General features: G+C 48.0%; 1 protein-coding gene and 1 long non-coding RNA gene across 2 annotated transcripts; one reads left to right on the top strand and one right to left on the bottom strand.

Moving 5' to 3' along the window:
• Positions 1-57,884: 57,884 nt before the first annotated feature.
• LOC138672454 (basement membrane-specific heparan sulfate proteoglycan core protein-like) lies at positions 57,885-271,410 on the bottom strand. The gene is made up of 11 exons (XM_069760432.1): positions 271,336-271,410; positions 238,634-238,927; positions 236,740-236,982; positions 220,129-220,371; positions 202,879-203,172; positions 200,975-201,217; positions 120,191-120,484; positions 118,297-118,539; positions 104,727-104,969; positions 91,525-91,635; positions 57,885-58,350 (listed from the first exon to the last, which is right to left on the bottom strand). Exons 1-11 carry the CDS (start codon positions 271,400-271,402, stop codon positions 58,211-58,213), a joined length of 2,415 nt encoding a protein of 804 aa, XP_069616533.1. The 5' UTR covers positions 271,403-271,410; the 3' UTR covers positions 57,885-58,210.
• Positions 166,247-170,936, top strand: LOC138672453 (uncharacterized). The gene is made up of 2 exons (XR_011319737.1): positions 166,247-166,845; positions 170,903-170,936. It is a non-coding gene; the product is annotated as an uncharacterized lncRNA (long non-coding RNA).
• Positions 271,411-288,358: the final 16,948 nt, after the last annotated feature.

Below are 288,358 nucleotides of genomic sequence, written 5' to 3'. Positions count from 1 at the left end.
TATTGATCAGTCCTCCAGTCTGCCGCAAATTCTGGAATCATCATTGTCCATATACTACGGGGACATGCATATTCTAGAATACCCGGGTATTCTAGAATATGCATGTCCCCGTAGTATATGAACAATGATGATTCCAGAATTCGCGGCAGACTGTGCCCGTCGCTGATTGGTCGAGGCAACCTTTATGACATCATTGTCGCCATGGCAACCATTATGACATCATCATCGCTGTGCCCGTCGCTGATTGGTCGAGGCCGTGTCAGGAGGACTGATCAATATTGAAGTGTCAGGAGGACTGATCAATATAGAAGTGTCAGGAGGACTGATCAATATTGAAGTGTCAGGAGGACTGATCAATATAGAAGTGTCTGGAGGACTTATCAATATAGAAGTGTCAGGAGGACTGATCAATATAGAATGTCAGGAGGACTGATCAATATAGAGGTGTCAGGAGGACTGATCAATATAGAAGTGTCAGGAGGACTGATCAATATAGAATGTCAGGAGGACTGATCAATATAGAGGTGTCAGGAGGACTGATCAATATAGAAGTGTCAGGAGGACTGATCAATATAGAAGTGTCAGGAGGACTGATCAATATAGAAGTGTCAGGAGGACTGATCAATATAGAAGTGTCAGGAGGACTGATCAATATAGAAGTGTCAGGAGGACTGATCAATATAGAAGTGTCAGGAGGACTGATCAATATAGAAGTGTCAGGAGGACTGATCAATATAGAAGTGTCAGGAGGACTGATCAATATAGAAGTGTCAGGAGGACTGATCAATATAGAAGTGTCAGGAGGACTGATCAATATAGAATGTCAGGAGGACTGATCAATATAGAAGTGTCAGGAGGACTGATCAATATAGAAGTGTCAGGAGGACTGATCAATATAGAAGTGTCAGGAGGACTGATCAATATAGAAGTGTCAGGAGGACTGATCAATATAGAGGTGTCAGGAGGACTGATCAATATAGAAGTGTCAGGAGGACTGATCAATATAGAAGTGTCAGGAGGACTGATCAATATAGAGGTGTCAGGAGGACTGATCAATATAGAAGTGTCAGGAGGACTGATCAATATAGAAGTGTCAGGAGGACTGATCAATATAGAGGTGTCAGGAGGACTGATCAATATAGAAGTGTCAGGAGGACTGATCAATATAGAGGTGTCAGGAGGACTGATCAATATAGAAGTGTCAGGAGGACTGATCAATATAGAGGTGTCAGGAGGACTGATCAATATAGAAGTGTCAGGAGGACTGATCAATATAGAGGTATCAGGAGGACTGATCAATATAGAATGTCAGGAGGACTGATCAATATAGAGGTGTCAGGAGGACTGATCAATATAGAAGTGTCAGGAGGACTGATCAATATAGAAGTGTTGATCAGTCCTCCTGACACCTCTATATTGATCAGTCCTCCTGACACTTCTATATTGATCAGTCCTCCTGATACCTCTATATTGATCAGTCCTCCTGACACTTCTATATTGATCAGTCCTCCTGACACCTCTATATTGATCAGTCCTCCTGACACTTCTATATTGATCAGTCCTCCTGACACTTCTATATTGATCAGTCCTCCTGATACCTCTATATTGATCAGTCCTCCTGACACTTCTATATTGATCAGTCCTCCTGACACTTCTATATTGATCAGTCCTCCTGACACTTCTGTATTGATCAGTCCTCCTGACACTTCTATATTGATCAGTCCTCCTGATACCTCTATATTGATCAGTCCTCCTGACACTTCTATTTTGATCAGTCCTCCTGACACTTCTATATTGATATATTGATATATTGATATATATCTATATATATAATTGTCTAAGGGTTTTTCCGTCTGTCTGTCTGTCATTCTGTCTGTCTGTCTGTCCTGGAAATCCCGGCTCTCTGATTGGTCGAGGGCGTCAGGCCTCGACCAATCAGAGACCAGCACAGCATCGACGTAGAAATCCCGCGTCTCTGATTGGTCGAGGCCGCCAGGCCTCGACCAATCAGCAACGGGCACAGCGACGATGATGTCATAATGGTTGCCATGGCGACGATGATGTCATAAAGGTTGCCTCGACCAATCAGCGACGGGCACAGTCTGCCGCGAATTCTGGAATCATCATTGTCCATATATTACAGGGACATGCATATTCCAGAATACCCGATGCGTTAGAATTGGGCCACAATCTAGTACTATATATATGGGGAGAAATGGGGCCATCATACTATATATATGGGGAGAACTGGGGCCATCCTACTATATATATGGGGAGAAATGGGGCCATCATACTATATATGGGGAGAACTGGGGCCATCCTACTATATATGGGGAGAACTGGGGCCATCCTACTATATATATGGGGAGAACTGGGGCCATCATACTATATATGGGGAGAAATGGGGCCATCCTACTATATATATGGGGAGAACTGGGGCCATCATACTATATATATGGGGAGAAATGGGGCCATCCTACTATATATATGGGGAGAAATGGGGCCATCCTACTATATATATGGGGAAAACTGGGGCCATCATACTATATATATGGGGAGAAATGGGGCCATCCTACTATATATATGGGGAGAAATGGGGCCATCCTATATATATGGGGAGAACTGGGGCCATTCTACTATATATATGGGGAGAACTGGGGCCATCATACTATATATGGGGAGAACTGGGGCCATCCTACTATATATATGGGGGAACTGGGGCAATCCTACTATATATATGGGGGAACTGGAGCCATCCTACTATATACAGTATATGGGGAGAACTGGGGCCATCATACTATATATATGGGGAGAAATGGGGCCATCCTATATATATGGGGAGAACTGGGGCCATTCTACTATATATATGGGGAGAACTGGGGCCATCATACTATATATGGGGAGAACTGGGGCCATCCTACTATATATATGGGGAAACTGGGGCAATCCTACTATATATATGGGGGAACTGGAGCCATCCTACTATATACAGTATATGGGGAGAACTGGGGCCATCATACTATATATATGGGGAGAACTGGGGCCATCATCTATATATATAATTGTCTAAGGGTTTTTCCGTCTGTCTGTCTTTCTGTCTGTCTGTCTGTCTTTCTGTCTGTCTGTCTGTCTGTCTGTCCTGGAAATCCCGCCTCTCTGATTGGTCGAGGCCGCCAGGCCATATACTACGGGGACATGCATATTCTAGAATACCCGATGCGTTAGAATCGGGCCACAATCTAGTCATACTATATATGGGGAGAACTGGGGCCATCCTACTATATATATGGGGAGAACTGGGGCTATCATACTATATATGGGGAAACTGGGGCAATCCTACTATATATGGGGGAACTAGGGCCATCATACTATATATATGAGGGGAACTGGGGCCATCATACTATATATATGGGGAGAACTGGGACCATCATACTATATATGGGTAAACTGGGGCCATCCTACTATATATGGGGGAACTAGGGCCATCATACTATATATATGAGGGGAACTGGGGCCATCCTATTATATATATGTGGAGAACAGGAGCCATCCTACTATATATGGGGAGAACTGGGGCCATCATACTATAAACATGAGGGGAACTGGGGACTTCATACTATATATGGGGAGAACTCGGGCCATCATACTTGTTAGGAATGCCCTGACCGCTTCCACCAATTCGTCACGATTCACACCGTGACCGTCACCCCTACGTCACGGGTTGGGGTGACTTTAGGCCAACAGACGGCTATCACATGTGCAGGGGGCTTATCTTAGTTATCCCTCCACTGCTAACAATGTGATGAGAAAACACACACAAGGCTATTGACCTCTTAGTTTTCAGCAGGGGCTTATTCTAGGTATCCCACTGCTTTCAATATACCACAAACTGCAGGGATTTATGTATATCCCGCTTACAGTTCCACTTAACACTTGCAGCTCTCTGGCGCCCCCCTTACTCTCAGGTCAGGTTAGGTACTGCACCCTGGGTAATTAGTCGCCAGAAAGGCTGCCTGCTATGTACTGGCTATTGGGCACGCTGCAGCGACGTGATAAACTACTCCCGCTTAGGCAGGATCAATACTTATCAACGCCGCAGTCGCTACAACGCCACTCAACTACCCAGTACAGAATGTATGCTGCCACCAGCTTCGATTAAACGGGTCCGAAGCTAACCCAACACAACAGTAACAGTAGCGTATTTCCCTTCAGAAGACTTAGGGTACGGTTTAGAACAGGAGAACGAACTAATATTAAATATTATATCCCATAAAAATTAGGCAGTGCTTTATCAAAAATATTTTATAAAGATGTTACAAATGAGACAATTGCAAATATGTACACGGGTAATTATAACATAAAGGGAATAAAGGAGAAAAGATAACACTCACATGTTCAAAGCATGGCAGGCCCCCAGGCTAGGGCAGTTTCCCATACGTCCCAGCTCATGGGATGTGTGTTGTGAATTCTGTGGCAGAGCTCCCTCCTGTGGTCACAAGTGGTACTTTGGCTGGTTCTCTCTGTGAGCTTCCGTTGGTGGAGGAAAGTGGTGCTGCGGCTTCTGAGTTTCCTTCCTCAGGTGATGTGGTGAAGTCGTTAGGTGCTGCTCTATTTAACTCCACCTAGTGCTTTGATCCTGGCCTCCAGTCAATGTTCTAGTATTGGACCTGTTTCCTCCTGGATCGTTCCTGTGGCTTGCTGCTCTGCATAGCTAAGTTCCTCTTTGCTATTTGTTTGCTGTTTTTTTCTGTCCAGCTTGTCAATTTGTTTTTTTCTGCTTGCTGGAAGCTCTGGGACGCAGAGGGTGTACCTCCGTGCCGTTAGTTCAGTACGGAGGGTCTTTTTGCCCCCTTTGCATGGTTTTTGTAGGGTTTTGTGTTGACTGCAAAGTTAACTTTCCTATCCTCGCTCTGTTCAGAAAGTTGGGCCTCACTTTGCTAAATCTATTTCATCTCTACGTTTGTCTTTTCATCTTAACTCACAGTCATTATATGTGGGGGCTGCCTTTTCCTTTGGGGTATTTCTCTGAGGCAAGGGACGCTTATTTTCTATCTTCAGGCTAGCTAGTTTCTCAGGCCGTGCCGAGTTGCATAGGGAGCGTTAGGCGCAATCCACGGCTGCCTTTAGTGTGGTTTGAGAGGATTAGGGATTGCGGTCAACAGAGTTCCCACGTCTCAGAGCTCGTTCTTGTTTTTTGGGTTATTGCCAGGTCACTGTATGTGCGCTGACCTCTATGTCCATTGTGGTACTGAATTACTTTTCATAACAGATGTGCTCAGCTCTTCCAGGAAAATAGGACAAGAAGGAAGCTGGGGATGTGTGCAGACAGTTATAGCCAAGCCTGTAACATCCCAGAAAGGGGTTGGATCACCTCGTCCATCCTACCTCTTCAGTTAACTCATTTTATTCTAATCTATATCTAATTTCGATAACTCCGCTACAAAACATGTCATGGTCCTAACAAACTCATCATTCATCTCGGATTAACGTGAGTATGCTAATGAGATCAAATATGTCCTATCTGGGATACATATTTACAGAGAAAACCCTACTTCTTTACCAGACGGAGTTAGAAGACCGTGTTTCGGGGGATGGGTAGGTCCACCGAGTGAGAATACGAATATATATTTTCGTGTTCTCAACGTAAACATGGTGCATAATATTGTACAAAAACCAAACAAAGAATCTTTCATGGATCCTAGAAACTTCTAGACACTTCTAAACAGTTCTCTGCTAGAGGAAAATTTGAGCCTAGTCGTAAATACCTCTCGGCCATAAAACTCCCCAGTACATTGGCAAAGCAGCTCTTGGCTGAATGAAAGGGAAGGGGGGCTTGGGAGTTGAAAGTCAGGAATTTGTAGCTACAAACTGTTGCAGCATCACTCCAAGAAGGGGGCTTAGCCCACGCAGGCTAGCAAGAGAACTACTTATGATATTTCATACCATATCGTGACACCTCCCCCTTTTGGTGTGCGCTAGGGAGGCAGTACCCCACGGTATGCCTCCATGGGCACCTCAGTAGGTTCACCCTGGCGGGAGGGTCCATCTGCATTCCCATGCTCTTTGCCCGTTTTGTGTTCAATGGTGAAGTCAAACTGTTGAAGGGCAAGGCTCCAGCGTAGCAACCTGCCGTTGGTTCCACACATGGCGTTTAGCCAGCGCAGAGGGTTGTGGTCGGTCACCACAGTGAAGGGGCGACCGTACAAGTAGGGCTGCAAGCGCTGCAGGGCCCAGACTATGACCAGGCACTCCTTCTCGATGGTGGAGTAGGCCACTTCCCTCGGCAAAAGCTTCCGGCTCAGGTATAACACGGGGTGCTCTTGGTCCTCCGAGTCAACCTGGCTGAGCACAGCACCAAGGCCAAACTCGCTGGCGTCGGTCTGCACCAAGAACGGTCGACTGCTGTCGACTGCTTTCAACACAGGGGCGTTGCACAGTGCAGTTTTCAACACCTGGAAGGCCCCTTCACAGCCATCTGTCCAGTTGACGATGTGGGGTAGCTTCTTCTTGGTGAGGTCCGTCAAAGGTTTTGCCAGGCTACTATAGTGCTGTACGAAGCGCCTATAGTACCCTGCAGTGCCCAAGAAGGACATCACCTGTTTCTTGGTCACGGGAGTGGGCCAGTTCACGATCACTCCCACTTTGTCAGGCTCTGGCTTCAGGGTGTTCCCGCCTACCCGGTGCCCCAGGTAGTGAACCTCCCTCATGCCCATCTGGCACTTTCCGGGCTTGATAGTCAGCCCTGCTTGGTGAATTCGCCTGAGCACCTCCTCGAGATGCTGCAGGTGTTCCTCCCAGGAGAAACTGAAGATGGCAATGTCATCCAAGTACGCCACGGCTTACTTCTCCAGTCCCTGAAGCAGGAGGTTGACCATCCGCTGGAAAGTGGCAGGGGCATTCTTCATGCCGAAGGGCATGACCCTGGACTCGTACAGTCCAAAGGGTGTGATAAAGGCGGACTTCTCCTGCGCCTCGGGGCTCAGGGGAATCTGCCAGTATCCTCGACTCAGATCCATTATTGTTATTTAATCTGCGCCAGCTAACTTATCCAGCAGCTCCTCGATGCGCGGCATTGGGTGCGCGTCGGAGGCTGTGATGGCGTTGAGCCCCCTGTAGTCCACGCAGAACCGGGTGGTCCGGTCCTTCTTTGGCACGAGAACTACAGGTGATGCCCACGCGCTCTTTGACCGTCGAATCACACCCAGTTGTAACATCTCATCGATCTCTTGGCGCATAATCTGTTGCACCTGGTCAGAGATTCGATAGGGTGTTCGCCGAAGTGGGGCATGATTCCCGGTGTCCACCTCGTGGACGGCTAACTCAGTCCTCCCAGGTCGGTTGGAGAACACGACCCGGAAGGGTTCCAGTGTGGTTTGCAACTGCAACCGCTGGGGTTCAGTTAACGAGGCGCTTACCTCCACGTCCTCGATGGACCCATTGGCCTTGGCTTGGGCCAGCATGTCCAGGAGGGTGTCTTCCTCACCGTCTTCGGGCAAGCTGCAGACCGGTAGGACGAAAGGTTCACGTTCGTGATGAGCCTTCATCATGTTGACGTGAAAGGCCTTTCGCCTACCCCGAGCGTGGTCAAGCGTGACCACGTACGTGACCGGGTTGAGCTCTTGGTGGACGATGTACGGGCCCTCCCAGGCTGCCTGAAGCTTATCCGTTGGTACGGGGACCAGCACCCACACCTTTTGACCCACGTGGTAGGTCCGCTCCCGGGCGTTCTGGTCGTACCAGTGCTTCTGATCAGCCTGAGCCTGCGTCATGTTGTCATGCACCAACTGCGTCAAGGTCTGCATCTTGTCACGGAAGCGCATGACATACTCCACTATGGACACTTCAGAAGGGTTCGGCTCCTCTTCCCAGGATTCTCTTACCAACCCAAGGGGTCCCCGGACTCGCCTGCCGTACAGGAGCTCGAAGGGGGAGAACCCCGTCGAGGCCTGCGGAACCTCTCGGTAAGCGAACAGCAGGTGTGGGAGGTACCGCTCCCAGTCGCGCCCTTGAGTCTCAACCAGCATGCGTAGCATCTGTTTGAGGGTACCATTGAAGCGTTCACACAAGCCATTGGTCTGTGGGTGATAGGCACTCGATACCAGGTGCTTCACCTGCATTCTCTTACAGAGAGCCTCCATTAGGCGAGACATAAATTGGGTCCCTTGATCAGTAAGCATTTCCCTGGGAAACCCTACACGTGAAAAGATGGCCAACAGGGCATCCGCCACCTTATCTGCCCTAGTTGACGACAGAGCTACTGCCTCTGGGTACCGGGTAGCGTAGTCTACCACAGTAAGGATGTATTGCTTTCCAGAGCTGCTGGGGACGGCCAGCGGGCCCACAATGTCCACCGCGATCCTCTGGAAAGGCTCCTCTATCACTGGCAAAGGGATCAGGGGAGCCTTAAGAGCAGGCCCCGCTTTCCCCACCTTTTGACAGGTGACACAGGAGCGGCAGTAGTTTGACACATCTGTCCCCATCTTAGGCCAATAGAAGTGTTGAGACAGCCGGGCCTTAGTTTTGCTGATCCCCAAGTGTCCAGCTAGCGGGATCTCATGGGCAATCCGCAACAACTCACCCCGGAATTGCTGTGGGACGACCAGCTGTCTTTCCCTCAACCACTCCTTTTGTGATTCTCCAGGTACTGTCTCCCGGTACAACCTTCCTTGTTCCCAGAACACCCTCTCCTTATCAGTCTCGGAGAAGCGCGTCCCGGCAAGTTGTCTCAAACTCTCTAGGCTCGCATCTGTGTGCAGAGCGGCCTGAAACTCCTGGCTAGGGGAAGCCAGAAGCGATGTCAGGGTCCCTTCCCCATGGGAACCCTCTTGGACCTGCTCTGGGTCCACCTCTGGTTCAGTCACAATGATGACTGAGGAGGGTCCGGAAGGCAAACAGTTATCTGCGTTCCGGGCACTCTGACTGCGGGTGACAGCAGCTACGTAGGCTGTCTCCCCGGGGGTTTCTACAGGCCCATCAGCCGGCGCTGCTATGGGCTCTACCTCCCCATCCACCCCCAACACTCCAGGGGCAGTGCTACTTATGGGCCAGTTACCTTCCTCTGTGGCACTGGTCACTTTCATGGCATCACCTTCCTCACGGTTCCCATGCATCTCCCCATTTCCTGTAGCACCGACACTTGCCCCTGTTAGGGGTTCCTCAGCCGTCTCACTCCGCAGAGCGACGTGGCTGGGCACGCCTGTACCTATGGACACATTAACCTTCACAGAAAAATCATTATCAGGTTCAGCTGGCACAGGTACAACATTTTCACCATCAATCCTAGGGAAAAAATGGTTATTAGCTGCATCATTACAGGATAAAGCATGGTCAGGTAACACATGCGATTTCCCATCATCATCATCATCATCATCAGGGTTAACTTTACCCGCATTAGTAGATTGGGGAGGGGTGTCAGGAACGTAGTATGCAAACATCCTCCCCAAATCAGTCCCCAACAAAACATCAGTGGGCAAATTATCAGACAGCCCCACTTCCTTCACCCCGCTCCCAGCACCCCAATCAATAAAAACCCGGGCCATCGGTAAGGGACAGCTGATGCCCCCAATCCCAGTGACAGTTAGGGTTTTCCCCGGAATGATTTCTTCAGGGGCCGCCAGTTCGGGTCGGATGAGGGTTCGTTCAGCCCCGGTGTCCTTGAGGCCTGTAGCACCATGGCCTCCCACAGTGACGTGCTGTACGTTGTCACACACCCTCCCAACCACACCACCCACCAAAAGAACTGCTGCATTAGGCCCTGGGGCCTTGGCTGGGGTGTTCTTCTGCTTGGTTGGGCAGGAGGGACTGATATGACCAGTCTGATGGCAGGTGAAACACTTGCGAGGTTCGGTGGTAGGTCTGGTGCTGTTGGCCACGGGGCCAGGACCTCTGGTGTGTTGGCTGGCAGGGATACTGGCGTTGGTTGCAGGCTTACCCCCTCTCCAGCTGGTGGTGACTGGCTTCCGCACTTCCGATCTACGGTTGGCCTCATAGGCATCGGCAATCTGCGCTGCTTTCGTCACGTCTTTGGGTTCTCTGTCCATCACGAACTGTCGCACCTCAGCTGGGCAAAGATGAAAGAACTGGTCTTTGATCATCAGGTCTCACAGCTGTGCAAAGGTGGTCACTGACAGTCCTTGGGTCCACTGGTCAAAGTGGGTCCCCAGTCCATGCACCATATCACTGTAACTGTCGTGTGGGCCACGTTGGAGGGTCCGGAACTTTCTACGGTACACCTCGGGTGTAAGCTGGTACTTGGCTATCAGAGCCTGCTTGATGGCCTCATAGTAACCATCTTGTTCTTGAGGGAGGGCAGCAAACGCCTCCAGAGCTTTGCCTCTCAGCCCTGGTGTCAAGTATCAGGCCCATTCATCTGTAGGCAGCCGGTACTGTCTGCAGGCTTTCTCAAAGGCCCGCAGAAAAGTGTCCAAGTCCCCGTCCTTCTCCATAACAGGAAAGTGATCGGGCCGGGGCTTAGGTATCTGAGCGCTGCTGGGCTCACGGTTGGTCTGGGACAACCCCTGCATTTGCAGTCGGGCCATCTGCAGCTGGTACTCCGGCTCCGCTTGCCGCTCGGCTCGCTGGGCCTGAGCCTCTCGCTCGGCTTGCCGCTCGGCTCGGGCCTCTCTCTCAGCTCGGGCCTCTCTCTCGGCTTGCTGGGCCTCCTGCCGGTATTGCTGAATCAGCTGCCAACGTCCCTCATGGTCGTCAGTGGGGAATTCTTTCAAGGCCGCCTGCAGGTGGGGGTCCAATTCGCCCGGATTGCTAACAGGGCCAGCATTCAGTGGTTGGACCTCTGCTGCAGCACCATGTTCGCTGGTGCTGGCTTCTGTGGCCTCTGAGCTCTGTGACCTGGCTTGGTCGGCTTCAAATTGCACCAGGTCAGCGACCATTTGAGCCTTGGACTTGTCCTGGGGGTTCAGGCCATGGTACATGCATATCCCAGCAAGAATGTCCTTCTTCTGCTGGTTGTACCAGACTTCCCCTTTCGCAGCTATGGTTGCCAAATAAAAGATAGGATAGAAAAACGAAGAGAAGGGAGGGAATAATTACCAGTACGCAATTGTCTCAAGACTAATAAAACACTGAGTTCATTCTCCAAACTTATTTGCGCAGAGTCCTCGCAAGAACTTTCTGCAAGTTTTTAGTGAGAGGAATGATTGCTCAAACCAAATCACTAATGCTCTAAGATATCCCACCGCCTTGCCACCAAATGTCAGGAATCCCCTGACCGCTGCCACCAATTCGTCACGATTCACACCGTGACCGTCACCCCTACGTCACGGGTTGGGGTGACTTTAGGCCAACAGACGGCTATCACATGTGCAGGGGGCTTATCTTAGTTATCCCTCCACTGCTAACAATGTGATGAGAAAACACACACAAGGCTATTGACCTCTTAGTTTACAGCAGGGGCTTATTCTAGGTATCCCACTGCTTTCAATATACCACAAACTGCAGGGATTTATGTATATCCCGCTTACAGTTCCACTTAACACTTGCAGCTCTCTGGCGCCCCCTTACTCTCAGGTCAGGTTAGGTACTGCACCCTGGGTAATTAGTCGCCAGAAAGGCTGCCTGCTATGTACTGGCTATTGGGCACGCTGCAGCGACGCGATAAACTACTCCCGCTTAGGCAGGATAGGTAAGCTATAGGCTGGACCACGGTGAGTCATTGGACGTGGTATATCTCAATTTTTCCAAAGCGTTTGATACCGTGCCGCACAAGAGGTTGGTACACAAAATGAGAATGCTTGGTCTGGGGGAAAATGTGTGTAAATGGGTTAGTAACTGGCTTAGTGATAGAAAACAGAGGGTGGTTATAAATGGTATAGTCTCTAACTGGGTCGCTGTGACCAGTGGGGTACCGCAGGGGTCGGTATTGGGACCTGTTCTCTTCAACATATTAATTAATGATCTGGTAGAAGGTTTACACAGTAAAATATCGATATTTGCAGATGATACAAAACTATGTAAAGCAGTTAATACAAGAGAAGATAGTATTCTGCTACAGATGGATCTGGATAAGTTGGAAACTTGGGCTGAAAGGTGGCAGATGAGGTTTAACAATGATAAATGTAAGGTTATACACATGGGAAGAAGGAATCAATATCACCATTACACACTGAACGGGAAACCACTGGGTAAATCTGACAGGGAGAAGGACTTGGGGATCCTAGTTAATGATAAACTTACTTGGAGCAGCCAGTGCCAGGCAGCAGCTGCCAAGGCAAACAGGATCATGGGGTGCATTAAAAGAGGTCTGGATACACATGATGAGAGCATTATACTGCCTCTGTATAAATCCCTAGTTAGACCGCACATGGAGTACTGTGTCCAGTTTTGGGCACCGGTGCTCAGGAAGGATATAATGGAACTAGAGAGAGTACAAAGGAGGGCAACAAAATTAATAAAGGGGATGGGAGAACTACAATACCCAGATAGATTAGCGAAATTAGGATTATTTAGTCTAGAAAAAAGACGACTGAGGGGCGATCTAATAACCATGTATAAGTATATAAGGGGACAATACAAATATCTCGCTGAGGATCTGTTTATACCTAGGAAGGTGACGGGCACAAGGGGGCATTCTTTGCGTCTGGAGGAGAGAAGGTTTTTCCACCAACATAGAAGAGGATTCTTTACTGTTAGGGCAGTGAGAATCTGGAATTGCTTGCCTGAGGAGGTGGTGATGGCGAACTCAGTCGAGGGGTTCAAGAGAGGCCTGGATGTCTTCCTGGAGCAGAACAATATTGTATCATACAAATAGGTAGAAGGACGTAGATCTGGGTATTTATTATGATGGAATATAGGCTGAACTGGATGGACAAATGTATTTTTTCGGCCTTACTAACTGTTACTATGTTAATACTTATCAACGCCGCAGTCGCTACAACGCCACTCAACTACCCAGTACAGAATGTATGCTGCCACCAGCTTCGATTAAACGGGTCCGAAGCTAACCCAACACAACAGTAACAGTAGCGTATTTCCCTTCAGAAGACTTAGGGTACGGTTTAGAACAGGAGAACGAACTAATATTAAATATTATATCCCATAAAAATTAGGCAGTGCTTTATCAAAAATATTTTATAAAGATGTTACAAATGAGACAATTGCAAATATGTACACGGTTAATTATAACATAAAGGGAGTAAAGGAGAAAAGATAACACTCACATGTTCAAAGCATGGCAGGCCCCCAGGCTAGGGCAGTTTCCCATACATCCCAGCTCATGGGATGTGCTCAGCTCTTCCAGGAAAATAGGACAAGAAGGAAGCTGGGGATGTGTGCAGACAGTTATAGCCAAGCCTGTAACATCCCAGAAAGGGGTTGGATCACCTCGTCCCTCCTACCTCTTCAGTTAACTCATTTTATTCTAATCTATATTTAATTTTGATAACTCCGCTACAAAACATGTCATGGTCCTAAAAAACTCATCATTCATCTCGGATTAACGTGAGCATGCTAATGAGATCAAATATGTCCTATCTGGGATACATATTTACAGAGAAAACCCTACTTCTTTACCAGACAGAGTTAGAAGTCCGTGTTTCGGGGGATGGGTAGGTCCACCGAGTGAGAATACGAATATATATTTTCGTGTTCTCAACATAAACATGGTGCATAATATTGTACAAAAACCAAACAAAGAATCTTTCATGGATCCTAGAAACTTCTAGACACTTCTAAACAGTTCTCTGCTAGAGGAAAATTTGAGCCTAGTCGTAAATACCTCTCTGCCATAAAACTCCCCAGTACATTGGCAAAGCAGCTCTTGGCTGAATGAAAGAGAAGGGGAACTTGGGAGTTGAAAGTCAGGAATTTGAAGCTACAAACTGTTGCAGCATCACTCCAAGAAGGGGGGCTTAGCCCAGGCAGGCTAGCAAGAGAACTACTTATGATATTTCATACCATATCGTGACAATACTATATATGGGGAGAACTGGGGCCATCCTACTATATATATGGGGGAACTGGGGCCATAATACTATATATGGGAAGAACTGGGGCCATCATACTATATATATGGCGAGAACTGGGGCCATTCTATATATATGTATGGGGAGAACTGGGGCCATCATACTATATATATGGGGAGAACTGGGGCCATCATACTATATATATGGGGGGAACTGGGGCCATCTGTTATGTCTGCTAATGAAAGGTGTAATGAAGGCAATCCAGAGACACAGTGTGCCTAGCGATCCGAGCTCACACAGTGATCTGACAAATACCCAAAAACAAAAGAACGAGCTCTGAGACGTGGAAACTCTGTAGACTGCACACCTACCTATCCTAAACACAACTAAAAGCGGCTGTGGATTGCGCCTAGCAACTACCTATGCAACTCGGCACAGCCTAAGAAACTAGCTAGCCTGAAGATAGAAAAATAGGCCTGACTTGCCCCCAGAGAAATACCCCCAAAGGAAAAGGCAGCCCCCCACATATAATGACTGTGAGTAAGATGAAAAGACAAAACGTAGGGATGAAATAGATTCAGCAAAGTGGGGCCCGATAATCTTAGACAGAGCGAGGATAGTAAAGCGAACTTTGCAGTCTACAAAAAACCCTAAAGCAAAAACCACGCAAAGGGGGCAAAAAAGACCCACCGTGCCGAACTAACGGCACGGCGGTACACCCTTTGCTTCTCAGAGCTACCAGCAAAACAAAAGACAAGCTGGACAGAAAAAAAGCAACAAAATAGCAAAAAAGCACTTAGCTATACAGAGCAGCAGGTCACAGGAACAATCAGGAGAAGCTCAGATCCAACACTGGAACATTGACAAGGAGCAGGGATAGCAGCATCAGGCGGAGTTAAGTAACGAAGCAGTTAACGAGCTCACCAGAACACCTGAGGAAGGAAGCTCAAAAGCTGCAGTACCACTTGTGACCACAGGAGTGAATTCAGCCACAGAATTCACAACAGTACCCCCCCCTTGAGGAGGGGTCACCGAACCCTCACCAGAGCCCCCAGGCCGACCAGGATGAGCCGCATGAAAGGCACGAACAAGATCGGGAGCATGAACATCAGAGGCAAAAACCCAGGAATTATCTTCCTGAGCATAACCCTTCCATTTAACCAGATACTGGAGTTTCCGTCTAGAAACACGAGAATCCAAAATCTTCTCCACAATATATTCCAATTCCCCCTCCACCAAAACCGGGGCAGGAGGCTCAACAGATGGAACCATAGGTGCCACGTATCTCCGCAACAACGACCTATGGAATACATTATGTATGGAAAAGGAGTCTGGGAGGGTCAAACGAAAAGACACAGGATTGAGAACCTCAGAAATCCTATACGGACCAATAAAACGAGGTTTAAATTTAGGAGAGGAAACCTTCATAGGAATATGACGAGAAGATAACCAAACCAGATCCCCAACACGAAGTCGGGGACCCACACGGCGTCTGCGATTAGCGAAAAGTTGTGCCTTCTCCTGGGACAAGGTCAAATTGTCCACTACCTGAGTCCAGATCTGCTGCAACCTGTCCACCACAGAATCCACACCAGGACAGTCCGAAGACTCAACCTGTCCTGAAGAGAAACGAGGATGGAACCCAGAATTGCAAAAAAATGGAGAAACCAAGGTAGCCGAGCTGGCCCGATTATTAAGGGCGAACTCAGCCAACGGCAAAAAGGACACCCAATCATCCTGGTCAGCAGAAACAAAACATCTCAGATATGTTTCCAAGGTCTGATTGGTTCGTTCGGTCTGGCCATTAGTCTGAGGATGGAAAGCCGAGGAAAAGGATAGGTCAATGCCCATCCTACCACAAAAGGCTCGCCAAAACCTTGAAACAAACTGGGAACCTCTGTCAGAAACAATATTCTCAGGAATGCCATGCAACCGAACCACATGCTGAAAGAACAAAGGTACCAAATCAGAAGAGGAAGGCAATTTAGTCAAGGGCACCAGATGGACCATTTTAGAAAAGCGATCACAGACCACCCAAATGACTGACATCTTTTGAGAAACGGGAAGGTCAGAAATGAAATCCATCGAAATATGTGTCCAAGGCCTCTTTGGGACCGGCAAGGGCAAAAGCAACCCACTGGCACGAGAACAGCAGGGCTTAGCCCTAGCACAAATCCCACAGGACTGCACAAAAGTACGTACATCCCGTGACAGAGATGGCCACCAGAAGGATCTAGCCACTAACTCTCTGGTACCAAAGATTCCAGGATGACCAGCCAACACCGAACAATGAAGTTCAGAGATAAGTTTATTAGTCCACCTATCAGGGACGAACAGTTTCTCCGCTGGACAACGATCAGGTTTATTCGCCTGAAATTTTTGCAGCACCCGCCGCAAATCAGGGGAGATGGCAGACACAATGACTCCTTCCTTGAGGATACCCGCTGGCTCAGATAAACCCGGAGAGTCGGGCACAAAACTCCTAGACAGAGCATCCGCCTTCACATTTTTAGAGCCCGGAAGGTACGAAATCACAAAGTCGAAGCGGGCAAAAAATAACGACCAACGGGCCTGTCTAGGATTCAAGCGCTTGGCAGACTCGAGATAAGTCAAGTTCTTATGATCAGTCAATACCACCACGCGATGCTTGGCTCCTTCAAGCCAATGGCGCCATTCCTCGAATGCCCACTTCATGGCCAGCAACTCTCGGTTGCCCACATCATAATTACGCTCAGCGGGCGAAAACTTCCTGGAAAAGAAAGCACATGGTTTCATCACTGAGCAATCAGAACCTCTCTGTGACAAAACCGCCCCTGCTCCAATCTCAGAAGCATCAACCTCGACCTGGAACGGAAGAGAAACATCTGGCTGACACAACACAGGGGCAGAACAAAAACGACGCTTCAACTCCTGAAAAGCTTCCACAGCAGCAGAAGACCAATTAACCAAATCAGCACCCTTCTTGGTCAAATCGGTCAATGGTTTGGCAATGCTAGAAAAATTACAGATGAAGCGACGATAAAAATTAGCAAAGCCTAGGAACTTTTGCAGACTTTTCAGAGATGTCGGCTGAATCCAATCCTGGATGGCTTGGACCTTAACTGGATCCATCTCGATAGTAGAAGGGGTAAAGATGAACCCCAAAAATGAAACTTTCTGCACACCGAAGAGACACTTTGATCCCTTCACAAACAAAGAATTAGCACGCAGGACCTGAAAAACCATTCTGACCTGCTTCACATGAGACTCCCAATCATCTGAGAAGATCAAAATGTCATCCAAGTAAACAATCAGGAATTTATCCAGATACTCACGAAAGATGTCATGCATAAAAGACTGAAACACAGATGGAGCATTGGCAAGTCCGAACGGCATCACTAGATACTCAAAATGACCCTCGGGCGTATTAAATGCAGTTTTCCATTCATCTCCTTGCCTGATTCTCACCAGATTATACGCACCACGAAGATCTATCTTAGTGAACCAACTAGCCCCCTTAATCCGAGCAAACAAGTCAGATAACAATGGCAAGGGATACTGAAATTTAACAGTGATCTTATTAAGAAGGCGGTAATCAATACACGGTCTCAGCGAACCATCCTTCTTGGCTACAAAGAAGAACCCTGCTCCCAGTGGTGATGATGATGGGCGAATATGTCCCTTCTCCAGGGATTCCTTCACATAACTGCGCATAGCGGCGTGTTCGGGCACGGATAAATTAAATAATCGACCTTTAGGGAATTTACTACCAGGAATCAAATTGATAGCACAATCACAATCCCTATGCGGAGGTAGGGCATCGGACTTGGGCTCTTCAAATACATCCTGATAATCAGACAAGAACTCTGGGACCTCAGAAGGGGTGGATGACGAAATCGACAAAAATGGAACATCACCATGTACCCCCTGACAACCCCAGCTGGATACCGACATGGAATTCCAATCCAATACTGGATTATGGGTTTGTAGCCATGGCAACCCCAACACGACCACATCATGCAGATTATGTAGCACCAGAAAGCGAATAACTTCCTGATGTGCAGGAGCCATGCACATGGTCAGCTGGGCCCAGTACTGAGGTTTATTCTTGGCCAAAGGTGTAGCATCAATTCCTCTCAATGGAATAGGACACCGCAAAGGCTCCAAGAAAAACCCACAACGTTTAGCATAATCCAAATCCATCAGATTCAGGGCAGCGCCTGAATCCACAAACGCCATGACAGAAAACGACGACAAAGAGCATGTCAGGGTAATGGACAGAAGGAATTTGGACTGTACAGTACCAATGACGGCAGACCTAGCGGACCGCTTAGTGCGCTTAGGACAATCAGAAATAGCATGAGTGGAATCACCACAGTAGAAACACAGACCATTCAGACGTCTGTATTCCTGCCGTTCAACTCTAGTCATAGTCCTATCGCACTGCATAGGCTCAGGTTTAACCTCAGGCAGTACCGCCAAATGGTGCACAGATTTACGCTCGCGCAAGCGTCGACCGATCTGAATGGCCAAAGACAAAGACTCATTCAAACCAGCAGGCATAGGAAATCCCACCATGACATCCTTAAGAGCCTCAGAGAGACCCTTTCTGAACAAAGCTGCCAGCGCAGATTCATTCCACTGAGTGAGTACTGACCATTTCCTAAATTTCTGACAATATACTTCTATATCATCCTGACCCTGGCACAAAGCCAGCAAATTTTTCTCAGCCAGATCCACTGAATTAGGCTCATCGTACAGTAATCCGAGCGCCAGGAAAAACGCATCGACACTACTCAATACAGGGTCTCCTGGCGCAAGAGAAAATGCCCAGTCTTGAGGGTCGCCGCGCAAAAAAGAAATAATAATCAAAACCTGTTGAATAGGATTACCAGAAGAATGAGGTTTCAAGGCCAGAAATAGCTTACAATTATTTTTGAAACTTAGAAACTTAGTTCTATCTCCAAAAAAACAAATCAGGAATAGGAATTCTTGGTTCTAACATAGATTTCCGATCAATAGCATCTTGAATCTTTTGTACATTTATAACGAGATTATCCATTGAAGAGCACAGACCCTGAATATCCATGTCCACACCTGTGTCCAGAATCACCCAAATGTCTAGGGGAAAAAAAAAAAAATGAACACAGAGCAGAAAAAAAAAAATGATGTCAGAACTTTTTCTTTCCCTCTATTGAGAATCATTAGTTGGCTCCTTGTACTGTTATGTCTGCTAATGAAAGGTGTAATGAAGGCAATCCAGAGACACAGTGTGCCTAGCGATCAGAGCGCACACAGTGATCTGACAAATACCCAAAAACAAAGAACGAGCTCTGAGACGTGGAAACTCTGTAGACTGCACACCTACCTATCCTAAACACAACTAAAAGCGGCTGTGGATTGCGCCTAACAACTACCTAGGCAACTCGGCACAACCTAAGAAACTAGCTAGCCTGAAGACAGAAAAATAGGCCTGACTTGCCCCCAGAGAAATACCCCAAAGGAAAAGGCAGCCCCCCACATATAATGACTGTGAGTAAGATGAAAAGACAAAACGTAGGGATGAAATAGATTCAGCAAAGTGGGGCCCGATAATCTTAGACAGAGCGAGGATAGTAAAGCGAACTTTGCAGTCTACAAAAAACCCTAAAGCAAAAACCACGCAAAGGGGGAAAAAAGACCCACCGTGCCGAACTAACGGCACGGCGGTACACCCTTTGCTTCTCAGAGCTTCCAGCAAAACAAAAGACAAGCTGGACAGAAAAAAAGCAACAAAATAGCAAAAAAGCACTTAGCTATACAGAGCAGCAGGTCACAGGAACAATCAGGAGAAGCTCAGATCCAACACTGGAACATTGACAAGGAGCAGGGATAGCAGCATCAGGCGGAGTTAAGTAACGAAGCAGTTAACGAGCTCACCAGAACACCTGAGGAAGGAAGCTCAGAAGCTGCAGTACCACTTGTGACCACAGGAGTGAATTCAGCCACAGAATTCACAACAGCCATCCTACTATATATATGGGGGAACTGGGGCCTTCATCCTATATATATGTATGGGGAGAACTGGGAACATCATGATATATATATGGGGACAATTGGCGCCGTCATCCTATACAGGTGCTTCTCACAAAATTAGAATATCATCAAAAAGTTAATTTATTTCACTACTTCAATACAAAAAGTGAAACACATATATAATATAGTCATTACAAACACAGTGATCTGTTTACAGTGATTATTTCTGTTAATGTTGATGATTATGGCTTACAGCCAATGAAAACCCAAAAGTCATTATCTCAGTAAATTAGAGTAATCAACAAAAATCATTTGCAAAGGCTCCTAAGTGTTTCTAAAGGTCCTTAGTCTTTTTCAGTAGCTCCAAAATCATGGGGAAGACTGCTGACCTGACAGATGTCCAGAAGGCGTCACTGACACACTCCACAAGGAGGGGAAGCCACAAAAGGTTATTGCTAAAGAAGCCGCTGTTCACACAGACGTGTCCAGGACATGGACTACAAGTGTCACATTCCTTGTGTCCGACCACTCATGGCCAATAGACAACGCCAGAAGCGTCTTACCTGGGCCAAGGAGAAGAACTGGACTGTTGTCAGTGGTCCAAGATGTTGTGTTCAGAGGAAAGTAAATTTTGCATTTCATTTGAAAATCAAAGTCCCAGGAGGAAGAGTGGAGGCCACAATCCGAGCTGCTGGAGGTCTGGTGTGAGGTCTCCACAATCAGTGATGGTTTGGGGGCCATGTCATCTGCTGGTGTAGGTCCACTGTGTTTTATCAAGACCAAAGTCAGCGCAGCCGTCTACCAGGACATTGTAGAGCACTTCATGCTTCCCTCTGCCGACAAGCTTTTTACAGATGGAAATGTCATTCTCCAGCAGGACTTGGCCCCTGTCCACACTGCCAAAAGTACCAATACCTGGTGTAAAAACAACAGTATCACTGGGCTTGATTGGCAGCAAACTCACCTGACCTTAACCCTATAGAGAATCTATACAGGTTTCCCCTCACAAAATTAGAATATCATGAAAAAGTGAATTTATTTCAGTTCTAAAATACAAACATTGAAACTCATGTATTCTATAGAGTCATTACACACAGTGATCTATTTACAGTGATTATTTCTGTTCATGTTGATGATTAGAATACTTTATAACACCAGCTTGAAAAATGATTTTAATATCCGAAATGTTGACCTACTTGAATGTGTGTTCAGTAAATGTCCTCACTGCGGCACACTGGGAAAATAGTGTCGGACGGTAGTTGAGTACCGTGGGGCAGCCACCTCCAAGACGCCGAAAAACTCAGTTCCCACTAGTGGAAACGGCAAGATTTCCAGGGCTATCAATCTGTCTGTGGGTGTTTAGTGCTTTGGCCTTTTTGTGTTTGGGTCAATATTTCTGCTTTCTGGGGAGGGACAAGTGAACGCTGCGCTGGGACAACAAACTGGACGTAGTCGGTGACTGTGGTGTCTGTGAACAGCAGGTTGTGGGCAGGAGGCATCAGCGCCGGCTTCATGGACAGCAGATTGGGAAGGGGCAGTGGTGTCACCATCACACACAGGTTTTGTACCCCGGAGTTCTTCCCACCTACTGGGGTGCTTGGCTGCCATGTGCTTTTGCATGAACAGATTTGATAAAAGAGGCTATAAATTGTAAGATCTTCAGAAGGGTTATTCCCGGGCCACTAATACAATAGACAATCATTATTGGTCTACAAATCAGCTCAACGCCGGTGAAATAACTTTGAGATGAAACCATGTTTATATCCTCTGTCAATTCAAATTGGAAGCACATAAAGGACATTTTATAAAAAAAAAAAAAAATTGGCCCAAACTTCTTCCAGATAGATGGTGTTTAAGGTCTCTAAGTCCAACTGCATCTATCACATGGCACAGATCACGTCATCTGGGGGATAATTTCACTAAAAGCCATTACGTCCCACCCAAAACCAACCAATTCTTATTTGGAGCAAAGGGCCACCTTGGGGTTCTTCCTCTTGCGGGACATATTCAATATACAAATACCTGCCCAAAATACACAATCTGCTAATGCTGAGGGAGATCATTCAACACTGTTCACCACATCCCTGCAATACTGCATCTGTCATTTACCATCTGACATTGGAGAAACTTAAGAGTCTCCCCGACACTTTCTCCATCAACGCCATTGTAATCCTGAAGGCCTGAGGGTGTGTGGGATAGATGGTGTCCATGGGAGAAGAGGCGGTGATCTTATATTACGGCCATTGGAGACAAACATGGAGGCCACCATGAATCCTGCTCCCCACGTGGCCTGAATGGCTTTGTTAGCTCCAAGTTTTCTTTGTAAATAGAACCCTTTTTTCTTTCTTTTTTAACATCTTGCGCTATTTTAACTATAGGGTCCCATTATTTTGATGCTTTTTATGTGTGTGTCTTGCACATTATTTATACTGCTTATTTTATTGATAGTACACCGTTCGGTGTTTGATACCGCCCGTTTTCTTGATGTGCGTTCCCTTTGGAGGTTACGTCTCGTTCTTCTGTCCGCACTCCTGTTTCCACAGTCTATCTACAGTCCATCAGCAATAAAGACAAGAAAAAGAATGTGGAATCTGGGATCGATTTATTGCTCCTGTGAACATTGATTGCTTTCCTCTCATATTTGGGATTTTGTTATTGTGAAAAAATGTCTGCATTATTATTTTTCTTTTTTAGTAATTATATTGCCATATTGTGCTTAATCCGAGACTTGTGCTGGGTAATCTGATCAGCCAGTGATTTAGATGCTGTCTGCATCATTCTGTGGGGAATCTGGACTAGACCCCGTTTACATACGATCAAGTGATCAACCATAGCTATCCCGATGTAGCAGGCCAGATTAACCCCCCGCCCAGAATAGCCCCGTTCTTGAGTATATCACTCAATTCTGTGCCATGTCTGGGGCCCCTTGCGCTGTCTGGAGCCCCATTCTTGAGTATCACTCAGTCCTGTGTGATGTCTGAGGCCCCTTGCGCTGTCTGGAGCCCCATTCTTGAGTATCACTCAGTCCTGTGTGATGTCTGAGGCCCCTTGCGCTGTCTGGGGCCCCATGCGCTGTCTTTGCCCCCTGTGCGCTGCCTGGAGCCCCGTTCTTGAGTATCACTCAATCCTGTGTGATGTCTGGGGCCCCTTGCGCTCTCTGTGGCCCCATGCGCTGTCTTTGCCCCCCTGTGCGCTGCCTGGGGCCCCGTTCTTGAGTATCACTCAATCCTGTCCGATGTCTGGGGCCCCTTGTGCTGTCTGGGGCCCCATGCGCTTTCTCTGCCCCTTTGCACTGCCTGGGGCCCCTGTGTGCTGCCTAGGGGGCCCCTGTGTACTGACTGGGGCCCCGTTATTAAGTATATCACTCAATGGTTCTCAAAAGCATGAAAAATCTCATCTACAGCAGCTGGGGTATATTCTAACCCGGAGGGGTATAATCTGGCCTAGGTCAAACTATACCCCGGGGTATATTCTGGCCCAGAGGGGTATAAACTGTCCTAGGCCGATTTATACCCCAGGATATAGTTTGGCCTAGGCCACTTTAACCCTGGGTATATTCTGGGTCGGGGGGTTAATCTGGCCTGTTACACTGGATGTCGTCATGACGACATCGGGTCTCCATGGCAGTGACGGTGACCCTGCAGCGTGCTGCAGGGTCTCCGATCCAAAGGCAGAGGGGCTCTCAGCCCCCCGGCTGGCTCTGGAACGATGCAATCATGTTTGATCGCAGTGTTCCAGGTGATAAAGTGCCGCTGACCGCTCCGTGACCGCTCCTGGCTCTTAGTACCTGGTGTCAGTTGTGACAATCACATCTCTGTGGGCGTGGCTGATCGCACATGACGTACTATCCCGTCCATGGTCAGACGGGCCCAGCCCACATGGATGGGATAGTACGTCAGATGGCAGAAAGGGGTTAAACCTATAAAAAAAAATGAAAAAAAAAATTGCTGAATAAGAAACTGAACGAATTAGAAACCAACTTCAGCTTCGTTGCTGCCCTATACTGTGTGAGGTGGCTGCACTATACTGAATGTGTTTTGTGCAGGCTGCATTATACTGTGTGTATGTGGCGCTGCATTATACTGTGTGTGTGGGGCTGCTATATACTCTGGGGGGCTTCATTATACTGTGTGAGGTGGCTGCACTATACTGTGTGTGTTTTGTGCAGGCTGCATTATACTGTATGTGGCGCTGCATTATACTGTGTGTGTGGGGCTGCTATATACTCTGGGGGGCTTCATTATACTGTGTGAGGTGGCTGCACTATACAGTGTGTGTTTTGTGCAGGCTGCATTATACTGTGTGTATGTGGCGCTGCATTATACTGTGTGTGTGGGGCTGCTATATACTCTGGGGGGCTTCATTATACTGTGTGTGGGACTGCATTATACTGCATGTGGGGGCTACATTATACTGTGAGGGGGCTGCTGTCAGGACTCTGAACATTTTTTACCTTTTGTGCATTACTGCCCTTTTCCAAGATGGCGTCTTTGGTCTCATGTGCATTGTGTCTTCCTGCTATAAAACTCCACCCCAGCCTTCAGTCTGTGCTAGAGTATTGTGCCTTGCATCCAGCTCCTGACCTCTGATTACTCCCTGGCTATATACCTGCTACTCTGCTCTGAGCTCCTGCTGCATTCACCAGTTCCAGGAATCCTCCTTCATCTGCTGCTCGTGTTACCTCCATCTGCATTTGCTGGACATGTAAGCTGTTTCTGCTCTGCAAGAACCTGAGACTATTACCCGGCCTCCCTGGTTGAGCTCAGATATGATTTGAACTGCCTTATAAGTTTATCTATCTGTGTTTGGACAAAGACAAGGATTTATTCGTGTCAAGTATCCTCAAGAACAACTGTGCTTCATAGACTTTCTGCGTGATTGCATTTTCCTCTGAAGTTTCCTATAGACGGCTAAGCTGCGTTTTATATTTACACCGTGTTGTGGACTGGAGTTTCTCTCTGCACCTGTTTGAATCACCGTGTGATAATATAGACTTTACCACTTATAAAGCTGTGTCCTGTAGTTGTCTTGTTCCACGCAAAGAGTCTCCTGAGTTATCCCCTATAATTATTACAGCTGCATTATACTGTGAGGGGGCTGCATTATATTCTGGGGGCTTGCGTTATATTTTGGGGGACTGCTTTATACTCTGGGAGCGCTGCATTATACTCTGGGGAGCTGCTTTATACTTTGGGGAGGCTGCATTATACTGTGTGTGGGGACTACATTATACTCTTAGGGGTACTGCATTATGCTCTGGGGGGTGGCTTTATGCTCTGATCTGTCAGTCGCCCACCAGGCCATGGGGTACTCGGTAACGGGTCCGGTCGTCTCAGAGGGGGATGTCACGTGGCAGTGACCCGGTCCGTGGCCCTGGGCGCCCATGTTAAAGGGACGATCTTTAAAGGGGTTTTTAGGAATAAAGTTTGTTCGTGACGCCACCTGTGGTATTCGGTCAGTAGGGATCGACGCTGCTTAAAGGAGTCCTCTGGGGTGATGTTATGGCAGCTAGATGCTGTAACTTCCCACAGGTGAAGTTGGTCCCCATGGTATGTAGGTGATGGTGGGTGGTGCGGGAAGAAATGGAGGACACAGGTTTGCAGTCTTTACCTGGTTTACTGAAGGCTTCAGACAACCACAGTCCAGGGCACCAGATGACGAGTGCAGGCAGGGTCCGGCCGGCTTGGAAGCAAGTTGGGAGTCCCCCTCACAAGGTGGAGGTAAAGCCTTCCTATAAGCGCGGTGGTGTTGTGGATCCTCACTGCTTATGGCATCTGATAAGGTCCACACAGTTCCTCTCGCTTCTCCATATAGGTTAGGACACAAACCCGTATGACAGGTGGCTTGAGCCTGTTTTTAGATTCTCTATCATGACCCGGGCTCTATAGGCGCCACTGTGTCTCCTGGGTATTAAAGCGGACAGGTGATTTGAAATCCAGCTGCGGTTTCTGCTGTGTCTCATAGTTAAACGCAGCCTCGGTCTTCCAGCCACCGGAATCTGCTCTCCCCATGGAGGTAATAAATAATAATAATAATCTTTATTTATATAGCGCCAACATATTCCGCAGCGCTTTACAGTTTAACAGTTTCAAACACAAAAGTCATAAGTAACAACATTAACACTACAATAATTAAAGCAAAATAAGACGACCCTGCTCGTGAGAGCTTACAATCTACAATGAGGTAGGGGAGATACAAAGTACAGGTGTGTATTAACAATGAGGTAGCCAAATTGCTGCTATCCTCCCCTGGTGTCACTCTCCTGTGCTTCCTGCTCCGGCACACTTTCCACAACCTGTCCTTTCCTTCTCAATTCTCTTTCTCCAAGAGCTGTAGCGAATCTGGCTACACGGCCCCTTCAGTCCTGCTGACACTCACGGTCCGACTGCCTTCTCTGTCCTCTAACAGACTGACTAACTCACTTTCCCTCCAGACCAGAATATTATTATTTATCATTATAGCGCCATATATTCCATAGCGCTTTACATGTGAGGAGGGGTATACATAATAAAAACAAGTACAATAATCTTAAACAATACAAGTCATAACTGGTACAGGAGGAGAGAGGACCCTGCCCACGAGGGCTCACAATCTACAAGGGATGGGTGAGGATACAGTAGGTGAGGGTAGAGCTGGCCGTGCAGCGGTTTGGTCGATCAGTGATTACTGCAGGTTGTAGACTTGTCGGAAGAGGTGCGTCTTCAGGTTCTTTTTGAAGGATTCGGTGGTCGGTGAAAGTCTGATATGTTGTGGTAGAGAGTTCAAGAGTAGGGGTGATACGCGAGAGAAATCTTGTATGCAATTGTGGGAAGAGGAGATAAGAGGGGAGTAGAGAAGGAGATCTTGTGAGGATCGGAGGTTGCGTGTAGGTAAGTACCGGGAGAGGAGGTCACAGATGTATGGAGGAGACAGGTTGTGGATGGCTTTGTATGTCATGGTTAGGCTTTTGTACTGGAGTCTCTGGGCAATGGGGAGCCAGTGAAGGGATTGACAGAGGGGAGAGGCCGAGGAATAGCGGGGGGGGGACAGGTGGATTAGTCGGGCAGCTGAGTTTAGAATAGATTGGAGGGGTGCGAGAGTGTTAGAGGGGAGGCCACAGAGCAGGAGGTTGCAGTAGTTGAGGCGGGAGATGATGAGGGCATGCACTAGGGTTTTTGCAGATGCTTGGTTTAGGAATGTACGGATCCATGAAATATTTTTTTGAGTTGAAGGCAGCAGGAAATGGAAAGGGCTTGGATATGCGGTTTGAAGGAGAGATCAGTGTTGTGGATTACCCCGAGGCAGCGAGCTTGTGGGACTGGGGAGAGTGGGCAGCCGTTTACTGTAATGGATAGGTTCGTTGGGGGGGTCACGTGAGATGGGGGAAAGACAATGAATTCTGTTTTGTCCATGTTAAGTTTTAAAAATCTAGCGGAGAAGAAGGATGAAATAGCGGACAGACATTGAGGGATTCTGGTTAGTAGGGAGGTGATATCTGGTCCAGAGATGTAGATCTGTGTGTCATCAGCATAGAGATGATACTGAAAGCCATGAGATTCTATGAGCTGTCCCAGGCCAAAGGTGTAAATGGAGAAGAGCAGGGGTCCTAGGACTGAACCTTGTGGGACTCCGACAGATAGGGGGCGAGGTGAGGAGGTGGTGTGTGAGTGGGAGACGCTGAATGTCCGGTCTGTTAGGTATGATGACATCCAGGATAGGGCCAAGTCTGTGATGCCAAGGGATGAGAGGGTCTGTAATAATAGGGAATGGTCCACTGTGTCAAAGGCAGCCGACAGGTCCAGGAGGAGGAGGAGGTTAGAGTAGTGTCGCTTGCTCTTGGCGGTTAATAGGTCATTGGTGACCGTAGTTAGGGCAGTTTCAGTGGAGTGGTTTGACTGGAAACCTGATTGTAAGTGGTCGAAGAGGGAGCAGGAAGAGAGATGGGAGGACAGTTCAAGATGAACGTGTTGTTCCAGTAGTTTTGAGGCAAAGGGGAGAAGTGATATAGGGCGATAGCTAGATACAGAGGATGAGTCAGGAGAGGGCTTTTTGAGGATGGGTGTGATTGAGGCATGTTTAAAGCTTGAGGGGAAAACATCAGTTGTTAGTGATAGGTTGAAGAGATGGGTTAGGGTTGGGATGAAGACTGTGGTGAGGTTTGGGATGAGGTGGGAAAGGATCGGGTCAAGTGCACAGGTGGTGAGATGCGATCTTGAGAGTAGAGTGGAGAGTCGATCTTCTGTAATGGTGAAGAAGTTGGTTTTGGAGGTGGAGGGCTGGGTAGTTGGAAGGAAGGGCTCTGGGGGTTGTCGACTAAAACTGTCTCTGATGTTCTCAATCTTCTGCTTGAAAAATGAGGAAAAGTATTCAGCTGAGATGAGTGGGGAGGGAAGAGGTGCTGGGGGACGGAGGAGAGAGTTGAAGGTGTTGAATAATTGTTTAGGGTTGTGAGACGGGGAGGATATGAGAGATGAGAAGTAGGTTTGTTTAGCTGTGGCGAGTGTGGTCTTGAAAGTAGTGAGGGACTGTTTGAATGTGATGAAGTGTTCGTTGGAGTGGGATCTTTTCCATCTCCGCTCAGCAGCCCTGGAAGCTCGCCTCCTGTCAAAAACTGAACTCCTCGTGTTTTCTCCCTCTATTAACCTACCTTTGCCTGACATTGCCATCTCCGTGTGCGGTTCCACCATTACTCAAAAGCAGCATGCCCGCTGCTTTGGGGTCATACTTGATTCCGAGCTTTCATTCACCCCCCACATCCGATCACTGGCTGGCTCTTCTTATCTGCATCTCAAAAACATTTCTTACTTTCAACTCTGCAAAAACTCTTACTGTTTCACTTATTCATTCTCGTCTGGACTATTGTAACTCTCTACTAATCGGCCTCCCTCTTACCAAACTCTCCCCGCTCCAATCTGTCCTGAATGCTGCTGCCAGGATTATATTCCTCACCAACCGTTACACCGATGCCTCTACCCTGTGCCAGTCATTACACTGGTTACCCATCCACTCCAGAATCCAGTACAAAACTACTACCCTCATCCACAAAGCACTCCATGGCTCAGCACCACCCTACATCTCCTCTCTGGTCTCAGTCTACCACCCTACCCGTGCCCTCCGCTCCGCTAATGACCTCAGGTTAGCTTCCTCAATAATTAGAACCTCCCACTCCCGTCTCCAAGACTTTACACGTGCTGCGCCGATTCTTTGGAATGCACTACCCAGGTTAATATGATTAATCCCCAATCCCCACAGTTTTAAGCGTACCCTAAAAACTCATTTGTTCAGATTGGCCTACCACCTCAACGCATTAACCTAACTATTCCTGTGTGGCCCATTAAAAATAATAATAAAATAAACAAAACCATAATCAGGTTCCTCACATCATGTTCTCATACACTTTATACAGATAATAGCCCTCTGTGTCTGTACTGCTACATACTTAGGCAGGTAACTGGTTCATGCAGCTTTACATGAACACCTGAGCCTTACACTATGGCCGGTCCGAATAACTAAAGCAATTGTTACCATCCACCTCTCGTGTCTCCCCTTTTCCTCATAGTTTGTAGCTTACGAGCAGGGCCCTCATTCCTCTTGGTATCTATTGGGATCTATGTGTTTATTGTTATGCTGTAATGTCTATTGTCTGTACAAGTCCCCTCTATAATTTGTAAAGCGCTGCGGAATATGTTGGTGCTATATAAATAAAATTATTATTATTATATACAGGAGATGACATACAGGTATATGCTATATACAGGAAGAGATGACATACAGGTATATACTATATACAGGAGATGACACACAGGTACATACTATATACAGGAGGAGATGACACACAGGTATATACTATTTACAGGGGAGATGACATACAGGTATATACTATATAAAGGGGAGATGACATATAGGTATATACTATATATAAGGGAGATGACAAACATGCTTATACCGATGGGAAAATGAGGGGTGTGAGGTGAAAATGAAAAGGTGGAAGTGCAAAATGAGAGGAGTGAGGGAAAATAATGGAGTGATCGGAAAATGACAGATGTGAGGTCGAAATGACAAGTGTTAGGGGGGAATGAGAGGAGTGAGGGGGGAATAAGAGGAGTGAGGGGGAAAATGAGAGGCGTGATGGGAAAATACGAGAAGTCAGGTGCTATTACTAACCACAGATAATTACTCTTTCAAATAATTTTTATTATTTCTTTAGGAATTTAGTATTAACATGCGGAGATAGTCATATAATCAGCTTTCAGGAGAATAAGGGTAAGGAGAGGGAGGGAGGTAAGGGAAATGGGACTGGGAAAGGGAAGTGCAACTTTGTGGACACACTGTCCAGTCATAACAGAATTTGATAGTTATTAACAATTCTTAACATATAACGTATATTATCCTCACAGGTATGCAGTAACCACCATCTTTCCTTTTAATGCGATAAGTTGGAGTCTACCTCAACCCACTTCTTCCATTCCCTATCATATTTCTTATAATAATTGTTTGCTATTGGGAAGTTTTCTTCATATGCTTTGTGTAGGTTAATTTGGTCTATTATTTCGGTAAAGGCCGGTAAGATCGGATTTTTCCAATGGAAAGCTATAATTTCTTTAACCACGAGACAGATATGAATTATAATATATCTCACATTCGTGTCCGTGCTTTCCCAGTTCAAGGACAACAAGGCCATTGCAGGAGTGACTAGAGTGTTATCTGCTAATAGTTTATTGATTAATTTTATGGCCCGTCTCCATAAGGGTTTCACCCGGGGGCAAGTCCAAGACACATGTAGCAAACTTCCGTGTTCTCCACATTCTCTCCAGCACAATGGAGATCCACCTGACGGTAGATGAGAGAGGCGAGCCGGAGTATAGTACCATCTTGTAATGATTTTATAGTAGGCCTCTTTCAATGTCATGCAGATGATTGATGCGTAAGTAGAGTAGATCGCATTTTCCCACTGTTCTGGAGTGAACGTTGGATTCAGGTCCCTTTCCCATTTTGTCATGTGAGATAACTTATTAAATTGTGTATCATTGTTAAACCACCGATGTATTTGCTTGTTGTTCCAAAATAGATGATGTTTGGGGTTTTTAAATAATTTAATAATTGCTTCAGATATTTTTGGTTTGTTTGTGATGAAGTTTTGAACTTGGTCCTTCGGTGCCAAATGAGGGAGAAAGGCTGAGGAGGGAATTTAAAATTTTTGTTTTACAGAGCTAAAGCTGAGAAATTTAACCCCGTCGTGGATATCATTTAATTTTGGATCCCATTGTCTCTCCATAGGGGAGAGGGGTTAATATTTTGGATAAGCATGATGATCTCTATAGGGGTGTTGTGGAGAAGGATTTTCTTGTTGGATCATCTCTTTCGTTTAGACAGTTTGTCCCAGGCGTACATAATGGGAGAAAATATAGGGTGATGAGCGTAAGCATTACAAAGTCTGTTTAGAATATGGTCAAAAACCAATTCTTTAGGTGATTTATTATGGTTATGTGTAATTTCAAGATCAAGCCAGTTCGGAGGGTCTTCTTGCGTAAACCAGTACTGGCTTTGTTTTATTAAATTCGATAAATATAAAGCAGTTATGTTTGGTAGGCCTGTGCCCCCAAATTCCTTGCATTTATATAAAATGTTTGTGGTAAGCTATAGGTTATGAAGAGGTAAGCTATAGGCTGGACCACGGTGAGTCATTGGACGTGGTATATCTCGATTTTTCGACGTTTGATACCGTGCCGCACAAGAGGTTGGTACACAAAATGAGAATGCTTGGTCTGGGGGAAAATGTGTGTAAATGGGTTAGTAACTGGCTTAGTGATAGAAAGCAGAGGGTGGTTATAAATGGTATAGTCTCTAACTGGGTCGCTGTGACCAGTGGGGTACCGCAGGGGTCAGTATTGGGACCTGTTCTCTTCAACATATTCATTAATGATCTGGTAGAAGGTTTACACAGTAAAATATCGATATTTGCAGATGATACAAAACTATGTAAAGCAGTTAATACAAGAGAAGATAGTATTCTGCTATAGATGGATCTGGATAAGTTGGAAACTTGGGCTGAAAGGTGGCAGATGAGGTTTAACAATGATAAATGTAAGGTTATACACATGGGAAGAGGGAATCAATATCACCATTACACACTGAACGGGAAACCACTGGGTAAATCTGACAGGGAGAAGGACTTGGGGATCCTAGTTAATGATAAACTTACCTGGAGCAGCCAGTGCCAGGCAGCAGCTGCCAAGGCAAACAGGATCATGGGGTGCATTAAAAGAGGTCTGGATACACATGATGAGGGCATTATACTGCCTCTGTACAAATCCCTAGTTAGACCGCACATGGAGTACTGTGTCCAGTTTTGGGCATCGGTGCTCAGGAAGGATATAATGGAACTAGAGAGAGTACAAAGGAGGGCAACAAAATTAATAAAGGGGATGGGAGAACTACAATACCCAGATAGATTAGCGAAATTAGGATTATTTAGTCTAGAAAAAAGACGACTGAGGGGCGATCTAATAACCATGTACAGTTAGGGCCAGAAATATTTGGACAGTGACACAATTTTCGCGAGTTGGGCTCTGCATGCCACCACATTGGATTTGAAATGAAACCTCTACAACAGAATTCAAGTGCAGATTGTAACGTTTAATTTGAAGGGTTGAACAAAAATATCTGATAGAAAATGTAGGAATTGTACACATTTCTTTACAAACACTCCACATTTTAGGAGGTCAAAAGTAATTGGACAAATAAACATAACCCAAACAAAATATTTTTATTTTCAATATTTTGTTGCAAATCCTTTGGAGGCAATCACTGCCTTAAGTCTGGAACCCATGGACATCACCAAACGCTGGGTTTCCTCCTTCTTAATGCTTTGCCAGGTCTTTACAGCCGCAGCCTTCAGGTCTTGCTTGTTTGTGGGTCTTTCCGTCTTAAGTCTGGATTTGAGCAAGTGAAATGCATGCTCAATTGGGTTTAGATCTGGAGATTGACTTGGCCATTGCAGAATGTTCCACTTTTTGGCACTCATGAACTCCTGGGTAGCTTTGGCTGTATGCTTGGGGTCATTGTCCATCTGTACTATGAAGCGCCGTCCAATCAACTTTGCAGCATTTGGCTGAATCTGGGCTGAAAGTATATCCCGGTACACTTCAGAATTCATCCGGCTACTCTTGTCTGCTCTTATGTCATCAATAAACACAAGTGACCCAGTGCCATTGAAAGCCATGCATGCCCATGCCATCACGTTGCCTCCACCATGTTTTACAGAGGATGTGGTGTGCCTTGGATCATGTGCCGTTCCCTTTCTTCTCCAAACTTTTTTCTTCCCATCATTCTGGTACAGGTTGATCTTTGTCTCATCTGTCCATAGAATACTTTTCCAGAACTGAGCTGGCTTCTTGAGGTGTTTTTCTGTCTATTTTTGGTATTGATGAATGGTTTGCATCTAGATGTGAACCCTTTGTATTTACTGTCATGGAGTCTTCTCTTTACTGTTGACTTAGAGACAGATACACCTACTTCACTGAGAGTGTTCTGGACTTCAGTTGATGTTGTGAACGGGTTCTTCTTCACCAAATTAAGTATGCGGCGATCATCCACCACTGTTGTCATCCGTGGACGCCCAGGCCTTTTTGAGTTCCCAAGCTCACCAGTCAATTCCTTTTTTCTCAGAATGTACCCAACTGTTGATTTTGCTACTCCAAGCATGTCTGCTATCTCTCTGATGGATTTTTTCTTTTTTTTTTCAGCCTCAGGATGTTCTGCTTCACCTCAATTGAGAGTTCCTTTGACCGCATGTTGTCTGCTCACAGCAACAGCTTCCAAATGCAAAACCACACACCTGGAATCCACCCCTGACCTTTTAACTACTTCATTGATTACAGGTTAACGAGGGATACGCCTTCAGAGTTAATTGCAGCCCTTAGAGTCCATTGTCCAATTACTTTTGGTCCCTTGAAAAAGAGGACGCTATGCATTACAGAGCTATGATTCCTAAACCCTTTCTCCGATTTGGATGTGGAAACTATCATATTGCAGCTGGGAGTGTGCACTTTCAGCCCATATTATATATATAATTGTATTTCTGAACATGTTTTTGTAAACAGCTAAAATAACAAAACTTGTGTCACTGTCCAAATATTTCTGGCCCTAACTGTATAAGTATATAAGGGGACAATACAAATATCTCGCTGAGGATCTGTTTATACCAAGGAAGGTGACGGGCACAAGGGGGCATTCTTTGCGTCTGGAGGAGAGAAGGTTTTTCCACCAACATAGAAGAGGATTCTTTACTGTTAGGGCAGTGAGAATCTGGAATTGCTTGCCTGAGGAGGTGGTGATGGCGAACTCAGTCGAGGGGTTCAAGAGAGGCCTGGATGTCTTCCTGGAGCAGAACAATATTGTATCATACAATTATTAGATTCTGTAGAAGGACGTAGATCTGGGGATTTATTATGATGGAATATAGGCTGAACTGGATGGACAAATGTCTTTTTTCGGCCTTACTAACTATGTTACTATGTTAAAATGGCAATATTTTTTATTTATTTTCATTTATCTTGAAGAAGGTAATATTTAAAAAAAAATTGAAGTTTTTTTTGTAGCTCAGAAATTGATTCATAAGGGTCCGTCAGGGTAAACACCAGGTCGTCGGCAAAAAGCTCAATCTTGTAATGACGTGTTCGCGTTTGTAAACCTTTTATGTTATTATTTTGCCTAATTGATTGCGCCAGTGGTTCCATTGATAAAATGAAAAGAAGCGGAGATAAGGGGCAACCTTGTCTTGTACCATTTGAAATATCAAATGGTGTAGAGAAATAATTGTTTGCATAAATTTTAGCTTTTGGCCTTGAATAGAGTGCCATGACGCTGTTGATATATTTTTCGTTACACCCAAATTTCCGTAAAACTGATGTTAAATAAAGCCAGTTTAGTCGGTCAAAAGCCTTTTCGGTGTCTAGAGTTATAATTACCGTTAGCACTTTAGAAGAATGAATCAATTTGATTGAGTTAATAAGTCTTCTAGTGCCATCTGGCGGTTGACGACCCATAATAAAACCCATCTGGTCCCCATGAATCAATGACAGCAAATAGGATTTGAGCCTATTTGCTATAAGCTTGGAGTAAATCTTCAGGTCTGTATTAGGGAAATTGGGTTGTAATTTTTAACAAGGGTTAAGTCGGAATTGTGTTTGGGGATCAAAATAATTGTCGATTCTAACATTTCTGCTGAGAAATTACCTGAGGAACTAGCTATATTAAAAAGATTTTTGTAGATGTGGGGAAAGTAAGTTGGTGAAAGTTTTATAATATTCGTTTCCGAAACCATCTGGGCCTGGCGATTTAAAGTCTTTGAGTTGGAGGATGGTTTTTTCGATTTCTTCTTGGGAGAATGGAGAAGTTAGATTTTCTAAATCGTCGTGGGTCAATTTTGGAAGGTCAATTGAGGTCAGAAATTTTTCGATGTCAGAAATATTGGGATGTGGGGTGGAAGGTTGGGAATGTAAATTATACAATTTGTTGTAATAATCTGCAAAGGAGTTGGCTATATCTTGGGGATGAGATACCGTTGTACCACTTTTGAGTTTGTATTTTGGTGATCCTATTTACTTGTCTTATTTTTTTTCATTCTATTAGTCATGTATCGTGTTGGCTTATTAATTGAGGAATACTGTTTCCTTTTGGAAATTTTAACCATGGTGTGATATGATGAAAATAAGATTTTCTTAAGCTCCTGTCTGAGTTTTAGTAGCTCTGTTTTAATTTGAGTAGATGGGGGGTTTGAATTTAGTTGTTCGCTTTCCTTATCTTTTATTTTATTTTGAATATCCTCAATCTGGATCCTGAACATTCTTTTCCTTTTTGCAGAGATTTGGATCATGATGCCCCGTATGACCGCTTTATGGGCGCACCAATGGGTGAATGGGGTTGTTTCAGTGGGTGAATTTTCTGTGAAATAATTTGTTAATGATTTTTCTATTATTGATTTGTGATCAGGGTGGTGTAATAGGTTAGCGTCACATTTCCACAGTGGATTTTAATTAATCATGTGGCCAATTTGAATTTCCACTGAAACTGGGGAGTGGTCTGAGAAGGTTTTCCTTTCTATAGTACTTCTATGGATCTTGGGGAGCGTAAAGATATCTGATAAGATTAAGTCAATTCGTGACGCTGATTGATGAGGGTCAGAGAAATGGGAGAATTCAATTGAAGTTGTGTTTAGGCTCCGAAAGATGTCAAATAATTAATTTTGATGTATCCAATTGTCTAAAGTGTGTGGTCTGTATCTATTTGGGTTGGAGGAATCCATATTTGCGTTCGGAACCATATTAAAGTCTCCTAACCAAATCATGGCACCTCTCTTGACTGACATGACTTTCTTATTTACTTTGTTCAGGAAACCTATTTGACCCACGTTGGGGGCGTAGATATTAACAATTGTGCAAATCTGGTTATTCAGAGAACAAACAAGAATATGAAATCTCCCTTTAGCATCTTTGATCTCCTCGAGAAATCCAAATTAGATAGTTCCTTTGATGATGGGGACTATGCCGGCTTTCTTTTTTGTGTTGTCAGACTTGTAGATACATTGGAAGTTTTTATGCGAACATTTTGGGTTGTTTGTGTGTTTAAATTTGGATTCCTGTATACAAATTATTTCGGCATGGCTTTTAATTAATTCTCTCCAAAGGGTGTGTCTTTTGTATGGACTATTTAAACCTCTTACATTGTAAGATAATAATTTTAAACTCATTGTGTACAAGCAAACCTGTGAGGATTAATAAACCTATAAACTTTAAATAAGAGTAAGAACAATAAACTGAAATGTCCACTTGAAGTGGTCCACAGCAGTGAGCCTGGCTTCACCTGTTGGGGGGAAAAAGTTCGTGTTACATGCTCCCAAGCAACACCTTCTTAGTTGATGAACATATATTTGATGTAATAAATCCTTAAGGTTAATTTTAACAGTAACAGAAACATCCAAGGATAAGAATTGGCTTCGTATCGGGATGGTTTCCCATTTATATAATCAATAAGCTATATCAAAATCTCTTCATGTTTTACCATCGTAGTCAGGGCGTGTCGTGAGTATAGTGGAATACTGATGGAGTGTAAGAAGTCCCTGCCTTCTTCTGGAGAATTAAGAACGATAAAGTTGCCTTTGTAGTTGACTATTAACTTGAGTGGGAATCCCCACTTGTAAGGGACCCCATTGTCTCTGAGAGGTATGGTAATGCTTTGAAAAGCTTTCCTCCCTTCTATCGTTTCTTTGGAGAGATCGGCATATAGTTTTAGTTTTTCAAATGGCTCAGGGAAGTGTTTATTTTCTCTAAAGTAATTTTGGATTTTTTCTTTTGTTTTGAAGAAGTGTACTCTCATGAATGTGTCTCTGGGTAGATCTTTAGGGATAGTGGGCAGTTTTCGCAACCTATGGATCCTGTCAATTTCTAACTCTTGCTCCGTTAGGGTAGGGATAATTTTCCTGAATAATTTTTTGGTAAATTCTTCCAATTTATTTGGGCCTATAGTCTCGGAAATCCCCCTAATTTTAATATTGTTTCTGCGATTTCGATCTTCCAAGTCCGCTGCCTTGAGCTTCAATTTGTGCATCTCTTTTATGATGTCTTTGTTTATTTTAGAGGTAGAATCTGGCCTCTCCTCTATCTTTTTAATTCTATCCTCAAATTTGTCCATCCTTTTGTTGAGGAGGGATAGTGAGTCTTCTAGCAATTTATTTTGTTTATCAAATTTTCCGTTCATACTATTTTCAAATTTATCCATTTTTTCTGTCCGTTTAGACAGAAGATTCCTCACAGAATCCATGTCAAATCCTTGGGTATCGTCTAGGTTTGGGTTATTTATTTTTTGTTTGGATTTAGCCGGGCTTAAGTTAGGAGAGGTCTCTGAGACCTCGTCGGATGAGTCATGTAGAGTAGTATATTTTTCTCCTGTTGCCCCTGGAATTTTCCTTTTTAAAGAAGTAGATGAATCCATCCCTTCAATAGTAGTGGGGGGGGTCTCTTAACTCCATTGTGATTGGAGAGTTTGTCATAGTCCGATTCCTCATTATCTTTTAGTGGGGACCTGGACCTATTGGGACTTGTTTTGATTATCAGGTCCTTTGATGTGTTTTGCCCTGCCCCTTTAAACTTTTGGGCTTTTTGAGAATTGGATGAGGCCATGTTTGAAAATTGGGGCTTGGCTGAGGTTTAACTCATAGTTATCCCCGATCAGTGGTCTGAGTTTCCTTCCTCAGGTGACGAGGTTAAGTCGTTAGGTGCTGCTCTATTTAACTCCACCTAGTTCTTTGCTCCTTGCCTCCAGTCAATGTTCCAGTATTGGTCTTGCTCTCTCCTGGATCGTCTTTAGGCCTGTCTGCCCTGCATAAGCTAAGTTCTGCTTGTGTTATTTTGTTTGCTATTTTTTCTTTCCAGCTTGCTATATTGGTTTTTCTTGCTTGCTGGAAGCTCTGGGACGCAGAGGGAGCACCTCCGTACCGTTAGTCGGGGCGGAGGGTCTTTTTGCGCCCTCTGCGTGGTTGTTTGTAGGTTTTTGTGTTGACCGCAAAGCTATCTTTCCTATCCTCGGTCTATTTAGTAAGTCGGGCCTCACTTTGCTAAAATCTATTTCATCTCTGTGTTTGTATTTTCATCTTTACTCACAGTCATTATATGTGGGGGGCTGCCTTTTCCTTTGGGGAATTTCTCTGAGGCAAGGTAGGCTTATTTTTCTATCTTCAGAGCTAGCTAGTTTCTCAGGCTGTGCCCGAGGCGCCTAGGTCTGGTCAGGAGCGCTCCACGGCTACCTCTAGTGTGGTGTGATAGGATTAGGGATTGCGGTCAGCAGAGTTCCCACGTCTCAGAGCTCGTCCTATGTTATTAGTACCTATCAGGTCACTTTGTGTGCTTTTAACCACCAGGTCCATTGTGTTTCTGAACCACCAGTTCATAACAGTACTGGAGGCCCAAAGTACTAATGCTTCTCTATAGAGGGAAAAGAGAAGTTCTGAGACCATTTTTTTTTCTCTGCACTGTGTTTTGTCTTTCTTTTCCCCTAGACATTTGGGTGGTTCAGGACACAGGTGCAGTGATGGACATTAAAGGTCTGTTTTCTTGTGTGGATCATCTCGCTGCAAGAGTACAAAATATTCAAGACATTGTGGTTCAGAAATCTATGTTAGAACCTAGAATTCCTATTCCTGACTTATTTTCTGGGGATAGAGCTAAGTTTCTGAATTTCAAAAATAATTGTAAACTGTTTCTGGCTTTGAAACCCCGCTCCTCTGGTGACCCAGTTCAACAAGTTAAGATAATTATTTCTTTATTATGTGGCGACCCTCAAGACTGGGCATTTTTCCTTGCGCCAGGAGATCCTGCATTATGCGATATTGATGCGTTTTTTCTGGCACTCGGATTGCTGTATGATGAACCTAATTCAGTGGATCAGGCAGAGAAAAATTTGCTGGCTCTGTGTCAGGGTCAGGATGAGGTAGAGATATATTGTCAGAAGTTTAGGAAGTGGTCTGTGCTCACTCAATGGAATGAATGTGCGCTGGCAGCAATTTTCAGAGAGGGTCTCTCTGAAGCCCTTAAGGATGTCATGGTGGGATTTCCTATGCCTGCTGGTCTGAATGAGTCTATGTCTTTGGCCATTCAGATCGATCGACGCTTACGTGAGCGTAAAAATGTGCACCATTTGGCGGTATTATCTGAGCATAAACCTGAGCCTATGCAATGTGATAGGACTTTCACCAGAGCTGAACGGCAAGAACACAGACGTCGGAATGGGCTGTGTTTTTATTGTGGTGATTCCACTCATGCTATCTCCGATTGTCCTAAGCGCACTAAGCGGTTCGCTAGGTCTGCCACCATTGGTACGGTAGAGTCAAAATTTATTTTGTCCGTTACTTTGATCTGCTCTTTGTCATCCTATTCTGTCATGGCATTTGTGGATTCAGGCGCTGCCCTGAATTTGATGGACTTGGAGTTTGCTAGGCGCTGTGGGTTTTTCTTGGAGCCCTTGCAGTATCCTATTCCATTGAGAGGAATTGATGCTACGCCTTTGGCCAAGAATAAGCCTCAGTACTGGACCCAACTGACCATGTGCATGGCTTCTGCGCATCAGGAGGATATTCGCTTTTTGGTGTTGCATAATCTCCATGATGTGGTCGTGTTGGGGTTGCCATGGCTACAAGTCCATAACCCAGTATTGGATTGGAAATCTATGTCTGTGTCCAGCTGGGGTTGTCAGGGGGTACATGGTGATGTTCCAGTTCTGTCTATTTCATCATACACCCCTTCTGAGGTCCCAGAGTTCTTGTCGGATTACCGGGATGTATTTGATGAGCCCAAGTCCAGTGCCCTACCTCCGCATAGGGATTGCGATTGTGCTATCGATTTGATTCCTGGTAGTAAGTTTCCTAAGGGTCGACTGTTTAATTTGTCTGTGCCTGAGCACGCCGCTATGCGGAGTTACGTTAAGGAATCCTTGGAGAAGGGTCATATTCGCCCGTCGTCGTCGCCATTGGGAGCAGGGTTCTTTTTTGTGGCCAAGAAGGATGGTTCGTTGAGACCTTGTATTGATTACCGCCTTCTAAATAAAATCACAGTCAAATTTCAGTACCCCTTGCCGCTGCTGTCTGATTTGTTTGCTCGGATTAAGGGGGCTAGTTGGTTCACCAAGATAGATCTTCGTGGTGCGTATAATCTTGTGCGTATTAAACAGGGTGATGAATGGAAAACAGCATTTAATACGCCCGAGGGCCATTTTGAGTACCTGGTTATGCCATTCGGGCTTTCCAATGCTCCATCAGTATTTCAGTCCTTTATGCATGACATCTTCCGAGAGTACCTGGATAAATTCCTGATTGTATACTTGGATGATATTTTGGTCTTCTCGGATGATTGGGAGTCTCACGTGAAGCAGGTTAGAATGGTGTTCCAGGTCCTGCGTGTGAATTCTTTGTTTGTGAAGGGGTCAAAATGTCTCTTTGGTGTTCAGAAGGTTTCATTTTTGGGTATCATTTTTTCCCCTTCTACTATCGAGATGGACCCTGTTAAAGTTCAGGCCATTTATGATTGGACTCAGCCGACATCTCTGAAGAGTCTGCAAAAGTTCCTGGGCTTTGCTAATTTTTATCGTCGCTTCATCAATAATTTTTCTAGTATTGCTAAACCGTTGACTGATTTGACCAAGAAGGGTGCTGATGTGGTCAATTGGTCTTCTGCTGCTGTGGAAGCTTTTCAGGAGTTGAAGCGTAGTTTTTCTTCTGCCCCTGTGTTGTGCCAGCCAGATGTTTCGCTCCCGTTCCGGGTCGAGGTTGATGCTTCTGAGATTGGAGCAGGGGCTGTTTTGTCGCAAAGAAGTTCTGATGGATCGGTGATGAAACCATGTGCCTTCTTTTCCAGGAAGTTTTCGCCTGCTGAGCGTAATTATGATGTTGGCAATCGAGAGTTGTTGGCCATGAAGTGGGCATTCGAGGAGTGGCGTCATTGGCTTGAAGGAGCTAAGCATCGCGTGGTGGTCTTGACTGATCACAAGAACTTGACTTATCTCGAGTCTGCCAAACGGTTGAATCCTAGACAGGCTCGTTGGTCGCTGTTTTTCTCCCGTTTTAACTTTGTGGTTTCGTACCTTCCGGGCTCTAAGAATGTGAAGGCGGATGCCCTGTCTAGGAGTTTTGTGCCCGACTCTCCGGGTTTGCCTGAGCCGGCGGGTATTCTCAAAGAGGGGGTAATTTTGTCTGCCATCTCCCCTGATTTGCGGCGGGTGCTGCAAAAATTTCAGGGTAATAGACCTGACCGTTGCCCAGCGGAGAAACTGTTTGTCCCTGATAAATGGACTAGTAGAGTTATCTCTGAGGTTCATTGTTCGGTGTTGGCTGGTCATCCTGGAATCTTTGGTACCAGAGATTTGGTGGCTAGATCCTTTTGGTGGCCGTCTCTGTCGCGGGATGTGCGTTCGTTTGTGCAGTACTGTGGGATTTGTGCTCGGGCTAAGCCCTGCTGTTCTCGTGCCAGTGGGTTGCTTTTGCCCTTGCCAGTCCCGAAGAGGCCCTGGACACATATCTCTATGGATTTTATTTCGGATCTCCCCGTCTCTCAAAAGATGTCGGTCATTTGGGTGGTTTGTGATCGCTTCTCTAAGATGGTCCATTTGGTACCCTTGTCTAAATTGCCTTCCTCCTCTGATTTGGTGCCATTGTTTTTCCAGCATGTGGTTCGTTTACATGGCATTCCGGAGAACATCGTTTCTGACAGAGATTCCCAGTTTGTTTCGAGGTTTTGGCGAGCCTTTTGTGCTAGGATGGGCATTGATTTGTCTTTTTCCTCGGCTTTCCATCCTCAGACAAATGGCCAAACTGAACGAACCAATCAGACCTTGGAAACATATCTGAGATGTTTTGTTTCTGCTGATCAGGATGATTGGGTGTCCTTTTTGCCTTTGGCTGAGTTCGCCCTTAATAATCGGGCCAGCTCGGCTACTTTGGTTTCGCCGTTTTTCTGCAATTCTGGTTTCCATCCTCATTTCTCTTCAGGGCAGGTTGAGTCTTCGGACTGTCCTGGTGTGGATACTGTGGTGGATAGGTTGCAGCAGATTTGGACTCATGTAGTGGACAATTTGATATTGTCCCAGGAGAAGGCTCAACGTTTCGCTAACCGTAGGCGCTGTGTGGGTCCCCGACTTCGTGTTGGGGATTTGGTTTGGTTGTCGTCTCGTTATATTCCTATGAAAGTTTCCTCTCCTAAGTTTAAACCTCGTTTCATTGGTCCGTATAGGATTTCTGAGATTCTTAATCCTGTGTCTCTTCGTTTGACCCTTCCAGCTTCTTTTTCCATCCATAATGTATTCCATAGGTCATTGTTGCGGAGATACGTGGCACCTGTGGTTCCATCCGTTGATCCTCCTGCCCCGTTTTGGTTGAGGGGGAGTTGGAGTATATAGTGGAGAAGATTTTGGATTCTCGTATTTTGAGACGGAAACTCCAGTACCTGGTTAAGTGGAAGGGTTATGGTCAGGAAGATAATTCCTGGGTCTTTGCCTCTGATGTTCATGCTGCCGATCTGGTTCGTGCCTTTCATTTGGCTCATCCTGGTCGGCCTGGGGGCTCTGGTGAGGGTTCGGTGACCCCTCCTCAAGGGGGGGGTACTGTTGTGAATTCTGTGGTCGAGCTCCCTCCTGTGGTCATGAGTGGTACTTCGGCTGGTTCTGTCTATGAGCTTCCTCTGGTGGATGTGAGTGGGGCTGCGGCTTCTGAGTTTCCTTCCTCAGGTGACGAGGTTAAGTCGTTAGGTGCTGCTCTATTTAACTCCACCTAGTTCTTTGTTCCTTGCCTCCAGTCAATGTTCCAATATTGGTCTTGCTCTCTCCTGGATCGTCTTGTGGCCTGTCTGCCCTGCATAAGCTAAGTTCTGCTTGTGTTACTTTTGTTTGCTATTTTTTCTGTCCAGCTTGCTATATTGGTTTTTCTTGCTTGCTGGAAGCTCTGGGACGCAGAGGGAGCACCTCCGTACCGTTAGTCGGTGCGGAGGGTCTTTTTGCGCCCTCTGTGTGGTTGTTTGTAGGTTTTTGTGTTGACCGCAAAGCTATCTTTCCTATCCTCGGTCTATTCAGTAAGTCGGGCCTCACTTTGCTAAAATCTATTTAATCTCTGTGTTTGTATTTTCATCTTTACTCACAGTCATTATATGTGGGGGGCTGCCTTTTCCTTTGGGGAATTTCTCTGAGGCAAGGTAGGCTTATTTTTCTATCTTCAGAGCTAGCTAGTTTCTCAGGCTGTGCCCGAGGAGCCTAGGTCTGGTCAGGAGCGCTCCACGGCTACCTCTAGTGTGGTGTGATAGGATTAGGGATTGCGGTCAGCAGAGTTCCCACGTCTCAGAGCTCGTCCTATGTTATTAGTACCTATCAGGTCACTTTGTGTGCTCTTAACCACCAGGTCCATTGTGTTTCTGAACCACCAGTTCATAACAGTACTGGAGGCCCAAAGTACTAATGCTTCTCAATAGAGGGAAAAGAGAAGTTCTGAGACCATTTTTTTTCTCTGCACTGTGTTTTGTCTTTCTTTTCCCCTAGACATTTGGGTGGTTCAGAACACAGGTGCAGTGATGGACATTAAAGGTCTGTTTTCTTGTGTGGATCATCTCGCTGCAAGAGTACAAAATATTAAAGACATTGTGGTTCAGAAATCTATGTTAGAACCTAGAATTCCTATTCCTGACTTATTTTCTGGGGATAGAGCTAAGTTTCTGAATTTCAAAAATAATTGTAAACTGTTTCTGGCTTTGAAACCCCGCTCCTCTGGTGACCCAGTTCAACAAGTTAAGATCATTATTTCTTTATTACGTGGCGACCCTCAAGACTGGGCATTTTTCCTTGCGCCAGGAGATCCTGCATTATGCGATATTGATGCTTTTTTTCTGGCGCTCGGATTGCTGTATGATGAACCTAATTCAGTGGATCAGGCAGAGAAAAATTTGCTGGCTCTGTGTCAGGGTCAGGATGAGGTAGAGATATATTGTCAGAAATTTAGGAAGTGGTCTGTGCTCACTCAATGGAATGAATGTGCGCTGGCAGCAATTTTCAGAGAGGGGCTTATTTTTCTATCTTCAGGGCTAGCTAGTTTCTCAGGCTGTGCCCGAGGCGCCTAGGTCTGGTCAGGAGCGCTCCACGGCTACCTCTAGTGTGGTGTGATAGGATTAGGGATTGCGGTCAGCAGAGTTCCCACGTCTCAGAGCTCGTCCTATGTTATTAGTAACTATCAGGTCACTTTGTGTGCTCTTAACCACCAGGTCCATTGTGTTTCTGAACCACCAGTTCATAACAGTCTCCCAACAAAGTTGGAGTTATAGAGAATGGTTTATATTTTGTCTGAGGATAAGTTAGGTTATAGCGCTTTTGCGTTAAAAGCCCTCTGGGCTCCTAACTAGTCGCCGGCAGTGTGAGCTATGCTGCAGTCTCCTCTTTTCTTGTAGATATGTCTGGGTCTTCAAAGCCACCGACGTTCCGGACCGTCGGTCTCCGTTGTTCTCTACACCCCCTGTCCGTCGGTGTGATGCAGCTACCAGCAGTGGGCTGAAACTCACCACCTCCAGAAGATGGCGTCAATGCAGTCCGGCCGGCGATCTGTGTTTTCTTCTTGTGCTGCCGTGCTGTCGTCTTCCGGTGCAGGAACGTTCCCAGCCAGAAGCTGGAACTTACCACCAATTGAAGTTGAAACTGTTCGGGTCCGGAGTCTGTTTTCCTGTGTTGACCGGCGCAGAACGTCTGCTTCTGGTCGTTGACAGGAGCTGGTCGCACACGTCGCCTGGTCCGCCGTCGGCCACCAATAAAATGGTGGCTTCTTCTGTTTTCTTCTGTGATGCTAGGTCCGGGGGAGTGTCGGAGGCGGCGTGAGGCGCTGTCTGTCACTTCACCGGATCCTCCCTGAATCTACCCCACCGATCCTTATTCGTTCTCTCTGCCTCCGCCTTTCAGTGCGGGGAGGCTTGGTGTCATATGGAAATGGGCAGGGCGGTATATCCCCCTATTGTGTCAGATGACGGCTATCCAAGATGGCGCCTGGAGAGTCGGTGCAACACTAATTCACTAATTAGCCGGGCTGGTGTCGGGGTGAGGGTAATAGACGCTGTAACTCGATAATTCCGGGGCTCTTCTGTTGTCAGTTGGATTAACACAGTACTGGGTAGGTAAGCTGGGGAGTCACAGTCGTTTATCAGGGAAGAAACTGGCAGGAAAATGGCGGAGGGTTCCTGTCAGAGATTGACAGACCTCAAAATGCTGACAGAGATTTCTCCCAAAAGAGTCAAATTAGTCACAAATTTAGGCTCTCTATTACCCTTGTGAGGTACTGGGAACATACCCTCAATTATTTTTACCGAAAGATGTCGTTTTTTCACGGTTTGAGTTGATTTCAGACGATGTCACTCAGGAGCTTAGGCACCACGCACCTTACACCATCGCTGCCTAGGCCACCCTCCCCCACCACAGATAATTACTATGCCCAGGCAACTATGCCGGGCTCTTCAGCTGGTATATAGATATAAATCCTGCTCTCACACCAGTGTCCTGTGATAGTCGTTCTTAATAAAGGGCCGCACACTGCAGGAAATCTGCTACAGCAGGAAGCATTGGCCTCATTGAAAATTGTTACAAATGTTACAAATCTCCAATATTTATTAACAAGGTGTCTTCTCATATGATAAACGTGGCAGAGCTTCGGTTACATGCCCGTGGCTACATGTACACCTATTATCTATATATATAATTGTCTAAGGGGTACTTCCGTCTGTCTGTCCGCAACTTCCGTAACGGTTATTCATTAGCTGATTGGTCTCGCCAGCTGCCTGTCATGGCTGCCGTGACCAATCAGCGACAGGCACAGTCCGATTAGTCCCTCCCTACTCCCCTGCAGTCAGTGCCGGCCGGCCGCTCCCTACTCCCCGCCATCACGGCTCACACAGGGTTAATGCCAGCGGTAACAGACCGTGTAATGCCGCGGGTAACTCACTCCGCTACCGCCGCTATTAACCCTCACAGGGTAAGGAGCGAAACTGTGCTCTGTAAGTGTCGGGAGTTACAGCATAATGTTCTAAGATGGCGTCTTTAATATTCCCATAATCGTAGTTCCACTGAGTGTCCATAGCTCTATAGGCTTCAGCAGCTCCACCGTCTAAGAGCCCCACTAGATGTCTGACTCGCTCCCTTTCCAGGACTTCCATTAATCAACATTGATGTTCGAAGTCCTGGAAGAAGCCCTCAATGTCGCCTGCAGCCTCATTAAACGGTTTAAAGTCCTTACGGGACACCCTTGGAAATTCCCTCAAGGTGGGTGCTGTCGTTACAGTCTGTCTGGAGCTTCTAGCTGCTTCCACCATGCGCTGCCTCTCCTTAGCTGTACGAATGGCCTCTCTCTTATCTTCTATGGTGGCCTCATCCCCAAGCAATGCCATCTCCTCCTCATACCACACAACCCACTGACTTTTTTGGATATTTACCTGCAGCTCCTGTCTTTCCTCCCTTTGCTGTGGGAATCCTCCAGCAGTGCCTCTTGCAGGCAAGCTCCTTCCAAAGTCTTAATTAGTTGGTCCTTCGTCAGTCCTTTGTAGCAGACTCCTAATTCATGGGCCTCTGTTTGTAGGCTCCCCACAGTCCAGTTCTTGTATCCTGAGGTTCCAGTTCCAGACATTGATGGGCCGCTGTCCTCCATTCCCTCTGCTCTGACCCCACTGCTTGCCACCAGCCTGTGACGGGGTTTGCGACAGAGCAGAAAGAGACACCAGGCCAATAAACAATCCAACAAGATTTATTGGAACAGGGAACTGGGATAACACAAATGAAAGTAGTTCTGCAGCATCCGTAAGTAGTCCACAATGAATCCACACAAAGGGAGTAGATCCGGGGGCACCACCCAGCAATCCGACGCCAGGGAAATAGAAATAGTCCTTTAGTGAATTCAATGGCTCCAGCAGATGAGGGACACAACACAGTCCCACGTGGCAACTTTTTACCCTCCACACTCTGGCACTAGGATCTCGCCTCAGCATAAGATCCCAGCCCTTCCCAAGTCAACTTACAACTGAGTCAGCCAACACATGAGTCTATTGTTCGGTGTCCTGGGATCCACCCTTCCATGGGGGAGGGCTCCCCCCACTGGTTGTTGACTCATGCCTGATTATATGGCAGTCCAGGGACACAGGTCGGGGGAGGGACACGCTGTTACACACAGTACCTACAGTAAATATGGTGGAGGGTGACAGATGTTCTGGGATTATTTTGCTGCCTCTGGCACTGGAGGTCTTGACTGTGTGCAAATCAACATGAAATCTGAAGATTACCCGAGGATTTTGAGTGGCAATGTAGTGGCCAGTGTCAGAAAGCTGGGTTTGTGTCCCAAGTTAAGGGTCTTCCAGTAGGACAATGACCCAAAACATACTTCAAGAAGCCCCTAGAAATGGATGGAAACATAGCACTGAAGAGTTTCGAAGTGGCAGCAATGAATCTGGATCTAAATCCCATTTATGATCTGTGTAGAGATCTTACAATCTGTGTCGAGAGAAGATGCCTACACATATGAGACCTGGAGCAGAAGCTTGTGGTTGGTTATACGAAGCAATTAATCACAATTATTTATCCCAAAGGGGCTGCAACCAAATATTAAGTTGAGGGTGCCAATAATTTTGTCTGGCCAATTTTTGGAGTTTTGAATGGAATTCTGTCCAATTTGCCATTTTTTCTCTGTTTTCTGTATTGTTCCAATACACACAAAAGAAATAAACCTGTGAATAACACAACATGGGGAATTGTATTAACGTTCTGGTGGAAATACAAATTTTCTGGAACAATTTCAAGGGTGCCAACACTTTCAGCCATGAATGTATAAACTTCAGTAGGTCACTGCCAGCTCCGCAATAACTAGTTACTCCCACCAATCATTTGTACAGGCCGATTGGACACCCGTTACAGGTAGAGCATGGCTTCAGGGGACAAATTTTATATATTTAATCCAAAAAGTAGGAAGTGTTTATAAAAATATACAAATATGTTACAAAATGAGAACCAAATAATACAGTATAAACAAATACAAAAAAAATAAAAAGGGAACAACAAAATAAAAGTTCAAAACCTGTGGCAGGAATAGCGCCGATCTTTACAGAGGTGAGCTCTCTGTTTCTAAATGGTACAATGCTACTACGAGCTGTATCTCCCAACACTGAACAATGAATAACCCAGATTCTGCTCTTACCAGAAAACACATACCTCTCCTCAGTGACCTCCGATGGGGGCTGGTCAATAGGATGCGGCTCAGGTCTCAAAAATTTGGAGATCCCCAACCTTAAGGATATCTGCCCCCTGAAAGTCCCAGGCAGGAGATATTAATGCCATATTTGCAATCATGATTTTAGCTTTTAATAAATATGAAACATGGTACATAATCCATCTGGCTTATATTAATTCGGAGCTGATCGAGAGGCAATGAAAATATATGCATTGCGTTTGTCCCGGGCCATGATGCCGAAAATATGTCTCCCATATGGAACCTAAACCAGTCACAAAAGAAAATCAATGAAGGGCTGTGACAGTGTAGAGGGATCATCATTATTCTCATTTGCACATGGAAACAGGAGAAGCAATGGCATGAAGCTGAATGGGAGAAGATACAGTTTTGACATTAGAAAAAACTTTTTGACAGTGAGGAAGATCAACAAGTAGAACAGGCTGCCACGAGAGGTGGAGAGTTTTCCTTCAATGGAAGACTCATGTCTGAGATGGTTTAGTGAATCCTGCATTGAGCAGGGGGTTGGACACGATGACCCTGGAGGTTCCTACCAACTCTACCATTCTATGATTCTATCATTCATAACTGGACTTCGGTGCCAGGGCACATCACATCATTGCTTGTGTTCCTTTTGAAGACAGAAAGAATAATCCACACAAGCGAGAAAAGTGTCACTTCCCAGCCTCTGGCACAGACCGGTAATGAAGGTGCCTGGCAGTCACCAGATACTGATGCTGGAGGTGACGGGCGGTCACCAGATACTGATGCTGGAGGTGACGGGCGGTCAGCAGATACTGATGATGGAGGTGACGGGCGGTCACCAGATACTGATGATGGAGGTGACGGGCTGTCACTAGATACTGATGATAAAGGCGACAGGCGGTCTGAAGCTTCTGACTCTGCAGCATTTATTCCTCATCTGCCTAAGACTTTTGCACAGCATTATGCAGCACATACATAATATACACAAGTGAATAAATAATAAGGAGGATACAGAACTTGTCCATAATCCTGGTACCGTGCCTCATACTCAGAGCGAATCCCAAGAAAAAGTGGGAAAGTCTGGATGGGACGAGAGCTGATGTCCATCATCACCAGCCAGGAAAGGTGAGCAGAAGAAAAGGACACGCTGGTTACAGAGGTTACATGGGGAGGACGTCGGGCAGAATCCCATCCATACGAGGAACGCTACATAAAACCCCATTATCGAGACACCCTCGATGGTAAGGAGAACACGCTCAGACACACTAATCCAGGTCATTATTACCGCACTGACGGGAAGACTCGTGTATCCAGGTCATTATTACCAAACCGACGGGAAGACTCGTGTATCCAGGTCATTATTACCAAACCGACGGGAAGACTTGTGTATCCAGGTCATTATTACCGCACTGACGGGAAGACTCGTGTATCCAGGTCATTATTACCGCACTGACGGGAAGACGCGTGTATCCAGGTCATTATTACCACACTGACGGGAAGACTCGTGTATCCAGGTCATTATTACCCACTGACGGGAAGACTCGTGTATCCAGGTCATTATTACCAAACCGACGGGAAGACTTGTGTATCCAGGTCATTATTACCGCACTGACGGGAAGACTCGTGTATCCAGGTCATTATTACCGCACCGACAGGAAGACTCGTGTATCCAGGTCATTATTACCCACTGACGGGAAGACTCTGGTATCCAGGTCATTATTACCCACTGACGGGAAGACTCTGGTATCCAGGTCATTATTACCCACTGACGGGAAGACTCGTGTATCCAGGTCATTATTACCACACTGACGGGAAGACTCTGGTATCCAGGTCATTATTACCACACTGACGGGAAGACTCTGGTATCCAGGTCATTATTACCCACTGACGGGAAGACTCGTGTATCCAGGTCATTATTACCCACTGACGGGAAGACTCGTGTATCCAGGTCATTATTACCACACTGACGGGAAGACTCTGGTATCCAGGTCATTATTACCCACTGACGGGAAGACTCGTGTATCCAGGTCATTATTACCGCACTGACGGGAAGACTCGTGTATCCAGGTCATTATTACCGCACTGACGGGAAGACTCGTGTATCCAGGTCATTATTACCCACTGACGGGAAGACTCTGGTATCCAGGTCATTATTACCCACTGACGGGAAGACTCGTGTATCCAGGTCATTATTACCACACTGACGGGAAGACTCGTGTATCCAGGTCATTATTACCCACTGACGGGAAGACTCTGGTATCCAGGTCATTATTACCACACTGACGGGAAGACTCTGGTATCCAGGTCATTATTACCGCACTGACGGGAAGACTCGTGTATCCAGGTCATTATTACCGCACTGACGGGAAGACTCGTGTATCCAGGTCATTATTACCCACTGACGGGAAGACTCGTGTATCCAGGTCATTATTACCGCACCGACGGGAAGACTCGTGTATCCAGGTCATTATTACCGCACCGACGGGAAGACTCGTGTATCCAGGTCATTATTACCCACTGACGGGAAGACTCGTGTATCCAGGTCATTATTACCGCACCGACGGGAAGACTCGTGTATCCAGGTCATTATTACCGCACCGACGGGAAGACTCGTGTATCCAGGTCATTATTACCGCACTGACGGGAAGACTCGTGTATCCAGGTCATTATTACCGCACTGACGGGAAGACTCGTGTATCCAGGTCATTATTACCGCACTGACGGGAAGACGCGTGTATCCAGGTCATTATTACCCACTGACGGGAAGACTCGTGTATCCAGGTCATTATTACCGCACCGACGGGAAGACTCGTGTATCCAGGTCATTATTACCGCACTGACGGGAAGACGCGTGTATCCAGGTCATTATTACCGCACCGACGGGAAGAATCGTGTATCCAGGTCATTATTACCGCACTGACGGGAAGACGCGTGTATCCAGGTCATTATTACCGCACTGACGGGAAGACTCGTGTATCCAGGTCATTATTACCCACTGACGGGAAGACTCGTGTATCCAGGTCATTATTACCGCACTGACGGGAAGACGCGTGTATCCAGGTCATTATTACCGCACTGACGGGAAGACTCGTGTATCCAGGTCATTATTACCGCACTGACGGGAAGACTCGTGTATCCAGGTCATTATTACCCACTGACGGGAAGACTCGTGTATCCAGGTCATTATTACCGCACTGACGGGAAGACGCGTGTATCCAGGTCATTATTACCGCACTGACGGGAAGACTCGTGTATCCAGGTCATTATTACCGCACTGACGGGAAGACTCGTGTATCCAGGTCATTATTACCGCACTGACGGGAAGACTCGTGTATCCAGGTCATTATTACCCACTGACGGGAAGACTCTGGTATCCAGGTCATTATTACCGCACTGACGGGAAGACTCGTGTATCCAGGTCATTATTACCGCACCGACAGGAAGACTCGTGTATCCAGGTCATTATTACCCACTGACGGGAAGACTCGTGTATCCAGGTCATTATTACCCACTGACGGGAAGACTCGTGTATCCAGGTCATTATTACCGCACTGACGGGAAGACTCGTGTATCCAGGTCATTATTACCCACTGACGGGAAGACTCGTGTATCCAGGTCATTATTACCGCACTGACGGGAAGACTCGTGTATCCAGGTCATTATTACCGCACCGACGGGAAGACTCGTGTATCCAGGTCATTATTACCCACTGACGGGAAGACTCGTGTATCCAGGTCATTATTACCGCACTGACGGGAAGACTCGTGTATCCAGGTCATTATTACCGCACCGACGGGAAGACTCGTGTATCCAGGTCATTATTACCGCACCGACGGGAAGACTCGTGTATCCAGGTCATTATTACCCACTGACGGGAAGACTCGTGTATCCAGGTCATTATTACCGCACTGACGGGAAGACGCGTGTATCCAGGTCATTATTACCCACTGACGGGAAGACTCGTGTATCCAGGTCATTATTACCCACTGACGGGAAGACTCGTGTATCCAGGTCATTATTACCCACTGACGGGAAGACTCGTGTATCCAGGTCATTATTACCGCACTGACGGGAAGACTCGTGTATCCAGGTCATTATTACCGCACCGACGGGAAGACTTGTGTATCCAGGTCATTATTACCGCACTGACGGGAAGACTCGTGTATCCAGGTCATTATTACCGCACCGACGGGAAGACTCGTGTATCCAGGTCATTATTACCGCACCGACGGGAAGACTCGTGTATCCAGGTCATTATTACCCACTGACGGGAAGACTCATGTATCCAGGTCATTATTACCGCACCGACGGGAAGACTCGTGTATCCAGGTCATTATTACCGCACCGACGGGAAGACTCGTGTATCCAGGTCATTATTACCCACTGACGGGAAGACTCGTGTATCCAGGTCATTATTACCGCACTGACGGGAAGACGCGTGTATCCAGGTCATTATTACCCACTGACGGGAAGACTCGTGTATCCAGGTCATTATTACCCACTGACGGGAAGACTTGTGTATCCAGGTCATTATTACCGCACCGACGGGAAGACTCGTGTATCCAGGTCATTATTACCGCACCGACGGGAAGACTCGTGTATCCAGGTCATTATTACCCACTGACGGGAAGACTCATGTATCCAGGTCATTATTACCGCACCGACGGGAAGACTCGTGTATCCAGGTCATTATTACCGCACCGACGGGAAGACTCGTGTATCCAGGTCATTATTACCCACTGACGGGAAGACTCGTGTATCCAGGTCATTATTACCGCACTGACGGGAAGACGCGTGTATCCAGGTCATTATTACCCACTGACGGGAAGACTCGTGTATCCAGGTCATTATTACCCACTGACGGGAAGACTTGTGTATCCAGGTCATTATTACCGCACCGACGGGAAGACTCGTGTATCCAGGTCATTATTACCGCACTGACGGGAAGACTCGTGTATCCAGGTCATTATTACCGCACCGACGGGAAGACTCGTGTATCCAGGTCATTATTACCCACTGACGGGAAGACTCGTGTATCCAGGTCATTATTACCGCACTGACGGGAAGACTCGTGTATCCAGGTCATTATTACCGCACCGACGGGAAGACTCGTGTATCCAGGTCATTATTACCGCACCGACGGGAAGACTCGTGTATCCAGGTCATTAGTACCCACTGACGGGAAGACTCGTGTATCCAGGTCATTATTACCGCACTGACGGGAAGACGCGTGTATCCAGGTCATTATTACCCACTGACGGGAAGACTCGTGTATCCAGGTCATTATTACCCACTGACGGGAAGACTCGTGTATCCAGGTCATTATTACCCACTGACGGGAAGACTCGTGTATCCAGGTCATTATTACCGCACTGACGGGAAGACTCGTGTATCCAGGTCATTATTACCGCACCGACGGGAAGACTCGTGTATCCAGGTCATTATTACCGCACTGACGGGAAGACTCGTGTATCCAGGTCATTATTACCGCACCGACGGGAAGACTCGTGTATCCAGGTCATTATTACCGCACCGACGGGAAGACTCGTGTATCCAGGTCATTATTACCGCACCGACGGGAAGACTCGTGTATCCAGGTCATTATTACCCACTGACGGGAAGACTCATGTATCCAGGTCATTATTACCGCACCGACGGGAAGACTCGTGTATCCAGGTCATTATTACCGCACCGACGGGAAGACTCGTGTATCCAGGTCATTATTACCCACTGACGGGAAGACTCGTGTATCCAGGTCATTATTACCGCACTGACGGGAAGACGCGTGTATCCAGGTCATTATTACCCACTGACGGGAAGACTCGTGTATCCAGGTCATTATTACCCACTGACGGGAAGACTTGTGTATCCAGGTCATTATTACCGCACCGACGGGAAGACTCGTGTATCCAGGTCATTATTACCGCACTGACGGGAAGACTCGTGTATCCAGGTCATTATTACCGCACCGACGGGAAGACTCGTGTATCCAGGTCATTATTACCCACTGACGGGAAGACTCGTGTATCCAGGTCATTATTACCCACTGACGGGAAGACTTGTGTATCCAGGTCATTATTACCGCACCGACGGGAAGACTCGTGTATCCAGGTCATTATTACCGCACTGACGGGAAGACTCGTGTATCCAGGTCATTATTACCGCACCGACGGGAAGACTCGTGTATCCAGGTCATTATTACCCACTGACGGGAAGACGCGTGTATCCAGGTCATTATTACCCACTGACGGGAAGACTTGTGTATCCAGGTCATTATTACCGCACCGACGGGAAGACTCGTGTATCCAGGTCATTATTACCGCACCGACGGGAAGACTCGTGTATCCAGGTCATTATTACCGCACCGACGGGAAGACTCGTGTATCCAGGTCATTATTACCCACTGACGGGAAGACTCGTGTATCCAGGTCATTATTACCGCACCGACGGGAAGACTCGTGTATCCAGGTCATTATTACCCACTGACGGGAAGACTCGTGTATCCAGGTCATTATTACCGCACTGACGGGAAGACGCGTGTATCCAGGTCATTATTACCCACTGACGGGAAGACTCGTGTATCCAGGTCATTATTACCCACTGACGGGAAGACTCGTGTATCCAGGTCATTATTACCGCACTGACGGGAAGACGCGTGTATCCAGGTCATTATTACCGCACCGACGGGAAGACTCGTGTATCCAGGTCATTATTACCCACTGACGGGAAGACTCGTGTATCCAGGTCATTATTACCCACTGACGGGAAGACTCGTGTATCCAGGTCATTATTACCGCACTGACGGGAAGACTCGTGTATCCAGGTCATTATTACCGCACCGACGGGAAGACTCGTGTATCCAGGTCATTATTACCGCACTGACGGGAAGACTCGTGTATCCAGGTCATTATTACCCACCGACGGGAAGACTCGTGTATCCAGGTCATTATTACCGCACTGACGGGAAGACGCGTGTATCCAGGTCATTATTACCGCACCGACGGGAAGACTCGTGTATCCAGGTCATTATTACCCACTGACGGGAAGACTCGTGTATCCAGGTCATTATTACCGCACTGACGGGAAGACGCGTGTATCCAGGTCATTATTACCCACTGACGGGAAGACTCGTGTATCCAGGTCATTATTACCCACTGACGGGAAGACTTGTGTATCCAGGTCATTATTACCGCACTGACGGGAAGACTCGTGTATCCAGGTCATTATTACCGCACTGACGGGAAGACGCGTGTATCCAGGTCATTATTACCCACTGACGGGAAGACTCGTGTATCCAGGTCATTATTACCGCACCGACGGGAAGACTCGTGTATCCAGGTCATTATTACCCACTGACGGGAAGACTCGTGTATCCAGGTCATTATTACCGCACTGACGGGAAGACTCGTGTATCCAGGTCATTATTACCGCACCGACGGGAAGACTCGTGTATCCAGGACATTATTACCCACTGACGGGAAGATTCGTGTATCCAGGTCATTATTACCCACTGACGGGAAGACTCGTGTATCCAGGTCATTATTACCCACTGACGGGAAGACTCGTGTATCCAGGTCATTATTACCGCACTGACGGGAAGACTCGTGTATCCAGGTCATTATTACCGCACTGACGGGAAGACTCGTGTATCCAGGTCATTATTACCGCACCGACGGGAAGACTCGTGTATCCAGGTCATTATTACCCACTGACGGGAAGACTTGTGTATCCAGGTCATTATTACCGCACTGACGGGAAGACTCGTGTATCCAGGTCATTATTACCGCACTGACGGGAAGACTCGTGTATCCAGGTCATTATTACCGCACCGACGGGAAGACTCGTGTATCCAGGTCATTATTACCCACTGACGGGAAGACTCGTGTATCCAGGTCATTATTACCGAACCGACGGGAAGACTCGTGTATCCAGGTCATTATTACCCACTGACGGGAAGACTCGTGTATCCAGGACATTATTACCCACTGACGGGAAGACTCGTGTATCCAGGTCATTATTACCGCACTGACGGGAAGACTCGTGTATCCAGGTCATTATTACCACACTGACGGGAAGACTCGTGTATCCAGGTCATTATTACCGCACCGACGGGAAGACTCGTGTATCCAGGTCATTATTACCCACTGACGGGAAGACTCGTGTGTCCAGGTCATTATTACCCACTGACGGGAAGACTCGTGTGTCCAGGTCATTATTACCCACTGACGGGAAGACTCGTGTATCCAGGTCATTATTACCGCACTGACGGGAAGACTCGTGTATCCAGGTCATTATTACCGCACCGACGGGAAGACTCGTGTATCCAGGTCATTATTACCCACTGACGGGAAGACTCGTGTATCCAGGTCATTATTACCCACTGACGGGAAGACTCGTGTATCCAGGTCATTATTACCGCACCGACGGGAAGACTCGTGTATCCAGGTCATTATTACCGCACCGACGGGAAGACTCGTGTATCCAGGTCATTATTACCGCACTGACGGGAAGACTCGTGTATCCAGGTCATTATTACCCACTGACGGGAAGACTCGTGTATCCAGGTCATTATTACCGCACTGACGGGAAGACTCGTGTATCCAGGTCATTATTACCGCACTGACGGGAAGACGCGTGTATCCAGGTCATTATTACCGCACTGACGGGAAGACTCGTGTATCCAGGTCATTATTACCGCACTGACGGGAAGACTCGTGTATCCAGGTCATTATTACCGCACTGACGGGAAGACTCGTGTATCCAGGTCATTATTACCGCACCGACGGGAAGACTCGTGTATCCAGGTCATTATTACCGCACTGACGGGAAGACTCGTGTATCCAGGTCATTATTACCGCACTGACGGGAAGACTCGTGTATCCAGGTCATTATTACCGCACTGACGGGAAGACTCGTGTATCCAGGTCATTATTACCGCACCGATGGGAAGACTCGTGTATCCAGGTCATTATTACCACACTGACGGGAAGACTCGTGTGTCCAGGTCATTATTACCCACTGACGGGAAGACTCGTGTATCCAGGTCATTATTACCGCACCGTCGGGAAGACTCGTGTATCCAGGTCATTATTACCCATTGACGAGAAGACGCGTGTATCCAGGTCATTATTACCCATTGACGAGAAGACTCGTGTATCCAGGTCATTATTACCCATTGACGGGAAGACTCGTGTATCCAGGTCATTATTACCGCACTGACGGGAAGACTCGTTTATCCAGGTCATTATTACCGCACTGTGACCGCCGTAACATCCCAAGAACAATGAGGAGCCACCTCTTTCTGCCATTTCACCACATCTGAAATCTTCCTCCACTTTTTCGTTACATTTTACAGCAAAATAATGGAGTCATTCAAGACTACAACTCGTCCTGAATATAACAAGTCTGATCCGAAGTGAAAAGAAAATAAAGTTACAGCTCTTGGAGGAAGTGATGGAAAAACTGAAAGCAATTAAGGAATAAAAAAGTTGCCGGTGAGTGAAGGGGTTAACGTATCATGCAGCCGTGATGGAGCCGGTCCCTGCTCACCTCCCAGGCAGGGAAGTCATTCTGTGTCGGACCTTACAGTGTAACTTCCCCCACATGCGCCATTATCAGGGACGCTGCTCGTGGGCGGAACATCTTTTCCCATCTGTAACTCCTTCCTGTGACGAGTGGCGGTGACGCTGCGGACATGGCACGGACCTGGGGAGAGGAGGAGAGGCAGCCATCAGGAGGAGCCGAGTCAGGCACAAGTCACATTATCATTAGTGAGGAGCGAGTGTGCTCGTTGCTCGGTGATCTCCGAGTATTTGTTAGTGTTTGGAGATTTAGTTGTTGTCACTTCAGCTGAATGGTTTACAGCTACTAGCCAGGCTGAACACATGTGGGGATTCCCTAGCAACCAGGCAACCCCCACGTGTACTCAGCCTGGTTAGTAGCAGTAAATCAGTCAGCTGAGGTGACAAAAACGAAATACTCGGAGGTCACCCCAGCGTGCTCAGGAAAATCCAAGCAAGGAGTACACTCCCTCATCACTAATTATCATCTCACAGGTGAGCTTCACTGTAAAAATATGGAGAATGTGAAAACCTGAAATGGACGATTTATTTGTGTCATAAATGATAAAGGGAACATTTCACTACACAGATGATTCTCCATGAGGTCTAGGACGTCACGTGAGGAAAGACTGACGAGCTGAATCCTTCTGTGCTCTATGTAGAAGCAGGAGGTCACTGCATGAGTCATGAGTCACCGCAAAAGTCAGGGGAGAAGGGAGCAGCTGGGTCAGGAGGAGGGGATGATGAATGCTGGGACTAGAGACTTCCCGCTTCCACACAGAGCAGAGAAAAGAGAAGAATTATCTGGGTAGAAAGGAAAAAGGAGGGTGATGATCCGGTCCTGGAGCCCTGATCTCCCATCATCCGCTCTGTGATCACATGAGAAGACAGAAGGATCCGCACAAGCCTCATACACAGAAGATCTGGGGGAAGTTCTCCAAGATGTTTGCTACAACCTCCTGCCGAGACCCTCCATAACCTGTGTACAAGTGACGAGAAGTCACTCGATGATGATGGAGGTGACGTCAGATGATGGAGGTGACGGGCGGTCACCAGATACTGATGATGGAGGTGACGGGCGGTCACCAGATACTGATGATGGAGGAGACGGGCGGTCACCAGATACTGATGATAGAGGAGACGGGCGGTCACCAGATACTGATGATGGAGGTGACGGGCGGTCACCAGATACTGATGATGGAGGTGACGGGCGGTCACCAGATACTGATGATGGAGGTGACGGGCGGTCACCAGATACTGATGATGGAGGAGGCGGGCGGTCACCAGATACTGATGATGGAGGAGACGGGCGGTCACCAGATACTGATGATGGAGGAGACGGGCGGTCACCAGATACTGATGATGGAGGAGACGGGCGGTCACCAGATACTGATGATGGAGGAGATGGGCGGTCACCAGATACTGATGATGGAGAAGACGGGCGGTCACCAGATACTGATGATGGAGGGGACGGGCGGTCACCAGATACTGATGATGGAGGAGGCGGGCGGTCACCAGATACTGATGATGGAGGAGACGGGCGGTCACCAGATACTGATGATGGAGGTGACGGGCGGTCACCAGATACTGATGATGGAGGTGACGTCAGATGATGGAGGTGACGGGCGGTCACCAGATACTGATGATGGAGGAGACAGGCGGTCACCAGATACTGATGATGGAGGTGACGGGCGGTCACCAGATACTGATGATGGAGGAGACAGGCGGTCACCAGATACTGATGATGGAGGTGACGGGCGGTCACCAGATACTGATGATGGAGGAGACAGGCGGTCACCAGATACTGATGATGGAGGGGACGGGCGGTCACCAGATACTGATGATGGAGGTGATGGGCGGTCACCAGATACTGATGATGGAGGAGACGGGCGGTCACCAGATACTGATGATGGAGGAGACGGGCGGTCACCAGATACTGATGATGGAGGAGACGGGCGGTCACCAGATACTGATGATGGAGGGGACGGGCGTTCATCAGATACTGATGATGGAGGTGACGGGAGGTCACCAGATACTGATGATGGAGGAGACAGGCGGTCACCAGATACTGATGATGGAGGAGACAGGCGGTCACCAGATACTGATGATGGAGGAGACGGGCGGTCACCAGATACTGATGATGGAGGGGACGGGAGGTCACCAGATACTGATGATGGAGGAGACAGGCGGTCACTAGATACTGATGATGGAGGAGACGGGCGGTCACCAGATACTGATGATGGAGGGGACGGGCGTTCATCAGATACTGATGATGGAGGAGACCGGAGGTCACCAGATACTGATGATGGAGGGGACGGGCGGTCACCAGATACTGATGATGGAGGAGACGGGCGGTCACCAGATACTGATGATGGAGGAGACGGGCGGTCACCAGATACTGATGATGGAGGAGACGGGCGGTCACAGATACTGATGATGGAGGTGATGGGCAGTCACCAGATACTGATGATGGAGGGGACGGGCGTTCACCAGATACTGATGATGGAGGGGACGGGCGTTCACCAGATACTGATGATGGAGGAGACGTGCGGTCACCAGATACTGATGATGGAGGAGACGGGCAGTGACCAGATACTGATGATGGAGGTGACAGGCGGTCACCAGATACTGATGATGGAGGAGACGTGCAGTCACCAGATACTGATGATGGAGGGGACGGGCGGTCACCAGATACTGATGATGGAGGGGACGGGCGGTCACCAGATACTGATGATGGAGGAGACGGGCGGTCACCAGATACTGATGATGGAGGAGATGGGCGGTCACCAGATACTGATGATGGAGGAGACGGGCGGTCACCAGATACTGATGATGGAGGGGACGGGCGGTCACCAGATACTGATGATGGAGGTGACGGGCGGTCACCAGATACTGATGATGGAGGTGACGGGCGGTCACCAGATACTGATGATGGAGGTGACAGGCGGTCACCAGATACTGATGATGGAGGAGACGGGCGGTCACCAGATACTGATGATGGAGGAGACGGGCGGTCACCAGATACTGATGATGGAGGAGACGGGCGGTCACCAGATACTGATGATGGAGGGGACAGGCGGTCACCAGATACTGATGATGGAGGTGACAGGCGGTCACCAGATACTGATGATGGAGGAGACGGGCGGTCACCAGATACTGATGATGGAGGAGACGGGTGGTCACCAGATACTGATGATGGAGGGGACGGGCGGTCACCAGATACTGATGATGGAGGGGACGAGCGGTCACCAGATACTGATGATGGAGGGGACGAGCGGTCACCAGATACTGATGATGGAGGAGACGGGCGGTCACCAGATTCTGACGATGGAGGGGACGGGCGGTCACCAGATACTGATGATGGAGGTGACGGGCGGTCACCAGATACTGATGATGGAGGAGACAGGCGGTCACCAGATACTGATGATGGAGGAGACGGGCGGTCACAGATACTGATGATGGAGGTGATGGGCAGTCACCAGATACTGATGATGGAGGGGACGGGCGTTCACCAGATACTGATGATGGAGGGGACGGGCGTTCACCAGATACTGATGATGGAGGAGACAGGCGGTCACCAGATACTGATGATGGAGGGGACGGGCGTTCATCAGATACTGATGATGGAGGAGACCGGAGGTCACCAGATACTGATGATGGAGGTGACAGGCGGTCACCAGATACTGATGATGGAGGAGACGTGCAGTCACCAGATACTGATGATGGAGGGGACGGGCGGTCACCAGATACTGATGATGGAGGGGACGGGCGGTCACCAGATACTGATGATGGAGGAGACGGGCGGTCACCAGATACTGATGATGGAGGAGACGGGCGGTCACCAGATACTGATGATGGAGGAGACGGGCGGTCACCAGATACTGATGATGGAGGGGACGGGCGGTCACCAGATACTGATGATGGAGGTGACGGGCGGTCACCAGATACTGATGATGGAGGTGACGGGCGGTCACCAGATACTGATGATGGAGGTGACAGGCGGTCACCAGATACTGATGATGGAGGAGACGGGCGGTCACCAGATACTGATGATGGAGGAGACGGGCGGTCACCAGATACTGATGATGGAGGAGACGGGCGGTCACCAGATACTGATGATGGAGGGGACAGGCGGTCACCAGATACTGATGATGGAGGTGACAGGCGGTCACCAGATACTGATGATGGAGGAGACGGGCGGTCACCAGATACTGATGATGGAGGAGACGGGTGGTCACCAGATACTGATGATGGAGGTGACGGGCGGTCACCAGATACTGATGATGGAGGAGACGGGTGGTCACCAGATACTGATGATGGAGGTGACAGGCGGTCACCAGATACTGATGATGGAGGAGACGGGCGGTCACCAGATACTGATGATGGAGGGGACGGACGGTCACCAGACACTGATGATGGAGGGGACGGGCGGTCAGCAGATACTGATGATGGAGGGGACGGGCGGTCAGCAGATACTGATGATGGAGGGGACGGGCGGTCACCAGATACTGATGATGGAGGAGACGGGCAGTGACCAGATACTGATGATGGAGGAGACGGGCGGTCACCAGATACTGATGATGGAGGAGACGGGCGGTCACCAGATACTGATGATGGAGGTGACGGGCGGTCACCAGATACTGATGATGGCGGAGACGAGCGGTCACCAGATACTGATGATGGAGGTGACGGGCAGTCACCAGATACTGATGATGGAGGGGACGGGCAGTCACCAGATACTGATGATGGAGGGGACGGGCAGTCACCAGATACTGATGATGGAGGAGACGGGCGGTCACCAGATACTGATGATGGAGGAGACGGGCGGTCAACAGATACTGATGATGGAGGTGACGGGCGGTCACCAGATACTGATGTGTTGTGAATTCTGTGGCTGAATTCACTCCTGTGGTCACAAGTGGTACTGCAGCTTCTGAGCTTCCTCCCTCAGGTGTTCTGGTGAGCTCGTTAACTGCTTCGTTACTTAACTCCGCCTGATGCTGCTATCCTTGCTCCTTGTCAATGTTTCAGTGTTGGATCTGAGCTTCTCCTGATTGTTCCTGTGACCTGCTGCTCTGTATAGCTAAGTGCCTTTTGCTATTTTGTTCCTTTTTTTCTGTCCAGCTTGTCTTTTGTTTTGCTGGAAGCTCTGAGACGCAAATGGTGTACCGCCGTGCCGTTAGTCCGGCACGGTGGGTCTTTTTTGCCCCCTTTGCGTGGTTTTTGCTTTAGGGTTTTTTGTAGACTGCAAAGTTCGCTTTACTGTCCTCGCTCTGTCCTAGAATATCGGGCCCCACTTTGCTGAATCTATTTCATCCCTACGTTTTGTCTTTTCATCTTACTCACAGTCATTATATGTGGGGGGCTGCCTTTTCCTTTGGGGAATTTCTCTGGGGCAAGTCAGGCCTATTTTTCTATCTTCAGGCTAGCTAGTTTCTTAGGCTGTGCCGAGTTGCCTAGATAGTTGTTAGGCGCAATCCACAGCCGCTTTTAGTTGTGTTTAGGATAGGATTAGGTGTGCAGTCTACAGAGTTTCCACGTCTCAGAGCTCGTTCTTGTGTTTTTGGGTATTTGTCAGATCACTGTGTGCGCTCTGATCGCTAAGCACACTGTGTCTCTGGATTGCCTTCATAACACCTGTCATTAGCAAACATAACAGTACAAGGAGCCTCACTTTTATGATGTAATCTATCTGAACATATATTTTCTATGATTATAGGTATGCTATGTGATGCCTATTCACGTACATGCCTATGGTTACTGTTAAATTTCAGTATCCCTTGCCATTGTTATCTGACTTGTTTGCTCGGATTAAGGGGGCTAGTTGGTTCACTAAGATAGATCTTCGTGGTGCGTATAATCTGGTGAGAATCAGGCAAGGAGATGAATGGAAAACTGCATTCAATACGCCCGAGGGTCATTTTGAGTATCTAGTGATGCCGTTCGGACTTGCCAATGCTCCATCTGTGTTTCAGTCTTTTATGCATGACATCTTCCGTGAGTATCTGGATAAATTCCTGATTGTTTACTTGGATGACATTTTGATCTTCTCAGATGATTGGGAGTCTCATGTGAAGCAGGTCAGAATGGTTTTTCAGGTCCTGCGTGCTAATTCTTTGTTTGTGAAGGGATCAAAGTGTCTCTTCGGTGTGCAGAAAGTTTCATTTTTGGGGTTCATCTTTACCCCTTCTACTATCGAGATGGATCCAGTTAAGGTCCAAGCCATCCAGGATTGGATTCAGCCTACATCTCTGAAAAGTCTGCAAAAGTTCCTGGGCTTTGCTAATTTTTATCGTCGCTTCATCTGTAATTTTTCTAGCATTGCCAAACCATTGACCGATTTGACCAAGAAGGGTGCTGATTTGGTTAATTGGTCTTCTGCTGCTGTGGAAGCTTTTCAGGAGTTGAAGCGTCGTTTTCGTTCTGCCCCTGTGTTGTGTCAGCCAGATGTTTCTCTTCCGTTCCAGGTCGAGGTTGATGCTTTTGAGATTGGAGCAGGGGCGGTTTTGTCACAGAGAGATTCTGATTCCTCAGTGATGAAACCATGTGCTTTCTTTTCCAGGAAGTTTTCGCCCGCTGAGCGTAATTATGATGTGGGCAACCGAGAGTTGCTGGCCATGAAGTGGGCATTCGAGGAGTGGCGCCATTGGCTTGAAGGAGCTAAGCATCGCGTGGTGGTATTGACTGATCATAAGAACTTGACTTATCTCGAGTCTGCCAAGCGCTTGAATCCTAGACAGGCCCGTTGGTCGTTATTTTTTGCCCGCTTCGACTTTGTGATTTCGTACCTTCCGGGCTCTAAAAATGTGAAGGCGGATGCTCTGTCTAGGAGTTTTGTGCCCGACTCTCCGGGTTTATCTGAGCCAGCGGGTATCCTCAAGGAAGGAGTCATTGTGTCTGCCATCTCCCCTGATTTGCGGCAGGTGCTGCAAAAATTTCAGGCGAATAAACCTGATCGTTGTCCACCGGAGAAACTGTTCGTCCCTGATAGGTGGACTAATAAACTTATCTCTGAACTTCATTGTTCGGTGTTGGCTGGTCATCCTGGAATCTTTGGCACCAGAGAGTTAGTGGCTAGATCCTTCTGGTGGCCGTCTCTGTCACGGGATGTACGTACTTTTGTGCAGTCCTGTGGGATTTGTGCTAGGGCTAAGCCCTGCTGTTCTCGTGCCAGTGGGTTGCTTTTGCCCTTGCCGGTCCCAAAGAGGCCTTGGACACATATTTCGATGGATTTCATTTCTGACCTTCCCGTTTCTCAAAAAATGTCAGTCATTTGGGTGGTCTGTGATCGCTTTTCTAAAATGGTCCATCTGGTGCCCTTGGCTAAATTGCCTTCCTCCTCTGATTTGGTACCTTTGTTCTTTCAGCATGTGGTTCGGTTGCATGGCATTCCTGAGAATATTGTTTCTGACAGAGGTTCCCAGTTTGTTTCAAGGTTTTGGCGAGCCTTTTGTGGTAGGATGGGCATTGACCTATCCTTTTCCTCGGCTTTCCATCCTCAGACTAATGGCCAGACCGAACGAACCAATCAGACCTTGGAAACATATCTGAGATGTTTTGTTTCTGCTGACCAGGATGATTGGGTGTCCTTTTTGCCGTTGGCTGAGTTCGCCCTTAATAATCGGGCCAGCTCGGCTACCTTGGTTTCTCCATTTTTTTGCAATTCTGGGTTCCATCCTCGTTTCTCTTCAGGACAGGTTGAGTCTTCGGACTGTCCTGGTGTGGATTCTGTGGTGGACAGGTTGCAGCAGATCTGGACTCAGGTAGTGGACAATTTGACCTTGTCCCAGGAAAAGGCTCAACTTTTCGCTAATCGCAGACGCCGTGTGGGTCCCCGACTTCGTGTTGGGGATCTGGTTTGGTTATCTTCTCGTCATATTCCTATGAAGGTTTCCTCTCCTAAATTTAAACCTCGTTTTATTGGTCCGTATAGGATTTCTGAGGTTCTCAATCCTGTGTCTTTTCGTTTGACCCTCCCAGACTCCTTTTCCATACATAATGTATTCCATAGGTCGTTGTTGCGGAGATACGTGGCACCTATGGTTCCATCTGTTGAGCCTCCTGCCCCGGTTTTGGTGGAGGGGGAATTGGAGTATATTGTGGAGAAGATTTTGGATTCTCGTGTTTCTAGACGGAAACTCCAGTATCTGGTTAAATGGAAGGGTTATGCTCAGGAAGATAATTCCTGGGTTTTTGCCTCTGATGTTCATGCTCCCGATCTTGTTCGTGCCTTTCATGCGGCTCATCCTGGTCGGCCTGGGGGCTCTGGTGAGGGTTCGGTGACCCCTCCTCAAGGGGGGGTACTGTTGTGAATTCTGTGGCTGAATTCACTCCTGTGGTCACAAGTGGTACTGCAGCTTCTGAGCTTCCTCCCTCAGGTGTTCTGGTGAGCTCGTTAACTGCTTCGTTACTTAACTCCGCCTGATGCTGCTATCCTTGCTCCTTGTCAATGTTTCAGTGTTGGATCTGAGCTTCTCCTGATTGTTCCTGTGACCTGCTGCTCTGTATAGCTAAGTGCCTTTTGCTATTTTGTTGCTTTTTTTCTGTCCAGCTTGTCTTTTGTTTTGCTGGAAGCTCTGAGACGCAAAGGGTGTACCGCCGTGCCGTTAGTTCGGCACGGTGGGTCTTTTTTACCCCCTTTGCGTGGTTTTTGCTTTAGGGTTTTTTGTAGACTGCAAAGTTCGCTTTACTGTCCTCGCTCTGTCCTAGAATATCGGGCCCCACTTTGCTGAATCTATTTCATCCCTACGTTTTGTCTTTTCATCTTACTCACAGTCATTATATGTGGGGGGGCTGCCTTTTCCTTTGGGGAATTTCTCTGGGGCAAGTCAGGCCTATTTTTCTATCTTCAGGCTAGCTAGTTTCTTAGGCTGTGCCGAGTTGCCTAGGTAGTTGTTAGGCGCAATCCACAGCCGCTTATAGTTGTGTTTAGGATAGGATCAGGTGTGCAGTCTACAGAGTTTCCACGTCTCAGAGCTCGTTCTTTTGTTTTTGGGTATTTGTCAGATCACTGTGTGCGCTCTGATCGCTAAGCACACTGTGTCTCTGGATTGCCTTCATAACACCTGTCATTAGCAAACATAACACTGATGATGGCGGAGACGAGCGGTCACCAGATACTGATGATGGAGGTGACGGGCAGTCACCAGACACTGATGAGATTCACACTTCTCTCCATTCATTTGATATTTTGTAACTGATAAATAAAAACCTATTAACCCTTCTATGTCTGAATCTTCCGGCTCTGCGGCCTTTTCTCTGATCCTGCATTTTGCACTGCGCTGTATATATAGATGTGTAAAATAGTAAATCCGCAGGAATACTAATTGTACAATAGGCCAGGAGCATATTGTTATCAAAACCATACGGCCCCCACATAATCATAATTCTAGTAATATATATATCATTATTAATAATAAAACAGAGTGCTGTACAATCAAGATTATTCAAAATGGAACATACAAGATACATCAGAAAACTGCAAAGTTTACCAGGACGACAACATTTGTCCCAGCACTGTACAAAAAATAGATGTGGAAAGTCACAGTAGAAAATAAGCGTTAAGCATCAATGTAATGTACCATGACGAATGTCAGCGGAACCCAAGGTCCATCGATACGCCGAGTGTTGTGAATTCTGTGGCTGAATTCACTCCTGTGGTCACAAGTGGTACTGCAGCTTCTGAACTTCCTTCCTCAGGTGTTCTGGTGAGCTCATTAACTGCTTCGTTACTTAACTCCGCCTGATGCTGCTATCCCTGCTCCTTGTCAATGTTCCAGTGTTGGATCTGAGCTTCTCCTGATTGTTCCTGTGACCTGCTGCTCTGTATAGCTAAGTGCTTTTGCTATTTTGTTGCTTTTTTCTGTCCAGCTTGTCTTTTGTTTTGCTGGTAGCTCTGAGAAGCAAAGGGTGTACCGCCGTGCCGTTAGTTCGGCACGGTGGGTCTTTTTTGCCCCCTTTGCGTGGTTTTTGCTTTAGGGTTTTTTGTAGACTGCAAAGTTTGCTTTACTATCCTCGCTCTGTCTAAGATTATCGGGCCCCACTTTGCTGAATCTATTTCATCCCTACGTTTTGTCTTTTCATCTTACTCACAGTCATTATATGTGGGGGGCTGCCTTTTCCTTTGGGGTATTTCTCTGGGGGTAAGTCAGGCCTATTTTTCTATCTTCAGGCTAGCTAGTTTCTTAGGCTGTGCCGAGTTGCATAGGTAGTTGCTAGGCGCAATCCACAGCCGCTATTAGTTGTGTTTAGGATAGGATCAGGTGTGCAGTCTACAGAGTTTCCACGTCTCAGAGCTCGTTCTTTTGTTTTTTGGTATTTGTCAGATCACTGTGTGCGCTCGGATCGCTAGGCACTCTGTGTCTCTGGATTGCCTTCATTACACCTTTCATTAGCAGACATAACAGTACAAGGAGCCGTCTAATGATTCTCAATAGAGGGAAAGAAAAAGTTCTGACACCATTTTTTTTTTTCTCTGCTCTGTGTTCACTTTTTTTTTTCCCCTAGACATTTGGGTGTTTCTGGACACAGGTGTGGACATGGATATTCAGAGTCTGTGCTCTTCAATGGATAATCTCGTTATAAATGTACAAAAGATTCAAGATACTATTGATCAGAAATCTATGTTAGAACCAAGAATTCCTATTCCTGATTTGTTTTTTTGGAGATAGAACTAAGTTTCTAAGTTTCAAAAATAATTGTAAGCTATTTCTGGCCTTGAAACCTCATTCTTCTGGTAATCCTATTCAACAGGTTTTGATTATTATTTCTTTTTTGCGCGGCGACCCTCAAGACTGGGCATTTTCTCTTGCGCCAGGAGACCCTGCATTGAGTAGTGTCGATGCGTTTTTCCTGGCGCTCGGATTACTGTACGATGAGCCTAATTCAGTGGATCAGGCTGAGAAAAATTTGCTGGCTTTGTGCCAGGGTCAGGATGATATAGAAGTATATTGTCAGAAATTTAGGAAATGGTCAGTACTCACTCAGTGGAATGAATCTGCGCTGGCAGCTTTGTTCAGAAAGGGTCTCTCTGAGGCTCTTAAGGATGTCATGGTGGGATTTCCTATGCCTGTTGGTTTGAATGAGTCTTTGTCTTTGGCCATTCAGATCGGTCGACGCTTGCGCGAGCGTAAATCTGTGCACCATTTGGCGGTATTGCCTGAGGTTAAACCTGAGCCTATGCAGTGCAATAGGACTATGACCAGAGTTGAACGGCAAGAATACAGACGTCTGAATGGGCTGTGTTTCTACTGTGGTGATTCCACTCATGCTATTTCTGATTGTCCTAAGCGCACTAAGCGGTCCGCTAGGTCTGCCGTCATTGGTACTGTACAGTCCAAATTCCTTCTGTCCATTACCCTGATATGCTCTTTGTCGTCGTTTTCTGTCATGGCGTTTGTGGATTCAGGCGCTGCCCTGAATCTGATGGACTTGGAGTATGCTAGGCGTTGTGGGTTTTTCTTGGAGCCTTTGCGGTGTCCTATTCCATTGAGAGGAATTGATGCTACACCTTTGGCCAAGAATAAACCTCAGTACTGGGCCCAGCTGACCATGTGCATGGCTCCTGCACATCAGGAAGTTATTCGCTTTCTGGTGTTGCATAATCTGCATGATGTGGTCGTGTTGGGGTTGCCATGGCTACAAACCCATAATCCAGTATTGGATTGGAATTCCATGTCGGTGTCCAGCTGGGGTTGTCAGGGGGTACATGGTGATGTTCCATTTTTGTCAATTTCGTCATCCACCCCTTCTGAGGTCCCAGAGTTCTTGTCTGATTATCAGGATGTATTTGAAGAGCCCAAGTCCGATGCCCTACCTCCGCATAGGGATTGTGATTGTGCTATCAATTTAATTCCTGGTAGTAAATTCCCTAAAGGTCGATTATTTAATTTATCCGTGCCCGAACACGCCGCTATGCACAGTTATGTGAAGGAATCCCTGGAGAAGGGACATATTCGCCCATCATCATCACCACTGGGAGCAGGGTTCTTCTTTGTAGCCAAGAAGGATGGTTCGCTGAGACCGTGTATTGATTACCGCCTTCTTAATAAGATCACTGTTAAATTTCAGTATCCCTTGCCATTGTTATCTGACTTGTTTGCTTGGATTAAGGGGGCTAGTTGGTTCACTAAGATAGATCTTCGTGGTGCGTATAATCTGGTGAGAATCAGGCAAGGAGATGAATGGAAAACTGCATTCAATACGCCCGAGGGTCATTTTGAGTATCTAGTGATGCCGTTCGGACTTGCCAATGCTCCATCTGTGTTTCAGTCTTTTATGCATGACATCTTTCGTGAGTATCTGGATAAATTCCTGATTGTTTACTTGGATGACATTTTGATCTTCTCAGATGATTGGGAGTCTCATGTGAAGCAGGTCAGAATGGTTTTTCAGGTCCTGCGTGCTAATTCTTTGTTTGTGAAGGGATCAAAGTGTCTCTTCGGTGTGCAGAAAGTTTCATTTTTGGGGTTCATCTTTACCCCTTCTACTATCGAGATGGATCCAGTTAAGGTCCAAGCCATCCAGGATTGGATTCAGCCGACATCTCAGAAAAGTCTGCAAAAGTTCCTGGGCTTTGCTAATTTTTATCGTCGCTTCATCTGTAATTTTTCTAGCATTGCCAAACCATTGACCGATTTGACCAAGAAGGGTGCTGATTTGGTTAATTGGTCTTCTGCTGCTGTGGAAGCTTTTCAGGAGTTGAAGCGTCGTTTTTGTTCTGCCCCTGTGTTGTGTCAGCCAGATGTTTCTCTTCCGTTCCAGGTCGAGGTTGATGCTTCTGAGATTGGAGCAGGGGCGGTTTTGTCACAGAGAGGTTCTGATTGCTCAGTGATGAAACCATGTGCTTTCTTTTCCAGGAAGTTTTCGCCCGCTGAGCGTAATTATGATGTGGGCAACCGAGAGTTGCTGGCCATGAAGTGGGCATTCGAGGAATGGCGCCATTGGCTTGAAGGAGCCAAGCATCGCGTGGTGGTATTGACTGATCATAAGAACTTGACTTATCTCGAGTCTGCCAAGCGCTTGAATCCTAGACAGGCCCGTTGGTCGTTATTTTTTGCCCGCTTCGACTTTGTGATTTCGTACCTTCCGGGCTCTAAAAATGTGAAGGCGGATGCTCTGTCTAGGAGTTTTGTGCCCGACTCTCCGGGTTTATCTGAGCCAGCGGGTATCCTCAAGGAAGGAGTCATTGTGTCTGCCATCTCCCCTGATTTGCGGCGGGTGCTGCAAAAATTTCAGGCGCATAAACCTGATCGTTGTCCAGCGGAGAAACTGTTCGTCCCTGATAGGTGGACTAATAAACTTATTTCTGAACTTCATTGTTCGGTGTTGGCTGGTCATCCTGGAATCTTTGGTACCAGAGAGTTAGTGGCTAGATCCTTCTGGTGGCCATCTCTGTCACGGGATGTACGTACTTTTGTGCAGTCCTGTGGGATTTGTGCTAGGGCTAAGCCCTGCTGTTCTCGTGCCAGTGGGTTGCTTTTGCCCTTGTCGGTCCCAAAGAGGCCTTGGACACATATTTCGATGGATTTCATTTCTGACCTTCCCGTTTCTCAAAAGATGTCAGTCATTTGGGTGGTCTGTGATCGCTTTTCTAAAATGGTCCATCTGGTGCCCTTGGCTAAATTGCCTTCCTCCTCTGATTTGGTGCCTTTGTTCTTTCAGCATGTGGTTCGGTTGCATGGCATTCCTGAGAATATTGTTTCTGACAGAGGTTCCCAGTTTGTTTCAAGGTTTTGGCGAGCCTTTTGTGGTAGGATGGGCATTGACCTATCCTTTTCCTCGGCTTTCCATCCTCAGACTAATGGCCAGACCGAACGAACCAATCAGACCTTGGAAACATATCTGAGATGTTTTGTTTCTGCTGACCAGGATGATTGGGTGTCCTTTTTGCCGTTGGCTGAGTTCGCCCTTAATAATTGGGCCAGCTCGGCTACCTTGGTTTCTCCATTTTTTTGCAATTCTGGGTTCCATCCTCGTTTCTCTTCAGGACAGGTTGAGTCTTCGGACTGTCCTGGTGTGGATTCTGTGGTGGACAGGTTGCAGCAGATCTGGACTCAGGTAGTGGACAATTTGACCTTGTCCCAGGAAAAGGCTCAACTTTTCGCTAATCGCAGACGCCGTATGGGTCCCCGACTTCGTGTTGGGGATCTGGTTTGGTTATCTTCTCGTCATATTCCTATGAAGGTTTCCTCTCCTAAATTTAAACCTCGTTTTATTGGTCCGTATAGGATTTCTGAGGTTCTCAATCCTGTGTCTTTTCGTTTGACCCTCCCAGACTCCTTTTCCATACATAATGTATTCCATAGGTCGTTGTTGCGGAGATACGTGGCACCTATGGTTCCATCTGTTGAGCCTCCTGCCCCGGTTTTGGTGGAGGGGGAATTGGAGTATATTGTGGAGAAGATTTTGGATTCTCGTGTTTCTAGACGGAAACTCCAGTATCTGGTTAAATGGAAGGGTTATGCTCAGGAAGATAATTCCTGGGTTTTTGCCTCTGATGTTCATGCTCCCGATCTTGTTCGTGCCTTTCATGCGGCTCATCCTGGTCGGCCTGGGGGCTCTGGTGAGGGTTCGGTGACCCCTCCTCAAGGGGGGGGGTACTGTTGTGAATTCTGTGGCTGAATTCACTCCTGTGGTCACAAGTAACATAGTAACATAGTAACATAGTTAGTAAGGCCGAAAAAAGACATTTGTCCATCCAGTTCAGCCTATATTCCATCATAATAAATACCCAGATCTACGTCCTTCTACAGAACCTAATAATTGTATGATACAATATTGTTCTGCTCCAGGAAGACATCCAGGCCTCTCTTGAACCCCTCGACTGAGTTCGCCATCACCACCTCCTCAGGCAAGCAATTCCAGATTCTCACTGCCCTAACAGTAAAGAATCCTCTTCTATGTTGGTGGAAAAACCTTCTCTCCTCCAGACGCAAAGAATGCTCCCTTGTGCCCGTCACCTTCCTTGGTATAAACAGATCCTCAGCGAGATATTTGTATTGTCCCCTTATATACTTATACATGGTTATTAGATCGCCCCTCAGTCGTCTTTTTTCTAGACTAAATAATCCTAATTTCGCTAATCTATCTGGGTATTGTAGTTCTCCCATCCCCTTTATTAATTTTGTTGCCCTCCTTTGTACTCTCTCTAGTTCCATTATATCCTTCCTGAGCACCGGTGCCCAAAACTGGACACAGTACTCCATGTGCGGTCTAACTAGGGATTTGTACAGAGGCAGTATAATGCTCTCATCATGTGTATCCAGACCTCTTTTAATGCACCCCATGATCCTGTTTGCCTTGGCAGCTGCTGCCTGGCACTGGCTGCTCCAGGTAAGTTTATCATTAACTAGGATCCCCAAGTCCTTCTCCCTGTCAGATTTACCCAGTGGTTTCCCGTTCAGTGTGTAATGGTGATATTGATTCCCTCTTCCCATGTGTATAACCTTACATTTATCATTGTTAAACCTCATCTGCCACCTTTCAGCCCAAGTTTCCAACTTATCCAGATCCATCTGTAGCAGAATACTATATTCTCTTGTATTAACTGCTTTACATAGTTTTGTATCATCTGCAAATATCGATATTTTACTGTGTAAACCTTCTACCAGATCATTAATGAATATGTTGAAGAGAACAGGTCCCAATACTGACCCCTGCGGTACCCCACTGGTCACAGCGACCCAGTTAGAGACTATACCATTTATAACCACCCTCTGCTTTCTATCACTAAGCCAGTTACTAACCCATTTACACACATTTTCCCCCAGACCAAGCATTCTCATTTTGTGTACCAACCTCTTGTGCGGCACGGTATCAAACGCTTTGGAAAAATCGAGATATACCACGTCCAATGACTCACCGTGGTCCAGTCTATAGCTTACCTCTTCATAAAAACTGATTAGATTGGTTTGACAGGAGCGATTTCTCATAAACCCATGCTGATATGGAGTTAAACAGTTATTCTCATTGAGATAATCCAGAATAACATCCCTCAGAAACCCTTCAAATATTTTACCAACAATAGAGGTTAGACTTACTGGCCTATAATTTCCAGGTTCACTTTTAGAGCCCTTTTTGAATATTGGCACCACATTTGCTATGCGCCAGTCCTGCGGAACAGACCCTGTCGCTATAGAGTCCCTAAAAATAAGAAATAATGGTTTATCTATTACATTGCTTAGTTCTCTTAGTACTCGTGGGTGTATGCCATCCGGACCCGGAGATTTATCTATTTTAATCTTATTTAGCCGGTTTCGCACCTCTTCTTGGGTTAGATTGGTGACCCTTAATATAGGGTTTTCATTGTTTCTTGGGATTTCACCTAGCATTTCATTTTCCACCGTGAATACCGTGGAGAAGAAGGTGTTTAATATGTTAGCTTTTTCCTCGTCATCTACAACCATTCTTTCCTCACTATTTTTTAAGGGGCCTACATTTTCAGTTTTTATTCTTTTACTATTGATGTAGTTGAAGAACAGTTTGGGATTAGTTTTACTCTCCTTAGCAATGTGCTTCTCTGTTTCCTTTTTGGCAGCTTTAATTAGTTTTTTAGATAAAGTATTTTTCTCCCTATAATTTTTTAGAGCTTCAATGGTGCCATCCTGCTTTAGTAGTGCAAATGCTTTCTTTTTACTGTTAATTGCCTGTCTTACTTCTTTGTTTAGCCACATTGGGTTTTTCCTATTTCTAGTCCTTTTATTCCCACAAGGTATAAACCGCTTACACTGCCTATTTAGGATGTTCTTAAACATTTCCCATTTATTATCTGTATTCTCATTTCTGAGGATATTGTCCCAGTCTACCAGATTAAGGGCATCTCTAAGCTGGTCAAACTTTGCCTTCCTAAAGTTCAATGTTTTTGTGACTCCCTGACAAGTCCCCCTAGTGAAAGACAGGTGAAACTGTACAATATTGTGGTCGCTATTTCCTAGATGCCCGACCACCTGCAGATTTGTTATTCTGTCAGGTCTATTAGATAGTATTAGGTCTAAAAGTGCTGCTCCTCTGGTTGGATTCTGCACCAATTGTGAAAGATAATTTTTCTTGGTTATTAGCAGAAACCTGTTGCCTTTATGGGTTTCACAGGTTTCTGTTTCCCAGTTAATATCCGGGTAGTTAAAGTCCCCCATAACCAGGACCTCATTATGGGTTGCAGCTTCATCTATCTGCTTTAGAAGTAGACTTTCCATGCTTTCTGTTATATTTGGGGGTTTGTAACAGACCCCAATGAGAATTTTGTTACCATTTTTCCCTCCATGAATTTCAACCCATATGGACTCGACATCCTCATTCCCTTCGCTAATATCCTCCCTTAAAGTGGACTTTAGACAAGACTTTACATAGAGACAAACCCCTCCTCCTCTCCAGCTTCTGAACTTCCTTCCTCAGGTGTTCTGGTGAGCTTGTTAACTGCTTCGTTACTTAACTCCGCCTGATGCTGCTATCCCTGCTCCTTGTCAATGTTCCAGTGTTGGATCTGAGCTTCTCCTGATTGTTCCTGTGACCTGCTGCTCTGTATAGCTAAGTGCTTTTTTGCTATTTTGTTGCTTTTTTTCTGTCCAGCTTGTCTTTTGTTTTGCTGGTAGCTCTGAGAAGCAAAGGGTGTACCGCCGTGCCGTTAGTTCGGCACGGTGGGTCTTTTTTGCCCCCTTTGCGTGGTTTTTGCTTTAGGGTTTTTTGTAGACTGCAAAGTTTGCTTTACTATCCTCGCTCTGTCTAAGATTATCGGGCCCCACTTTGCTGAATCTATTTCATCCCTACGTTTTGTCTTTTCATCTTACTCACAGTCATTATATGTGGGGGGCTGCCTTTTCCTTTGGGGTATTTCTCTGGGGGCAAGTCAGGCCTATTTTTCTATCTTCAGGCTAGCTAGTTTCTTAGGCTGTGCCGAGTTGCATAGGTAGTTGCTAGGCGCAATCCACAGCCGCTATTAGTTGTGTTTAGGATAGGATCAGGTGTGCAGTCTACAGAGTTTCCACGTCTCAGAGCTCGTTCTTTTGTTTTTTGGTATTTGTCAGATCACTGTGTGCGCTCGGATCGCTAGGCACTCTGTGTCTCTGGATTGCCTTCATTACACCTTTCATTAGCAGACATAACAGCCGAGTATTGAACGTGAAATCAATTGCTGCATCAAAGAGAACCATTATGTCTGATCGGGTCAAAATGTGGCCTTGGTTCCACCGAAAGAAAGACCAGGCATGGGGCGAAAATAATCAGATGGAGGGACAATAGTCACATATCAACAGGAAGGGTTAAAGGATAGATCAAAATATCAGCTCCTTACCCAATTAACCCATAATATGCCTACTCGTGACAATATGCCTACTCGTGATAATATGCCTACTCGTGACAATATGCCTACTAGTGATAATATGCCTACTAGTGATAATATGCCTACTAGTGATAATATGCCTACTCGTGATAATATGCCTACTCGTGACAATATGCCTACTAGTGATAATATGCCTACTAGTGATAATATGTCTACTAGTGATAATATGCCTACTCATGATAATATGCCTACTAGTGATAATATGCCTACTCGTGATAATATGCCTGCTAGTGATAATATGCCTACTCGTGATAATATGCCTACTCGTGACAATATGCCTACTAGTGATAATATGCCTACTAGTGATAATATGCCTACTCGTGATAATATGCCTACTAGTGATAATATGCCTACTCGTGATAATATGCCTACTAGTGATAATATGCCTACTAGTGATAATATGCCTACTAGTGATAATATGCCTACTAGTGATAATATGCCTACTCGTGATAATATGCCTACTCGTGACAATATGCCTACTCGTGATAATATGCCTACTTGTGATAATATGCCTACTAGTGATAATATGCCTACTCGGGACAATATGCCTACTCGTGATAATATGCCTACTCGTGATAATATGCCTACTCGTGATAATATGCCTACTCGTGATAATATGCCTACTCGTGATAATGTGCCTACTAGTGATAATATGCCTACTCGTGATAATATGCCTACTAGTGATAATATGCCTACTAGTGATAATATGCCTACTAGTGATAATATGCCTACTAGTGATAATATGCCTACTCGTGATAATATGCCTACTCGTGACAATATTCCTACTAGTGATAATATGCCTACTAGTGATAATATGCCTACTCGTGATAATATGCCTACTCGTGACAATATTCCTACTAGTGATAATATGCCTACTCGTGATATTATGCCTACTAGTGATAATATGCCTACTCGTGATATTATGCCTACTCGTGATAATATGCCTACTAGTGATAATATGCCTACTCGTGACAATATTCCTACTAGTGATAATATGCCTACTCGTGATAATATGCCTACTAGTGATAATATGCCTACTCGTGATATTATGCCTACTCGTGATAATATGCCTACTAGTGATAATATGCCTACTCGTGACAATATTCCTACTAGTGATAATATGCCTACTCGTGATAATATGCCTACTAGTGATAATATGCCTACTCGTGACAATATTCCTACTAGTGATAATATGCCTACTCGTGACAATATGCCTACTCGTGATAATATGCCTACTAATGATAATATGCCTACTAGTGATAATATGCCTACTAGTGACAATATGCCTACTCGTGACAATATTCCTACTAGTGATAATATGCCTACTCGTGATATTATGCCTACTCGTGATAATATGCCTACTAGTGATAATATGCCTACTCGTGACAATATGCCTACTCGTGATAATATGCCTACTAGTGATAATATGCCTTCTAGTGATAATATGCCTACTCGTGACAATATGCCTACTCGTGACAATATGCCTACTCGTGACAATATGCCTACTCGTGATAATATGCCTACTAGTGATAATATGCCTACTCGTGATAATATGCCTACTCGTGATAATATGCCTACTAGTGATAATATGCCTACTAGTGATAATATGCCTACTAGTGATAATATGCCTACATGTGATAATATGCCTACTAGTGATAATATGCCTACTCGTGACAATATGCCTACTAGTGATAATATGCCTACTAGTGATAATATGCCTACTCGTGATAATATGTCTACTAGTGATAATATGCCTACTAGTGATAATATGCCTACTCGTAACAATATGCCTACTCGTGATAATATGCCTACTCGTGATAATATGCCCACTAGTAACAATATGCCTACTCGTGACAATATGCCTACTAGTGATAATATGCCTACTAGTGATAATATGCCTACTCGGGACAATATGCCTACTCGTGATAATATGCCTACTCGTGACAATATGCCTACTCGTGATAATATGCCTACTCGTGATAATATGCCTACTAGTGATAATATGCCTACTCGTGATAATATGCCTACTAGTGATAATATGCCTACTCGTGACAATATGCCTACTCGTGATAATATGCCTACTAGTGATAATATGCCTACTAGTGATAATATGCCTACTCGCGATAATATGCCTACTAGTGATAATATGCCTACTCGTGACAATATGCCTACTCGTGATAATATGCCTACTCGTGATAATATGCCTACTAGTGATAATATGCCTACTAGTGATAATATGCCTACTCGTGATAATATGCCTACTAGTGATAATATGCCTACTAGTGATAATATGCCTACTCGTGATAATATGCCTACTAGTGATAATATGCCTACTCGTGATAATATGCCTACTCGTGATAATATGCCTACTAGTGACAATATGGCTACTAGTGATAATATGCCTACTCGTGATAATATGCCTACTAGTGATAATATGCCTACTAGTGATAATATGCCTACTCGTGATAATATGCCTACTGTTATGTCTGCTAATGAAAGGTGTTATGAAGGCAATCCAGAGACACAGTGTGCCTAGCGATCCGAGCGCACACAGTGATCTGACAAATACCCAAAAACAAAGAAACGAGCTCTGAGACGTGGAAACTCTGTAGACCACACACCTGATCCTATCCTAAACACAACTAAAAGTGGTTGTGGATTGCGCCTAACAACTACCTAGGCAACTCGGCACAACCTAAGAAACTAGCTAGCCTGAAGACAGAAAAATAGGCCTGACTTGCCCCCAGAGAAATACCCCAAAGGAAAAGGCAGCCCCCCACATATAATGACTGTGAGTAAGGTAAAAAGACAAAACGTAGGGATGAAATAGATTCAGCAAAGTGGGGCCCGATAATCTTAGACAGAGCGAGGACAGTAAAGCGAACTTTGCAGTCTACAAAAAACCCTAAAGCAAAAACCACGCAAAGGGGGCAAAAAGACCCACCGTGCCGGACTAACGGCACGGCGGTACACCCTTTGCGTCTCAGAGCTTCCAGCAAAACAAAAGACAAGCTGGACAGAAAAAAAACAACAAAATAGCAAAAAAGCACTTAGCTATACAGAGCAGCAGGTCACAGGAACAATCAGGAGAAGCTCAGATCCAACACTGGAACATTGACTAGGAGCAAGGATAGCAGCATCAGGTGGAGTTAAGTAACGAAGCAGCTAATGAGCTCACCAGAACACCTGAGGAAAGAAGCCCAGAAGCTGCAGTACCACTTGTGACCACAGGAGTGAATTCAGCCACAGAATTCACAACAGTACCCCCCCCCTTGAGGAGGGGTCACCGAACCCTCACCAGATCCCCCAGGCCTACCAGGATGAGCCGCATGAAAGGCACGAACAAGATCGGGAGCATGAACATCAGAGGCAAAAACCCAGGAATTATCTTCCTGAGCATAACCCTTCCATTTAACCAGATACTGGAGTTTCCGTCTAGAAACACGAGAATCCAAAATCTTCTCCACAATATACTCCAATTCCCCCTCCACCAAAACCGGGGCAGGAGGCTCCACAGATGGAACCATAGGTGCCACGTATCTCCTCAACAACGACCTATGGAATACATTATGTATGGAAAAGGAGTCTGGGAGGGTCAGACGAAAAGACACAGGATTGAGAATCTCAGAAATCCTATACGGACCAATAAAACGAGGTTTAAATTTAGGAGAGGAAACCTTCATAGGAATATGACGAGAAGATAACCAAACCAGATCCCCAACACGAAGTCGGGGACCCACACGGCGTCTGCGATTAGCAAAAAGTTGAGCCTTCTCCTGGGACAAGGTCAAATTGTCCACTACCTGAGTCCAGATCTGCTGCAACCTGTCCACCACAGAATCCACACCAGGACAGTCCGAAGACTCAACCTGTCCTGAAGAGAAACGAGGATGGAACCCAGAATTGCAAAAAAATGGAGAAACCAAGGTAGCCGAGCTGGCCCGATTATTAAGGGCGAACTCAGCCAACGGCAAAAAGGACACCCAATCATCCTGGTCTGCAGAAACAAAACATCTCAGATATGTTTCCAAGGTCTGATTGGTTCGTTCGGTCTGGCCATTAGTCTGAGGATGGAAAGCCGAGGAAAAGGATAGGTCAATGCCCATCCTACCACAAAAGGCTCGCCAGAACCTTGAAACAAACTGGGAACCTCTGTCAGAAACAATATTCTCAGGAATGCCATGCAACCGAACCACATGCTGAAAGAACAAAGGTACCAAATCAGAGGAGGAAGGCAATTTAGCCAAGGGCACCAGATGGACCATTTTAGAAAAGCGATCACAGACCACCCAAATAACTGACATCTTTTGAGAAACGGGAAGGTCAGAAATGAAATCCATCGAAATATGTGTCCAAGGCCTCTTTGGGACCGGCAAGGGCAAAAGCAACCCACTGGCACGAGAACAGGAGGGCTTAGCCCTAGCACAAATCCCACAGGACTGCACAAAAATACGTACATCCCGTGACAGAGATGGCCACCAGAAGGATCTAGCCACTAACTCTCTGGTACCAAAGATTCCAGGATGACCAGCCAACACCGAACAATGAAGTTCAGAGATAAGTTTATTAGTCCACCTATCAGGGACAAACAGTTTCTCCGCTGGACAACGATCAGGTTTATTCGCCTGAAATTTTTGCAGCACCCGCCGCAAATCAGGGGAGATGGCAGACACAATGACTCCTTCCTTGAGGATACCCGCTGGCTCAGATAAACCCGGAGAGTCGGGCACAAAACTCCTAGACAGAGCATCCGCCTTCACATTTTTAGAGCCCGGAAGGTACGAAATCACAAAGTCGAAGCGGGCAAAAAATAACGACCAACGGGCCTGTCTAGGATTCAAGCGCTTGGCAGACTCGAGATAAGTCAAGTTCTTATGATCAGTCAATACCACCACGCGATGCTTAGCTCCTTCAAGCCAATGACGCCACTCCTCGAATGCCCACTTCATGGCCAGCAACTCTCGGTTGCCCACATCATAATTACGCTTAGCGGCCGAAAACTTCCTGGAAAAGAAAGCACATGGTTTCATCACTGAGCAATCAGAACCTCTCTGTGACAAAACCGCCCCTGCTCCAATCTCAGAAGCATCAACCTCGACCTGGAACGGAAGAGAAACATCTGGCTGACACAACACTGGGGCAGAACAAAAACGACGCTTCAACTCCTGAAAAGCTTCCACAGCAGCAGAAGACCAATTAACCAAATCAGCACCCTTCTTGGTCAAATCGGTCAATGGTTTGGCAATGCTAGAAAAATTACAGATGAAGCGACGATAAAAATTAGCAAAGCCCAGGACCTTTTGCAGACTTTTCAGAGATGTCGGCTGAATCCAATCCTGGATGGCTTGGACCTTAACTGGATCCATCTCGATAGTAGAAGGGGTAAAGATGAACCCCAAAAATGAAACTTTCTGGACACCGAAGAGACACTTTGATCCCTTCACAAACAAAGAGTTAGCACGCAGGACCTGAAAAACCATTCTGACCTGCTTCACATGAGACTCCCAATCATCTGAGAAGATCAAAATGTCATCCAAGTAAACAATCAGGAATTTATCCAGGTACTCACGGAAGATGTCATGCATAAAGGATTGAAACACTGATGGAGCATTGGCAAGTCCGAACGGCATCACTAGATACTCAAAATGACCCTCGGGCGTATTGAATGCAGTTTTCCATTCATCTCCTTGCCTGATTCTCACCAGATTATACGCACCACGAAGATCTATCTTAGTGAACCAACTAGCCCCCTTAATCCGAGCAAACAAGTCAGATAACAATGGCAAGGGATACTGAAATTTAACAGTGATCTTATTAAGAAGGCGGTAATCAATACACGGTCTCAGCGAACCATCCTTCTTGGCTACAAAGAAGAACCCTGCTCCCAGTGGTGATGACGATGGGTGAATATGTCCCTTCTCTAGGGATTCCTTCACATAACTGCGCATAGCGGCGTGTTCGGGCACGGATAAATTAAATAATCGACCTTTAGGGAATTTACTACCAGGAATCAAATTGATAGCACAATCACAGTCCCTATGCGGAGGTAGGGCATCGGACTTGGGCTCTTCAAATACATCCTGATAATCAGACAAGAACTCTGGGACCTCAGAAGGGGTGGATGACGAAATCGACAAAAATGGAACATCACCATGTACCCCCTGACAACCCCAGCTGGATACCGACATGGAATTCCAATCCAATACTGGATTATGGGTTTGTAGCCATGGCAACCCCAACACGACCACATCATGCAGATTATGTAGCACCAGAAAGCGAATAACTTCCTGATGTGCAGGAGCCATGCACATGGTCAGCTGGGCCCAGTACTGAGGTTTATTCTTGGCCAAAGGTGTAGCATCAATTCCTCTCAATGGAATAGGACACCGCAAAGGCTCCAAGAAAAACCCACAACGTTTAGCATAATCCAAATCCATCAGATTCAGGGCAGCGCCTGAATCCACAAACGCCATGACAGAAAAGGACGACAAAGAGCATATCAAGGTAATGGACAGAAGGAATTTGGACTGTACAGTACCAATGACGGCAGACCTAGCGGACCGCTTAGTGCGCTTAGGACAATCGGAGATAGCATGAGTGGAATCACCACAGTAGAAACATAGCCCATTCAGACGTCTGTATTCCTGCCGTTCAACTCTGGTCATAGTCCTATCGCACTGCATAGGCTCAGGTTTAACCTCAGGCAATACCGCCAAATGGTGCACAGATTTACGCTCGCGCAAGCGTCGACCGATCTGAATGGCCAAAGACAAAGACTCATTCAAACCAGCAGGCATAGGAAATCCCACCATGACATCCTTAAGAGCCTCAGAGAGACCCTTTCTGAACAAAGCTGCCAGCGCAGATTCATTCCACTGAGTAAGTACTGACCACTTCCTAAATTTCTGACAATATACTTCTATATCATCCTGACCCTGGCACAAAGCCAGCAAATTTTTCTCAGCCTGATCCACCGAATTAGGCTCATCGTACAGTAATCCGAGTGCCAGGAAAAACGCATCGACACTACTCAATGCAGGGTCTCCTGGCGCAAGAGAAAATGCCCAGTCTTGAGGGTCGCCGCGCAAAAAAGAAATAATAATCAAAACCTGTTGACTAGGATTACCAGAAGAATGAGGTTTCAAGGCCAGAAATAGCTTACAATTATTTTTGAAACTTAGAAACTTCGTTCTATCTCCAAAAAACAAATCAGGAATAGGAATTCTTGATTCTAGCATATATTTCTGATCAATAGTATCTTGAATCTTTTGTACATTTATAACGAGATTATCCATTGAAGAGCACAGACCCTGAATATCCATGTCCACACCTGTGTCCAGAAACACCCAAATGTCTAGGGGAAAAAAAAAAAAAGTGAACACAGAGCAGAGGAAAAAAAAAAAAAAAAAAAAAAATGATGTCAGAACTTTTTCTTTCCCTCTATTGAGAATCATTAGTTGTCTCCTAGTACTGTTATGTCTGCTAATGAAAGGTGTTATGAAGGCAATCCAGAGACACAGTGTGCCTAGCGATCCGAGCGCACACAGTGATCTGACAAATACCCAAAAACAAAGAAACGAGCTCTGAGACGTGGAAACTCTGTAGACCACACACCTGATCCTATCCTAAACACAACTAAAAGTGGTTGTGGATTGCGCCTAACAACTACCTAGGCAACTCGGCACAACCTAAGAAACTAGCTAGCCTGAAGACAGAAAAATAGGCCTGACTTGCCCCCAGAGAAATACCCCAAAGGAAAAGGCAGCCCCCCACATATAATGACTGTGAGTAAGATGAAAAGACAAAACGTAGGGATGAAATAGATTCAGCAAAGTGGGGCCCGATAATCTTAGACAGAGCGAGGACAGTAAAGCGAACTTTGCAGTCTACAAAAAACCCTAAAGCAAAAACCACGCAAAGGGGCAAAAAAGACCCACCGTGCCGGACTAACGGCACGGCGTTACACCCTTTGCGTCTCAGAGCTTCCAGCAAAACAAAAGACAAGCTGGACAGAAAAAAAACAACAAAATAGCAAAAAAGCACTTAGCTATACAGAGCAGCAGGTCACAGGAACAATCAGGAGAAGCTCAGATCCAACACTGGAACATTGACTAGGAGCAAGGATAGCAGCATCAGGTGGAGTTAAGTAACGAAGCAGCTAATGAGCTCACCAGAACACCTGAGGAAGGAAGCCCAGAAGCTGCAGTACCACTTGTGACCACAGGAGTGAATTCAGCCACAGAATTCACAACAGCCTACTAGTGATAATATGCCTACTCGTGATAATATGCCTACTAGTGATAATATGCCTACTAGTGATAATATGCCTACTAGTGATAACATGCCTACTAGTGATAATATGTCTACTAGTGATAATATGCCTACTAGTGATAACATGCCTACTCGTGATAATATGCCTACTCGTGATAATATGCCTACTCGTGATAATATGCCTACTAGTGATAATATGCCTACTCGTGATAATATGCCTACTAGTGATAATATGTCTACTCGTGATAATATGCCTACTCGTGATAATATGCCTACTAGTGATAATATGCCTACTCGTGATAATATGCCTACTAGTGATAATATGCCTACTCGTGATAATATGCCTACTAGTGATAATATTCCTACTAGTGATAATATGCCTACTCGTGATAATATGCCTACTAGTGATAATATGCCTACTAGTGATAATATGCCTACTCGTGACAATATGCCTACTCGTGATAATATGCCTACTCGTGATAATATGCCTACTAGTGATAATATGCCTACTAGTGATAATATGCCTACTAGTGATAATATGCCTACTCGTGATAATATGCCTACTAGTGATAATATGCCTACTAGTGATAATATGCCTACTAGTGATAATATGCCTACTAGTGATAATATGCCTACTAGTGATAATATGCCTACTAGTGATAATATGCCTACTCGTGACAATATGCCTACTCGTGATAATATGCCTACTCGTGATAATATGCCTACTTGTGATAATATGCCTACTAGTGATAATATGCCTACTCGTGACAATATGCCTACTAGTGATAATATGCCTACTAGTGATAATATGCCTACTAGTGATAATATGCCTATTAGTGATAATATGCCTACTCGTGACAATATGCCTACTAGTGATAATATGCCTACTAGTGATAATATGCCTACTCGTGATAATATGCCTACTAGTGATAATATGCCTACTCGTGACAATATGCCTACTAGTGATAATATGCCTACTAGTGATAATATGCCTATTAGTGACAATATGCCTACTCGTGACAATATGCCTACTAGTGATAATATGCCTACTAGTGATAATATGCCTACTCGTGATAATATGCCTACTAGTGATAATATGCCTACTCGTGATAATATGCCTACTCGTGATAATATGCCTACTCGTGATAATATGCCTACTAGTGATAATATGCCTACTCGTGATAATATGCCTACTCGTGACAATATGCCTACTAGTGATAATATGCCTACTAGTGATAATATGCCTACTAGTGATAATATGCCTACTCGTGATAATATGCCTACTCGCGACAATATGCCTACTCGTGATAATATGCCTACTCGTGACAATATGCCTACTCGTGATAATATGCCTACTTGTGATAATATGCCTACTAGTGATAATATGCCTACTAGTGATAATATGCCTACTAGTGATAATATGCCTACTAGTGATAATATGCCTACTAGTGATAATATGCCTACTCGGGACAATATGCCTACTCGTGATAATATGCCTACTAGTGATAATATGCCTACTCGTGATAATATGCCTACTAGTGATAATATGCCTACTCGTGATAATATGCCTACTAGTGATAATATGCCTACTAGTGATAATATGCCTACTCGTGATAATATGCCTACTAGTGATAATATGCCTACTCGTGATAATATGCTACTCGTGATAATATGCCTACTAGTGATAATATGCCTTCTAGTGATAATATGCCTACTCGTGACAATATGCCTACTCGTGATAATATGCCTACTTGTGATAATATGCCTACTAGTGATAATATGCCTACTAGTGATAATATGCCTATTAGTGATAATATGCCTACTCGTGACAATATGCCTACTAGTGATAATATGCCTACTAGTGATAATATGCCTACTCGTGATAATATGCCTACTAGTGATAATATGCCTACTCGTGATAATATGCCTACTCGTGATAATATGCCTACTCGTGATAATATGCCTACTAGTGATAATATGCCTACTCGTGATAATATGCCTACTCGTGACAATATGCCTACTAGTGATAATATGCCTACTAGTGATAATATGCCTACTCGTGACAATATGCCTACTCGTGATAATATGCCTACTCGTGACAATATGCCTACTCGTGATAATATGCCTACTAGTGATAATATGCCTACTCGTGATAATATGCCTACTCGCGACAATATGCCTACTCGTGATAATATGCCTACTCGGGACAATATGCCTACTCGTGATAATATGCCTACTCGTGATAATATGCCTACTCGTGATAATATGCCTACTCGTGATAATGTGCCTACTAGTGATAATGTGCCTACTAGTGATAATATGCCTACTAGTGATAATATGCCTACTAGTGATAATATGCCTACTAGTGATAATATGCCTACTCGTGATAATATGCCTACTCGTGACAATATTCCTACTAGTGATAATATGCCTACTCGTGATAATATGCCTACTAGTGATAATATGCCTACTCGTGACAATATTCCTACTAGTGATAATATGCCTACTCGTGATAATATGCCTACTCGTGATATTATGCCTACTCGTGATAATATGCCTACTAGTTTTAATATGCCTACTCGTGATATTATGCCTACTAGTGATAATATGCCTACTCGTGACAATATTCCTACTAGTGATAATATGCCTACTCGTGATAATATGCCTACTCGTGACAATATGCCTACTCGTGATAATATGCCTACTAGTGATAATATGCCTACTAGTGATAATATGCCTACTAGCGATAATATGCCTACTCGTGACAATATTCCTACTAGTGATAATATGCCTACTCGTGATATTATGCCTACTCGTGATAATATGCCTACTAGTGATAATATGCCTATTAGTGATATTATGCCTACTCGTGACAATATGCCTACTAGTGATAATATGCCTACTCGTGACAATATGCCTACTCGTGATAATATGCCTACTAGTGACAATATGCCTACTAGTGATAATATGCCTACTAGTGATAATATGCCTACTAGCGATAATATGCCTACTCGTGACAATATTCCTACTAGTGATAATATGCCTACTCGTGATATTATGCCTACTCGTGACAATATGCCTACTAGTGATAATATGCCTACTCGTGACAATATGCCTACTCGTGATAATATGCCTACTAGTGATAATATGCCTACTAGTGATAATATGCCTACTCGTGACAATATGCCTACTCGTGACAATATGCCTACTCGTGACAATATGCCTACTCGTGATAATATGCCTACTAGTGATAATATGCCTACTCGTGATAATATGGCTACTCGTGATAATATGCCTACTAGTGATAACATGCCTACTAGTGATAATATGCCTACTAGTGATAATATGCCTACTAGTGATAATATGCCTACTCGTGACAATATGCCTACTAGTGATAATATGCCTACTAGTGATAATATGCCTACTAGTGATAATATGCCTACTCGTGATAATATGCCTACTAGTGATAATATGCCTACTCGTGACAATATGCCTACTCGTGATAATATGCCTACTCGTGATAATATGCCTACTCGTGATAATATGCCCACTAGTAACAATATGCCTACTCGTGACAATATGCCTACTAGTGATAATATGCCTACTAGTGATAATATGCCTACTCGGGACAATATGCCTACTCGTGATAATATGCCTACTCGTGACAATATGCCTACTCGTGATAATATGCCTACTCGTGATAATATGCCTACTAGTGATAATATGCCTACTCGTGATAATATGCCTACTAGTGATAATATGCCTACTCGTGACAATATGCCTACTCGTGATAATATGCCTACTAGTGATAATATGCCTACTAGTGATAATATGCCTACTCGCGATAATATGCCTACTAGTGATAATATGCCTACTCGTGACAATATACCTACTCGTGATAATATGCCTACTAGTGATAATATGCCTACTCGTGATAATATGCCTACTCGTGATAATATGCCTACTCGTGATAATATGCCTACTCGTGACAATATGCCTACTAGTGATAATATGCCTACTCTTGATAATATGCCTACTAGTGATAATATGCCTACTCTTGATAATATGCCTACTAGTGATAATATGCCTACTCGTGATAATATGCCTACTAGTGATAATATGCCTACTCGGGACAATATGCCTACTCGTGATAATATGCCTACTCGTGATAATATGCCTACTCGTGACAATATGCCTACTAGTGATAATATGCCTACTCTTGATAATATGCCTACTAGTGATAATATGCCTACTCGTGACAATATGCCTACTCGTGACAATATGCCTACTCGTGATAATATGCCTACTAGTGATAATATGCCTACTCGTGATAATATGCCTACTAGTGATAATATGCCTATTAGTGACAATATGCCTACTAGTGATAATATGCCTACTCGTGATAATATGCCTATTAGTGATAATATGCCTACTCGTGACAATATGCCTACTCGTGACAATATGCCTACTTGTGATAATATGCCTACTCTTGATAATATGCCTACTCGTGATAATATGCCTACTAGTGATAATATGCCTACTAGTGATAATATGCCTACTAGTGACAATATGCCTACTAGTGATAATATGCCTACTCGTGATAATATGCCTATTAGTGATAATATGCCTACTCGTGACAATATGCCTACTCGTGACAATATGCCTACTTGTGATAATATGCCTACTCTTGATAATATGCCTACTCGTGATAATATGCCTACTAGTGATAATATGCCTACTAGTGATAATATGCCTACTCGTGATAATATGCCTACTAGTGACAATATGCCTACTAGTGATAATATGCCTACTCGTGATAATATGCCTACTAGTGATAATATGCCTACTCGTGATAATATGCCTACTAGTGATAATATGCCTACTCGTGATAATATGCCTACTCGTGATAATATGCCTACTAGTGATAATATGCCTACTCGGGACAATATGCCTACTCGTGATAATATGCCTACTAGTGATAATATGCCTACTCGTGATAATATGCCTACTCGTGATAATATTCCTACTCGTGATAATATGCCCACTAGTGATAATATGCCTACTCGTGATAATATGCCTACTCGTGATAATATGCCTACTAGTGATAATATGCCTACTCGTGACAATATGCCTACTCGTGATAATATGCCTACTAGTGATAATATGCCTACTCGTGATAATATGCCTACTAGTGATAATATGCCTACTCGGGACAATATGCCTACTCGTGATAATATGCCTACTCGTGATAATATGCCTACTAGTGATAATATGCCTACTCGTGATAATATGCCTACTAGTGATAATATGCCTACTAGTGATAATATGCTACTCGTGATAATATGCCTACTCGTGACAATATGCCTACTCGTGATAATATGCCTACTCGTGATAATATGCCTACTAGTGATAATATGCCTACTCGTGATAATATGCCTATTAGTGATAATATGCCTACTCGTGACAATATGCCTACTCGTGATAATATGCCTACTAGTGACAATATGCCTACTCGTGATAATATGCCTACTAGTGATAATATGCCTATTAGTGATAATATGCCTACTCGTGACAATATGCCTACTCGTGATAATATGCCTACTAGTGACAATATGCCTACTAGTGATAATATGCCTACTAGTGATAATATGCCTACTAGTGATAATATGCCTACTAGTGATAATATGCCTACTCGTGATAATATGCCTACTAGTGACAATATGCCTACTAGTGATAATATGCCTACTCGTGATAATATGCCTACTCGTGATAATATGCCTACTAGTGATAATATGCCTACTCGTGATAATATGCCTACTAGTGATAATATGCCTACTAGTGATAATATGCCTACTCGTGATAATATGCCTACTCGTGACAATATGCCTACTCGTGATAATATGCCTACTCGTGATAATATGCCTACTAGTGATAATATGCCTACTCGTGATAATATGCCTACTAGTGATAATATGCCTATTAGTGATAATATGCCTACTCGTGACAATATGCCTACTCGTGATAATATGCCTACTAGTGACAATATGCCTACTCGTGATAATATGCCTACTAGTGATAATATGCCTATTAGTGATAATATGCCTACTCGTGACAATATGCCTACTCGTGATAATATGCCTACTAGTGACAATATGCCTACTAGTGATAATATGCCTACTAGTGATAATATGCCTACTAGTGATAATATGCCTACTCGTGATAATATGCCTACTAGTGATAATATGCCTACTCGTGATAATATGCCTACTAGTGATAATATGCCTACTCGTGATAATATGCCTACTCGTGATAATATGCCTACTCGTGATAATATGCCTACTAGTGATAATATGCCTACTCGTGATAATATGCCTACTCGTGATAATATTCCTACTCGTGATAATATGCCTACTCGTGATAATATGCCTACTAGTGATAATATTCCTACTCGGGACAATATGCCTACTCGTGACAATATGCCCACTCGTGATAATATGCCTACTAGTGATAAAAGGTTTAGTTAAAGCGCTTAACCATATTAAAAATCATTGCACAGGATCGGGCGAGACCACTGACGCGCGTTTTCTGATGCATCTTGTATGGTAAATGTTGAACTTTTAATAAACTTGATTGGGCAGCACTCCATTTTGCCATTTTTGGTATATATAGATATGTAGTACAGGGGAGGATACAGCAGGCGGATAATGTACTTACGGTTCTTGTAGTAACACAGTGCAGTGATGAGGACAATGATGACGATGGTAATCGCACTGACTGCAATGATGATGTGGTGAGACCCCTGGGCTCCCATCTTCTTTTCCTCCTCTGCAGGATATAACAGAGCACAGTGATCAGTGATGAGATGTGGTTTTCTCTCTAATTAGTAGTGTTTTTGAGGGCCCCAGGTGAAAGAGTCTCAGTGGGCCCCCCTCTTTAACACATTCCATGATTCATGATGCACAGATACAGCAGAGAAATATACCACAGCCAAGTAGCATATAACACAGCCCACGTAGCATATAGCACAGCCACACAGCATATAGCACAGGCCACGTAGTATATAGCACAGGCCACGTAGTATAGAGCACAGGCCACGTAGTATAGAGCACAGGCCACGTAGCATATAACAGCCCACGTAGCATAGAGCACAGCCACGTAGTACATAGCACAGCCCACGCAGTATATAGCACAGCCCACGCAGTATATAGCACAGCCCACACAGTATATAGCACAGCCCAAGCAATGTATAACACAGCCCACGCAATGTATAACAGCCCACGTAGTATATAGCACAGCCCATGCAGTGTATAACAGCCCACGCAGTATATAACACAGCCCACACACTGTATAGCACAGCCCACGCAGTATATAGCACAGACTGCCAGCCATTTAGTATATACAGACAGACAGTCTAGGCTAGGACTACAACCAGGCTCACAGCAGGCTGCAATTCTGACCCCCCCACCCCCTTTCCGCCATGCATTGGGACAAGGTCCAGGAACTTGGAGGAAGACTCACTCACTCACTGCTTCACTTCGCCGTTGCTTCTCTTGTGGACACAGCCTGGGACCGGGTGCACCGTCCATGCACCTGACTGCTGCTCCTGCCTCCTGCTCCGCTCGTCTTTCTCGCTGTAACAGGAGGTGTCGGACATCTAGCTGTAACAGGAGGTTACGGACATCTTGCTATCACAGGAGGTGACGGACGTCTCGCTATCACAGGAGGTGACGAACATCTCGCTATCACAGGAGGTGTCGGACATCTCGCTGTAACAGGAGGTTATGGATATCTCGCTATCACAGGAGGTGACGGACGTCTCGCTATAACAGGAGGTGACGGACATCTCGCTATAACAGGAGGTTACGGACGTCTCGCTATCACAGGAGGTGACGGACGTCTCGCTATCACAGGAGGTGACGGACATCTCGCTATAACAGGAGGTTATGGACGTCTCGCTATCACAGGAGGTGACGGACGTCTCGCTATCACAGGAGGTGACGGACATCTCGCTATAACAGGAGGTTACGGACGTCTCGCTATCACAGGAGGTGACGAACATCTCGCTATCACAGGAGGTGTCGGACATCTCGCTGTAACAGGAGGTTATGGATATCTCGCTATAACAGGAGGTTACGGACATCTTGCTATCACAGGAGGTGACGGACGTCTCGCTATCACAGGAGGTGACGAACATCTCGCTATCACAGGAGGTGTCGGACATCTCGCTGTAACAGGAGGTTATGGATATCTCGCTATCACAGGAGGTGACGGACGTCTCGCTATAACAGGAGGTGACGGACATCTCGCTATAACAGGAGGTTACGGACGTCTCGCTATCACAGGAGGTGACGGACGTCTCGCTATCACAGGAGGTGACGGACATCTCGCTATAACAGGAGGTTACGGACGTCTCGCTATCACAGGAGGTGACGGACGTCTCGCTATCACAGGAGGTGACGGACATCTCGCTATAACAGGAGGTTACGGACGTCTCGCTATCACAGGAGGTGACGAACATCTCGCTATCACAGGAGGTGTCGGACATCTCGCTGTAACAGGAGGTTATGGATATCTCGCTATCACAGGAGGTGACGGACGTTTCGCTATAACAGGAGGTAACGGACATCTCGCTATAACAGGAGGTTACGGACGTCTCGCTATCACAGGAGGTGACGGACATCTCGCTATAACAGGAGGTTACGGACGTCTCGCTATCACAGGAGGTGACGGACATCTCGCTATCACAGGAGGTGACGGACATCTCGCTATAACAGGACGTTACGGTCGTCTCGCTATCACAGGAGGTGACGGACATCTCGCTATAACAGGAGGTGTCGGACATCTCGCTATCACAGGAGGTGACGGACATCTCGCCATCACAGGAGGTGACGGACATCTCGCTGTCACAGGAGGTGACGGACATCTCGCTATAACAGGAGGTTACGGACGTCTCGCTATCACAGGAGGTGACGAACATCTCGCTATCACAGGAGGTGTCGGACATCTCGCTGTAACAGGAGGTTATGGATATCTCGCTATCACAGGAGGTGACGGACATCTCGCTATAACAGGAGGTTACGGACGTCTCGCTATCACAGGAGGTGATGGACGTCTCGCTATCACAGGAGGTGACGGACATCTCGCTATAACAGGACGTTACGGTCGTCTCGCTATCACAGGAGGTGACGGACATCTCGCTATAACAGGAGGTGTCGGACATCTCGCTATCACAGGAGGTGACGGACATCTCGCCATCACAGGAGGTGACGGACATCTCGCTGTCACAGGAGGTGACGGACATCTCGCTCTAACAGGAGGTTACGGACGTCTCGCTATCACAGGAGGTGACGAACATCTCGCTATCACAGGAGGTGTCGGACATCTCGCTGTAACAGGAGGTTATGGATATCTCGCTATCACAGGAGGTGACGGACGTCTCGCTATAACAGGAGGTGACGGACATCTCGCTATAACAGGAGGTTACGGACGTCTCGCTATCACAGGAGGTGACGGATGTCTCGCTATCACAGGAGGTGACGGACATCTCGCTATAACAGGAGGTTACGGACGTCTCGCTATCACAGGAGGTGACGGACGTCTCGCTATCACAGGAGGTGACGGACATCTCGCTATAACAGGACGTTACGGTCGTCTCGCTATCACAGGAGGTGACGGACATCTCGCTATAACAGGAGGTGTCGGACATCTCGCTATCACAGGAGGTGACGGACATCTCGCCATCACAGGAGGTGACGGACATCTCGCTGTCACAGGAGGTGTCGGACATCTCGCTGTCACAGGAGGTTACGGACATCTCGCTATCACAGGAGGTGTCGGACATCTCGCTGTAACAGGAGGTTACGGACATCTCGCTATCACAGGAGGTGACGGACGTCTCGCTATCACAGGAGGTGACGACATCTCGCTGTAACAGGAGGTGTCAGACGTCTCGCTATCACAGGAGGTTACGGACATCTCGCTGTAACAGGAGGTTACGGACGTCTCGCTATCACAGGAGGTTACGGACGTCTCGCTATCACAGGAGGTGACGGATGTCTCGCTATCACAGGAGGTGACGGACATATCGCTATATCAGGAGCTTACGGATGTCTCGCTATCACAGGAGGTGACGGACGTCTCGCTATCACAGGAGGTGACGGACATCTCGCTATAACAGGACGTTACGGACGTCTCGCTATCACAGGAGGTGACGGACATCTCGCTATAACAGGAGGTGTCGGACATCTCGCTATCACAGGAGGTGACGGACATCTCGCCATCACAGGAGGTGACGGATATCTCGCTGTCACAGGAGGTGTCGGACATCTCGCTGTCACAGGAGGTTACGGACATCTCGCTATCACAGGAGGTGTCGGACATCTCGCTGTAACAGGAGGTTACGGACATCTCGCTATCACAGGAGGTGACGGACGTCACGCTATCACAGGAGGTGACGGACATCTCGCTGTAACAGGAGGTGTCGGACGTCTCGCTATCACAGGAGGTTACAGACATCTCGCTGTAACAGGAGGTTACGGACGTCTCGCTATCACAGGAGGTTACGGACGTCTCGCTATCACAGGAGGTGTCGGACATCTCGCTATCACAGGAAGTGACGGACATCTCGCTATAACTGGAGGTTACGGACGTCTCGCTATCACAGGAGGTGTCGGACGTCTCGCTATCACAGGAGGTTACGGACATCTTGCTATCACAGGAGGTGACGGACGTCTCGCTATCACAGGAGGTGACGGACATCTCGCTATCACAGGAGGTGTCGGACATCTCGCTGTAACAGGAGGTTATGGATATCTCGCTATCACAGGAGGTGACGGACGTCTCGCTATCACAGGAGGTGACGGACATCTCGCTATCACAGGAGGTGACGGACGTCTCGCTATCACAGGAGGTGTCGGACATCTCGCTGTAACAGGAGGTTATGGATATCTCGCTATAACAGGAGGTGTCAGACATCTCGCTGTAACAGGAGGTTACGGACATCTCGCTATCACAGGAGGTGACGGACATCTTGCTATCACAGGAGGTGACGGACATCTCGCTGTAACAGGAGGTTACGGACGTCTCGCTATCACAGGAGGTGACGGACATCTCGCTATAACAGGAGGTGTCGGACGTCTCGCTATCACAGGAGGTGTCGGACATCTCGCTGTAACAGGAGGTTACGGACATCTCGCTATCACAGGAGGTGACGGACGTCTCGCTATCACAGGAGGTGACGGACATCTCGCTGTAACAGGAGGTGTCGAATGTCTCGCTATCACAGGAGGTTACGGACATCTCGCTGTAACAGGAGGTTACGGACGTCTCACTATCACAGGAGGTTACGGACGTCTCGCTATCACAGGAGGTGACGGACGTCTCGCTATCACTGGAGGTGTCGGACGTCTCGCTATCACAGGAGGTGTCGGACATCTCGCTATAACAGGAGGTTACGGACATCTCGCTATCACAGGAGGTGACGAACGTCTCGCTATCACAGGAGGTGACGGACATCTCGCTATAACAGTAGGTGTCGGACATCTCGCTATCACAGGAGGTGTCGGACATCTTGCTGTAACAGGAGGTTATGGATATCTCGCTATCACAGGAGGTGACGGACGTCTCGCTATCACAGGAGGTGACGGACATCTCGCTATAACAGGAGGTTACGGACGTCTCGCTATCACAGGAGGTGACGGACGTCTCGCTATCACAGGAGGTGACGGACATCTCGCTATAACAGGAGGTTACGGACGTCTCGCTATCACAGGAGGTGACGGACATCTCGCTATAACAGGAGGTGTCGGACATCTCGCTATCACAGGAGGTGACGGACATCTTGCCATCACAGGAGGTGACGGACATCTCGCTGTCACAGGAGGTGTCGGACATCTCGCTGTCACAGGAGGTTACGGACATCTCGCTATCACAGGAGGTGTCGGACATCTCGCTGTAACAGGAGGTTACGGACATCTCGCTATCACAGGAGGTGACGGACGTCTCGCTATCACAGGAGGTGACGGACATCTCGCTGTAACAGGAGGTGTCGGACGTCTCGCTATCACAGGAGGTTACGGACATCTCGCTGTAACAGGAGGTTACGGACGTCTCGCTATCACAGGAGGTTACGGACGTCTCGCTATCACAGGAGGTGTCGGACATCTCGCTATCACAGGAAGTGACGGACATCTCGCTATCACTGGAGGTTACGGGCGTCTCGCTATCACAGGAGGTGTCGGACGTCTCGCTATCACAGGAGGTTACGGACGTCTCGCTATCACAGGAGGTGTCAGACATCTCGCTGTCACAGGAGGTTACGGACATCTCGCTATCACAAGAGGTGTCGGACATCTCACTGTAACAGGAGGTTACGGACATCTCGCTGTAACAGGAGGTTACGGAGATCTCGCTATCACAGGAGGTTACGGACATCTCGCTATAACAGGAGGTGATGGACATCTCGTGTTGTGAATTCTGTGGCTGAATTCACTCCTGTGGTCACAAGTGGTACTGCAGCTTCTGAGCTTCTTCCCTCAGGTGTTCTGGTGAGCTCGTTAACTGCTTCATTACTTAACTCCGCCTGATGCTGCTATCTCTGCTCCTTGTCAATGTTCCAGTGTTGGATCTGAGCTTCTCCTGATTGTTCCTGTGACCTGCTGCTCTGTATAGCTAAGTGCTTTTTTGCTATTTTGTTGCTTTTTTTCTGTCCAGCTTGTCTTTTGTTTTGCTGGTAGCTCTGAGAAGCAAAGCGTGTACCGCCGTGCCGTTAGTTCGGCACGGTGGGTCTTTTTTGCCCCCTTTGCGTGGTTTTTGCTTTAGGGTTTTTTGTAGACTGCAAAGTTCGCTTTACTATCCTCGCTCTGTCTAAGATTATCGGGCCCCACTTTGCTGAATCTATTTCATCCCTACGTTTTGTCTTTTCATCTTACTCACAGTCATTATATGTGGGGGGCTGCCTTTTCCTTTGGGGTATTTCTCTGGGGGCAAGTCAGGCCTATTTTTCTATCTTCAGGCTAGCTAGTTTCTTAGGCTGTGCCGAGTTGCATAGGTAGTTGCTAGGCGCAATCCACAGCCGCTATTAGTTGTGTTTAGTATAGGATCAGGTGTGCAGTCTACAGAGTTTCCACGTCTCAGAGCTCGTTCTTTTGTTTTTTGGTATTTGTCTGATCACTGTGTGCGCTCGGATCGCTAGGCACACTGTGTCTCTGGATTGCCTTCATTACACCTTTCATTAGCAGACATAACAGTACAAGGAGCCAATCTAATGATTCTCAATAGAGGGAAAGAAAAAGTTCTGACACCATTTTTTTTTTCTCTGCTCTGTGTTCACTTTTTTTTTTTTTTCCCCTAGACATTTGGGTGTTTCTGGACACAGGTGTGGACATGGATATTCAGGGTCTGTGCTCTTCAATGGATAATCTCGTTATAAATGTACAAAAGATTCAAGATACTATTGATCAGAAATCTATGTTAGAACCAAGAATTCCTATTCCTGATTTGTTTTTTGGAGATAGAACTAAGTTTCTAAGTTTCAAAAATAATTGTAAGCTATTTCTGGCCTTGAAACCTCATTCTTCTGGTAATCCTATTCAACAGGTTTTGATTATTATTTCTTTTTTGCGCGGCGACCCTCAAGACTGGGCATTTTCTCTTGCGCCAGGAGACCCTGCATTGAGTAGTGTCGATGCGTTTTTCCTGGCGCTCGGATTACTGTACGATGAGCCTAATTCAGTGGATCAGGCTGAGAAAAATTTGCTGGCTTTGTGCCAGGGTCAGGATGATATAGAAGTATATTGTCAGAAATTTAGGAAATGGTCAGTACTCACTCAGTGGAATGAATCTGCGCTGGCAGCTTTGTTCAGAAAGGGTCTCTCTGAGGCTCTTAAGGATGTCATGGTGGGATTTCCTATGCCTGCTGGTTTGAATGAGTCTTTGTCTTTGGCCATTCAGATCGGTCGACGCTTGCGCGAGCGTAAATCTGTGCACCATTTGGCGGTATTGCCTGAGGTTAAACCTGAGCCTATGCAGTGCAATAGGACTATGACCAGAGTTGAACGGCAAGAATACAGACGTCTGAATGGGCTGTGTTTCTACTGTGGTGATTCCACTCATGCTATTTCTGATTGTCCTAAGCGCACTAAGCGGTCCGCTAGGTCTGCCGTCATTGGTACTGTACAGTCCAAATTCCTTCTGTCCATTACCCTGATATGCTCTTTGTCGTCGTTTTCTGTCATGGCGTTTGTGGATTCAGGCGCTGCCCTGAATCTGATGGATTTGGATTATGCTAAACGTTGTGGGTTTTTCTTGGAGCCTTTGCGGTGTCCTATTCCATTGAGAGGAATTGATGCTACACCTTTGGCCAAGAATAAACCTCAGTACTGGGCCCAGCTGACCATGTGCATGGCTCCTGCACATCAGGAAGTTATTCGCTTTCTGGTGTTGCATAATCTGCATGATGTGGTCGTGTTGGGGTTGCCATGGCTACAAACCCATAATCCAGTATTGGATTGGAATTCCATGTCGGTGTCCAGCTGGGGTTGTCAGGGGGTACATGGTGATGTTCCATTTTTGTCGATTTCGTCATCCACCCCTTCGGAGGTCCCAGAGTTCTTGTCTGATTATCAGGATGTATTTGAAGAGCCCAAGTCCGATGCCCTACCTCCGCATAGGGATTGTGATTGTGCTATCAATTTGATTCCTGGTAGTAAATTCCCTAAAGGTCGATTATTTAATTTATCCGTGCCCGAACACGCCGCTATGCGCAGTTATGTGAAGGAATCCCTGGAGAAGGGACATATTCGCCCATCATCATCACCACTGGGAGCAGGGTTCTTCTTTGTAGCCAAGAAGGATGGTTCGCTGAGACCGTGTATTGATTACCGCCTTCTTAATAAGATCACTGTTAAATTTCAGTATCCCTTGCCATTGTTATCTGACTTGTTTGCTCGGATTAAGGGGGCTAGTTGGTTCACTAAGATAGATCTTCGTGGTGCGTATAATCTGGTGAGAATCAGGCAAGGAGATGAATGGAAAACTGCATTCAATACGCCCGAGGGTCATTTTGAGTATCTAGTGATGCCGTTCGGACTTGCCAATGCTCCATCTGTGTTTCAGTCTTTTATGCATGACATCTTTCGTGAGTATCTGGATAAATTCCTGATTGTTTACTTGGATGACATTTTGATCTTCTCAGATGATTGGGAGTCTCATGTGAAGCAGGTCAGAATGGTTTTCCAGGTCCTGCGTGCTAATTCTTTGTTTGTGAAGGGATCAAAGTGTCTCTTCGGTGTGCAGAAAGTTTCATTTTTGGGGTTCATCTTTACCCCTTCTACTATCGAGATGGATCCAGTTAAGGTCCAAGCCATCCAGGATTGGATTCAGCCGACATCTCTGAAAAGTCTGCAAAAGTTCCTGGGCTTTGCTAATTTTTATCGTCGCTTCATCTGTAATTTTTTTAGCATTGCCAAACCATTGACCGATTTGACCAAGAAGGGTGCTGATTTGGTTAATTGGTCTTCTGCTGCTGTGGAAGCTTTTCAGGAGTTGAAGCGTCGTTTTTGTTCTGCCCCTGTGTTGTGTCAGCCAGATGTTTCTCTTCCGTTCCAGGTCGAGGTTGATGCTTCTGAGATTGGAGCAGGGGCGGTTTTGTCACAGAGAGGTTCTGATTGCTCAGTGATGAAACCATGTGCTTTCTTTTCCAGGAAGTTTTCGCCCGCTGAGCGTAATTATGATGTGGGCAACCGAGAGTTGCTGGCCATGAAGTGGGCATTCGAGGAATGGCGCCATTGGCTTGAAGGAGCCAAGCATCGCGTGGTGGTATTGACTGATCATAAGAACTTGACTTATCTCGAGTCTGCCAAGCGCTTGAATCCTAGACAGGCCCGTTGGTCGTTATTTTTTGCCCGCTTCGACTTTGTGATTTCGTACCTTCCGGGCTCTAAAAATGTGAAGGCGGATGCTCTGTCTAGGAGTTTTGTGCCCGACTCTCCGGGTTTATCCGAGCCAGCGGGTATCCTCAAGGAAGGAGTCATTGTGTCTGCCATCTCCCCTGATTTGCGGCGGGTGCTGCAAAAATTTCAGGCGAATAAACCTGATCGTTGTCCAGCGGAGAAACTGTTCGTCCCTGATAGGTGGACTAATAAACTTATCTCTGAACTTCATTGTTCGGTGTTGGCTGGTCATCCTGGAATCTTTGGTACCAGAGAGTTAGTGGCTAGATCCTTCTGGTGGCCATCTCTGTCACGGGATGTACGTACTTTTGTGCAGTCCTGTGGGATTTGTGCTAGGGCTAAGCCCTGCTGTTCTCGTGCCAGTGGGTTGCTTTTGCCCTTGCCGGTCCCAAAGAGGCCTTGGACACATATTTCGATGGATTTCATTTCTGACCTTCCCGTTTCTCAAAAGATGTCAGTCATTTGGGTGGTCTGTGATCGCTTTTCTAAAATGGTCCATCTGGTGCCCTTGGCTAAATTGCCTTCCTCCTCTGATTTGGTGCCTTTGTTCTTTCAGCATGTGGTTCGGTTGCATGGCATTCCTGAGAATATTGTTTCTGACAGAGGTTCCCAGTTTGTTTCAAGGTTTTGGCGAGCCTTTTGTGGTAGGATGGGCATTGACCTATCCTTTTCCTCGGCTTTCCATCCTCAGACTAATGGCCAGACCGAACGAACCAATCAGACCTTGGAAACATATCTGAGATGTTTTGTTTCTGCTGACCAGGATGATTGGGTGTCCTTTTTGCCGTTGGCTGAGTTCGCCCTTAATAATCGGGCCAGCTCGGCTACCTTGGTTTCTCCATTTTTTTGCAATTCTGGGTTCCATCCTCGTTTCTCTTCAGGACAGGTTGAGTCTTCGGACTGTCCTGGTGTGGATTCTGTGGTGGACAGGTTGCAGCAGATCTGGACTCAGGTAGTGGACAATTTGACCTTGTCCCAGGAAAAGGCTCAACTTTTCGCTAATCGCAGACGCCGTGTGGGTCCCCGACTTCGTGTTGGGGATCTGGTTTGGTTATCTTCTCGTCATATTCCTATGAAGGTTTCCTCTCCTAAATTTAAACCTCGTTTTATTGGTCCGTATAGGATTTCTGAGGTTCTCAATCCTGTGTCTTTTCGTTTGACCCTCCCAGACTCCTTTTCCATACATAATGTATTCCATAGGTCGTTGTTGCGGAGATACGTGGCACCTATGGTTCCATCTGTTGAGCCTCCTGCCCCGGTTTTGGTGGAGGGGGAATTGGAGTATATTGTGGAGAAGATTTTGGATTCTCGTGTTTCTAGACGGAAACTCCAGTATCTGGTTAAATGGAAGGGTTATGCTCAGGAAGATAATTCCTGGGTTTTTGCCTCTGATGTTCATGCTCCCGATCTTGTTCGTGCCTTTCATGCGGCTCATCCTGGTAGGCCTGGGGGATCTGGTGAGGGTTCGGTGACCCCTCCTCAAGGGGGGGGTACTGTTGTGAATTCTGTGGCTGAATTCACTCCTGTGGTCACAAGTGGTACTGCAGCTTCTGAGCTTCCTTCCTCAGGTGTTCTGGTGAGCTCGTTAACTGCTTCGTTACTTAACTCCGCCTGATGCTGCTATCCCTGCTCCTTGTCAATGTTCCAGTGTTGGATCTGAGCTTCTCCTGATTGTTCCTGTGACCTGCTGCTCTGTATAGCTAAGTGCTTTTTTGCTATTTTGTTGCTTTTTTTCTGTCCAGCTTGTCTTTTGTTTTGCTGGTAGCTCTGAGAAGCAAAGCGTGTACCGCCGTGCCGTTAGTTCGGCACGGTGGGTCTTTTTTGCCCCCTTTGCGTGGTTTTTGCTTTAGGGTTTTTTGTAGACTGCAAAGTTCGCTTTACTATCCTCGCTCTGTCTAAGATTATCGGGCCCCACTTTGCTGAATCTATTTCATCCCTACGTTTTGTCTTTTCATCTTACTCACAGTCATTATATGTGGGGGGCTGCCTTTTCCTTTGGGGTATTTCTCTGGGGGCAAGTCAGGCCTATTTTTCTATCTTCAGGCTAGCTAGTTTCTTAGGCTGTGCCGAGTTGCATAGGTAGTTGCTAGGCGCAATCCACAGCCGCTATTAGTTGTGTTTAGGATAGGATCAGGTGTGCAGTCTACAGAGTTTCCACGTCTCAGAGCTCGTTCTTTTGTTTTTTGGTATTTGTCTGATCACTGTGTGCGCTCGGATCGCTAGGCACACTGTGTCTCTGGATTGCCTTCATTACACCTTTCATTAGCAGACATAACAATCTCGCTATCACAGGAGGTGACGGACATCTCGCCATCACAGGAGGTGACGGACATCTCGCTGTCACAGGAGGTGACGGACATCTCGCTGTCACAGGAGGTTACGGACATCTCGCTATCACAGGAGGTGTCGGACATCTCGCTGTAACAGGAGGTTACGGACATCTCGTATTCACAGGAGGTGACGGACATCTTGCTATCACAGGAGGTGACGGACATCTCGCTGTAACAGGAGGTGTCGGACGTCTCGCTATCACAGGAGGTTACGGACATCTCGCTGTAACAGGAGGTTACGTACGTCTCGCTATCACAGGAGGTTACGGACGTCTCGCTATAACAGGAGGTGTCGGACGTCTCGCTATCACAGGAGGTGTCGGACATCTCGCTGTAACAGGAGGTTATGGATATCTCGCTATCACAGGAGGTTACGGACGTCTCGCTATAACAGGAGGTGACGGACATCTCACTATCACAGGAGGTGACGGACATCTCGCTATCACAGGAGGCGACGGACATCTCGCTGTAACAGGAGGTGTCGGACATCTCGCTATCACAGGAGGTTACGGACATCTCGCTGTAACAGGAGGTTACGGACGTCTCACTATCACAGGAGGTTACGGACGTCTCGCTATCACAGGAGGTGTCGGACATCTCGCTATCACAGAAGGTGTCGGACATCTCGCTATCACAGGAGGTGACGGACATCTCGCTATTACAGGAGGTGACGGACATCTCGCTGTCACAGGAGGTGTCGGACATCTCGCTGTCACAGGAGGTTACGGACTTCTCGCTATCACAAGAGGTGTCGGACATCTCACTGTAACAGGAGGTTACGGACATCTCGCTATCACAGGAGGTGACGGACATCTCGCTATCACAGGAGGCGACGGACATCTCGCTGTAACAGGAGGTGTCGGACATCTCGCTATCACAGGAGGTTACGGACATCTCGCTGTAACAGGAGGTTACAGACGTCTCACTATCACAGGAGGTTACGGACGTCTCGCTATCACAGGAGGTGTCGGACATCTCGCTATCACAGGAGGTGATGGACATCTCGCTATCACAGGAGGTGATGGACGTCTCACTATCACAGGAGGTGACGGACATCTCGCTGTAATAGGAGGTTACGGACATCTCGCTATCACAGGAGGTGACGGACGTCTCGCTGTCACAGGAGGTGACGGACGTCTCGCTATGACAGGAGGTGATGGACGTCTCACTGTCAAAGGAGGTGACGGACATCTCGCTATCACAGGAGGTTACGGACATCTCGCTATCACAGGAGGTGACGGACATCTCGCTATCACAGGAGATGATGGACGTCTCGCTGACACAGAAGGTGATGGACATCTCGCTGTCACAGAAGGTGATGTATACTGTAATCTCTGCCTAGGATCTCTCCATATCAGGACCCACTGGGACAACTGGTTGGGAGGAGATTTACTGTGATCCAGCCTGGAGCAGACACAATGGCTCCGGTCACTGGATTTGTGCCAGTACTTCTCCTCCTCCTGACATCACACCACAGGTCTCAGAACATCTACACATTAAAGCGATGAGACCCAGATAGAAGAGGCAATGAGGAGGAGCAAAAGAGGAGGCAAAGAAGAGAAGACCAGGCACATCTGAACACAGCCGTATACACCTGCCTCCCATCAGGTGCCTGTAGACCGCCGTACACACTCACCTGGTTCTCGGCGGGGCACAGTGACGGTGGCTTCACTACTGGAGACCTCATTACTGGCGACACACCACAAAGTCTGCGGCTCTTTCCCCATGGATACGGTGAGGTTCTGCTGGTCGGATACTCGGTGAGTGACGTTTCGCCATTTATACTGCGAGGGTCGAGCGCCATCCGAGGAGCAGGAGCAGCTCAGCGTGACGTTGTGCCCCACAGTCATGTTCTGTACAGAGACTTTACACACCGGATCTGTAGAAGACAAGAAAGAAATGGATCAGCTCCTGCTAACCCCATGTACCGTGGCCGAAGGGTGTGCTGCAATAATATCCACACCTGATACTGCCGTATAGAGGACGTGCAATTTTGATCCGTGCAGAACACATACAGGTGACAACATCACACACTGAGGAGCCATTGTGCACGCTCCTGCCGCCATGTCTCCTCTATAGTCAAATAATTTGGTAAGACCATGTGCCACGGTTCTGGTCCCTGGAATTTTGAGGGGGGGGGGGGGGGTGAGTCCACAGAATGGAGGCAGACCACTATCTTACTGGAGGTTATCGATGGTAGAGCAGAGGTTAGGATATCATCCAACAGGATCATCTCACCCTGTGTCCATGATGATGCACCCCTACACAATCAGTGGGGGACTCTCCACTGTGTCACAAGAAAGGTGCTCATCCCATGTGGAACTAGCCTACAAAAAGAGCGCTCTTTCAGCACTGAAAACTCAGACCCAGATCTGCAGATATCATATAAAGCCTTGTAGGAAAGCAGGAGGAAAAGTCCGAGATGGGAGATGGGTGTCACTGTGGTGGCTGGCCTCGGTGATGCAAGTCCTGCATGTGAAGGCTCCAGCAACAGTAGGTAGGCTAGGGGTAAATCCTATCACTACAGGTCCTGAGTAGGTGCACCTGGACAGCCATGACCAGAACCAGGCTGTGTGATCACTGGTCAGTCAGATGGGGGAGAGGGAATAGTGGGTCGTGTGGACCTGGAGAGAGACAAGTCAGAATCTCTTTGAGAAGAGTCTGCACAGGCTGTGGGCACCAAACTGCAAGTATCACTGGTTGCTATGGACAATGGCCGTTTTGTGTGACCGGGCTGTGGCTAGCTCAGCCATGTCTGAGTAGTCAGGGTCTGGTCTGTTTATTTAGCACCTGAACAATGCTGGGATTTATGTTCATGGTTTTGTTTTTGGTGCTGTTCAACCTGTGGAAATAAACATCATTCCGTTTTGAAATAAGATCCCTGTGTAGTATTGTGTTCCAAGTGGCTAGCCAAGAGCGAGAATCCCAACAACCTCTTCTTTCTTGGCTTCTGGCTTCATAGCAGCTTGAAGACAACATGGGGGGCCATTTCACTTTCCAAAAATTGGGGGTAAGTGTTCAGAAATTTTCTCTTTCCTGCGAACCTACTGCAATGACGGAGGATTCACCGAACCCTCTCTGCTCCTTCTTATCTGCCATTGGCAAAAGCTAGAGGGCTCCATTGTCCACCCAGCTGTATGTCCTGGTGTTGGGACTTCTGACTATAACCCTATAAGCCAACATGGATAAAAAGAGAAGAAAAATGAGCCATCTACACTGTACATTGACTCCAAGCCGAAGACCCATTATGTATCGTACAGAGCTACAAATATCATTCCTGCACTCACTTCAGTCTGTCCATCCATTACTGAATAGTCAGTGTAACCTCCAATCCAACATGGAGAACTGACACCAGATGTCCTCAACCTTCTCATTCTTGTACTATTCGATGTCTGTTCATAACCATGCACCCTAATTGACAGAACAAAGTGTTCCCTGAACCCTTCCTCCCAGAAAATTCTCACCTCTGCGTGTTCCGTTTTTCTCTTCTTCTTCTTCCACAAGCCATAACTTTATCTCTCTCCGTCCACCTTGATAGCATTCTGGGTACATATAATGTTTGGATCCATTTTTTGGAGGGAAGTAAAAGGATCGGGAAAAAGAAAATTCTTACAGTTCTTACTGAAGGTGTTAATATTCTGCTTTGAAAGATCAGACTTTTATGGACGGTGTGATCCCAAATAGGTTCATTTTTATATGGGGTGAATTCATTTTTCATTTTAGAAAACTTTTTTTTAATCAAAGGACATAGTGTAAAGCGCAGCCTCCAATGAAGCCCAAACTGTGACATTCCCAGGAAGACCAAGATGGCGGCTGTGGGTGCATGATACAAAAAACGACCGTGCTGGGGTGACCGTATGTGGGGGCTATTAGCCAAGATCCCTCCACAAATATGGATGTAACTGTACGACCGTGCTGGGGTGACCGTATGTGGGGGCTATGAGCCGAGATCCCTCCACAAATATAGATGTAACTGTACGACCGTGCTGGGGTGACCGTATGTGGGGGCTATGAGCCAAGATCCCTCCACAAATATGGATGTAACTGTACGACCGTGCTGGGGTGACCGTATGTGGGGGCTATGAGCCAAGATCCCTCCACAAATATGGATGTAACTGTACGACCGTGCTGGGGTGACCGTATGTGGGGGCTATGAGCCGAGGTCCCTCCACAAATATGGATGTAACTGTACGACCGTGCTGGGGTGACCGTATGTGGGGGCTATGAGCCGAGATTCCTCCACAAATATGGATGTAACTGTATGACCGTGTTGCAGTGACCGTATGTGGGGGCTATGAGCCGAGGTCCCTCCACAAATATGGATGTAACTGTACGACCGTGTTGCAGTGACCGTATGTGGGGGCTATGAGCCGAGGTCCCTCCACAAATATAGATGTAACTGTACGACCGTGCTGGGGTGACCGTATGTGGGGGCTATGAGCCGAGGTCCCTCCACAAATATAGATGTAACTGTACGACCGTGCTGGGGTGACCGTATGTGGGGGCTATGAGCCGAGGTCCCTCCACAAATATAGATGTAACTGTACGACCGTGCTGGGGTGACCGTATGTGGGGGCTATGAGCCGAGATCCCTTCACACGCAGCTAGTATCACAGTCAGTGTGAGTGTGCACCAACACGATTGCGGGGGTGTCTGGGGACACGGGGGGTCGGCGGGCACACAGGTCTGCTAGCCGAAACCACATGGGCCAGGGATCGTCTCGCCGAACGCCCGCTCTCCTTTTACTGTGGGTGTAATACTACTCACACAACACTGGGTGAAGGTAACACAGTGTGGCATTGCTTTATTAAACCACAAAACAGGCAAATAACATGTAGAACAGTCCCAGCAAAATACCCAAGATGGTGCACATTACAGAATCTCACCCTTCCGCTGACTCGCCGGGATATTGGCAGCTGTAACTTCAGAGCTCCCAGGGCCGACTCCCCTACCTGTGACACGCACAGAGAGGAGGTAATAACAAGCATAGGAAGATGACAGTCCACTGAGATACAAGGCCACGTGACCGGAGGGTCACAACCTGGCTTCTCCGAACATCTTAATGGAACAAGGTTACCGACTGGTCCCATTCCTGGCTTTCTCCAAACATATCCATGGTTCAGTGATGATCAATGAAGCAGATCTGTATTCTTCCAACCCGGGCCTCGGTCCCCTAAGTTGTTTCCTGTAGAATAGTAGATCCGTGTCCCTCGTGATGGGGCCTGATGAATTGGCTTAAATTGAAAAGTCAACATACAGGTAACAGTCTATTCTTCTTGGTTTGCTAAAAATAGACGTCTAGTTAAATAAGATACAATGCTGTGTCTCCACAGGGTGCCAATGGGTTACTATGATAACAGGGGCCCCTGTGCCACCATCTTGGTCCTCCACTGAAGCTCATCTTTATACTGTATATTGCAATACCCGGAGGTGGAAGCACCGAGCTACCTGTGCCGCCATCTGCCGCCTTGCTCTACGGCACCATCATGGGTGTGTCACTAACCATCCAGTAATGCCGGCGTCACCCCTCACATCCATCACCATGTAACCACGGTGTGCTGGACGCTGATGGAATCCCACATTCAATATATGTGAAGTGTACAGTACCGCCCTTCCCTATATACAGTGCCGTGCCGAGCGCCCACACCCCACAGCTCTTAAAGGGCCTCTGTCACCCCCTCCAGCCGTTATAAACTAAAAGAGCCACCTTGTGCAGCAGTAATGCTGCATTCTAACAAGGTGGCTCTTTTAGTTTATAACGGCTGGAGGGGGTGACAGTGGCCCTTTAAGTCTGAGTCTTTTTAACCCTTTAACAACAAGGGAGGTTTCTGTGCTCCGTTCATTTGCTCTGCTTTCTTTCAAGAGTCATCGCGTCTTTTTACTCTTCCCCCATCGCCGTATCAGGATTGTTTTTTATGTGGTGAGTCGTCGTTTTCACTGACTCCATTCATCTTATCACACAAAACACTGAAAATATGGTGAAATAGGGATTTTTGTGTACTCACCATAAAATCCTTTTCTCCGAGCCATTCATTGGGGGACACAGACCGTGGGTGTATGCTGCTGCCAATAGGAGACTGACACTAAGTGATACAAAAAAAAAAGCTCCTCCCCTGCAGTATACACCCTCCTGCTGGCTCTCAGCTAACCAGTTTGGTGCAAAAGCAGTAGGAGATCAATAACAATATATGAGCGTATAGCATGTCATATTATATATGAGAGTATAGCATGTCAGATTATAAAAAAACAAGCATAAGCTAATAACAGGGTGGGAGCTGTGTCCCCCAATGAATGGCTCGGAGAAAAGGATTTTACGGTGAGTACACAAAAATCCCTATTTCTCCTTCGCCTCATTGGGGGACACAGACCGTGGGACGTCCCAAAGCAGTCCCTGGGTGGGGACAACAATAGATCAGGCCCTGTGTAACCGCTACTTACAAGTGCGCCACCGCGGCCTCCAGAGTCCGCCTGCCCAGACTCACGTCTGTGGAAGTGTGGGAATTATAGTGCTTCAAGAATGCATGCGGACTGGACGAATCCGCAAGCTTGCAGGCGTGCCTTGCTGACGCCTGGTGCCTAGAACCCTTGATAGACAGGGAGATAGGCTGACATCTAGCACGGAAGGACTCCTGGATGGTGAAAAGAATTCACCATGTTATCATGGTCGATGAAACGGCTAAACCCTTCCTGAAAATGTCAGGAAGCCTTCCTCTGCCGTCAGGAAGCCCAAATAAAACGTCCAACCTTCAGAAGGACGCAGTCCTCAAGACGTACCTACTCAGAGCACTCACTTCGGCCAGAATATGGGGGATCTTATTCCATTTTGTGGACTGGAGCCAAAAGAGATGAGGGAAGAACTATGCCCTCATAACAGTGGTAATACAGTACCACCTTGGTAACTAGGGATGGAGATGGCCTGAGGACAACCTTGCCTCGAAGGTAATAAGGGAAAAAAGTCTGAAAGAGCTGAGAAGCTAGCTCCGAAGACTCGTCAGAGTGAGAATATCGCAGAGGAGAACGGGACGACTTTCCCTGATAGTAAAGTCTGCCCGGATGAAAAAGGAGCCTACTGTAAGGCTCCTAGGAATAATAAGGTCCCAATGATCTAACGGTATGCGATAGGGAAGAACTACGTGTGAAAAACTCCCTGTGAGAAAGTCCCTACTTGCAGTTGTGCTGCGATAAGGCGAGAAGATACTAGCTCCGCAAACAAAAAAACGGACGTGGTCAGTGCGGATCTCTGAGGATCACTGGGGCCCCTTTCTGCTTCCGAAAGGCTTTCGGAAGCAGTGGAAGGGGAGTTATGGAAACTGGTACCACGGCAGAACCAGAGCATGGAGAGCGATGACTCTTGGATCTCGAGGCCGAACCACGAACTCGAGTACATTGGCCTTCAGTCTGGATGTCATCCCACCTACAACTGGAGAGCTCCAGTAAGGACAGATCTGATGGAAGACTTCGGGGAGAAGTTCCCACTGACTTGAGGCGGAACCCTGATGGCTGAATTTGTTAGCCGTTCAGAGTTCTACTTCTGGGATATATACTGCCGAATAGACTTCGGCCCATCAGAGAAAGTGATGGCGCCTGACCGTGGGTACCTGCTAGATGACTGACGTAAGGCACCGCCGTGGCATTATCCAATTGAATTCGGATAGGGTGACCTGCCAGAAGGCAGTGGACCTGCTGTAAGACTACCGTTCGGATCTCCAGAACAATGATGGGGAGAAGAAGACTGGCATTGGAAGTTACTAATAACCATTGAACCGGGAGAAAGGCCCTGGATGAAGAAGGAGCTCAGAGACTATTGTCTGAAAGTCTGTTTGACTTGCTGAAAACGAGCGGAGCGAAGGAAACCGCTTCCATTGTCGTCACCATTTTTCCTCAGAACTCTCTTAGCAAATCGAATGAAATGAGGGGGTGAGTAATCAAGTCCTCAGAACTCTCCTTGCGCGAGCTCCCTGTTGAAGGGCCATGACCTTGTCTCGAGGAAGAATTACCATCCTTCTAGAAGTGTGCAGGATCATCCTCAAAAAGGATATCTGCTGGGCTGGAAATGAGGAGAACTTGTCTAAGTGTAGCTGTCAGCCCAGGAGAGAAGCTATCGCAAGAGATATAGACGACTCAGCGTAGTCCTGGAAGGGGGGCTAGACAGACCAAACAGGGCAGGACGAGCACGTCTCTAGAGTGCAAGAGAAACATGACATCCGCCATGACCCGAGCGAACACTCTGGGTGCGGAAGCAAGGCCGAAGGACAAGGTTGTGACTTGAAAATGCTGTTGACGAATGGAAAGGTGAAGGAATTTTTGCAGAGGGCAAGCAACCCGAATGTCGATGGATGCCGGAAACTGCACCTTTTTCTGTTGAAGTAATGGCTGAGCGGAGGAACTCCATCCAAAGAAGGAGGACCATGTCAAAGGTTGTTAGAAGTTCGAGGTCCAGGGTCGATCTTACTTTTCGTTCCCCTGTTTGGAACCAAGATCCCTTAGATCTAGACTGTGCTGGACAATCCTTATACAATCCTTTGTCAGTCTCCCGCTCAAAGGATTTGATTGGCCAGTTGTTGCTGGTGTGAATCAAGGTAGTTAAGGTCTCCCGGCTAGGAGACCATTGCTCTAGCAATCCATGCGGCCGCTAGGGAGGATAGAGCGCTGGACCCGAAGCCGCAAGACGGAACGAACCAGATTTGCTATCTGACAGTCCGTGGTATTTTTAATTGATGACCCATCAGGTAGGGATACTGGTAGGTATACCACAGGAGATTCTACCCGGTTAATCTGCCCCATGACAGAATGTGCGGCTGCATCCAGCAGGTCATAGTCTCTTGCCATCTCCTCTTTTCACGGTGCAGAGATAAAAATTAGGAACCCTCGATCCATCAACCTCTTAACAGGGAAGTGGAGAGGAATTGTCCGCCCTCTTGCATCATCCACTAAATAGTGGTGATGCAGAGGGGGGAGCTCATATGCCAAAAAGGGAGCCTCTATATGTCCACAGAGTTCAGGTCTCCAGGTGGACAGGACAGGTTGTCTGGCGTTAGGCCTGGATGCAGAAGAGGAAACATGGAGGCGACACTCCGTGTGCTCGTCTGTTGATGGTGTGGGGAGATCGGTGCCCTTTAAAGGACCCGTCGCCCTTAAAAAACAGGCCAGGCATGGCATCCCACGTAGAGGCTTCTGTCCAGTGAATCGCTTATCCGAATTGAATGGTAAATGCTCTCGAGGGAGTTTAGTCTCTGAAGCTCTGGCAAGCTCAGGCAATATCCAATCCACATTCAGAGCCTTGTTGTCATCAAATCATTGGTGAGGGAGCAGGAAACGAAAACTTCCGTTTTCTAGATGCCTGCAAGTTTCTAGACGCCTGCACATTTCTAGAATACTTGCGGCCCCTGCTAGCCGACGGCTCCCATGTAGCATAGGGACCATGTATATTGGTCCTGCGAGCACTCCAAACACAGAGGGGACACAGAGGGATTCAATCTCTTGGTCAGAGAACCATGGATTGGTCAGTGAAGAAGTCCACTGAGGGGAACTAGAGGATAAAGCTGGGGTCGGCGGCGGAGGGCTCCTCGGACTGATCAAGCGCCTTTAAGACCAGGGAATACTGGTCATGCGCCTTTAAGACCAGAGAATACTGGTCATGCCCCTTTAAGACCAGAGAATACTGGTCATGCGCCTTTAAGACCGGGGAATACTGGCCATGCGCCTTTAAGACCAGAGAATACTGGTCATGCCCCTTTAAGACCAGAGAATACTGGTCATGCGCCTTTAAGACCGGGGAATACTGGCCATGCGCCTTTAAGACCGGGGAATACTGGTCATGCGCCTTTAAGAACAGAGAATACTGGTCATGCACCTTTAAGACCAGAGAATACTGGTCCTGCACCTTTAAGACCAGAGAATACTGGTCATGCACCTTTAAGACCAGAGAATACTGGTCATGCACCTTTAAGACCAGAGAATACTGGTCATGCCCCTTTAAGACCAGAGAATACTGGTCATGCGCCTTTAAGACCGGGGAATACTGGCCATGCGCCTTTAAGACCAGAGAATACTGGTCATGCCCCTTTAAGACCAGAGAATACTGGTCATGCGCCTTTAAGACCGGGGAATACTGGCCATGCGCCTTTAAGACCGGGGAATACTGGTCATGCGCCTTTAAGAACAGAGAATACTGGTCATGCACCTTTAAGACCAGAGAATACTGGTCCTGCACCTTTAAGACCAGAGAATACTGGTCATGCACCTTTAAGACCAGAGAATACTGGTCATGCACCTTTAAGACCAGAGAACACTGGTCATGCACCTTTAAGACCAGAGAATACTGGTCATGCACCTTTAAGACCAGAGAATACTGGTCATGCACCTTTAAGACCAGAGAATACTGGTCGTGCACCTTTAAAACCAGGGAATACTGGTCATTCGCCTTTAAGACCAGGGAATACTGGTCATGCGCCTTTAAGACCAGGGAATACTGGTCATGCGCCTTTAAGACCACGGAGACCAGGGACTTCCTTACCCGGGTACTGATGTAGAGTCGATGTGCCCCTTTAATGCAAAAAAAAAAAAAAGTAAACAATAAAATAAAAACGTTGGGGTCTGAAACAGACCCATGTGCCTCCTACAGACACTAAGCAAGAACTGGTTAGCTGAGAGCCGGCAGGAGGATGTATACTGCGGGGGAGGAGGTAAGAGCCAGCAGGAGGGTGTATACTGCAGGGGAGGAGGTAAGAGCCAGCAGGAGGGTGTATACTGCAGGGGAGGAGGTGAGAGCCAGCAGGAGGGTGTATACTGCAGGGGAGGAGGTAAGAGCCAGCAGGAGGGTGTATACTGCAGGGGAGGAGCCGAGAGCCAGCAGGAGGGTGTATACTGCAGGGGAGGAGCTGAGAGCCAGCAGGAGGGTGTATACTGCAGGGGAGGAGCTGAGAGCCAGCAGGAGGGTGTATACTGCAGGGGAGGAGCCGAGAGCCAGCAGGAGGGTGTATACTGCAGGGGAGGAGCTGAGAGCCGGCAGGAGGGTGTATACTGCAGGGGAGGAGCTGAGAGCCAGCAGGAGGGTGTATACTGCAGAGGAGGAGCTGAGAGCCAGCAGGAGGGTGTATACTGCAGAGGAGGAGCTGAGAGCCAGCAGGAGGGTGTATACTGCAGGGGAGGAGGTAAGAGCCAGCAGGAGGGTGTATACTGCGGGGGAGGAGGTAAGAGCCAGCAGGAGGGTGTATACTGCAGGGGAGGAGGTAAGAGCCAGCAGGAGGGTGTATACTGCAGGGGAGGAGGTGAGAGCCAGCAGGAGGGTGTATACTGCAGGGGAGGAGGTAAGAGCCAGCAGGAGGGTGTATACTGCAGGGGAGGAGCCGAGAGCCAGCAGGAGGGTGTATACTGCAGGGGAGGAGCTGAGAGCCAGCAGGAGGGTGTATACTGCAGGGGAGGAGCTGAGAGCCAGCAGGAGGGTGTATACTGCAGGGGAGGAGCCGAGAGCCAGCAGGAGGGTGTATACTGCAGGGGAGGAGCTGAGAGCCGGCAGGAGGGTGTATACTGCAGGGGAGGAGCTGAGAGCCAGCAGGAGGGTGTATACTGCAGAGGAGGAGCTGAGAGCCAGCAGGAGGGTGTATACTGCAGAGGAGGAGCTGAGAGCCAGCAGGAGGGTGTATACTGCAGGGGAGGAGCCGAGAGCCAGCAGGAGGGTGTATACAGCAGGGGAGGAGCTGAGAGCCAGCAGGAGGGTGTATACTGCAGGGGAGGAGCTGAGAGCCGGCAGGAGGGTGTATACTGCAGGGGAGGAGCTGAGAGCCAGCAGGAGGGTGTATACTGCAGGGGAGGAGCTGAGAGCCGGCAGGAGGGTGTATACTGCAGGGGAGGAGCTGAGAGCCGGCAGGAGGGTGTATACTGCAGGGGAGGAGCTGAGAGCCGGCAGGAGGGTGTATACTGCAGGGGAGGAGCTGAGAGCCGGCAGGAGGGTGTATACTGCAGGGGAGGAGGTGAGAGCCAGCAGGAGGGTGTATACTGCAGGGGAGGAGCTGAGAGCCGGCAGGAGGGTGTATACTGCAGGGGAGGAGCTGAGAGCCAGCAGGAGGGTGTATACTGCAGGGGAGGAGGTGAGAGCCGGCAGGAGGGTGTATACTGCAGGGGAGGAGCTGAGAGCCGGCAGGAGGGTGTATACTGCAGGGGAGGAGCCGAGAGCCAGCAGGGGGGTGTATACTGCAGGGGAGGAGCCGAGAGCCAGCAGGAGGGTGTATACTGCAGGGGAGGAGGTAAGAGCCAGCAGGAGGGTGTATACTGCAGGGGAGGAGCCGAGAGCCAGCAGGAGGGTGTATACTGCAGGAGAGGAGCCGAGAGCCAGCAGGAGGGTGTATACTGCAGGAGAGGAGCCGAGAGCCAGCAGGAGGGTGTATACTGCAGGGGAGGAGCTGAGAGCCAGCAGGAGGGTGTATACTGCAGGGGAGGAGCTGAGAGCCAGCAGGAGGGTGTATACTGCAGGGGAGGAGGTAAGAGCCAGCAGGAGGGTGTATACTGCAGGGGAGGAGCCGAGAGCCAGCAGGAGGGTGTATACTGCACGGGAGGAGCTGGGAGCCGGCAGGAGGGTGTATACTGCAGGGGAGGAGCTGAGAGCCAGCAGGGAGGTGTATACTGCAGGGGAGGAGGTGAGAGCCAGCAGGAGGGTGTATACTGCAGGGGAGGAGGTGAGAGCCAGCAGGAGGGTGTATACTGCAAGGGAGGAGCTGAGAGCCGGCAGGAGGGTGTATACTGCAGGGGAGGAGGTGAGAGCCAGCAGGAGGGTGTATACTGCAAGGGAGGAGCTGAGAGCCGGCAGGAGGGTGTATACTGCAGGGGAGGAGGTAAGAGCCAGCAGGAGGGTGTACACTGCAGAGGAGGAGCTGAGAGCCGGCAGGAGGTGTATACTGCAGGGGAGGAGCTGAGAGCCGGCAGGAGGATGTATACTGCAGGGGAGGAGGTGAGAGCCAGCAGGAGGGTGTATACTGCAGGGGAGGAGCTGAGAGCCGGCAGGAGGGTGTATACTGCACGGGAGGAGCTGAGAGCCGGCAGGAGGGTGTATACTGCAGGGGAGGAGCCGAGAGCCAGCAGGAGGTGTATACTGCAGAGGAGGAGCTGAGAGCCAGCAGGAGGTGTATACTGCAGGGGAGGAGCTGAGAGCCAGCAGGAGGGTGTATACTGCACGGGAGGAGCTGAGAGCCGGCAGGAGGGTGTATACTGCAGGGGAGGAGCTGAGAGCCAGCGGGAGGGTGTATACTGCAGGGGAGGAGCCGAGAGCCAGCAGGAGGGTGTATACTGCAGAGGAGGAGGTAAGAGCCAGCAGGAGGGTGTATACTGCAGGGGAGGAGCCGAGAGCCAGCAGGAGGGTGTATACTGCAGGGGAGGAGCTGAGAGCCAGCAGGAGGGTGTATACTGCAGGGGAGGAGGTGAGAGCCAGCAGGAGGGTGTATACTGCAGGGGAGGAGGTGAGAGCCAGCAGGAGGGTGTATACTGCAGGGGAGGAGCTGAGAGCCGGCAGGAGGGTGTATACTGCAGGGGAGGAGGTGAGAGCCAGCAGGAGGTGTATACTGCAGGGGAGGAGGTGAGAGCCAGCAGGAGGGTGTATACTGCAGGGGAGGAGCCGAGAGCCAGCAGGAGGGTGTATACTGCAGGGGAGGAGCCGAGAGCCAGCAGGAGGGTGTATACTGCAGGGGAGGAGCCGAGAGCCAGCAGGAGGGTGTATACTGCAGGGGAGGAGCCGAGAGCCAGCAGGAGGGTGTATACTGCAGGGGAGGAGCCGAGAGCCAGCAGGAGGGTGTATACTGCAGGGGAGGAGCCGAGAGCCAGCAGGAGGGTGTATACTGCAGGGGAGGAGCCGAGAGCCAGCATGAGGGTGTATACTGCAGGAGAGGAGCCGAGAGCCAGCAGGAGGGTGTATACTGCAGGGGAGGAGCTGAGAGCCAGCAGGAGGGTGTACACTGCAGGGGAGGAGCTGAGAGCCAGCAGGAGGGTGTACACTGCAGAGGAGGAGCTGAGAGCCGGCAGGAGGGTGTATACTGCAGGGGAGGAGCTGAGAGCCAGCAGGAGGGTGTATACTACAGGGGAGGAGCCGAGAGCCAGCAGGAGGGTGTATACTGTAGGGGAGGAGCCGAGAGCCAGCAGGAGGGTGTATACTGTAGGGGAGGAGCCGAGAGCCAGCAGGAGGGTGTATACTGCAGGGGAGGAGCCGAGAGCCAGCAGGAGGGTGTATACTGCAGGGGAGGAGCTGAGAGCCAGCAGGAGGGTGTATACTGCAGGGGAGGAGCTGAGAGCCAGCAGGAGGGTGTATACTGCAGGGGAGGAGCCGAGAGCCAGCAGGAGGGTGTATACTGCAGGGGAGGAGCCGAGAGCCGGCAGGAGGGTGTATACTGCAGGGGAGGAGCCGAGAGCCAGCAGGAGGGTGTATACTTCAGGGGAGGAGCTGAGAGCCAGCAGGAGGGTGTATACTGCGGGGGAGGAGCTGAGAGCCAGCAGGAGGGTGTATACTGCGGGGGAGGAGCTGAGAGCCAGCAGGAGGGTGTATACTGCAGAGGAGGAGCTAACTTTTTTTGTATCACTTAGTGTCAGCCTCCTATTGGCAGCAGCATACACCCACGGTCTGTGTCCCCCAATGAGGCGAAGAAGAAATGGTAAAACCCGCAGTTCGGCCATTGTTCCTCGGGATCCGTTGTTACATTGTTCCTCGGGATCCGTTGTTACATTATTCATTGGCAGGAAGGTGCTTGACCGGTCAGAAGGGGACGGCGACACCGAGGACACCTCCATTGTATGTTCCTTCCAGACCATGTTATTTTCCATTGTTTTCGTGGTGAGAGGATGGGTTTATTGATCCCGCTTTCTGCACTTACGATAATGACATTTTCTTAGGGAGGTGAGCTTAAAAATAAAAACAATTCTGCCACCCTTCATTTTCTTTTCTTTACAGCTGTGTAAGCGCCAATAGAAATTATACTTTTCTCATAGAAATCTAATTGGCCAATCATTAGAAATTTAATGTAGAAACTGTATGCAAATGAGGCTGGAAGTGCCTTGGGGGTGCGGCAATGCACTGAGAAGCAGCAGTCCAGTTGATTTCCCCGCCCCACTGCACTTCCAGCCTAAGGCAAAAAGAGGCAGGGAGACATGAAAGAGGAGGCACATGTGAATAAAGCCGTATACACCTGCCTCACATCAGGTGCCTGTAGACCGCCGTACACACTCACCTGGTCCTCGGCGGGGCACAGTGACGGTGGCTTCACTACTGGAGACCTCATTACTGGCGACACACCACAAAGTCTGCGGCTCTTTCCCCATGGATACAGTGAGGTTCTGCTGGTCGGACACTCGGTGACTGACGTTTCGCCATTTATACTGCGAGGGTCGAGCGCCATCCGAGGAGCAGGAGCAGCTCAGCGTAACGTTGTGCCCCACAGTCATGGTCTGTACGGAGACTTTACACACCGGATCTGTAGAAGACAAGAAGGAAATGGATCAGCTCCTGCTAACCCCATGTACTGCGACCGAAGGGTGTGCCGCAATAATATCCACACCAGAGCACGCGGCGGCGTCAGCAAAGCAAACGTGGAGGTCTATGGGAATAGTGGTGTTACTGCCACATAGACAACTACATCACACACTGAGGAAACGTCATGCAAGCTCCTGCCGCCCTGTCTCCCCTGTAGTCAGATAGGTAGGTGAGACCTCACACCACGGATCCTGTCCACAGAATGGAGGCCGCCCACTAACTTACTGGGGGATAACGGTGACGGAGAGGAGGTTAGAACACTGTATAATAAGGTCATCTCACCCAGTGTCCATGATGGTGCACCGCCACCCCCTGTTGTGTCAGAAGGGGGTCCTCATACTGAGTGGTGCTCATCTAAAGAAGAGCACTGAAAACCCCAGATCTGCAGATTACACTCATCACATAAAGACTGTTCTTCCTTGGGGTCCGATCTCTTAGAAGCTCAGAGACAACTCAGGGGAATTTACACAGGCCAAAAATACGGAAAACAGAGGAATAGTGTTCCTGTAAGGCCACGGTCACACCTTCAGTATTTCCCTCACGTGCGCTCTCCCAGAGAGGCCCGGACATCTGATAATGACATCCGGTGGGAGGAACACACCACATGCGCAAAGTATACCGGCTAATTACAATGCAGGGGTTAAAAGGTCAGATGGGACATCAGCCACTCATCCCCCATAGAAAAAGCTTACGTGAAACGTGTGTCGGTGGTGGTCCCGGGAATCCTCTTGGTCCGTGCCCCAGCACTTCACATCACGGGTAGGTGTACTTGATATGCACGCTTATTCGTTGCATCGCTTCCACATGCTAGACTAATTTATACCAGTAATACCTCTGAGCACTTTATGTGAACTGTATGATATGGTTCTGCTCAAATTCTAATATTTGCACAGTGAGACTTACTGTTTCCACGAGTCTCTGATATCACATACTGATGTGTATTGTGGAACTGTTCCTTACCCAAACCTCCCATTCCCGGGGCGCTCGTTGTGGATCCCACCTTTATCAACCTCGATATTCATGTTCTGATATATCACACTATGTATAATTGTATTCATAATGTTTGTTTTATGAAGTCAGGACTCCATTTTCTTTTGTTCAATAGTCATTCTAGGAGTTTCTTCTTTACTATATCCCCACTTGATTAAGACCATACTTTGGATTATGTTGCTTACATTGCCTTTTATTTGTCTTATTATCAGTGTCCCCGTGAACTATTTAATAGAAGCAGAAAAGGTCTGGGCCCCCCTCTGCTCACCGGGCCCCAAACGCCAGTAATGCCCTGATGGTGGTCCTCCGTCCAGGCTCCAACCATGGAAGACTGAAATGCAGAAAACGTTGAGAAAGGCCGAGCTGCCCTGTCTGTTACTCCCACTCATTGCTATGAGGACAGCGCAGCTCAGCTATTCTGTAATTGCCGGCATGAGAGGATGAAATGGGAAAAACCTGTAAAAATCATCCCGCCCTGTAGAGTCTATATCACCAATGAAGGACGGTCGCCGACTAACCGCTCATTGTGACCAGATATGTGCCACAATCTGCTGGTGTAATACCGGCTCCTGCCAGGAACGATCCCCCGGCCCCGCACTCACCGAGCACCCGCAGACTGAAGAAGAGGTTTTGAAATTTGTCATTGACCAGGAGCACCGCCTTGTACATCCCGCTGTCCTCCGGAGTCACGTCCTGGAGGATGAAGGTCTTCTCCGTCAGGTTTAAATCAACTCTGTCCTTAATATTATAGAACCCATAGAAGTCCGGCTCCTTCCCCTCCTCCAGCTCCACGATCTTTATCTCATTTTTCAGCCAGGTGATCTCCGAGGGCTGAACATCTCCACTCGCTCTGAAGGTCACACTGCTACCGGTGACTTTAGTAATCTGCTCTTCTCCTAAGAGAAAAAGAAACAAGGGATCAAAGGTATATGGACACTGTCAGGAAATAGGAAGAAGTTCTGATTACTTCAATTAAACATACAGAGCTCTCAGCTGCAGTTTCCTCTGCCTGCCAGCACAAGGCTGGAATTCTAAGCCACTCTTTCTCCCCCCTGCTATATAATTGTAATGTGAGCCCAGTATGCCAACACTGGGATCGCTGCAGAATTTATATTGCTCTGTGCTGCAAAAGCCGTCTCTCTCTAAATCCCTCATTCCCCCCTCCCACCTAATACCAGCCAAAACTGGTACAGCCCGTTCCAGAAAGCATGGGACTCTATTGTTCTTTGAAAGTTAGGTATATTGGCACCGATACGGGCTAGAGATATAAGGATTATATATTCCGGATGTCCATCGAGAGATATATAGCTCACGGAAATCGCTAGGAGCTAAACCCAACGAGTGTAAGGAGCGGGTTTCTCCATAAGCGGGTCATGTAACTATGCCGTGTTTACACTTAAAAGAATCCCCCCGATGTGGTGCACATCCTGATCATTCTGTTGTTCGTATACGAGGTTCATACAGCGAGCTATGTATAAAAATGGTTTGTCCCAGCTCTAAGAAAGGGGAGGATTCAGCCTCTGAGTGAGGTCACCACAGGGGCAGTGCCTTGGCTTTAGGCTGGGACATAAGTGAGTGAAGCAGCAGTCTTCCAGGGTCTTTTGTCCAAGGAATAAGCTGAGAGTCACATCTGAGATGCACTGGGATATATGCCCTTCCCCCACAGCACGTGGTCTGCCATGAGATGAGATGATATGAACGAAATGTAAGTGTTTTTTCAACTTTAATTCCATTTTATTTGTACTTGTACTGTGCATACGACTTGTCTACTTTTATAACACCTTTTTATAATTCTGTAAACACTGCCTACCTTTTTTGGAATAAAATATAAAAAAATTACTAGCTTTGTCTCTCTTTGCTCTATAATGTACTGCCACATCCTCTGAAGTGAATTATGCTACTAATCTGGGTTGGCTCCTGACCCGTTACTAAGTAAGAAATTGGAACTGGTGGCAGTGGATTTGTCCTGTGCATTTGAGAGGCTTTGTAACGACTGGCGGCGTTGATAATTATTGTTCCCGCCTAAATGGGAGTAGTTATATTGCCCTGGCTGCAGTGTGCCCATTAGCCAGTACATAGAAGGCAGCCTTTCTGGCGACTAATCATGCTAGGTGCAGTACCCGGTCTGACTTGAAGGTAAGGGGGGCACCAGAGAGCTGCAAGTTCCAAACCAGACCTGGGAAGTGGAATATAGATAAATCCCCTTCAGAAAGAACCAGGGGCAACCAAACAACCCCAATTCATGACAAATTGGTGTGAGCGACAGGGAAGATAAAAATATCCTCCCCATGAATCGTGACAGACACCTCAATGTGACCTAAAAGAAAAGAGTGACGAGCGACCGTGGATGAGTGTGATGCCTAGGAGAGGTGAACTAGGAGAGTAGACCCTCTGCGTCACGGTGCTGAACCTCCCCCGGGTGAGCGAACCTGGTGGACCCGACCCCTATACGGGGATTGTAAGGGGCAGGCCCGGAGGAGTCAGTAACCGAGACATCTGGTACCAAGAGGGGCGGCTCATAGGGAAGCAGGGGACCAACACAGATACGACAGACAGGACGGCCGTCAACAAGGTAGCATGGAGACAGGAACCTAGGAAGGCTGGACAGGTTCAGGGAATACTGGATGAGAGAACCGAGAAGAGGAGGACTGCAGAGAACACTAGAAGAAGGACCCCAAGACACCAGGGAAAGTAACCAGAAGAGAGATAGGGACCTAAGAGTAGAATCCAGGGGCCAAGGAAGCCCCGGGCAGAGCAGGAGCAAGGAATCCAGGGACAGGAAGAACCAGAGACTGCGGGAAACAGCAGCATGGATATAGTAACAAAAAAGGACGGGAATATATGCAGAGAAGGCCTAAGCGTGAGCACATGACCCTGGTATTGTCGAGTAATTGGTGTAAGGAGGGATAGCCTACCTACCCCCTTAAAACCCCTTGAAACATGCCATTACCCCAAATAAAAACATGGACCACAATTTCTTTGGAATATTATAGGCCACAGCAGCCTTTATTTAACATAAAACATAATACATTGAAATACACATCATTAACATTTTTAAACTAGGAGGAGTCCTTGGAGCTCCCAGGAATCTGGTGATTAACACAGCATAACGTGAACATACATCAAACCAAATTTCTCCCAGCCGTTACCACACTGGCTTGGGAGCACCAAAAACCCAGCGGGTTCACTGTTCACACTAAAATTCTAGGGGAACCGACCACCCCTGCCGGAACTCTTTTCCACAATTCACCAGCTCCAAAACGAGTTGAACTCCAAAGATAGAGGAGCCATAAGCCAATGAATCCCACAACCCAATTTCCACCAACTCCAAGGACTCCACCCAGCCACCACGGCCACAATGACCCACTATAAAACATAAACCACAAAACAAACCCCTCAAAAACACAATGACAGCCAATAATTAGGGTGAGACACTCGCTGTACCCAGAGAGCGGGAACTGATTAGGCCACACCCCCACCATGCCATAAATCCTGTCTCCATTCTAAGCCACCCACCTTATTTTCCTTAACCCCTCCCTCCAACCCATTGTCATGATGTCCTCCTCTTACGCCGCGGGGGGAAGGGGAGGCTCAGCTCCGTCCATTTCTTGACCCTGGTATTGTCGAGTAATTGGGGTAAGGCGGAATAGCCTACTCACCCCCTTAAAACCCCTTGAAACATGCCATTACCCCAAATAAAAACATGGACCACAATTTATTTGGAATATTATAGGCCACAGCAGCCTTTATTTAACATAAAACATAATACATTGAAATACACATCATTAAAATTTTTAAACTAGGAGGAGTCCTTGGAGCTCCCAGGAATCTGGTGATTAACACAGCATAACGTGAACATACATCAAACCAAATTTCTCCCAGCCGTTACCACACTGGCTCGGGAGCACCAAAAACCCAGCGGGTTCACTGTTCACACTAAAATTCTAGGGGAACCGACCACCCCTGCCGGAACTCCCTTCCACAATATACCAGCTCCAAAACGAGTTGAACTCCAAAGACAGAGGAGCCATAAGCCAATGGATCCCCCAACGCAATTTCCACCAACTCCAAGGACTCCACCCAGCCACCACAACGAGGGACTTTGAATACCTCAAAGGCTCGAGACCCCCCAGAACGAAAAGCTATGGCCTTCTCCACACCTTCTTGCAAACCAAGCACCCAAAAATCAATCCCCACCGCATTTAAATGCACCCCGTCAGCCAACCAGAAAGCACCATCCCCTTTTTCCAACTCAAAATGCCTCACGGCCACCCCACCGTTTCTGGCCACAAAAGACGACAAAGCCCTATTAACCTTGATCCTGGCCTTGTTAATTTTATCCAACGACCGCATATTCCTCCCACGTTTACACGGTACAATCTCCGACCATACAACAGATAATCCGGGATACAAAAGCCACAACCGTAACAAATCCTGCTTTATATCCGTAATCAATTCCCTAAAAGGCCACACACCCAAATCGTTACTTCCCACATGTATCACCAATATGTCCGGGGACATATCCAAAATAACCACTGTAACGGGGTCTACCAAGCTGGGGTACCTCTTTCAGTATCACCCCGTGTTTTAGGAGGTCCACTCTGCTTTTGCTGGATTCTGAATGAAGGACGCTGGCTGGAATTCCTTGATTACGTGAGAGCATATAAAAGCTGACTGCTATTCCACGTATTTCCAGTCTAAAAGAACAACCTTTATTTACAGCACACAGAATATATAACACAGATACACAGGGCAGGCCAATAGGAACACAGCAGGCCAGACCTACATTACAATAGCCGCAGGGGGGCGGAGCCTGCCGCTATTTACTGTTGGAATTACAAAGGTGGGGGGAGGTCAGAAAGAGAATATCTTGTCCAGGGGCGCAGCCTGTGGACTGATGCATTTCACATGGAACCTATTATACATAATATATACTGCATCACATATTCTTGGTGCTGGGGGTTCTGTAACACAGCTTCCCTTTTTTAGCGACGCGATCGGCATACACAGTCTGATCCTTAACGGATCGGTTTGGGGATGACCGAAGTTTATGGGGTTGGTACGAGTTCCATTTGTCGACTTAGTCCATCGGCGTTACCGTTTTGTTTGCCGGGTCAGTAGTGGATGGTGAAGTCCAGAGGTTGTAGGGCTAAACTCCACCGCAGTAATCTGGCGTTGTCTCAGGAGACCCGATGAAGCCAGACTAGGGGATTATGGTCCGTTAGGAGGGAAAACTGTCGTCCATACAAATATGGTTGCAACTTTTTGAGTGCCCATACTACCGCCAGGCACTCCTTCTCGATGGCCGCATAGCTCACTTCACAGGGCAGTAGTTTCCGACTCAGGTAAGCTACCGGGTGTTCTTGGCCGTCCGGCCCGACTTGGCTTAGTACTGCCCCCAATCCAAACAAAGAAGCGTCTGTGTGAACCAGGAAACGTTTAGTTGGATCGGGTGCGGCCAATACAGGGGTATTGGTAAGGGCATCCTTTAGCTGGCGGAAGGCTTCCTCACACTCTGGGGTCCAGGTTACCTGGCGGGGTTCGTTCTTACGGGTCAGATCAGTGAGGGGCTTGGCTACGCTGCTGTAATTGGGAACGAATTTCCTGTAATACCCCGCTGTCCCTAGAAACGCCATGACCTGGGTTTTAGTGCGTGGGGTGGGCCATTTGGCTATGGCCTCAATCTTGGCTGGTTCTGGTCGCTGTTTCCCACTTCCCACCCAATGCCCTAAATACTGAACCTCTGCTTTGCCCACCTGACACTTGTTTGGGTTCAGGGTGATTCCGGCCTTGTGGATCCTGTCTAATACTGTCTGTAGGTGATTTAGATGCTCTTCCCATGTTGCCCTGTAGATGGCGATGTCATCCAGGTAGGCACACGCATAGTCCTGGAGACCATCCAGAAGCCGGTCAGCCAGCCTCTGGAAGGTCGCCGGGGCAGTCTTCATCCCGAATGGCATAACTCAAAACTGGAATAAGCCAAAGGGGGTGACAAATGCCGACTTGGGAATAGCATCAGGACTAAGGGGAATCTGCCAGTAGCCTTTGCATAGATCGATGGTGGTCAAATACTTTGCCCCTGCCAGCCGGTCTAACAAGTCATCCACACGCGGCATGGGATACGCATCCGTCACTGTTTTCTCATTGAGCTAACGATGGTCTACACAAAACCGTGTAGTCCCATCCTTCTTTGGCACTAACACTACGGGGGATGCCCAGGGACTATCTGACTCTTCAATGACCCCTAAACGCAACATCTCTTGTATCTCTTGTCGCATCCCTTCTCATACAGACTCAGGGACGCGGAAGGGGGGTTGTCGCAGGGGGGTATGATCCTGGGTCTCAACCTTGTGTTGTGCCAGGTGAGTGTACCCGGGTTTCCCCGAAAACATCCTCTGTCGCTGCCTCAACAACTCCTCTGCCTGCTGTCTCTCCCGGGGACCTAAGTCTTCACCCCAGTGTACCTGGTCCCATGTTTTAGACTGAGTCCTCTCCCCTAAGACATCAGGCAAGGGAAGTCCAGCTAAATCCTCTGCTTCAGGTGCACAGATGGCCACTACCTCTTCAGGGCGCTCTCGATAGGGCTTCAGCATATTCACGTGGAACATGCGGATAACCCTGGGGTCGTCACAATTGGCGACATTATAGGTTGTGTCGGCTATTTTCCCCACTACCTGGTAGGGCCCCTGCCATGCAGCTTGGAACTTGTTCTGCCTAGTGGGCTCTAACACCAGGACCTTCTGCCCTATTTCCAAGGTGCGCACTCTGGCCCTCCGATCGTACCATACGCGCTGACGCCGCTGGGCCACCTGCATGTTCCCATGTACAGCCTGGGTCAGCTCGTGTAGGCGGTCCCGGATTTCCAGCACATAGGGTACAATAGGTACCCCTTCTATGGTGCCCTCCCCGTCCCAGTGTTCTAGCACTAAGTCTAGGGGTCCCCTTTCCCGTCTCCCGTATACCATTTCGAATGGGGAGAACCCCGTGGATTCTTGGGGCACCTCTCGATAGGCAAACAGGAGGTGAGGCAAGAATTTCTCCCAGTCCCTGTAGGTCCTGGTAAAAGTCCCAATGAGTTGTTTTAATGTCCCGTTAAAGCGTTCACACAACCCATTGGTTTGCGGGTGGTACGGGGTGCTTCTAATGGACTTTACGCCCCACAGCTTCCACAGTTGGTTGGTCACCTCTGCTGTAAACTGGGTACCCTGGTCCGAGATAATCTCCCAAGGAAATCCAACCCGTGAGAAAACCTGGTGCAGGGCAGCCGCCATCGTCTCTGCCAGTATGTTAGGTAACGCAACCGCCTCTGGATACCGTGTGGCATAATCTACCACTGTCAATATATACCTTTTCCCTGACGGACTGGGTTTGGCTAACGGCCCTATCAGATCGACCGCTACTCGGCTAAATGGTTCCTCCACAATGGGGAGAGGGCGTAATTTGGCCTTGCATCGATCTCCCCTCTTGCCAATGCGCTGGCAACTGTCACAGGTCTGGCAGTATTGACGAACATCATAGGTTACCCCCGGCCAAAAGAAGTTTTGTGTCAGACGATGCCTGGTGCGACTGACGCCGAAGTGCCTGGCCAAGGGTATGTCATGAGAGATTCGCAGTAACTCCTGCCTATACTTCTTGGGAACTACCAGCTGTCGTTTTATAGTGGGGCTCGTCCCTGTGTGGTGCTGCTCTGTGATCCGGTAGAGGAGTCCCTGCTTCCATATAAACTGTTCCCCTTCCAGTACCCCTCTCCCCTCCTGTGCCTTCCCACGATATCCCTCCAATGAAGGATCCTCAAGTAACTCCCTCTTAAATTCATCTGGGGTGGCCCAAGAAATGTGTCTGGCTATGGGAATACGTGTAGGGCTGGGATGTCTTAACTGGGCCTCCTCTGAGTGTGATTCCGCCTCCGCAGCTCGAGCTTGTCTCCGGGTGGTCACAGGATATGTCTCAGCCAGAGGGGCAACCGAGAAGGCAGACAACATGGGCCCCAAGTCATTTCCCAGCAAAACGTCTGCAGGCAAATCCTCCATCAAGCCGACCTCAACAAGGCCATCCCTGACTCCCCAGTTCAGGTGAATCCTGGCAGTGGGCAGTCGATGTATGGCTCCCCCTGCTACACGGACTGCCACTGTCCGGTCTGTCTTCTCTTGGTCCCGGACGAGATGAGGCTTCACAAGGGTCAAAGTTGCTCCGGAATCTTAGTCCCTGCATGTGTTTCCCATTAACCCACACGACCTGTCGATGCTGTTGTCGATTATCTGCCTAGGCTGCCTGCACGGGGTCTACTTCATGCAGCACTTCCTCCATGTCTTCCACCCCTTGGTTAGTTGTAGCCCCCAATGCCGGGTCAGCTTCGCCTTGGTAGCAGTGTACAGCGGCCCGACGGAAGGTGGCTGTTCCCGCCTTTGGCCACTGGGTATGCTGAGTCCGGTTGGGACATTGTCTTTGCAGGTGGCCCAGCTGACGGCAGGTGTGGCATCGCGCCCCAGGGGAACTGTAGTAGGCCGGGTTTCTAGCTGGTCCCCCTACAATCTTTTCGTGGTTTGGGGCCCTCCAGGTCCATGGGCGGACCCCTAGTGACCATCTTTGATCCGGACAACTGAGGCCTCCTGGCATCATGATGTTCATCGGCCAGACGAGCGGCTTCCTCAAGAGTCATTGGCCGCCTGTCCCGAAGCCATTCCTGTGTCTCGGTGTTTTGTCCATTAAAGAATCGTTCTAACAAGAAGAGCTGGAGGACGTCCTCCTTATTGGTTGCTTGGCTCCCTTGTACCCACTGTAGCAGTGACCGCCGTAATTTACAGGCCCATTCAGCATGGGTATCGGTTACTCGTTTTATAAGTCCGCGGAACTTTTGGCGGTATGCCTCTGGTGTCAGCGCATACCGGGCCAAGATCACTTCTTTGATCCGCTCATAGTCCATACAGTCCTCATCAGGTACCGTGCGTTAGGCGTCTGCTGCCCAGCCTGTCAGCTTGCTGGCCAGAATCTGAACCCGTTCCTCCGGCTTCACTTGATGAAGGGCACACTGCCGCTCAAAGTCCTGCAGAAAGCCATCAATGTCTTCCTCTGCCTCCCCTAACTGTCGGAAGGCATTATACTGGATCTTTTTGTGGCTTACTGTTGAAGGTACCAGCCAGAGCTCCCCTTGCTCGCTTAATCTCCTCTCTCCACTCTGCCATCTCCATCTTGGCCAGCTCCACTTTGGTCCTCTCTGCCATCTCCATCTTGGTTAGCTTTATCCTGGTCCGCTCGGCCATCTTTTCCTTCAGATCAGTACGCACATCAGCCATCACCTCTCGTATGATCTCTACTGCAGGGTTTGGGCCATAGAACGCCAGTCTGTTCTTTACCTCCCTCTGGAATTCAGTCTCCTCCACGTTCACATTGGGGGGCGCTGCACTGTCGTGTTCCATGATGGCTGCTATCAAATCCGCTTTTGTTTTGTTGCTGGCGATTAACCCTCGGGCTTCCACCAGATCTTTTAATGTAGTCCTCTTTAACTTCGGGTAGTTGTCTTCCATTCATTCCTTTCCTCCTGTAGAAGGGATATCACATCCCGCTGTCTGCCACCAGTGTAACGGGGTCTACCAAGCTGGGGTACCTCTTTCAGTACCATCCCGTGTTTCAGGAGGTCCACTCTGCTTTTGCTGGATTCTGAATGAAGGACGCTCGCTGGAATTCCTTGATTACGTGAGAGCATATAAAAGCTGACTGCTATTCCACGTATTTCCAGTCTAAAAGAACAACCTTTATTTACAGCACACAGAATATATAACACAGATACACAGGGCAGGCCAATAGGAACACAGCAGGCCAGACCTACATTACAATAGCCGCAGGGGGGCGGAGCCTGCCGCTATTTACTGTGGGAATTACAAAGGTGGGGGGAGGTCAGAAAGAGAATATCTTGTCCAGGGGCGCAGCCTGTGGACTGATGCATTTCACATGGAACCTATTATACATAATATATACTGCATAAGATATTCTTGGTGCTGGGGGTTCTGTAACAACCACGTTATGTATTTCCCGCAATACCCTATTCCAGGCCATTCCCCTAAAACCAATCCACCTGACCACCGCCAACTTCCGATCAAAGCCAAGCTGTCTACCCTCTGATCGTACATCCGCTCGCAGGGCTCCCCAATGGACATAAGAATGGCCGAAAATGCACACCAATAGCGGCAAGGGACCTGAAAAATACAAACACAACGTACTAAAAAAACAAAAAACAATCCCCTGAATTTAGATATGCCAAAACAATTGACAATGCCAGATAACCCGACCACCACCCCCTATGGCCTCACATAACTGCGATACTGATTGGACCGCCATCTCCCAATACGCTTGATAACATCAGCCCCCAAACCTCCCGTGGCCGCATCCGTTGCCACCCCAATGCGAAAAGAGTGAGGAGCAAAACGAGAATCATCCAACCCCAAAACTTTAAGAGCCCTTTTGAAAACCATGGTAAACTGATACCGAGAAAGGAAAGAACCATCTTAGTGGCAAAGTAAAGATATTTCCCTATTAGGCATAAGCTCCCAAAAACCCACCAAACCACTAACCGGACACATTCCAGAGCCGGCGACAGAACCCAACACAACCCTCTTACTTCGCCCTTCCTGGTCCGTCTTAGAACGACGCAACCAAAACTCCACTCGACCCTCAGACAATAGGACATCCCACACTAAGATTCCTCCCATCACTTTTTTACTGGGAGACACCAATTCCCCAATTCTCATTGCACCAAAAAATGCAAAAGAAAAAGCCAATCTGGACAAACGATATTCAAAATCCGACACATAACAAGAAACCAGCGCCTCACCCAACCTCTCCAACATCGAAAATAACACTGTTGAGGAGAGCCATAAGATCAAATACTTAATTAACCCCAAGCCATAAGAGATTGAGAGAAATGACCCATAACGTGTATTGTTTGATCTTACATAAGTTTTTTAGATGAAAGTGAGACCCTAAAGATGGCTGCCATTTCCTGTCTCAGCATACCATGCGGCTGCCTGGCTGGTATCCAAGATGACGCCCACCTTGATGACCTCATGGATCCACCCACAGTGACACCCACCTTGATGACCTCATGGACCAACCCACCCTGATGACCTCATGGATCCACCCATGGACTTGCTCATTGCCCAACCCACTAACCAATGGAATGCATCCGATCACTCCCATTCTAGAGCTAACCGAGCCCCCCTTACAGGGGATATGTAACCATGTGTTCTGACTGAATAAAGCGCTTGGAGCTGAGCCATAGATTGATCAAGGAGAGTTTACATCTGACTGTGTGTGTCATTTGTTTATTTCTTTGGTGCACCTGATCAATATACATTAGGCCAGGAGTAGGCAACGAGTGAACATATATATATATATATATTGTTCAACCTAACAATTTGGCTGCCCAACCTGGGGCCAGCAGAGGAAGAGCCCTGAACCCTGAGGACCGGCGACTGGAACGGCAGAACGCGCTGAATACCCCGAACGTGGAGACTGATCACCTCCTTATCAGAACACGGTAAGTCTGCTGATTTTTATAATCTGTAGTCTTTACCTTGTGTCCTTCGGGGTATCCTGTGCAGATTGCCTGACCGTGTCCGGTTTTCGTGGTATCTGTAAGACGGCAGAAGGGTCTCTCCGCTGCTGGTCATTTAATTGCAAGAACCGTCACATGTTTTAGTTGCCTACTGCCTGTTATGTGTTGTGAGGAGGGGAGATGACTGGTAGTTAAAACAGGAAAAGCAGGTTTTTAGAAAAGAAAAGAGAGAGGGGAAAAAAAAAAAAAAAAAAAAAAAAAATTTATTTTTGTCTGTGGTACAGTAAGTACATGGTTGTCGCCTGTGATAAGATTTTCAGTTCTGTATAAGAGAGACTAGGACCTTGAGTGATTGACTCGGCCTAGGGGGGCCCGGTACAACTTGGAGTGAGATGACTCAGTTTCGGTGCCTAATAAATTGTGTAGCGGCTCATTACAACTTGGAGTGAGATGACTCAGTTCGAGCCAAATAAATAAATTTATAGTTTTTTTTTGCCCCGTGGCATCGAGTGAGTTGACTCTGCACGGGGACTGGTAAGTTGGGGAGCAATTTGACTAAGTAGGGAATAATTGGTTTGTAAACTACGGAACACGGAAGTCAAACAGGGACCACGTGACAAGAGGGAGTAGGAACTGAGTACTGCAGACTCAGTTCCCTTTAGAATCTCAGGGTTGAGTCATCTCCCCCGTCTTATTGTTTGTTTGGTGTTTGTTATCTTGATAGAGATATAGATATCTATAGAAAGATGGAGAAATTAATGCAGTTCTGCCGTATTGGCACTAAGCCAAATTCAGATGGCAAGATAGACCCGTGTACATTAGTAGCGACTCGTGAAGGGAAGAGTCATGTTAAACAATGTAAAAAGCTTATGAAGTTGTGTGGAATGCCAGAAGGGGGGAGGTTACAGCCCCTGGAGTGGAAGATTGTCTTGAAAGAAAGAAAAGGTATCCTAGAAGATAATGGATTGTTGTCTACTGCTAGGGCATGGGAGAGAGTCTCTGAAAGTCTGTATAGAGAAAATTGGGTAGAAGAGGAAAGGAATAAAAAGGGCAGAGTTTTGAGTTATGTGTATTACAAAAATATATCCTGTGAGGGGCCACCACCTTATAATGGTGGCCCAGAGCCATGTGCTAACCCTGACGGCGGCCATTTTATGAATGGCAAATGTGTTAGTGCTGACGGCGGCCATTTTATGAATGGCAAATTTGTTAGTGCTGACGGCGGCCATTTTATGAATGGCAAATTTGTTAGTGCTGACGGCGGCCATTTTATGGATGGCAAATTTGTTAATGCTGACGGCGGCCATTTTATGAATGGCAAATTTGTTAGTGCTGACGGCGGCCATTTTATGGATGGCAAATTTGTTAGTGCTGACGGCGGCCATTTTATGGATGGCAAATGTGTTAGTGCTGATGGCGGCCATTTTGTGAATGGCAAATTTGTTAGTGCTGGTGGCGGCCATTTTTTGGATGACAAAGGTACTAGTTCTAGTAGCAGTCATTCTGTGGTTAGCAAAAGTGATGCTCCTGGTGGTGAACATCTTAGTCTAAGGCTACACACCACATCACCAAACCCTTGTTACCCAGTAATGACTACTAATGGCCAATACTATATTCCTTCGGGAAGTGAACAGGCTGTACCCATGTTTCCTGTCTCAGTGGTTTCCAATGGGGCACCGACCCTTTCCCCTATCTCTCCTGTCGTGAATCCAGTTATCCTCCCACCTGGATCGTCCCCGGCACCGACCCTTTCTACTGTCACTTCCACTACCAATTTAGCCGCACACCCACACGAGATGCTCCAAGCAACGGCCTCTCCTCCCAATGCTTCCACTACAACAGCACTCTCACGCAGTGTACCTAACCCTATACCCGGTACCTCACAGGCTCTCTCGCAGCCAAGCGTACACCTGTATGGGACGGTGGCAACTGTATCAAGGGGGGGCTCAATCTGGGAGGGGGGTACCAATAGCACAGGAAACACAAAGGGGAGGGAATGTTGGCAACCTGTTTTTGAAAAAGAACTTCCTGAGGGACCCTTGTTAGTGGTGGGAAAGGGTGACATAACAACAATGGAGACAGACGCTATTGTTAATGCTGCCAATTCTCGGTTAGAGCATAATGGAGGTGTAGCTAGAGCTATAGTGGAAGCAGGAGGGGCGACTATTCAAGCAGACAGCCAAATCATTGTTGAGTCACGTGGTCAGATAGCTGTTGGGGACATAGCGGTTACTAAAGCTGGCAATCTTCCGTGTAGAATTATCATACATGCTGTGACCCCTACTTTTGACCCTATTCATCCAGACGTTAGTGCTCAACAACTTCGTGCAACAATAACTCGCATTTTAGAGTATGCGAATATTAGTGAGCAAATTGAGACCTTGACAATCCCCGCCATTGGTGTTGGCATTTACGGTTTCCCTGTTCATGCATGTACAAGGGAAATTGTTGGAATTATAATAAACAAGTGTAGCCCCCCAAGCATTTGCTGTCTGTCTGAAATCAGGTTAATTAGTAATGAGGACAGGACTGTTAAAGCTTTTAAGACTGCCTGCATCACCTGGACCCCACACCATGATACTGGAGCTGCCCAAATAGAGCCCCTCATTCCAGGACTGTTACCTCCTCCTGCTCCTCATACTCAAGGGATTGCATCTGTACTCCCGGTGCCATCTCTACTCCCGCCTCAGGTGCCACCACCAACAGTGCCAATGCTCATGTCTGAGGAGCCCACCCTCTACGTCAAGTTTACCCCCCAGCAAGCTGCTACTCTGTTGAACCAACTTCCAGATCCAGAAAAACAGCCGATGCCTTTCTACAGAAGTATGCTTCAAATCCAAAGGAATTACTCAGCCACGTGGCAAGATCTCATTTCCCTGGCAAATCTTAAAGCGGGCGATGCATATTGGCCAGTTATGGAGATCGCGTTCAATGATGCCTCACTTGCCAGTGACACCACATGGGACTCTGGTATTTTGTTCTGCCAACAACTTAAGACATGGGCCTCAGATAAGTTGGCTGATCAGTCAACATCTTTCAAGGACATCACGCAGGAACCAGGGGAATCGGTGGAGAGATATCATGCTCGCTTAGCCCAAATGTTTAGTGACCTTGGCTTCAGTAACCAAGTAAAAGTTCAACGGACCCTGCTCGTCTCCTCTTTTGTTGAAGGCCTTCGGGAAGCTCTGAGGAAGCAATTTCAAGCAATCAGACCTGAATATGCTACATTGGATCCTAAGGATGTTTTAACAATAGCTAAGGGATTCGAAAAAACACTCCCTGAGAAATCGATAACCTCGAACAAAAAGACCCATATTCTATGGACTGATGTGCAATATCAAAACCAGAAACTTCAATCACCTCGTAGCAAAGATGTCTGCTTCAATTGTGGCAACCCAGGTCACCGAAAACGGGATTGTAGGGCCCCTTTTCCAAGACGCAGATACGGGAATCACAACGAGGATAATCGCAGATTCAACTATCCTCGTTACGATGACCAATACTACGAACGACCACTACAAGCTCGGATGCATCCAGATGTCAATCACACCGCAGCTCTGATGGATCTAAGTACCCGATAGGACAATGGCAAGCCCGTGTCCACTACTTTGGCTTCTATGTCTGGTCCTATAGCCAAAGTAACTATCAACGTTCAAGGCAAACCCTTACCGTTTCTTGTGGATACAGGTGCAGCCAGAAGTGTTATCAGATTACAGGACCTGCCTTTTCCCGATCTGATATCTTCTGAAGCCGTGACATGCGTGGGAGTGGATGGCAAGCCTACCTCTAACAAGCTCACCCGTAAGATACAGGTTGGACCATACGAAGATGTGTTTATGCGTCTAGTGGTGTCCCCCACTTGTCCTACCAACCTTCTGGGAGCAGACCTTCTCCAAAAGCTGAGAGCAACTATTGCCTATTCATCAGATGGTCTCACCATCACCCTCACTGACCCGCTCGATCCGAGCGAAGAGTGTCAACTTCAAGCTGCACCTCTGCTTATGATGATGGATGAAGCTGCTAACACAGTCTCGAGTGTTCCGCCAGAAGTGATGTCACAAGTTCCATCTACTCTATGGTCTACTGGCCCTGAAGATATTGGACGTCTTGCTGTGCCCCCTGTACGGGTCATTCTTAAACCTGGAGCTCAGCTTCCTAGGGTGCCCCAATACCCACTCAAATCTGTCCAGGAAGAGTCTTTGGCCATTCAAATCAAGACTCCTTGGAGAACGGAGCACTAGTCAAATGTAACTCTCCCTGTAACACACCTTTGTTTCCAGTAAAGAAGAGGACATTAAAAGGAGAAGCCCCAAAGTATCGTATGGTTCAAGATCTCCGGGCTGTTAACGCAGCAACTGTACTAGAAAGTCCCATTGTGCCCAATCCACATACATTGCTGTCGGAAATACCATCAGATGCAGAACGTTTCACTGTCATAGACCTGGCCAATGCTTTCTTCAGCATACCACTGCATCCAGAAGATTGGTACCTGTTTGCTTTCACTTACAGAGGATCACAATATACCTGGACGGTCTTACCACAAGGAGCACAGAACTCACCAAGTCATTTCTCTCAGGCCCTTGCCACTTGTCTACAGCCGTGGAGAGAAATTAACCATCAAGTTGTCCTACTTCAATATGTGGATGATCTCCTACTATGCTGTCCTAATCAGGCGATCGCTGAAGAGTCAAGTCTCAGTCTTCTTCTTCATCTTGCACAACAAAACTGTAAAGTATCCATCAATAAAGTCCAGTGGTGTCAGCCTAGAGTTGTGTTTTTAGGACACTGTCTCTCTCCAAAATTGAAACACCTAACGGATGAAAGGAAACTTGCTATTAAGAACGTTCCTCTACCAAAAGGACCTAAGCAGTTACAAGCTTTTTTAGGACTTATCACATATTGTCGCCAATGGATTCCGGATGCTTCCAAGCTGATGCAACCATTGTACAATGACCTTAAGACGTCAGCGTTTCCACTACGTCCCAAATCTGTGGAAGCCTTCTATGCTCTTAAACAGGCCATACAGTCTGCACCAGCTCTTGGAATCCCAAATTATCGACTACCTTTTTACCTGTTTGTCAGTGAAGTAGCAGGACATGCTTCCGGAGTCCTAGCACAAAAACATGGGGGAAGAACAAGACCAATCGGCTATTACTCTGCCCGCCTGGACTCGGTGTCTCAAGCTTCCCCGACTTGCCTCAGAGCCGTTCATGCTGCACATATGCTTCTGGACAAAACTTCTGATATCATCTTAGGACATCCGGTTCTCTTAATGGCTCCACACGACATAAAAGCTATTCTGGGCCAGACTCAACCTAAACACCTGTCGCTACAGCGTCATATGAGACTCCAATGTTCCCTCTTGATTCCGGATAATGTCACTCTTGTCCGCTGCACTATCCTCAACCCGTCCACGCTGCTTCCTCTTTCCAGGGGGGATGTGGATGATGATACTGATGCTCTCGAAGAAGATGTCTCTACACACTCAGAGGATCATGACTGTCTCGAACAAATGCAGGAAGAAGCAGCCTCCAAGAAAAACGTGTCTGAAGACCCACTCCCACAAGCTGACCTGACGTTCTTCACTGATGGTTCCAGATTTGCAGATGAAACGGGAAGGTTCCATACGGGATATGCAGTGGTTACACATGACCAGGTCATCTCAGCTGGATCACTACCACCGCACATGTCTGCACAAGAAGCGGAACTTAAAGCTTTGACATTGGCTTGTCAGGAAGCGACGGAGAAGGTGGTCAACATCTACACGGATTCAAGATACGCTTTCGGAGTGGCTCATGATTTCGGCAGTATCTGGGCAGCCCGAGGATACCTAACGTCCAGTGGAACTCCTGTAAAACATGCTGCTACCATACAAGAACTTGTGGCCGCTCTAGATCTACCTTTGGAGGTTGCAGTGATCAAGATCAAAGCTCACGGGAGATTGGATTCTCCAGAAGCAAGGGGGAACTTCTTTGCTGACAAAACAGCAAAAGCCTATGCTGCGGATCCATTTGGGAAAGAGAAAGCAGCGGTGTACGTGTCACAAAACACTGAAGAAGGGACTAAAGGCTCTCTTATGAGGATTATCCATCTACATCAAGACATTGGATGATGAAAAGAAGCCATGACAAGAAGGAGGAGCTAAAAAAGGATGAAGATGGAGTCTGGAGGGTGAACAAAAAGTTCTGTCTACCCCGTAATCTGTATTCCTCGGAGACAGAATGGGCACACGGTATCGCCCAGAGGCCGGAATCAGATGATTGACCTGATTTGGAAGACTTACATGGCACTTGGGATCTCTACTGTCACCCAAAAATACTGCAATTCCTGCCTTGTGTGTGCAACATGCAATCCAGCACCGCCACAGAAAGTTACTCAGAAACATTGGCTAAACCACTCTATCCCTTTCGGAGGATTCAGATTGATCACAATCAAATGCCAAAAGTAGGGAAGTACGAGTATGTACTGGTAGTGACTGACATGTTCTTAGGATGGCCCGAAGCCTATCCAGTAATAAACATGACTGCCAGAGTGGCTGTTAAGAGACTGATGACTGAAGTAGTATGCAGATATGGGGTCCCAGAGGTAATTGAGAGTGACCAAGGACCTGCGTTCACTGCAGCACTGACTAAGGAACTATGGACATTGGTGGGAGCTGATTTGGGTTTACATACTCCATATCACCCACAGAGCAGTGCGAAAGTAGAAACACTGAATGGCACCTTGAAAAATAAAATACTGAAAGCCAGTTAGGAGGTCAGACTTGGACAGACATTTTGCCCATTGCCTTATACTCAGTCAGAAACACTCCCAAGGGGTCCCACCAAACTCACACCACACGAGATTCTTTTTGGGGGAGCCTCCAAGGTTGGGTCAATATTTTCCACAACAACTAGCTTTAGGAAGTGATACTCTTGTAAATTATGTAATTGTCCTTACTAAAAGAACTGTCAGTAACACATGTACAAGTTTTATCATCCATTCCAGATCCAGATTCCAGTGAAGGTACCCATGATTTCCAACCTGGTGACTACATGCTGGCAAAGAAGTTCATCAGAAAGACATCCCTGGAGTCGAGATTTGAGGGTTCCTACCAAGTGCTCCTGACTACTCCTACTTCAGTCAGGATTGCTGAGCGTCTTCTGGATTCATATTATTATTATTATTAATTGTTATAGCGCCATTTAATCCATCTCTCACATTATAAACTTGTTAGACAGTTAGGGACAGAGTAGGATCTGACCTGCTTGTCAAAGTCCAGCTACAAAGGGAGGTTTTCCACAAGGGAAAACTTGTCTCAAACTGGTGAAAACTCCAATTCCCCCCTCCCGGGCGAGACGGTCAGATATAGGATGTGTTACATCAGGGTGAGTGACATATGTATTTTATGTAACCATGGAGATTGGAGAGTAATAGATCCAGCAGGTAGGAAAGTCCCGAGGACGCTGGTAGCGCGCTCCGAGATACCTCCTGATATATCCATGATTGGTCACACATTCTCTGGTGTCTATAGCATCTGTATTGTCATGAAGCCTCTGATGTCATAGTGACACTTAACACTGGTGGGTTAGGGAACCACGGTGGGATCAAGATAAAAAAAGGGTTAATAAAGTATTTAGGGGGGACTGTTGAGGAGAGCCATAAGATCAAATACTTAATTAACCCCAAGCCATAAGAGATTGAGAGAAATGACCCATAACGTGTATTGTTTGATCTTACATAAGTTTTTTAGATGAAAGTGAGACCCTAAAGATGGCTGCCATTTCCTGTCTCAGCATACCATGCGGCTGCCTGGCTGGTATCCAAGATGACGCCCACCTTGATGACCTCATGGATCCACCCACAGTGACACCCACCTTGATGACCTCATGGACCAACCCACCCTGATGACCTCATGGATCCACCCATGGACTTGCTCATTGCCCAACCCACTAACCAATGGAATGCATCCGATCACTCCCATTCTAGAGCTAACCGAGCCCCCCTTACAGGGGATATGTAACCATGTGTTCTGACTGAATAAAGCGCTTGGAGCTGAGCCATAGATTGATCAAGGAGAGTTTACATCTGACTGTGTGTGTCATTTGTTTATTTCTTTGGTGCACCTGATCAATATACATTAGGCCAGGAGTAGGCAACGAGTGAACATATATATATATATATATATATTGTTCAACCTAACAACACAGGCCCCCTCGAATCAACTGGACAATTCTTTCTACAGAAACCCTTTATGGCCTGTCTCACCAAAAACACCTTGGATTAATCTTGCTGCCCCCCGCAACTTGAAACCAAAAGCCAGAGCGGCCAAAATGCGAGACACTTTTGTCCAGGACCAACCTCCTGAAGCCCCTCGACTCAACCAAGACAACAAAGCACCAACTTGTTCACCCATACCGGCCTCACCCGGGTAAACCGCCAACACCCTTTCCCAAGATGACCAAATTGCCTGATAAACCTCCCAAGTTTTTGGAGCCAGCGACGACTTTATCAACTCTTCAGCGTCTCGGATGCCACAAGCCAAAGTTCCGCAGGGCATTCCAAACCGATGGCCTCTGCTTCCGGAGCCAAAGACCGAAAACTCGAACTCAAACTGAAAGCGAGAAAGAAAGTCAGCAATGGAATTACGTAACCCAGGCACATGAGACGCCATAACATGAGAGTTCAGGGCCAAACATGATAAAACCAACTGTCTAAGCACCCTCACCACGGGCGGTGATGACACGGTGAGCCCGTTCACTGCGCAAACCACCCCCATGTAGTTACAGTTGAAACGAATGCGCCTGTCACGAAATTCCTGTTTCCACAAATGAACTGCCACCAAAATAGAAAAAATCTCCAGCAACGCGATGTTTCGAACCAGACCGGACGAAAACCACTCTGCCGGCCAGGGTGCAGCACACCACTGCCCTTTAAAGTGCGCTCCGAAGACACTCCCTCCAGCTGCATCCGTAAACAAATCCAACGAATCATTGTCAACAACCTCCTCCATCAGCAAAGAACGACAGTTATAAGTTTCCAAAAAGGTACTCCAAACCGCCAAATCCTCCTTCAACTCAGCTGACAACCGGATAAAATGATGTGGGGCACGAACTCCAGTTGTGGCCCTAGACAGTTTTCGTGAAAACACTCTTCCCATAGGCATGACCCAACAAGCAAAATTAAGTTTACCAAGCAAAAATTGAAGATCCCGCAACGTCAACTTCTTCAAATGCTGAGCCCGGGCCAAATCTTTGCGCTATCTTTTCCACGGGCAGTCTGAACTCCCACATATCTGTATCGATAACAATGCCCAAAAAACTCAAACACGTGCTCAGGCCTTCAGTTTTTCCGGGAGCCAAAGGAACACCAAAACGATCAGCCACCCACTCCACAGCCAAAAAAGCCTACAACAACGATCAGACCAAGCCGGGCCGACACAAAAAATCGTCCAAATAGTGGATCACGGAATCACAATCCGAAATGTCCTTAACCACCCATTCCAAAAAAGAACTGAAGGTCTCAAACAGGGCACACGATAGTGATCAACCCATGGGCAAACACCTATCCACAAAGAAACCCCCATCCTAGAAACAACCCAAAAGTTTGACACTATCAGGATGAACCGGCAACAACCTAAACGCTGCTTCAATATCCGTCTTAGCCAGAAGGGCCCCTTTTCCACACTTACGAACCCACGCAATAGCCTCATCGAATGACGCATAAATCACAGAGCAAAGCTCAGGCGCAATACCATCATTGACGCAAACCCCCCGAGGATAAGACAGATGGTGAATCAAACAAAACTTTCCAGCTTCCTTCTTTGGAACTACCCCAAGATGGGAGACAACTAAATCGACAAATGGAGGGGACACAAAGGGGCCAGCCATGCGACCCAAAGTCACTTTCTTTTCCAATTTCTCCGAAACCACATCCCCGTATAACAATGCTGACCGCAAATTCTTAAGAACCCGGGGAACAACAAAAGGAGGGGCAGGAATAACAAAACCTTCCTGAAAACCTTGAAACAGCAACTTTGCCGCTTCTTTAACAGGGTATCTATTTAGATAAGGGGCCATCTTTTCCAACTTCACTGGTGTCACCCCCATGGGTATTACCGGCCCCCGATTTTGACTTAGCTTTTTTGAAGCATTTTGAAGCCCCATGAGAGGAGCCACTGCAATGGGAACAAAGATGCTTGAATTTGCAGTTGACCCCAAACTTGCACTGACCATCATTGAACTGCCAACATAAACCCGATTTGTGCCCTCCTGATTGACTGGATTGCCCTGCTGACCCTGCTGAATTGGACTGGCTAGGGTGACTGGAACCTCCCCCCCCCCCTTGAATGACCAAACTTATACTGCGCCATAACGCGTAACTAGAGCCCTATGTCCTTTTGATCCCATCTAAGCGCTGGACGTATGGCTTTCCTCTGTCAAAATTGCTCATCGTACCTCAGCCACGCCTGCCCTACGTATACCCTATGAGCCTCTCCAATAGAATCCATATAACAAAATAGTCCAGAACAATTTTCTGGTGCTCTCTCCCCAATTACACTCGCTAAAATTGCAAAAGCCTGAAGCCAATTTATGAGGACCTACCCACGCTGCCAAATGCCTTTGCTCATTCATACTTCTCTCCAACCTCACCAACAAATCCCTTACATTGTCTAGCACTGCACCCACTCCAACCCCCTCAACAGCCAAATTGACAGAACCCAATCCCCTTTGAATACCCCTAACAGCAGGGGAAGAGTAAATTTGTGAAGAAAGTTACGACGAAGACTTATACTCACCGGGCTGCGAGGGAGCTGTGATCCCACCAGCCCGAGTCCCGGGTGTTATGGCTGGCAATCAGGCAACACAGCGTGCAGTAATCAGCGCACATACAGAGATCTGGCAATAACCAAAAACAATAGGACGAGCTCTGAGACGTGGAATCTCTGTAGACTGCAGTACCTGATCTATCCTCACACAACTATAAGCAGCAGTGGATTGCGCCTATCACTACCTATGCAACTCGGCACTGCCTGAGGAGCTGACTAGCCTGAAGATAGAAATACAAGCCTGACTTACCTCAGAGAAATACCCCAAAGGAATAGGCAGCCCCCCACATATAATGACTGTTAGCAAGATGAAAAGACAAACGTAGGAATGAAATAGATTCAGCAAAGTGAGGCTCGATATTCTAGACAGAGCGAGGATAGCAAAGAGAACTATGCAGTCTACAAAAAACCCTAAAACGAAAACCACGCAAAGGGGCAAAAAGACCCACCGTGCCGAACTAACAGCACGGCGGTGCACCCCTTTGCTTCTCAGAGCTTCCAGCAAAAGTTAATAGCAAGCTGGACAGAAAAAACAGAAAACAAACTAGAAGCACTTATCTAGCAGAGCAGCAGGCCCAAGGAAAGATGCAGTAGCTCAGATCCAACACTGGAACATTGACAAGGAGCAAGGAAGACAGACTCAGGTGGAGCTAAATAGCAAGGCAGCCAACGAGCTCACCAAAACACCTGAGGGAGGAAGCCCAGAGACTGCAATACCACTTGTGACCACAGAAGTGAACTCAGCCACAGAATTCACAACACCCGGGGTCCCGATGCCATTGTCCAGAGAAGTCCAGACCCAATCCTTCCTGGGAAGACTGCTATTGGGGTCCTTGACTTGAACTCGACTGTGACCCCTGCGGCACTGCGTCAATCGTGGAGGAAGAGGGAGCAGGCTGATGACTTCCAAATAGCTGCCATGCCTGCGACGATGCTGCTGCAGCACATGGGCCCACATAAGCCAATGAAGAATCCGCCACTGTGTCCGTATCCCCCAGCGCAGAGGAACACCCTGCAGCAGCAGAAGGGGCCAGCCCATCTCCTCGATGACTAGGGCCACCCATACCGGCAATAGCCACACTTCCCCCCTGCTGGCTGAAGACGCTGAGGCAGGCCGTGCAGCAGGAACATCACCGCCACGGCCCCCCGACATGAAAGGCCTCAACTGCTGCCTGGCGTGCGCTTGCTCTGCCCCCACAGCACTGCGAGGCGAAGACCTAGCAGCCACCGACAGACCACGCCTGGCATTAGGATTCCTCCCAGGCTCGGGCCTACTGGGGCCGCGACTCACTGGCGCCCTCCCTGGAGGGGCTCCTGCGCCTGCGGGGGGCCCTGGGAGCCGAATCAGGAGACAAGCGTTCAGGAGGCCTAGTCCTCCGTGAACGCCTTACTGGTGACGCCGATGGAGCTGCCGACCCTGCGATCCCACTGATGATGCCCGCCACCTGCTCTTCAAGCCAGCCTGGAGGGTGCGATGCTGCCGCAGCCCTCAAGCCCTCCAGGACGCGATCGACGGTCGACATGGTAAGTGTCTCACTCGCTGTACCCAGAGAGTGGGAACTGAATAGGCCACACCCCCACCATGCCATAAATCCTGTCTCCATTCTAAGCCGCCCACCTTATTTTCCTTAACCCCTCCCTCCAACCCATTGCCATGATGTCCTCCTCTTACACCGCGGGGGGTGGGGGGGGCGGCTCAGCTCCGTCCATTTCTCTAAGCAGGTACACACAAAATAATCAGGCGCCTCCACTAAGGGAGGGCGGCCTGATATATCCAGTAACAGCATCTGATAAGAACAGCAGTAGTTCTGGGTCAGATACTGCTAGCTAAAGAGCCGTCCGTGAGACCGACAGAGTAGGAGAGACACGACGAGACCCCCGACCAGTTGGATGCTGCGGTGCTTTAACAGAGCAGTAAGTATTGGGAGGCAGGGCCGGCGCAGCAGCTGCATTCATGACAATGAGCCCAGACTGTACGTGTCTGACAATAGAGATCCCGAGCTAAGTCTGTGTTATACTCCAGAGCTGCCCTCACTATTCTGCTGGTGCAGTCACTGTGTACATACATTACATTACTGATCCTGAGTTACCTCCTATAATCTTTATTCTTTTTTTATAATCTTTATTTTTATATAGCGCTAACATATTCCGCAGCGCTTTACAGTTTTTGCACACATTATCATCACTGTCCCTCATGGGGCTCACAATCTAGATTCCCTATCTTTCCCTGTCTTTGGAATGTGGGAGGAAACCGGAGTGCCCGGAGGAAACCCACGCAAACACGGAGAGAACATACAAACTCTTTGCAGATGTTGTCCTGGGTGGGATTCGAACCCAGGACCCCAGCGCTGCAAGGCTGCTGTGCTAACCACTGCGCCACCGTGCTGCCCACCTCCTGTATTATACTCCAGAGCTGCACTCACTATTCTGCGGGTGCAGTCACTGTATACATACATTACATTACTGATCCTGAGTTACATCCTGTATTATACTCCAGAGCTGCACTCACTATTCTGCTGGTGCAGTCACTGTGTACACACATTACATTACTGATCCTGAGTGACATCCTGTATTATACTCCAGAGCTGCACTCACTATTCTGCTGGTGCAGTCCTGTGTACATACATTACATTACTGATCCTGAGTTACATCCTGTATTATACCCCAGAGCTGCACTCACTATTCTGCTGGTGCAGTCACTGTGTACATATGTTACATTACTGATCCTGTGCTGATCCTGAGTTACATCCTGTATTATAACCCAGAGCTGCACTCACTATTCTGCTGGTCCAGTCACTGTGTACATACATTACATTACTGATCCTGAGTTACATCCTGTATTATACCCCAGAGCTGCACTCACTATTCTGCTGGTGCAGTCACTGTGTACATACATTACATTACTGATCCTCAGTTACCTCCCGTATTATACTCCAGAGCTGTGCTCACTATTCTACTGGTGCAATCACTGTGTACATACATTACATTACTGATCCTGAGTTACCTCCTGTATTATACTCCAGAGCTGCACTCACTATTCTGCTGGTGCAGTCACTGTGTACATACATAACATTACTGATCCTGAGTTACATCCTGTATTATACCCCAGAGCTGCACTCACTATTCTGCTGGTGCAGTCACTGTGTACATACATTACTGATCCTGAGTTACATCCTGTATTATACTCCAGAGCTGCACTCACTATTCTGCTGGTGCAGTCACTGTGTACATACATTACATTACTGATCCTGAGTTACCTCCTGTATTATACCCCAGAGCTGCACTCACTATTCTGCTGGTGCAGTCACTGTGTACATACATTACATTACTGATCCTGAGTTACCTCCCGTATTATACTGCAGAGCTGTGCTCACTATTCTACTGGTGCAATCACTGTGTACATACATTACATTACTGATCCTGAGTTACCTCCTGTATTATACTCCAGAGCTGCACTCACTATTCTGCTGGTGCAGTCACTGTGTACATACAGTACATAACATTACTGATCCTGAGTTACATCCTGTATTATACTCCAGAGCAGTACTCACTATTCTACTGGTGCAGTCACTGTGTACATGATACATTACATTACTGATTCTGAGTTACCTCCTGTATTATACTCCAGAGCTGCACTCACTATTCTGCTGGTGCAGTCACTGTGTACACACATTACATTACTGATCCTGAGTGACATCCTGTATTATACTCCAGAGCTGCACTCACTATTCTGCTGGTGCAGTCCTGTGTACATACATTACATTACTGATCCTGAGTTACATCCTGTATTATACCCCAGAGCTGCACTCACTATTCTGCTGGTGCAGTCACTGTGTACATATGTTACATTACTGATCCTGTGCTGATCCTGAGTTACATCCTGTATTATAACCCAGAGCTGCACTCACTATTCTGCTGGTCCAGTCACTGTGTACATACATTACATTACTGATCCTGAGTTACATCCTGTATTATACCCCAGAGCTGCACTCACTATTCTGCTGGTGCAGTCACTGTGTACATACATTACATTACTGATCCTCAGTTACCTCCCGTATTATACTCCAGAGCTGTGCTCACTATTCTACTGGTGCAATCACTGTGTACATACATTACATTACTGATCCTGAGTTACCTCCTGTATTATACTCCAGAGCTGCACTCACTATTCTGCTGGTGCAGTCACTGTGTACATACATAACATTACTGATCCTGAGTTACATCCTGTATTATACCCCAGAGCTGCACTCACTATTCTGCTGGTGCAGTCACTGTGTACATACATTACTGATCCTGAGTTACATCCTGTATTATACTCCAGAGCTGCACTCACTATTCTGCTGGTGCAGTCACTGTGTACATACATTACATTACTGATCCTGAGTTACCTCCTGTATTATACCCCAGAGCTGCACTCACTATTCTGCTGGTGCAGTCACTGTGTACATACATTACATTACTGATCCTGAGTTACCTCCCGTATTATACTGCAGAGCTGTGCTCACTATTCTACTGGTGCAATCACTGTGTACATACATTACATTACTGATCCTGAGTTACCTCCTGTATTATACTCCAGAGCTGCACTCACTATTCTGCTGGTGCAGTCACTGTGTACATACAGTACATAACATTACTGATCCTGAGTTACATCCTGTATTATACTCCAGAGCAGTACTCACTATTCTACTGGTGCAGTCACTGTGTACATGATACATTACATTACTGATTCTGAGTTACCTCCTGTATTATACTCCAGAGCTGCACTCACTATTCTGCTGGTGCAGTCACTGTGTACATACATTACATTACTGATTCTGAGTTACCTCCTGTATTATACTCCAGAGCTGCACTCACTATTCTGCTGGTGCAGTCACTGTGTACATACATTACATTACTGATCCTGTGCTGATCCTGAGGTACATCCTGCTCTTCCCCTCTCTCCATCAGTCTTGGTCCCCGCTCTTCTGCTCTCTCCACTCGGCTCAGTTGCTGCTTTTCCCCTCTACCCTGGGCTCGGTCCCTGCTCTTTCATTTTGCAGCCCGTGCTTTGTCCCCATCTTTCTCTCAGTGACCAAAGCTTGGTCCTTGTTTTCCGCTATTTTCATCAGAATCAAGTCTACACTTTTCCTCTCTCTTCCCTGAACTTCATCCCCAGCATCATGTGGTTGAGCTCCAGAGCAAGAAATTTTGAAAATTATTTCCCCTGAGTTTGGTCAATGTTCATCACCTTGCTTCCCCCGGCTTGGTCCCCACTCTTCACCTTTCTCTCCTGTGCTGTCACATTGTTACCCTCTCTCCATCGGGGTCGGTCTCCTCTCTTCCCCTCTTTCTACTGAGCTGGACTCCTGCTATTTCCTCCTGTCCAATAGGCTAGGTTTCTGCTCTTTCACTCTCCCCTGGACTTGGTCCCTGCTCTTCTCTTCTTTCCCCCAGGCTTGGTCCTCATTATTCTTGTCAATTCCCAAAGCTTGGTCCCCGCTTTTCTCTTCTTTCCCCCGGGCTTGGTCCCCATTATTCTTGTCACTGCCCAAGGCTTGGTTCCCGCTCTTCTCTTCTTCCCTCCGGACTTGGTCCTCATTATTAGTGTTACTGCCCGTGGCTTGGTCCCTGCTCTTCTCTTCTTTCCCCCAGACTTGGTCCTCATTATTCGTGTCACTGCCCAAGGCTCGGTCCCCGGTCTTCTCTTCTTTCCCCAGACTTGATCCTCACTATTTTTGTCACTGCCCAAGGATTGGTCCCCGATCCTTTCCCCCAGACTTGGTCCTCATTATTCGTGTCATTGCCCACGGCTTGGTCCCCGCTCTTCTCTTCTTTCCCCCAGACTTGGTCCCCACTATTTTTGTCACTGCCCAAGGCTCAGTCCCCGGTCTTCTCTTCTTTCCCCCAGACTTGGTCCTCATTATTCGTGTCACTGCCCAAGGCTCGGTCCCCGGTCTTCTCTTCTTTCCCCCAGACTTGGTCCTCACTATTCTTGTCACTGCCCAAGGCTTGGTCCCCGCTCTTCTCTTCTTTCCCTTGGGCTCAACCCCCACTATTCCCCAGGCTAGATCCCTTCTCTTACCCTTTCTCTCGCAGGCTCGGTCCCACCCTCACCCTTCGCAGGTTTGTTTCCTGCTCTTCCCCTATCAACCCCTGCTCGGTCTCTACTCATCCCCTCTCTCACCTGGGCTTGGTCTGTCTTCTTCCTCTCTCATGTGCTCAGTCCCTTCTCTTCTCCTCTCCTTTACCCTGGCTTGGTCCCCGCTCTTCCCCATTTCCCAGTTTCATTCCATCACTCACCCCGGCACCAGGAGAAGATGCTCAGCAGCAGGAGAAACACAGCTCTGAACTTCATCGCCATCATCATGCGGACGAGTTCCTGTAGAATGAAGGACAGGAAATCCTGAAAAGGAGGCTGCGAGCAAAACACAAACACTGAGAGAAACCAAAACTAAACTGTGAACCATTATATGACAGAAGTGTAATAAGCAGATGTCTAATACCTAGGAATGACATTATATGCTTATTATACACCTGCACACTATAATACCTCCTGTGTGATGTTTTATAGTTATTATATACAGTATCTGTACACTATAATATACATATCTGCAAACTGGTCCATGATCCCTGGTGTGCAGTAAATAGGCCGGCACCATAGTAAGAGAAACCTGCCCATATCATGATGCTTCACCACCATGCTTCACTATGCACAGAGGGTACTGGAGCTCGAATGCAGAGTTTGGGGGTTGTCTGCCAAACTGTCTGTGGCCCTTGGACCCAAAAAGAACAATTTTACTTTCATTGATGCACAAAATGTTTCCCCATTTCTATATACTCCAGTTGTTGTGTTCTTTAGCACATTGTATCCGCTTCACTACATGTCTTTTTATAACAGTGGGACCTTGTGGGGACTTCTTGGTAAGAGATTAGCGTCTTCTGTCACAGTCCTCACAGGTACCGTGAGACTGTCTGTGATCATCCTGGAGCAGATCACTGGTAACGTGAGATTGTCTGTGATCATCCTGCCGCGCCCCCACGTAAGGGCAATGGGGTACTCGGTACAGGGTCCTTCAGTTCCCTCAGCCGGGATGTCACGGTGGCCCGACCCGGACCGTGGCCCTAAGAGGGGCACCCAAATTAAATAGAGTTCAAATAGTTTGTAGATGATGGTAGTGTTCGTGATGCCACCTGTGGTATTCGGTCAGGGTGACTGACGCTGCTTAGGGGTCCACTGGGATGATGGAATGGTAGCTAGATGGTATACTTTCCCACAGGTGAAGTATATCCCCAGGGCTTCCCAGAAGTGTAGATGTTGATGGTGGATGGTGCAAGGCGCGGTGAATAACGAGGGCACAATGGGTGCAGTCTCTTTACCTTTACTGAAGGCTTCAGCATCCACAGTCCAGGGTGTCGGATGACAGGGTAGGCAGAGTCCGGCCAGTCTGATGGCAATTCCAGAGTCCCCTTATCCAGGTGGAAATCAGTAGCCTTCCCCTTGCGCACAGTAACGTAGTAGGTCCCTACGTGCATTAGCTCCCATAGGGTCCTCACTGTTGTTACTCTTCTCTCTGTCCCCCAGATGGATAGGACCAACCCGTATGACGGTGGTGGCCTGAGGCTATTTTATAGGGACCCTAGCATCGCCCCTCCTCCGCGTTGCCACCTTGTCTGCTTAGGTTCTTAGGTCGGGCAGCCAACTTGGAATCGACTGTCCTGCCGGTCTCTGAAGTAAAGCGTAGAGTCTATTACTCCCTCAGTGATCCGGCTACCGGATCTGCGCTCAGTGGGAGGCAGCCTGCTTCTAGCTGGTCTCCCACTGGTGTTTTACTCCTGTTGCTACAACTTCTGTGCTCACTCACTACGGCACACTTCCTTTCTTGTCCTTTCTTAGGAGGCTGCCGCATGGGTTGCAGGCACAGCTCTGTGTCCTTCTTTCCTTCCTGGGCCGAGCCCAGTCTGCTGTCTCCTCTCCTCCTGACTATCTCCTTCTCCCTCCAGTCAGATCTGCCTCCAACTCCAACTGACCTCACTTCCTAACCAAACCCCCAGTTTTACCCAAGTGTGAGGAGTGGCCTAGTAGATAGAACCCTTAGCTCCCCCTGGTTGCCGGCGTGTGAAGTGTGTGTGTGGCTGTGATACCTGGCAGGGTGAGCTCCATTGGTGCCATCAGATGTAACATCGCTCCCCCTGGTGGAAGAACGACATTACTGCAACGACCAGGACTCTGGGGCGCTGCACTCGGGGGGAGCGCGGCCGATCGCGGCTGGGTGTCAGCTGCCTATCGCAGCTGACATCCGGCACTATGTGCCAGGAGCGGTCACGGACCGCTCCCGGCACATTAACCCCCGGCACACTGCGATCAAAGATGATCGCGGTGTGCCGGCGGTGCAGGGAAGCATCGCGCAGGGAGGGGGCTCCCTGCGGGCTTCCCTGAGACAATCGGTACACGGTGATGTACTCACCGTGTACCGAGCGTCTTCTCCCTGCAGGCCCCGGATCCAAAATGGCAGCGGGGCTGCATCCGGGTCCTGCAGGGAGCACTTCCGGGTCAGGAGCAGGCTGCAGCTGCAGCTCTAATCCTGCCCGGCTTTTTGTCAGATCACCGATCTAACAGAGTGCTGTGCACACTGTCAGATCGGTGATCTGTGATGTCCCCTCCCTGGGACAAAGTGAAAGAGTAGAAAAAAAAATTTCCACACGTGTAAAAAAAAAAAAAAAAAGAAAATCCTAAATAAAGAAGAAAAAAAAATATTATTCCCATAAATACATTTCTTTATCTAAAAAAAACAAAAAAACAATAAAAGTACACATATTTAGTATCGCCGCGTCCGTAACGACCCAACCTATAAAACTGGCCCACTAGTTAACCCCTTCAGTGAACACCGTAAGAAAAAAAAAAAACGAGCCAAAAAACAACGCTTTATTATCATACCGCCGAACAAAAAGTGGAATAACACGCGATCAAAAAGACGGATATAAATAACCATGGTACCGCTGAAAACGTCATCTTGTCCCGCAAAAACCGAGCCGCCATATAGCATCATAACCAATCCAAAAATTTATAGTCCTCAGAGTAAAGCGATGCCAAAATAATTATTTTTTCTATAAAATAGCTTTTATCGTATAAAAGCGCCAAAACATAAAAAAAATGATATAAATGAAATATCGCTGTAATCGTACTGACCCGAAGAATAAAACTGCTTTATCAATTTTACCAAACGCGGAACGGTATAAACACCTCCCCCAAAAGAAATTCATGAATAACTGGTTTTTGGTCATTCTGCCTCACAAAAAATCGGAATAAAAAGCGATCAAAAACTGTCACGTGTCCGAAAATGTTACCAATAAAAACGTCAACTCGTCCCGCAAAAAACAAGACCTCACATGACTCTGTGGACCAAAATATGGAAAAATTATAGGTCTCAAAATGTGGAGACGCAAAAACTTTTTTGCTAAAAAAAGCGTCTTTTAGTATGTGACGGCTGCCAATCATAAAAATCCGATATAAAAACGCTATAAAAGTAAATCAAACCCCCCTTCATCACCCCCTTAGTTAGGCTAGGTTCACATTGCGTTACTGGGTTAACGCTAACGGACAGCGTTGCACGGCGAAAATGTCGCAATTAACGCCGTGCAACGGGTCCGTTAGCGCACCCATTGACAGCAATGTGATTTTCGGGTGTAGCGCATCGCTAGAGCCTGCCATTTTCGGCTCGCGCTAGCAAGGTGCCGTTCTTTTGTGGCGTGCCTCGGATGCTGCTGCGTGCCCGAGGTCCGATCCCCGATCTTCCAGAGCGGGGACGTTAATGCGACCACTAAACGCGACACCTAAAAAGACATTGCGTTAGCGCAATCCGCTAGCGCTAAACGGATTGCCCTAACGCAATGTGAACCTAGCCTTAGGGAAAAATAATAAAATTTTAAAAAAATGTATTTATTTCCATTTTCCCATTAGGGTTAGGGCTAGGGTTAGGGCTAGGGTTAGGGCTAGGGTTAGGGTTAGGGCTAGGGTTAAGGCTACAGTTAGGGTTAGGGCTAAAGTTACGGTTAGGGTTTGGATTACATTTACGGTTGGGAATAGGGTTGGGATTAGGGTTAGGGGTGTGCCAGGGTTAGGTGTGTGGTTAGGGTTACTGTTGGGATTAGGGTTAGGGGTGTGTTTGGATTAGGGTTTCAGTTATAATTGGGGGGTTTCCACTGTTTAGGCACATCAGGGGCTCTCCAAACGCAACATGGCGTCCGATCTCAATTCCAGCCAATTCTGCATTGAAAAAGTAAAACAGTGCTCCTTCACTTCCGAGCTCTCCCGTGCGCCCAAACAGGGGTTTACCCCAACATATGGGGTATCAGCGTACTCGAGACAAATTGGACAACAACTTTTTGGGTCAAAGTTCTCTTGTTATCCTTGGGAAAATAAAAATTTGGGGGGCTAAAAATCATTTTTGTGGGGAAAAAAAGGATTTTTTATTTTCACGGCTCTGCGTTGTAAACTGTAGTGAAACACTTGGGGGTTCAAAGTTTTCACAACACATCAAGATAAGTTCCTTGGGAGGTCTAGTTTCCAATATGAGGTCACTTGTGGGGGGTTTGTACTGTTTGGGTACATCAGGGGCTCTGCAAATGCAACGTGACGCCTGCAGACCAATCCATCTAAGTCTGCATTCCAAATGGCGCTCCTTCCCTTCCGAGCTCTGCCATGGGCCCAAACAGTGGTTCCCCCCCACATATGGGGTATCAGCGTACTCAGGACAAATTGGACAACAACTTTTGGGGTCCAATTTATTCTGTTACCCTTGTGAAAATACAAAACTGGGGGCTAAAAAATAATTTTTGCGGAAAAAAAAAAATTATTTTAACGGCTCTGCGTTATAAACTGTAGTGAAACACTTGGGGGTTTAAAGCTCTCCAAACACATCTAGATAAGTTCCTTAGGGGGTCTAGTTTCCAAAATGGTGTCACTTGTGGGGGGGTTTTAATGTTTAGGCACATCAGGGGCTCTCCAAACCAACATGGCGTCCCATCTTAATTCCAGTCAATTTTGCATTGAAAAGTCAAATGGCGCTCCTTCCCTTCCGAGCTCTGCTATGCGCACAAAAAGTGGTTTACCCCCACATATGGGGTATCGTCGCACTCAGGACAAATTGGACAACAACTTTTCTGGTCTAATTTCTTCTCTTACCCTTGGGAAAAAAAAATTGGGGGCGAAAAGATCATTTTTGTGAAAAAATAAGATTTTTTATTTTTACGGCTCTGCATTATAAACTTCTGTGAAGCACTTATTGGGTCAAAGTGCTCACCACACATCTAGATAAGTTCCTTAAGGGGTCTACTTTCCAAAATGGTGTCACTTGTGGGGGTTTCAATGTTTAGGCACATCAGGGGCTCTCCAAACGCAACATGGCATCCCATCTCAATTCCAGTCAATTTTGCATTGAAAAGTCAAATGGCGCTCCTTCCCTTCCGAGCTCTGCCATACGCCCAAACAATGGTTTACACCCATATATGGGGTATCAGCGTACTCAGGACAAATTGGACAACAATTTTTGAGGTCCAATTTCTTCTCTTACTCTTGGGAAAATAAAAAATTGGGGGCAAAAAGATCATTTTTGTGAAAAAATATGATATTTTATTTTTACGGCTCTGCATTATAAACTTCTGTGAAGCACTTGGTGGGTCAAAGTGGTCACCACACATCTAGATAAGTTCCTTAGGGTGTCTACTTTCCAAAATGGTGTCACTTGTGGGGGGTTTCAATGTTTAGGCACATGAGGGGCTCTCCAAACGCAACATGGCGTCCCATCTCAATTCCTGTCAATTTTGCATTGAAAAGTCAAATGGCACTCCTTTCCTTCCGAGCTCTGCCATGCGCCCAAACAGTGGTTTACCCCCACATATGGGGTATCAGCGTACTCAGGACAGATTGTACAACAACTTTTGGCATCCATTTTATCCTGTTACCCTTGGTAAAATAAAACAAATTGGAGCTGAAATAAATTTTGTGTTAAAAAAAGTTAAATATTCATTTTTATTTAAACATTCCAAAAATTCCTGTGAAGCACCAGAAGGGTTAATAAACTTCTTGAATGTGGTTTTGAGCACCTTGAGGGGTGCAGTTTTGAGAATGGTGTCACACTTGGGTATTTTCTATCATATAGACCCCTCAAAATCACTTCAAATGAGATGTGGTCCCTAAAAAAAAATGGTGTTGTAAAAATGAGAAATTGCTGGTCAACTTTTAACCCTTATAACGCCCTAATAAAAAAAAATGTTGGTTCCAAAATTGTGCTGATGTAAAGTGGCCATGAGGGAAATGTTACTTATTAAGTTATTTGCGTGACATATCTCTGTGATTTAAGGGCATAAAAATTTAAATTTGGAAAATTGCGAAATTTTCAAAATTTTCGCCAAATTTCCATTTTTTTCACAAATAAACGCAAGTTATATCGAATAAATTTTACCACTACCATGAAGTACAATATGTCACGAGAAAACAATGTCAGAATCACCGGGATCCGTTAAAGCGTTCCAGAGTTATAACCTCATAAAGGGACAGTGGTCAGAATTGTAAAAATTGGCCCGGTCATTAACGTGCAAACCACCCTCGGGGCTTAAAGGGTTATTAATTTTATTATTATTATTATACATTTTTATAGCGCCATTTATTCCATGGCGCTTTACATGTGAATACGGGGCAAATATAGACAAATACATTAAACATGAGCAGATAACAAGGCACACGAGTACATAAGGAGGGAGGACCCTGCCCGCGAGGGCTCACAGTCTGCAGGGGGTGGGTGAGGATACACTAGGAGAGGGAAGAGCTGGCTGTGCGGCTGTTCAGTAGGTTGAGGATCACTGCAGGCTGTAGGCTTGTCGGAAGAGATGAGTCTTCAGGTTCTTTTTGAAGGTTTCTATGGTAGGCGCAAGTCTGATGTGTTGGGGTAGAGAGTTCCAGAGTATGGGGGAAGCACAGGAGAAGTCTTGGATGCGGTTATGGGAAGAAGAGATGAGAGGGGAGTAGAGAAGGAGGTCTTGGGAGGATCGGAGGTTGCGTGTAGGTAGGTACCGGGAGACCATGTCACAGATGTATGGAGGAGACAGGTTGTGGATGGCTTTGTATGTCAGTGTGAGGGTTTTGAACTGGAGTCTCTGGGCGATAGGAAGCCAGTGAAGGGCTTGACACAGGGGAGAGGCTGGGGAATAGCGGGGGGACAGGTGGATTAGTCGGGCAGCAGAGTGTAGGATAGATTGGAGTGGTGCCAGAGTGCTAGAGGGGAGTCCAGAGAGTAGGAGGTTGCAGTAGTCGAGGCGGGAGATGATAAGGGCATGCACTAGCGTTTTTGCAGTGTTGCGGTCAAGGAAAGCACGGATCCGGGAGATATTTTTGAGTTTAAGACGACAGGAGGCAAGGGCTTGGATATGTGGCTTGAAAGAGAGGGCAAAGTCGAGGATCACCCCGAGGCACCGGGCGTGTGGGACTGGGGATAGTGAGCAGCCATTGACATTGATGGATAGGTCTGGTGGAGGGGTAGAGTGAAATGGGGGAAAGATGATGAATTCTGTTTTGTCCATGTTCAGTTGTAGAAAGTGAGCAGAAAAGAAGGCTGAAATGGCAGACAGACAGTGCGGGATTTTGGTAAGCAAGGAGGAGAGGTCAGGTCGGGAGAGGTAGATCTGCGTGTCATCAGCGTAGAGATGGTACTGCAAACCGTGGGATTCTATGAGCTGTCCCAGGCCGAAAGTGTAGATGGAGAAGAGTAGGGGTCCTAGAACAGAGCCTTGAGGAACACCGACTGACAAGGGGCGAAGTGAGGAGGTGGTGTGGGGGAGGGAGACACTGAATGTTCGGTCTGTCAGATATGACGAGATCCAGGAAAGGGCCAAGTCTGTGATGCCAAGAGATGAGAGGATTTGTAGCAAAAGGGAGTGGTCTACAGTGTCAAAGGCGGAAGACAGGTCCAGGAGAAGGAGGACAGAGTAGTGTCGCTTGCTCCTGGCAGTTAGTAGGTCATTGGTGACTTTAGTTAGGGCAGTTTCAGTTGAGTAATGGGAACGGAAGCCGGATTGTAACCGATCAAAGAGGGAGCAGGAGGAGAAGTGGGAGGACAGTTCAAGATGGACGCGTTGCTCCAGCAATTTGGAGGCATAAGGGAGAAGAGATATCGGGCGATAGCTAGACACAGAGGATGGGTCGAGGGAGGGCTTTTTGAGGATGGGTGTGATCTTGGCATGCTTGAAGGATGAGGGAAAGACACCTGTTGTGAGTGAGAGGTTGAAGAGGTGCGTTAGGGTTGGGATGAAGACCGTGGAAAGGTTAGGGATGAGGTGGGATGGGAGCGGGTCAAGCGTGCAGGTGGTGAGGTGTGATCTTGACAGGAGGGTGGAGAGCTGATCTTCTGTCATGGTGGAGAAGCTGGTTTTTGAGGAGCAGGGTTGAGGAGCTAAGAGGGGTAGTGGGCGTTGGGGGCCAAAGCTTTCTCTGATTGTATCGATCTTCTGTTTAAAGAAAGAGGCGAAGTCATCAGCAGAAATGAGGGGGTAGGGGGGAGGTGCTGGGGGACGGAGTAGAGAATTGAAAGTGTTGAAAAGCTGTTTAGGGTTGTGAGACAGGGAGGATATGAGAGATGAGAAGTAAGTTTGTTTTGCGGCAGTGAGCGCAGACTTGAAGCTGGCGAGGGACTGCTTGTATGCAGTGAAGTGGTCGGCAGAGTGGGATCGCTTCCATCTCCGCTCAGCAATCCTGGAAGCCCGTCTCAATTCTTTGGTCAGGCTGGTCAGCCAGGGCTGCCTGTTAATTGTATGAGTTTTACTATGCATGGGTGGGGCGGCTGAATCGAGTGTTGCTGTTATTGTGGTGTTATAAAAAGTGGCAGCAGCATCTGTGTCATGAAGGGAGGCTATGTCTGTGAGAGGGAGAAGGGACTCCGAGAGTGATTGTAAGTTGAGATGTTTGAGATTTATGCGAGGGTGAGTGAGTTTGTGGAGTGGGGGTTGCACACTAGAAGAGAAGGACGAGAATGTCAGTAGGTTGTGGTCAGACAGGGGGAGGGGTGTGTTAGTGAGATTAGTAAGGGAGCAGAGGCGGGTGGAGATGAGGTCCAGCGTGTGGCCATCTTTGTGAGTGGCCTCAGAGGACCATTGAGTGAGGCCGAAGGAGGCAGTCAGTGATAAAAGTTTAGAGGCAGCTGAAAGTGCAATAGTCAAGTATCAAGTGCAGTTATAGTGTGCATGGAGGGTGGAGACAGATGAATAGTAGGGTGCAGATTCACATGCAGATAATATTTGGAAGGAGGGAACAGGACAAAGTTAGTTTACTGAGTAGTTGATGTGGTAGGCTTGTTTGAAGAGATGGGTTTTTAAAGCGCGCTTGAATAGGTCGGGGCTAGGTATCAGTCTGATCATCTGGGGAAGTGCATTCCAGAGAGCTGGCGCAGCACAAGATAAGTCTTGAAGACGGAGGTGCGAGGTTCGGATTACGGGGGATGTTAGTCTTAGGTCATTTGTAGAACGGAGGGCACGTGTAGGGCGATAGACGGAGATGAGAGAGGAGATATAAGGCGGTGCAGAACTGTGGAGAGCTTTGTGGGTGAGAGAGATGAGTTTATACTGGACCCTGTAGCAAATGGGTAGCCAGTGTAATGACTGGCACAAGATGGAGGCATCTGTGAAGCGGCTGGACATAAATATGACCCTGGCTGCCGCATTCAAGATGGATTGGAGAGGAGAAAGTTTGGTAAGAGGGAGACCGATCAGAAGAGAGTTGCAGTAGTCCAGACGGGAATGAATGAGAGCGACAGTAAGAGTCTTAGCAGTTTCAGAGGTGAGAAAAGGTCGGATTCTGGAGATGTTTTTAAGATGCAGGTGACAGGAGCGAGTGAGTGATCGGATATAGGGAGTAAAGGAAAGTTCGGTGTCGAATATCACCCCAAGACAGCGGGCATGCTGCTGGGAGTTATGGTTGAACCCTGCAGGGTAATTTCGATGTTGGGTAGAGTGAGGTTAGTAGAAGGGAGAAACACAAGTAGTTCAGTTTTTGAGAGATTTAGTTTCAGATAGAGGGAAGGACATAATGTTAGAGACAGCAGACAGACAATCCTTGGTATTTTGAATTAGGGTAGGGGTGATGTCGGGGGAAGAAGTGTATAATTGGGTGTCGTCAGCATAGAGATGATACTGGAACCCAAATCTGGTGATTGTTTGTCCAATAGGGGCAGTGTATAGAGAGAAGAGGAGGGGGCCCAGGACTGAGCCCTGCGGAACCCCGATAGTAAGGGGACGAGGAGAGGAAGAGGAGGCGGCAAAAGATACAGTGAAGGAGTGGTCAGAGAGGTAGGAGGAGAACCAGCACTACCGGGCTGGGAAAAGAACACAACAATTACAGGTTAGCAAAAGACATGCAAAATTTTGGAATGCTTTAAACAAATAAATTAACAGTGCTTCCCTTTATGGGAGGTGAGAACACTTGAACGTTACAAACAAAAACATATTCACATTATGCATATTATAAAAGACAACAATTACTAACTTACTATGAAATACAATTACCCATACAGGTATCCTATCTACTAAGTGCAAGTACCCTCTAAGGGTATACTATCATTAACCCTTAATGTGCAATTTTAATCTTTTCTTTATTCTTCTTCTTTACATGCAGGACTATTTGTCTACCCCTACAGGTCTACTGCATTTTTCTTCCTAAAACCTTACTTTTATCTAAAGTAAGTCATTAACATTCTAGTACTATCTAGATACATATTATCAGCTACGTAAACATTATTTACGTGCAACAACTGAACATTCCCTTTAAGAGAGAAACTAGTCTTTTCTGAGGTAGTGCAAACAATCAACAAGTCAGTTATAAACTTTAAGACTATAGAAACTTTCACGTCGTCATCAGGAATAGTTTCTTCGCAAAGTCTTCTTGCTTGTAAAACCAGTAGAGCGCACCCTTAAGAAGGTGCAAAATATTTACAGAGGACAGTTCGGGAACCATTCACCGTCCATGATTCCAATGTTCCTTTAAAACCATGATGAACTTGTGCAAAACTGGAACAAAATGGGGATCCCGGGTAAACTAAGGGATCCCTTTAAGAATTAACCCTGAACGGGTTCAAAGCAGCAAAGAAAGAACAGTTAACTATTTACAGTTTTTCAGGTTTTCGAGGTTTACTCGAGTTCTGGCGGTAGCAAAGGTCGAGGTAGCCCAGCCGGGTACTGGCGGCTACCGGGTGCTACGTAGGGGGTTCCCTCACTCCAGACAGGGGTCTGCGTAGCTTGGGTATGGGCATTTGCTGCAGCAAAGGTAGTGGCTACTGCAAGATCAGTCACTGGAGTGGTGTCGGTCACCGGGGCAGGGTAGTTCCTCATACCTGCTTCAGATGTGGTCCCTCCAGTGCTGGTCTGCCCCGTCTCCGCTATGGTCTGGAACGCTGGTTGCAGGGCCTTGTGCTGTGGCGTTGTCATCTCTGTTTGCAGCATCTCGCTTCCCGGCAGGGCCTTGCTTTCTGGCTTTGGAGCGCCGGAACTTCTTTCTTGCTCCGGACCACACGAGGCTGCCGACAGGCGTCTGGTGAGCCTCCCGGTGAAGGTCTTCTTCCACCCGGCCTCAGTGCTCAGCTGCATCTGCAGGAGTTGGTCACTGAGAACTTCCACGCCGGCCTGCAGGAAGTCAGGGCCAACGGGTGATGCCTGGCCGCGGTGTCTCTCCAGGTGACTGGGGGAGTCCTCTGTTCCGACCCCACACTCCGGTCCCAGGCGGCTGGCCATGGCGTCCTCCACGTGGCTGCTGTGCTCCTCGTCCTTTTCCCGCTCTCTCCTACTGGGGCGGTTTCATTTTCTTTGCCTGCACCCGCCATTGAGGATCAGGAGGCGGATCTCGGTTGCTGACTGACACGTCCTCAAGGTACAAAGATATTTAGACTGGGCGGCCATTATTTTTCGCGCTTCTCAGTTCGTTCACGCCCACAACTCCACGCCCTTCTTCTCCCCCCAGCGCTCCTCGTGTCGCTGTAATGGCGGCGATTTTGGCGGGAATCTTTGCGGTAACCAGCAATACACAGTCCTTGCAATAAATCCCAGTTCCAATACGATTCTGACACAGTTCCTAGACGCACATGACCCGAATTCTCAGGCTTAAGTACATCCTGTTCGTGACGCCAAGATTTGTGCCGCGCCCCCACATAAGGGCAATGGGGTACTCGGTACCGGATCCTTCAGTTCCCTCAGCTGGGATGTCACGGTGGCCCGACCCTGACCATGGCCCTAAGAGGGGCACCCAAATTAAATAGAGTTCAAATAGTTTGTAGATGATGGTAGTGTTCGTGACGCCACCTGTGGTATTCAGTCAGGGTGACCGATGCTGCTTAGGGGTCCGCTGGGGTGATGGAATGGTAGCTAGATAGTATACCTTCCCAGAGGTGAAGTATATCCCCAGGGCTTCTCAGAAGTATAGATGTTGATGGTGGATGGTGCAAGGCGCGGTGAATAACGAGGGCACAATGGGTGCAGTCTCTTTACCTTTACTGAAGGCTTCAGCATCCACAGTCCAGGGTGCCGGATGACAGGGTAGGCAGAGTCCGGCCGGTCTGATGGCAATTCCAGAGTCCCCTTATCCAGGTGGAAATCAGTAGCCTTCCCCTTGCGCACAGTAACATAGTAGGTCCTTACTTGCATTAGCTCCCATAGGGTCCTCACTCTTGTTACTCTTCTCTCGGTCCCCCAGATGGATAGGACCAACCCGTATGACGGTGGTGGCCTGAGGCTATTTTATAGGGACCCTAGCGTCGCCCCTCCTCCGTGTTGCCACCTTGTCTGCTTAGGTTCTTAGGTCGGGCAGCCAACGTGGAATCGACTGTCCTGCCGGTCTCTGAAGTAAAGCGTAGAGTCTATTACTCCCTCGGTGTTCCGGCTACCGGATCTGCGCTCAGTGGGAGGCAGCCTGCTTCTAGCTGGTCTCCCACTGGTGTTTTACTCCTGTGGCTACGACTTCTGTGCTCACTCACTACGGCACACTTCCTTTCTTGTCCTTTCTTAGGAGGCTGCCGCATGGGTTGCAGGCGCAGCTCCGTGTCCTTCTTTCCTTCCTGGGCCGAGCCCAGTCTGCTCCTCTCCTCTCCTCCTGACTATCTCCTTCTCCCTCCAGTCAGATCTGCCTCCAACTCCAACTGACCTCACTTCTTAACCAAACCCCCAGTTTTACCCAAGTGCGAGGAGTGGCCTAGTAGATAGAACCCTTTGCTCCCCCTGGTGGCTGGCGTGTGAAGTGTGTGTGTGGCTGTGATACCTGGCAGGGTGAGCTCCTTTGGTGCCATCAGACGTAACATCGCTCCCCCTGGTGGAAGAACGACATTACTGCAATGACCAGGACTCTGGGGCGCTGCAATCCTGGAAGCATTGGTGATCATTGTAACTGAACAGCCAATCATTGTCTGCACTTCTGTATACGTTTTAACCTCTCAACTCTTTAATCACAGTCCGCTGTTCTTCTGAACAATGTATCAAACGACCCATATTTCTCAAGCTTTCAAGGAGAAATGCGTGTACAACATGTCCTGGCTTCAGAGGCGTAGCTAGAGCTTTTGCCGCCCGGGGCTGTTCCCGAGTTTGGCGCCCCCCCGCCTCCCCCGGCTCAATACACACAAAGGTTACCAAAAATGGTTTTCCTGTTTTGTAGAACTTAAACTGGGCCTAATGGTGTCACCCCCACATGCCAAACCTGTGACTTAATACCACCACACCATGACCAGGCCACATAGTGACCGAATAATACTACATACAAGGGACAAATACCACAACACCATTTCCAGACCTCATATTACCACCACATAGTGACTGAATACTACAATACTGATCAGTAATAAAAAAAAAACCACAATACTATCACCATAAGTGCCAGTATTCACAGGAGATCTGTACTTAGTATGCAGTGTCTGTGTAGAGGTAATACAGAGATCACTGGTGACATTATACACAGGACCTCTATATAGTATACAGTGTATAGTGTCAGTGTATAGGTAACACTGACTCACCAGTGACGTCTCTAGGTGAAGTCCTTCATCTTTCATCCAGCACAGACCGCCATCATTCCTTCCAGCCAGGACTCGTTTCTGCAGGAAATAACACAGTTATCTCGAGCTCCGCTTGCAGAACACATTACTTAATTTTTCACAACTTCTACATTACACCACATGAAGAAAAAAAGGTGACATAGTGTCACTCTGCACAGTAACAGGACCGCCCCCCCATTTAAAACAGTATACTCAAAAAATAAAATAAATACATCACTGCAGTAATAATATCCCTTAATTATCCCCTATGGTAATAATATTCCCCACCCTGGCCCCGTTTATCTCATTCCTGGCTCCAGCCATATGTTCTCGCATCCTGCCCTCATGAGTATCCATTCTACCCCATATGATCTCCCCATCCTGCCCCACCAGCCTCCATCATATCCGTCCTGCCCCATGATCCAATGCTGCCCCATGTCTCCAATCATGCCCCGTATCTACATTCTGCCCATGCCTCCAGTCCTGCCCCCAGTGTGTCCAGCATATTACCCCCAGTGTGTCCAGCATATTACCCCAGTGTGTCCAGCAATCTGCCCCAGTATGTCCAGCACTGCCCCCAGTGTGTCCAGCAATCTGCCCCAGTGTCCAGCATTGCCCCAGTGTGTCCAGCAGTCTGCCCCAGTGTGTCCAGCATATTACCCCCAGTGTGTCCAGCATATTACCCCCAGTGTCCAGCATTGCCCAATTGTGTCCAGCATATTACCCCCAGTGTGTCCAGCAATCTGCCCCAGTGTCCAGCATTGCCCCAGTGTGTCCAGAAGTCTGCCCCAGGGTCTCCAGCATTGCCTCAATGTGTCCAGAAATCTGCCCCAGGGTCTCCGGTATTGCCCCAGTGTGTCCAGCAATCTGCTCCATGGTCTCCTGTATTGCCCCAGTGTGTCCAGCATTCTGCCCCATGGTCTCCAGTATTGCCCCAGTGTGTCCAGCATTCTGCCCCATGGTCTCCAGTATTGCCCCAGTGTGTTCAGCATTCTGCCCCATGGTCTCCAGTATTGCCCCAGTGTGTCCAGCAATCTGCCCCATGGTCTCCAGTATTGCCCCAGTGTGTCCAGTAATCTTCCCCATGGTCTCCAGTATTGCCCTGGTGTGTCCAGCAATCTGCCCCATGGTCTCCAGTATTGCCCCAGTATGTCCAGAAGTCTGCCCCAGGGTCTCCAGCATTGCCTCAATGTGTCCTGAAATCTGCCCCATGGTCTCCAGTATTCAGTGTGTCCAGCAATCTGCCCCATAGTCTCCTTTATTGCCCCAGTGTGTCCAGCATTCTGCCCCATGGTCTCCAGTATTGCCCCAGTGTGTCCAGCATTCTGCCCCATGGTCTCCAGTATTGCCCCAGTGTGTCCAGCATTCTGCCCCATGGTCTCCAGTATTGCCCCAGTGTGTCCAGCATTCTGCCCCATAGTCTCCTGTTTTGCCCCAGTGTGTCCAGCATTCTGCCCCATGGTCTCCAGTATTGCCCCAGTGTGTCCAGCAATCTGCCCCATGGTCTCCAGTATTGCCCCAGGGTCTCCAGTATTGCCCCAGTGTGTCCAGCAATCTGCCCCATGGTCTCCAGTATTGCCCCAGTGTGTCCAGCATTGCCCCCAGAGTCAGACATAAAGAAAAAAAAAAAAAAGTAAAATCCTCACCTCTCCCGTTCCTAGCGCAGGTCCGGTGCAGTCAGCGTCTCTCCGGCTCTGCGACGCTCAACAGAGAGGCAGAGCGGCGCGCACAGTAGTGACGTCATCGCGCCCTCTGCTCTGAGACGTCGCAGAGTCAGAGGACGCTGAAGCCGCAGGAACCAGGAGAGGTGAGTATTAGAGCGGGGGGCGGGGGTGGGGGGAGCCTGGTCGTGGCAGCGGACGGCGCCGCCCGAAGATTTAAAGGGGCGTCTTTTTTTTTTTTCTCTTTCTCCTCCTGCAGCGCTGGACGCCCCCCGCATTGTGCCCCCCCCCCGCACCCCCCTTCCTACGCCACTGCCTGGCTTCACCCTTAGATAAGGGCCACCGGATTCACACCTGTATCTTCACAGAATGATTGACCTCTCTGATTGATCTCCACATTGATATTATTGTGATCACCGCCTCACAAATAACACTGGTCTACAAAAGAAAAAAAAAATTCTGGCATGGACTTTAAGAACAGTTTTAGACTAATTTGAGGGCGCTGAATTCAAATCTGATCTTATAATTTCTCTATCACATCATGTTTTTGCGCTATAGGTATATTGCCCATTTTCATGAATTCCATGATAAATACAGTTATATGAAAAAGTTTGGGCACCCCTATTAATCTTAAGCTTAATGTTTTATAAAAATTGTTTTTTTTGCAACAGCTATTTCAGTTTCATATATCTAATAACTGTTGGACGCAGTAATGTTTCTGCCTTGAAATGAGGTTTATTGTACTAACATAAAATGTGCAATCTGCATTCAAACAAAATTTGACAGGTGCATAAGTATGGGCACCCTCATCATTTTCTTGTTTTAAATACTCCTACCTACTTTTTACTGACTTATTAAAGCACTTTTTTTGGTTTTCTAACCTCATTGAGCTTTGAACTTCATAGCCAGGTGTCTGCAATCATGAGAAAAGCTACTTAAAGTGGCCACTTGCAAGTTGTTCTCCTGTTTGAATCTCCTCTGAAGAGTGGCATCGTGGGCTCCTCAAAACAACTGTCTAATGATCTGAAAACAAAGATTATTCAACATAGTTGTTCAGGGGAAGGATACAAAAAGCCGTCTCAGAGATTTAACCTGTCAATTTCCACTGTGAGGAACATAGTAAGGAAATGGAAGCACACAGGTACAGTTCTTGTTAAGGCCAGAAGTGGCAGGCCAAGAAAAACATCAGAAAGGCAGAGAAGAAGAATGGTGAGATCAGTCAAGGACAATCCTCAGACCACCTCCAGAGAGTGGCAGCATCAACTTGCTGCAGATGGTGTCACTGTGCATCGGTCAACTATACAACGCACTTTGCACAAGGAGAAGCTGTATGGGAGAGTGATGCGAAAGAAGCCATTTCTGCAAGCACGCCACAAACAGAGTCGGCTGAGGTATGCAAAAGCACATTTGGAGAAGCCAATTTATTTTTGGAAGAAGGTCCTGTGGACTGATGAAACCAAGATTGAGTTGTTTGGTCATACAAAAAGGCGTTATGCATGGCGGCCAAAAAACACAGCATTCCAAGAAAAACACTTGCTACCCACAGTAAAATTTGGTGGAGGTTCCATCATGCTTTGGGGCCGTGTGGCCAATGCCGGCACCGGGAATCTTGTTAAAGTTGAGGGACGCATGGATTCCTCTCAGCATCAGCAGATTCTTGACAATAATGTTCATGAATCAGTGACAAAGTTGAAGTTACGCAGGGGATGGATCTTTCAGCAAGATAATGATCCAAAACACTGCTCCAAATCTACTCAGGCATTCATGCAGAGGAACAATTACACTGTTCTGGAATGGCCATCCCAGTCCCCAGACCTGAATATCATTGAACATCTGTGGGATCATTTGAAGAGGGCTGTCCATGCTCGGCGACCATCAAACTTAACTGAACTGGAATTGTTTTGTAAAGAGGAATGGTCAAAAATACCTTCATCCAGGATCCAGGAACTCATTAAAAGCTACAGGAAGCGACTAGAGGCTATTATTTTTGCAAAAGGAGGATCTACTAAATATTAATGTCACTTTCAGGTGGGGTGCCCATACTTATGCACCTGTCAAATTTTGTTTGAATGCAGATTGCACATTTTCTGTTAGTACAATAAACCTCATTTCAAGGCAGAAACATTACTGTGTCCAACAGTTATTAGATATATGAAACTGAAATAGCTGTTGCAAAAAAATACTATTTTTATAAAACATTAAGCTTAAGATTAATAGGGGTGCCCAAACTTTTTCATATAACTGTATAAGTAGTGTATGAAAAGTGCGGGTTTATACAGTTCACTAAGGTAAATTTAGTTTTCATTTAGTCTCCCAATGAATGTGAGAATATCTTTGTTTTCTTTGAACATGCACAATTCCCATTTGTTATGATAACACCCTTGTTTTCTGTGCTACTGGGACAGTAGAGCTACAGCAGAGCACTGGGTGAAAACTGAATGGCCTCAGTGACAAAGTTTGGCATGTGGCGATAAGAATGTCATCCATGATCCTCTATAGGAAGGACATTGTCTTTCCTCCCTTACACATAAAGCTTGGATTGATGAAGCAGTTCGTCAGAGCTCTCAATCACAGTGGAGAATGCTTTAACTATATATGTTCATGTTGGAATAAGTTTAAATGCAACAACTCCATTCCTGTTGTAGTCTGCATTGAATGTCTATGAGTGTTCATTTGTCAGCTATGCTGTGATTGTTAAAGTTTGTACAAAAAAAGGTCAGAGGACTCTCACTGATTGCATCATTCTGCTGCTGTTTTCCTTCACAGAGAGACATGTGTTACATGGACTAGATTATATCGGTAGTTACTGTCAAAGCTTTCTTATTTTGTTCCAGTTCAAGCTGCATATATTAAACACAGTTTGCCTTACGTTGGATTCTGCTGCTTATATGAAGTAACACGCGCTGCTGTGGTAATACTCCGGCTAACAGGTTATGGGCCCAGCCACCGGAAAGTAAATGGTAAAAAGCCCAGTCACCGGAATAAGCAGCGAGCCAAGCGCAGACAGCACAGAGGAACCCCCGGAATACAAGGACACCGGAACGCAAAGGTACCGCAGTGTACAGAGCACCGGACAGCGCAGCTTAAAGGGCCAGTAACAAAAAAAAAAAAAAAGGTACAAGAGACAAGAATGTCTACAGAAAGGAATGCAGTGAAGTACACAGTGCCAAGTCTCACAAATCACAATTACAGCTCCTGGAAATTCAAGGTAAAGATGTTACTTATAAGAGAGGGTACATGGAAATGTATTGAACAGCCTGTGCCTGACCCAGTACCGGGTGATTGGCTAGAGACTGATCAGAAAGCACAAAGCACTATTTCCCTCAGCATAGATGATAACCAGATTGTACATGTATGTAAATGTGATACTGCAAAGAAAATGTGGGAAGAATTACAGAAAGTGCATGAAAGGTCAAATCTCAGCAATAAGCTATATCTTATGAGAAAGCTGTATCAGTCTAAATTAAGTGATGGCCAGCATATGCAGGACTATATCAGAAACACCCTAGAGATTGTGGAGCGCCTAAGGGGTATTGGTGAAGAAATTAAAGATTTTCATGTTGCTGCATTACTATTAAGTGGTCTTCCAGAAAGTTATGACACGCTTGTGACTGCATTAGATGCCAGACCAGATGATGAACTCACACTAGAATATGTGAAAGGGAAACTTGCAGATGAATACAAGAGAAAGTCAGAGACTATTAGCAATAATATATGCAAAGCAGAAGCAGCATTAAAGACACAGTACTTTTCTAAAGCTCAGAGTCATTTAAAGGAAACTCGTGAATGTTTTGTCTGTAAAAAGCCTGGTCACCTTAAAACAGACTGCAGAGTGTGGAAAGCAAGAATGAATCAGTTTAAAAAGCAGGACAGTCATCAAAAGGTTAAAACAGCTGTAAAGAAGGAAGATGCATGTATTGCGACTGCATTTGGGGTCAGCACAAGCCCATATGCAAACCATGTTTGGTGTATTGACTCTGGAGCGACTGCTCACATGACACGTGATAAAGATTTCTTCATTAATCTAGATGAAAGCAAGTCTGAAAAGGTAATTTTAGCTAATGGTCACTATATGACATCAGAAGGAATAGGAGATGGTTATCTCCATTGTCAAGTTCAATCCTCAGCACAAGTCAGAAAAATCCCAGTTAAAGACGTGCTGTATGTTCCCAAACTTGAAAGTAACCTTTTATCTGTAAAGAAGCTTGCACAACAGGGAAATATAGTTACATTTAAGGATGACAGATGCATCATTTCAAAGAAGGGTCATACCCTTGCCGAAGGAAAAATCAAAGATGAACTTTATCAGCTGAAATGCAATGAAACTGTTTACAGTGCTAGACAAGATTTTCATAAGGACTGTATTCATGTGTGGCACAGACGCCTAGGCCACAGAGATCCAGAAGCAGTAAAGAAACTAGCTCAACTTGCAAATGGTATTGCAATCAACCAGTGTAATCAAACAATGAAGTGCACAAGTTGCCTAAAAGGGAAAATGTCCAGAAAATCGTTTCCTAAAGTAAGCACTACTAAATCTGCACAGATACTGGATTTGATACATACAGATGTGTGTGGTCCAATGAGTGTTCTTACTCCCAGCAAGAAGAGATATTTTCTCACATTCATTGATGATTATTCCAGATATACTGTTACTTACCTACTTCAAAGTAAAGATGAAGTTCCACAGAAACTTGAAGAATATCTTGCTGCAGTTCTTAACAAATTTGGAAGAATACCAAAGGTACTGCGAGCAGATAATGGAACTGAATATACAAGTGGTAAAGTGCAAACCATCCTGAAAAGGAATGGAATCGTGTTCCAGACAACCGTTCCATACAACCCAGAGCAGAATGGCACAGCAGAGAGAAAGAACCGAACTCTTTGTGAAAGTGGAAGAAGTATGCTATTTGATGGAAACCTACCTACAACATATTGGGGAGAAGCCATCATGACTGCTACCTATCTTCAAAATCGACTGCCAAGTAAAGCTACAAGTAAAACTCCATATGAGCTATGGAACTGTGAGAAGCCCAACCTGAAGCATCTCAGGATATTCGGAAGCAAAACTTTTGTGCATGTTCCCAAAGAAAAACGTTCTAAGTGGGAATCTCATGCAAAGGAAGGAGTTCTTGTGGGGTACAGTGAAACTCAGAAAGGATACAGAATCCTGCACCCACAGACCAACACAGTAACAATCAGCAGAGATGTAGTGATTGATGAAAACTCAGTATCGCTCAAATTTCATGAGGTTACGCAAATAATTCAACCTAAGGAACAAGAATTTCAGTCAGTGATTCCAGACATTGAAGAGAATCTCAAAGAAAATACTGAAGTCTGGATATGCTCTGAAAGTACTGAAAAAGAAACAGAAGAACCAAGCCAACCTCAGGAGATCAGAAGATCAGGAAGATCAAATAAAGGAATTCCAGCTAAACGCCTTTCTTATATGGTCAGATCAATTCCAGAAGAAGAGCCACAGTCATGGCAGGAAATGCAAAAACTGCCTATTCATAAGAAGCAAAAATGGATAAAAGCTGCTGATGAAGAAATGGAATCCCTTCATAAGCTCAAAACATGGGAGCTCACAGAGCTACCTCAAGGCAAGAAAGCAATTGGATGTAAGTGGGTCTTTAAGAACAAATATGACTCCGAAGGTAATGTTCACCGTTTTAAAGCAAGATTGGTCGCAAAAGGATATTCACAAAAATATGGTGAAGATTATGATGCTACTTTTGCTCCAGTTGCCAAGCAAACTACATTCAGAACTTTATTATCCATAGCTGCTGTTCAGCAGATGAAAGTAAGACATTTTGACATCAAAACAGCCTTTCTACATGGAGACATTGAAGAAGAGCTGTACATGACTCAACCAGAAGGCTATGTTAAAAGGGGTAAAGAGAACCTTGTTTGCAGAATGCAAAAATCTCTCTACGGCCTTAAGCAATCAGCAAGAGCATGGAACACTAAGATGAACAAAGTGTTAATCGACGAAGGATTTAAAAGGTCTCAAGCGGATCCATGTTTGTATACAAAAGGTGTATCACAAGATTGGATGTATGTTATTCTATATGTGGATGATGTAATAATAGCGCATCAAGAAGAGAGAGAAATTTCAAAACTAGGTCAAATTCTGAACAAGCATTTCGAGACCAAGGACCTTGGAGATGTGACATACTATTTGGGAATCCAAATCCAGAGAGAGGAAGATGGAAGTTTTCTTCTTAATCAAAATTCTAAAATCTCCACAGTTCTAAACCAGTTTGGAATGTCAGAAGCCAAAGGCATATCAACTCCAATGGATCCATCTTACCTAAAATTGGAAGGAGAAGAAGATCTGCTACCCACAAATGACAGTTACAGACAAGCAGTGGGGGCACTTCTATACATAGCAACCACAACCCGTCCAGATATCTCAGCCACAGTGGGAATTCTCTGCCGACGTGTAAGCAAGCCACGCCAAAGAGATTGGAATGCAATTAAGAGACTTCTTCAGTATCTTAAGGCAACCCAAGAGTTAAGTCTAAAGATTTCTGCATCAGGAGATCTAATTCTCAGAGGATATGTAGATGCAGATTGGGCTGGAGACTCAAGTGATCGAAGATCAACAAGTGGTTACTTGTTCAAGTTAGGACACACTTCAATCTCATGGTCCAGTAGAAAACAAGTGTCAGTTGCATTGTCTTCTACAGAAGCAGAATATACATCAGCTGCTCATGCAAGTCAAGAGTTAATTTGGTTGAAGCAACTTTTGGAAGAATTCGGCAAACCACTAGCTGAACCAACTGTTATCTATGAGGACAACCAAGGATGTATCAAGCTCGCCAGCAGTGAAAGGATAAGTGCAAGAACAAAGCACATTGATGTTAAACATCATCACTTGCGTGACTTAGTAGAGCGTGAAGTTCTAAAGTTCGTTTACTGTGAATCTGACAAGATGTTAGCAGATGTTTTGACAAAGCCATTGTCAAGAGCCAAGTTTGAAGAATTCAGAACTGCAATGGGACTAACAGGATAAGCAGTTGTTGAGTGGGGGTGTTGGAATAAGTTTAAATGCAACAACTCCATTCCTGTTGTAGTCTGCATTGAATGTCTATGAGTGTTCATTTGTCAGCTATGCTGTGATTGTTAAAGTTTGTACAAAAAAAGGTCAGAGGACTCTCACTGATTGCATCATTCTGCTGCTGTTTTCCTTCACAGAGAGACATGTGTTACATGGACTAGATTATATCGGTAGTTACTGTCAAAGCTTTCTTATTTTGTTCCAGTTCAAGCTGCATATATTAAACACAGTTTGCCTTACGTTGGATTCTGCTGCTTATATGAAGTAACACGCGCTGCTGTGGTAATACTCCGGCTAACAGTTCAACTTTTCCTGGTCTTAGTGAAGAGAAGAAAAAGGCTGGAATATTTGATGGACCTCAAATAAGAACACTTATGAGAGACTCAAATGTGATCACATCAATGAATGAGACAGAAGAAAGAGCTTGGAATGCGTTTTGTAATGTGGAATAAGAAAGCCGACAACTATGAAGAGATTGTGGAAGAGGAGCTACTAACGAATCTGCAAAATCTTGGGTGTAGAATGAGGATCAAGATTCACTATTTACAGAGAACCTTGGGGATGTGAGCGAGGAACAAGGGGAGCGTTTTCATCAGGACATGAAAACAATGGAAGAACGGTATCAAGGCCGGTGGGACTCACTTATTATTTTTTTTATTATAATTTATTGTTATAGCGCCATTTATTCCATGGCGCTTTACATGTGAGGAGGGTAATACATAATAAAGACAAGTACAATAATCTTGAACAATACAAGTCATAACTGGTACAGGAGGAGAGAGGACCCTGCCCGTGAGGGCTCACAATCTACAAGGGATGGGTGAGGATACAGTAGGCGAGGATAGAGCTGGTCATGCAGCGGTTTGGTCGATCGGTGGTTCCTGCAGGTTGTAGGCTTGTCGGAAGAGGTGGGTCTTCAGGTTCTTTTTGAAGGTTTCGATGGTAGGCGAGAGTCTGATGTGTTGTGGTAGAGGGTTCCAGAGTAGGGGTGATACGCGAGAGAAATCTTGTAAACGATTGTGGGAAGAGGAGATAAGAGGGGAGTAGAGTAGGAGATCTTGTGAGGATCGGAGGTTGCGTGTAGGTAAGTACCGGGAGACGAGGTCACAGGTGTATGGAGGAGACAGGTCGTGGATGGCTTTGTATGTCATGGTTAGGGTTTTGTATTGGAGTCTCTGGGCAATGGGGAGCCAGTGAAGGGATTGACAGAGGGGAGAGGCCGGGAATAGCGGGGGGACAGGTGGATTAGTCGGGCAGCAGAGTTTAGAATAGATTGGAGGGGTGCGAGAGTGTTCGAGGGGAGGCCACAGAGCAGGAGGTTGCAGTAGTCAAGGCGAGAGATGATGAGGGCATGGACTAGGGTTTTTGCAGATTCATGGTTGAGGAATGAACGGATTCGTGAAATATTTTTGAGTTGAAGTCGGCAGGAAGTGGAAAGGGCTTGGATATGTGGTTTGAAGGAGAGATCAGCGTCAAGGATTACCCCGAGGCAGCGAGCTTGCGGGACTGGGGAGAGTGGGCAGCCATTTACTGTAATGGATAGGTTCGTTGGGGGGTCGCGTGAGATGGGGGAAAGATGATGAATTCTGTTTTGTCCATGTTAAGTTTCAGAAATCTAGCGGAGAAGAAGGATGAAATAGTGGACAGACATTGAGGGATTCTGGTTAGTAGGGAGGTGATATCTGGTCCATTGATGTAGATCTGTGTGTCGTCAGCATAGAGGTGATACTGAAAACCGTGAGATTCTATGAGCTGTCTGTTATGAAAGACAATTCAGTATCACAATGGACATGGAGGTCAGAGCACATACAGTGATCTGACAATAACCCAAAATAATAGAACGAGCTCTGAGACGTGGGAACTCTGCAGACCGCAATCCCTGATCCTCTCCAAACACAACTAGAGGCAGCCGTGGATTGCGCCTAAAGCTCCCTATGCAACTCGGCACAGCCTGAGAAACTAACTAGCCTGAAGATAGAAAAAATAAGCCTACCTTGCCTCAGAGAAATACCCCAAAGGAAAAGGCAGCCCCCCACATATAATGACTGTGAGTAAGATGAAAAGACAAACGTAGGGATGAAATAGATTCAGCAAAGTGAGGCCCGATATTCTAGACAGAACGAGGATAGGAAAGATAACTTTGCGGTCTACACAAAACCCTAAAGAAAATCACGCAAAGGGGCAAAAAGACCCTCCGTACCGAACTAACGGCACGGAGGTACACCCTTTGCGTCCCAGAGCTTCCAGCAAAACAAATAGACAAGCTGTACAGAAAAAATAGCAACAAATAGCAAAGAAGCACTTAGCTATGCAGAGCAGCAGGCCACAGGAATGATCCAGAGAAACACAAGTCCAACACTGGAACATTGACAGGAAGCATGAATCAAAGCATTAGGTGGGGTTAAGTAGAGAAGCACCTAACGACCTCACCAGATCACCTGAGGAAGGAAACTCAGAAGCAGCAGTACCAGTTTCCTCCACAAACGGAAGCTCCCAGAGAGAATCAGCCGAAGTACCACTTGTGACCACAGGAGGGAGCTCTGCCACAGAATTCACAACAGTTGTCCCAGGGCAAAGGTGTAAATGGAGAAGAGCAGGGGCCCGAGGACTGAACCTTGTGGGACTCCGACAGATAGAGGGCGAGGTGAGGAGGTGGTGTGTGAGTGGGAGACGCTGAATGTCCGGTCTGTTAGGTATGATGAGATCCAGGATAGGGCCAAGTCTGCGATGGCAAGGGATGAGAGGGTCTGTAATAATAGGGAATGGTCCACTGTGTCAAAGGCAGCCGACAGGTCGAGGAGGAGGAGGACAGAGTAGTGTCGCTTGCTCTTGGCGGTTAAGAGGTCATTGGTGACTTGAGTTAGGGCAGTTTCAGTGGAATGGTGTGACCGGAAGCCAGATTGTAGGCGGTCAAAGAGGGAGCAAGAAGAGAGATGGGAGGACAGTTCTAGGTAAACGTGTTGTTCCAGTAGTTTGGAGGCATAGGGGAGAAGTGATATAGGGCGATAGCTAGATACAGAGGATGGGTCAAGAGAGGGCTTTTTGAGGATAGGTGTGATGGAGGCATGTTTAAAGCTTGAGGGGAAAACACCAGTTAGTGATAGGTTGAAGAGATGGGTTAGGGTTGGGATGAAGACTGTGGTGAGGTTCGGGATGGGAGCGGGTCAAGTGCACAGGTGGTGAAATGCAATCTTGAGAGTAGAGTGGAGAGTCGATCTTCTGTAATGGTGGAGAAGTTGGTTTTGGAGGTGGAGGGCTGGGAAATCGGGAGGAAGGGCTCTAGGGGTTGTTGACCAAAACTGTCTCTGATGCTATCAATCTTCTGCTTGAAAAATGAGGCAAAGTCTTCAGCGGAGATAAGGGGGGAGGGAGGAGGTGCTGAGGGACGGAGGAGAGAATTGAAGGTGTTGAATAACTGTTTAGGGTTGTGAGACAGAGAGGATATGAGAGATGAGAAGTAGGTTTGTTTAGCTGTGGCGATTGTGGTCTTGAAAGTAGTGAGGGACTGTTTGAATGCGATGAAGTGCTCGTTGGAGTGGGATCTTTTCCATCTGCGCTCAGCAGCCCTGGAAGCTCGCCTCAGTTCTTTGGTCAGGCTGGTGTGCCAGGGCTGTCTGTTGATTTTGCGAGCTTTGGTATGTGTAAGTGGGACAAGAGATTCCAAAGCTACAGCTATTGTGGTATTATATAGAGCAGCAGCGTCATCCGCATTGTGTATGGAACTTATGTCTGTGAGAGGGAGGAGGGATTCAGAGAATGAATGTAGGTCAAGATGTTTAAGATTTCTGCGAGGGTGTGAAAGTTTGTGGGGTGGGGATTGTAGACATGGAGTGGAGAGAGAGAGAGACATATGATGGCCGACTATTGCTGGAGCTTGTGAGAGACCACCCAGAAGCCGTACATCACAGATCAGCCAAGAAAAGAAAGTGCAAATAACGGCCATTTGTCATTCATCTGTGCGCCATATATATGTGTTTATATTCTGTAGTTTAATTCTGTAAGTATATTATATTTGCTGTACATAGACTTTGTAATCTTTGTTATTCCTCGATTAAAAATATACAAAATGTAGTACCGAAAATCATGTGTTTTCATCATAAAACATTAGGAGTCATTTTCATCAAAAATTGAAAATATCTTGAAATCCTGATGTGATAGCCAAAAACGGAGCTCATATTCGTAATCGGCGGCCAAAATTGACTTAAAATATGTTTTAAAACCTTTTGCCAGAAAAATTGTGTTGACCAGTGTAATTAGTATAAGGCCGGGGTCACACTTGCGAGTGCAATGTGAGAAACTCGCACAAGTCTCGCATCAATACCCAGCACTGCCGCCGGCACTCGGGACCGGGGTGTGCGGATACTTGTATTTCTATGTAGCTGAACGCGCCGCTCCCGAGTGCCGGCGGCAGTGGCGGGTATTGATGCGAGACTTGTGCGAGTTTCTCACATTGCACCCCGGCCTAAGGGCTCATACACATTTGAGAGGAAAAAAACGGCGTGAAATCCAGACTGAAAAAAAGGACGAGTGCTATGCAAGTGTCATGTGATTTCCGTGTGACTTTTCCAGAACATTCGTAGGACATGTGTATGCAATCCGTATGCAATGCGATTTTAACATAAGGTTTTACATACAGCAGTTCTCTCTATGTAAAAGCTCATGTTCAAATCACTTTGTAAAATACAACTGTACACATCGCTTTAAAACCAAATAATCTTCAAAACATATATATATATTTTAGATAGATGATACATAGATAGATAGATAGATAGATGTATAGATAGATAGATAAATGATAAATAGATAATAGATAGAAAATAGATAGATAATAGATAGATAATAGATAGATGATAGATAGATAATAGATAGATGATAGATATATGTATAGATAGATAGATAATAGATACATAATAGATAGATAATAGATAGATAGATAGATAGATAATAGATAGATAGATAATAGATAGATGATAGATATATGTATAGATAGATAGATAGATAGATAGATAGATAGATAGATAGATGATAGATAGATGATAGGTAGATAGATAATAGATAGATGATAGATAGATAATAAATAGATAGATAGATAATAGATAGATAATAGATAGATGTATAGATAGATAGATGATAGATAGATAATAGATAGATGATAGATAATAGATAGATGATAGATAATAGATAGATAGATAATAGATACATAATAGATAGATAATAGACAGATAATAGATAGATAATAGATAGATGACAGATAGATAATAGATAGATATTAGATAGATGATAGATAGATAATAGATATATATTAGATAGATGATAGATAGATAATAGATAGATATTAGATAGATGATAGATAGATAATAGATAGATATTAGATAGATATTAGATAGATGATAGATAGATAGATATTAGATAATAGATAGATATTAGATAGATGATAGGTAAAAAGCCGGCAGATGCCGCGTACAGTATAGAATAGGTTAGAATAGAATAGATATATACACATAGTATAGGTGTATGTATATATATATATATATATATATATATATATATATATATATATATGTCAGTAACACACATATATATATATATATCTTTATATATCATAGACAGGTAGGTTAGCAGAATAGCCGATAATTCATTTGTCGACTTCTGCAAAATTATTGGAGAAGCCAACAGGATAGGAGACATGAATTACATACAGTAAACCATTGCAGAACAGATTTTACCAGTAAGAATAAAATGGTCAAACAGTGTTTAGTGTTTTATTTCATTAAAATACTTTATTCTGCCTGTGTGTGTGTTTATTTAACCCTTTACAGACTTTACGATTAGTAATGGATATTTGGTATTGACACCTTTTCATTACTAAGCCAGGGTTAACGTCACCTTAAAATAGCAAGGTGACATTAACCCCTTATTACTCCACATGCCACCACTACAGGGCAATGGGAAGAGAGAGGCTAAGTGCCAGAATAGGCGCACCTTCCAGATGTGCCTTTTCTGGGCTGGCTGGGGGCAGGTGTTTTTAGCCAGGGGGGGCCAATAACCATGGACCCTCTCCAGGCTATTAATATCTGCCCTCAGTCACTGGCTTTACTACTCTGGCGGAGAAAATTGCGCGGGAGCCAATGCCATTTTTTTAGTGAAAAAATTATTTTATCAAATACATATACAGGTCCCAAATTTGACACACACAAATTACTAACAGTATTATACACTGACAACTATAAATCTAACTGCAATGGATTACTGTATGTAATCCATGTCTCCTGCCGGCTTCTGCAATGATTTTACAGAGGCCGACAAATGAATAATCGGCTATTCTGCTGCCTAACTCTCTATGAAATATAAAGATATATATATATATATATATGTAAAAATTGGAACAGCATCTACAAAGTACCTGATGAACTGCAAAGCTTCCCCAGTCAGTAGTCCAATGACTTCCAGCAATATGAAGAAAAAAAAAAAAGTGAAGCAGCACAAAAAATAAAGAGAAATGTGGACTTTATTGCCTGGATGGCGTAGCGACGTTTCGGATGCAAGATCCTTTTTCAAGCAATGAACACCAGGGTGAAGCAATCATTTATACAAAACCCATAATAATCTCATTATAAAATCTATTACAAGCAATATCATAAATATAGACGAATTACATTAAATAACAGTCCATAGAAGAAGTGACTCAATATACAAAGAGGTACTATCATAAAATCCATATTCAGTGTACATCCAACAGTGATGTGACTAGTGATATAGTAAAAAATATCTTAATAACCAATTACTAATCAATAAAATCAGATTAACTCAGGTGTGTCCATTCCATACGCTCCGATCGTATACTTAATATATGCATATTACCTAAGAACTGCACGCCACGACTCTCGGCGTCTACCCGCGCACACTGCGCATGTCCGTGACGTCAGAGCCAAACAAAGCCCATAATGCCACAGCTCGCAGCTGCGCAAAGCAGCGCCGAAGGTCCGGCCGCCATCTTTAAACAGGGAGAACTTCGCCCATAGGGAACACCGGCTTCACAGTTACTAGAACTCTTACATTATACAAATAACTAACTATAACGTGTAGAAATGGACTCATATTTGTGGGCCAAACCTGTTATGGCCATATTAGGCTCAAAATTGTACCAAGCCTTAATGTCGAGCACCACCACACAGACCAACATGCAGAAGATACACTTCATATAAAGGAATGGAATGTGCCAAGCTCCAAAAGGACCAGGACATAAGTCCAATATGAGGTCACACGGACTCAGGTGCTCACACTGACAAGTGTAGCATTTCGTTCTAGCGCCGGACATGGAGAACCTAGGGAGCAAACACCTCCTGCATCTCTCTACGAAACCTCTAGTCCACATAAACTGGCCACATATACAAATTCCTAAACAATTATGCAAACGTACAGCCATATCGTGGTAGCTCCTAATGTTTCTTTATTACAATGCATAGGTCTTTATGCCCAATGAGTCCATTACTACCACGTTAAGAAAAGAAGAAAAGAGTTCTTTTAAGAAAAAGTTTTTTAATGCTTTAATTTTTTATTTTTTCACAACTGTGTTTTTAAAGAGGAAAAGAAATTTTCTATATTACGAAATTCTTTATATACTAAATACCGACGTCCCCATAGCCGAAGAATAATCCCATTTCTTTATACAGTGGGGCAAAAAAGTATTTAGTCAGTCAGCAATAGTGCAAGTTCCACCACTTAAAAAGATGAGAGGCGTCTGTAATTTACATCATAGGTAGACCTCAACTATGGGAGACAAACTGAGGAAAAAAAATCCAGAAAATCACATTGTCTGTTTTTTTAACAATTTATTTGCATATTATGGTGGAAAATAAGTATTTGGTCAGAAACAAACAATCAAGATTTCTGGCTCTCACAGACCTGTAACTTCTTCTTTAAGAGTCTCCTCTTTCCTCCACTCATTACCTGTAGTAATGGCACCTGTTTAAACTTGTTATCAGTATAAAAAGACACCTGTGCACACCCTCAAACAGTCTGACTCCAAACTCCACTATGGTGAAGACCAAAGAGCTGTCAAAGGACACCAGAAACAAAATTGTAGCCCTGCACCAGGCTGGGAAGACTGAATCTGCAATAGCCAACCAGCTTGGAGTGAAGAAATCAACAGTGGGAGCAATAATTAGAAAATGAAAGACATACAAGACCACTGATAATCTCCCTCGATCTAGGGCTCCACGCAAAATCCCACCCCGTGGGGTCAGAATGATCACAAGAACGGTGAGCAAAAATCCCAGAACCACGCGGGGGCACCTAGTGAATGAACTGCAGAGAGCTGGGACCAATGTAACAAGGCCTACCATAAGTAACACACTATGCCACCATGGACTCAGATTCTGCAGTGCCAGACGTGTCCCACTGCTTAAGCCAGTACATGTCCGGGCCCGTCTGAAGTTTGCTAGAGAGCATTTGGATGATCCAGAGGAGTTTTGGGAGAATGTCCTATGGTCTGATGAAACCAAACTGGAACTGTTTGGTAGAAACACAACTTGTCGTGTTTGGAGGAAAAAGAATACTGAGTTGCATCCATCAAACACCATACCTACTGTAAAGCATGGTGGTGGAAACATCATGCTTTGGGGCTGTTTCTCTGCAAAGGGGCCAGGACGACTGATCCGGGTACATGAAGGAATGAATGGGGCCATGTATCGTGAGATTTTGAGTGCAAACCTCCTTCCATCAGCAAGGCCATTGAAGATGAAACGTGGCTGGGTCTTTCAACATGACAATGATCCAAAGCACACCGCCAGGGCAACGAAGGAGTGGCTTCGTAAGAAGCATTTCAAGGTCCTGCAGTGGCCTAGCCAGTCTCCAGATCTCAACCCTATAGAAAACCTTTGGAGGGAGTTGAAAGTCCGTGTTGCCAAGCGAAAAACCAAAAACATCACTGCTCTAGAGGAGATCTGCATGGAGGAATGGGCCAACATACCAACAACAGTGTGTGGCAACCTTGTGAAGACTTACAGAAAATGTTTGACCTCTGTCATTGCCAACAAAGGATATATTACAAAGTATTGAGATGAAATTTTGTTTCTGACCAAATACTTATTTTCCACCATAATATGCAAATAAATTGTTAAAAAAACAGACAATGTGATTTTCTGGATTTTTTTTCCTCAGTTTGTCTCCCATTGTTGAGGTCTACCTATGATGTAAATTACAGACGCCTCTCATCTTTTTAAGTGGTGGAACTTGCACTATTGCTGACTGACTAAATACTTTTTTGCCCCACTGTATTTCCACTAGATCGCAGCACAGGGTGGACCACCTGAGATAAAAGAAAAAGAATAAATGTTATTACTCCGTTATTTAAAGTAAAATAGTATAACCCAAATCGTAGAAAGGGAAAGAATAGAAGAAACTACTAACAGTATTAGACACTGACAACTATAAATCTAACTGCAATGGATTACTGTATGTAATCCTTGTCTCCTGCCGGCTTCTGCAATGATTTTACAGAAGCCGACAAATGAATAATCGGCTATTCTGCTGCCTAACTCTCTATGAAATATAAAGATATATATATATCTATAATATAACGCTGGGAGCGTCACTCTGTCCGAAGCCTTTATAGACTGCGCCGGCGCAAGCGCCGGCGCAGTCTGGCCCCCACAGAGTGACGCTCCCAGGAGATCGCGGTATGCGTAAGCACTGAACGCACACCGCAATCTCCACCGGAGAGTCAGGGACCGCCAGGAGGGTAAGTATATTCACCTTTCCCCGTTCCAGCGCTGCGTGCCGCTCCGTCTCCCGGCTCCTCTGCGGTGACAGTTACCAGTCAGAGGCAGAGGAGCCGGAGTGTGTCTTCAAGAAAATGGCGCCGGAAAGCGCGGACTGCGCAGGCGCCGATTCCTGCTGCCGGAATCGGCGCCTGCACAGTCCGCGCTTTCCGGCACCATTTTCTTGAAGACACACCTGCAGTGGAGCCGGACGATAGGTGAGTATGGTATTTTTTTTTTTTTTATATGGCAGCAGCATACGGGGGCATACACACTGGAGCGTCTTATGGGGGGCATATAATACAATGGTGGCGCAGGATGGGAGCAGCACATGACAGAACGGGCGCAGGATGGCAGCAGCACATGACAGAACGGGTGCAGGATGGCAGCAGCACATGACAGAACGGGCGCAGGATGGCAGCAGCACATGACAGAACGGGCGCAGGATGGCAGCAGCACATGACAGAACGGGCCCAGGATGACAGCAGCACATGACAGAACGGGCACAGGATTGCAGCAGCACATGACAGAACGGGCGCAGGATGGCAGCAGCACATGACAGAACGGGCGCAGGATGGCAGCAGCACATGACAGAACGGGCGCAGGATGGCAGCAGCACATGACAGAACAGGGGCACAGGATGGCAGCAGCACATGACAGAACGGGCGCAGGATGGCAGCAGCACATGACAGAACGGGGGCGCAGGATGGCAGCAGCACATGACAGAACGGGCGCAGGATGGCAGTAGCACATGACAGAACGGACGCAGGATGGCAGCAGCACATGACAGAACGGGCGCAGGATGGGAGCAGCACATGACAGAACGGGCGCAGGATGGCAGCAGCACATGACAGAACGGGCGCAGGATGGGAGCAGCACATGACAGAACAGGGGAGCAGGATGGGAGCAGCACATGACAGAACGGGCGCAGGATGGGAGCAGCACATGACAGAACAGGGGAGCAGGATGGGAGCAGCACATGACAGAACGGGCGCAGGATGGGAGCAGCACATGACAGAACGGGCGCAGGATGGCAGCAGCACATGACAGAACGGGCGCAGGATGGGAGCAGCACATGACAGAACGGGCGCAGGATGGCAGCAGCACATGACAGAACGGGCGCAGGATGGCAGCAGCACATGACAGAACGGGGGCGCAGGATGGGAGCAGCACATGACAGGATGGGGGCGCAGGATGGGAGCAGCACATGACAGAACAGGGGAGCAGGATGGGAGCAGCACATGACAGAACGGGCGCAGGATGGGAGCAGCACATGACAGAACAGGGGAGCAGGATGGGAGCAGCACATGACAGAACGGGCGCAGGATGGGAGCAGCACATGACAGAACGGGCGCAGGATGGCAGCAGCACATGACAGAACGGGCGCAGGATGGGAGCAGCACATGACAGAACGGGCGCAGGATGGCAGCAGCACATGACAGAACGGGCGCAGGATGGCAGCAGCACATGACAGAACGGGGGCGCAGGATGGGAGCAGCACATGACAGGATGGGGGCGCAGGATGGGAGCAGCACATGACAGAACAGGGGAGCAGGATGGGAGCAGCACATGACAGAACGGGCGCAGGATGGGAGCAGCACATGACAGAACAGGGGAGCAGGATGGGAGCAGCACATGAGAGAACGGGCGCAGGATGGCAGCAGCACATGACAGAACAGGCGCAGGATGGCAGCAGCACATGACAGAACGGGCGCAGGATGGCAGCAGCACATGACAGAACGGGCGCAGGATGGGAGCAGCACATGACAGAACGGGTGCAGGATGGCAGCAGCACATGACAGAACAGGGGAGCAGGATGGGAGCAGCACATGACAGAACGGGCGCAGGATGGGAGCAGCACATGACAGAACGGGCGCAGGATGGGAGCAGCACATGACAGAACAGGGGAGCAGGATGGGAGCAGCACATGAGAGAACGGGCGCAGGATGGCAGCAGCACATGACAGAACGGGCGCAGGATGGCAGCAGCACATGACAGAACGGGCGCAGGATGGCAGCAGCACATGACAGAACGGGCGCAGGATGGGAGCAGCACATGACAGAACGGGCGCAGGATGGCAGCAGCACATGACAGAACAGGGGAGCAGGATGGGAGCAGCACATGACAGAACGGGCGCAGGATGGGAGCAGCACATGACAGAACAGGGGAGCAGGATGGGAGCAGCACATGACAGAACGGGCGCAGGATGGGAGCAGCACATGACAGAACGGGCGCAGGATGGCAGCAGCACATGACAGAACGGGCGCAGGATGGGAGCAGCACATGACAGAACGGGCGCAGGATGGCAGCAGCACATGACAGAACGGGCGCAGGATGGCAGCAGCACATGACAGAACGGGGGCGCAGGATGGGAGCAGCACATGACAGGATGGGGGCGCAGGATGGGAGCAGCACATGACAGGATGGGGATGCAGGATGGAGCAGCACATGTCAGGATGGGGATGCAGGATGGAGCAGCACATGACAGAACGGGGGCGCAGGATGGAGCAGCACATGACAGGATGGGGACGCAGGATGGAGCAGCACATACCAGGATGGAGACCATATACCAATATAAATGCTCGCCACCCGGGCGTAGAACGGGTTCAATAGCTAGTATATATATATACGGCTGGCTTCCGCCCCACCACTCCACCAAAACTGCCCTGACAAAAATTCTGTGCAAAGCATCTCTCAAATATTTTCCTAATGTTCAAAAGCCATTTTGCTATTCATATTTCATGTATTTCATATTAGACAATGCTTTGGCACGATACAGTGCAACCTTTTTTTGTATATTGTATATGGAGGTAGCTGCTCCTGGTATGCACCTATTCACACTAGTTTGGATGTGCCACTCGTTTTTCTGTCATCTCATCAATAATAATATGTGTGTCACTGACATATATATATATATATATATATATATATACTGCTCAAAAAGATAAAGTGAACACTAAAATCCCACATCCTAGATATCACTGAATGAAATATTGCAGTTGTAAATCTGTATTCATTACACAGTGGAATGTGTTGAGAACAATAAAACCTAAAAATTATCAATGTAAATTACAACTAATATCCCACGGAGGTCTGGAGTTGGAATGATGCTCAAAATCAAAGTGGAATATGAAGTTACAGGCTGAACCAACTTCAGTGGAAATGCCTCAAGACAAGAACATGATGCTCAGTAGTGTGTGTGGCATCCACGCACCTGTATGATCTCCCTACAACGCCTGGGCATGCTCCTGATGAGGCGGCGGTGGTCTCCTGATGGATCTCTTCCCAGACCTGGACTAAAGCATCCGCCAACCGGTCATGCTGAAGGATGTTGCAGGCAGCAGATCGCTCTCCACGGCGTCTCCAGACTCTGTCACGTCTGTCACATGTGTTCAGTGTGAACCTGCTTTCATCTGTGAAGAGCACAAGGTGCCAGAGGCAAATTTTCCAATCCTGGTGTTCTGTGGCAAATGCCAAGCGTCCTGCACGGCGTTGGGCTGTGAGCACAACCCCCATCTGGGATGTTGGGCACTCAGATCATCCTCATAGAGTCGGTTTCTAACCATTTGTGCAGACTCATGCACATTTGTGGCCTGCTGGAGGTCATTTTGCAGGGCCCTTGCAGTGCTCCTCCTGTTCCTCCTTGCACAAAGGCTGAGGTAGCGGTCCTGCTGCTGGGTTGTTGCCCTCCTATGGCCCCCTCCACGTATCCTGGTGTACTGGCCTGTCTCCTGGTAGTGCCTCCAGCCGATTGACGCTACGCTGACAGACACAGCAAACCTTCTTGCCACAGCTCGCATTGATGTGCCATCCTGGATGAGCTGCACTACCTGAGCCACTTGTGTGGGTTGTAGAGTCCGTCTCATGCTACCACGAGTGTGAAAACACAACCAACATTCAAAAGTGACCAAAACATCAGCCAGAAAGCATTGGTACTGAGATTTGGTCTGTGGTCCCCACCTGCAGAACCACTCCTTTATTGAGGGTGTCTTGATAATTGCCAATAATTCCCATCTGTTGTCTATTCCATTTGCACAACAGCATGTGAAATTGATTGTCGATCAGTGTTGTTCCTAAGTGGACAGTTTGATTTCACAGAAGTTTGAATCATTTGGAGTTAGATTCTGTTGTTTAAGTGTTCCCTTTATTTTTTTGAGCAGTGTATGTATATATACATATACTGTACATATATATACCTACCTATTCTATGTGTATATATCTATTCTAACCTGTCAGTGTGATTTTACTGTACACTGCACATGAATTACTGACTTTTCAAAGAACACCGGTGTGTAAAAATTGGACAGCACTCGCATGGTGCGAGTGCTGTGCGATTTTTTTCTCGCACCCATTGACTTACATTGGTGAGTCTCGTCCGATAATCGCAGCAATGCTCAGCATGCTGCAATTTTTTTCTCAGTACAATTTCGGCTGAGAAAAAACTTGCAAATGAGATGTCACCTATTGAATAACATTGGTCCGAGGGCAATCCGATTTTTTATCAGATTGCACTCATCCGTTTTTCTCGCAAATTGGTATGAGCCTTTATACACAGACTCAGAAACCTGCAGATCCTGAATGTGGAGTCTGGTGGTGCTCTTATCTACTGCACCGACTGGTAAATTGTGTGACGTGTGGTGATAGAATTTATACCGAAAACAGCGATTCATCTGGTCAGTCATATTGGACGGAGAGTATTTTGAACACTACTGTAACTTCACAAAAACATAGGATCCGGGTGCAGATGATGTCAGCAGCTTCTCTGGACTGAGGAGTAAAATGTGGAGTATTCGGCTGTAACAGAAGCCGACGTTCCTGAAGATCTGGAAAGCGGCTGCATTACAGCTAATGGAGTCGTGGATTTGGTCAGGATTAATGGTGTCCTCAATGCGAAGAAATCCAGGAGATGCTTCTCCATCATGAAATATAATCAGGGAGTTGTCGGATTCTGATTGGCTCCAAATTTATTCTGCAGCTAGACTACAACCCCCAACCACTAACCAATGTAATTATGAACGAGGAGTCCTGGAGGTGATGATCCGGTTCCACAGAACCCTGATTTCCTATCTGTCTGTGACTACATGAAGATACAGAAGGATCTGCACAAATCTCATCCACAGAAGATCTGGGGAAAGTTCTCAAAGTTTGGAGCAACCTCCTGCCGAGATCTTTCAAAACTTGTGTTCAAGTGATCAAAATGAATAGATACAACCTTAATTACAATTGCTGTGATGCTGGTGCTATTATGAGCAGCCTGCGTAGCCTGAACATGTTCCTGTAGCTGCAGAGAATCTCTAAACTTGCCTCTTTCGAGCACATTGGGGACATCATTGCTCGGTGATTACACAGGAGCTGCCGGCAGAGTCTCCGAACTTGTATCTATTGAGCATATTGGGGACATCATTGGTCGGTGATTACACAGGAGCTGCCGGCAGTGTCTCACGAGTTGTATCTATCGGGCACATCAGGGACATATTTGGTCGGAAATCACACAGGAGCTGCCAGCAGTGTCTCCATCAAGCACATCTGGGCGTCAGTCAGTGAACACACAGGGGCTGCCCCCAATGTCTCCGGACTTGTCTCCATTGAGCACATCGGGGACATCATTGGTCAGTGATTACACAGGAGCTGCCGGCAGGGTCTTTAGACTTGTCTCCATTGAGCACATTGGGGGACGTCATTGGTCGGTGAGCGCACAGGAGCTGCCGGCAGCATCTCCCTCAAGCACATCAGGGGCGTCATTGGTAAGTGAACACACAGAAGTTGTCGGCAGTGACTACAGACTTGTATTCATCAAGGACATGGGGGATGTCATTGGTTGGTGATGACACAGGAGCTGCCGGCAGCGTCTCCTGAGTTGTATCCATTGGGCACATCAGGGATGTCTTTGGTCGGTGATCACACAGGAGCTGCTGGCAGCATCTCCATCAAGCACATTGGGAGCATCTTTAGTCAGTAAACACACAGGAGCCACTGGCAATGTCTCCGGACTTGACTCCATTGAGTACATTGGGGACATCATTGGTCGGTGATTACACAGGAGCTTCAGGCAGTGTCTTTGATTTTGTCTCCATCGAGCACATCATTGGTCAGTGATCACACAGGAGCTTCCGGCAGAGTCTCAATCAAGGACATCAGGGACGTCATTGGTCAGTGATTACATAGGATCTCCATTAAGCACATCAGGGGTCTCCATTAAGCACATCAGGGGTGTCATTAGTCAGTGAACACACAGGAGCCGCTAGCAATGTCTCCAGAGTTGACTCCATTGAGCACATCGGGGACATCATTGGTCAGTGATCACACAGAAGCTTGCGGCAGAGTCTCCGGAGTTGACTCCATTGGGCACATCGAGGATGTTATTGGTCGGTGATCGCACAGGAGCTGCAGGCAGCGTCTCCGGACTTGTCTCCATCAAGGACATCGGGGACGTCATTGGTCGGTGAGTACACAGGAGCTGCTGGCAGCATCTATGGACTTGTCTCCATCGAGCACATTGGGGATGTCATTAGTCAGTAATCACACAGGAGCTCCTGACAGCATCTCCAGACTTGTCTCCATTCGGGACATCATTGGTCAGTGATTACACAGGAGCTGCCAGCAGCATCTCCAGACTTGTCTTCATTGAGCACATCAGGGGCATCATTGGTCAATGATTACACAGGAGCTGTCAGCAGCGTCTCCCGGCTTGTATCCATCAGGCACAATAGGAACGTCAATGGTCGGTGATTGCACAGGAGCTGCCGTCAGCATCCCCATTGAGCACATCGGGGACTTCATTGGTCGATGATCACACAGGAGCTGCTGGCAGTGTCTCCGAACTTGTATTCATTTATTGAGCACATCGGGGACGTCATTGATTGGTGATGACACAGGAGCTGCCGGCAGCGTCTCTGGACTTGTACCTATCGGGCACATCAGGGACATCATTGGTCAGAAATCACACAGAAGCTGCCGGCAGAGTCTCTGGAGTTGACTCCATTGGGCACATCGGGGATGTCATTGGTCAGAAATCACACAGGAGCTGCTGGCAGAGGCTCTGGAGTTGACTCCATTGGGCACAACGGAGACGTCATTGGTCGGTGATTACACAGGAGATGCTGGCAGCGTCTCTAGACTTGTCTCCATTGGGCACATCGGAGACGTCATTGGTCAGTGATTATACAGGAGCTGCCGGCAGTGTCTCCGGACTTGTATTCATCGGGCATATCAGGTACGCCATTGGTCTGTGATCACATAGGCGCTGCCGGCAGCATCTCCCGACTTGTCTCCATTGAGCACATCGGGGACGACATTGGTTGATTACACAGGAGCAGCCGGCAGAATCTCTGGTCTTGTCTCCATCGAGCACATCGGTGATGTGATTGGTGATTACACAGGAGCTGCAGGCGGCATTTCTTGTCTTGCCTCAATCGAGCACATTGGGGATGTAATTGGTCGGTGATAACACAGGAGCTTCCGGCAGCGTTTCTGGACTTGTCTCCATTGAGAACATTGGTGAAGACATTGGTCAGTGATTACACAGGAGCTGCCGGCAGTGTCTCTGGATTTGTCTCCATTGAGAACATCAGGGAAGACATTGGTCGGTGATTACACAGGAGCTGTTGGCAGCGGATCCGTGATGATTTGTACAATCAGCAGCAGCACCTTCCTCAGACGACCATTAATGAACTCAGTGAAAGCGGCCGAGGCCGGAGGTGCCAGGATTTCTACACGAGGCTCAGACTCCAGACTAGAGAAATCTAGAGGTTGTGAAAATGTAAGTGAATGCTTTTCTCTATTATTAGCAGCTCAGTGACGTCTTCATCCTGGGATTCCCATCATTCCACCACTTGTATTTCTTGGTGTTAGGAATTCAATGGTGAGGAGTATATATAAATATCCAATACTTATCAAAATTCTATAATGCAGAATTTTGGCGCCACTGCTGGATCTACGGAATTTTTATGCAATTTAAAAAGTATCAGTCACTAGTTCTTGCATTTTTCATTTAATTTTATGTATCCCATAGATAAATCCAGACTATGGAGAACTAGAAATGATCTTACCCAAACTCTTATATGTTCTGGAACATTCGGCCTCTGCAGTAAACTCATGGATGACGTCTTCAGAAGGGACCTGGTCATTCTAAACTGCGGCTGTCCTAAGGATGAGCCAGGGATGTCCTTGCCAGAGGTTTTCTATAGATTTGGAGAATCCGCTCCCAAATTCAGAACAACATTCAGCTTTGTCTCGAAAAACTAATGGCCTAAGGGGCAGTTGGGGTCCCAGCAGTTTGAGAAGCCACAAATAAGGTTTTTCATTGCGAATACCTCATAGCTGAATCTCCTTCGTGGCATAATGAAGCCATTTCCAGTTGATTGAGTCACAAGACTCTCAGTTCTGGTTTCCTCAATCCGCTAAAGTTAGAGCAGATTTTACTGTTATGGTTTGCGGGTGCCATGACCCACTGGGAGAGCCCATGAGGTGCCAGAACACCAGAACCCCCTATTAGTGACCCCATTTTACAAACTACACCTCTCATTGAATTCATCTAGGGGTGCAGTGATCATATTGACCCCACAGATGTGTCATATGGACCCCACAGATGTGTCACAGAATTTTATACCCCTGAGCAGTGAAGAAAAAATAATTTACGTTTTTTACCAAAACATTTTTACCACTAGATTTTATATTTTCATAGGGAAAACGGGTAAAAAAATTGCATCACAACTTGTCCGACAATTTCTGCTGCATGTGGAAAGACCCCATATGTGGCTGTACAGCAATACGGAGAGACTCTGGAGGGACAGAGCGCTGTTTGCCTTCTGGAGCGCAGAGTTTCCAAGAATATTTTGCGGACTCCATATACAGAGCCCCTAAGTGCTAGAATGTTGCCGAGTGAAAATTGTAAGTCTGACACTGTAGTGACAAGTACGTTGTAGTGACTAGGACGTGGTAGTGCCCAGCTCGTGCTTCTGGACACATGCACCCGTAAATTAGGCTGGCTCTCATCACTACATTTGAAATTGGGAACACAGAATTATTATTATTATTATTTATATAGCACCATTAATACCATGGTGCTGTACATGAGAAAGGGGTTACATACAGAGTTATAGATATCAATTACAGTAAACAGGTTTATAGTGACAGACTGGTAGAGAGGGGAGAGGACCCTGTCCTTGTGGATTTGCATTGTATGGGATAGTGGGGAAGAGACAGAAGGTAGGGGCAAGGCGGCGGCTCTGGCGGTGGTGAGGCGGCAGCTCGGGTGCTGATGAGGCGGCGGAATGGTTATTGCAGGCTGTAGGCTTTCCAGAAGAGATGGGTTTTCAGGTTCCATCTGAAGGATCCGAGAGTGGTGGATAATCGGACGTGTTGAGGCATGGAATTCCAGAGGATGGGGGATATTCGGGAGAAATCTTGGAGGCGGTTGGGTGAGGAACGAATATGTGTGGAGGAGAGTAGGAGGTCTTGGGAGGACCGGAGATTACGTGAGGGAAGATATTGGGAGATTAGTTCAGAGATATAGGGAGGGAGCAGGTTGTGGATGGCTTTGTAGGTCAGTGTTAGTAGTTTGAACTGGATTCGTTGGGGAATTGGGAGCCAGTGGAGGGATTTGCAGAGGGGAGAAGCAGGGGAGTAGCGAGGAGAGAGGTGGATTAGCCGGGCAGCAGAGTTGAGGACAGACTGGAGCAGTGCAAGAGGGTTAGCGGGGAGGCCGCAGAGGAGGGTGTTGCAGTAGTCAAGGCGGGAGATGATGAGGGCATGCACAAGAGTTTTGGTAGATTGTGGGCTGAGGAAGGAACGGATTCTGGCAATATTTTTGAGTTGGAGGCAACAGGAGGTGGCAAGAGTTTGGACGTGCGGTTTGAAGGACAGGGCAGAGTCGAGAGTTACCCCGAGGCAGCGGATTTCAGGTGCAGGAGAGAGCGTGATGCCGTTTACCATAATAGATAGATCAGGTAGGGGGGATACGTGAGATGGGGAAAGATGATGAGTTCGGTTTTGTCTACATTGAGATTTAGGAAGCGAGAGGTGAAGAAGGAGGATATGGCTGATAGACACTCCGGGATTCTGGACAGCAGAGAGGTGACATCTGGGCCAGAGAGGTAGATCTGAGTCTCGTCTGCATACAGGTGGTACTGGAAGCCATGGGACCTTATGAGTTGTCCTAGGCCAAGAGTATAGATGGGAAAAAAGTAGCTGCCCTAGGACAGAGCCCTGAGGGACTCCAACAGAGAGAGGGCGGGATGAGGAGGTGGTGTGGGAGTGGGAGACGCTGAATGTGCAGTCAGAAAGGTATGAGGAGGTCCAGGACAGGGCAAGGTCTTTGATGCCAAGGGAAGAAAGAATCTGTAGAAGTAGGCAGTGATCGACTGTGTCGAAAGCAGAGGACAGGTCAAGAAGGAGGAGAATGGAGAACTGTCTGTTAGCTTTGGCTGTGAGTAAGTCATCAGTAATTTTTGTCAGGGCAGTTTCGGTGGAGTGGTGGGGGCGGAAGCCAGATTGGAGGTAGTCAAGGAGAGAGTTAGATGAGAGGTGGGAGGAAGGTTGAGCATGGACGTGCTGCTCAAGGAGTTTTGAAGCAAACGGGAGCAGTGATATGGGGCAGTAGCTGGGCATACAAAAACCCAAAAGAACAAAAGACGATCAAAAGGCCAGGAATTAAATATAAAAATATACAACTTTATTGAAGAACATAGTATGTTATATATAAAACCAGAAAGGATCAGTGGATAAGACCATGGTGCATATAAACAAAACTAGATGGGATGGGTGATCCGCGGCTGAAGATAATACATAGCATTCATATGAGTCCTGACATGCATGGAATAAAGAAATGCGTATTTAACATATCATTCATAGTGGTCATAACATGCCAAAAAATCTGCAAGTATAAATATAAATATAGATAACTCCATAACCCCAACGGGTAGTATAATGGAAAACACCAGGATATATATATATATATTAGCCACACACAGTAGATAGAATAAAAGGTGCTGGCAGGATACAAGTACCCTAATGACGCATACCTCTAAAATATAGAAATGCAAGGTGCTGACGGGATACAAGTACCCTAGTGGCGCATACCTCAGACCGGAGAGAAAATCACACGGAGTGGCAACGGAGGGGTACAGAGAGGAGTCCGCGGTCACCACATCACCCCGACGCGCGTTTCGGCGGAGCCTTCGTCAGGGGGCGTGATGATACTACAGGATGTGCGGTTTAAGAACGAGACCCAACCAATGAAAAGAGACCGGAAGTGATGCGAGATGTATATCCAAGTAAGGCAGTGCCGGATGCCATAAACCTAGTATAATAATGCTGGTAATCCATACTATGATAGTAATCATAACTGTGAATATACGCCACATCCACTGGGCGAAGAAATAAATAAAGAAAACACAAGGGATGTTACGGAAGCGGCGCATGCGCACTCAACTCCCAACCTCGCACATCGGCGTCCACGTCAAAGGGAGGCGGAGCCACAGTGCTACGAGGCACAGCGGGAGCCACATCACCATGGAGACGCGGAAAGCCGAGTAGCGCGGCGGGCAGGGCGGGCATGCGCACACGAACAATCCCTAAAGATGACAGAACTATACCAAACATGGCATGGAGAGTATGAATATGGCATGAATGTAAGAACAGTATAGGCACACTGACAAAGGCACTACATACATCGAGTAGAACAGTCACATATAATATATATCAGAAGACAACTGTGTATGAACGATGTAGACATCAGACGTTTTCCGGATGCATGATTCAACGGACGAATCAGATGATAAGCCAAACAAAGAAATAAAGTGGTGGGACCTCAAACTAAAAAATGAAAAAATGACAAACAGTTAAAAATAGAAAAACACACATAAATAAAAACACACGTATTGTTATAGCACAGATGGAAAGACTAACAATGCAGCAGGACAGCTTCACAAAAAAGGGGCAAAACTAATTTGTTCATTAAGTCCCTTAGGATGTAGTGTACCCAGCCTCCATATCCAGCGGGACTCAAGCTGGGCAAGACGCTGTGATACCTTACCCCCACGGATATTAGTAGCCAGTGTATCAATACCCCTAATCCTTAAAAGGGTGGCATCGCAATTATGATGCAAAAAGAAATGACGGGGAATGGTCTTTAATACAGAAGGATCAATAGTCCCAGCTGCAGCTGTTATCCCCAGAACATGTTCCCTAATGCGAATTTTGAAAGGGCGGGTAGTTAATCCAATGTAGATTAATCCGCAGGGACATATGGTAAAGTAAATAACATTGCGTGTAGTACAGTTGATGGATTTCCTGATATCAAAATTTCTGGATCTGTCAGAATTAAAGAAGGAATTACATTTCTCAACATTAGGGCAGGCCACGCAATGTCCACACGGGGTGCAACCTAATTTACGAGGATATTGATCCAAGAAGGTGGTTTTAATATTGCCAACATAGTGGCTATGCACCAAAAGATCCCGTAAATTTTTGGATCTTCTTGTGGTAATGGCGGGCCTGCTCGGTAGATATTGGGACAGAATAGGATCCATCCGTAAAATTGGCCAGGATTTATTAAGGGCTGCTCGAACGGCTGAAAATTGGTTATGGTAGTCCGTAACAAAACGAATCTTCCCGTCGGGTAGTTTCGCGTTAGATTTATAGATCAAGTCATGGCGGGAGGAATGCCTGGCTCGATTGTACGCCTTTTTAACCATACGATGGCTATACCCCCTTTGATAGAATCTCTTTTTCAAATCATCTGCTTGCCTTTCAAAATCCCCAATGTCAGAACAGATCCGCCGAAGACGGAGGAACTGTCCTGTGGGTACGGATTGAACAACATGTCTAGGATGGGCAGAGGAGGCGTGCAAGAGAGAATTGGTAGAAGTGGATTTCCTATAGATGTCAGTTTGTAATAAATTGGCGCTGTCACGCTTAATTAGGACATCCAGAAATTCGACACTATGACTATCATGATGGTAAGTAATACGTACATTGATTGAATTATTGTTCAAGGAACTCATAAACTCCTGTAAAGAATGTATGGGGCCCTGCCAGATCATGAAAACGTCGTCTATGTACCGCGTCCAAAGAAGGACACGGTCGATGGACGAGGCAGGATCTGACAGGGAGAGGTCCCTCTCCCACAGCCCAAGGAACAGATTAGCATAGGACGGCGCAAAGGCCGCTCCCATTGCTGTTCCTTGGAGCTGTAGGAAGAAGGACCCCTTAAAAGTAAAAAAATTATGGGTCAAAGCAAATTCAAGTACCTCCAAAACAAAATTTTGAAAAGAAATAGGGAAATTGGACATATTGAGGTAATATTTGGTTGCCCTGAGGCCGTCGTGGTGCCTAATGCTAGTGTACAAAGATTCAACATCGGCCACCACCAAGACGGACTCAGGGTCAATTTCAATACCGTCGATTAATTTGAGGAAGGCACCTGTATCTTTAAGAAATGATGGAAGACTCTCCACGCAAGGTTGCAGGATAGAATCAATCCATCGACCGACATGCTCCAAGAAGTTCCCCCCTCCGGAAACTATAGGACGTCCAGGTGGTGAAGTGCTATTCTTATGAATTTTGGGCAGTAGGTAGAGGGTAGGAATGGTGGGTTCGTTGACAACTAAAGCAGTTGACAATTCTATTGTAATCACCTCTGACTCTACTGCCCGGTCCAGGATCAATTGCAACTGTGCTTTAAATGTAGATAAAGGATTGTAAGTTAGTTTTTTATAGCACACTTTATCATTAAGCTGACGATAAACTTCTTTTTCGTACATGGATGTTGGCCATACGACTATATTTCCACCTTTATCAGCTGGTTTAAATTCGACGTCTGGTAGTTTTTGAAGTTTTTGAAGGCAGTCTCGCTCACGGCGGGATAAATTGTCCTTCGTAATAGACCTTGGAATATCCACAAGGTCTTTGGTGACCATCTGGACAAATAGGTCCACATTGGCACAAGTGGAGAGAGGGGGGAACTTCTTGGATCTAGGGCGAATCGATGGAGGTATCTTACCATTAATTGGTGTATGATGTTCAGCGTAGAGTTCCTCCAAGATTCTCAGGGTGGATTGTTCCTCCTCTGTAGGGAATAGAGTATGTAAATTACCATCATGAAAGTGCTTTTTGAAAAGTAATGATCTGGCAAAAATGTGTAAATCCTTGATAGCCAGAAAAGTGTCAAATCTGGAAGCTGGGGAAAAGGTAAGGCCCTTGCTTAATAAGGCCAACTCTGTGGCAGAAAAATTATGATGACTGAGATTGATTACCTTATTATCCCTCTTGGGACCAACAGGCGAACCACGATCATTCCTTCTGTATGGATGATAGTTGTGTTCACGTGTCCTCTTATAATTAGCCCCAGATCGAGTAGTGAATGTAGAGGAAGCCGAATCAGAATTGGCACCCAGAAGGTTTTTATACTCAGTTGAAAGATCTGCCTACACCTACTCCTGGTGGTCCACTCATAATCTCTAGAGAGTTGTATGATTACATTGCCAGTAGAGAAAAACTCCTTCCGCCTAGATACTATGGGGATCCAGAGGAGTGCATGGAGTTCCTGGAGCGTAGTCTGATGTATATCGAAGCTAATCCTTCCGAATTTTCTTCTGATGAGTTCAAGGTAGGATTTATCTTGTCCTATCTAGCAGGAGATGCATTGAATTGGATGAACCCTCTCTGGGAAGCAAGGGATCCAATCCTCTCAGACCTTGGGGCTTTCCTGGAAGCCTTTGTTAAAGCCTTCAAAGCGCCTAAACCTGCTCCTCCTGCAAAGTCTTCCCTCACCAGATCCCAGAGGCGGTCTAGACGAGTTAATCCCCCAAAGAAATCGTCACGTCAGACCAAGTCCGTCCAAGACCCACCTGTTCCTCTACCTGTCCCAGCAGGTACCCAAGCAAGACCCCAGAAGGCTGATAAAAGTGGGATGGCAAAGCAGCAGCCCAAATCCAGCCGCAAGAAGGGAACGCGGTATTGCTGCGGTTGCAAGGAACATCCAGACGGTCTCTGCCCTGTAGATCTAAAACTCCAAAACACTGGGCCAGCAGGAGAGGCTGCCCTAGGTGAGAGTACCTCCTCTCCATTAAAATCAAAGACTGTGTCTCTGTTTTCCGGGAGCTTTGGTGTGGTAAAGTCGCCAACCATTCGGAGTCGGTGTGTGGTCTCTGTCATACAGCTCCAGAACCCGGTAAGGGCGTTGTCTGAAGTTGGTCAAGCCCTACTCAAGAGCAGTCTAGTCCTGCAAGGACAACTACAGCTCCAAGTTGGAGCCTTATACACGAAGAAGTTTATCTACCGTATGCTGTCTGTTATGCCCATGGGTCATTCTGAGCCTGGAACTCTACCACCCGCTCTGGTCAAGAGTTCCTGCAAAATACTTCGTTTGAATTTACCCAGTCATGAGAGGTGTCTGGTTCCCATGCATCAAGGACAGTCAACTGGGTTGTCTTCTTCTTCAGCTGGTCTGCTAGTCGTCGAGTCAAGGTGTGTTGATGTCACCCAAGAGGAGGAAGCGGTGACTATTTCTCCACACGTCTCTTGTGACTATACCAGTAACCTGTTAGTCGTCGAGTCAAGGTGTGTTGATGTCACCCAAGATGGGGAAGCGGTGATTATCTCTCCACACGTCTCCAGTGACTATACCAGGAACCCGTTAGTCATCGAGTCAAGGAGTGCTGATGTTACCAAAGATGGGAAAGCGGTGACAATCTCTCCTCACTACTCTAATGACTATACCTGTAACCTGTTCGTGGAAATACCTCCGCCTCTTGGACGTTTTTTTCTGGATAATCGGCAGAAAATGGTTCCTATGTGGGTGCCTTCATCGTCCATATGGCCGGCTGGTGAAGATTTCAAGACATCTCTGCTACCTGAAAATTTGTCTCTGGATATCGGGCAGAAGATGTATCCTGTGAGTGTTCCTTCGGCTTCTAAGTGGCCGGCTGGTGAAGATATCAAACCAGTAGCATCCAAGTCCCTGCTTCTTGTCTACCCAGAGGAAATGGTCCAGTCCATTGAGGAGGCTAACCCTGTTGGGCACAAAGAGACTTTGTCTTCTGAGATTCCTGGTGACCCGTTTGCCTTATCCTACTCTAAAGATGTTATGACTTGGACTGTGAGTGGTTTCTTTCTTCTTCTATGGATCATTTTAGCGGGTTTGAAGAAGAGGGGGCGTAAAGGAGGGGGTACTGTAACAACCCTGCCGGCATCACTGCATGGCCTTCCATTCCCCACCTGCCTGTTAAATCTACTCACTCACCCAGTGCCATGCTGTGAGATCTGTCTGCTGCTGGTTCCATGCCATGTGCTTCATGGCGGCCTGCTCTGTGTACACTTCCTGGCTGTGTGCATAGGGGGGCGGCGCCAGCCACTCCGGATTCTTATTGAGACTGTGTGCACCTCCCTAAGGTGCTTCTGGCCAATAGCCTTGAGGCCTCTGATACTTAAGGCATCCTCACCCATTGGAGGATGCCTGAGCAAACTATTCCCCTCAGTTAGCATTTGCTACTGAGCTGCCAGGTCGTGTGTTTCCTGTCTCTGAGGGCTGCACTATTGCAGGCCTTCATCTGTGTTCTGTTTGTGTAGCCGTGTCCGTTCCTGTCTGTACTCTGGTCTATGTCCGTCCCTGCTCCTTCTTTGTCATTAGTCATTTCCCACTCAGCTGTGTGTACCTCTGCCTTATCTTTCTGCTCTGTTCGCCACTGTCTGTGGCTCTGCTTCTCTCTGCTCAGTTCTACCACAACCTGTGGCTCTGTGTCTCTCAGCTTTTCTCTCAGCTCTGCTCTCTGACCTTGCTCCGCTCTCTGTGTGGCTTTGCTCTACGGCTCCGCTCCTTGCGGTTCCACCTGGCACCGCTCCTTGCGGTTCTACGTCTTTAGCTCTTGGCTCCGCCTCCAGCGTCTCCGCTCTTGGCTCTGCCTTCTCCTTCTCTACTCTCTGCTCTGCCTTCTTCTTCTCTGCTCATAGCTCCACCTTCTACTCGTACTCCGCCTCCTGCGATTCAGCTTTTCTTCCACTCTCGCGCTATCTTAATTCTGCAACTTTCCCTACAGGTCTCTACCTGTTCCTTTATATTCTCCAGTCTGAACAGGTTCTTACCTGTTTCCACACATCCATCTGAATACCAGTTCCTACCAGAGTATCAGTCCTGTCTGCCAGTGCCAGCCGTGCCCGCCTGTCTGCCTGAGTGCCAGCCGCGCCCGTCTGCCTGCCTGTATCTCCGTCAAGCCAGTCCGCCCGTCAGGGCCTCTGCCATACCCGTCTGTCAGCCAGTGTCACAGCCGTGCCTGCCTGCCCGTGTCTTGTCTCCGGTGGGATCAGCATCCATAGTCCGACTCCACCCTGGAGTGGTACCTGGTAGCTTCCTATTGCACATGTCTGACCTCACCATCAGAGGCTCCAGCGAACACCTAGGAAGCTACTTAGTTACGCCCCTTCCAGGGAAGTTCGGTCTGTGGTCCAGTGGGGCCACACCCCCAGGTGCCCGCGCCAACCAGTCTCGGCGCGAGCGTTACAATTCCGTTTTGAAATAAGATCCCTGTGGCATTGTGTTCCAAGTGGCTAGCCAAGAGCGAGAATCCCAACAACCTCTTCTTTCTTGGCTTCTGGCTTCATAGCAGCTTGAAGACAACTTGGGGGACCTTTTCACTTTCCAAAAATTGGGGATAAGCGTTCCAAAATTTTCTCTTTCCTGCGAACCAACTGCAAGGACGGAGGGTTCACCGAACCCTCTCTGCTCCTTCTTATCTGCCATTGGCAAAAGCCAGAAGACTCCATTGTCCACCCAGCTGTATGTCCTGGTGATGGGACTTCTGACCATAACCCTACAAGCCAACATGGATAAAAAGAGAAAAATGAGCCATCTACACTGTACATTGACTTCACGTCGATGACCTATTATGTATCGTACAGACCCACAAATATCATTCCTGCACTCACTTCAGTCTATCCATCTATTACCGAATAGTCAGTGTAACCTCCAGTTCAACATGGAGAACCGACCTCAGATGTCCTCAACCTTCTCAATCTTGTACTATTCAATGTCTGTTCATAACCATGCACCCTAATTGGCAGAACAAAGTGTTCCCTGAACCCTTCCTCCCAGACAATTCTCACCTCTGCGTGTTCCGTTTTTCTCTTCTTCTTCCACAAGCCATAACTTTATCTCTCTCCGTCCACCTTGATAGCATTCTGGGTACATATAATGTTTGGATCCATTTTTTGGAGGGAAGTAAAAGGATTGGGAAAAAGAAAATTCTTACAGTTCTTACTGAAGGTGTTAATATTCTGCTTTGAAAGATCAGACTTTTATGGACGGTGTGATCCCAAATAGGTCCATTTTTATATGGGGTGAATTCATTTTTCATTTTAGAAAACTTTTTTTTTATCAAAGGACATAGTGTAAAGCGCAGCCTCCATTGAAGCACAAACTGTGACATTCCCAGGAAGACCAAGATGGCGGCTGTGGGTGCATGATACAAAAACCGACCGTGCTGGGGTGACCGCATGTGGAGGCTATGAGCCGAGGTCCCTCCACAAATATAGATGTAACTGTACGATCGTGTTGGGGTGACCGTATGTGGGGGCTATGAGCCAAGATCCCTCCACAAATACAGGTATAACTGTACGACTGTGTTGGAATGAATGCATGTGGGGGCTATGAGCCGAGATCCCTTCACACGCAACTAGTATCACAGTCAGTGTGAGTGTGCACCAACACGATTGCGGGGGTGTCTGGGGACACGAGGGGTCGGCGGGCACACAGGTCTGCTAGCCGAAACCGCATGGACCAGGGATCGTCTCGCCGAACGCCCGCTCTCCTTTTACTGTAGGCATAATACTACTCACACAACACAGGGTGAAGGTAAAAGAGTGTGACATTGCTTTATTGAACCACAAAACAGGCAAATAACATGTAGAACAGTCCCAGTAAAATACCCAAGATGGTGCACGTTACAGAATCTCACCCTTCCGCTGACTCGCCGGGATATTGGCAGCTGTAACTTCAGAGGTCCCAGGGCCGACTACCCTACCTGTGACACGCACAGAGAGGAGGTAATAACAAGCATAGGAAGATGACAGTCCACTGAGATACAAGGCCACGTGACCGGAGGGTCGCAACCTGGCTTCTCCGAACATCTTAATGGAACAAGGTTACCGACTGGTCCCATTCCTGGCTTTCTCCAAACATATCCATGGTTCAGCGATGATCAATGGAGCAGATCTCTATTCTTCCAACCCGGGTCTCGGTCCCCTAAGTTGTTTCCTGTAGAATGGTAGATCTGTGTCCCTCGTGATGGGGCCTGATGAATTGGCTTAAATTGAAAAGTCAACATACAGGTAACAGTCTATTCTTCTTGGTTTGCTAAAAATGGATGTCTAGTTAATTAAGATACAATGCTGTGTCTCCACAGGGCGCCAATGGGTTACTATGACAACAGGGGCCCCTGTGCCACCATCTTAGTCCTCCACTGAAGCTCATCTTTATACTTGGCTTCGGGGGAGATGTAGACTGTATATTGCAATACCCGGAGGTGGAAGCACCGAGCTACCTGTGCCGCCATCTGCCGCCTCGCTCTACGTCACAGGTGGGTGTGTCACTAACCATCCAGTAATGCCGGCGTCACCCCTCACATCCATCACCATATAACCACGGTGCGCTGGGCACTGCTGGGATCCGACAATCGATATATGTGAAGTGTGCAGTACCGCCCTGCCCTATATGCAGTGCCGTGCCGAGGGCCCACACCCTGCAGCTCTTAAGTCTGAGGCTGTTTAACCCTTTAACAACAAGGGAGGTTTCTGTGCTCCGTTCATTTGCTCTGCCTTCTTTCAAGAGTCATCGCGTCTTTTTACTCTTCCCCCATCGCCGTATCAGGATTGTTTTTTATGGGGTGAGTCGTCGTTTTCACTAACTCCATTCATCTTATTACACAAAACACTGAAAATATGGTGAAATGGTAAAACCTGCAGTTCGGCCATTGTTCCTCAGGATCCGTTGTTACATTGTTCCTCGGGATACGTTGTTACATTGTTCATTGGCGGGAAGGTGCTTGCCCGGTCAGAAGGGGACGGCGACACCAAGGACACATCCATTGTATGTTCCTTCCAGACCATGTTATTTTCCGTTGTTTTCGTGGTGAGAGGATGGGTTTATTGATCCCGCTTTCTGCACTTACGATAATGACATTTTCTTAGGGAGGTGAGCTTAAAAATAAAAACAATTCTGCCACCCTTCATTTTCTTTTCTTTACAGCTGTGTAAGCGCCAATAGAAATTATACTTTTCTCGTAGAAATTTAATTGGCCAATAATTAGAAATTTAATGAAGAAACTGTATGCAAATGAGGCTGGAAGTGCCTTGGGGGTGCGGCAATGCACTGAGAAGCAGCAGTCCAGTTGATTTCCCCGCCCCACTGCACTTCCAGCCTAAGGCAAAAAGAGGCAGGGAGACATGAAAGAGGAGGCACATGTGAATAAAGCCGTATACACCTGCCTCCCATCAGGTGCCTGTAGACCGCCGTACACACTCACCTGGTCCTCGGCGGGGCACAGTGACGGTGGCTTCACTACTGGAGACCTCATTACTGGCGACACACCACAAAGTCTGCGGCTCTTTCCCCATGGATACAGTGAGGTTCTGCTGGTCGGACACTCGGTGACTGACGTTTCGCCATTTATACTGCGAGGGTCGAGCGCCATCCGAGGAGCAGGAGCAGCTCAGCGTGACATTGTGCCAAACAGTCATGGTCTGTACAGAGACTTTACACACCGGATCTGTAGAAGACAAGAAGGAAATGGATCAGCTCCTGCTAACCCCATGTACTGCGACCGAAGGGTGTGCCGCAATAATATCCACACCAGAGCACGCGGCGGTGTCAGCAAACCGAACGTGGAGGTCTATGGGAATAGTGGCATTACTGCCACATAGACAACTACATCACACACTGAGGAAACGTCATGCAAGCTCCTGCCGCCCTGTCTCCCCTGTAGTCAGATAGGTAGGTGAGACCTCACACCACGGATCCTGTCCACAGTGGGGTGAGGCCACAGAATGGAGGCCGCCCACTAACTTACTGGGGGATAACGGTGACGGGGAGGAGGTTAGAACATGTATAATAAGGTCATCTCACCCAGTGTCCATGATGGTGCACCGCCACCCCCTGTTGTGTCAGAAGGGGGTCCTCATACTGAGTGGTGCTCATCTAAAGAAGAGCACTGAAAACCCCAGATCTGCAGATTACACTCATCACATAAAGACTGTTCTTCCTTGGGGTCCGATCTCTTAGAAGCTCAGAGACAACTCAGGGGAATTTACACAGGCCAAAAATACGGAAAACAGAGGAATAGTGTTCCTGTAAGGCCACGGTCACACCTTCAGTATTTCCCTCACGTGCGCTCTCCCAGAGAGGCCCGGACATCTGATAATGACATACGGTGGGAGGAACACACCACATGCGCAAAGTATACCGGCTAATTACAATGCAGGGGTTAAAAGGTCAGATGGGACATCAGCCACTCATCCCCCATAGAAAAAGCTTACGTGAAACGTGTGTCGGCGGTGGTCCCGGGAATCCTCTTGGTCCGTGCCCCAGCACTTCACATCACGGGTAGGTGTACTTGATATGCACGCTTATTCGTTGCATCGCTTCCACATGCTAGACTAATTTATACCAGTAATACCTCTGAGCACTTTATGTGAACTGTATGATATGGTTCTGCTCAAATTCTAATATTTGCACAGTGAGACTTACTGTTTCCACAAGTCTCTGATATCACATACTGATGTGTATTGTGGAACTGTTCCTTACCCAAACCTCCCATTCCCGGGGCACTCGTTCTGGATCCCACCTTTATCAACCTCGATATTCATGTTCTGATATATCACACTATGTATAATTGTATTCATAATGTTTGTTTTATGAAGTCAGGACTCCATTTTCTTTTGTTCAATAGTCATTCTAGGAGTTTCTTCTTTACTATATCCCCACTTGATTAAGACCATACTTTGGATTATGTTGATTACATTGCCTTTTATTTGTCTTATTATCAGTGTCCCCGTGAACTATTTAATAGAAGCAGAAAAGGTCTGGGCCCCCCTCTGCTCACCAGGCCCCAAACGCCAGTAATGCCCTGATGGTGGTCCTGCGTCCAGGCTCCAACCATGGGAGATTGAAATGCAGAAAACGTTGAGAAAGGCCGAGCTGCCCTATCTGTTACTCCCACTCATTGCTATGAGGACAGCGCAGCTCAGCTGTAATTGCCGGCATGAGAGGATGAAATGGGAAAAACCTGTAAAAATCATCCCGCCCTGTAGAGTCTATATCACCAATGAATGACGGTCGCCGACTAACCGCTCATTGTGACCAGATATGTGCCACAATCTGCTGGTGTAATACCGGCTCCTGCCAGGAACGATCCCCCGGCCCCGCACTCACCGAGCACCAGCAGACTGAAGAAGAGGTCAGTAATTCTGCCATTGACCAGGAGCATCGCCTTGTACAGCCCACTGTCCTCCGGAGACACGTCACGGAGGATGAAGGTCTTCTCCGTCAGGTTTAAATCAACCCTGTCCTTAATGTTATAGAACCCATAGAAGTCCGGCTTCTTCCCCTCCTCCAGGTCCACGATCTTTATCTCATTCTTCAGCCAAGTGATCTCCGAGGGCTGAACATCTCCACTCGCTCTGAAGGTCACACTGCTACCGGTGACTTTAGTAATCTGCTCTTCTCCTAAGAGAAAAAGAAACAAGGGATCAAAGGTATATGGACACTGTCAGGAAATAGGAAGAAGTTCTGATTACTTCAATTAAACATACAGAGCTCTCAGCTGCAGTTTCCTCTGCCTGCCAGCACAAGGCTGGAATTCTAAGCCACTCTTTCTCCCCCCTGCTATATAATTGTAATGTGAGCCCAGTATACCAACACTGGGATCGCTGCAGAATTTATATTGCTCTGTGCTGCAAAAGCCGTCTCTCTCTAAATCCCTCATTCCCCCCTCCCACCTAATACCAGCCAAAACTGGTACAGCCCGTTCCAGAAAGCATGGGACTCTATTGTTCTTTGAAAGTTAGGTATATTGGCACCGATACGGGCTAGAGATATAAGGATTATATATTCCGGATGTCCATCGAGAGATATATAGCTCACGGAAATCGCTAGGAGCTAAACCCAACGAGTGTAAGGAGCGGGTTTCTCCATAAGCGGGTCATGTAACTATGCCGTGTTTACACTTAAAAGAATCCCCCCGATGTGGTGCACATCCTGATCATTCTGTTGTTCGTATACGAGGTTCATACAGCGAGCTATGTATAAAAATGGTTTGTCCCAGCTCTAAGAAAGGGGAGGATTCAGCCTCTGAGTGAGGTCACCACAGGGGCAGTGCCTTGGTTTTAGGCTGGGACATAAGTGAGTGAAGCAGCAGTCTTCCAGGGTCTTTTGTCCAAGGAATAAGCTGAGAGTCACATCTGAGATGCACTGGGATATATGCCCATCCCCCACAGCACGTTGTCTGCCACGAGATGAGATGATATGAATGAAATGTAAGTGTTTTTTCAACTTTAATCCCATTTTATTTGTACTTGTACTGTGCATACGACTTGTCTACTTTTATAACACCTTTTTATAATTCTGTAAACACTGCCTACCTTTTTTGGAATAAAATATAAAAAAATTACTAACTTTGTCTCTCTTTGCTGTATAATGTACTGCCACGTCCTCTGAAGTGAATTATGCTACTAATCTGGGTTGGCTCCTGACCCGTTACTAAGTAAGAAATCAGAGCTGGTGGCAGCGGATTTGTCCTGTGCATTTGAGAGGCTTTGTAACGACTGGCGGCGTTGATAATTATTGTTCCCGCCTAAATGGGAGTAGTTATATTGCCCTCGCTGCAGTGTGCCCATTAGCCGTACATAGAAGGCAGCCTTTCTGGCGACTAATCATCCTAGGTGCAGTACCCGGTCTGACCTGAAGGTAAGGGGGGCACCAGAGAGCTGCAAGTTCCAAACCAGACCTGGGAAGTGGAAAATAGATAAATCCCCTTCAGAAAGAACCAGGGCAACCAAACAACCCCAATTCATGACAAATTGGTGTGAGCGGCAGGGAAGATAAAAATATCCTCCCCATGAATCGTGACAGACACCTCAATGTGACCTAAAAGAAAAGAGTGACGAGCGACCGTGGATGAGTGTGATGCCTAGGAGAGGTGAACTAGGAGAGTAGACCCTCTGGGTCACGGTGCTGAACCTCCCCCGGGTGAGCGAACCTGGTGGACCCGACCCCTATACGGGGATCGTTAGTGGCAGGCCCGGAGGAGTCAGTAACCGAGACATCTGGTACCAAGAGGGGCGGCTCATAGGGAAGCAGGCGACCAACACAGATAAGACAGACAGGACAGCCGTCAGCAAGGTAGGAGGGAGACAGGAACCTAGGAAGGCTGGACAGGTTCAGGGAATACTGGATGAGAGAACCGAGAAGAGGAGGACTGCAGAGAACACTAGAAGAAGGACCCCAAGACACCAGAGAAAGTAACCAGGAGAGAGATAGGGACCTAAGAGTAGAATCCAGGGGCCAAGGAAGCCCCGGGCAGAGCAGGAGCAAGGAATCCAGGGACAGGAAGAACCAGAGACTGCGGGAAACAGCAGCATGGATATAGTAACAAAAAAGGACGGGAATATATGCAGAGAAGGCCTAAGTGTGAGCACATGACCCTGGTATTGTCGAGTAATTGGGGTAAGGAGGGATAGCCTACCTACCCCCTTAAAACCCCTTGAAACATGCCATTACCCAAAATAAAAACATGGACCACAATTTCTTTGGAATATTATAGACCACAGCAGCCTTTATTTAACATAAAGCATAATACATTGAAATACACATCATTAACATTTTTAAACTAGGAGGAGTCCTTGGAGCTCCCAGGAATCTGGTGATTAACACAGCATAACGTGAACATACATCAAACCAAATTACTCCCAGCTGTTACCACACTGGCTCGAGAGCACCAAAAACCCAGCGGGTTCACTGTTCGCGCTAAAATTCTAGGGGAACCGACCACCCCTCCCGGAACTCTTTTCCACAATTCACCAGCTCCAAAACAAGTTGAACTCCAAAGATAGAGGAGCCATAAGCCAATGGATCCCACAACCCAATTTCCACCAACTTCAAGGACTCCACCCAGCCACCACGGCCACAATGACCCACTATAAAACATAAACAAACTACAAAACAAACCCCTCAAAAACACAATGACAGCCAATAATTAGGGCGAGACACTTACTGTACCCAGAGAGCGGGAACTGATTAGGCCACACCCCCACCATGCCATAAATCCTGTCTCCATTCTAAGCCACCCACCTTATTTTCCTTAATCCCTCCCTCCAACCCATTGTCATGATGTCCTCCTCTTACGCCGCGGAGGGAAGGGGAGGCTCAGCTCCATCCATTTCTTGACCCTGGTATTGTCGAGTAATTGGGGTAAGGCGGAATAGCCTACTCACCCCCTTAAAACCCCTTGAAACATGCCATTACCCCAAATAAAAACATGGACCACAATTTATTTGGAATATTATAGGCCACAGCAGCCTTTATTTAACATAAAACATAATACATTGAAATACACATCATTAACATTTTTAAACTAGGAGGAGTCCTTGGAGCTCCCAGGAATCTGGTGATTAACACAGCATAACGTGAACATATATCAAACCAAATTACTCCCAGCCGTTACCACACTGGCTCAAGAGCACCAAAAACCCAGCGGGTTCACTGTTCACGCTAAAATTCTAGGGGAACCGACCACCCCTGCCGGAACTCCCTTCCACAATATACCAGCTCCAAAACGAGTTGAACTCCAAAGACAGAGGAGCCATAAGCCAATGGATCCCCCAACCCAATTTCCACCAACTCCAAGGACTCCACCCAGCCACCACAACGAGGGACTTTGAATACCTCAAAGGCTCGAGACCCCCCCAGAACGAAAAGCTATGGCCTTCTCCACACCTTCTTGCAAACCAAGCACCCAAAAATCAATCCCCACCGCATTTAAATGCACCCCATCAGCCAACCAGAAAGCACCATCCCCTTTTTCCAACTCAAAATGCCTCACGGCCACCCCACCGTTTCTGGCCACAAAAGACGACAAAGCCTTATTAACCTTGATCCTGGCCTTTCCAACGACCGCATATTCCTCCCACGTGTACACGGTACAATCTCCGACCATACAACAGATAATCCGGGATACAAAAGCCACAACCGTAACAAATCCTGCTATATATCCCTAATCAATTCCCTAAAAGGCCGCACACCCAAATCGTTACTTCCCACATGTATCACCAATATGTCCGGGGACTTATCCAAAATAACCACGTTATGTATTTCCCGCAATACCCTATTCCAGGCCATTCCCCTAAAACCAATCCACCTGACCACCGCCAACTTCCGATCAAAGCCAAGCTGTCTACCCTCTGATCGTACATTCGCTCGCAGGGCTCCCTGTTGTGAATTCCGCTCTTGGGCTCCCTCCGGTGGTTGTAAATGGCACTTTTGTGAGTTCTGCTCTTGGGCTCCCTCTTGTGGTTTCTAGTGGTATGGCTGCTCCTTGGAGTTAGCGGTCATCAGCTGCCTCCACTTATCGTCTCTTCTGCTCGGCTATTTAAGTCTGGCTCTATCTTCAGCCAGTGCCACTTGTAAATGGTTCCTGGTTGGATTCACATCTCTTTGGAGTTCCCTGTTATCCTGACCAGTTCAGCTAAGCTAAGTTTTTGCTTGCCCTTTTCTGTCCATAGATTGTGGACTTATCCATTCTGTGCTTTCTATGTTTGTCCAGCTTATCAGTGTGAATTAATTCTGTCTTGCTGGAAGCTTTGGGAGGCAGATTTGCCCTCCACACCTTTAGTCAGGTGTGGAGATTTTTTGTAAACTCTGCGTGGATTTTTGTAGTGTTTTATACTGACCGCACAGTATTCCATCCTGTCCTATCTATTTAGTTAGACTGGCCTCCTGTGCTCATCCTGGTTTCATTCTGTGTATGTCTTTTCCCTCTCCACTCACAGTCATTATTTGTGGGGGGCTTATCTATCCTTTGGGGATTTTCTCTGAGGCAAGATAGCTTTTCTGCTTCTATCTTTAGGGGTAGTTAGCTCTTAGGCTGTGACGAGATGCCTAGGGAGAGTTAGGAGCATTCCATGGCTACTTCTAGTGTTGTGTTGAGCTTTGGGACTGCGGTCAGTACAGTTACCACTTCCTTCAGAGCTCATTCCATGTTGCTCCTAGACCACCGTATCATAACAGTACAAATGGCCAAAAATGAATTAGATGCATCTCAAAAGAAGGAAAAGAAAGTCCTGAACCATTTTTTTTTTCTGTGCTCTATTTTTTTTTTTTTTTTCTTTTCCTCTTGATATCTGGGTGGTTCAGGATATATGCTTTGGCATGGATGTTCAGGGTTTGTTTTCTCGTGTGGATCAACTTGCTGCAAGAGTACAGAGTATCCAGGACTATGTTGTCCAGACTCCGGCTTTAGAGCCCAGAATTCCTACTCCTGATTTGTTTTTTGGGGACAGATCCAAGTTTTTGAACTGTATAAATAACTGCAAATTGTTTTTTGCTTTGAAACCCCGTTCTTCTGGTGATCCCATTCAGCAAGTAAAAAACATCATATCCTTGCTGCGTGGTGACCCTCAAGACTGGGCTTTTTCTCTTGAAACAGGGGATCCGGCGTTATTGAATGTAGATGCATTTTTTCAAGCGCTCGGATTATTGTATGACGAACCTAATTCTGTGGATCATGCAGAAAAAACCCTGTTGGCCCTGTGTCAAGGTCAGGAAGCGGCAGAGTTATACTGCCAGAAATTTAGAAAATGGTCTGTGCTCACTAAATGGAATGAAGAGGCTCTGGCTGCTATTTTCAGAAAAGGTCTTTCTGAAACCCTTAAAGATGTTATAGTGGGCTTTCCTACGCCTGCCGGTTTGAGCGAATCTATGTCTCTAGCCATTCAGATTGATCGGCGTCTGCGCGAGCGCAAAGCTGTGCACCATATGGAAGTATCCTCTGAGCATAGTCCTGAACCTATGCAATGTGATAGGATTTTGACAAGAATAGAACGGCAGGAATTCAGACGTCAGAATAGGCTGTGTTTTTACTGTGGTGATTCGGCTCATGTTATCTCTGATTGCCCTAAGCGAACTAAGGCTACGTTCACATTTGCGTTGTGCGCCGCTGCATCGGCACAACGCAAATAAAAACGCACAAAAACGCACGCAAAAACGCTGCGTTTTGCGACGCATGCGTCCTTTTTTGCCGAAATTTGGACGCAAGAAAAATGCAACTTGTTGCGTTTTCTGCGCCCGACGCTTGCAGCAAAATAAACGCATGCGTCGCACAACGCAGCACAACGCATGTCCATGCGTCCCCCATGTTAAATATAGGGGCGCATGACGCATGCGTCGCCGCTGCGTCGCCCGACGCAAACACGCAAAACGCTAATGTGAACGTAGCCTACGAGAGTCGCTAGGTCCGTTACCATTAGTACTATACAACCTAAATTTCTCTTATCTGTGACCCTGATTTGCTCATTGTCGTCCTTTTCTGTCATGGCATTTGTGGATTCAGGCGCTGCCCTGAACTTAATGGACTTAGGGTACCGTCACACAGTGGCATTTTGATCGCTACGACGGCACGATCCGTGACGCTCCAGCATCGTAACAATATCGCTCCAGCGTCGTAGACTGCTGTCACACTTTGCAATGTACGACGCTGGAGCGATAATTTCATGACGTATGTGCGATGTAGAAGCCGTTGGTTACTATGTGCACATCGTATACAATATCGTGCACACCTTTGTTACACCATGCAATCATGCCGCCACAGCAGGACACTAGACGACGAAAGAAAGTTTCAAACGATCTGCTACGACGTACGATTCTCAGCGGGGTCCCTGATCGCAGGAGCGTGTCAGACACTGCGAGATCGCTGGAACGTCACAAATCGTGCCGTCGTAGCGATCAAAATGCCAATGTGTGACGGTACCCTTAGAATTCGCCAGGCGCTGTGGTTTTTCCTTGCAGCCTTTGCAGAGCCCTATTCCTTTGAGGGGCATTGATGCTACACCCTTGGCCAAGGATAAACCTCAGTACTGGACACAGATGACCATGTACATGGCTCCTGCACATCAGGAAGATTGCCGTTTTCTGGTGTTGCATAACCTGCATGGTGTTGTTGTACTGGGATTTCCATGGTTACAGGAACATAATCCGGTGCTGGATTGGAAAACTATGTCGGTGACTAGTTGGGGTTGTCAAGGGGTACATAGTGACGTTCCTTTGATGTCAATTTCCTCTTCCCCCTCTTCTGAGGTCCCTGAGTTTTTGTCGGATTTCCAGGATGAAGAGGGGGGGTCACCGAACCCTCACCAGAGCCCCCAGGCCGATCAGGATGAGCCCGATGAAAGGTACGAACCAAATCAGCGGCATGGACATCAGAGGCAGAAACCCAAGAATTATCCTCCTGGCCATAACCCTTCCATTTGACAAGGTACTGAAGTATAGTACGTCCGATGCCGGTAAGGGGTTAATTTCTGTGTGCAATAGAAATAACCGATTATCATTACTTTTGGATCGCCCCTCGTAAAACACTACAAAAATCCACGCAGAGTTTACGAAAAATCTCCACACCTGACTAAAGGTGTGGAGGGTAAATCTGCTTCCCAGAGCTTCCAGCTAACAGAATTAATTCACACTGATAACGCTGGACAAACATAGAAGCACTGAACAGATAAGTCCACAATCTGTGAACAGAAAAGCGCAAGCAAAAAACTTAGCTTAGCTGAACTGGTCAGGATAACAGGGAACTCCAAAGAGATGTGAATCCAACCAGGAACCATTTACAAGTGGCACTGGCTGAAGAAAGAGCCAGACCTAAATAGCCGAGCAGAAGAGACGATAAGTGAAAACAGCTGAAGACAGCTAACTCCAAGGAGCAGCCATACCACTAGAAACCACAAGAGGGAGCCCAAGAGCAGAACTCACAAAAGTGCCACTTACAACCACCGGAGGGAGCCCAAGAGCAGAATTCACAACAATAGCACAGCCCACGTAGCATAGAGCACAGCCACGTAGTATATAGCACAGCCACGTAGTATATAGCACAGCCCACGCAGTATATAGCACAGCCCACGCAGTATATAGCACAGCCCACGCAGTATATAGCACAGCCCATGCAGTATATAGCACAGCCCAAGCAATGTATAACACAGCCCACGCAATGTATAACAGCCCACGTAGTATATAGCACAGCCCACATAGTGTATAACACAGTCCACACAGTCTATAACACAGCCCACGCAGTGTATAACAGCCCACGCAGTCTATAACAGCCCACGCAGTGTATAACAGCCCACGCAGTATAACACAGCCCACGCAGTGTATAACAGCCCACGCAGTATATAACAGCCCACGTAGTATATAGCACAGCCCACATAGTGTATAACACAGTCCACACAGTCTATAACACAGCCCACGCAGTGTATAACAGCCCACGCAGTGTATAACAGCCCACGCAGTATAACACAGCCCACGCAGTGTATAACAGCCCACGCAGTGTATAACAGCCCACGCAGTATATAACACAGCCCATGCAGTATATAACAGCCATGTAGTATATAACAGCCCACGCAGTATATAACACAGCCCACGCAGTATATAGCACAGCCCACGCAGTATATAGCACAGACTGCCAGCCATTTAGTATATACAGACAGACAGTCTAGACTAGGACTACAACCAGGCTCACAGCAGGCTGCAATTCCGCAACCCCCCCCCCCCCCCCCCCCACCATGCATTGGGACAAGGTCCAGGAACTTGGAGGAAGACTCACTCACTCACTCACTGCTTCACTTCGCCGTTGCTTCTGTTGTGGACACAGCCTGGGACCGGGTGCACCGTCCGTGCACCTGACTGCTGCTCCTGCCTCCTGCTCCGCTCGTCTTTCTCGCTTTAACAGGAGGTGTCGGACATCTTGCTATCACAGGAGGTGACGGACGTCTCACTATCACAGGAGGTGACAGACATCTCGCTGTAACAGGAGGTTACGGACGTCTCGCTATCACAGGAGGTTACGGACGTCTCGCTATCACAGGAGAGTTGTCAGACATCTCGCTATCACAGGAGGTGACGGACATCTCGCTATCACACGAGGTGACGGACATCTCACTGTAACAGGAGGTTACGGACATCTCACTGTAACAGGAGGTTACGGACATCTCGCTATCACAGGAGGTGTCGGACATCTCACTGTAACAGGAGGTTACGGACATCTCGCTATCACAGGAGGTGTCGGACATCTCACTGTAACAGGAGGTTATGGACATCTCGCTATCACAGGAGGTGACGGACATCTCGCTGTCACAGGAGGTGTCGGACATCTCACTGTAACAGGAGGTTACGGACGTCTCGCTATCACAGGAGGTGTTGGACATCTCGCTGTAACAGGAGGTTACGGACATCTCGCTATCACAGGAGGTGACGGACGTCTCGCTGAGACAGGAGGTGACGGACGTCTCGCTGACACAGGGGGTGATGGACATCTCGCTATCACAGGAGGCGTCGGACGTCTCGCTATCACAGGAGATGATGGACGTCTCGCTATCACAGGAGGTGTCGACATCTCGCTATTACAGGAGATGACGGACGTCTCGCTATCACAGGAGGTGTCGACATCTCGATATCACAGAAGATGATGGACGTCTCGCTGACACAGGAGGTGACGGACATCTCGCTATCACAGGAGGTGAAGGACGTCTCGATATCACAGGAGGTGACGGACGTCTCGCTATCACAGGAGGTGACGGACATCTCGCTATTACAGGAGATGACGGACGTCTCGATATCACAGGAGATGATAGGATGTCTCAGTGACACAGGAGGTGACAGACGTCTCGCTATCACAGGAGGTGACGGACGTCTCGATATCACAGGAGGTGATGGACGTCTCGCTGACACAGGAGGTGATGGACGTCTCGCTGACACAGGAGGTGATGGACGTCTCGCTATCACAGGAGGTGTCGGATGTCTCGCTATCACAGGAGGTGTCGGATGTCTCGCTATCACAGGAGGTGGACGTCTCGATATCACAGAAGGTGACGGATGTCTCGCTATCACAGGAGGTGACGGACGTCTCGATATCACAGGAGGTGACGGACGTCTCGATATCACAGGAGATGATGGACATCTCACTGACAGGTGGTGATGGAGCGGCAAATTTTAGGCCACACCTCTGACCACATCCATTTCACAACCAGCCACGCCCCAACCACGCCCATTTAGCACTTCTGATCACAATGTTTCGTAAACAATAATTATAAACAAAAAAATATGGCCACACACGACGCTCCATACTGTACAATGGCCCCACACACGACGCTCCATACTGTACAATGGCCACACACGACGCTCCATACTGTACAATGGCCACACACACGACGCTCCATACTGTACAATGGCCACACACGACGCTCCATACTGTACAATGGCCCCACACACGACGCTCCATACTGTACAATGGCCACACACACGACGCTCCATACTGTACAATGGCCCCACACACGACGCTCCATACTGTACAATGGCCACACACACGACGCTCCATACTGTACAATGGCCCCACACACGACGCTCCATACTGTACAATGGCCACACACACGACGCTCCATACTGTACAATGGCCACACACACGACGCTCCATACTGTACAATGGCCACACACACGACGCTCCATACTGTACAATGGCCACACACACGACGCTCCATACTGTACAATGGCCACACACACGACGCTCCATACTGTACAATGGCCACACACACGACGCTCCATACTGTACAATGGCCACACACGACGCTCCATACTGTACAATGGCCACACACGACGCTCCATACTGTACAATGGCCACACACACGACGCTCCATACTGTACAATGGCCACACACGACGCTCCATACTGTACAATGGCCCCACACACGACGCTTCATACTGTACAATGGCCACACACGACGCTCCATACTGTACAATGGCCACACACGACGCTCCATACTGTACAATGGCCACACACACGACGCTCCATACTGTACAATGGCCCCACACACGACGCTCCATACTGTACAATGGCCACACACACGACGCTCCATACTGTACAATGGCCACACACGACGCTCCATACTATACAATGGCCACACACGACGCTCCATACTGTATAATGGCCCCACACACGACGCTCCACACTGTACAATGGCCACACACGACGCTCCATACTGTACAATGGCCCCACACACGACGCTCCACACTGTACAATGGCCACACACGACGCTCCATACTGTACAATGGCCCCACACGACGCTCCATACTGTACAATGGCCCCACACGACGCTCCATACTGTACAATGGCCACACACGACGCTCCATACTGTACAATGGCCCCACACACGATGCTCCATACTGTACAATGGCCACACACACGACGCTCCATACTGTACAATGGCCACACACACGACGCTCCATACTGTACAATGGCCACACACGACGCTCCATACTGTACAATGGCCACACACGACGCTCCATACTGGACAATGGCCACACACGACGCTCCATACTGTACAATGGCCACACACGACGCTCCATACTGTATAATGGCCACACACACGACGCTCCATACTGTATAATGGCCACACACAACGCTCCATAGTGTACAATGGCCACACACGACGCTCCATACTGTACAATGGCCACACACGACGCTCCATACTGTATAATGGCCACACACAACGCTCCATAGTGTACAATGGCCACACACGACGCTCCATACTGTATAATGGCCACACACAACGCTCCATACTGTATAATGGCCACACACAACGCTCCATAGTGTACAATGGCCACACACGACGCTTCATACTGTATAATGGCCACACACAACGCTCCATAGTGTACAATGGCCACACACGACGCTCCATACTGTACAATGGCCACACACACGACGCTCCATACTGTACAATGGCCACACACAACGCTCCATACTGTACAATGGCCACACACACGACGCTCCATACTGTATAATGGCCACACACAACGCTCCATAGTGTACAATGGCCACACACGACGCTCCATACTGTACAATGGCCACACACGACGCTCCATACTGTATAATGGCCACACACACAACGCTCCATACTGTATAATGGCCACACACAACGCTCCATACTGTATAATGGCCACACACAACGCTCCATACTGTATAATGGCCACACACAACGCTCCATACTGTATAATGGCCACACACGACGCTCCATACTGTATAATGGCCACACACACGACGCTCCATACTGTATAATGGCCACACACAACGCTCCATACTGTATAATGGCCACACACAACGCTCCATAGTGTACAATGGCCACACACGACGCTTCATACTGTATAATGGCCACACACGACGCTCCATACTGTACAATGGCCACACACGACGCTCCATACTGTACAATGGCCACACATACATAACGCTCCATACTGTATAATGGCCACACACGACGCTCCATACTGTACAATGGCCACACACAACGCTCCATAGTGTACAATGGCCACACACACGACGCTCCATACTGTATAATGGCCACACACGACGCTCCATACTGTATAATGGCCACACATGACGCTCCATACTGTACAATGGCCACACACAACGCTCCATACTGTACAATGGCCACACACGACGCTCCATACTGTATAATGGCCACACATGATACTCCATACTGTATAATGGCCACACACAACGCTCCATAGTGTACAATGGCCACACACGACGCTCCATACTGTATAATGGCCACACATGACGCTCCATACTGTATAATGGCCACACATGACGCTCCATACTGTATAATGGCCATTGGCCACATTATGTTCCATACTGTATAACGGCCCCACATGATGCTGCGTACAGCATACTTGCCCCACGTGATGGTCCATACAGTATTATGGCGCCACATTATGCTTTGTACAGTATAATGGCCCCACACGATGCTGGGTATAGAATAATGGCCACACATAATGCTGGGTACAGTATACTGGCCACACATGGTTACCCCACCCCCATCATTGCCTTCTCCATCACTACACACAGACCTTTCACCGCGCTCCCTCGCAGCAGCCGGCAGCTTCCACACCCACGGCGCTGAATGGTGTCATCCAGCTGCGCCGCTGACTGCTCACGTCGCTGCAGCTGTGATACGACACTGATAAAGACCTCCGTGTCTCCTGTGCCAGTCCGTGTCAGAGCGAGGAGCAATATCTGCTCCGATCTGACACAGCCAGCGTCCGCTCCATACACCTCTTACACATGCGACTCCGCTCCATACACCTCGTACACACACGACTCCGCTCCATACACCTCTTACACATGCGACTCCGCTCCATACACCTCGTACACATGCGACTCCGCTCCATACACCTCGTACACACACGACTCCGCTCCATACACCTTGCACATGTGGCTCCACTCCGTACACCTCATACATACGGCTCCTCCCCATACACTTCGTACACACACGGCTCCGCTCCGTACACCTTATACACACACAGCTCCGCTCCGTACACCTCATACACACGGCTCCTCTCCATACATCTCGTACACACACGGCTCCGCTCAATACACCTTGCACATGCGGCTCTGCTCCGTACACCTTGTACACACATGACTGCGCTCCATTCACCTTGCACATGCGGCTCTGCTCCATACACCTCGTACACACACGGCTCCGCTCCATACACCTCGTACACACACGGCTCCGCTCCATACACCTAGTAAACACACGGCTCCGCTCCATACACCTCGTACACACACGGCTCCGCTCCATACACCTAGTAAACACACAGCTCCGCTCCATACACCTCGTACACACACGGCTCCGCTCCATACACCTCGTACACACACGGCTCCGCTCCGTCTACATTGCACACGCTGCTCCACTCAGTATACCTTGCACACACACGGCTCCACTCTGTACACCTCATACACATACGGCTCCGCTCCATACACCTCGTACACACACGGCTCCGCTCCATACACCTAGTAAACACACGGCTCCGCTCCATACACCTCGTACACACACGGCTCCGCTCCATACACCTCGTACACACACGGCTCCGCTCCGTCTACATTGCACACGCTGCTCCACTCAGTATACCTCACACACATACGGCTCCGCTCCATACACCTCGTACACACACGGCACTACTCCGTACACCTCGTACACATGTGGCTCTGCTCCGTACACCTCGTACACACACGACTCCATTCCATACACCTTGCACATGCGGCTCCGCTCTGTACGCCTCATGCACTCACGGCTCCACTCCGTACACCTCGCACACACACGGCTCCGCTCCGTATACCTCGCGCGCATACACACGGCTCCGCTCCGTATACCTCGCGCGCACACACACGGCTCCGCTCCGTACACCTCGCACACACACGGCTCAGCTCCGTACACCTTATATACACACGGCTCCGCTCCATACACATTGCACACGCTGCTCCACTCCGTACACATTGCACACGCTGCTCCGCTCCATACACCTCGTACACACACGGCTCCGCTCCATACACCTCGTACACACACGGCTCCGCTCCATACACCTAGTAAACACACGGCTCCGCTCCATACACCTCGTACACACACGGCTCCGCTCCATACACCTCGTACACACACGGCTCCGCTCCATACACCTCGTACACACACGGCTCCGCTCCATACACCTCGTACCCACACGGCTCCGCTCCATACACCTCGTACACACACGGCTCCGCTCCATACACCTCGTACACACACGGCTCCGCTCCATACACCTCGTACACACACGGCTCCGCTCCGTACACCTAGTAAACACACGGCTCCGCTCCATACACCTCGTACACACACGGCTCCGCTTCATACACCTCGTACACACACGGCTCCGCTCCATACACCTCGTACACACACGGCTCCGCTCCGTCTACATTGCACACGCTGCTCCACTCAGTATACCTTGCACACACACGGCTCCACTCTGTACACCTCATACACATACGGCTCCGCTCCATACACCTCGTACACACACGACTCCATTCCATACACCTTGCACATGCTGCTCCGCTCTGTACGCCTCATGCACTCACGGCTCCACTCCGTACACCTCGCACACACACGGCTCCGCTCCGTACACCTCGCACACACACGGCTCCGCTCCGTACACCTCGCACACACACGGCTCCGCTCCGTACACCTCGCACACACACGGCTCCGCTCCGTACACCTCGCACACACACGGCTCCGCTCCATACACCTCGCACACACACGGCTCCGCTCCGTACACCTCGCACACACACGGCTTCGCTCCGTATACCTCGCGCGCACACACACGGCTCAGCTCCGTACACCTTATATACACACGGCTCCGCTCCGTACACCTCGTACACATGCGGCTCCGCTCCGTACACCTCGCACACACACGGCTCCACTCCGTACACCTCGTACACACACGGCTCTGCTCCGTACACCTCGTACACACACGGCTCTGCTCCGTACACCTCGTACACACACGGCTCTGCTCCGTACACCTCGTACACACACGGCTCCGCTCCGTACACCTCGTACACACACGGCTCCGCTCCGTACACCTCGTACACACACGGCTCCGCTCCGTACACCTCGCACACACACGGCTCCGCTCCGTACACCTCGTACACACACGGCTCCGCTCCGAACACCTCGTACACACACGGCTCCGCTCCGTACACCTCGTACACACACGGCTCCGCTCTGTACGCCTCATGCACTCACGGCTCCACTCCGTACACCTCGTACACACACGGCTCCGCTCCGTACACCTCGTACACACACGGCTCCGCTCCGTACACCTCGTACACACACGGCTCCGCTCCATACACCTCGTACACACACGGCTCCGCTCCGAACACCTCGTACACACACGGCTCCGCTGCGTACACCTTATACACACACGGCTCCGCACCGTACACCTCGTACACACACGCTCCGCTCCGTACACCTCGTACACACGGCTCCGCTCCATACACCTCGTACACACACGGCTCCGCTCCGAACACCTCGTACACACACGGCTCCGCTCCGTACACCTCGTACACACACGGCTCCGCTCCGTACACCTCGTACACACACGGCTCCGCTCCGTACACCTCGCACACACACGGCTCCGCTCCGTACACCTCGTACACACACGGCTCCGCTCCGAACACCTCGTACACACACGGCTCCGCTCCGTACACCTCGTACACACACGGCTCCGCTCTGTACGCCTCATGCACTCACGGCTCCACTCCGTACACCTCGCACACACACGGCTCAGCTCCGTACACCTCGTACACACACGGCTCCGCTCCGTACACCTCGTACACACACGGCTCCGCTCCGTACACCTTATACACACACGGCTCCGCTCCGTACACCTCGCACACACACGGCTCCGCTCCGTACACCTCGTACACACACGGCTCCGCTCCATACACCTCGTACACACACGGCTCAGCTCCGTACACCTCGTACACACACGGCTCAGCTCCGTACACCTCGTACACACACGGCTCCGCTCCGTACACCTTATACACACACGGCTCCGCTCCGTACACCTCGTACACACACGGCTCCGCTCCATACACCTCGTACACACACGGCTCCGCTCCATACACCTCGTACACACACGGCTCAGCTCCGTACACCTCGTACACACACGGCTCAGCTCCGTACACCTCGTACACACACGGCTCCGCTCCATACACCTCGTACACACACGGCTCAGCTCCGTACACCTCGTACACACACGGCTCAGCTCCGTACACCTCGTACACACGGCTCCGCTCCATACACATTGCACACGCTGCTCCGCTCCGTATACCTTGTCGGCTCTGCTACATTACAGTGTCAGACTGTCACAGGGGCTTTGGTTTAGCCCATTTTATGCGGGGGTGTGGAGTAATAGCAGCCACAATAGCGTCGTGTTGTCACCCTCTCCCTGGAGACAGATGTGTCAGGGAGTCATGGATCTCACTCACACTGATCTGCAGATAACACAGCAGTGAGCAGGGAGGCAGAGGAGGCTGTGAGTGTGTCCGTCCCTCCCTGCTGAGCCCCACTCATTCCACGCACCATTACAGCAGCCAGGCATCCAGTCCACTCACACTGCTCTGCTGCTGACATTATTGCCGCCGGCACCCAGGCTGTGGTCGGCTGTTACCTCAAACTAGCAGTGTCCCCTCTCTCCCTCTCTCACCAGTGACGCTGGGAGACGCAGGAACATGGGGAAGGGGCGTGGCCTAACAAAAGGGGGCGTGACGGAGTTCTCCTGCTGTCTCCCGGGATGAGAGCGTCCTGCGCTGGACAGCGGGGCAGAGAGTCAAATCCGGGAAAGTCCCGCACAATGAGGGACGGTTGGGAGGTATGCCAGTACTTCTCCTCCTCCTGACATCACACCACAGGTCTCAGAACATCTACACATTAAAGCGATGAGACCCAGATAGAAGAGGCAATGGGGAGGAGCAAAAGAGGAGGCAAAGGAGAGAAGACCAGGCACATCTGAACACAGCCGTATATACCTGCCTTCCATCAGGCGCCTGTAGACCGCCGTACACACTCACCTGGTCTTCGGCGGGGCACAGTGACGGTGGCTTCACTACTGGAGACCTCATTACTGGCGACACACCACAAAGTCTGCGGCTCTTTCCCCATGGATACGGTGAGGTTCTGCTGGTCGGACACTCGGTGAGTGACGTTTCGCCATTTATACTGCGAGGGTCGAGCGCCATCCGAGGAGCAGGAGCAGTTCAGCGTAACGTTGTTTCCCACAGTCGTGTTCTGTACAGAGACTTTACACACCGGATCTGTAGAAGACAAGAAGGAAATGGATCAGCTCCTGCTAGCCCCATGTACCGCGGCCGAAGTGCGTGCCGCAATAATGTCCACACCTGATACTGCCGTATAGAGGGCGTGCAATTATGCTCCGTGCAGAACACATACAGGTGACAACATCACACACTGAGGAGCCATTGTGCACGCTCCTGCCACCATGTCTCCTCTATAGTCAAATAATTTGGTAAGACCATGTGCCACGGTTCTTGTCCCTGGAATTTCGAGGGGGGGTGAGTCCACAGAATGGAAGCAGACCACTATCTTACTGGAGGTTATCGGTGGTATAGCAGAGGTTAGGATATCATCCAACAGGTTCATCTCACCCTGTGTCCATGATGATGCACCCCTACACAATCAGTGGGGGACTCTCCACTGTGTCATAAGAAAGGTCCTCATCCCATGTGGAACTAGCCTACAAAAAGAGCGCTCTTTCAGCACTGAAAATTCAGACCAAGATCTGCAGCTATCATATAAAGCCTTGTAGGAAAGCAGGAGGAAAAGTCCGAGATGGGAGATGGGTGTCACTGTGGTGGCTGGCCTCGGTGATGCAAGTCCTGCATGTGAAGGCTCCAGCAACAGTAGGTAGGCTAGGGGTAAATCCTATCACTACAGGTCCTGAGTAGGTGCACCTGGACAGCCATGACCAGAACCAGGCTGTGTGATCACTGGTCAGTCAGGTGGGGGAGAGGGAAGAGTGGGTCGTGTGGACCTGGAGACAGACAAGTCAGAATCTCTTTGAGAAGAGTCTGCACAGGCTGTGGGCACCAAACTGCAAGTATCACTGGTTGCTATGGACAATGGCCGTTTGGGGGACCGGGCTGTGGCTAGCTCAGCCATGTCTGAGTAGTCAGGGTCTGGTCTGTTTATTTAGCACCTGAACAATGCTGGGATTTATGTTTATGGTTTTGTTTTTGGTGCTGTTCAACCTGTGGAAATAAACATCATTCCTGTAACAACCCTGCCGGCATCACTGCCTGTTACATCTACTCACTCACCCAGTGCCATGCTGTGAGATCTGTCTGCTGCTGGTTCCATGCCAAGTGCTTCATGGCGGCCTGCTCTGTGTACACTTCCTGGCTGTGTGCATAGGGGGGCGGCGCCAGCCACTCCGGATTCTTATTGAGACTGTGTGCACCTCCCTAAGGTGCTTCTGGCCAATAGCCTTGAGGCCTCTGATACTTAAGGCATCCTCACCCATTGGAGGATGCCTGAGCAAACTATTCCCCTCAGTTAGCATTTGCTACTGAGCTGCCAGGTCGTGTGTTTCCTGTCTCTGAGGGCTGCACTATTGCAGGCCTTCATCTGTGTTCTGTTTGTGTATCCGTGTCCGTTCCTGTCTGTACTCTGGTCTATGTCCGTCCCTGCTCCTTCTTTGTCATTAGTCATTTCCCACTCAGCTGTGTGGACCTCTGCCTTATCTTTCCTCTCTGTTCGCCACTGTCTGTGGCTCTGCTTCTCTCTGCTCAGTTCTACCACAACCTGTGGCTCTGTGTCTCTCAGCTTTTCTCTCAGCTCTGCTCTCTGACCTTGCTCCGCTCTCTGTGTGGCTTTGCTCTACGGCTCCGCTCCTTGCGGTTCCACCTGGCACCGCTCCTTGCGGTTCTACGTCTTTAGCTCTTGGCTCCGCCTCCAGCGTCTCCGCTCTGCGTCTCCGCTCTTGGCTCCGCCTCCAGCGTCTCCGCTCTTGGCTCTGCCTCCAGCGTCCCCGCTCTTGGCTCCGCCTCCAGCGTCCCCGCTCTTGGCTCCGCCTCCAGCATCTCCGCTCTTGGCTCTGCCTTCTCCTTCTCTGCTCTGCCTTCTCCTTCTCTGCTCATAGCTCCACCTTCTACTCGTACTCCGCCTCCTGCGATTCAGCTTTTCTTCCACTCTTGCTCTATCTTAATTCTGCAACTTACCCTACAGGTCTCTACCTGTTCCTTTATATTCTCCAGTCTGAACAGGTTCTTACCTGTTTCCACACATCCATCTGAATACCAGTTCCTACCAGAGTATCAGTCCTGTCTGCCAGTGCCAGCCGTGCCCGCTTGTCTGCCTGAGTGCCAGCCGCGCCCGTCTGCCTGCCTGTATCTCCGTCAAGCCAGTCCGCCCGTCAGGGCCTCTGCCATACCAGTCTGTCAGCCAGTGTCACAGCCGTGCCTGCCTGCCCGTGTCTTGTCCCCGGTGGGATCAGCATCCACAGTCCGACTCCACCCTGGAGTGGTACCTGGTAGCTTCCTATTGCACAAGTCTGACCTCACCATCAGAGGCTCCAGCGAACACCTAGGAAGCTACTTAGTTACGCCCCTTCCAGGGAAGTTCGGTCTGTGGTCCAGTGGGGCCACACCCCCAGGTGCCCGCGCCAACCAGTCTCGGCGCGAGCGCTACAGATTGCTCAGGCCATGGTCCCCGCTGAGTCCCATGAGCCATTGCTCTCGGAGCAAAATGAACTCTCTTCTAGCCTGTATTGGCACCCAGAAGGTTTTTATACTCAGTTGAAAGATCTGCCTACACCTACTCCTGGTGGTCCACTCATAATCTCTAGAGAGTTGTATGATTACATTGCCAGTAGAGAAAAACTCCTTCCGCCTAGATACTATGGGGATCCAGAGGAGTGCATGGAGTTCCTGGAGCGTAGTCTGATGTATATCGAAGCTAATCCTTCCGAATTTTCTTCTGATGAGTTCAAGGTAGGATTTATCTTGTCCTATCTAGCAGGAGATGCATTGAATTGGATGAACCCTCTCTGGGAAGCAAGGGATCCAATCCTCTCAGACCTTGGGGCTTTCCTGGAAGCCTTTGTTAAAGCCTTCAAAGCGCCTAAACCTGCTCCTCCTGCAAAGTCTTCCCTCACCAGATCCCAGAGGCGGTCTAGACGAGTTAATCCCCCAAAGAAATCGTCACGTCAGACCAAGTCCGTCCAAGACCCACCTGTTCCTCTACCTGTCCCAGCAGGTACCCAAGCAAGACCCCAGAAGGCTGATAAAAGTGGGATGACAAAGCAGCAGCCCAAATCCAGCCGCAAGAAGGGAACGCGGTATTGCTGCGGTTGCAAGGAACATCCAGACGGTCTCTGCCCTGTAGATCTAAAACTCCAAAACACTGGGCCAGCAGGAGAGGCTGCCCTAGGTGAGAGTACCTCCTCTCCATTAAAATCAAAGACTGTGTCTCTGTTTTCCGGGAGCTTTGGTGTGGTAAAGTCGCCAACCATTCGGAGTCGGTGTGTGGTCTCTGTCATACAGCTCCAGAACCCGGTAAGGGCGTTGTCTGAAGTTGGTCAAGCCCTACTCAAGAGCAGTCTAGTCCTGCAAGGACAACTACAGCTCCAAGTTGGAGCCTTATACACGAAGAAGTTTATCTACCGTATGCTGTCTGTTATGCCCATGGGTCATTCTGAGCCTGGAACTCTACCACCCGCTCTGGTCAAGAGTTCCTGCAAAATACTTCGTTTGAATTTACCCAGTCATGAGAGGTGTCTGGTTCCCATGCATCAAGGACAGTCAACTGGGTTGTCTTCTTCTTCAGCTGGTCTGCTAGTCGTCGAGTCAAGGTGTGTTGATGTCACCCAAGAGGAGGAAGCGGTGACTATTTCTCCACACGTCTCTTGTGACTATACCAGTAACCTGTTAGTCGTCGAGTCAAGGTGTGTTGATGTCACCCAAGATGGGGAAGCGGTGATTATCTCTCCACACGTCTCCAGTGACTATACCAGGAACCCGTTAGTCATCGAGTCAAGGAGTGCTGATGTTACCAAAGATGGGAAAGCGGTGACAATCTCTCCTCACTACTCTAATGACTATACCTGTAACCTGTTCGTGGAAATACCTCCGCCTCTTGGACGTTTTTTTCTGGATAATCGGCAGAAAATGGTTCCTATGTGGGTGCCTTCATCGTCCATATGGCCGGCTGGTGAAGATTTCAAGACATCTCTGCTACCTGAAAATTTGTCTCTGGATATCGGGCAGAAGATGTATCCTGTGAGTGTTCCTTCGGCTTCTAAGTGGCCGGCTGGTGAAGATATCAAACCAGTAGCATCCAAGTCCCTGCTTCTTGTCTACCCAGAGGAAATGGTCCAGTCCATTGAGGAGGCTAACCCTGTTGGGCACAAAGAGACTTTGTCTTCTGAGATTCCTGGTGACCCGTTTGCCTTATCCTACTCTAAAGATGTTATGACTTGGACTGTGAGTGGTTTCTTTCTTCTTCTATGGATCATTTTAGCGGGTTTGAAGAAGAGGGGGCGTAAAGGAGGGGGTACTGTAACAACCCTGCCGGCATCACTGCATGGCCTTCCATTCCCCACCTGCCTGTTACATCTACTCACTCACCCAGTGCCATGCTGTGAGATCTGTCTGCTGCTGGTTCCATGCCATGTGCTTCATGGCGGCCTGCTCTGTGTACACTTCCTGGCTGTGTGCATAGGGGGGCGGCGCCAGCCACTCCGGATTCTTATTGAGACTGTGTGCACCTCCCTAAGGTGCTTCTGGCCAATAGCCTTGAGGCCTCTGATACTTAAGGCATCCTCACCCATTGGAGGATGCCTGAGCAAACTATTCCCCTCAGTTAGCATTTGCTACTGAGCTGCCAGGTCGTGTGTTTCCTGTCTCTGAGGGCTGCACTATTGCAGGCCTTCATCTGTGTTCTGTTTGTGTAGCCGTGTCCGTTCCTGTCTGTACTCTGGTCTATGTCCGTCCCTGCTCCTTCTTTGTCATTAGTCATTTCCCACTCAGCTGTGTGTACCTCTGCCTTATCTTTCTGCTCTGTTCGCCACTGTCTGTGGCTCTGCTTCTCTCTGCTCAGTTCTACCACAACCTGTGGCTCTGTGTCTCTCAGCTTTTCTCTCAGCTCTGCTCTCTGACCTTGCTCCGCTCTCTGTGTGGCTTTGCTCTACGGCTCCGCTCCTTGCGGTTCCACCTGGCACCGCTCCTTGCGGTTCTACGTCTTTAGCTCTTGGCTCCGCCTCCAGCGTCTCCGCTCTTGGCTCTGCCTCCAGCGTCTCCGCTCTTGGCTCCGCCTCCAGCGTCCCCGCTCTTGGCTCCGCCTCCAGCGTCCCCGCTCTTGGCTCCACCTCCAGCGTCCCCGCTCTTGGCTCCGCCTCCAGGGTCTCCGCTCTTGGCTCCGCTTCCAGCGTCTCCGCTCTTGGCTCCACCTCCAGCGTCTCCGCTCTTGGCTCCGCCTCCAGCGTCTCCGCTCTTGGCTCCGCCTCCAGCGTCTCCGCTCTTGGCTCTGCCTTCTCCTTCTCTACTCTCTGCTCTGCCTTCTTCTTCTCTGCTCATAGCTCCACCTTCTACTCGTACTCCGCCTCCTGCGATTCAGCTTTTCTTCCACTCTCGCGCTATCTTAATTCTGCAACTTTCCCTACAGGTCTCTACCTGTTCCTTTATATTCTCCAGTCTGAACAGGTTCTTACCTGTTTCCACACATCCATCTGAATACCAGTTCCTACCAGAGTATCAGTCCTGTCTGCCAGTGCCAGCCGTGCCCGCCTGTCTGCCTGAGTGCCAGCCGCGCCCGTCTGCCTGCCTGTATCTCCGTCAAGCCAGTCCGCCCGTCAGGGCCTCTGCCATACCCGTCTGTCAGCCAGTGTCACAGCCGTGCCTGCCTGCCCGTGTCTTGTCTCCGGTGGGATCAGCATCCACAGTCCGACTCCACCCTGGAGTGGTACCTGGTAGCTTCCTATTGCACATGTCTGACCTCACCATCAGAGGCTCCAGCGAACACCTAGGAAGCTACTTAGTTACGCCCCTTCCAGGGAAGTTCGGTCTGTGGTCCAGTGGGGCCACACCCCCAGGTGCCCGCGCCAACCAGTCTCGGCGCGAGCGTTACAATTCCGTTTTGAAATAAGATCCCTGTGGCATTGTGTTCCAAGTGGCTAGCTGTGAAGGATTACCCCTTCCTCCCACGTCACCAATCCGTGACGTCACTACACAGGTCCAGCTCTCCGGCGCCCCCTTTGTCTCTCAGGTCAGTAAAGGGACTGCACCTAGAGCAAATGGCCGCCGGGGAGACTGCCCTGTTACCCACCCTGGGTATTCTAAGATTCGCAATCAGAGTAAAAGGATCAGCCCAAAATTAATTTATGATTTAATTGCCTTAAGGGCGCACTAGATAATTACAAGAAATATACAATCACAATATATCAAGAGTTTCAGTCAGAGTACAATATAACAACAATAATACAAGGCTTAAAGGTATAAAGCTGGAGTTCAATTTACCAGGTCGAAGGTCGCTTGTGGAAGCCGGGGGGCATAGCATTCCGCAGGTCCAAAAACTTAGTTGCCGGGCAGCCCCCAGAAAGCATGTGCTTGCTCCCCTCTGGCTGGCATACCCTGTTCCTTAAGATGTCATCATCATCATCTTCTTCTGTGGAGTGAGTCCCTCCCAGTGACCTCAGCGTCTTCTTATACCTGGCTGAGCCCCCCTGCCTGCAGCTGGGTGGGCTTAGCAATCTCCACCCCCTCTGTCTCCCTGCAAGATTTATTCCAATATCTAATAAATGGGATAACTTCTCTCAGGATGATCGGATCAGCACACGGGCAGTACCAGCGCCTGTGGTTTGTTCTGCCGGTCGTACTGGGATCAAACCTGGACCCATTCGGTCCCTGTGGGAGGCTGATCCCTATATCTCGGGTTTCAGACCTTCCACCGTCACGGGAGTCACACTGTTGGATGCACAATTTCTTTAGGGTAAGGAGAATATTTTTTATGAGCCTGTACCTCGGACGATGCGTCCATAATTCACAATTCCATGTTGGAGACGGTTTGGCTGGGCTGCCATAATAGATGTGTATCCAGTGGCCACTTGGCATGCGTGTTTTAATTAAGCCCCCAAGCATTTCCAAGCCCCCTGGTGGCGTGGTTTCCTCATGGGGCTTTGAACTACCGTCTACAGTTTACACTGAGCTCAGCCGTTAGCATACTAATAGGAACTCTATTCATTAGCAAAGGTGGGGGCCAGGAGCACTCCTGTGTCCAGGAGACAAAATGGAGTCACGCCAATCTGATAGCATGCCTGTTCCAAGATGGCGGCTGTTCCCTCATCACACCTCCCGGCTTTAGAGGGCGCTAGGGGGCATCACATTCCTGTGTTCCCCCATGCGCCCTTCCACACCTTCTCCTTGCCGGGACAACCCATCAGCATTACCATGGTCTCTGCCACTTCTGTGGCGGATGCTGAAGTGATACTGCTGGAGAGCCAGGCTCCAGCGTAGCAACCTCCCATTCGTCCCAGAGACCGAGTGTAACCAGCTGAGGGGGTTGTGGTCTGTTTCCACGGTGAAGTGGCGTCCGTACAAGTATGGCTGCAGCCGTTGCAGGGCCCATACAATTGCCAGACATTCCTTCTCCATCGTGGAATAGGCCACTTCCCTCGGCAGGAGCTTCCGGCTCAGGTACAAAACGGGGTGTTCATGTCCCGTAGTGTCGACCTGGCTGAGCACAGCACCGAGGCCAAAGTCACTGGCGTCGGTCTGTACTACGAACGGCCGCGTGAAGTCGGCTGCCTGTAGTACAGGAGAGCTAGACAAGGCGGTTTTGAGCGCCTGGAAAGCTGTCTCGCAGGCGACTGTCCAGTCGACTGCGACGGGCAGCTTCTTCTTGGTGAGGTCCGTCAGGGGCTTGGCCAGGGTGCTATAGTGTGGAACAAACCTCCTATAGTACCCGGCCGTCCCCAAGAAGGACATCACCTGCTTCTTGGTCCTGGGGGAGGGCCAGGAGGTGATGGCATCCACCTTCCCGGGCTCTGGCTTCAGAGCTCCCCCACCTACCCGGTGTCCCAGGTACTGGACCTCACTCATACCCAGCTGGCACTTTTCCGACTTAATGGTCAACCCTGCCCTCTGGATCCTCCCCAACACCTGCGCCAGGTGCTGTAGGTGATCTTCCCAGGTGGGACTGAAGATGGCAATGTCATCCAGGTACGCAGTCGCATACCCTTCCAGTCCCTTGAGCAGCGTGTTGACCATCCGCTGAAAAGTGGCAGGGGCATTCTTCATGCCGAAGGGCATCACCGTGGACTCGTACAGTCCAAATGGGGTGATAAAGGCAGAGCGTTCCCGTGCCTTAGGGGTCAGGGGAATCTGCCAATATCCCCTGCTCAGATCCATGATGGTCAGGTACTTGGCCCCGGCCAGCTGATCGAGCAGGTCATCGATGCGCGGCATTGGGTACGCATCGGTGACCGTCACAGCGTTGAGCCCCCGGTAGTCCACGCAGAACCGCGTAGTCCGGTCCTTTTTAGGGACGAGGACTACCGGCGAAGCCCACGCGCTGTTGGATGCTTGGATCACCCCCAGCTTCAGCATCTCGTCTATCTCTTGGCGCATGTGCTGCTGCACCTCGAGAGAGACCCGATATGCTGAACGCCGGATCGGGGGGTGATTGCCGGTGTCCACATCGTGGACGGCTGCCTCAGTCCTTCCGGGCAGGCTGCTAAACAGCTCCTGAAAGGGGTGTAGGGTGACCCCCAGCTGGGAACGTTGGTCCTCCGAAAGCTGGTGGCCAACCTCCACATCCTCGATGGATCCACCCGCCTTGACTTGGGTAAGCAGATCCAGGAGGGTTTCTACCTCCCCTTCCTCCGGGAGGTTGCACACTGGGTGGGCACAAGCCTCCCGCTCATGATGTGCTTTCATCATGTTCACGTGGAAGGCCTTCCTCCTTCCACGGGCGTGGTCCAGGGTGACCAGATAGGTGACGGCGTTGAGCTGCTGGTGCACGAGGTATGGACCCTCCCAGGCTGCCTGAAGCTTGTTTTGTGGGACGGGGACCAGTACCCACACCTTTTGACCCACCTGGTAGGTCCTCTCACAAGCATTCTGGTCGTACCACCGCTTCTGGTCAGCTTGGGCCTGGGCCATATTGTCATGCACCAGCTGCGTCAAGGCCGTCATTCTGTCCCGGAAGCGCACAACATACTCAATGGCCGACACTCCAGGGGTGGCCAAATCTCCTTCCCACGCTTCCTTCACTAGAGCAAGGGGCCCCCGTACACGTCGCCCATACAGGAGCTCAAAGGGGGAGAACCCCGTTGAGGCCTGTGGAACCTCCCGGTAGGCAAATAGAAGGTGTGGGAGATACCGCTCCCAATCTCTCCCGTGGGAGTCGACCAACATCTTAAGCATCTGCTTTAAGGTGCCGTTGAACCGCTCACACAGGCCATTGGTCTGTGGGTGATACGGGCTGGCTGCCAGATGTTGCACCTGGATCTGCTTACAGAGAGACTCCATCAGCTGGGACATGAACTGGGTCCCTCGGTCGGTGAGCATTTCCTGGGGAAACCCCACTCTGGAGAAGATCTCCAGTAAGGCAGTGGCCACTTTGTCAGCTCGAATGGATGACAAAGCGACCGCCTCCGGGTACCGAGTGGCATAGTCCACTACCGTTAATATGAAGCATTTCCCGGAGCGACTGGGAGTGGACAGAGGTCCAATGAGATCCACAGCCACCCTCGAGAAAGGCTCTTCAATGATGGGCAGAGTTACCAGTGGGGCTTTGGGGCGCCGCCCCGCCTTCCCCACCCTCTGGCAGGTGTCACACGAACGGCAGTAGGCAATTACCTCGGTCCTCATTCCAGGCCAGTAGAAATGCTGCGCTAGCCTGGCCCTGGTCTTAGCGATCCCTAGGTGTCCGGCCATGGGAATCTCGTGGGCTATCCGCAACAATTCCGCCCTGAACGGATAGGGTACCACTAACTGTCGGTCCCTGGGCCACGCCTCCGGTGAACCCTGCTGGACCGATACCCGGTACAGCCGTCCCTGGTCCCAGACCACCCGCTCGCGGTCTGACTCCCCAGGAGGCTGTGCCGCCTGCTCCTTGAGAGCTTTCAGGCTAGCGTCGGCTTCCAACGCTGCCTGAAATCCCTGACTCGATGTGGCGAGAATGGACGACACCGCCACATCCGCTGTCAGCTCCCCGGGATCTGTCTCCTGGCCGCTGTCTGACTCGGCAGCCACTTGGTCAGAGAGGGGGAAGCCGTCGGACCTCTGCAAGGCTCCTTGGGCTCCGGCGCTCCCACTCCGGGTGACAGCGGCCACGACCGCTGTGCCCATGGGTAGCACCTGCTTCCCCCCGGCCCCTGACCAAGTCGCCGGGTCAGGCAGACTTTCCTGCCCTCCTGACATCCACATCCCGGGGGTGGGGAACTCCTGCCCTGGGGTCTTACCTGGTGGCTCCTCTCCCGGGACGCCTCCTCCCCCCATGGCCTGTTCCTCTTCCTGCAGGGGTCCTAGACTCAGCAGGCTGGATTCACTTAGGGGCCCTACACTGCCCATAGCAGCCCCTCCCTCCACCTCTAAGTTCTCCCCTACAGTCTCCTCACCTGTCCTCCCCGTGAGCCCCGTGTGTGTGGTGTCAGTGTATGGAGTACCCTCAGGTTTCACTCCCTCCCCCACTGTTGGAGGCACATTCAACACATCAACATTCACAGTAGAGTCATGACATTCTTGGGGAGCCGAACTTGGGGGTTCAGTGGCCACATACTGAGACACTAGCCGCCCCAAATCGGTCCCAAGTAATACATTAGCAGGAATATTTGACGTTACTCCCACCTCCCGCATTCCCCTCCCGGCGCCCCAGTCCAAAAACACCTTTGCGACAGGCAGCGCCGGTTCCACGCCTCCAATTCCGGAGACGGAAAGGGTTTTCCCCGGTACCAAGTCTTGAGGGGACACCACCTCAGGACGTACTAGGGTTCGTTCAGCGCCTGTGTCCCGCAGTCCCATGACCGCTGAGCGGCCGATAGTGACGGGTTGGTAATTGTCCAGGGACCTCCCACCACCCCCTCCCACACATAAAACAGTGGACGGTTTCGGGGACATGGATGGGGCCTTAAGACGCTGGGGACATGCAGCTTTGAAGTGTCCCAGCTGGTTGCAGTGATGACAACGTCTGGGTTCTGCGCCTGGCCTGGAGAGGGCAGCAGGGGGGTACACCCCTTGCACTCTGGGGGCTGGGGGAACAGGGGCAGGATTGGGCTTACCCCCTCTCCAGGTGCTGCTGGCAGGCTTCTTCGGCTCAGGTGCCCTGTTATTGGCATACTCGTCTGCCAGGGCGGCTGTAGCAGAAGCCCCCTTCGGTTTCCGGTCACGGAGGAACTGCTGGAGGTCCTCTGGGCAGTTCCACAAGAACTGCTCCGTGACGAACAGTTCCTGGACCTCCTGGTGGGTGGTGAGCGCTAGACCCGAGGTCCAGTGCTCTGCAGCTCTCAGCAACGCCCGCATGTGGTCGGTCCAGGTGTCCTTTGGGCCCCGCTGCAGGCTCCGGAACTTCTTGCGGTAAGACTCTGGGGTGAGGTTGTAGTGCTGGATCAGGGCCCGCTTGATGCTGCTGTAGTCCTGCTCAGCCCCGGCAGGTAAGTCCCCCAAAACTTCCAGGGACTTACCCCTCAAACGGGGGGTCAGGTATCTTGCCCACTGATCCGGGGCCAGATGGTGTTGAAGGCAGGTCCTTTCAAAGGCCAGCAAGAAGGAATCCAGGTCTCCATCCTTCTCAAGCAGAGGGAAGTCCTCGGCCCGGACTTTGGAAACCCTGGACTCTGACGGTGCTGGGGCGCCCAGCGGGAGCCCGCGTTGAGCCATCTCCAGTCGGTGCTGGCGCTCCGCTGCTCTCTCTGCCGCTGCTTGCTCCGCTGCCCGCTCAGCAGCTCTCTCTGCCCGCTCCGCTGCCTCACGGCGTTCTGCCCTCTCTCGCTCTGTCGCTTCACGGCGTTCTGCCCTCTCCCGCTCCTCTGCTTCACGGCGTTCTGCACGCTCGGCCTCCGCTGCTTTCTCTGCAGCTGCCATGAGTCTCATATAGGCGTCTTCATTACCCGCCTCGAGACGTGCTACTGCCGCTGCAACAAGGGCCGCTGATGTGGACAGGCTGGGGCGGGTAGGTGGTGGGTAGTCCCTTGCCGGACTAAGCACGGGTGGCTGGCTCCTTGGGGAGTCTGGGCTGAGCTCCCCCTCGCCTGGAACAGTACCGTCCACCACCACCTCCTCATAGGCCATAGCACTGGCCTGCGCCCTCACTGCACTCCTGGTGCCCTCCGCCATCTTTGGAACCTCTGGTTACTGACACAGCTGTACCCCTGACCTTGCACACAACTTATTATATCTACACTCTGACCGTCTAGTGCTGGGCTGACCTTAAGACCCCAGCAGTGAAAGTTACCACTGGTAGGCTTTAGTGTCTGGGAGTAGGGGTCCCACGCACACTATTACTCTGATCCCACGTACGCTGCCACCACTGTGAAGGATTACCCCTTCCTCCCACGTCACCAATCCGTGACGTCACTACACAGGTCCAGCTCTCCGGCGCCCCCTTTGTCTCTCAGGTCAGTAAAGGGACTGCACCTAGAGCAAATGGCCGCCGGGGAGACTGCCCTGTTACCCACCCTGGGTATTCTAAGATTCGCAATCAGAGTAAAAGGATCAGCCCAAAATTAATTTATGATTTAATTGCCTTAAGGGCGCACTAGATAATTACAAGAAATATACAATCACAATATATCAAGAGTTTCAGTCAGAGTACAATATAACAACAATAATACAAGGCTTAAAGGTATAAAGCTGGAGGTCAATTTACCAGGTCGAAGGTCGCTTGTGGAAGCCGGGGGGCATAGCATTCCGCAGGTCCAAAAACTTAGTTGCCGGGCAGCCCCCAGAAAGCATGTGCTTGCTCCCCTCTGGCTGGCATACCCTGTTCCTTAAGATGTCATCATCATCATCTTCTTCTGTGGAGTGAGTCCCTCCCAGTGACCTCAGCGTCTTCTTATACCTGGCTGAGCCCCCCTGCCTGCAGCTGGGTGGGCTTAGCAATCTCCACCCCCTCTGTCTCCCTGCAAGATTTATTCCAATATCTAATAAATGGGATAACTTCTCTCAGGATGATCGGATCAGCACACGGGCAGTACCAGCGCCTGTGGTTTGTTCTGCCGGTCGTACTGGGATCAAACCTGGACCCATTCGGTCCCTGTGGGAGGCTGATCCCTATATCTCGGGTTTCAGACCTTCCACCGTCACGGGAGTCACACTGTTGGATGCACAATTTCTTTAGGGTAAGGAGAATATTTTTTATGAGCCTGTACCTCGGACGATGCGTCCATAATTCACAATTCCATGTTGGAGACGGTTTGGCTGGGCTGCCATAATAGATGTGTATCCAGTGGCCACTTGGCATGCGTGTTTTAATTAAGCCCCCAAGCATTTCCAAGCCCCCTGGTGGCGTGGTTTCCTCATGGGGCTTTGAACTACCGTCTACAGTTTACACTGAGCTCAGCCCGTTAGCATACTAATAGGAACTCTATTCATTAGCAAAGGTGGGGGCCAGGAGCACTCCTGTGTCCAGGAGACAAAATGGAGTCACGCCAATCTGATAGCATGCCTGTTCCAAGATGGCGGCTGTTCCCTCATCACACTAGCCAAGAGCGAGAATCCCAACAACCTCTTCTTTCTTGGCTTCTGGCTTCATAGCAGCTTGAAGACAACTTTGGGGACCTTTTCACTTTCCAAAAATTGGGGATAAGCGTTCCAAAATTTTCTCTTTCCTGCGAACCAACTGCAAGGACGGAGGGTTCACCGAACCCTCTCTGCTCCTTCTTATCTGCCATTGGCAAAAGCCAGAAGACTCCATTGTCCACCCAGCTGTATGTCCTGGTGATGGGACTTCTGACCATAACCCTACAAGCCAACATGGATAAAAAGAGAAAAATGAGCCATCTACACTGTACATTGACTTCACGTCGATGACCCATTATGTATCGTACAGACCCACAAATATCATTCCTGCACTCACTTCAGTCTATCCATCTATTACCGAATAGTCAGTGTAACCTCCAGTTCAACATGGAGAACCGACCTCAGATGTCCTCAACCTTCTCAATCTTGTACTATTCAATGTCTGTTCATAACCATGCACCCTAATTGGCAGAACAAAGTGTTCCCTGAACCCTTCCTCCCAGACAATTCTCACCTCTGCGTGTTCCGTTTTTCTCTTCTTCTTCCACAAGCCATAACTTTATCTCTCTCCGTCCACCTTGATAGCATTCTGGGTACATATAATGTTTGGATCCATTTTTTGGAGGGAAGTAAAAGGATTGGGAAAAAGAAAATTCTTACAGTTCTTACTGAAGGTGTTAATATTCTGCTTTGAAAGATCAGACTTTTATGGACGGTGTGATCCCAAATAGGTCCATTTTTATATGGGGTGAATTCATTTTTCATTTTAGAAAACTTTTTTTTTATCAAAGGACATAGTGTAAAGCGCAGCCTCCATTGAAGCACAAACTGTGACATTCCCAGGAAGACCAAGATGGCGGCTGTGGGTGCATGATACAAAAACCGACCGTGCTGGGGTGACCGCATGTGGAGGCTATGAGCCGAGGTCCCTCCACAAATATAGATGTAACTGTACGATCGTGTTGGGGTGACCGTATGTGGGGGCTATGAGCCAAGATCCCTCCACAAATACAGGTATAACTGTACGACTGTGTTGGAATGAATGCATGTGGGGGCTATGAGCCGAGATCCCTTCACATGAAACTAGTATCACAGTCAGTGTGAGTGTGCACCAACACGATTGCGGGGGTGTCTGGGGACACGAGGGGTCGGCGGGCACACAGGTCTGCTAGCCGAAACCGCATGGACCAGGGATCGTCTCGCCGAACGCCCGCTCTCCTTTTACTGTAGGCATAATACTACTCACACAACACAGGGTGAAGGTAAAAGAGTGTGACATTGCTTTATTGAACCACAAAACAGGCAAATAACATGTAGAACAGTCCCAGCAAAATACCCAAGATGGTGCACGTTACAGAATCTCACCCTTCCGCTGACTCGCCGGGATATTGGCAGCTGTAACTTCAGAGGTCCCAGGGCCGACTACCCTACCTGTGACACGCACAGAGAGGAGGTAATAACAAGCATAGGAAGATGACAGTCCACTGAGATACAAGGCCACGTGACCGGAGGGTCGCAACCTGGCTTCTCCGAACATCTTAATGGAACAAGGTTACCGACTGGTCCCATTCCTGGCTTTCTCCAAACATATCCATGGTTCAGCGATGATCAATGGAGCAGATCTCTATTCTTCCAACCCGGGTCTCGGTCCCCTAAGTTGTTTCCTGTAGAATGGTAGATCTGTGTCCCTCGTGATGGGGCCTGATGAATTGGCTTAAATTGAAAAGTCAACATACAGGTAAGAGTCTATTCTTCTTGGTTTGCTAAAAATGGATGTCTAGTTAATTAAGATACAATGCTGTGTCTCCACAGGGCGCCAATGGGTTACTATGACAACAGGGGCCCCTGTGCCACCATCTTAGTCCTCCACTGAAGCTCATCTTTATACTTGGCTTCGGGGGAGATGTAGACTGTATATTGCAATACCCGGAGGTGGAAGCACCGAGCTACCTGTGCCGCCATCTGCCGCCTCGCTCTACGTCACAGGTGGGTGTGTCACTAACCATCCAGTAATGCCGGCGTCACCCCTCACATCCATCACCATATAACCACGGTGCGCTGGGCACTGCTGGGATCCGACAATCGATATATGTGAAGTGTGCAGTACCGCCCTGCCCTATTTACAGTGCCGTGCCGAGGGCCCACACCCTGCAGCTCTTAAGTCTGAGGCTGTTTAACCCTTTAACAACAAGGGAGGTTTCTGTGCTCCGTTCATTTGCTCTGCCTTCTTTCAAGAGTCATCGCGTCTTTTTACTCTTCCCCCATCGCCGTATCAGGATTGTTTTTTATGGGGTGAGTCGTCGTTTTCACTAACTCCATTCATCTTATTACACAAAACACTGAAAATATGGTGAAATGGTAAAACCTGCAGTTCGGCCATTGTTCCTCAGGATCCGTTGTTACATTGTTCCTCGGGATCCGTTGTTACATTGTTCATTGGCGGGAAGGTGCTTGCCCGGTCAGAAGGGGACGGCGACACCAAGGACACATCCATTGTATGTTCCTTCCAGACCATGTTATTTTCCGTTGTTTTCGTGGTGAGAGGATGGGTTTATTGATCCCGCTTTCTGCACTTACGATAATGACATTTTCTTAGGGAGGTGAGCTTAAAAATAAAAACAATTCTGCCACCCTTCATTTTCTTTTCTTTACAGCTGTGTAAGCGCCAATAGAAATTATACTTTTCTCGTAGAAATTTAATTGGCCAATAATTAGAAATTTAATGTAGAAACTGTATGCAAATGAGGCTGGAAGTGCTTTGGGGGTGCGGCAATGCACTGAGAAGCAGCAGTCCAGTTGATTTCCCCGCCCCACTGCACTTCCAGCCTAAGGCAAAAAGAGGCAGGGAGACATGAAAGAGGAGGCACATGTGAATAAAGCCGTATACACCTGCCTCCCATCAGGTGCCTGTAGACCGCCGTACACACTCACCTGGTCCTCGGCGGGGCACAGTGACGGTGGCTTCACTACTGGAGACCTTATTACTGGCGACACACCACAAAGTCTGCGGCTCTTTCCCCATGGATACAGTGAGGTTCTGCTGGTCGGACACTCGGTGACTGACGTTTCGCCATTTATACTGCGAGGGTCGAGCGCCATCCGAGGAGCAGGAGCAGCTCAGCGTGACATTGTGCCAAACAGTCATGGTCTGTACAGAGACTTTACACACTGGATCTGTAGAAGACAAGAAAGAAATGGATCAGCTCCTGCTAACCCCATGTACTGCGACCGAAGGGTGTGCCGCAATAATATCCACACCAGAGCACGCGGCGGTGTCAGCAAACCGAACGTGGAGGTCTATGGGAATAGTGGCATTACTGCCACATAGACAACTACATCACACACTGAGGAAACGTCATGCAAGCTCCTGCCGCCCTGTCTCCCCTGTAGTCAGATAGGTAGGTGAGACCTCACACCACGGATCCTGTCCACAGAATGGAGGCCGCCCACTAACTTACTGGGGGATAACGGTGACGGAGAGGAGGTTAGAACACTGTATAATAAGGTCATCTCACCCAGTGTCCATGATGGTGCACCGCCACCCCCTGTTGTGTCAGAAGGGGGTCCTCATACTGAGTGGTGCTCATCTAAAGAAGAGCACTGAAAACCCCAGATCTGCAGATTACACTCATCACATAAAGACTGTTCTTCCTTGGGGTCCGATCTCTTAGAAGCTCAGAGACAACTCAGGGGAATTTACACAGGCCAAAAATACGGAAAACAGAGGAATAGTGTTCCTGTAAGGCCACGGTCACACCTTCAGTATTTCCCTCACGTGCGCTCTCCCAGAGAGGCCCGGACATCTGATAATGACATACGGTGGGAGGAACACACCACATGCGCAAAGTATACCGGCTAATTACAATGCAGGGGTTAAAAGGTCAGATGGGACATCAGCCACTCATCCCCCATAGAAAAAGCTTACGTGAAACGTGTGTCGGCGGTGGTCCCGGGAATCCTCTTGGTCCGTGCCCCAGCACTTCACATCACGGGTAGGTGTACTTGATATGCACGCTTATTCGTTGCATCGCTTCCACATGCTAGACTAATTTATACCAGTAATACCTCTGAGCACTTTATGTGAACTGTATGATATGGTTCTGCTCAAATTCTAATATTTGCACAGTGAGACTTACTGTTTCCACAAGTCTCTGATATCACATACTGATGTGTATTGTGGAACTGTTCCTTACCCAAACCTCCCATTCCCGGGGCACTCGTTCTGGATCCCACCTTTATCAACCTCGATATTCATGTTCTGATATATCACACTATGTATAATTGTATTCATAATGTTTATTTTATGAAGTCAGGACTCCATTTTCTTTTGTTCAATAGTCATTCTAGGAGTTTCTTCTTTACTATATCCCCACTTGATTAAGACCATACTTTGGATTATGTTGATTACATTGCCTTTTATTTGTCTTATTATCAGTGTCCCCGTGAACTATTTAATAGAAGCAGAAAAGGTCTGGGCCCCCCTCTGCTCACCAGGCCCCAAACGCCAGTAATGCCCTGATGGTGGTCCTGCGTCCAGGCTCCAACCATGGGAGATTGAAATGCAGAAAACGTTGAGAAAGGCCGAGCTGCCCTATCTGTTACTCCCACTCATTGCTATGAGGACAGCGCAGCTCAGCTGTTCTGTAATTGCCGGCATGAGAGGATGAAATGGGAAAAACCTGTAAAAATCATCCCGCCCTGTAGAGTCTATATCACCAATGAATGACGGTCGCCGACTAACCGCTCATTGTGACCAGATATGTGCCACAATCTGCTGGTGTAATACCGGCTCCTGCCAGGAACGATCCCCCGGCCCCGCACTCACCGAGCACCAGCAGACTGAAGAAGAGGTCAGTAATTCTGCCATTGACCAGGAGCACCGCCTTGTACAGCCCACTGTCCTCCGGAGACACGTCACGGAGGATGAAGGTCTTCTCCGTCAGGTTTAAATCAACCCTGTCCTTAATGTTATAGAACCCATAGAAGTCCGGCTCCTTCCCCTCCTCCAGGTCCATGATCTTTATCTCATTCTTCAGCCAAGTGATCTCCGAGGGCTGAACATCTCCACTCGCTCTGAAGGTCACATTGCTACCGGTGACTTTAGTAATCTGCTCTTCTCCTAAGAGAAAAAGAAACAAGGGATCAAAGGTATATGGACACTGTCAGGAAATAGGAAGAAGTTCTGATTACTTCAATTAAACATACAGAGCTCTCAGCTGCAGTTTCCTCTGCCTGCCAGCACAAGGCTGGAATTCTAAGCCACTCTTTCTCCCCCCTGCTATATAATTGTAATGTGAGCCCAGTATACCAACACTGGGATCGCTGCAGAATTTATATTGCTCTGTGCTGCAAAAGCCGTCTCTCTCTAAATCCCTCATTCCCCCCTCCCACCTAATACCAGCCAAAACTGGTACAGCCCGTTCCAGAAAGCATGGGACTCTATTGTTCTTTGAAAGTTAGGTATATTGGCACCGATACGGGCTAGAGATATAAGGATTATATATTCCGGATGTCCATCGAGAGATATATAGCTCACGGAAATCGCTAGGAGCTAAACCCAACGAGTGTAAGGAGCGGGTTTCTCCATAAGCGGGTCATGTAACTATGCCGTGTTTACACTTAAAAGAATCCCCCCGATGTGGTGCACATCCTGATCATTCTGTTGTTCGTATACGAGGTTCATACAGCGAGCTATGTATAAAAATGGTTTGTCCCAGCTCTAAGAAAGGGGAGGATTCAGCCTCTGAGTGAGGTCACCACAGGGGCAGTGCCTTGGTTTTAGGCTGGGACATAAGTGAGTGAAGCAGCAGTCTTCCAGGGTCTTTTGTCCAAGGAATAAGCTGAGAGTCACATCTGAGATGCACTGGGATATATGCCCATCCCCCACAGCACGTTGTCTGCCACGAGATGAGATGATATGAATGAAATGTAAGTGTTTTTTCAACTTTAATCCCATTGTATTTGTACTTGTACTGTGCATACGACTTGTCTACTTTTATAACACCTTTTTATAATTCTGTAAACACTGCCTACCTTTTTTGGAATAAAATATAAAAAAATTACTAACTTTGTCTCTCTTTGCTGTATAATGTACTGCCACGTCCTCTGAAGTGAATTATGCTACTAATCTGGGTTGGCTCCTGACCCGTTACTAAGTAAGAAATCAGAGCTGGTGGCAGCGGATTTGTCCTGTGCATTTGAGAGGCTTTGTAACGACTGGCGGCGTTGATAATTATTGTTCCCGCCTAAATGGGAGTAGTTATATTGCCCTCGCTGCAGTGTGCCCATTAGCCGTACATAGAAGGCAGCCTTTCTGGCGACTAATCATCCTAGGTGCAGTACCCGGTCTGACCTGAAGGTAAGGGGGGCACCAGAGAGCTGCAAGTTCCAAACCAGACCTGGGAAGTGGAAAATAGATAAATCCCCTTCAGAAAGAACCAGGGCAACCAAACAACCCCAATTCATGACAAATTGGTGTGAGCGGCAGGGAAGATAAAAATATCCTCCCCATGAATCGTGACAGACACCTCAATGTGACCTAAAAGAAAAGAGTGACGAGCGACCGTGGATGAGTGTGATGCCTAGGAGAGGTGAACTAGGAGAGTAGACCCTCTGGGTCACGGTGCTGAACCTCCCCCGGGTGAGCGAACCTGGTGGACCCGACCCCTATACGGGGATCGTTAGTGGCAGGCCCGGAGGAGTCAGTAACCGAGACATCTGGTACCAAGAGGGGCGGCTCATAGGGAAGCAGGCGACCAACACAGATAAGACAGACAGGACAGCCGTCAGCAAGGTAGGAGGGAGACAGGAACCTAGGAAGGCTGGACAGGTTCAGGGAATACTGGATGAGAGAACCGAGAAGAGGAGGACTGCAGAGAACACTAGAAGAAGGACCCCAAGACACCAGAGAAAGTAACCAGGAGAGAGATAGGGACCTAAGAGTAGAATCCAGGGGCCAAGGAAGCCCCGGGCAGAGCAGGAGCAAGGAATCCAGGGACAGGAAGAACCAGAGACTGCGGGAAACAGCAGCATGGATATAGTAACAAAAAAGGACGGGAATATATGCAGAGAAGGCCTAAGTGTGAGCACATGACCCTGGTATTGTCGAGTAATTGGGGTAAGGAGGGATAGCCTACCTACCCCCTTAAAACCCCTTGAAACATGCCATTACCCAAAATAAAAACATGGACCACAATTTCTTTGGAATATTATAGACCACAGCAGCCTTTATTTAACATAAAGCATAATACATTGAAATACACATCATTAACATTTTTAAACTAGGAGGAGTCCTTGGAGCTCCCAGGAATCTGGTGATTAACACAGCATAACGTGAACATACATCAAACCAAATTACTCCCAGCTGTTACCACACTGGCTCAAGAGCACCAAAAACCCAGCGGGTTCACTGTTCGCGCTAAAATTCTAGGGGAACCGACCACCCCTCCCGGAACTCTTTTCCACAATTCACCAGCTCCAAAACGAGTTGAACTCCAAAGATAGAGGAGCCATAAGCCAATGGATCCCACAACCCAATTTCTACCAACTCCAAGGACTCCACCCAGCCACCACGGCCACAATGACCCACTATAAAACATAAACAAACCACAAAACAAACCCCTCAAAAACACAATGACAGCCAATAATTAGGGCGAGACACTTGCTGTACCCAGAGAGCGGGAACTGATTAGGCCACACCCCCACCATGCCATAAATCCTGTCTCCATTCTAAGCCACCCACCTTATTTTCCTTAACCCCTCCCTCCAACCCCTCCCTCCAACCCATGTCTCAGAAGGGAGGTAAGAACATTTCTAAAACAATCCACAGCGAGGAGATTGGAACAAAACAAAATCCTCTAAACTGCATGCTCGCAAACGCCAGAAGCCTGACAAACAAGACGGAAGAACTAGAAGCAGAAATATCTACAGGTAACTTTGACATAGTGGGAATAACCGAGACATGGTTAGATGAAAGCTATGACTGGGCTGTTAACTTACAGGGTTACAGTCTGTTTAGAAAGGATCGTAAAAATCGGAGAGGAGGAGGGGTTTGTCTCTATGTAAAGTCTTGTCTAAAGTCCACTTTAAGGGAGGATATTAGCGAAGGAAATGAGGATGTCGAGTCCATATGGGTCGAAATTCATGGAGGGAAAAATGGTAACAAAATTCTCATTGGGGTCTGTTACAAACCCCCAAATATAACAGAAACCATGGAAAGTCTACTTCTAAAGCAGATAGATGAAGCTGCAACCCATAATGAGGTCCTGGTTATGGGGGACTTTACCCGGATATTAACTGGGAAACAGAAACCTGTGAAACCCATAAAGGCAACAGGTTTCTGCTAATAACCAAGAAAAATTATCTTTCACAATTGGTGCAGAATCCAACCAGAGGAGCAGCACTTTTAGACCTAATACTATCTAATAGACCTGACAGAATAACAAATCTGCAGGTGGTTGGGCATTTAGGAAATAGCGACCACAATATTGTGCAGTTTCACCTGTCTTTCACTAGGGGGACTTGTCAGGGAGTCACAAAAACACTGAACTTTAGGAAGGCAAAGTTTGACCAGCTTAGAGATGCCCTTAATCTGGTAGACTGGGACAATATCCTCAGAAATAAGAATACAGATAATAAATGGGAAATGTTTAAGAACATCCTAAATAGGCAGTGTAAGCGGTTTATACCTTGTGGGAATAAAAGGACTAGAAATAGGAAAAACCCAATGTGGCTAAACAAAGAAGTAAGACAGGCAATTAACAGTAAAAAGAAAGCATTTGCACTACTAAAGCAGGATGGCACCATTGAAGCTCTAAAAAACTATAGGGAGAAAAATACTTTATCTAAAAAACTAATTAAAGCTGCCAAAAAGGAAACAGAGAAGCACATTGCTAAGGAGAGTAAAACTAATCCCAAACTGTTCTTCAACTATATCAATAGTAAAAGAATAAAAACTGAAAATGTAGGCCCCTTAAAAAATAGTGAGGAAAGAATGGTTGTAGATGACGAGGAAAAAGCTAACATATTAAACACCTTCTTCTCCACGGTATTCACGGTGGAAAATGAAATGCTAGGTGAAATCCCAAGAAACAATGAAAACCCTATATTGAGGGTCACCAATCTAACCCAAGAAGAGGTGCGAAACCGGCTAAATAAGATTAAAATAGATAAATCTCCGGGTCCGGATGGCATACACCCACGAGTACTAAGAGAACTAAGTAATGTAATAGATAAACCATTATTTCTTATTTTTAGGGACTCTATAGCGACAGGGTCTGTTCCGCAGGATTGGCGCATAGCAAATGTGGTGCCAATATTCAAAAAGGGCTCTAAAAGTGAACCTGGAAATTATAGGCCAGTAAGTCTAACCTCTATTGTTGGTAAAATATTTGAAGGGTTTCTGAGGGATGTTATTCTGGATTATCTCAATGAGAATAACTGTTTAACTCCATATCAGCATGGGTTTATGAGAAATCGCTCCTGTCAAACCAATCTAATCAGTTTTTATGAAGAGGTAAGCTATAGGCTGGACCACGGTGAGTCATTGGACGTGGTATATCTCGATTTTTCCAAAGCGTTTGATACCGTGCCGCACAAGAGGTTGGTACACAAAATGAGAATGCTTGGTCTGGGGGAAATTGTGTGTAAATGGGTTAGTAACTGGCTTAGTGATAGAAAGCAGAGGGTGGTTATAAATGGTATAGTCTCTAACTGGGTCGCTGTGACCAGTGGGGTACCGCAGGGGTCGGTATTGGGACCTGTTCTCTTCAACATATTCATTAATGATCTGGTAGAAGGTTTACACAGTAAAATATCGATATTTGCAGATGATACAAAACTATGTAAAGCAGTTAATACAAGTGAAGATAGTATTCTGCTACAGATGGATCTGGATAAGTTGGAAACTTGGGCTGAAAGGTGGCAGATGAGGTTTAACAATGATAAATGTAAGGTTATACACATGGGAAGAAGGAATCAATGTCACCATTACACACTGAATGGGAAACCACTGGGTAAATCTGACAGGGAGAAGGACTTGGGGATCCTAGTTAATGATAAACTTACCTGGAGCAGCCAGTGCCAGGCAGCAGCTGCCAAGGCAAACAGGATCATGGGGTGCATTAAAAGAGGTCTGGATACACATGATGAGAGCATTATACTGCCTCTGTACAAATCCCTAGTTAGACCGCACATGGAGTACTGTGTCCAGTTTTGGGCACCGGTGCTCAGGAAGGATATAATGGAACTAGAGAGAGTACAAAGGAGGGCAACAAAATTAATAAAGGGGATGGGAGAACTACAATACCCAGATAGATTAGCGAAATTAGGATTATTTAGTCTAGAAAAAAGACGACTGAGGGGCGATCTAATAACCATGTATAAGTATATAAGGGGACAATACAAATATCTCGCTGAGGATCTGTTTATACCAAGGAAGGTGACGGGCACAAGGGGGCATTCTTTGCGTCTGGAGGAGAGAAGGTTTTTCCACCAACATAGAAGAGGATTCTTTACTGTTAGGGCAGTGAGAATCTGGAATTGCTTGCCTGAGGAGGTGGTGATGGCGAACTCAGTCGGGGGGTTCAGGAGAGGCCTGGATGTCTTCCTGGAGCAGAACAATATTGTATCATACAATTAGGTTCTGTAGAAGGACGTAGATCTGGGGATTTATTATGATGGAATATAGGCTGAACTGGATGGACAAATGTCTTTTTTCGGCCTTACTAACTATGTTACTATGTTACTATGTTACTATGTCCTCCTCTTACGCCGCGGGGGGAAGGGGAGGCTCAGCTCTGTCCATTTCTTGACCCTGGTATTGTCGAGTAATTGGGGTAAGGCGGAATAGCCTACTCACCCCCTTAAAACCCCTTGAAACATGCCATTACCCCAAATAAAAACATGGACCACAATTTATTTGGAATATTATAGGCCACAGCAGCCTTTATTTAACATAAAACAATATATTGAAATACACATCATTAACATTTTTAAACTAGGAGGAGTCCTTGGAGCTCCAAGGAATCTGGTCATTAACAAAGCATAACATGAACATACATCAAACCAATTTACTCCCAGCCGTTACCACACTGGCTCGGGAGCACCAAAAACCCAGCGGGTTCACTGTTCACGCTAAAATTCTAGGGGAACCGACCACCCATGCCGGAACTCCCTTCCACAATTTACCAGCTCCAAAACGAGTTGAACTCCAAAGACAGAGGAGCCATAAGCCAATGGATCCCCCAACCCAATTTTCACCAACTCCAAGGACTCCACCCAGCCACCACAACGAGGGACTTTGAATACCTCAAAGGCTCGAGACCCCCCCAGAACGAAAAGCTATGGCCTTCTCCACACCTTCTTGCAAACCAAGCACCCAAAAATCAATCCCCACCGCATTTAAATGCACCCCATCAGCCAACCAGAAAGCACCATCCCCCTTTTCCAACTCCTAATGCCTCACGGCCACCCCACCGTTTCTGGCCACAAAAGACGACAAAGTCCTACGGTACAATCACGGTACAATCTCCGACCATACAACAGATAATCCGGGATACAAAAGCCACAACCGTAACAAATCCTGCTTTATATCCCTAATCAATTCCCTAAAAGGCCGCACACCCAAATCGTTACTTCCCACATGTATCACCAAAATGTCTGGGGACTTATCCAAAATAACAACGTTATATATTTCCCGCAATACCCTATTCCAGGCCATTCCCCTAAAACCAATCCATCTGACCACCGCCAACTTCCGATCAAAGCCAAGCTGTCTACCCTCTGATCGTACATCCGCTCGCAGGGCTCCCCAATGGACATAAGAATGGCCGAAAATACACACCAATAGCGGCAAGGGACCTGAAAAATACAAACACAACGTACTAAAAAAAACAAAACAAAAATCAATCCCCATGCCAGATGACCCGACCACCACCCCCTATGGCCTCACATAACTGCGATACTGATTGGACCGCCATCTCCCAATACGCTTGATAACATCAGCCCCCAAACCTCCCGTGGCCACATCCGTTGCCACCCCAATGCGAAAAGAGTGAGGAGCAAAACGAGAATCATCCAACCTCAAAACTTTAAGAGCCCTTTTGAAAACCATGGTAAACTGATACCAAGAAAGGAAAGAACCATCTTAGTGGCAAAGTAAAGATCTTTCCCTATTAGGCATAAGCTCCCAAAAACCCACCAAACCACTAACCGGACACATTCCAGAGCCGGCGACAGAACCCAACACAACCCTCTTACTTCGCCCTTCCTGGTCCGTCTTAGAACGACGCAACCAAAACTCCACTCGACGCTCAGACAGTAGGACATCCCACGCTAAGATTCCTCCCATCACTTTTTTACTGGGAGACACCAATTCCCCAATTCTCATTGCACCAAAAAATGCAAAAGAAAATGCCAATCTGGACAAACGATATTCAAAATCCGACACATAACAAGAAACCAGCACCTCATCCAACCTCTCCAACATCGAAAATAACACAGGCCCCCTCGAATCAACTGGACAATTCTTTCTACGGAAACCCTTTATGGCCTGTCTCACCATAAACACCTTGGATTAATCTTGCTGCCCCCGCAACTTGAAACCAAAAGCCAGAGCGGCCAAAATGCAAGACACTTTTGTCCAGGACCAACCTCTTGAAGCCCCTCGACTCAACCAAGACAACAAAGCACCAACTTGTTCACCCGTTCCGGCCTCACCCGGGTAAACCGCCAACACCCTTTCCCAAGATGACCAAATTGCCTGATAAACCTCCCAAGTTTTTGGAGCCAGCGACGACTTTATCAACTCTTCAGTGTTCCGGATGCCACAAGCCAAAGTTCCGCAGGGCATTCCAAAACAATGGCCTCTGCTTCCGGAGCCAAAGACCGAAAACTCGAACTCGAACTGAAAGTGAGAAAGAAAGTCAGCAATGGAATTACGTAACCCAGGCACATGAGACGCCATAACATGAGAGTTCAGGGCCAAACATGATAAAACCAACTGTCTAAGCACCCTCACCACGGGCGGTGACGACACGGTGAGCCCGTTCACTGCGCAAACCACCCCCATGTAGTCACAGTTGAAACTAATGCGCCTGTCACGAAATTCCTGTTTCCACAAATGAACTGCCACCAAAGTAGGAAAAATCTCCAGCAACGCGATGTTTCGAACCAGACCGGACGAAAACCACTCTGCCGGCCAGGGTGCAGCACACCACTGCCCTTTAAAGTGCGCTCCGAAGACACTCCCTCCAGCTGCATCCGTAAACAAATCCAACGAATCATTGTCAACAACCTCCTCCATCAGCAAAGAACGACAGTTATAAGTTTCCAAAAAGGTACTCCAAACCGCCAAATCCTCCTTCAACTCAGCTGACAACCGGATAAAATGATGTGGGGCACGAACTCCAGCTGTGGCCCTAGACAGTTTTCGTGAAAACACTCTTCCCATAGGCATAACCCAACAAGCAAAATTAAGTTTACCAAGCAAAGATTGAAGATCCCGCAACGTCAACTTCTTCAAATGCTGAGCCCGGGCCAAATCTTTGCGCAACCCCTCTATCTTTTCCACGGGCAGTCTGAAGTCCCACATATCTGTATTGATAACAATGCCCAAAAAACTCAAACACGTGCTCAGGCCTTCAGTTTTTCCGGGAGCCAAAGGAACACCAAAACGATCAGCCACCCACTCCACAGCCCTTAAAAGCCTACAACAACGATCAGACCAAGCCGGGTCGACGCACAAAAAATCGTCCAAATAGTGGATCACGGAATCACAATCCGAAATGTCCTTAACCACCCATTCCAAAAAAGAACTGAAGGTCTCAAACAGGGCACACGATAGTGATCAACCCATGGGCAAACACCTATCCACAAAGAAACCCCCGTCCTAAAAACAACCCAAAAGTTTGACCCTATCAGGATGAACTGGCAACAACCTAAACGCTGCTTCAATATCCGTCTTAGCCAGAAGGGCCCCTTTTCCACACTTACGAACCCACGCAATAGCCTCGTCGAATGACGCATAAACCACAGAGCAAAGCTCAGGCGCAATACCATCATTGACGCAAACCCCCCAAGGATAAGACAGATGGTGAATCAAACAAAACTTTCCAGCTTCCTTCTTTGGAACTACCCCAAGATGGGAGACAACTAAATCGACAAATGGAGGGGACACAAAGGGGCCAGCCATGCGACCCAAAGTCACTTTCTTCTTCAAATTCTCCGAAACCACATCCCCGTTGTTACCTATGCCGCTTCTCGGCATCGTCGCTCCTCCGCTGCTCGCTCCGGGCGCCGCGGCTCCTGTCACCCTGTCCCCGGGTCTGCCCCTGTCCGTCCTGCTCCTCGTAGCACCGGACCCTGCTCTGTCGCAGCGCGTTCCCGGCGTTCCACTTCCGGGTCTGCGCGCTCCTGTGCTCCCTCTGCATTTCCGGTGTCTAGGTCCTCGGCTGGTGCGCTCTCTTTGCGCAGGCGCCCTAGCTTTCCTCAAGGACGCAGGCACAGAGTCTCCGTTACCTCTTCCTGAGGTCAATAGGTCAGTCTTCTCCTTGACCAATCCTGTTCCTGCCTCTACTATAAGAGGCAGGCTCTCCGGTTCCCTGGTGCCAGATTTTTTTAGCTCTTTTGCTATTGCCTTTGGCTCTCCCAGGTTTTCCCTGCTTCGTGCTCTCCGTTTTCGCCTGTGGATTCGCCTTCCCTCTGTTCCTGCCCTCTTTTGGTTTTTGCCCTCTTGTTTGCTGGTCTCTCCACCTTTGTTGTTTAACCCTTCTATGTTCTTTTGTTTTGTTCCTCAGCGTCCTCTTCGTCTCAGCTTCCAGTGTTCCAGTTTATCCAGCCTTCTCCTTCCCTTCTTCCTGGAGCCGTCCCTTCTGGTATCTTCACCGTGGGTAAGTGACCTCTGGGCCTGCCCCTAGCGGTCCCTGTATAGGGGTCGTTTTCCATCTTAGGTCGCTCGCCCAGGGGTAGGTCTCCCCACGGTCCAGAGGGTCCACTCTAGTTTCTTCTCGGAACGCTATAGTACAATCTGGCCATGGACCCCGCGGGTACCCCTTTTTCGGCTCAGAAGGAGTTAGCACTTTTGCGTGAGAATCAGCAGCGCATAATGGCTTTTTTGAAGTCTTTGGAGTCACGCTTAACTTCCATTCAGACCTCTGACCCTGTCAACGCCGCTCAATTGGCTAGTCTCCAACAGGAGCTCTCTCAGCAACGGGATACTCAGACCCGCATGCTGAGCTATATGGCTTCTATCGATGACCGCTTGTTCAATCTCCAGTCTGCTCCCGCTGCAGCTGTGCAAGCTCCCTCTCTCGTCTCCACTCCCGTGTCTACTCCGCCCCCTCGCTTGGGCAAACCTCCCAGATATTCCGGCGATCCTAAGCTTTGTCGGGGGTTTCTAAATCAATGCCGTCTCCATTTTTAACTTCTACCCTTTCAGTACCCCTCTGATCGGGCTAGGGTGGCATTTATAGTGTCTCACCTGGAGGGAGAGGCGTTGGCTTGGGTTAATCCCTTGTGGGAGCGTGACGACCCCATAGTCTGCCACCTGCAGGATTTTCTTGAGACCTTTCATAAAGTTTTTGATGAGCCCGGTCGTCTTGCCTCTACTACCGAGTCTCTCTTTAATTTACGTCAAGGTTCCTCTTCTGTTGGACAATATGCCATTCGCTTCCGTACTCTGTCCTCAGAACTGGGATGGAACAATGAGGCACTTGTGGGAGCTTTTTGGCGGGGTTTGTCCAGCCGGATTAAGGACGAGTTAACCGGTCGTGATACCCCAACTTCTCTTGAGGACCTGGTCTCCCTCGCTACCCGGATTGATCTCCGCTTTCAGGAGCGGTCTCGTGAGTCGGCTAGAGAGAAAAGACCTAGTCCCGTCCTTTCTACTTTCCGTCAGCCTAGCAGCTCTCGTGCTTCCGTTTCTGTTCCTTCTTCTGTGCCTACCTCTGAACCCATGCAAGTAGATCGAGTAAAAATGGCAGAACAACGCCGCAAGGAGAGGCGCACCCAGGGCCTAAGCTTTTACTGTGGCAGTGCCGCTCACTTACTCCGCAGCTGTCCTGATAGACCGGAAAACTCTTCCGCCTAGGGCAGGTAAGAGAGGCCTCCCTAGGTGTCTGTGTTTCCTCTCACCCTTTAACTCTTAATGTCCTTTTTGTCTCCAATCAGTTTCGGTCCTCCGAAGTGGCGTATGTGGATTCAGGCGCAGCAGGCAATTTTATCAGCCTTGAGGCGACTCGGCGGCTTCGCGTTTCTGTAATCTCTTTGGACTCTCCCCGCCTGATTGCTTCGGGGGATGGAAGACCTTTACAGGAGGAGATTTCTTTTGTTACAGAGGAGGTGGAGATTCAAATCGGGGCTCTGCATCAAGAAAGGATCGCTTTCTATGTTTTACCTAACCTCTCTCATGCCTTTTTGCTTGGTCTTCCCTGGCTTCGAGTTCACGAACCTACCCTGAATTGGCGCACAGGAGACGTGCTTCGGTGGGGTCCTTCGTGTCATGGTCGCTGTCTTCAGCCTATACGTCCTGTTTCCCCTTCTCTGCCTACTGGAATTCCTGATGGTTTACCTACTCCCTACTGGTCGTATGCTGATGTCTTCAATAAATAGGAGGCTGAGAATCTTCCTCCCCATCGTTCCTATGATTGTCCGATAGATCTTCTTCCCGGTTGCTCTCCACCTAGAGGGAGAATTTATCCACTTTCTGCAGCAGAGACCAAGTCTATGTCTGAGTACATACAAGAAAACCTGGCTAAAGGATTCATCCGCAAGTCCTCTTCTCCTGCCGGAGCTGGGTTCTTCTTTGTGAAGAAGAAGGACGGTTCCTTAAGACCATGTATAGACTACCGAGGATTGAACAGTATCACGGTCAAAAATAGGTATCCTCTGCCCCTTATACCGGAGCTCTTCGACCGCCTTCGAGGCGCTCGTATTTTTACTAAGCTTGATTTACGAGGTGCCTACAATTTGGTCCGGATCCGCGCAGGCGACGAGTGGAAGACTGCCTTTAACACCCGAGATGGACATTACGAGTACTTAGTTATGCCCTTCGGCCTCTGCAATGCTCCCGCGGTATTCCAAGAGTTCGTTAACGACGTGTTTCGGGATCTTGTCTACTCTTGTGTTTTGGTTTATTTGGATGACATTCTTGTTTTTTCTTCCGATCTTCCTTCGCATCGCAGGAGTGTTCGTGAGGTCTTGCAACGCCTAAGAGACAACCACTTGTATGCCAAGTTAGAGAAATGCGCGTTCGAGCAGACCTCTTTGCCATTCCTTGGATACATTGTTTCGGACTCTGGTCTTAAGATGGATCCTGAGAAGTTGAATGCCATAATTAACTGGCTGCAGCCCTGCGGAGTGAAAGCCATCCAACGCTTCATTGGATTCGCTAATTACTACAGGCAATTCATCCCGCATTTCTCTACCGTGATCCGTCCTCTTTCTTCTCTCACTCGCAAGGGTTCCAGTTCCAAGGAGTGGTCTCCTGAGGCGGAGAAGTCCTTTGCTCTACTTAAGAAGTCTTTTTCTTCCGTGCCTGTCCTGCATCACCCGGAGAAGAACAAGCCATTTATTCTGGAGGTTGACGCCTCTTCTACAGGTGCTGGAGCCGTTCTCTCTCAAAAGACCCCAGAGGGTCGAATGGCCCCCTGCGGCTTCTTCTCTAAAGCCTTTTCGACTTCTGAACGAAATTATACCATTGGAGATCGAGAGTTGTTGGCCACCAAATTGGCCTTAGAGGAGTGGAGATACTTGCTTGAAGGGTCTGTTCATCCTTTTATAATCTTCTCCGATCACAAGAATCTTACTTACCTACAAACTGCGCAAAGATTAAACCCACGTCAAGCCAGATGGTCTTTGTTTTTTGCTCGTTTCGAGTTTGAACTTCGTTTCCGGCCAGGCAACAAGAACATAAAAGCTGATGCCTTGTCCAGGTAATTTCTTTCGTCAGATGCTGTGGAGGAACCTGCATACATCATTGATCCTACTAAAATTGTAACCGCCGCTCCACTTCAGATATTCCGTCCTCCACCGGGCAAGACGCTAGTCTCGGATGAAGACACTAGAAGGGTTTTATCGTGGGGCCACTCCTCCAAGTTGACCGGTCATGCAGGTACCAAGAAAACTTACCTTCTCATCTCTCGGTACTATTGGTGGCCTACTCTACGTCTAGACGTTAAGGAATTCGTAGCTTCATGTCCCTCATGTGCCAGGAACAAGGTACCTAGACGACTACCACTTGGGAATCTGCTTCCTCTTCCTGTTCCATCTGCTCTGTGGCAGCATATTGCCATGGATTTCAACACCGTTCTTCCTTGCTCCTCCGTGTGTACAGTCATCCTTGTTGTAGTGGACAGATTCTCTAAGATGGCTCACTTTATTCCGTTGGCTGGTTTACCTTCTGCTCCTGAGTTGGCAAACATTTTTATTCAAAACATCTTTAAATTCCATGGACTACCGCAGCACATCGTGTCAGATAGAGGGGTACAATTTACTTCTCGCTTTTGGAGAGCCTTGTGCAAGCTTTTGAAGGTGAACCTGGACTTCTCTTCCGCATATCACCCGCAAACCAACGGTCAGGCGGAACGTACCAACCAAACTCTTGCTATTTATCTCCGGCATTTCTCTAATGCTCATCATAATGACTGGGTCAATTTACTTCCTTGGGCAGAGTTTGCCTACAACAACCACTCCAGCGAGTCCTCTGCTAGGACTCCGTTTTTCATTGTTTTTGGACAGCACCCTGGTGTACCCCTACCAGTCTCTCCTGCCTCTGGTGTTCCAACAGCTGACTCTATGGCTCTCAAGTTTTCTTCGATCTGGAATGAGGTCAAAGAGACACTAACACAAGCTTCGTCTAAAATGAAGAGACAAGCAGACAAGAGGCGTTTAGATTCTCCTCCTTTCTCTCCTGGTGATATGGTCTGGCTTTCTTCAAAATTCATCAGACTCAAGATTCCTTCCTACAAACTTGGTCCACGTTTCATTGGTCCTTTTGAGATTCTGCGTCGGGTCAACGATGTCGCTTACAAGCTGAAATTGCCTGCTTCGCTTCGTATACCCAATACGTTTCATGTCTCTCTTCTCAAACCAGCCATCTTTAACCGTTTTCATTCCTCCTCTTTTACCCCTTCTCAACCAGTCAGCACTGACAACGTCTTTGAGGTGAAGGATATCTTGGCTGTTAAGAAAATTCGGGGAAAGGAGTATTTCTTGGTTGATTGGAAGGGTTTTGGTCCTGAGGAGAGGTCCTGGGAGCCTTTGGAGAACATCGATGCTCCTTGTATTCTTAATAGATTTTTTGCTGCTTTACGTGGGAGGGGGTGTAAGGAGGGGGGTACTGTTACCTATGCCGCTTCTCGGCATCGTCGCTCCTCCGCTGCTCGCTCCGGGCGCCGCGCCTCCTGTCGCCCTGTCCCCGGGTCTGCCCCTGTCCGTCCTGCTCCTGCTCCTCATAGCGCCGGACCCTGCTCTGTCGCAGCGCGCTCCCGGCGTTCCACTTCCGGGTCTGCGCGCTCCTGTGCTCCCTCTGCATTTCCGGTGTCTAGGTCCTCGGCTGGTGCGCTCTCTTTGCGCAGGCGCCCTAGCTTTCCTCAAGGACGCAGGCACAGAGTCTCCTTTACCTCTTCCTGAGGTCAATAGGTCAGTCTTCTCCTTAACCAATCCTGTTCCTGCCTCTACTATAAGAGGCAGGCTCTCCGGTTCCCTGGTGCCAGATTGTTTTAGCTCTTTTGCTATTGCCTTTGGCTCTCCCAGGTTTTCCCTGCTTCGTGCTCTCCGTTTTCGCCTGTGGATTCGCCTTCCCTCTGTTCCTGCCCTCTTTTGGTTTTTGCCCTCTTGTTTGCTGGTCTCTCCGCCTTTGTTGTTTAACCCTTCTTTGTTCTTTTGTTCCTCAGCGTCCTCTTCGTCTCAGCTTCCAGTGTTCCAGTTTATCCAGCCTTCTCCTTCCCTTCTTCCTGGAGCCGTCCCTTCTGGTATCTTCACCGTGGGTAAGTGACCTCTGGGCCTGCCCCTAGCGGTCCCTGTATAGGGGTCGTTTTCCATTTTAGGTCGCTCGCCCAGGGGTAGGTCTCCCCACGGTCCAGAGGGTCCACTCTAGTTTCTTCTCGGAACGCTATACCCGTATAACAATGCTGACCGCAAATTCTTAAGAACCCGGGGAACAACAAAAGGAGGGGCAGGAATAACAAAACCTTCCTGAAAACCTTGAAACAGCAACTCTGCCGCTTCTTTAACAGGGTATCTATTTAGATAAGGGGCCATCTTTTCCAGCTTCACTGGTGTCACCCCCATGGGTATTACCGGCCCCCGATTTTGACTTAGCTTTTTTGAAGCATTTTGAAGCCCCATGAGAGGAGCCACTGCAATGGGAGCAAAGATGCTTGAATTTGCAGTTGACCCCAAACTTGCACTGACCATCATTGAACTGCCAACATAAACCCAATTTGTGCCCTCCTGATTGACCGGATTGCCCTGCTGAATTGGACTGGCTAGGGTGACTGGAACCTCCGCCCATCCCCCCCCCCCCCCCGTAACTAGAGCCCTATGTCCTTTTGATCCCATCTAAGCGCTGGACGTATGGATTTCCTCTGTCAAAATTGCTCATCGTACCTCAGCCACGCCTGCCCTACGTATACCTTGTGAGCTTCTCCAATAGAATCCATATAACAAAATAGTCCAGAACAATTTTCTGGTGCTATCTCCCCAATTACACTCGCTAAAATTGCAAAAGCCTGAAGCCAATTTATGAGGACCTACCCACGCTGCCAAATGCCTTTGGTCATTCATACTTCTCTCCAACCTCACCAACAAATCCCTTACATTGTCTAACACTGCACCCACTCCAACCCCCTCAACAGCCAAATTGACAGAACCCAACCCCCCTTGAATACCCCTAACAGCAGGGGAAGAGTAAATTTGTGAAGATAGTAACGACGAAGACTTATACTCACCGGGCTGCGAGGGAGCTGTGATCCCACCAGCCGGAGTACCGGGGTCCCGATGCCACTGTCCAGAGAGGTCCAGACCCAATCCTTCCTGGGAAGACTGCTATTGGGGTCCTTGACTTGAACTCGATTGTGACCCCTGCGGCACTGTGTCAATCGTGGAGGAAGAGGGAGCAGGCTGATGACTTCCAAATAGCTGCCGTGCCTGCAACGATGCTGCTGCAGCGCATGGGCCCACATAAGCCAATGAAGAATCCGCCACTGTGTCCATATCCCCCAGCGCAGAGGAACACCCTGCAGGAGCAGAAGTGGCCAGCCCATTTCCTCGATGACAAGGGCCACCCATACCCGCAATAGCCACACTTCCCCCCTGCTGGCTGACGACGTTGAGGCAGGCCGTGCAGCAGGAACATCACCGCCACGGCCCCCCCCCTGACATGAAAGGCCTCAACTGCTGCCTGGCGTGCGCTGGCTCTGCCCCCACAGCACTGGGAGGCGAAGGCCTAGCAGCTGCCTGGCATTAAGATTCCTCCCAGGCCGGGGCCTACTGGCACCGCGACTCACTGGTGCCCTCCCTGGAGGGGTTCCTGCACCTGCGGGGGGCCCTAGGAGCCGAATCAGGAGACAAGCATTCAGGAGGCCTAGTCCGCCGTGAACGCCTTACTGGTGACGCCGATGGAGCTGCCGACCCTGCGCTCCCACTGATGACGCCCGCCACCTGCTCTTCAAGCAAGCCTGGAGGGTGCGATGCCGCTGCAGCCCTCCAGGACGCGATCGACGGTCGACATGGTAAGTGTCTCACTCGCTGTACCCAGAGAGTGGGAACTGAATAGGCCACACCCCCACCATGCCATAAATCCTGTCTCCATTCTAAGCCGCCCACCTTATTTTCCTTAACCCCTCCCCCAACCCATTGCCATGATGTCCTCCTCTTACGCCACGGGGGGGGGGGATGGGGAGGGGCGGCTCAGCTCCGTCCATTTCTCTAAGCAGGTACACACAAAATAATCAGGCGCCTCCACTAAGGGAGGGCTGCCTGATATATCCAGTAACAGCATCTGATAGGAACAGCAGTAGTTCTGGGTCAGATACTGCTAGCTAAAGAGCCGTCCGTGAGACAGACAGAATAGGAGAGACACGACGAGACCCCCGACCAGTTGGATGCCGCGGTGCTTTAACAGAGCAGTAAGTATTGGGAGGCAGGGCCGGCGCAGCAGCTGCATTCATGACAATGAGCCCACACTGTACGTGTCTGACACTACAGATCCCGAGCTAAGTCTGTGTTATACTCCAGAGCTGCCCTCACTATTCTGCTGGTGCAGTCACTGTGTACATACATTACATTACTGATCCTGGGTTTCATCCTGTATTATACCCCAGAGCTGCACTCACTATTCTGCTGGTGCAGTCACTGTGTACATACATTACATTACTGATCCTGAGTTACATCCTGTATTATACTCCAGAGCTGCACTCATTATTCTGCTGGTGCAGTCACTGTGTACATACATTACATTACTGATCCTGAGTTACCTCCTGTATTGTACTCCAGAGCTGCACTCACTATTCTGCTGGTGCAGTCACTGTGTACATACATTGCATTACTGATCCTGAGTTACATCTTGTATTATACTCCAGAGCTGCACTCACTATTCTGCTGGTGCAGTCACTGTGTACATACATTACATTACTGATCCTTGGTTACATCCTGTATTATAGGTTATGATCTGGTGGCCTTGGAGCAGCATGAGACGGACTCTGGAGAAGGTGGTCCCTGTACTGACCGCAAACCCTGAACTGTTGTGAATTCGGTGGTCAAGCTCCCTCCTGTGGTCATGAGTGGTACTTCGGCTGGTTCTGTCCATGAGCTTCCTCTGGTGGATGTGAGTGGTACTGCGGCTCCTGAGTTCCCTTCCTCAGGTGACGAGGTTAGGTCGTTAGGTGCTGCTCTATTTAACTCCACCTAGTTCTTTGTTCCTTGCCTCCAGTCAATGTTCCAGTATTGGTTTGCTCTCTCCTGGATCGTCTTGTGGCCTGTCTACCCTGCATAAGCTAAGTTCTGCTTGTGTTACTTTTGTTTGCTATTTTTTCTGTCCAGCTTGCTATATTGGTTTTTCTTGCTTGCTGGAAGCTCTGGGACGCAGAGGGAGCACCTCCGTCCCGTTAGTCGGTACGGAGGGTCTTTTTGCGCCCTCTGCGTGGTTGTTTGTAGGTTTTTGTGCTGACCGCAAAGCTATCTTTACTATCCTCGGTCTATTCAGTAAGTCGGGCCTCACTTTGCTAAAACCTATTTAATCTCTGTGTTTGTATTTTCATCTTTACTCACAGTCATTATATGTGGGGGGCTGCCTTTTCCTTTGGGGAATTTCTCTGAGGCAAGGTAGGCTTATTTTTCTATCTTCAGGGCTAGCTAGTTTCTCAGGCTGTGCCCGAGGCGCCTAGGTCTGGTCAGGAGCGCTCTACGGCTACCTCTAGTGTGGTGTGATAGGATTAGGGATTGCGGTCAGCAGAGTTCCCACGTCTCAGAGCTCGTCCTATGTTATTAGTAACTATCAGGTCACTTTGTGTGCTCTTAACCACCAGGTCCATTGTGGTTCTAAATCACCAGTTCATAACAGTACTGGAGGCCCAAAGTACTAATGCTTCTCAATAGAGGGAAAAGAGAAGTTCTGAGACCATTTTTTTTTCTCTGCACTGTGTTTTGTCTTTCTTTTCCCCTAGACATTTGGGTGGTTCAGGACACAGGTGTAGTGATGGACATTAAAGGTCTGTCTTCTTGTGTGGATCATCTCACTGCAAAAGTACAAAATATTCAAGACTTTGTGGTTCAGAATTCTATGTTAGAACCAAGAGTTCCTATTCCTGATTTGTTTTCTGGAGATAGAGCTAAGTTTCTGAGTTTTAAAAATAATTGTAAACTGTTTCTGGCTTTGAAACCCCGCTCCTCTGGTGACCCAGTTCAACAAGTTAAGATCATTATTTCTTAATTACGTGGCGACCCTCAAGACTGGGCATTTTCCCTTGCGCCAGGAGATCCTGCATTATGTAATATTGATGCGTTTTTTCTGGCGCTCGGATTGCTTTATGATGAACCTAATTCAGTGGATCAGGCAGAGAAAAATTTGCTGGCTCTGTGTCAGGGTCAGGATGAGGTAGAGATATATTGTCAGAAGTTTAGAAAGTGGTCTGTGCTCACTCAATGGAATGAATGTGCGCTGGCAGCAATTTTCAGAAAGGGTCTCTCTGAAGCCCTTAAAGGGAACCTGTCACCCCGTTTTTTGAGATTGAGCTATAAATACTGTTAAATAGGGCCTGCGCTGTGTGTTCCTATAGTGTATGTAGTGTACCCCGATTCCCCACCTATGCTGAGAAATAACTTACCAAAGTCGCCGTTTTCGCCTGTCAATCAGGCTGGTCTGGTCAGGTGGGCGTGGTGACATCGCTGGTTCTTCCTCAGCTTTACGTTGGTGGCGTAGTGGCGTAGTGGTGAACAAGCAGCGCGCGATCTGCGCTGTCATCTCTTTCGTCGGTGGGGGCGGCCATCTTCCTGGGGCCGCGCGTGCGCAGATCGAGTGCTCTGCTGCACGGGGCTTCAGGAAAATGGCCGCGGGATGCCGCGCGTGCGCATTAGAGATCGCGGCGGCCATTTTCCCAAAGCCGAGTTTGCATCTCGGCTTTGGGAAAATGGCCGCCGCGATCTCTAATGCGCACGCGCGGCATCCCGCGGCCATTTTCCTGAAGCCCCGTGCAGCAGAGCACTCGATCTGCGCACGCGCGGCCCCAGGAAGATGGCCGCCCCCACCGACGAAAGAGATGACAGCGCAGATCGCGCGCTGCTTGTTCACCACTACGCCACTACGCCACCAACGTAAAGCTGAGGAAGAACCAGCGATGTCACCACGCCCACCTGACCAGACCAGCCTGATTGACAGGCGAAAACGGCGACTTTGGTAAGTTATTTCTCAGCATAGGTGGGGAATCGGGGTACACTACATACACTATAGGAACACACAGCGCAGGCCCTATTTAACAGTATTTATAGCTCAATCTCAAAAAACGGGGTGACAGGTTCCCTTTAAGGATGTCATGGTGGGATTTCCTATGCCTGCTGGTCTGAATGAGTCTATGTCTTTGGCCATTCAGATCGATCGACGCTTGCGTGAGCGTAAAACTGTGCACCATTTGGCGGTATTACCTGAGCATAAACCTGAGCCTATGCAATGTGATAGGACTTTGACCAGAGCTGAACGGCAAGAACACAGACGTCGGAATGGGCTGTGTTTTTACTGTGGTGATTCCACTCATGCTATCTCCGATTGTCCTAAGCGCACTAAGCGGTTCGCTAGGTCTGCCACCATTGGTACGGTACAGTCGAAATTTCTTTTGTCCGTTACTTTGATCTGCTCTTTGTCATCCTATTCTGTCATGGCATTTGTGGATTCAGGCGCTGCACTGAATATGATGGACTTGGAGTTTGCTAGGCGCTGTGGGTTTTTCTTGGAGCCCTTGCAGTATCCTATTCCATTGAGAGGAATTGATGCTACGCCTTTGGCCAAGAATAAGCCTCAATACTGGACCCAGCTGACCATGTTCATGGCTCCTGCGCATCAGGAGGATATTCGCTTTTTGGTGTTGCATAATCTGCATGATGTGGTCGTGTTGGGGTTGCCATGGCTACAAGTCCATAACCCAGTATTGGATTGGAAATCAATGTCTGTGTCCAGCTGGGGTTGTCAGGGGGTACATTGTGATGTTCCATTTCTGTCTATTTCGTCATCCGCCCCTTCTGAGGTCCCAGAGTTCTTATCGGATTACAGGGATGTATTTGATGAGCCCAAGTCCAGGGCCCTACCTCCGCATAGGGATTGCGATTGTGCTATCGATTTGATTCCTGGTAGTAAGTTTCCTAAGGGTCGACTGTTTAATTTGTCTGTGCCTGAGCACGCCGCTATGCGGAGTTACGTAAAGGAATCCTTGGAGAAGGGTCATATTCGCCCGTCGTCGTCGCCATTGGGAGCAGGGTTCTTTTTTGTGGCCAAGAAGGATGGTTCGCTGAGACCTTGTATTGATTACCGCCTTCTAAATAAAATCACAGTCAAATTTCAGTACCCCTTGCCGCTGCTGTCTGATTTGTTTGCTCGGATTAAGGGGGCTAGTTGGTTCACCAAGATAGATCTTCGTGGTGCGTATAATCTTGTGCGTATTAAACAGGGCGATGAATGGAAAACAGCATTTAATACGCCCGAGGGCCATTTTGAGTACCTGGTTATGCCATTCGGGCTTTCTAATGCTCCATCAGTATTTCAGTCCTTTATGCATGACATCTTCCGAGAGTACCTGGATAAATTCCTGATTGTATACTTGGATGATTTTGGTCTTCTCGGATGATTGGGAGTCTCACGTGAAGCAGGTTAGAATGGTGTTCCAGACAGGGCCGGCGTCAGCACCCGGCACAGCGGGCAAATGCCGGGGCCCTGGGGAGAGAGGGGGGCCCACTCACGCTGTCATAGATACAGCTGGGAGAGCAGAGCAGGAGATAACATGCTCTCTCCGCCTACAAAGTCACTGCTGGTTGCGTTCTCTTAACCCCTATGTGCCAGCTCTGACACAAGCATCTTCTCACTCAGTGAGTGCAGCCAGGCAGGCACACATAGGGGTTAAGAGAAGGCAGCCAGTGTGACATTGTTTGTGGGCGGAGAGAGCACGTTCTCTGCTCTCTGCTCTCCGCCCCTGGCTGGATGCCGTGCTGCTGAAGTTATGAGGCAGATTCAGGAGGAGCTCCTAGTCCTACCAGTGCATGAGTGAGTGGCGCTGCCAGGGCCGGCGTCAGTACCCGGTGCACCTGGACAAATGCCGGGGCCCTGGGGAGAGAGGGGGGCCCACTCACGCTGTCATAGATACAGCTGGGAGAGCAGAGCAGGAGATAACATGCTCTCTCCGCCCACAAAGTCACTGCTGGCTGCGTTCTCTTAACCCCTATGTGCCAGCTCTGACACAAGCATCTTCTCACTCAGTCAGTGCAGCCAGGCAGGCACACATAGGGGTTAAGAGAAGGCAGCCAGTGTGACATTGTTTGTGGGCGGAGAGAGCACGTTCTCTGCTCTGATCTCCGCCCCTGGCTGGCTGCCGTGCTGCTGAAGATATGAGGCAGATTCAGGAGAAGCTCCTACCAGTGCCTGAGTGAGTGGCGCTGCTATATACTACGTGGGCTGTGCTGCTATATACTACGTGGGCTGTGCTGCTATATATTACGTGGGCTGCGCTGCTATAAACTACGTGGGCTGCGCTGCTATATACTACGTGGGCTGCGCTGCTATATACTACGTGGGCTGCGCTGCTATATACTACGTGGGCTGCGCTGCTATATACTACGTGGGCTGCGCTGCTATATACTACGTGGGCTGCTATATACTACGTGGGCTGCGCTGCTATATACTACATGGGCTGCTATATACTACGTGGGCTGCTATATACTACATGGGCTGCTATATACTACGTGGGCAGTGTTATATACTACATGGCTGTGTTTATATGCGATCATGAATCGGGGTATGTGTTAAAGGGGGGCCCACTGAGACTCTTTCGCCTGTGGCCCTCAAAAACATGGAGCCGGCCCTGGGCGCTGCTATATACTACGTGGGCTGCGCTGCTATATACTACGTGGGCTGTGCTGCTATATACTACGTGGGCTGCGCTGCTATATACTACGTGGGCTGCGCTGCTATATACTACGTGGGCTGCGCTGCTATATACTACGTGGGCTGCGCTGCTATATACTATGTGGGCTGCGCTGCTATATACTACGTGGGCTGCTATATACTACATGGGCTGTGCTATATACTACATGGGCTGCTATATGCTACATGGGCTGCTATATACTACATGGGCTGCTATATACTACGTGGGCAGTGTTATATACTACATGGCTGTGTTTATATGCGAACATGAATCGGGGCATGTGTTAAAGGGGGGGCCCACTGAGACTCTTTCGCCCGGGGCCCTCACAAACCTGGAGCCGGCCCTGGTTCCAGGTCCTGCATGCAAATTCTTTGTTTGTGAAGGGGTCAAAGTGTCTCTTTGGTGTTCAGAAGGTTTCATTTTTGGGTTTCATTTTTTCCCCTTCTACTATCGAGATGGACCCTGTTAAAGTTCAGGCTATTTATGATTGGACTCAGCCGACATCTCTGAAGAGTCTGCAAAAGTTCCTGGGCTTTGCTAATTTTTATCGTCGCTTCATCAATAATTTTTCTAGTATTGCTAAACCGTTGACTGATTTAACCAAGAAGGGTGCTGATGTGGTCAATTGGTCTTCTGCTGCTGTGGAAGCTTTTCAGGAGTTGAAGCGTCGTTTTTCTTCTGCCCCTGTGTTGTGCCAACCAGATGTTTCGCTCCCGTTCCAGGTCGAGGTTGATGCTTCTGAGATTGGAGCAGGGGCTGTTTTGTCGCAAAGAAGTTCTGATGGCTCGGTGATGAAGCCATGTGCCTTCTTTTCCAGGAAGTTTTCGCCTGCTGAGCGTAATTATGATGTTGGCAATCGAGAGTTGCTGGCCATGAAGTGGGCATTCGAGGAGTGGCGTCATTGGCTTGAAGGAGCTAAGCATCGCGTGGTGGTCTTGACTGATCACAAGAACTTGACTTATCTTGAGTCTGCCAAACGGTTGAATCCTAGACAGGCTCGTTGGTCGCTGTTTTTCTCCCGTTTTGACTTTGTGGTTTCGTACCTTCCGGGCTCTAAGAATGTGAAGGCGGATGCCCTGTCTAGGAGTTTTGTGCCCGACTCTCCGGGTTTGCCTGAGCCGGCGGGTATTCTCAAAGAGGGGGTAATTTTGTCTGCCATCTCCCCTGATTTGCGGCGGGTGCTGCAAAAATTTCAGGCTAATAGACCTGACCGTTGCCCAGCGGAGAAACTGTTTGTCCCTGACAAATGGACGAGTAGAGTTATCTCTGAGGTTCATTGTTCGGTGTTGGCTGGTCATCCTGGAATCTTTGGTACCAGAGATTTGGTGGCTAGATCCTTTTGGTGGCCGTCTCTGTCACGGGATGTGCGTTCTTTTGTGCAGTCCTGTGGGATTTGTGCTCGGGCTAAGCCCTGCTGTTCTCGTGCCAGTGGGTTGCTTTTGCCCTTGCCGGTCCCAAAGAGGCCCTGGACACATATCTCTATGGATTTTATTTCGGATCTCCCCATCTCTCAAAAGATGTCGGTCATTTGGGTGGTTTGTGATCGCTTCTCTAAGATGGTCCATTTGGTACCCTTGTCTAAATTGCCCTCCTCCTCTGATTTGGTGCCATTGTTTTTCCAGCATGTGGTTCGTTTACATGGTATTCCGGAGAACATCGTTTCTGACAGAGGTTCCCAGTTTGTTTCGAGGTTTTGGCGAGCCTTTTGTGGTAGGATGGGCATTGATTTGTCTTTTTCCTCGGCTTTCCATCCTCAGACAAATGGTCAGACTGAACGAACCAATCAGACCTTGGAAACATATCTGAGATGTTTTGTTTCTGCTGATCAGGATGATTGGGTGTCCTTTTTGCCGTTGGCTGAGTTCGCCCTTAATAATCGGGCCAGCTCGGCTACTTTGGTTTCGCCGTTTTTCTGCAATTCTGGTTTCCATCCTCGTTTCTCTTCAGGGCAGTTTGAGTCTTCAGACTGTCCTGGTGTGGATACTGTGGTGGATAGGTTGCAGCAGATTTGGACTCATGTAGTGGACAATTTGACATTGTCCCAGGAGAAGGCTCAACGTTTCGCTAACCGCAGGCGCTGTGTGGGTCCCCGACTTCGTGTTGGGGATTTGGTTTGGTTGTCATCTCGTTATATTCCTATGAAAGTTTCCTCTCCTAAGTTTAAGCCTCGTTTCATTGGTCCGTATAGGATTTCTGAGGTTCTTAATCCTGTGTCTTTTCGTTTGACCCTTCCAGCTTCTTTTTCCATCCATAATGTATTCCATAGGTCATTGTTGCGGAGATACGTGGCACCTGTGGTTCCATCCGTTGATCCTCCTGCCCCGGTTTTGGTTGAGGGGGAGTTGGAGTATATAGTGGAGAAGATTTTGGATTCTCGCATTTCGAGACGGAAACTCCAGTACCTGGTTAAGTGGAAGGGTTATGGTCAGGAAGATAATTCCTGGGTCTTTGCCTCTGATGTTCATGTTGCCGATCTGGTTCGTGCCTTTCATTTGGCTCATCCTGGTTGGCCTGGGGGCTCTGGTGAGGGTTCGGTGACCCCTCCTCAAGGGGGGGGGATACTGTTGTGAATTCGGTGGTCAAGCTCCCTCCTGTGGTCATGAGTGGTACTTCGGCTGGTTCTGTCTATGAGCTTCCTCTGGTGGATGTGAGTGGAGCTGCGGCTTCTGAGTTTCCTTCCTCAGGTGACGAGGTTAAGTCGTTAGGTGCTGCTCTATTTAACTCCACCTAGTTCTTTGTTCCTTGCCTCCAGTCAATGTTCCAGTATTGGTCTTGCTCTCTCCTGGATCGTCTTGTGGCCTGTCTGCCCTGCATAAGCTAAGTTCTGCTTGTGTTACTTTTGTTTGCTATTTTTTCTGTCCAGCTTGCTATATTGGTTTTTCTTGCTTGCTGGAAGCTCTGGGACACAGAGGGAGCACCTCCGTGCCGTTAGTCGGTACGGAGGGTCTTTTTACGCCCTCTGCGTGGTTGTTTGTAGGTTTTTGTGCTGACCGCAAAGCTATCTTTACTATCCTCGGTCTATTCAGTAAGTCGGGCCTCACTTTGCTAAAACCTATTTCATCTCTGTGTTTGTATTTTCATCTTTACTCACAGTCATTATATGTGGGGGGCTGCCTTTTCCTTTGGGGAATTTCTCTGAGGCAAGGTAGGCTTATTTTTCTATCTTCAGGGCTAGCTAGTTTCTCAGGCTGTGCCCGAGGCACCTAGGTCTGGTCATGAGCGCTCGACGGCTACCTCTAGTGTGGTGTGATAGGATTAGGGATTGCGGTCAGCAGAGTTCCCACGTCTCAGAGCTCGTCCTATGTTATTAGTAACTATCAGGTCACTTTGTGTGCTTTTAACCACCAGGTCCATTGTGGTTCTAAATCACCAGTTCATAACACTGAACCTAGCAGCGCAACTAGAAGTAGCCGTGGGGGGTACCTAACACTCCCTAGACCCCTCGGCACAGCCTAAGATCTAACTACCCCTAAAGACAGAAACAGGAAACCTATCTTGCCTCAGAGAAAATCCACAAAGGATAGATAGCCCCCCACAAATATTGACTATGAGAGGAGAGGGAAATAACATACGCAGATATGAAATCAGATTTTAGCATAGGAGGCCATACTAGCTAAAAAGAAAGAATAGAACAGAGTACTATGCGGTCAGTATAAAAACACTAGAAAATATCCACCGCAGAAAATACGGATCACCACATCTGACTAAAAACATGTGGGGTATATCTGCATCTCCAGAGAAATAGCTAGGCTGCAAAAAATCCTTCACAGACCAAGCTGGACAAGACAAAAACATGAAAATGCACAGAACTATAAGGTCCACCGCAGGTGGACAGCAAAAACAAAGCCAGGACTTATCTTTGTAGAAAAACACAGCAAACTGGAGAGACCAGCAGGGAAGTGAATCCTTCAAGAACAATGGACAACTGGCACTGACTAAAGGATCCAGAAAAGCTATATACCCCAGACAGTTTTGCAATTAGTAGATACACCTGTCCACTCCTGCAGTCCAGGCACAACTGCATTACCCTCTACAACCACTGGAGGGAGCCCAAAAGCTGAATTCACAACAATTATACTCCAGAGCTGCACTCACTATTCTGCTGGTGCAGTCACTGGGTACATACATTACATTACTGATCCTGAGTTACATCCTGTATTATACTCCTGAGCTGCACTCACTATTCTGCTGGTGCAGTCACTGTGTACACTGTTGTGAATTCCGCTCTTGGGCTCCCTCCGGTGGTTGTAAGTAGCATTTTTGTGTGTTCTGCTCTTTGGCTCCCTCCTGTGGTTTTTAGTGGTATGGCTGCTTCTTGGATTTAGCTTCAGCAGCTGTTTTCACTGATCGTCTTTCTGGCTCGGCTATATTAGTCTGGCCTTATCCCTCATTCAATTCCAGTTGTCAATTGTTCCTGCCTGGAGTCATTGCTCTTTGGACTTTCCTGACACTCTGACCAGTTCATCAAAGCTAAGTCCTTGCTTGTCGTTTTGCGGTTCTCTTGTTGTGGACTTTGTTGTTCAGCACTTTCTTTGTCTTTGTTCATTTGTCCAGCTTATCAGTATGGATCTATTCAGCTAAGCTGGAAGCTCTGGGCAGCAGAGTTTGCCCTCCACACCTTTAGTCAGGTGTGGAGATTTTTGCATTTCTCTGCGGTGGACTTTTTCTAGTTTTTATTACTGACCGCACAGCGTTCTGTCCTGTACTATTTTCTATCTAGCTAGAAGTGGCCTCCTGTGCTAAATTTTGTTTCATACTACGTATGTCATTTCCTTCTCCTCTCACAGTCATTATTTGTGGGGGGCTAATCTATCTTTTGGGGATTTTCTCTGAGGCAAGATAGTTTTCCTGCTTCTATCTTTAGGGGTAGTTAGCTCTTAGGCTGTGACGAGATGCCTCGGCAGAGTTAGGAGCAATCCACGGCTACTTCTAGTGTTGTGTTGAGCTTAGGGACTGCGGTCAGTATAGTTGCCACCTGCTCAGAGCTAGACGCATGTCGCTCCTTAATCACCAGATCATAACAGTACAACTGGCCAAAAATGAGCTGAATGCCTCTCAAAAGAAGGAAGAGAAAAAGAGTTCTGAGCCATTTTTTTTTCTTTAGTTTGTTTTGTCTTTTTCCTTCCTCTTGATCTCTGGGTGATTCGGGATTTGGATGCAGGCATGGATGGATGTTCAGGGTTTGTTTTCTCGTGTGGATCAGCTTTCTGCAAAAGTACAGAGCATTCAAGATTATGTTGTTCAGACTCCAGCCTTAGAGCCTAGAATTCCTACTCCGGATTTGTTTTACGGGGATAGATCTAAGTTTTTGAACTTTAAAAATAATTGCAAATTGTTTTTTGCTCTGAAACCCCGTTCCTCTGGTGATCCCATTCAGCAAGTAAAGATAGTTATTTCTCTTCTGCGTGGCGACCCTCAGGACTGGGCATTCTTGAGTCAGGGAATCCGGCATTGCTTAATGTAGATGCATTTTTTCAATCGCTCGGATTATTGTATGACGAACCTAACTCTGTAGAGCATGCTGAGAAAACACCGTTGGCCCTGTGTCAGGGTCAGGAAGCGGCAGAATTATACTGCCAGAAATTTAGAAAATGGTCTGTGCTCACTAAATGGAATGAGGAGGCTCTGGCAGCAATTTTCAGAAAGGGTCTTTCTGAAGCCCTTAAAGATGTTATGGTGGGGTTTCCCACGCCTGTTGGTTTGAGTGAATCTATGTCTCTGGCCATTCAGATTGATCGGCGCCTGCGCGAACGCAAAGTGGTGCACCATATGGCAGTGTCCTCTGAGCAAAGTCCTGAGCCCATGCAGTGTGATAGGATTTTGACTAGAGCGGAACAGAGGGGATACAGACGTCAGAATGGGCTGTGTTTTTACTGTGGTGATTCTGCTCATACTATTCCTGACACTCTGACCAGTTCATCAAAGCTAAGTCCTTGCTTGTCCTTTTGCGGTTCTCTTGTTGTGGACTTGTTGTTCAGCACTTTCTATGTTTTGCTCATTTGTCCAGCTTTTCAGTATGGATCTATTCAGCTAAGCTGGAAGCTCTGGGCAGCAGAGTTTGCCCTCCACACCTTTAGTCAGGTGTGGAGATTTTTGCATTTCTCTGCGGTGGACTTTTTCTAGTTTTTATTACTGACCGCACAGCGTTCTGTCCTGTACTATTTTCTATCTAGCTAGAAGTGGCCTCCTGTGCTAAATCTTGTTTCATACTACGTATGTCATTTCCTTCTCCTCTCACAGTCATTACTTGTGGGAGGCTAATCTATCCTTTGGGGATTTTCTCTGAGGCAAGATAGTTTTCCTGCTTCTATCTTTAGGGGTAGTTAGCTCTTAGGCTGTGACGAGATGCCTGCTGGTGCAGTCACTGTGTACATACATTACATTACTGATCCTGAGTTACATCCTGTATTATACTCCAGAGCTGCACTCACTATTCTGCTGGTGCAGTCACTGTGTACATACATTACATTACTAATCCTGGGTTACTGTTATGATCTGGTGGACTAGGAGCAGCATGAGATGTACTCTGGAGAAGGTGGTACCTGTACTGACCGCAGACCCTGAACTTAGCACCGCAACTAGAAGTAGCCGTGGGATGTACGTAACACTCCCTAGACACCTCAACACAGCCTAAGAACTACCTTCCCCTAAAGATAGAAACGGGAAAACTATCTTGCCTCAGAGAAAATCCCCAAAGGATAGACAGCCCCCCACAAATATTGACTGTGAGAGGAGATGGAAATTACATACGCAGACTGAAATCAAGGTTTAGCAAAGGAGGATTTTCTAGCTAAAAAGAAAGAATAGGACAGAGTACTATGCGGTCAGTATTAAAACACTAGAAAATATCCACCACAGAAAATACAAATCTCCACATCTGACTAAAGACATGGAGGGTATATCTGCATCTCCAGAGACACAGCTTGGCTGCAAAAAATCCCTACACAGACAAAGCTGGACAAGACAAAACATGAAAATGCACTGAACTATAAGGCCCACAGCATGTGGACAACAAAAACAAAGCCAGAACTTATCTTTGTAGAAAAGCACAGCAAAACAGGAGAGACCAGGTAGGGATGTGAATCCTCCAAAAACAATGGACAACTGGCACAGACTAAAGGATCAAGCAAGACTAAATAGCCCAGTCCAAATTGCAATAAGTGGACACACCTGATAAATGCTGCGATCCAAAGACAGCAGCACTACCACTCATAACCACCGGAGGGAGCACTCACTATTCTGCTGGTGCAGTCACTGTGTACATACATTACATTACTGATCCTGAGTTACATCCTGTATTATACTCCAGAGCTGCACTCACTATTCTGCTGGTGCAGTCACTGTGTACATACATTACATTACTCATCCTGAGTTACATCCTGTATTATACTCCAGAGCTGCACTCACTATTCTGCTGGTGCAGTCACTGTGTACATACATTACTGATCCTGGGTTACATCCTGTATTATACTCCAGAGCTGCACTCACTATTCTGCTGGTGCAGTCACTGTGTACATACATTGCGTTACTGATCCTGAGTTACCTCCTGTATTATACTCCAGAGCTGCACTCACTATTTTGCTGTTGCAGTCACTGCGTACATACATTACATTACTGATCCTGAGTTACCTCCTGTATTATACCCCAGAGCTGCACTCACTATTCTGCTGGTGCAGTGACTGTGTTCATACATTACATTACTGATCCTGAGTTACATCCTGTATTATACTCCAGAGCTGCACTCACTATTCTGCTGGTGCAGTCACTGTGTACATACATTACATTACTGATCCTGAGTTACCTCCTGTATTATACCCCAGAGCTGCAATCACTATTCTGCTGGTGTAGTCACTGTGTACATACATTACTGATCCTGTGCTGATCCTGAGGTACATCCTGTATTATACTCCAGAGCTGCACTCACTATTCTGCTGGTGCAGTCACTGTGTACATACATTACATTACTGATCCTGAGTTACCTCCTGTATTATACTCCAGAGCTGCACTCACTATTCTGCTGGTGCATTCACTGTGTACATACATTACTGATCCCGAGTTACATCCTGTATTATACTCCAGAGCTGCACTCACTATTCTGCTGGTGCAGTCACTGTGTACATACATTACTGATCCTGAGTTACCTCCTGTATTATACTCCAGAGCTGCACTCACTATTCTGCTGGTGCAGTCACTGTGTACATACATTACTGATCCTGAGGTACATCCTGCTCTTCCCCTCTCTCCATCAGTCTTGGTCCCCGCTCTTCTGCTCTCTCTACTCGGCTCAGTTGCTGCTTTTCCCCTCTACCCCGGGCTTGGTCCCTGCTCTTTCATTTTGCAGCCCGTGCTTTGTCCCCATCTTTCTCTCAGTGACCAAAGCTTGGTCCTTGTTTTCCGCTATTTCCATCAGAATCAAGTCTACACTTTTCCTCTCTCTTCCCTGAACTTCATCCCCAGCATCATGTGGTTGAGCTCCAGAGCAAGAAATTTTGAAAATTATTTCCCCTGAGTTTGGTCAATGTTCATCACCTTGCTTCCCCCGGCTTGGTCCCCACTCTTCACCTCTCTCTCCTGTGCTGTCACATTGTTACCCTCTCTCCATCGGGGTCGGTCCTCTTTCTACTGAGCTGGGTTCCTGCTATTCCCTCCTGTCCAATAGGCTAGGTTTCTGCTCTTTCACTCTCCCCTGGACTTGGTCCCTGCTCTTCTCTTCTTTCCCCCAGCCTTGGTCCTTATTATTCTTGCCAATTCCCAAAGCTTGGTCCCCGCTTTTCTCTTCTTTCCCCCCGGGCTTGGTCCCCATTATTCTTCTCACTGCCCAAGGCTTGGTTCCCGCTCTTCTCTTCTTCCCCCCGGACTTGGTCCTCATTATTTTTGTCAATGCCCAAAGCTTGGTCCCCGCTCTTCTCTTATTTCCCCCAGACTTGGTCCTCATTATTCGTGTCACTGCCCATGGCTTGGTCCCTGCTCTTCTCTTCTTTCCCCCAGACTTGGTCCTCATTATTCTTGTCACTGCCCAAGGATTGGTCCCCGTTCTTCTTTTCTTTCCCCCAGACTTGGTCCCCACTATTCTTGTCACTGCCCAAGGATTGGTCCCCGATCTTCTTTTTTTCCCCCAGACTTGGTCCTCATTATTTTTGTCAATGCCCAAAGCTTGGTCCCCGCTCTTCTCTTATTTCCCCCAGACTTGGTCCTCATTATTCGTGTCACTGCCCATGGCTTGGTCCCTGCTCTTCTCTTATTTCCCCCAGACTTGGTCCTCATTATTCGTGTCACTGCCCATGGCTTGGTCCCTGCTCTTCTCTTCTTTCCCCCAGACTTGGTCCTCATTATTCTTGTCACTGCCCAAGGATTGGTCCCCGTTCTTCTTTTCTTTCCCCCAGACTTGGTCCCCACTATTCTTGTCACTGCCCAAGGATTGGTCCCCGATCTTCTTTTTTTTCCCCCAGACTTGGTCCTCACTATTCTTGTCACTGCCCAAGGATTGGTCCCCGATCTTCTTTTTTTTCCCCCAGACTTGGTCCTCACTATTCTTGTCACTGCCCAAGGCTTGGTCCCCGCTCTTCTTTTCTTTCCCCCAGACTTGGTCCTCGCTATTCTTGTCACTGCCCAAGGCTTGGTCCCCGCTCTTCTCTTCTTTCTCTTGGGCTCGAACCCCACTATTCCCCAAGCTAGATTCCTTCTCTTCCCCTTTCTCTCGCAGGCTCGGTCCCACCCTCACCCTTCCCAGGTTTGCTTCTTGCTCTCCCCCTATCAACCCCTGCTCGGTCTCCACTCATCCCCTCTCTCACCTGGGCTTGGTCTGTCTTCTTCCTCTCTCACGTGCTCAGTCCCTTCTCTTCTCCTCTCCTTTACCCTGGCTTGGTCCCCGCTCTTCCCCATTTCCCAGTTTCATTCCATCACTCACCCCGGCACCAGGAGAAGATGCTCAGCAGCAGGAGAAACACAGCTCTGAACTTCATCGCCATCATCATGCGGACGAGTTCCTGCGGAACAAAGGACAGGAAATCCTGAAAAGGAGGCTGAGAGCAAAACACAAATGCTGAGAGAAACCAAAACTAAACTGTGAACCATTATATGACAGAGAAGTGTAATAAGCAGATGTCTAATACCTAGGAATGACATTATATGCTTATTATACACCTGCACCCTATAATACCTCCTGTGTGATGTTTTATTATTATATACAGTATCTGTACACTATCTATATACATATCTGCAAACTGGTCCATGATCCCTGGTGTGCGGTAAATAGGCCGGCACCATAGTAAGAGAAACCTGCCCATATCATGATGCTTCACCACCATGCTTCACTGTGTGCAGAGGGTACTGTAGCTCGAATGCAGAGTTTGGGGGTCGTCTGCCAAACTGTCTGTGGCCCTTGGACCCAAAAAGAACAATTTTACTTTCATTGATGCACAAAATGTTTCTCGATTTCTATATACTCCAGTTGATGTGTTCTTTAGCACATTGTATCCGCTTCACTTCATGTCTTTTTATAACAGTGGGACCTTGTGGGGACTTCTTGGTAAGAGATTAGCGTCACACCGGCGTCTTCTGTCACAGTCTTCACAGGTGTCTTGAGACTGTCTGTGATCATCCTGGAGCCGATCACTGGTAACATGAGACTGTGATCATCCTGGAACCGATCACTGGTAATGGGAGACTGTGTGTGATCATCCTGGAGCCGATCATTGGTAACGTGAGACTGTGATCATCCTGGAGCCGATCATTGGTAACGTGAGACTGTGATCATCCTGGAGCCGATCACTGGTAACATGAGACTGTGATCATCCTGGAGCCGATCACTGGTAATGGGAGACTGTGTGTGATCATCCTGGAGCCGATCATTGGTAACGTGAGACTGTGATCATCCTGGAGCCGATCATTGGTAACGTGAGACTGTGATCATCCTGGAGCCGATCACTGGTAACATGAGACTGTGATCATCCTGGAGCCGATCATTAGTAACGTGAGACTGTGATCATCCTGGAGCCGAGCATTGGTAACGTGAGACTGTGATCATCCTGGAGCCGATCATTGGTAACGTGAGACTGTGATCATCCTGGAGCCGATCATTGGTAACGTGAGACTGTCTGTGATCATCCTGGAGCCGATCATTGGTAACGTGAGACTGTGATCATCCTGAAGCCGATCATTGGTAACGTGAGACTGTGATCATCCTGGAGCCGATCACTGGTAACGGGAGACTGTGTGTGATCATCCTGGAGCCGATCATTGGTAACGTGAGACTGTGATCATCCTGGAGCCGATTACTGGTAACGTGAGACTGTCTGTGATCATCCTGAAGCCGATCACTGGTAACATGAGACTGTGATCATCCTGGAGCCGATCACTGGTAACGGGAGACTGTCTGTGATCATCCTGGAGCCGATCATTGGTAACGTGAGTGTTGTGAATTCTGTGGCTGAGTTCACTTCTGTGGTCACAAGTGGTATTGCAGTCTCTGGGCTTCCTCCCTCAGGTGTTTTGGTGAGCTCGTTGGCTGCCTTGCTATTTAGCTCCACCTGAGTCTGTCTTCCTTGCTCCTTGTCAATGTTCCAGTGTTGGATCTGAGCTACTGCATCTTTCCTTGGGCCTGCTGCTCTGCTAGATAAGTGCTTCTAGTTTGTTTTCTGTTTTTTCTGTCCAGCTTGCTATTAACTTTTGCTGGAAGCTCTGAGAAGCAAAGGGGTGCACCGCCGTGCTGTTAGTTCGGCACGGTGGGTCTTTTTGCCCCTTTGCGTGGTTTTCGTTTTAGGGTTTTTGGTAGACTGCATAGTTCTCTTTGCTATCCTCGCTCTGTCTAGAATATCGGGCCTCACTTTGCTGAATCTATTTCATTCCTACGTTTGTCTTTTCATCTTGCTAACAGTCATTATATGTGGGGGGCTGCCTATTCCTTTGGGGTATTTCTCTGAGGTAAGTCAGGCTTATATTTCTATCTTCAGGCTAGTCAGCTCCTCAGGCAGTGCCGAGTTGCATAGGTAGTGATAGGCGCAATCCACTGCTGCTTATAGTTGTGTGAGGATAGATCAGGTACTGCAGTCTACAGAGATTCCACGTCTCAGAGCTCGTCCTATTGTTTTTGGTTATTGCCAGATCTCCGTATATGCGCTGATTACTGCACGCTGTGTTGCCTGATTGCCAGCCATAACAGTACAAGGAGCCACACCAATGATTCCCAATAGAGGGAAAAAAGAAATCCTGACATCATTTTTTTTTCTTAGCTCTGTCTTCAGTCGTTTTTTTCCCCTAGACATTAGAGTGCTTCAGGACACAGCTGTGGACATGGATATTCAGGCTCTGTGCTCCTCAATGGATAATCTCGTTGTAAATGTACAAAAGATTCAAGATACTATTGATCAGAAGTCAATGCTAGAACCAAGAATTCCGATTCCTGATTTGTTTTTTGGTGACAGAACTAAGTTCCTGAGCTTCAGAAATAATTGTAAGCTATTTTTGGCCTTGAAACCTCATTCTTCTGGTAATCCTATTCAACAGGTTTTGATTATTATTTCTTTTTTGCGCGGCGACCCACAGGACTGGGCGTTTTCTCTTGCACCAGGAGATTCTGCATTGAGTAATGTTGATGCATTTTTCCAGGCGCTGGGATTGCTTTACGATGAGCCTAATTCAGTGGATCAGGCTGAGAAAAATCTGCTGGCTTTATGCCAGGGTCAGGATGATGTAGAAGTATATTGTCAGAAATTTAGGAAGTGGTCAGTACTCACTCTGTGGAATGAATCTGCACTAGCGGCTTTGTTCAGAAAGGGTCTCTCTGAAGCTCTTAAGGATGTAATGGTGGGATTTCCTATGCCTGCTGGTTTGAATGAGTCTATGTCCTTGGCCATTCAGATCGGTCGTCGCTTGCGCGAGCGTAAATCTGTGCACCATCTGGCGGTATTGTCTGAGAGTAAATTTGAGCCTATGCAGTGCGACAGGACTATGACTAAAGTAGAACGGCAAGAACACAGACGTCTGAACAGACTGTGTTTCTATTGTGGTGATTCTATTCATGCTATTTCTAATTGTCCTAAACGCACTAGGCGGTTCGATAGCTCTGCCGTTATTGGTACTGTACAGTCCAAATTCCTTTTGTCCATTACCTTAATGTGCTCTTTGTCATCGTATTCTGTCATGGCGTTTGTGGATTCGGGCGCTGCCCTGAATCTGATGGATTTGGATTATGCTAAACGTTGTGGATTTTTCTTGGAGCCTTTGCGGTGTCCTATTCCGTTGAGAGGAATTGATGCTACACCTTTGGCCAAGAATAAGCCTCAGTACTGGGCCCAGCTGACCATGTGCATGGCTCCTGCACATCAGGAAGTTATTCGCTTTCTGGTACTGCATAATTTGCATGATGTGGTCGTTTTGGGGTTGCCATGGCTGCAAACCCATAATCCAGTATTGGATTGGAACTCTATGTCGGTAACCAGCTGGGGTTGTCAGGGGGTACATGGTGATGTTCCATTTTTGTCGATTTCGTCATCCATTCCTTCTGACATCCCAGAGTTCTTGTCGGACTTTCAGGATGTATTTGAAGAGTCCAAGTCTGATGCCCTACCTCCGCATAGGAATTGTGATTGTGCTATCGATTTGATTCCTGGTAGTAAATTCCCTAAGGGTCGTTTATTTAATTTGTCCGTACCTGAACACACCGCTATGCGCAGTTATGTGAAGGAGTCCCTGGAGAAGGGACATATTCGCCCATCGTCGTCACCATTGGGAGCAGGGTTCTTTTTTGTAGCCAAGAAGGATGGTTCGCTAAGACCGTGTATTGATAACCGCCTTCTTAATAAGATCACTGTTAAGTTTCAGTATCCCTTGCCATTGATTTCTGACTTGTTTGCTCGGATTAAGGGGGCTAGTTGGTTTACTAAGATTGATCTTCGTGGTGCGTATAATCTGGTGAGAATCAGGCAGGGAGATGAATGGAAAACGGCATTTAATACGCCCGAGGGTCATTTTGAGTATCTGGTGATGCCGTTCGGACTTGCCAATGCTCCATCTGTTTTTCAGTCTTTTATGCATGACATTTTCCGTGAGTATCTGGATAAATTCCTGATTGTTTACTTGGATGACATTTTGATCTTCTCGGATGATTGGGAGTCTCATGTGAAGCAAGTCAGAATGGTTTTCCAGGTACTGCGTGCTAATTCCTTGTTCGTGAAGGGATCAAAGTGTCTCTTCGGTGTGCAGAAAGTTTCATTTTTGGGGTTCATCTTTTCCCCTTCTACTATCGAGATGGATCCGGTTAAGGTTCAGGCCATCCAGGATTGGACTCAGCCGACATCTCTAAAAAGTCTGCAGAAATTCCTGGGCTTTGCTAATTTTTATCGTCGCTTCATCTGTAATTTTTCTAGCATTGCCAGACCATTGACCGATTTGACCAAGAAGGGTGCTGATTTGGTTAATTGGTCTTCTGCTGCCGTGGAAGCTTTTCAGGAGTTGAAGCGTCGTTTTTGCTGTGCCCCTGTGTTGTGTCAACCTGATGTTTCTCTTCCGTTCCAGGTCGAGGTTGATGCTTCTGAGATTGGTGCAGGGGCGGTTTTGTCACAGAGAGGTTCTGGTTGCTCAGTGTTCAAACCATGTGCTTTCTTTTCCAGGAAATTTTCTGCTGCTGAGCGTAATTATGATGTGGGCAACCGAGAGTTGCTGGCCATGAAGTGGGCATTCGAGGAGTGGCGTCATTGGCTTGAGGGTGCTAAGCATCGCGTGGTGGTTTTGACTGATCATAAGAACCTTACTTATCTTGAGTCTGCCAAGCGCTTGAATCCTAGACAGGCCCGTTGGTCGTTGTTTTTTGCTCGTTTTGATTTTGTGATTTCATACCTTCCGGGCTCTAAAAATGTGAAGGCGGATGCTCTGTCTAGGAGTTTTGTGCCCGACTCTCCGGGGTTATCTGAGCCGGCGAGTATCCTCAAGGAAGGAGTCATTGTGTCTGCCATCTCCCCTGATTTGCGGAGAGTGTTGCAGAAATTTCAGGCTAATAAACCTGATCGTTGTCCGGCCGAGAAACTGTTCGTCCCTGATAGGTGGACTAGTAAAGTTATCTCTGAACTTCATTGTTCGGTGCTGGCCGGTCATCCAGGAATCTTTGGTACCAGGGAGTTGGTTGCTAGATCCTTCTGGTGGCCGTCTCTGTCACGGGATGTGCGTGCTTTTGTGCAGTCCTGTGGAATTTGTGCTAGGGCTAAGCCCTGCTGTTCACGTGCCAGTGGGTTGCTTTTGCCCTTGCCGGTCCCGAAGAGGCCTTGGACACATATTTCGATGGATTTCATTTCTGACCTTCCCGTTTCTCAAAAAATGTCGGTCATTTGGGTGGTCTGTGATCGCTTTTCTAAAATGGTCCATCTGGTGCCCTTGGTTAAATTGCCTTCCTCCTCTGATTTGGTGCCTTTGTTCTTCCAGCATGTGGTTCGTTTGCATGGCATTCCTGAGAATATTGTTTCTGACAGAGGTTCCCAGTTTGTCTCGAGGTTCTGGCGAGCCTTTTGTGGTAGGATGGGCATTGACCTATCTTTCTCCTCGGCCTTCCATCCTCAGACTAATGGCCAGACCGAACGAACCAATCAGACCTTGGAAACATATCTGAGATGTTTTGTTTCCGCTGACCAGGATGATTGGGTGTCATTTTTGCCGTTGGCTGAGTTCGCCCTTAATAATCGGGCCAGCTCGGCTACCTTGGTCTCTCCATTTTTCTGCAATTCTGGGTTCCATCCTCGTTTCTCTTCAGGACAGGTTGAGTCTTCGGACTGTCCTGGTGTGGATTCTGTGGTGGACAGGTTGCAGCAGATCTGGACTCAGGTAGTGGACAATTTGACCTTGTCCCAGGAGAAGGCTCAGCTTTTCGCTAATCGCAGACGCCGTGTGGGACCCCGACTTCGTGTTGGGGATCTGGTTTGGTTATCTTCTCGTCATATTCCTATGAAGGTTTCCTCTCCTAAATTTAAACCTCGTTTTATTGGTCCGTATAGGATTTCTGAGATTCTCAATCCGGTGTCTTTTCGTCTGACCCTCCCAGACTCCTTTTCCATACATAATGTATTCCATAGGTCGTTGTTGAGGAGATACGTGGCACCTATGGTTCCGTCTGTGGAGCCTCCTGCCCCTGTTTTGGTGGAGGGGGAATTGGAGTATATTGTGGAGAAGATTTTGGATTCTCGTGTCTCTAGACGGAAACTCCAGTATCTGGTCAAATGGAAGGGTTATGCTCAGGAAGATAATTCCTGGGTTTTTGCCTCTGATGTCCATGCCCCAGATCTTGTTCGTGCCTTTCATATGGCTCATCCTGGTCGGCCTGGGGGTTCTGGTGAGGGTTCGGTGACCCCTCCTCAAGGGGGGGGTACTGTTGTGAATTCTGTGGCTGAGTTCACTTCTGTGGTCACAAGTGGTATTGCAGTCTCTGGGCTTCCTTCCTCAGGTGTTTTGGTGAGCTCGTTGGCTGCCTTGCTATTTAGCTCCACCTGAGTCTGTCTTCCTTGCTCCTTGTCAATGTTCCAGTGTTGGATCTGAGCTACTGCATCTTTCCTTGGGCCTGCTGCTCTGCTAGATAAGTGCTTCTAGTTTGTTTTCTGTTTTTTCTGTCCAGCTTGCTATTAACTTTTGCTGGAAGCTCTGAGAAGCAAAGGGGTGCACCGCCGTGCTGTTAGTTCGGCACGGTGGGTCTTTTTGCCCCTTTGCGTGGTTTTCGTTTTAGGGTTTTTGGTAGACTGCATAGTTCTCTTTGCTATCCTCGCTCTGTCTAGAATATCGGGCCTCACTTTGCTGAATCTATTTCATTCCTACGTTTGTCTTTTCATCTTGCTAACAGTCATTATATGTGGGGGGCTGCCTATTCCTTTGGGGTATTTCTCTGAGGTAAGTCAGGCTTGTATTTCTATCTTCAGGCTAGTCAGCTCCTCAGGCAGTGCCGAGTTGCATAGGTAGTGATAGGCGCAATCCACTGCTGCTTATAGTTGTGTGAGGATAGATCAGGTACTGCAGTCTACAGAGATTCCACGTCTCAGAGCTCGTCCTATTGTTTTTGGTTATTGCCAGATCTCCGTATGTGCGCTGATTACTGCACGCTGTGTTGCCTGATTGCCAGCCATAACACGTGAGACAGTCTGTGATCATCCTGGAGCCGATCATTGGTAACATGAGACTGTGATCATCCTGGAGCCGATCATTGGTAACGTGAGACTGTGATCATCCTGAAGCCGAACATTGGTAACGTGAGACTGTGATCATCCTGGAGCCGATCACTGGTAACGGGAGACTGTGTGTGATCATCCTGGAGCCAATCATTGGTAACGGGAGACTGTGATCATCCTGGAGCCGATTACTGGTAACGTGAGACTGTCTGTGATCATCCTGAAGCCGATCACTGGTAACATGAGACTGTGATCATCCTGGAGCCGATCACTGGTAACGGGAGACTGTCTGTGATCATCCTGGAGCCGATCATTGGTAACGTGAGACAGTCTGTGATCATCCTGGAGCCGATCATTGGTAACATGAGACTGTGATCATCCTGGAGCCGATCACTGGTAACGTGAGACTGATCATCCTGGAGCCGATCACTGGTAACGGGAGACTGTCTGTGATCATCCTGGAGCCGATCATTGGTAACGTGAGACTGTCTGTGATCATCCTGGAGCCGATCATTGGTAACGTGAGACAGTCTGTGATCATCCTGGAGCCGATCATTGGTAACATGAGACTGTGATCATCCTGGAGCCGATCACTGGTAACGGGAGACTGTGTGTGATCATCCTGGAGCCGATCATTGGTAACGTGAGACTGTGATCATCCTGGAGCCGATTACTGGTAACGTGAGACTGTCTGTGATCATCCTGAAGCCGATCACTGGTAACATGAGACTGTGATCATCCTGGAGCCGATCACTGGTAACGGGAGACTGTCTGTGATCATCCTGGAGCCGATCATTGGTAACGTGAGACAGTCTGTGATCATCCTGGAGCCGATCATTGGTAACATGAGACTGTGATCATCCTGGAGCCGATCATTGGTAACGTGAGACTGTCTGTGATCGTCCTGGAGCCGATCTTTGGTAACGTGAGACTGTGTGTGATCATCCTGGAGCCGATCATTGGTAACGTGAGACTGTCTGTGATCATCCTGGAGCCGATCATTGGTAACGTGAGACTGTGATCATCCTGGAGCCGATCATTGGTAACATGAGACTGTGATCATCCTGGAGCCGATCATTGGTAACGTGAGACTGTGATCATCCTGGAGCCGATCATTGGTAACGTGAGACTGTGATCATCCTGGAGCCGATCACTGGTAACGGGAGACTGTCTGTGATCATCCTGGAGCCGATCATTGGTAATGTGAGACAGTCTGTGATCATCCTGGAGCCGATCATTGGTAACATGAGACTGTGATCATCCTGGAGCCGATCACTGGTAACGTGAGACTGATCATCCTGGAGCCGATCACTGGTAACGGGAGACTGTCTGTGATCATCCTGGAGCCGATCATTGGTAACGTGAGACTGTCTGTGATCATCCTGGAGCCGATCATTGGTAACGTGAGACAGTCTGTGATCATCCTGGAGCCGATCATTGGTAACATGAGACTGTGATCATCCTGGAGCCGATCACTGGTAACGGGAGACTGTGTGTGATCATCCTGGAGCCGATCATTGGTAACGTGAGACTGTGATCATCCTGGAGCCGATTACTGGTAACGTGAGACTGTCTGTGATCATCCTGAAGCCGATCACTGGTAACATGAGACTGTGATCATCCTGGAGCCGATCACTGGTAACGGGAGACTGTCTGTGATCATCCTGGAGCCGATCATTGGTAACGTGAGACAGTCTGTGATCATCCTGGAGCCGATCATTGGTAACATGAGACTGTGATCATCCTGGAGCCGATCATTGGTAACGTGAGACTGTCTGTGATCGTCCTGGAGCCGATCTTTGGTAACGTGAGACTGTGTGTGATCATCCTGGAGCCGATCATTGGTAACGTGAGACTGTCTGTGATCATCCTGGAGCCGATCATTGGTAACGTGAGACTGTGATCATCCTGGAGCCGATCATTGGTAACATGAGACTGTGATCATCCTGGAGCCGATCATTGGTAACGTGAGACTGTGATCATCCTGGAGCCGATCATTGGTAACGTGAGACTGTGATCATCCTGGAGCCGACCATTGGTAACGTGAGACTGTCTGTGATCATCCTGGAGCCGATCATTGGTAACGTGAGACTGTCTGTGATCTTCCTGGAGCCGATCATTGGTAACGTGAGACTGTGATCATCCTGGAGCCGATCATTGGTAACATGAGACTGTCTGTGATCGTCCTGGAGCCGATCATTGGTAACGTGAGACTGTCTGTGATCATCCTGGAGCCGATCATTGGTAACGTGAGACTGTCTGTGATAATCCTGGAGCCGATCATTGGTAACGTGAGACTGTCTGTGATCATCCTGGAGCCGATCATTGGTAACGTGAGACTGTCTGTGATCCTCATGGAGCCGATCACTGGTAACGTGAGACTGTCTGTTATCATCCTGGAGCCGATCATTGGTAACGGGACACTGTCTGTGATCATCCTGGAGCCGATCATTGGTAACGTGAGACTGTGATCATCCTGGAGCCGATCATTGGTAACGTGAGACTGTCTGTGATCATCCTGGAGCCGATCACTGGTAACGTGAGACTGTGATCATCCTGGAGCCGATCATTGGTAACATGAGACTGTGATCATCCTGGAGTCGATCATTGGTAACGTGAAACTGTGATCATCCTGGAGCCGATCATTGGTAACGTGAGACTGTGATCATCCTGGAGCCGATCATTGGTAACGTGAGACTGTCTGTGATCATCCTGGAGCCGATCATTGGTAACATGAGACTGTCTGTGATCATCCTGGAGCCGATCATTGGTAACGGGAGACTGGGATCATCCTGGAGCCGATCATTGGTAACGTGAGACTGTCTGTGATCATCCTGGAGCCGATCATTGGTAACGTGAGACTGTCTGTGATCATCCTGGAGCCGATCATTGGTAACGTGAGACTGTCTGTGATAATCCTGGAGCCGATCATTGGTAACGTGAGACTGTCTGTGATCATCCTGGAGCCGATCATTGGTAACGTGAGAATGTCTGTTATCATCCTGGAGCCGATCACTGGTAACGTGAGACTGTCTGTGATCATCCTGGAGCCGATCATTGGTAACGTGAGACTGTCTGTGATCATCCTGGAGCCGATCATTGCTAACATGAGACTGTGATCATCCTGGAGTCGATCATTGGTAACGTGAGACTGTGATCATCCTGGAGCCGATCATTGGTAACGTGAGACTGTGATCATCCTGGAGCCGATCATTGGTAACGTGAGACTGTGATCATCCTGGAGCCGATCATTGGTAACGTGAGACTGTGATCATCCTGGAGCCGATCATTGGTAACGTGAGACTGTGTGTGATCATCCTGGAGCCGATCATTGGTAACATGAGACTGTGATCATCCTGGAGCCGATCATTGGTAACGTGAGACCGTGTGTGATCATCCTGGAGCTGATCATTGGTTACATGAGACTGTCTGTGATCATTCCTGGAGCCGATCATTGGTAACGTGAGACGGTGATCATCCTGGAGCCGATCATTGGTAACGTGAGACTGTGATCATCCTGGAGCCGATCATTGGTAACGTGAGACTGTCTGTGATCATCCTGGAGCCGATCATTGGTAACGTGAGACTGTGATCATCCTGGAGCCGATAACTGGTAACGGGAGACTGTGATCATCCTGGAGCCGATCACTGGTAACGTGAGACTGTGATCATCCTGGAGCCGATCATTGGTAATATGAGACTGTGATCATCCTGGAGCCGATCACTGGTAACGTGAGACTGTGATCATCCTGGAGCCGATCATTGGTAACGTGAGACTGTGATCATCCTGGAGCCGATCATTGGTAACGGGAGACTGTGATCATCCTGGAGCCAATTATTGGTAACAGGAGACTGTGATCATCCTGGAGCCGATCACTGGTAACGGGAGACTGTGATCATCCTGGAGCTGATCATTGGTAACGTGAGACTGTGATCATCCTGGAGCCGATCATTGGTAACGGGAGACTGTGATCATCCTGGAGCCGATCACTGGTAACGGGAGACTGTGATCATCCTGGAGCTGATCATTGGTAACGTGAGACTGTGATCATCCTGGAGCCGATCATTGGTAACGTGAGACTGTCTGTGATCGTCCTGGAGCCGATCATTGGTAACGTGAGACTGTGATCATCCTGGAGCCGATCATTGGTAACGTGAGACTGTGATCATCCTGGAGCTGATCATTGGTAACGTGAGACTGTGATCATCCTGGAGCCGATCACTGGTAACGGGAGACTGTGATCATCCTGGAGCCGATCATTGGTAACGGGAGACTGTGATCATCCTGGAGCCGATCATTGGTAACGTGAGACTGTCTGTGATCATCCTGGAGCTGATCATTAGTAACGTGAGACTGTGATCATCCTGGAGCCGATCATTGGTAACGTGAGACTGTCTGTGATCATCCTGGAGCCGATTATTGGTAACGTGAGATTGTGATCATCCTGGAGCCGATCATTGGTAACGTGAGACTGTCTGTGATCATCCTGGAGCCGATCATTGGTAACGTGAGACTGTGATCATCCTGGAGCCGATCATTGGTAACGTGAGACTGTGATCATCCTGGAGCTGATCATTGGTAACGTGAGACTGTGATCATCCTGGAGCCGATCACTGGTAACGGGAGACTGTGATCATCCTGGAGCCGATCATTGGTAACGGGAGACTGTGATCATCCTGGAGCCGATCATTGGTAACGTGAGACTGTGATCATCCTGGAGCCGATCATTGGTAACGTGAGACTGTGATCATCCTGGAGCCGATCGTTGGTAACGTGAGACTGTGATCATCCTGGAGCCGATCACTGGTAACGTGAGATTGTGATCATCCTGGAGCCGATCATTGGTAACGTGAGACTGTCTGTGACCATCCTGGAGCCGATCACTGGTAACGTGAGACTGTCTGTGATCATCCTGGAGCCGATCGTTGGTAACGTGAGACTGTGATCATCCTGGAGCTGATCACTGGTAACGTGAGACTGTGATCATCCTGGAGCCGATCATTGGTAACGTGAGCCTGTCTGTGATCATCCTGGAGCCAATCATTGGTAACGTGAGACTGTGATCATCCTGGAGCCGATCATTGGTAATGTGAGACTGTTGTGATCATCCTGGAGCCGATCATTGGTAACGTGAGACTGTGATCATCCTGGAGCCGATCATTGGTAACGTGAGACTGTGATCATCCTGGAGCCGATCATTGGTAACATGAGACTGTGATCATCCTGGAGCCGATCATTGGTAACGTGAGACTGTGATCATCCTGGAGCCGATCATTGGTAACGTGAGACTGTCTGTGATCATCCTGGAGCCGATCACTGGTAACGTGAGACTGTGATCATCCTGGAGCCGATCATTGGTAACGTGAGACTGTGATCATCCTGGAGCCGATCATTGGTAACGGGAGACTGTGATCATCCTGGAGCCAATTATTGGTAACAGGAGACTGTGATCATCCTGGAGCCGATCACTGGTAACGGGAGACTGTGATCATCCTGGAGCTGATCATTGGTAACGTGAGACTGTGATCATCCTGGAGCCGATCATTGGTAACGGGAGACTGTGATCATCCTGGAGCCGATCACTGGTAACGGGAGACTGTGATCATCCTGGAGCTGATCATTGGTAACGTGAGACTGTGATCATCCTGGAGCCGATCATTGGTAACGTGAGACTGTCTGTGATCGTCCTGGAGCCGATCATTGGTAACGTGAGACTGTGATCATCCTGGAGCCGATCATTGGTAACGTGAGACTGTGATCATCCTGGAGCTGATCATTGGTAACGTGAGACTGTGATCATCCTGGAGCCGATCACTGGTAACGGGAGACTGTGATCATCCTGGAGCCGATCATTGGTAACGGGAGACTGTGATCATCCTGGAGCCGATCATTGGTAACGTGAGACTGTCTGTGATCATCCTGGAGCTGATCATTAGTAACGTGAGACTGTGATCATCCTGGAGCCGATCATTGGTAACGTGAGACTGTCTGTGATCATCCTGGAGCCGATTATTGGTAACGTGAGATTGTGATCATCCTGGAGCCGATCATTGGTAACGTGAGACTGTCTGTGATCATCCTGGAGCCGATCATTGGTAACGTGAGACTGTGATCATCCTGGAGCCGATCATTGGTAACGTGAGACTGTGATCATCCTGGAGCTGATCATTGGTAACGTGAGACTGTGATCATCCTGGAGCCGATCACTGGTAACGGGAGACTGTGATCATCCTGGAGCCGATCATTGGTAACGGGAGACTGTGATCATCCTGGAGCCGATCATTGGTAACGTGAGACTGTGATCATCCTGGAGCCGATCATTGGTAACGTGAGACTGTGATCATCCTGGAGCCGATCGTTGGTAACGTGAGACTGTGATCATCCTGGAGCCGATCACTGGTAACGTGAGATTGTGATCATCCTGGAGCCGATCATTGGTAACGTGAGACTGTCTGTGACCATCCTGGAGCCGATCACTGGTAACGTGAGACTGTCTGTGATCATCCTGGAGCCGATCGTTGGTAACGTGAGACTGTGATCATCCTGGAGCCGATCACTGGTAACGTGAGACTGTGATCATCCTGGAGCCGATCATTGGTAACGTGAGCCTGTCTGTGATCATCCTGGAGCCAATCATTGGTAACGTGAGACTGTGATCATCCTGGAGCCGATCATTGGTAATGTGAGACTGTTGTGATCATCCTGGAGCCGATCATTGGTAACGTGAGACTGTGATCATCCTGGAGCCGATCATTGGTAACGTGAGACTGTGATCATCCTGGAGCCGATCATTGGTAACGTGAGACTGTGATCATCCTGGAGCCGATCATTGGTAACGTGAGACTGTGATCATCCTGGAGCCGATCATTGGTAACGTGAGACTGTCTGTGATCATCCTGGAGCCGATCATTGGTAACGTGAGACTGTGATCATCCTGGAGCCGATCATTGGTAACGTGAGACTGTGATCATCCTGGAGCCGATCATTGGTAACGTGAGACTGTCTGTGATAATCCTGGAGTCGATCATTGGTAACGTGAAACTGTCTGTGATCATCCTGGAGCCGATCATTGGCAATGTGAGACTGTGATCATCCTGGAGCCGATCATTGGTAACGTGAGACTGTGATCATCCTGGAGCCGATCATTGGTAACGTGAGACTGTGATCATCCTGGAGCCGATCATTGGTAACGTGAGACTGTCTGTGATCATCCTGGAGCCGATCATTGGTAACATGAGACTGTGATCATCCTGGAGCCGATCATTGGTAACATGAGACTGTGATCATCCTGGAGCCGATCATTGGTAACGTGAGACTGTCTGTGATCATCCTGGAGCCGATCATTGGTAACATGAGACTGTGATCATCCTGGAGCCGATCATTGGTAACATGAGACTGTGATCATCCTGGAGCCGATCACTGGTAACGTGAGACTGTGATCATCCTGGAGCCGATCATTGGTAACATGAGACTGTGATCATCCTGGAGCCGATCATTGGTAACGTGAGACTGTGATCATCCTGGAGCCGATCACTGGTAACATGAGACTGTCTGTGATCATCCTGGAGCCGATCATTGGTAACATGAGACTGTGATCATCCTGGAGCCGATCATTGGTAACGTGAGACTGTCTGTGATCATCCTGGAGCCGATCATTGGTAACGTGAGACTGTCTGTGATCATCCTGGAGCCGATCATTGGTAACGTCAGACTGTGATCATCCTGGAGCCGATCATTGGTAACGTCAGACTGTGATCATCCTGGAGCCGATCATTGGTAACGTGAGACTGTGATCATCCTGGAGCCGATCATTGGTAACGTGAGACTGTGATCATCCTGGAGCCGATCATTGGTAACATGAGACTGTCTGTGATCATCCTGGAGCCGATCATTGGTAACGTGAGACTGTCTGTGATCATCCTGGAGCCGATCATTGGTAACGTGAGACTGTGATCATCCTGGAGCCGATCATTGGTAACGTGAGACTGTCTGTGATCATCCTGGAGCCGATCACTGGTAACGTGAGACTGTGATCATTCTGGTGCCGATCACTGGTAACGTGAGACTGTCTGTGATCATCCTGGAGCCGATCACTGGTAACATGAGACTGTCTGTGATCATCCTGGAGCCGATCATTGGTAACGTGAGACTGTGATCATCCTGGAGCCGATCATTGGTAACGTGAGACTGTGATCATCCTGGAGCCGATCATTGGTAACATGAGACTGTCTGTGATCATCCTGGAGCCGATCATTGGTAACGTGAGACTGTCTGTGATCATCCTGGAGCCGATCATTGGTAACGTGAGACTGTGATCATCCTGGAGCCGATCATTGGTAACGTGAGACTGTCTGTGATCATCCTGGAGCCGATCACTGGTAACGTGAGACTGTGATCATCCTGGTGCCGATCACTGGTAACGTGAGCCTGTGATCATCCTGGAGCCGATCATTCGTAACGTGAGACTGTCTGTGATCATCCTGGAGCCGATCACTGGTAATGTGAGACTGTGATCATCCTGGAGCCGATCACTGGTAACGTGAGCCTGTGATCATCCTGGAGTCGATCATTAGTAACGTGAGACTGTGATCATCCTGGAGCGATCATTGGTAACGTGAGACTGTGATCATCCTGGAGCCGATCATTCGTAACGTGAGACTGTGATCATCCTGGAGCGATCATTGGTAACGTGAGACTGTGATCATCCTGGAGCCGATCATTGGTAACGTGAGACTGTGATCATCCTGGAGCGATCATTGGTAACGTGAGACTGTGATCATCCTGGAGCCGATCATTCGTAACGTGAGACCGTCTGTGATCATCCTGGAGCCGATCATTGGTAATATGAGACTGTGATCATCCTGGAGCCGATCATTGGTAACGTGAGACTGTCTGTGCTCATCCTGGAGCCGATCATTGGTAACGTGAGACTGTCTGATCATCCTGGTGCCGATCATTGGTAACGTGAGACTGTGATCATCCTGGAGCCGATCATTGGTAACGTGAGACTGTGATCATCCTGGAGCGATCATTGGTAACGTGAGACTGTGATCATCCTGGAGCCGATCATTCGTAACGTGAGACCGTCTGTGATCATCCTGGAGCCGATCATTGGTAATATGAGACTGTGATCATCCTGGAGCCGATCATTGGTAACGTGAGACTGTCTGTGCTCATCCTGGAGCCGATCATTGGTAACGTGAGACTGTCTGATCATCCTGGTGCCGATCATTGGTAACGTGAGACTGTGATCATCCTGGAGCCGATCATTGGTAACAGGAGACTGTGATCATCCTGGAGCCGATCATTGGTAACGTGAGACTGTCTGTGATCATCCTGGAGCCGATCATTGGTAATGTGAGACTGCCTGTGATCATCCTGGAGCCGATCATTGGTAACGTGAGACTGTCTGTGATCATCCTGGAGCCGATCATTGGTAACGTGAGACTGTCTGATCATCCTGGTGCCGATCATTGGTAACGTGAGACTGTCTGATCATCCTGGTGCCGATCATTGGTAACGTGAGACAGTCTGTGATCATCCTGGAGCCGATCATTGGTAACATGAGACTGTGATCATCCTGGAGCCGATCACTGGTAACGGGAGACTGTGTGTGATCATCCTGGAGCCGATCATTGGTAACGTGAGACTGTGATCATCCTGGAGCCGATTACTGGTAACGTGAGACTGTCTGTGATCATCCTGAAGCCGATCACTGGTAACATGAGACTGTGATCATCCTGGAGCCGATCACTGGTAACGGGAGACTGTCTGTGATCATCCTGGAGCCG

The sequence above is a fragment of the Ranitomeya imitator genome, chromosome 3, assembly GCF_032444005.1.
Source record: "Ranitomeya imitator isolate aRanImi1 chromosome 3, aRanImi1.pri, whole genome shotgun sequence".
Classification (NCBI taxonomy): domain Eukaryota; kingdom Metazoa; phylum Chordata; class Amphibia; order Anura; family Dendrobatidae; genus Ranitomeya; species Ranitomeya imitator.
The sequence above is the reverse complement of the archived record's forward strand: the minus strand, read 5'-3'. Positions and strand labels throughout refer to the sequence as shown.

Excerpts from the sequence above, each read along its gene's own strand:
- LOC138672454 (XM_069760432.1), bottom strand. The coding sequence starts at position 271,402 with ATGATGATGGCGATGAAGTTCAGAGCTGTGTTTCTCCTGCTGCTGAGC. Across the intron at positions 220,372-236,739 it reads TGTGCCCCGCCGAGGACCAG|ATCCGGTGTGTAAAGTCTCT; the intron begins GTGAGTGTGTAC and ends TGTCTTCTACAG. Across the intron at positions 104,970-118,296 it reads TGTGCCCCGCCGAGGACCAG|ATCCGGTGTGTAAAGTCTCT; the intron begins GTGAGTGTGTAC and ends TGTCTTCTACAG.